The 288,358-nt window shown below is 40.0% G+C and overlaps 2 protein-coding genes across 15 annotated transcripts; both read left to right on the forward strand.

Annotated features, from left to right (window-relative positions):
• Positions 1-33,956: 33,956 nt before the first annotated feature.
• On the forward strand, positions 33,957-230,165 carry LOC119653447 (trehalase). 13 transcript variants are annotated; one of them, XM_038058042.1, is made up of 9 exons: positions 33,957-34,215; positions 102,378-102,471; positions 193,551-193,577; positions 212,874-213,057; positions 213,149-214,027; positions 214,129-214,527; positions 218,813-218,939; positions 219,476-219,574; positions 229,198-230,165. In XM_038058042.1, coding segments are annotated over exons 1-8 (1,809 nt in total). In that variant the 5' UTR covers positions 33,957-34,214; the 3' UTR covers position 219,574; positions 229,198-230,165. The 13 variants fall into 13 exon arrangements, 12 of the variants coding, with proteins under 12 accessions (XP_037913970.1, XP_037913980.1, XP_037913979.1 ...); XM_038058052.1 differs by lacking the exon at positions 33,957-34,215 and adding an exon at positions 101,427-102,191; XM_038058051.1 differs by lacking the exon at positions 33,957-34,215 and adding an exon at positions 101,427-102,154.
• A 22,609-nt stretch (positions 230,166-252,774) lies between these two features.
• LOC119653636 lies at positions 252,775-285,294 on the forward strand. Of its 2 annotated transcripts, XM_038058418.1 has the most exons (7): positions 252,775-252,823; positions 252,891-253,034; positions 266,649-267,249; positions 267,333-267,523; positions 280,894-281,500; positions 282,104-282,507; positions 283,806-285,294. In XM_038058418.1, exons 2-7 carry the CDS (start codon positions 252,999-253,001, stop codon positions 285,144-285,146), a joined length of 3,180 nt encoding a protein of 1,059 aa, XP_037914346.1. In that variant the 5' UTR covers positions 252,775-252,823; positions 252,891-252,998; the 3' UTR covers positions 285,147-285,294. The 2 variants fall into 2 exon arrangements, with proteins under 2 accessions (XP_037914346.1, XP_037914345.1); XM_038058417.1 differs by having other exon boundaries at positions 252,794-253,034.
• The last annotated feature ends 3,064 nt before the right edge of the window (positions 285,295-288,358 follow it).

Here is a 288,358-nt window from a genome sequence, read left to right on the forward strand (position 1 = left end):
TTCAAGTTATACTCAGTTATATTTTGTTGTAAGTATTGTGCTGTTTGTGTGTTCAGTGATTTTTTTAAATGGATCGTACGAAGGGAGATCGTTTTAACGTTCAACGTCATGCTCGCACTAAGAAACGAGTATTTCATGGGGATCGATACTTATCAGAGAAGAAAAAGGACTTCGCATCAACATCAGCAAAGAAACTTTTAGCAAGCATGAACATGGATGTTCCAATTGCGACAAGTTTTGTATATTGTATATTGGATTTTGCTGGAGTTTTCTCCGGTGCTTCTGCCAATTTCTGCAAATAATAAAATATACGTAGTAGTGACAAAGGAATACGTAGGACATGTCGAGAAAAGAATCGGAACGCGGCTTAGAAATGCAAAGAAGAATCACAAAGGCATTGGTGGAAAAGGGGCTGGAAAACTTACTGATAAGGACCTCACTACATTTCCTGGCCTGGCTATTCGTCGACACGCAAATTCGATAAAAGGAATGAAGGAAGAAATTTGGGAAACTTTCTTCCATAAATGTTCTACAGACGAAAATCCTCAGCATCAAAATTGTCCAGCAGACGAGGACAGTTGGTGCAAATGGCGCAAAGCGAAAGCTAAAGGAGAACTGGATAGTTTTCACCACAAGAAGGCACCTTTGACTGAAGAAGTTCAAACAGTCATCAAACCTATCTACGAAGATTTGTCACGAGATGATCTCTTGAACAGATGTTTAGGAGCAGAGACCCAGAATAACAATGAGTCGTTAAATTCATTGATCTGAATCTTCGCTCCTAAACACCTTGATTCTGGGGCCAAGGTCGTAGAAATCGCCACTTTTCTGGCTGTAATTATTTTCAATGAAGGATTCAATGGCATTCTTAAAATCCTAGTGACAATAGGATGTCAAGTTGGTCACATATGTCAGGTTTATGCCGACCGCCGTAATGAAGCGCGAATTTGGCGGTCCGAACGGCGATCGACTGACCTCGCTAAAAGAGCCACAATTGACACCAGAGAACAACAATCGGCCTTACAAGACTTTTTTGAAGAAACGGAGGGTACTCTCTATGGACCAGGTATAGCAGATTAATGGTGAGCTAAAATTTTACTGTTGATAATCACAGTTAAATTTTCAAATGCGTTTTTCTCGAAACTGCATCTTGAAAATCGGCTAAATCTATCCAACCAAATTCTTTGAAATTTTCACGGTTTCTTTAGTACATATTTCTACGGTCCGCAAACTAGGATAATTTCAATCGGACTGGTAGTTTTTTTTTATTCATAAAAAAAGCCGTAAAAAAACACCAAAATCCAAAAAATTAAGTTTAAAAGCCCACCAAAAATTTACCTTTTAATATTTTCTAATTATCCTAGTTTGCGGACCGTGGAATATTGTCCACATTAAAATGCCATTTAGTTTTTTTTCCTCAGATGAACACAGCGCCCTCCAGCGTGGCAGCAGGAAAACACCTTTTTTTGGAGATGGGTGCATAAATTAACACTTATTCCGAAAGGTAGCTACGAAATTAAGCTGAAAAATTTATCACATATACTAGAGATATCAATAAACATATGGTGAAAAAATCACGTTTCTATCTTTATCCAGTCCTTCAAAATAATTTTTCAAAAAAAGGCAAAAAAAACGGCCTTCACACGGGATGACCCCCTTAATATATTATCCCTGACCCTTTGGAAGGTAGCGGGGGCGTTTTTCAGACCAAAAGGCATGCGGATGAATTCATAGTGTCCACCTTGCTGCACTTGCCAGATCGATCGTTGAGAAATATAGACCCCTCCCGAGTTTGTCCAGGATTTCGTTAATGTTGGGAATTGGGTATTTATCACTGATGGTCTTTTCATTTAGCTTACGATAGTCTATTACTAGACGCCATTTTTGCTTGCCACTAGCGTCTTTCTTTTTTGGAACAATCCAAATTAGAGAGCTCCAAGGTGAGAAGCTGGACCGTATTATTCTTTGTTCCAACATGTCTTGAATTTGGGATTGGGCCTTAGTTTTATGTGCGTACGGATATCTGTACGACTTAGTATGCATCGGTACGTCGTCCGTTGTACTAATACGATGTTTGATGGAATTTTTAAAGCTAAGGTGTTCTCCAGGTTTAAAGAAGATGTCTTGGTAATCTCTGCAGATTTTGATAATTTGGTATTTTTCTTCTTCATTCAGGTGAGACGCTCCGATACAATCACTTATGATACAAGGGTTGATTTGGTTCGAAGGCTTCACATAAATGTTGAAGTTGTTAAGTTCACAAAAATTTTCTTTGACATATTCCTTGACCTTAAGAGGTTGGTCCAAGTACGAAATTTCGTCGAGATCCGATGTGTTGGTTACTTCGACAATGCTAAACCAATTTTGTGTAAGATAAATCCCTTCGGAAATAGTTAGATTTTGGGAGATTTCTGTTTTAGGCAAGTACACTTCTCCTTCCTTTACGTCTACGGGCAATTTGACTAGAATTTTTGAATTTCCTGGTACTGTATATTTAGCGGATGCAAAGTTGGGTTTATAAAGAATAGGTATGATTGCGTTTTTTGTTATGAGTGTCTTGTTCTCAAGGTCAACTTTGGCTCCGAGTTTAGAAAGTATGTCCAATCCTAACAGTCCATCTAAATATTTGTGGAATTTAAAAATGAGGAAACTACACTCACCATATTGGTTAAATTCCAAGAACTTGGGTAGTGTAATTCGTTTGCTTAGTTTATGTTGATTGAAAATTGTCGTTATTGTTACTGGATTGACATCCTCCAAATCTTCTGACCGAACAAATTCTGGATTTAGGAAAGAAGCTGATGCTCCTGTATCGATTAAAAATCTTAAGGGACGACCGAATGGAGATGCTATACTTATATATGGAAGGACTGATCCATGTTTATTGACGTCGTTGAGGGTATTTGCCAAAAATTGATCGTCAATTTCGTAACAAGGATTTTGCTCAGGTGATTGGTTAAAATCTTGTAAAGGGTCCCAGTCTTGGTTTTCGTTTACGAAAGGTTGATCGGCTTCTTCGTCGTGATAGTTTGTTGGTTCCTGAACGTTAGAGCTCATATTTGGATTTGAGTTTTCTAAGGAAGAAACATTGAATAGTTCCTTAGAAATGAAATTTAATGGTCCTGTTGGGTGGAAAAAATTGTTCCGTGGGTATTCATTTTGCCTGGAGTTTTGGGATCGAGTTTGACGTGTATTAGCAGATCCAATTTCCATTGGTTCTGCTTTGGGTAGTTGTGAAATGTTTGTCCTATTAAATTGATAGTTGGGTTTTGGGGCAGCGATTGGTTAACTTGTATATTATTATGTTGCGGAAATTTCGTTGCCTGGGGTAACTTGCTGGGGTTCGAAATCATTGGTGTCCTGTAGTTTGGATTGCCAGCTATCTGTCTAAAGGTTGGATTCAATGCGTGTGGTCTGACGTATTGCGGTATGCGGAGGACAGAGTTATCGTACCTTGCGTAAGATATGTTCTACTCTTTAATGCAATAGGCAAAAGCTGTTGCCAGGTTATCAGGCTTCATTACTCGTACCGTTGCACCAAGAGGTTCTTTTAGACCTGATAGAAATGCGTTTAGGCACATTTCGGTGTATAAGCTCTGTTTTGCTTTCACTACATTATTGTCTTGTTCGTGAATTTGAACATAGTTTATCATGGTTGCAGATATTTCTATAATTTCGTTGTAGAATTTTTCAACAGGTTTGTTACCTTGTTTGATACCGTGAATGTCTCTAATTAACGAAGTTTCATTACGTTTGTCGGCGTAATGATGAATGAGATTTTGTTTAATGGTTGCCCAGTCGAGTGGGGTTCCATATATATTTAAAATTTTGTTAGCCGATCCCTCAAATTTATTTCTGATAGATATTACGATCTATCAGGTAGGTTCCCATATGGAGTGCCTTCTGTACACGAAATGAGTGAGCGAATTTCGTCAACATTATTGAGGAATTCAAAAAGTAACTTCGGATCACCACTGAACTTTGGTAGATCTTTGATCGCATCCGGGACGCGTAAAGCCTCACAAATGTCCTTTGCAGTGATAACATGGTTGCTACCGTTATCGTTTGTTGCCATTCTGACTAAACGATCACTCAGTCGCGATTGTACTTGCTGAATTGAATTTCACTTAATTATTATTTCCGATTTCACAATTTATATATGTTTTCACACTAAAACTATAATGGCATTAAATCTAGGAGTGAGAAGGATGGGTAAGACAAGGAGATATCCACTTACATCAACGTCAGCGAGAGAGCTATCATATTTCTTGATAACCGATGACTGCAACTAGTCCTTAATCTTTCCATACACAACACACTGATTTTAAAATTAGTTGAGATATTGTAGGTTGACCGGTTCTCTGGGGACGATATTCTCTCGTTCCACTACGCGAATTTCCGAATAAATTACCGATAATTCTTCGATACTTGAATTGGAAGGATTCGCAAAAAGAAAACCGAACCGACCAAATTTGGTGTCAATCGCTATAACCGTCTCCGAGAAAAATGCGTGTGACGGACAGACAGACAGACGGACAGACAGACAGACAGATAGACGGTAAACCGATTTTAATAAGGATTTTAATAAGGTTTTGTGTTTACACAAAACCTTAAAAAGTAGAGTGCATGGCATGTGTGACAATCTGATGAGTTAGCACGGCATGTGTTGGTATCGAAGTTCGCATTGGGGTCGTTGGCGTGGATCATGTATTGGCATCGGGTGGTTATGATAGGGTCGTTGACGTAACTCGCGCGAGCTCACAATCGACAAAAAACAACAACGAGTTAACGATTCTCAGCAGAGTTTGAAGCTCCTCCTCAATAAAAAACCCGAATTTATGCGCCAATATGTAACAATGGACGAAACATGGCATCATTTCATACCAGAATCAGAACGCCCGTCATCTCAGTGAACTGCACATCGTAAAGTGACTCCAAAGCATGCTGTCGCAGAGCGAGCAACTTGCGTGCCGAACGCAAGCAAGTGCGAATCGCGGTAGCCATGACATCGGAAAACAATTAATGATAGCGAAAATTGTTTTTCATTGTCAGTTAGAAATGAGTCAGGACAGAGAGGGAAGTTTATGAAAAGCTGCAAAAAATTTAAATTTATTTGTTGGCTCATTTTACAGTTCTTATGTCTTATTGTATTGTCGTTTCTGTAACATTGATCGTTTTGATTAACATTTAATTTACTTTGGACGGATTGAATAATTATTTATTGTAAAAAACGTAAACCAACAAGTGACCCCGAAGTAGAAATGACTGCTAATGTTGTGCTTAGCTGGCTCAGGGGAGGATCATTTTAATGAATTGAACAGTGACACCGAGTTTTTTAAGAAGCAGATCGGCATGGAATTACTGCACTAGAGCCGAGAGGAGCCCATTTTCCGCAACTGAGCGAAGACGTTATTTCATTTTTGAAGAGAAAGAGAACGCCGCAACAAAATCATTTTCTTCTCCGCTCTTTCGTGCTGCTCTCTTCTGCACTCGTTCCGCTTGCGTGTTTTTGAGCTTGTTTCCGACGTTCTCGAGGACTGCTCTTACAATATATTCATTCATAAAGGGTCTGTCAGCAAGCAAGATGGCTAAACTTAACCACTTACTGATAGAGCTAATGCTAGGTGAACGTGCGGCAAGTCATCTGCTGCGTGAAATGAAACAATTGAGTGGTGACAAAGTCAGCACCGTCATTGTGGCTGAAGAGGCTCCTGGAGATCAAACAAGTGATTCTGGACAAAATTCATGAGATCGACGTGCGACCCATGGTTGCGGGGTATCTCGTGACAATCAAATCAGGTGCTCAGCTGCAGCAGACGGTGGAAGCATTAACAGCTACTGTCTCTGAGTTGACCGAGACCGTCGGTGCTTTATGTTCGCGAAGCAGGACTAGATCAAGGTCTTGATCCGTAGTAAAAAGTAGATTGTCAGAATCTTCGGCAAATACCGGAGTATGCTGGTACCATCATAGGTTCGCCGAAAACACTAGGAAATGTGCTAGCCCCTGTAATTTCTCACCGGAAAAAATTGACTTACCGGCAGTCCTGGCGACTACTACCTGAAATGCAGCACCACGTCGTCTCACAATCTACAACCCCTTGAGCCGGCGCAATTAAGTTTTCGATACAGGTGCTGAAATCTTGGTTCTTCCCGTATTCCGGCATGAAAACTAAATACCGCAATCGTTGAAACTTACGGCAGCAAATGTATTGTCAATCCGCATATATGGTTGCAGGGCGGTAGACGTGAATCTATGACTTCAACGAACATTTTTTTGGTGTTTCATTATTGCAGACATCTGCATGCCCATCTTAAGCGCGGATTTTCTGCGCCTCTACTGGATCTACTACTCATCCCCTCGGTCATCAGGAAATATCTAATTCTGCTCCCCCAGCACCCCTCCCATCGTTTTTGAGACGTTGCCGACCCACACGTATTCGCACAATTTTTGAAAAATACCGCAAAATCACTACCGAACGTAGTCTTTCTAAGCCGGTTAAGCTTAATGTTCAGCACCATATCAACACTACTGGCTGTCTGATATTTTCTAAGGTACGTCGATTACCACCGCAAAAGCTCACAGTTGTGCGGAAAGAACTCGAAGAATTACTTAAGCAGGATATTTCCAGATCTTCGGACAGTTGTTGGTCTTCGCCATTTCACATGGTTCCTAAACCTATTGTTGAATTGAAACCTTATGCCGACTGCAGAAACGTAAATGCGCAGCCGATTCCAGACCGATACCCCTCAAACTGCCGTATTTTCTAGTCCTTGGACTTAGTCCAAGCATACCATCAACGCCCTGTAGCTCCCGGAGGCATTCTGAAAACGGCAATATGCACGCCTTTCGGACTCGAATTAACTAGGATGGTTTTTGGACTGTGCAATATGGCGCAAACCTTTCGGAGATTCATCAGAACTGTCCTGCGAAAGATTAAATTCTGTTTTGTATATTTGGATGATGTTCTGGTCGCATCTTCCTCTGAGTCTGGGTTTTTAGAGCACCTCGAGTGTATTTTTCAAAGTCTCCTTGAGGCGGTCTAGTACTAGTCAACGTTGAGAAATGCAAATACTTGCAACCGCAAGTGAGATTTCTCGGCGACTTGATTTACCCTGAAGTCATCCAACCAGACCTAATCAAGGTGCAAGCAATTTCGAACTTTCCGCTTCCGAAAATTGTTAAAGATCTGAGAAGACACAACACTCGGCTGGTAAGCATATGGCATCAGTATTTTGGGATGCGCATGGTATAATTTTCCTCAAGTAACTTGAGAAAGGAGACACCATCAACATTGACTATTGCATGCATACATGGAAGATTTGAAGGATGAAATCGGGAAAAATGGCTCCATTTTAAGAAAAAGACAGTGTTATTTAATCAAGAAATGCGGCGTGTCACAAATCAATTAAAATAATGGCAAAATTGCAGGAATTGGGCTTCAAATTGCTTCTGAATCCACCATATTCTCCAGATCTGGCCCCCAGCAAGGTTTCCGTGTCCTCAGACCTCAAGAGAATGCTTATTGGAAAGAAATTTAGCGCCGATGAAGAGGTAATCGCCAAAACTGGGCTTCTTTTGTGGCTAAAGACAAATTGCACTACAAAAATTGTATCGAAAAACTGAATAATAATAATAATCATTGGCGCAACAATCCATATTGGATCTGTAATCACTCGGCTATCCGGACACAAATTGAATGATCGCTATAATGGTTATATCGCCGTCGACTACATTGAATAATAAAATCAAATTCTATCAATAAAATTTTTTTTCTATGTTAGCCTACGAACTTTCTAGCCCACCTGATGGGAATTATCATTGACCAGATAACAAACTTCAGAAAATACCTTGAGAGTTTGACAATAAAAGCATCTGGAGTGAATGAATTGCTGGGGAGAATTCTACCTAATATAGGTTACCTAATACTGGCCTTTAAAGGAAAAAAAATCGGAGCCCCATATTTTGGAAATGCATTAGGAACACGGTATGCCTACTGTACAATATCTTGCAAAGCAGCATGTGAGAAAGCATCCATTCAACATATGTGGTCGACAAGTCCCATGGAACCTATTCTAATAATTCTTTTGGTTATCTAGTATAGAAGTCACATATTTAAGCAAAGTAATGAAAGGTGGATGATATGGAACATCTATACACACATCTATACATACTGAAAAATTAACAAAATTAGTTCCATAGTGTTGACCAAGAAAAACCACAGAAAGCCAATACTCTCTAATTGTTCGACAATCATTTTACGACCCTGTCGCTACTTTCACGCAAATAAGAGCCGCAATGTCAAAAGTTATGGTGTAAATATTTCTGGCAGAACCATCACACAGCGACTTTCGAAGAATAACGTGAGAGGACGCCAAAGACTGAAAAAAAGTTACAAATAGTAACCAGAAAAAATGGCTTCGTCAGGAGCCATATTGACTCTCCTCTTTCCGTTTGGAATTCATTGATTTGCAGTGACGAACCAAAGTTCAATTTATGCGGTCCTGATAACAGAACTTGTGTGCAAAGTCCTAATTAGGCGGCGAGTTATAACAATGAAATCAACGGCTGACTAAGGGTGAAAGCAGATTCCGAAGAATGTATGCGAAAAACTTGTGGTCTACATATAACGACTATGTATTGTGGTAATTTCACAAAAAAGATGTACAACCAAGTATCAAAACAACTTCCATTTTCAGTAAACAGCTTCCATTTTCAGTTATTTCTGCAATTTTTTAAAATTCATTAAATATTTTTCTCCTTTTCTTTCAGGTGCGTTGATAACTTCATCATCAACCGCAACAACCGGTATCCGGTCCACACCTGCCATAGTAAGGAACTCCGGACACCCTGGTTTTGCGCCGAGGTGTACCAATTCGGTATCCCTAAAAAGTGTAGACATTGCCCTTATAGACTTTCCGGGCTGGGTCATCCTCATCCATACGGATTAGGTGACCCGCCCACCGTAACTTGTTGAGCCGGATGTTATCCACAACCAGACGGTCGTGGTATCGCTCATAGATTTCGTCGTTATGTAGGTTACAGAATCATCCATACTCATGTATTCTACTCTTCGGAGGATTCTTCTTTCGAACGCGACCAAGAGTTCGCAATTTTTTTTGCTAAGAACCCAGGTCTCCATAGAACACATAAGGAATGGCAAGATCATTGTACGGTAAGAGCTTTGACCTTATGGTGAGATATTTCGAGCGAAACAGTTTTTGTAAGCTGAAATAGGCTCCTTTGGCTGCTTTGATCTGGCCTTGCACATTAGTCAGGGTTAGCCTAGTCAGTCTTATCAATTTTGTTGGGATACCGAATTCTCACATGGCCGTGTACAGTCTTACCCTGGCTATGCTATCATAGGCAGTCTTAAAGTCCATGAAAAGATGGTGCAACTGATGTCCATGTACCAGCAGTTTTTGGATTGCTTGCCGCAGAGAGAGAATCTGATCTGGTGCTGATTTGCCCTGGAGTGAAGCCTCTTTGGCATGCGCCAATGATGCTCTGAGCAAGATAGCGGAGAATATCTTGCACTGCCTGATATCCCCATATTTATGCATGGAAGAAATAATGCCTCGTTGCCAGTCGTTGATAGCTTGATGCAGCTTTTTCTGCCTTTATTTTTATAAAGAATATTTCCAAGCGTATATTTCTTGAATTAAAAGCACTTTTGATTTCCAAGATGAAATTAGAATATCAATGCAAAAATGTGCGAATTTTCAACAAACTCAATAAATATTTACTATATGTATTTATTCTGTTTTGTACGTCTTTAGACGCACAAACCAGGGTGTGCTAATTAGCGTGCTACCCCTGTACTCTTGCTTGATAGTGTTTATTAGTTTCTTATAAGTTTATTCTCACGATCCAAAGATCTTAAGGGGGTCATCTCGTGTGAAGGCAGTTTTTTCGCTGTTTTTATAATTTTTTTGTAAAGAACTGGATAAAGATACAAATACGAATTTTTCACCATATATTTATTAATATCTTGAGCATGCGCATTTTTTCAGTCCGATAGCATAGTTCATTATTGAAATACAGAAAACTTATGCACCCATCTCCAAAAAAGGTTTTTTTCTGTTGCCACGCTAGACGACGCTGCGATCATCGTAAAGAAAAAAAGTAAACGGCATTTTAACGTGCGGACTTAACTACAGTCCGCAAACTAGCATTATTAAAAAATACTGAAAACTAAATTTTTGGTGCCATGTTAAATTTTTTTTTTGTGAATTTTGGTGTTTTTTCGAGGCTTCTTCAATGAATAAAAAAAAACTACTGAATGAATCGCAATTATCCTAGTGTGCGAACCATAGAAATATGTTTTGAATAAGTCATGAAAATTTCAAAGAATTTCATTGGATAGATTTTGGGCTATGGTGGCAGCAGAATTTCAATATGCCGTTTCTAGAAAAACTAAGTACAATGCGATGTCTAACCATAAAATCTTAACTGACCATTAATTTGCTATACCCAGTCCATAAACCTTAAGCATCTTCAAGAAACACATATACAGTCTTCGCTTGAATTTTTGTCGTTTTAACAAAGTCATTCGAACGTCATTTGGAACGATAAATACGCGCTTTATTACGGCAATCGACATAAATCTGGCATACGACTTATTACGTGTTTAGCACTATAATTTCCCAACGACTCTGAATATCAAAAAAATCACTTTGTCCATTTATTCTACACTATATCTAGATACAACTGATGCCAGAAAAAAAATTTGATTCCGCGGATCCGACACAAGGGATGACCCCCTTAGCTGCATTTGAGCGGATGCGATTAAGATAAACACTCCAGATGCGAAATGCGCTTTGGTTGCAAATCGGGATATTAATATCTGCAGAGGCCGGATGTTTATATAATAAGGTTTTTAATTAAAAATATGAAGTTGATACAATGATGCAAGTTATTAGGGAAGAGCTTATTCTTGGAATAAAGGGGTGATGTTATCATCTATGGATAGGTGAGGAGTGGGTGAAATATGAGAAGTGGGTGGCTCATGTGTAACTCACGCTGGGCGGATTTAGAAGCTATCATCGGGGCATTGCCTTCATCCGAGAATGTCCTGGAGCACATGTTAGCTTCAGAAATACCTTGGAGTGCGTAGTGTGAGTTAGTGACTGATCTTGCTCCGCGAGGTAATACCCAAATAGAAGAGTCGCGGGGTAAGTAAACGAGAAGAAAGTAGTTTTAGTGAGTAGAAGCCTCATGTATGGCGTATGGTACCTGCCGAAGACGAAAAAAGGGTAGACTGCTTATGTGAAAGAACAAGAACTAATCCACTTGATTTCCGAAAAGTCACTTGCAATAATGATGCGACAGTTCTGACACAGGTTGGTGTATCCGCACACTGATTCTCTGCATTGAGAACAAAGTCCAGTAGAATTTAATTATCACTCGACACAATAACCGACCCACAGGCTGATTGATGGGCTTCTGAAATCTGATCAGAGCTGGACCGTTTTAGACACAATGATGGTGACTGTACAAAACAAGCTGTGAAAAGGAACGTGGTCGCGAAATGAGGTGGTTGGCGAAGATGCGCGTGGTGGTTTAAGGCGTAGGAGTCCACTTTAACCGATATTTTGCGGTTACCTCCTGGGGTCAGTAATGTCTTTATAACATTTCCACCTAATTACTAGTAAGGAAATGAAATAACTAAAAACATTTAAATTTATACTTTTAAACTGAAGTCATAACATTTTAAATGAACTTTATCTAGAGTGTGTTATAAACACCTCTTAATGTCTAAAAGAAATGGTCGTTAATTTTACACACGTCAACTCACATCATACAAATTAGCTCGATAAGTTAATATAAGGGTAAGGGTTTTAGAGAAAAAGGACTACAGTTTAAAAGAAAAAGGAAATAGATATTGAAACGAAGCTGGTGGCAATCTTTTTAGCTACTCCGCACTCCCAGATCATGTATCGTCAACTGTTTCTGAAATATGACTGCCCGAATTCCCACAGTTACGAAGCAAGGATATCTTAAACAGATTCCCATCTAACTTCAAATAAATTTATCTTCAAAGGAAACGTGGTATATCGCAAATACTCGACATGAGTTGGTACCCCTGAGAATATAAAATTTGCTTTATAACGCAGAAGTCTCATAAAATCTTTCCATCAACTTTAGCAATGCTTCCGTCCGTTCGGATATTTCAAGATGCCAAGGGAAACTCATCAGTAGATGTCAGAAAGGAAGCAGCTGAAAAGATTAGAAAATGTCTCATTCCCCTTCCTAGTCTTCAGCGTGGCTGTAAACGAGACAATTTGTTCGATATCCTCGTACAAGTATGTGAGCCGGGCATGTAGCTGCGCTGATTTATTACCATAAGGAATTATCTGTGTAATTTATAGCGCCATCTATTTCGTGCGAATCGTGACATTGGTGATTAAGGGAACGACGCATTTTGATTGCAACGGTCGCGGGCTTATAAGTGACCAAAGCCCAATGAATTCTTCACTATATTATGGTGTCAATTGGATTAGCCAGAACTGACGCCCTTGAATTTATTGAGCTTCCTGTTGGGATGAATGTTTGTTAGGCTACATCCGGTATCGAAATAAAATTTTGAAATCCCGCGAGCCATTAACATTGGCAATAAAGGCTATAGTAAAATATGTATATATGTAAATGTGGAAGCACTTTATTTGAAAGAAAGTTTTCATGTATTTTGCTGACAACTTGGTGAAAAGAGCAAGTTTTAACTCAGGGGTATATGTAGATGATTTTTATTCCCTCCCCCGACACACCCACAATTTACATCTTTTCTACACCAACGTGCTGTTAATCACATGAACATCCTCCAAACCAAAGAATTTAAATGATTCCAAAACCCACCGAATCGTCGTAAAATTCAAGTGAAGGATCTTTTGCATAACTTCTTCGAAAATTTCCGGACCAGAATGTACTCGTGGCTGTAACAATCGATCAGACTAACCGGACATACGGCTTAGCTTCACGACTGCGTTCATCCTTGTTACAATTTCAATTTGCAATTCCGCCCAAATTGCATACACAGACGACTAGAGGCTAATGAAGTTGGCACATATGTAAATCGAGAGGATACTGTGACGGTTCCTTGCTGCACGCGTGGTGATAACGTCCTACATGGCATTAGAACCACACTATCCTGGATCAAGCCAACTATATTTCCTACTTTAACAGGCCATTTCACCCAAATGCTACAGTCCTTAACGACTTTATTTGCAACATTTTCCTGTCTCGTGCTGCCACGCCACCCAGCAGCGAGAAGCTTTGACTGAATATTGAAAGAGGAAACTGAGCGATTAAGGAGTACAGTTTTCGCTTCGCTCAAGGACGAATCCATGTTGCTGTTGATGTGTTTTTGGATGCTAGCTGGAAATTGGGCGTAATATTCTGCCGTTGAGATGATATTAAAAACATTAACTTGGAACGGCACGACAAATTGAAAAATGTTCATTGTCGCATAGAAGTGAAATGGGTGCGAGATGTTTCACGGATTAACACAGAGTTTATTACGTGCACCATTTACTTTGCTGACTTTAACACTAAAGTTATAAGGCAGGTCATATAGCGTGCGTTCAAACACCACTAACCCAGAGTCCTCTAACAAAGGTGCTTCCTAAAAAATTCTTTGTTCATTACTTGCTATATGACTCGTTATGACCTGAATCATAGTTTCTTTTACAGACGTTTATAAAGAATTGCCAAAATACATTTCGCGAAATATGGACATTTTATTTGAGTCTCCTCGATTCAAAGTGGCGTCCCTTAGTTTCTAGTGCCTAATAGTAAAGCGCTGTCGACGTCGAATATATCCTGCCTCCTTTTATGGAACCCATGGTAAAACTGCCCAGAAACATTATCCCTGCTGTGTATGGTTTAGAAAAAAAAATGAAAAGGCACCTTCATCCTTATTATAAGAGCAACAAGAGCAATTACTAACTGAAAACATGGACAGCGCAAATGTATTTCGGCGCATACTAAAATATCCGTGAATAACCTTATAGAAAACGAAAAAACCTGTTGGACTGACAGCTTATCAAGACTTATTCTTTCTCTCCTTTTTGTCTTTTATGCTTACCTAGAATGTTATTGCATTATCTTACTACCATGGAGCGGCATGTTTATGTAATGCTTTTTTTAGGAGAAACTTTAAATTACAATCTGACAAAGTCGCCCCGTTGAGCAAAGCCACTCCTGTTTAGGGTAGCAGGGAAGCAGGGAAAAACCTATTAGAACTTCGCATTTGGATGTAGTTCTTGCCAACAAGCGTAATATAAAGAAATTTTGGGGAGACGAGTCTGGCTCGGTTGTATGTCTTCGCGCGTAACCGAAAGCCACATCCAAAGCGGCTATCAGGATATCCCCTTTAAACTACTGGGGAGTCACAGGGCAGGAAACCTACATATACAAAACCGAGAAAGACATCTGTTGATGTGCAAACATTTTAGATGTGCACACCCAGAGAGGGGCATTGACACCTTCAAGCAACCTTTCAATGTGACAGCAATTCCGGCAGTCACTAGAAACAATCTATTTAAAACGACAAAAGCTCTGCGTTGGTAGTACTTTATCTCGGCAGGTGTCCTAAAGCGCTTTGTAACAAGGCCACTTTTGTGGGCAGTCCACTTCAAAGATCTTCACCATAAACTAGATACTTGCGATGGCGAGTGAGATCTGTATCGATATGTCAAAAGCTAACAGAAACGCATACAAGAGCGCTGCTTTGCTTACCGGCAGATGAGCTGCAACAGATAGATGTCGAAAATATTTCGAGCAGATTTCAGTGGAAGAACTTGTTCATCCTCCACTTTCGCAAGCACTGCCGGCATTTGAAGCAATTCCACCTGTCAGTGCGACTGAAGTCTAGGAAGCAATAAAACGAATGAAATCAGGCAAAGCAACTGGACCTGATGACATCGCATCTGTACTCTGGCGAGCAATGCGCTGGGACTCAACACTATGGCTCAGTGAATTCTTCAATCGAATTATTCAGGAAGATAGAACACCGTCTGGCTGGCAAGTATTCTTGACAACCGTATTCGACAAATCGTTCAAATAACCATGAATCAAGCCGCGTTTATCAGAAACTACGGACCCCCTAACGCAATATACGCTGCGCGGTTACTCATGGAAAAACACAGTGAGAAGTATCGCCCTCTTTGTATTGCATTTCTGGATCTGGGGAAAGCGTTTAACAGTGTTCCGCACGAACTGATCGTTATCCTCTACAACAACACCTATTGCTAGAAGAACTCGTGCGCTGGGTTAAATTGTTCTACCACAATTCGAAAAGTAAAGCTCCAAGTGTGGTGGGTGCATCAAAACCGCTTCGGGCCTCTGTAGGTATTCATCAATGGTGAACTGTTTTATGAAATTTCTTCACGCATTAACGCAACCTCAATGAAGTGGCGTTCCACAAGTGGTGCTCTTTATGATTGAGGTATCAACGAACGTCTCATATCTAACATTTACGGCAGTGTCGTCTGCCATATCGCCCTCTATTGGTCTGAGTGTTGGTCGACTATAAAAAACAATGAATGGCGGCTTGCGGTTATGAAGACGAAGATGTAACGTTGGACTAGTAGCGTGACAAGCCTTGATCACATCCGATTCCAGGGGAAGCCATGGTGGTGAACGAGGCTAACGATATGGCACTGGTTGCGATCCCAAAGCATCTCAAAGATGCTTAGTTATTCTCATTCTTCTCTTCAATCAATGCTGTTATGGCTTGGCTAAAGTTTGCGAACGAAAAAACTGAAACAATCCCCGTCACTAAGCGTCATAAAAGAAACTATGCTCACATTAACGGCGATCAAATACTTGAAAGTGATAATAGACGCGAAGCTGGGTTATAGCAGCACGTATATTATACTTTCGGCAAAGCATGCACTGCAGGTATGGCTCTGGCAAGAATGATGCCTAATCTTAGAGGGCACGGTATACTTTCAAGTTGCTTCCATCAAGGGCGCTGATATCGATCTTCCGCTAGGCATTTAGAGAAGGGCACTACAGGTCTTCTCAACGCTTGTAAACTCCAGCCCTAAGGGTAGGTTCTGCATTTAGAATGCAGCGTTTGTCACCGCGGAAATGGTTCCGATTGACATATTGGGAGATGAGATGACAAACACATACAACATGATGTCCCTCTCTTCTTTATTGCAGACGAAGAACGCTGAAAGAGAGAAATCTTAAGTACACATATATCAAGAGGGTTAGAAATGCTGGGGAAAGTCTTGGTTAACACACAACACACAAGGTAATTTGTTCCATTAAAAAGTGGTTTAAGAAATGGCATAGTGGATTTGAATGCAGACAACTTTATGGTTGGATCTATCCAAAGCAAACCGCGAAGGAGAGAGGAGATCGAGATAGAAGAAAGGAAATCAAGCTAAGGTGAGGTTTCTCCACCCCATAACGCAATACCTTATGCTGGTTCAACCGGGTAACGAGGAGTCGGGGGTGGTTTAAGTGGGTAAAAATCCCACGCCTTGACGTGTCCAGACCAGTGTCCTTTGAAGATTTTCACTTCCGGAAGGAAAGAGCAGGCACAATGAACCAATCCACTAAAATACAAAATGACCAGTACGGCTGAAATATTACTCTTAAATGTAAAATAAATAAAAAATGTTGTCTTAAATATCAAGGGTATGTATATAAAGTGATCTTCCAGTCGATGGAGCCATATGGCATCCAGCTTTGGAACCTTACGTATTAATGAAAGAGGCTTTACGAAAATGTTAAAAATTATTAGCGAAACACGAGGTAAATCGAAAACCGGGATATTCAAAAGGACCCTCTTTGAGAAAATTGCATTTGCACAATAGGAAAATGGAAACAAGCAGGAGACCAAAAGCTCGATTTGGGTACCCTTTGGTTCCATTTCTATTAATTTCGAAATCGATATGTGGCAAGTGTGTATGTCGGACTATTCATCTGAATGTGATATTGCAATTCTATGTACATATGGTGCCTTAAAGTGCACAGAATTTATGAGGAAAAGACTGTTTGTACCTGCTGTGCGTTGTGTTAATAATTACAGAATTTCCATCACACTTGCCAATAAGATCCCCTGACTGCCTTCATTACTGCAAAGTTTCATAATTCTAGAAGAAGAGTCGGTTTCCGAAAACAAAGCAGTAATACACTTTGATTAATTTTATATCAGCAAATATCAGAATAAGTATTATTTTGAGGCATACATCACAGAGTCTAATGAGTTGCCTCTACCCTGGACGAAACCGTCAAATTCTTTCAGTCAAGACCGGTTTACATGAAATTTGAAGTTAGGGAGAATGAGACATAAAGAACAAAAATTATATCAAAAATCACTTTTCGGATGTAAAGATATTAATTACGAACAAAGTACAGTTACAACAAATGTAAATGCACTCGTAGAAGGGACTAATGTCAAATATTTGCAAATACACTATTTACAAGATATGATTACCTACTGGGCAGTGAACCCTGACCCTATACCCGATAATCGCCCACTTCTATCACCACACTAAAGGACTACGGATTTCGCTTTGAATCGCGAATCGATCTTAACAACAAAAAAAGTCACCCTGATAACCTCCTAATGTAGTTTCCTCCCTTTATAAAGAAGTCGTAGAGTACGGGGTATAAGTTGCAAATAGTATTAAATGCGGGTCGATCAATTTTTAAATGGCGAACAAGTTCCCCAATATAATGTGGACAGTTTATGCAGAATTTCTTAAGAATTAAGGAAAGTGACACTGAAAAATAAAGCGTGAAGATTGTGGTTTATTTGTTTAGAAGTAAATGGTGCCTGCAAATGAAAAGAATCCACCTTCTCACCAACAAAAGGGAACCAGGAATGAGTTCTGCAGAAGCTGACGATGCGCCATAGTTTTACTGTCTTCGACTGACGACGTCTAAAAGAAAACCTGAGGTTTTACCACTGGAGGAATTAAGTTTTCTACAACAAGTTGTAGCTCAAAGATTCCTAGATTAGAATGTTCTTATATTTATACCCAGTCAAACAAGGGTGCAAATTGCTGATATTCCAGATTTACATCTTTTGTTATCAATATCAGAGGAAGTTTTCTTGGGGATATTCACACAGTTTAGTTTTCAATTCAGAATATAATACTTATATGTGAGATAATTCCATTAAAGGCTAATACTATGGGTATGTAATGCTGGGAAATGGTGAAGAGGTTCCAGCTCCGTCTTATATCGCATCTCCTAGTGCTGTTTAACTAATCATCAGTTGTTTGGTGTAGCTATGTTATCATCATTTCGCTCCACCCGGTATCTTCTCATAATTTACAACATTTACAACTGTTTTGCGTACCTCTTCGTCAGTAATTTTGCGTAAGTGGTACTCAATGTTACTAAGGATCTAATTGGCTGGTTCTTGGTAAAAGAAATCAGAAGTGTATGTCGGATGGGTTAGGCCATCGAAATACATCGCTATATTTTGATATAGTTTATCATTATAATAGATCTCTGTAAACCAGTCCTGGACCTCTAGGTGAGAGATGTTGAATCTTTTTAGAACAGTTTTATCATTTATTTTTTCTTTTCTTATATGAATATTATATTTTTATTCATGTTTTTATTACTTTGATTTATTTTTATTATTTTTTTTCGAATTGTCACAATCTAGGTAGATGATGGATTTTATCTAATACTAGCACTAAATCCCAGGATTTTTAGACTTGGACTACCCTACCTACTTAACGTGGTGGTGGCCAGTGGTAGATTAGTGAGAGAATTCGTCGAGAATGATGTGGAATGGTCTACATCTGCATGGTTTGAACCACACTGCGTGAGAGTTCCAGGATTTCAAGGGCAGCCAGAAATGAAATGATCCAACGTCTCTAACGCCCAACCACGCATTCTGCATTGGTCGTTCTCCACCCGTTCTTTCGTTATGAGCTTTTCATAAGCTTGGGTGGCGACCACATCGTCCTGAATGGCATGTGGATGAACATCAATCTCCATCTGTTCGATAAATGCAAATCGACAAATGTCTGCCAAAGACAATTCACGTGTTTACCGTGCATTGCCTTCGACTTCCATTCATCGATCCGCTCTTGGTCCGACTTCAGCCCTCTCAGAGGATTGAATGATCGATCCGTCAAATTAACTGGAGTCTGTCCACAGTCTCCCTTACAGACAGCCACATGCAAGAGACTCGCCTGCTCTTTGCTGTAAAAATAAGCACGCAGCGAGTCGACTAGGCGGTGATGTTGTGCGTCATGTACGTGGTTGACATGACACACAACATGTCTGCCTTCGATGTAACGAGGAAAGTTCATCCGCTCTACCACAGAATTGGGATGGGGCACTCAGAATTTGGACGCCGGATGTTTTCCAAATCAGTTTTCGTCGACGGCAAAATTCCGGATGCATAATGCGCTTATTTTATTTTTACAAGAGAGATGCGATTTCAGTACCAGCTGTAACGTCGCAACAATTTGAGCAGCAGAACATCTTTCCAGATTATTAACTCGAGCATGGGTTCCTTGCAGAATTCCTAGGAATTTGTCTGCCTCGATCATAGCTTAGATGTGGAGGTTACCAATGCTATATCTGGTAAGCGGGTCGTGATGACCTTTGCGGATGGCTTGGATTCGACACTTGTCTAATCCAAATTGCATCCGAATATCACGGCTGAACATGCCTACTATTCGCAACAGACTTCTAAGTCATCAGTACCAGCATACAAGTTGATGTAAGTATATCAAGTGTGTCAGCTCGCACTTAGGACGTAGGCCACATTTTATTGCAAAACCATGCCCTTTAGCATCATTCAGTGGCAATGAAAGGGGGTTCAGTGCCATGCAAAACCAAAGGTGACTGGAACGAGTCCCCCTGCAAGATGTCCCTCCGTACACGGATAGGCTCTCAGGTATTGGCACCCTCAGATACGCACCAAAAAGGTGGTATTCCACCCTTCCATGGCTGTTGCCAAAAACTTTATTGGTCCGGGATCAATGCGATACAGATGTGGGACATCGATTCGCCAGATATACAAGATACTATCGAGAGCCTTGACATAATCGATATAGCAACTAAAGAGATTTTTGGCCTGTAGTTGCTTGTTCTACAACTACCGAGTCGATAATGAGTTGCTCTTTGCGACCTCTTGACCCAACTCGCAGCCATTCTGCTCTTCGGATAGAATGTTGTTGGTCTCGAATGCGTATTGACCCTTCCGCTAATAATGGAGGTTATGAATTTGTAGAGTGCTGATAAGCAAATAATCGGTCTACACCGTGTCCTTCTTAGGGAGCAGGTAGGTAATTCCTGTATTGAGGAAGGGTGGAAATTTCTTAGGCCGGCTAATGATCTGACTTATGCTATGAGCCAGCCGACTGTGTATATTGGTAAATTTTTTATACCAGAAATTCTGCACCCGATCCACACCAGAACCGCTCCAGTTCTTCGACCGGTTTATGGGCGGTCGAACTTCCTCTTCGGTATCATCCGCAAAATGCATTTCAAATGCCGATTTGAATCAGCCTAGCAATGTCCTGCCTTAGTAAGTCCCGCCGACGTTCCAGACGAATTTACCATGGTAAATCTCTTTGGTCACTCAAACCAATAACGCGAAAGTGAATCTTCTGACCGTCCAGTCCGATAGCCGTAACTGAACCATAATACATAAGGGATTGGGATTGCAGCAATAACATATCAGCACATAGCCGAGATGTAATCTCATCATTGATTTGAGATAGAATTCTCTCAGTTGCTGGAGATGCATAAAGCCTGGGAATACCTTGTCTATGTAAAGGATCCAATTTCGAAAATTATATACACAGCCGAGACTTCAGCTGGACGGTGAAGGATCGACTCTTGGTTGTCTGCTTCGGCGATGATCTCAAGTAGAACACGTTTTCTGATGCCAGGTTGGTGTCGCTACGAGTAATGAAGCTGCGACCCGCTTTACAGTCACGTGCGTGTATTGCGGGAAGCCCTCGAAGAATCTCGGGTGCAACAAGAGCCGGTAAGGTGTCGTACCCCCGGCGTTATTTCTTAATAGGAGCGGATGATAAAGAGGTTCATCTTCTCAGTCCACTTCATCTGCTGCCTACGCGAACCTGCTGAAGTATTTGCCACAGATTGTGACGAAACAGCTGCAGTAGGCGGAACATGCACTTGCCACATGATTAGCGGTTTCGGCGCCGCGCTATCCATTACAGGAGTCCGACCTAGTCATCAAGTCAAACAACTTCCGCCCGTTATCCATACCTGGCCTTAAATTCCTCCCTCTCCTCCTTTTTGGGTTTGCATTTTATACCTAATTGCCAGGTGTGATGATAGCTTCCTCAGTAAAAAATCCTCAAGAATGCAAAGTACCTGCACTTTCCTCGCCTAACCCCTGGGACGGTTCGGTGGCATATAGTCATTCAGACTGAAGTTATCAATTTCTCCTCCTTTCACAACCTTAGGACCGGGTACAGCGGAGTTCAATTCTTTTCCTATTTTATTTTCTTATAATTTAATTTTCATTTAACCTTTATTATTTTTCAATTTTGTTTGTTTTGAATATACTTTAACATGAATTTTAGCTAAATTTCTTTAATTTGCGACTTTCTGGTTCCTTATTCCTTTCTAAACCCGCAACTCTCACACTAACAACGAGCATCTTCCAATCTAATGATCTAAGGATGCCAAGGACGGGTATTTCGAAGGCCGCGCCTCCCAATACACCTGAGCGCCACCTTTCTAGGTTTTTGAGACCGTTGTCTCCGGTCCCTCAGAATGGTCGTTCACCATTTCCCTTCCCATTTCCGCATTACTATACTTCTATGCGGAATATAATCATAAATATATTATACAGTTAAAATTTCAATTGAATTGGTGGAGATTTATTCGAATTGTGACTGCAGTCTCGAGTAAAATTTACTTTAAATTTTCGATATGCTCGCATCGGACCAAGAGGATATATTTTCTCGACCTCAATCCATTGAGTATATCATTCTCAAGGTATTAGACTTTTTTCGGCAAAAAAATGGACAATCCATGTTTTGGAATTTGTACATTGGCCTAACCTTACTCCCTCGTTCCTTAGAACTTGGCGTCAAAGCTAACGTCTGATTCGGAAGGTACGTACTAATCGACACCTTTCATTGCCCCTGGTTACAGGTGCTCAAAGCTGGCGGTGAGGAAGACGGGGCGGCAACCTTGTCGGCCAAACCAAAACCAAGTGTCCGGGGAGAACCTCCATAGTGGTGGCACCGGGAGACACTGTACTCACTTTGGATTGCCGGCCGTGATGCAGTAGGCGAATGCTCCAAAGGCCTAATTAGGGCGATCAGACCCGAGTCTGCACGTCTGAAGTGGCAAATTGGTCACGAAACCTCACCAGGGATATACTGGAACCACGGAAACCGAGATAGCCGCTGGACTCTCATATTTCGGGTGAACTCCCGTTGTATGTGAGTACAACTCGGTTATTTGCGGTTGACCCCCTAGTGGGAGCTTCATGGGGGTTGTTGGTTTTGCTCAAGCGAGAAGAGACCTTCGGGCCTCGGGGTACCGTACTCCTTAGTTCGGTAGAGATTTAGGTAGGTATTTCATCCACCAGTATGAATGCTAAGCCATGCACTTGGTATAGACTGGTAGCGTTGTTGCTTGTCTCAGCGGGGCTCTAATGGTGGTCATAAAATCAATCCGTGTCTTAAGAAGACCGTGGGATTAAGCCGTCCAGACAGGTGCTCACGTTAAACCCTCAAGGACTCACTGCCCATGGCTACATTTGGTAAACACCATTTGGCACCCTCCTTTTGCATATATGGAGGCGCCCCATCCCACTTAAGGGGGTCATTCCGGGTGTCGGATTCGCGGAATCGAATTTTTTTTTGCATCAATTGTATCTAGATATAGTGTAGAATATATGGGCAAAGTGATTTTTTGATATTTGGAGTCGTTCGGAAATTACAGTTTTAAACACATGATAAGTCGCATGCCAGATTTATGTGGATCGCCGTAATAAAGCTCGTATTTATCGGACCGAATCACGTTCGAATGATTTCGTTAAAGGACAATAATTGAAGCCGAGGCTGTACATGTTTTTCTTCCAGAAACCTAAGGTTTATGGATTAGGTATAGCAGATTAATGGTCAATTAAGGTTTTATGGCTAAAAATCGCATTCTACTTTTTAAATGCGTTTTTTCTCGAAACCGCCTGTTAAAAATCGGCTGCCACTATAGCCCGAAATCTATCAAACGAAATTCTTTGAAATTTTCACAATTTGTTCAGAACATAAACTACAATAATTGCGATTCGTTCAGTAGTTTTTTTTATTCATTGAAGAAGCCTTAAAAAAACACCAAAATTCGCAAAAAAAAAGTTTAACACGGCACCAAAACATTAGCTTTCAATATTTTTTAATAATCCTAGTTTGCGGACTGTAGTTAAGTGGGTACGTTAAAATACCGTTTACTTTTTTCTTTAAAATGATTACAGCGCCCTCTAGCGTGGCAGTAGAAAAACACCTTTTTTGAAGATGCGTGTATAAATTGCTCTGTATTTCAATAACCAACTATGCAATCGGGGTGAAAAATTCGTATTTGTACCTTTATCCAGTTCTTCACAAAAAAATTCTAAAAATAGGCAAAAAAAAACGGCCTTCACACGGGATGACTTCCTTAAGGGGGTCATCCCGTGTGTCGGGTTGGAGAAATCGATTTTTTTTTTTTTGAATGAATTGTATCTATATATAGTGGAGAATATGTGGGCAAAAGGATTTTCCGATATTCCGAGTCCTTCAGAAATTACAGGGTTAAACAGGTAAGGAGTTTGCAGCCGCGGCTAGAGTACTCGATGAGAAAGAGCATCGAATCTTTTTTTACCTGGTAGTTTTTTACCTGAGCCTTATAAATTTGAACACAGGTATAAATGTAAAAAGATGAAAAACCAATCAATCGTCTAAACTTGTTTGCTGTTTAGAATAAAAAGGATAATCCAGTCTAGAGTGAGCACTGAAAGGCGTTCAAGTTATACTCAGTTATATTTTACAATAGTTACAGCGCTGTTTTTGTGTTCAGTGATTTTTTTAAATGAATCGTACGAAGGGAGATCCCTTTAACGTTCAACGTCATGCTCGCACTAAAAAACGAGTATTTCATGGGAATCGATAGTTATCAGAGAAGAAAAAGGACTTCGCATCAATATCAGCAAAGAAACTTTTAGCAAGCATGAACATGGATGTTCCAATTGCGACAAGTTTTGTATATTGTATATTGGATTTTGCTGGAGTTTTCTCCGGTATTTCTGCAAATTTCTGTAAATAATAAAATATACGTAGTAGTAAAAAAGGAATGCGTAAGACATGTCGAGAAAAGAATGGGAACGCGGCTTAGAAATGCAAAGAAGAATCACAAAGGCATTGGTGGAAAAGGGGCTGGAAAACTTACTGATAAGGACCTCACTACATTTTCTGGGCTAGCTATTCGTCGACACGTAAATTCGATAGAAGGAATGAAGCAAGAAATTTGGGAAACTTTCTTCCATAAACATTCTACAGACGAAAATCCTCAGCATCAAAATTGTCCAGCAAGCGAGGACAGTTGGTGCAAATGGCGCAAAGCGGATGCTGAAGGAAAACTGGATAGTTTTCACCACGAGAAGGCACCTTTGACTAAAGGAGTTCAAACAGTCATCAAACCAATCTATGAAGATTTGTCACGAGATGGTCTCTTGAACAGATGTTTAGGAGCAGAGACCCAGAATAACAATGAGTCGTTAAATGCATTGACCTGGATTTTCGCTCCTAAACACCTTCATTCTGGGACCAAGGTCGTAGAAATAGCCACTTTTCTGGCTGTAATTATTTTCAATGAAGGATTCAATGGCATTCTCAAAATCCTAGTGACAATGGGATGTCAAGTTGGTCACATATGTCAGGTTTATGCCGACCGCCGTAATGAAGCCCGAATTTGGCGGTCCAAAAGACGATCGACTGACCTCGCTAAAAGAGCCACAATTGACACCAGAGAGCAACAATCGACCTTACAAGACTTTTTTGAAGAAACGGAGGGTGCTCTCTATGGACCAGGTATAGCAGATTAATGGTGGGCTAAAATTTTACTGTTGATAATCACATTTAAATTTTCAAATGCGTTTTTCTCGAAACTGCATCTTGAAAATCGGCTGCCACCATAGCTCAAAATCTATCCAACCAAATTCTTTGAAATTTTCACGGCTTCTTTAGTACATATTTCTACGGTCCGCAAACTAGGATAATTGCAATCGGACAGGTAGTTTTTTTTTTATTCATAAAAAAAGCCGTAAAAAAACACCAAAATCCAAAAAATTAAGTTTAAAAGCCCACCAAAAATTTACCTTTTAATATTTTCCAATTATCCTAGTTTGCGGACCGTGGAATATTGTCCACATTAGAATGCCGTTTAGTTTTTTTTCCTCAGATGAACACAGCGCCCTCCAGCGTGGCAGCAGAAAAACACCTTTTTTTGGAGATGGGTGCATAAATTAAGACCTACTCCGAAAATTAGCTACGAAATCAAGCTGAAAAATTTATCACATATACTAGAGATATCAATAAACATATGGTGAAAAAATCACGTTTCTATCTTTATCCAGTCCTTCAAAATAATTTTTCAAAAAAGGGCAAAAAAAACGGCCTTCACACGGGATGACCCCCTTAAGATCAACCTAGAACAATGTCATTCCTTGCATGCATGCGAGTTCACAGTTCAAAACTATCCACCAATTCGCGTCAACAGATATAGAGGTTAAAGAAGTGTGACAGACAGACAGAGAGGCGGTGAACCGATTTGAATAAGGTTTTGTTTTCCCTGAGCCCTTAAAAATAATAGTAGTATGTTGTTAGATTGAAAAAAAAAAATTCTTACCATAACGAAGAAATTGTTGGGCATCCATCCATCCATGATCAGATAGAAAAAGACGATCTTAATAATAGTGTATATGTGTGTGTATGAAGAAATAGTACAGAAGTTATATTCGTTCAATCAATAAAATAATTTTAGGAATACAAGTGTACATTGGTAAATGAGAGTGTAAAGTCTCAGACACTATCCTGTAATTCCAAATGGAGGAAAGGTTTCAGCTGGATTTGGTCTACGGTCGTCATAAATATTCCTATTAAAATTTATCCAAACGTTTATTCAAATAATAATTGAATAACTTTTGTCAAGCATTCTTAACAAGTCAAGATTATTTGCTGGTTTTGTGTTTAAATTTCCTTCTCTATCTTTTATATACGAGTATATCCACATCTGCAGATATATGCAGATATTTGCTCAAGAAACTCTAGTGTGGGTTCTAGTAAATAATGTAATTTGTCCAATCATTTGGTTACCCATCTTACGGGGTTAATTACATCATTAAAAATTCCACTCAGGCATGACCTAAACTTACTAATCAGATCAAAATTCCTTAGACGATTCCTCCATAACTATGTAGACTAAGAAATCAATAGGTAGTGCCCCACTTTCTATGTCCGCTTTATGAAACATGTGCTCCGCACGTGTTTGCCAATCTGCCAGCTACTACAATGTCTTCCTGAAATATGCATAATTAACGCCCATTTGTTCGTTTAGGAGCCCAAGGAGCAATTTCCTCGTTATCTGAGAAGTACCATGAAGTATTTGATTGATTGCAGCATCTAAGTGTCGAAGCGTGGACTGACAGATTGGAATCATTGCGTGCTGTTTCGCCACCACCCATGTTTTCATAAACACTACTCAGCAAGATTGGCATCTGAACCAAACAAAACCGTATGAAAAATTTCACTTCCCTAGTTTCGCGCACACCGCGGAGCAATTATTCAAATTTCCAACATTTGGGGCGCTTCGTACTAAACGCCGAACTAGTGTTTGCACAATGTGCAAATTGCCAACACCCATTTCAGCTCTCGCGCCAGACGGCGGAAAATAGACTCGATTGCTCCTATCTTCAATGCAATGTTCAGATAGAACCAGGATGTCATCGGCAGTCATAGGATGGGCCAGCCTCAGACCTATCGCGATCCTCGACGCGCTGAGGAGCGACCTTCTTTTATTCTTTATTCTTTTAGTGATTTGCATCTCAAATGCATTAGCCACTCACATTATTCTGCAGAGTAAACTGTGCATCTGTAGGATGAGAAATGCGCCTTGTACTGAAAACTGAGCCATCAAAATTGCACTTTGTGTGAGAACAGAAAGTGAAAAATAGAAAATTGACAAATTGCCACTTGCCAGATGCAGAGTAGACAAGTCGCATGACTTCGTCCGGCAATTTTTCCTTTGAATAAAATTAGAATAGAAACCAAAAAAGCCGACGAGAAACAAAATGCAAAAAATGCTGAAGTCCTAACCAACCAATCCATTTCTTCGCCTGTCTTTGGCGTGTGACGAAATAAAGTTCTGAAAGGAATTCAATTTGCATTATTTTTGGCCTTTCTTTGCCATCGAGAAGAAGATTGATGGTCCGCATTTCTTACATCATATAATTGCCGGAGCTTTTCAAATTTCACGTGTTTTTATTGGCGTAACGACTCACTTTAAGGTCAGAAATTATATTGAAGCCGAAGTTCATTTGGAAGATAATGGATGGCTCTTGTGGTATGGTCCAAAAGTATGTTGGAAATGTTTATGGGGACGTGGTAACGAATTAATTACCATGGAAAGTAATTCGTAAAGAACTCATGGGGGCTGTGCCTTCCCATTCTCTGGTCACAGCTCATTCTGTTGTCCTTGCAAATTGAAATTTTAAGTAGCCAGTGATGTTGAAGGTAAGAAGATATTAGCTTATTAAAATGTGGTGCTGCTGCCAACTTTTGTATTATACATCGCGTAATGGAGTTGGTAACGATTATGCTATCTGATGGCTTAAAGCTGGCCGCTAAATTATAGAAGATTTTGCTAAGCACAATTTCCGATTCTCATAGTGAAATAATGAGTTTTTTCATGTAATAGTCCCTAGGAGAGCAGCATTTTGTTATAATTATTATCATCATCCATAAATCCAATGGAATAAAATCAAAAGTTTCAATATTTCTGGTAGAATTTTCTCATCGTATCTAGACAATTATTTAAAAGAAATGACTGGTCACTTTCTTTGCAAAGTAAATACAAAGGTTAAACTTCCAGATTCAATTCCTTAGCAAAAAGCCATAGCAAAGGCCATTGAACGGTGCATTGCAATTTGAAGGTTGAAGGGGTCCGTGTTCTGAGCTGATGCGAACTAAAAGTTCAAATAATCATATAGCAAAAACATCCTGAGAATTGGGACTTAATAATAGACTCAATACACTCAAAGTTTGCCTTGCTACCGCAATGTCAAAATGTCTCGGGTAGTGACTGATATCACGGCTTTGACCTTCGGCAATCCAAAAGGATTGATTTCTAGAATGTGCACAAGCTCCTAAACAATAGAATTGAAAGCTCCCAGAATGCTCGCTTTTTCCAAATCGTCTAGGCTGGACATTCTTCACCTAGGAACCCGTTTCTGCAAGATTCCGGCTCAGGATAAGGATATTTCAATTATAGTGGAGAAGGATGCTGTTTATGAGCACTTACACGCAGCTGTCCGGATGGCTCAAGTGGTTAGAGCGCTGGGCTGTCGTAGCGGAAGGTCGCGGTTCAAATCTCGCTGGGGGCAGAGGAATTTGTTATCGTGATTGGATGTCGGACACCAGTCGACTCAGCTGTGAATGAGTACCTGAGTCAAATCAGGGTAATAATCTCGGGCGAGCGCAATACTGACCACATTGCCTCCCACAGTATACTGTGGTGTACCGTTACGGTCTTGAATGAAGTGCTCTAACACACTTCAAGGCCTTGATCCAATATGGATTGTTGCGCCAACGATTATTATTATTATTATTATTATTACACGCAGCTCAGGAGAGGCTTCCTAAAGTGACCTAGTGATCATGATGGGTTATTAGAATGCCCAGGTTGGCTCTGACAACACTTTGCTCGGACATGTGACGGGAAAACACGGTTTTGTTAACCATAACGATAATGGTGGGAGATTTGTAAGTTTCCACAGACTCCACAGACTCGTCATTGGTAGCACATTGTTCGAGCACAGAACCTGCCATAAGCTCAGTTGGGTTTTAGGTATATTTCGGAATTGTCTTATAGATGTGTGTAAGACGGGAGACGCTGACGTTGGCCTCGACAGGGATTACCATCTTATGACTGCTTACGTCCGTTTCTGTATTGCGTCCACCAGTTCCCGCAGGGCTGGAGAACTGTGACCCCCAAAGTTCAACACCGAATGCTTATATGATCCAGCTGTTGCTTGGTAGAGAAAGAAATTTTGCTGAAGAACGATACACTAAGTAAGTCACCTAAGAATATCGATGAGAATTGGACAGCCATCGAAAATGCTCATTTCTCGAGAGCGTCACAAAATCTGGCTTACTAGAACCCTAGAAGCGATAAATGTCGTCAGTTTGATAGACTCGGTAGAGATTGGTGGGAGATTTGCGCAGATAGTTGGTTTCTTTTTATATTTCCCATTATAACAAAGTTGATAAGATCATGTATTTTACGCCGACCAGCTGGCCAGTGGGTTGGATGGCCGTTCGATAATACATCGAGTTCGCAGTTCGTCGATATAGCAGCCCGGAGAGCTTTGCGTCTAGGCGAGATTAGTTTCGAACCCCAATGCATTTGTTTGGCATTGAAGTCCCCAGCTACAATAAATCTTCTACCAAGCGAGTTGAAGAAGCTTACAAACTATTCTGCGGAGACGGTAAATCTCGAAGGGCAATACACATTAGAAATTGTAACCGGATCCCCCGATTTTTAATGAGCATTCCTGAATCTCGATGACCTTTTCCATAAGGGTGCTTAGTATCTGTAAATTTGTAGCCGGATATCATAAAATTATATTTGTCATTTGTTTGCGAGAAGGCTTTGGAGAATCAGCGTCTAGTTTTGCATTATTTCTTGCATCATGTTTTCCGTTCATTCCGTAAATTGGTTCAAGCTTTGAATGAGTTGTACCATTGTAGATTCGAGATTAGTTGCTGATTCGGTACGCTATGTTGATCCGGGACGATTGAATTTCACAAGGTCAGCAGGTGTTCCTAGACAGAATTCTGTTCATAGGGTATGAAACAGTCTTTGAATTTAGATCGCATTTTAAGGGTCTTTTGGTTGGGAATCAGGATCTTTGCCTTACTTCAACGTATACCGGACATCTCTTGTGATTCGCAGTGTGTTTTTTCCCGTAATTACCATATTTTTTGGCAGAATGATCTTCCTTGTCTAATGGGCCGCATATGACGCATACACATGGAAGTATACAGTATGATTTGATGTGTCCGAACTTTTGACAATTAAGGAAACAAATAAATAAATAAAGTTCCATTTTTTCGACGGCGAATGGGGTATCAAATAAAAGGTGTTAATTAGTACTTTTCGAAGCCGGTCTTAGTTTTGAGATTTGGTAGAAACGGGGGGAGTGGGGAGTGGGAGGGGTGGAAAGTGGTGATTTCTTTAACGGACCCATTCTTAGAAACTACTCAACCGAAAAATCTGAAAAAATCATGAAGCTGCCTCTATATGGTGCCCAGGCCTCAAAATACTCTCCATATCAATATCTGTTCAAATTAAGTTAATAATAGTGTATTACCATATTTTTGGGCAAATTGAGTAAAACCCCCCTTAAGTTTACCCCAGAGTTATAAAGTAGCTCAAAGTTGCCTTTACCGTGTAAATTTACAACCCAAAGTACTAAATCTGACATGCTAAATGCATATTCTTAACGGGCTACGTACAAATGGGTTAGTTCTGCACTCAAATATGCTCCCAGGAGAAGCAAACAAAACCTTTCATGCCTGAAACGCCCAGCTTCCGGTTTCCCGACTTGTTATTTCATTCAGGTTGTTCAATATTACCGAAAAGAACTTCCAATCACTACTAAAGGAGGTTTATTTTAATTAAAAAATTATCTGGATGTATCTGATTAAATTAAAATTTAAGGAATTTAAGTATAAGCTAAGCCTTCACTTTATTTGATATTAATCAAGTATTACTACGTTTCAAAAATATCTCACGCTCAGCGGTGAACTATGTTGTAGAAAATACTTTCTGTTTACAGCGCGTGTACACTGGCGCGATGCAAAACCTGTTAGTATTAACTGATTAAATTAAAATTTGTTACATTTGCTTATTTCATATAAAGGAACATTTTGGCAAATAATTACGCAGAAAAACGATGAATTTTTTTTTCTATATATAGGACAACCACTCTAATGCACGTATATAAATTGATCGTACACATATTTCCTATTTACTTCGTGGACAAAAGCGTACATATGACATATACAGTACGCATATTGAATACCGATAGTTTAATGTATAAATATAACTATCTGAATTAGGCAGTACTCCACAGCTTCAATAGTATATGTGTACATATAAATACATACGTATATATGCCTCGAGTAATTAATATTGAAATATAAATGAGTAAAAGCTTAAAACGAAATGTTTCCCTGCGACACCCCCGGGTGTGACAGAAAGGCAGACGGACAGAAAGACACCGACCAGATTCTATTAAGGTTTTGTTTCACTCAGGTTTTTCCTCTGTTCGCACGACTCCTTGCTCCACTCACGAAAAACGATGTGAAGACGTTCCATGTCTTCAACGCAAATCATACTCGCGAAAACAACCAGAGAAAAGGAGCAGGGAAAAACGTGCCATTTTGAGTCATTTAACCGTTGTCGCCCAAAATACAAAAAAAAACGGGTCTGCGGGCCTGAGATCGCAGGTCATCCTCAAAGGCGCAACAACCGGTATCCGGTCTAGGCCTGCGTTAATAAGGAACTCCAGATATCCCCTTTTTGCGCCGAGGTCCACAAATTCGATATCTTAAAAAGCTGTCTGGCGTCCTCACCTACGCCATCGCTCCATCTTAGGCAGCGTCTGCCTGGTCTTCTTTTTCTACCATAGAAGGCAAGTCCCCTCTTGTGCAGTAAGAGCTTTGACCCGATGGTGAGACATTTCGATTGGAACAGTTTTTGTAAGCTGAAATATATCATCGTCGGAGCTGGCATCGGTTGTGATTTTCGACCCTAGAGAGGAGAAATTATCAACGGTCTCAAAGTTGTATTATCCTATCCTTATTCTTCCTATTTGACCAGTGCGGTTTGATGTTGTTGATTGGCTGGTTTTTGGTGCTGGCCTTGCCACCATATACAGTGTATTGCCTTCATTGATGTGCAGCCCAAGATCTCGCACCAATCGCCGCCTGCTCGATCTGGATGAAGGCAGTTTGTTCGTTTCGGGTGGTTCTTCCTATGATGTCGATATCGTCAGCATAGGCCAGTGGTTGGGTGGACTTAAAGAGGATCGAACCCCTTTGCTTTCACCCCAGCATCACGGAGGGCCTCTTGCATTTACCTCACGGACTGTTTCTCCTATACTTTGTGGTGGCAGTATTTGCCCGTCGTCTTCAGTTGGCGGGACCTCCAACTCGCCGATTTTCTGATTGTTATTGGTGCAACCCACTAATATTCACGGGGGCTGCAATCCGAATAAAACGTAGTTTTTATTGTATATGAAATCACTAAAAATCACAACACACAAATTTTTCCCAATTTTTGTCCACTAGCACACATTACTCCCAGAACAAATCTATTGAATTCCCCGCTCATCCATTGGGAACACTTCTCCCTCCTGCAAACTTTCCGCCATCCTCTTCTCTCTCAAAAAACTTCCCCGCCGTGTTGCACGGCAAAGCAAAGCAGTCCAGCCACAACGACAAATTTCCTTTCCGTGGCCGAAACTTGATGACTCAAATTTAAAATTTGCATCTTAAAACCTCGAAAACGGACAGGAAATTATATCGATGCTTATATACTATATACGAGTATATTATACTATTATACTATGCTTCCATTGTCGAACTTTGAAGTTTCAGTAAGCAATGCCTAGTATGCGTTGTTTCATGACCAAAGTTAATTTGTCATCACCGACTGAGCCGCCAGAGCCGCTTTAAGAATCAAAATACTTTCTCCAGCGGTTTCTAATATTATGAAATATCTGTAGTAATTTCACCCCCATATTCAAAGCGAAAAGGTAAGTGTATCATTAAATTGGTTTATCTCTCCCATTACCTGCAGAAAATCCGTACTTTTCGCAAATATATAAAGTCAGAACAAGGTCTGCCAGATTCAGCAAGTCCCTATAAACAGAAAATGAATTTCTACGCCCCGAAAGTTAGAACCACTTATTCTAATTTCAGCGAATTTGCTCTAATTTCTGAACTTTTCTAATCTCTGCGAGTTCTAATTTTCGAGCGGCTACTCAATAACCTCACATTTGATGAAATTATGCATTCGAATATAATTATTTTTCTTGAGGAAACACAACTAACTAAATTAAGCTGTAGTTTCCGTAAATGTAATATAAGAATGTCAGCAATTGTATTATGAGAATAATTTGAACTCTATTTTCCATCTTGAAGCTTGCATGACGTCACAGTCCTGCAATGCCATCTATTTTCTCAACTAAATCTGAATTTCGTCGGTGCTTGACTAGAAACCGCAGCAACCATTACTGACTGAGCTTAAAGATATGTAAGTTTGAAAAATGTTGGAAAGCTTACTAGGCCAGAGTAGATATTCTGTAAAGGAGGTGCGTAAATATTACGTTCAGGGAGGAGAGTATATGGTATATTCGCAGGCGTTACGGATGTAGTGGTAAGACAATTTCACGGAATACCTGTTAGGCCATCATGCAAAGTGGCTGCACCGAATTCTTGTTTGGAATTTATGCTATGAAAATGCACTGGCTCTCACCAGTTTAGGAAAGTAAAAGTGCATGCTTGCATGCATCGTTCTCTCGCCGGCGCTTTGCTCGTTAAGCATGCAGTCGCCTCCATGGGATTCGGTTATTTTTGATGCCAGGTCTATAGTTTCTATGCCCGTTAATTCCAAAATATTTTTATTGTGCTTTATCCTCTCAACGTTCACCTTAAAGCCGAAAGTGTAGTTTTGTCGATCCTCACAAGTGTCCAGCACGGGAGCGCGTCAGTACAGTAATTGCAAATTATACATAGTTTCGAATGCTGGCGCCCTCCGGATAAAATAAATGCAATTGCAAAACGCATTGGTGGCGCTTAGTAACTAGATATATCTACAAGTGTAATTTTTGGCGCCATAGGCACGTGTGCGCAGAACAGTTTTGAGTGTGAATTTTATTTTCTTCATTCTATTGGGCAGTCTTAGAAGTTCTGGAACCAAAAGTAAGTTCGAACATATAAGTATTTGCGCACAAGCGTTTATTACATTGAAATGCAAGTTTATTCCCTTAATCTGTGCAAATTAAAACATTCTTTATTTATCTGGTTTGTTGACACGCGGGAAGGCGCGTGAATCACAATGTCGGAGAGCTTTTGCAATTGTCACGCTGCTGCTGCCTTCCATATGCCAAGTCATAAGCATGCACACTGGCAAATAACCGAAAGCGACGCGTGGGCGTTAGCGATTTAAACGAATGAAATACACAAATAAGCAAAATAATTGTGTAGGCGAACAGGAACGTGAACTATGTTATATATCAGGAAATGAAAGAATTTGACCTCTTGCATCAATGTACGCTATCAGTTCTGTTATTTCTCGGTACTCCATAATTTTATTGGCAAGTGACAAAAATCATTTCATTATTGTGTACAGTTTCTATGGTTCCTGAATTTGCAGCAATCCGTTGACTCCATCTTGCTAGAAACCTCCGGCCTCAAATGAGCCCAGTTCGTTGTAATTTTATGTAACTCCACTGGTTGTGAGCGGAATAAGTGACAGTCACACTCCCCAAATGAGTTCGAAAAGGTCTTGTTGTTTTGAAGTATCTATGTACATACTAAGTGGGTAATACAGCGAGAAAACGCAGATGATTGTATATTTCCGAGCGAAATCCTACTTCACTCGCAGCTTTGGCGAAACGCCTGGGGTAACCCATTCTTTTTTAATTTTGGATTCTTAAAAGGTCATACCCATCATCCCTTATAATAGATACGTCGAAAGGGAATTGAGAAGGGAGCCATGATTCTGCCCAAGCCCGAAACCAAGGAATTCTAACAGAACTGGTGGGAAAACACGAAATTTTCGCTGAAAACACGAATCCAAAATACTTGCCATACTCATTTATGGGCATGTGGCTTTCACTGACCGTGATATTCCATGAGCTCAGTCATCAAAAACGTTGTTTTATCCAGATCCAAAGGGAAACCGTATTGTGTGAAACATTTATTCTGCTTTTGAGCAATCTGCTCGAGATCAGCTTTTTTGCGACGTTGGGAAAACATCATGTGCCTTAGGCAGTGTTTAGGATATTGGACATTGTATGTCCTACGTGACAGTGTTCAATGACAAGAAATAATTAGTGGTGAGAGGCTAATTCCTTAATGAACACCATCAGAAACCCGGAGTGGATTTGATTTACCTACTACACTTTGAACTTTGCTCCTCGGATCGTAGTCGAACGGCTTCTTCTCTTTGCCAAGAAATCGAAATCGAATGGCGTAGGGTGTATTGTGCCAATGGTTGCAGAATTCACAATGAGTACCGTTTTCTTCACGGCAATTCGAACAAAGAATATAATTGTTAAAAATATTTTGAAAATTTCACTTCCTTGTATGAGATAACAACCGAATCGAAGGGCAATATAAGTATTCCGCTCAGCTGTTTCCTCTCATTGTGCTCAATGCTCATTGGGTTTCAAATTCTAGCGTGATCAGCTGCAAAGTTGTCATATCCTGTTCCTTCCCTCCTTTTCTTTAATTTAATTGTCACTTCAACTTCAAAGGTCAAACGGTAGTATAGGTTCCAGGGCGAAACGTAGATTGGTATCCACGATGTAGCATAAAACGCGGGAAACGCGTGCTGGACCAACACCAACAGTTATACTACCAAACCCTATCTCCACTTCCACGTGTTGACCGCTGGGAGCTCTTTCTTAACGAAAAGCTACAGACGGAGAAGGATAAAGGCGAGTCTCGCGCGCTTAAAAACGGGACAAATTGTACCTACTGGTCCTCTACCTTGGGGGTTGGGTAGGGCTGACAACCCTACACGGAAAACAACTCGTTACGAAGTCACTAAAGGAGCCTTGGACTGGGCTGACAACACAACCACGAACCCGGCAACGAAAACGGAGCAACGATTTGCGCATTTTCGCATGGAACGTGCACTCCCTGTACAGACCCAGAGCTGCTCAGCAGCTAGCAGATACCCGAATAGCATTGCAAGAGGTGCATTGGACAGGGACCGGTTTCCTGGAGAAGAGTCACTACGCCATATATTATAGTGGTCATCCAGTAAACCATGTGCTGGGAGTAAGTTTCCTAGTCAGCCAAAAAATGAAACCTGCTGTTATCGGCTTTGAAAACATTAGCGAAAGACTATGCACTCTGCGCTTGTGAGGCAAATTTAGAAATATAAGCTTGATTAACGTTCAGGTCCCCACCGAGGAGACTGCAGAGTCAGAGAAGGATACCTTCTACGAGGTAGTAGAACGAACCCTAGAAGTCTGTCCCAGATATGATATCAAAATCATACTTCCGGATTTTACCAGCCAAGTAGTGGCGGAGCGCGTATTCAGGCGATACGTTGGCTCCCATAGCTTACATCAAAATACAAATGATAACGGACTGCGGATTATTCAATTAGCAATGTCACACGAAATGGTTGTTGGAAGTACCTGGTTTGCGCGGAAAGCAGTCCACAAACATACATGGGCCTCTCCAGACGGGACCACTTTCAACCAAATTGACCACGTGTTGATCCAACGCCGTCACTTCTCAGCCTTGATGAATGTCAGAACATATAAGCGGGCCAATATAGACGTTGGCATGGTCCTCCTAGCTCGAATAACAACCCGGAATAACCTCTGACAATCAGGTGAGAGTGAATACTGAAACCATCCACAACACAGTCCTCCGCAACACCTATAAGAGGGAAATGGGTGCTGCAATAACCGCTGTCAACTGAGATCCTGGAGAGGACGCATCAACAAATGATCTTCACAATCACCTGAAGAACGTAATCATAAATACGGCCACAATCATACTAGGTCCCAGCCGCAAAAAGAGTCGCAACAGCTGATTTGACGATCAATGTAAGCTAGCAACGGAACGGAAGAATGCTGCATACCGAGTAATGTTGCATTTTCGCGTGTACGCGCAGAGGCTTATCACGAAACAGTCCGTGCAATTCATCGGCTTAAAAATCATAAGTCGCCAGAGGCCGATGGAATTACAGTCGAATTGGTTAAATATGGAGGCGATCACAAATGGTTCATTAATTTGTGCTCAAGGTGTGGGACAGCGAATCAATGCCTGACGACTGACAAAGAGGCATTATCTGTCCCATATATAACAAGTCGGAATACCGGAAGCTCGTGCTTCGGGTATAAAGGTTTTGTGTTCATCTTATCAACGCACATTTTTCTACCCGTATACAGCTACAAAACTACGAGGCATACGTACATATTACAGCCGTAGATGTTACGCTCACCCTAAACAAACAAACTGCCTATTTTCGAATACTGTACACATATAGGCACGTATATAAATTGATGGTACCCATATTTCCGATTTACTTCTTATATCTATCTGAATTAGGCTCTACCCGCAAAGTTCATTAGCACGCATATACTATATACCTACATACAAACATGTCTGGTTGGAGTAATTGATATATGCAAATGACTAAGAAACTAAAACAAAATAATTCTTTGCGACCTCATTCTTAAGAACTCATTTCGTTGTGGTATTGACGAAATGATATGTCATGATGACGTCATGCAGGTTAGGTGTAGAGTGCATGAAATTCACGAAACATGGTAAAGTTTTACCCCCTATAACTTTGTTAATAATGGTTGGATTCAAACTTGACCAAATTGTGCATTATATTCTTCATTATACCCATGCCAAATTTTGTACTTCTGGGATGAACATAAGGGGGGTGCCGGGTAAATTTCTAAAATGTGGAAATATACTATTATTAACTTTATTTGTGTTGGATAGGTTCTGATAACGAAACCTGTTACACTTTTTGGGGGTCATATTTTGAGCCCTCACTCCCCTATGTTTCATCCAATATCAAATATTGAACCAGTTTCGAAAAGTACTAATTGAGACCTTTCATTTGATACCCCACATGGCCATATTTTATGAAAAAAAATGTTGCACCCTCCTTTCACATGTATGGGGAGCCCCCCTTAAACTTAACACAAAATGGCGTCAGTTGCTGCATGTAAAGGGAACGGCAGATCACATACTCCTACCAATTTTCGTGACAATCGGTTCAGCCGTTTCCGAATAAATCGGCTGTGACAGACAGGCAGGCAGACAGACAGACAGACGGACAGATAGACATCGAATCGATTCTAATAAGGTTTTGTTTCACACAAAACCTTAAAAACACTATCAGCGACGGAGACGGTGTTACGTTTTAATTTCCTTGGCAATATATGAAGGATTATTTCGCATTTTTAGCTATAGAGGAATCCTCACATAAAATGAACAAAATCTTTGTACCCGAAGCGCCGAGCTTCCGAAACAAATTTCACACACAACAAATTTGGGAAGCAGCAGCATTGATTGATCCGATCGATGCAGAAGGTGTGGGAAGAAAGGCCATATTGCCAGAGAGTGCAATAGGGACCCCAAATGCCTATTGTGCGAAGTAAAACAGGGACAGGATCACCGGCATATTGCCGGAAGTGGTAAATGGCCGGAATTTAGGAAGGCGCTCACTGCAATGAGAAAATGAGGTTTATTGAAATAAACCTGAATCATTGCAGGGTCGCTCAGGATTTACTTGAGCAGGCCACGTTCGAATCTGAGATGGAAATCGCCATCATAAGCGAACCGTATAGACACCGTCAAGTTTGACACTGTCTGAATTCGAGCAAATGCTTGATAATCTTGTTCTCGACGCGAGGGGACGTAGTCCAAAGGTGATTGCTGGTGATTTCAATGCTTGGGCCCTGGAGTGGGGTAGTAGGGAATAAAATGCTAGGGGGCGCAGTTTATTAGAAGCTTTCGCGCAGATGGACATAATTTTGGCTAACAAAGGTGCTGTAAACACCTTCCAGAAAGTGGGTCAGGCTCGGTTGTAGACCTGACCATTTTCAGTCCTTCGCTGGCACGTGGTATGTCCAGGTGCGTCAGTGAACGCTACACCCACAGCGATCACCAGGCAATCTTCTTTCAGACATGTGTCGGGCTACAGACCAAACAGCTATCATGCTCGAAACCGAGAAAGATTCCAGGCTGGTCTGCAAAATCTTTGGATGAGGAGATCTTCATAGAGGTGTGGTTAGATCAGCCTGATAAAGCAGGCACCTCTACGGAAAGAGCTGTCCGTCTGGCTCAATGCATTGCCAAAGCGTGTAACGCGTCCATGCTTAGGTGTTCATTCCCCAGTAGAAGACCAAACTACTGGTGGAACGATGAACTGACCGGTCTTCGATCAACATGCCACCGAGCCAGAAGAGTGGCTCAGAGGGCGGTAGGTAAAGTCGAACAGGGGCAAAAAGAGCGCGCAAAAACCTCAAGCTCGCCAACCAGCGAAGCAAGAGGGAGTGCTTTAAGGAGCTCTTCTCAGAAGCGAACATAAACCTGTGGGGGAATGCCTACAGAATCGTGATGGGATGATTAAGAGGCCATTCATTTCCCGGGATCAGGGGATCACGTGTCCCACCCTCTTGCTAAAAATCATCCAGGGGTTATTCCCCCAGCAAGAGGAGAGCACCGCCACATTCCAACCACCTCTGAATGTGGCGGCAATTCCTCCAGTCACCAGAGACGAGCTGTTGGATATCTGCGGTAGAATAGGAGATAATAAAGCGCCGGGCCTCGACGGAGTAGTGAATAAGGCCCTTAAGCTTGCGTGAAATCCAGACCGGACATATTCGCTGAGTTGTTCCAGGCGTGCATGTCCGAGGGGATATTTCCAGTGGCATGGAAGCGACAGAAGTTGGTACTTCTGCCTAAGCCAAGTAAACCATCCTCATATCGACCCATATATCTTTTGGCACGATGGGGAAAATGTTAGAGCGGGTAATCTATAATAGATTACTCCCGGTTGTTGAGAGCCAAGGCGGCCTTTCAGATCGGCAGTATGGGTTCCGTTAAGCCAGATCAACCATTGATGCCATCAAATTGGTTACTGGCTTGGTCGATGATTCAATGCACGGAAAGGGGAGTACCAGCAAATATTGCGTGGTAGTAACCCTGGATGTGAAAAATGCATTCAATTCGGCCAATCGGAATCTAATACGGAAATCTCTGGCGAAGGTTGGTATTCCCGCCTATCCCGCTGCTATCGTCGATAGTTATTTAACTTAAAGGAGGCTCTGGTATGACAACGATGATGGACCCCAGGTGTACGTTCTTTCCGCGGGTGTCCCGCAGGGCTTCGTATTGGGCCCACTACTGTGGAACATCATGTACAACGATGTACTTAATCTTCCCCTTCCGGGGGAAGCCACAGTGGTGGGTTACGCTGACGACATAGCACTGATTGTTGACGCACAGCATCTCGAAGATGCTGAGTTATACTCAAGTGAGGCAATCGGTGCTGCTAAAAGTTGGCTAAAGAGCTCTCGTCTGATACTTGCGGAGGAAAAAACGGAAGCGGTCCTCATCACTAAGCGCCGGAAGAGAAATTACGCCTGTATTAGAATCGGGAATCATATCATCACTTCCAAGCCGACCATCAAATACTTGGGGGTGGTGTTAGACAGGAAGCTTAGCTATAAGCAACATGTGCGGTATGTTTGCGGCAAATAATCCACTGCAAGTATGGCCCTGGCAAGGATGATGTCGAAAGTTGGAGGGCCACGGCATCCCTCTAGGTTGCTTATAGCCAGGGTGGTGACCTCGATCATGCTCTATGCAACCCCAGTTTGGAGGGAGGCGTTGTGAATATCAGGGAACGCTACCAAAGTGAGTTCAGTCTACAGGAGAACAGCCCTGAGGGTATGCTCTGCCTTCAGGACTGTCTCAGATGATACAGCATTCGTCGTTAACATTGACATTTTGGCAGATGAGATGACGAATGTACATAATGCGAAGTCTATCTCTCTTTTATTGTAGACGAAGAACGTCGAAAGGGAGAGATCGCTGAATAGATGGCAAGAGCGTTGGGAACGCTCGGGAAAGGGTCGGTGGACACAGAGGCTCATCCCTGCCATTAGGGAGTGGTTGGAGAGATGGCACGGTGAGGTTAATTATAATTTTACTCAGTTTCTCACGGGGCACGGAGGATATCGCCAGTACCTGTTCAGGTTTAAACTGGATACCTCACCCGACTGTCCAAACTGTGATGGAGTCCCAGAGGACCCAGAGCATGTATTCTTCCACTGTCCAAGGTTTGTGGAGGAAAGGAGGAACCTAGATGAGACTCTAGGAGAGGTGCTCGTACCAGATAATCTGGTGCGAAGAATGCTAACATGTCAGGAAGACTCGGATGCGATCAACTCCATGGTCGTATCTATCCAGAGCAAACTGCGAAAGGCAGAGGAGACCAGAAAAGCGCGGTTACGTACGCCGCGTAGAGACGAAAGGGGACTAAGTTAAAATGAGCTGACTCCGCCCCGTAATGTAATACCGTACGGTGGTTCCACGGGGCTTGGAGGGAGTCGGGGGTGGTTTTAGTGGGTAAGAATCCCACACGCTGACGTGTCCAGGCCAGTGTCTTTTGAAGATTTCCACCTCCTCAAAAAAGAAAAACAAGTCGGAATACCGAAAGCTCGCGCTTCGGGTATAAAGGTTTTGTGATCATCTTATGTAAGAAATTTCAACGCACATTTCTCTATCCTTATATAGCTACAAATCCAACATAATCAATCCTTCAAACTACGAGACATACGTACATATTACGCTCACCCTAAACAAACAAACTGCCTATTTCCGAATACTGTACACATATATGCACATATATCAATTGATCGTACCCATATTTCCAATTTACTTCTTATATCTATCTGAATTAGGTACTACCCGCAATGTTCATTAGCACGCATATACTATATACCTACATACACACATGTCTGGTTGGAGTAATTGATATTCACATACAAATGATTGAAAAACTAAAACAAAATAATTCTTTGCGACCCTATCCATAACAACTCATTTCGTTGTGGTATTGACGAAATGATATGTGATGATGACGTCATGCGGGTTGTAGAGTGCACGAAATTCACAAAAAATGGTAAAGTTTTACCCCTTATAACTTTGTTAGTAATAATTGGATTTTCTTCAAACTTGACCAAACTGTGCACTATGTTCTTCATTATATGCATGCCAAATTTTGTACTTCTGGAATGAACATAAGGGGGGTGCCGGGTAAATTTCTAAAATGTGGAAATATACTATTATTAACTTTATTTGTGCAGATATCGGAACCGGATATATTTTGAGGCCTAGATTTCGTAGAGATGCACCACTGTGATTTTTTTCAGATTTTTCGGTTAGATAGGTTCTGAGCACGAGACCTGTTACACTTTTTGGGGGTCATATTTTGAGCCGTCACTCCCTTATGTTTAACCCAATATCAAATATTGAACCAGTTTCGAAAAGTACTAATCGAGATCTTTCATTTGATACCCCACATGGCTTCATTCTGTAAAAAAAAAAATTTGCACCCTCCATTCACATGTATGGGAAGCCCCCCTTAAACTCAACACAAGATGGCGCCACTCACTGCATGTAAAGGGAACACCAGATTACATACTCTCACCAATTTTCGTGACAATCAGTCTAGCCGTTTCCGAATAAATCGGGTGTGACAGACAGACAGACAGACAGACAGACAGACAGACAGACAGACGGACAGACGGACAACCTGAATTCGTTGAGCTGCACATGCAATACAAGAACGCGAGGAAAAAATTGCAAGTAGCTATCACGAAGAGCAAATCCGAACATTTCAAGCGGATGTGTACCGAAGCTGATTCTGATCCATGGGGTGGCGCCTACAGGTCTGTAATGTCATCACTGAAAGGCAAGCGCTCCCCACCGATTACCTGTCCAAAATTACTACAAAACATAGTGGACACTCTCTTCCCAGAGGATGTGAACTACACAAATCTGCCTAAAGTGCATGTAAACCCCGACGAAATCCCTGAAGTGGTAGAAGAGGAAATTTTTGATGCAGCAAGCAAATTGGCTGAAAATAAGACCCCAGGGCCAGATGGAATCCCGAATATCGCCCTGAAAGTGGCAGCCAGGTCAGCACCAGGTATGTTTGCTAAAGTTTTTACGGCATGCCTCAGAGAAGGAGAATTCCCCGAGCAATGGAAGCTGCAAAAGTTGATACTTATTCCGAAGCCAGGTAAACCATTGGGAGACCCCTCCTCATATCGACCGATATGTTTGGTCAATACCATTGGTAAACTATTTGAACGAGTATTATACAACAGGCTGCTCGCTGTTGCGGAAAAGGAAGGAGGCCTATCCGACAAGCAATTCGGGTTTCGTAAGGGGAGATCAACCATCGATGCAATCAGCATGGTGACTGGCCTGGCTCGCGCTGCAATACAAGATGACAAATGCTGCGCAGTGGTGACCCTCGATGTAAAAAATGCTTTCAACACTGCAAAGTGGACGAAAATCGTAGAGGCTCTAACCAAACTAAAGGTTCCAAAGTACATTGTACGCATCGTTGTTGCATTTCTTCTTGGAAGAAGATTATATTGCGACTCGGACGATGGAGAGAAATTATTCCCAATGACGTGCGGCGTACCACAGGGGTCTGTCTTAGGTCCCTTACTGTGGTTAATTATGTACAACGGAGTGCTGAAGCTACGCCTTCCTAACGGCGTGACAACTATTGGTTTTGCGGACGATATCGGGGTAACAATAGTGGCAAAACGCTTAGACGATATCGAAATCTATGCAAATGAAGCGATATGGGAAATCAATTCCTGGTTGAAAAAGTCCGGTCTATCACTTGCTGAACATAAAACGGAACTAGTGCTAATCAGCAAAAGAAGGAAAGACACGACCGTGAAAATTAAAGTTGGTGGAAAAACAATTTACTCCCAAGAGTCGCTTAAATATTTGGGAGTAATGATTGACAAAAGACTCAACTTTAAAAAACACATTGAGTGCGCTGCAACTAAAGCATCTTCCATCGCTGTAACGATCTCGAGGATACTACCGAACATTGGTGGACCAAGACAAAGTCGACGTCGTCTCATTTCAAGGGTAGTTAGTTCCGTGCTACTCTACGCAGCTCAAGTTTGGGCAACCGTTCTGGAAAACAAATCAAACTGCGGAAAACTAGGAATGGCGTATCGGTTAAGTGCACTCCGGGTATGCAGTGCATATCGGACAACATCAGGAGAAGCGGCATATGTACTAGCAGGGATGCTCCCCGTAGACATCTTGGCGAAGGAAAGTCGGCGACTCTACGACAAAACGTATGCAGCTGGAGAGTCTAGCGCATTTCGACGGCAGCTGGCACGGTGGGAATCTATCGAACGGTGGCAACAGCGATGGGACGAGTCCCAAAATGCTCGTTGGACATATCGCATCATTCCGGATATTCGGAGATGGTTTGAACGAAACCATGGGGAATTAAGCCACGAGCTAACACAATTCTTGAGTGGACATGGAGGTTATCGTGCTTATTTACATCGATTTGGTCACGACGAATCACCATGCTGCCCAAGATGTGGTAACGTGGCTGAGAATGCGGAGCATGTCATATTTGATTGCCCCAGGTTCACCGCGCACCGAACAAGAATGGAAGCGGTCGCAGACAGGCGTTTAACACCCGAAAACATTGTGGAGTTTATGCTGGAGTCAACGGATGCCTGGAACCAGGTTGTAAGGGAACTACAAGCTATTCACCAACAGCTTAGGCAGGAAGAACTACGACGAAAACAAGGAAGGGAGAGAACCATAATGAGCCGCAGCTAAAAGCTGATCCAGCCCCGCGATGCAATACTTGATAGGAGTTCCGTGGGGAGAGTGGAATGAGAAGGAGGTGGTTTTAGTGAGTAGAAGTCTCACATAACTGCGTGGCAGGAGCCAGCAGTAGGTTTTGAACCTTTCCACCTTCCAACGCCGAAAAAAAAAAAAAAAAAAGACGGACAGACGGACAGACAGACACCGTCTCGATTCTAATAAGGTTTTGTTTCACACAAAACCTTAAAAAGGGAGATATCACGTAGTGCAGCAATGATAGAGGTATCAAGTTGCTGAATACCATCTATAAGATATTCGCCGCTCCCTTCCTAGGTCAGATAGCCCCATACGCCCCACAACATCAGTGGCCTATACCAAACAGGCTTCACTTCAGGTAAATCAGCAACAGATCAGATTTTCTCTCAGCGGCAAGCGATGGAAAAACTGTTGGAATATGGATATCAGTTGCACCATCTTTTCATCGCCGTTAAGGCCGGCTATGATAGCGTAGCCAGGGTAGAATTGTACACGGCCATGAGAGAATTGGGTATCCGGACGAAGGTGATAAAACTAACTAGGTTTACTCTGTCCAATGTGCATGCAACCTACAACATCAAACCGCACTGGTCAAACAGGAAGAATAAAGATACGAGACTACAACTTTGAGACCGTTTATGATTTCTCCTCTCTAAGGTCGCAACCGATTACAACTACGACGATGAAATCCGCCTACGGTTGTTGGCAGCCAACAGAGTCTATTTCAGCTTACAAAAACTGTTCCACTCGAAACGTCTTACCATAGGGTCAAAGCTCTTACTGTACAAGACAATGATCTTGCCAGTCCCCTCGGAGACTTGGGTTCTTAGCAAGAAAAATTGCGAACACTTGGCTACGTTCGAGAGAAGAATTCTCCGAAGAATTTTTGGCCAAATACGTGAGGATGAACGATTCCGTAGCCTACATAACGACGAAATCTATGAGCGATGCCATGACTGTCAGGTTGTGGATGAAATCCGGTTCAATAGGTTACGCTGGGCGGGTCACTTAATCCGTATGGATAAGGATCATCCCATCTATGATAGAAAAAGAAGACGATTCAGAGCCTGCCTGAGATGGAGCGATCACGTAGGCAGGACGCTAGGCAGCTTTTAGGGATATCGAACTGGTTGACCTCGGCGCAAAACCGATGTCTTAAGGCAGGTGTAGACGTTGTTGCGCCGTTGATGATGATGATAGATGAAGCTAGTGCAACTGTCACCAAAATCCCTCGTATTGGGGGATGAACGAAGTCTTCCGTTGAAATCTGCTCAGAGATTCTCAACACCTGCCGGTTGCGGCTCGTTAGTCGAGGAAAAAATAGCATTCATCCTAACTAGCGCAATAAAACTGTTTAGTCTCTTGTATGTGTTGGTGTCGGTCTTTTGAAGTGGATAGAGATTTTCTTCTTTCCAATTTATCAGAATTATCTTTATAGTGAGCTATTTGATCTTTATAGTAGACAATGTTTCATTTACCGTCTTTGCATTGTTCCAATAATAGTATTGTGGGACATGACTTTATCAGCAGTAACAGTGAGAAGCGGCCATCCAGTAAACCATGTGCTCGGAGTAGGTTTCTTAGTCAGCCAAAAAATGAAACCTGCTGTTATCGGCTTTGAAAGTATAAGCGAACGGCTATGCACTCTGCGCTTGCGAGGCAAGTTTAGAAATATAAGCCTCATAAACGTTCACGCCCCTACAGAGGAGACTGCAGAGTCGGAGAAGGATACCTTTTACGAGGCAGTAGAAAGAACCCTCGAAGCCTGTCCCAGATATGATATCAAAATCATACTTGGGGATTTTAACAGCCAAGTAGGGAAGGAGCCCGTATTCAGGCGATACGTTGGCTCCCATAGCTTACACGAAAAAACAAATGATAACGGACTGCGGACTATTCAATTAGCAGGGTCACACGAAATGGTTGTTGGAAGTACCTGGTTTGCGCGGAAAGCGGTCCACAAACATACGTGGGCCTCTCCAGACGGGATCACTTTCAAACAAATTGACCACGTGTTGATCGAACGCCGCCACCTCTCAGCCTTGATGAATGTCAGAACATATAGGGGGGCCAATATAGACTCGGATCACTATCTCGTTGGCATGGTGCTCCGAGCTCGAATAACAATACCACCTAGAATCCCCTCTGACAATCAGGTGAGAGTGAACACTGAAGCCATCCACAACACAACCCTCCGCGACACCTATAAGAGGGAAATGGATGCCGCAATAACCGCAGTCAATAGAGGACCTGGAGATGAAGCATCAACTAACGATCTTCACAATCACCTGAAGAACGTTATCATGGATACGGCCACAAATATACTTGGCCCCAGCCGCAAAAGGAGTCGGAACGGCTGGTTTGACGACGAATGTAAGCTAGCAACGGAACGTAAGAATGCCGCATACCGAGTAATGTTGCATTCTCAAAGAACGCGGTCACGCGCAGAGACTTATCACGAACTCCGTCGAGCGGAGAAGCGACTTCACAGACGGAAAAAGGAAGCCTGGGAGAACCAAAAAGTCTGTGAACTAGAAAAGTACAGGGAGCAACCGCACCAGGCGCGGAAGTTTTACCAACAAGTCAGCAGGATGAAGCCTTATACACCTCGATGCTCATCCTGCCGAGACAAAGAGGGAAATCTGATTTCCGACAGAATGGGCATATTAGAGCGATGGGTTGAGTACTTTGATGAGCTACTGAACAACCAGAACATCGGCGAGTTGGAGGTCCCGCCAACTGAAGACGACGGACAAATACTGCCACCACCAAGTTTAGGAGAAACAGTCCGTGCAATTCATCGGCTAAAAAAATCATAAGTCGCCAGGAGCCGATGGAATTACAGCCGAATTGGTTAAATATGGAGGCGACCAGTTACACCAAGTGGTTCATCAACTTGTGCTCAAGGTATGGGACAGCGAATCAATGCCTGACGATTGGCAGCGAGGCATAATCTGTCTCATACATAAAAAGGGAGATATCACACAGTGCAGCAATTATAGAGGTATCACGTTGCTGAGTACCATCTATAAGATATTCTCCACTATCTTGCTAGGCCGGATAGCCCCATACGCCCAGAACATCATTGGCCCATACCAAAGAGGCTTCACTCCAGGCAAATCAGCAACAGATCAGATTTTCTCTCTGCGGCAAGCGATGGAAAAACTGTTGGAATATGGACAACAGTTGCACCATCTGTTCATCGACTTTAAAGCCGCCTATGATAGCATAGCCAGGGTAAAACTGTACACGGCCATGAGGGAATTCGGTATCCCGACGAAATTAATAAGACTGACTAGGCTGACCCTGACCAATGTGCGAGGCCAGATAAAAGCAGCAGGATCACTCTCAAGACCATTTGACATCAACAACGGTCTACGACAAGGGGATGCGCTATCATGCGTCCTCTTTAACCTGGCCCTCGAGAAGGTGATCCGTGATGCTGAGGTGAATGCAAGAGGTACGATCCTCTTCAAGTCCACCCAACTACTGGCCTATGCTGACGATATCGACATAATGGGAAGAACCACCCGAGACGTTCAAACTGCCTTCATCCAGATCGAGCAGGCGGCGCGAGATCTTGGGCTGCACATCAATGAAGGCAAGACAAAATACATGGTGGCAACGTCAGCACCGAAGACGAATCAACCAACAACATCAAACCGCACTGGTCAAACACAAACACGAACAAGAATAAGGATAGGGGAATACAACTTTGAGACCGTTGACAATTTCTCCTATCTAGGGTCGAAAATCACAACCGATAACAACTACGATGATGAAATCCGCGCACGGTTGTTGTCAGCCAACAGAGCCTACTTCAGCTTACAAAGACTGTTCCGCTCGAAACGTCTCACCATAGGGTCAAAGCTCTTACTGTACAAGACTATGATCTTGCCAGTCCTCATGTATTCCTCGGAAACTTGGGTTCTTAGCAAGAAAAATTGCGAACTCTTGGCCGCGTTCGAGAGAAGAATCCTCCGAAGAATTTTTGGCCCCCTACATGAGGATGGACGATTCCGTAGCCTACACAATGACGAAATCTATGAGCGATACCATGACCGTCCGGTTGTGGATAAAATCCGGCTCAATAGGTTACGGTGGGCGGGTCACTTAATCCGTATGGATGAGGATGATCCCACCCGGAAAGTCTATAAGGGCAATATCTATGGTAGGAAAAGAAGACGAGGCAGACCCTGCCTAAGATGGTGCGATGGCGTGGGCCAGGACGCCAGACAGCTTTTAGGGATATCGAATTGGTGGACCTCGGCGCAAAACCGGGATGTCTGGAGTTCCTTATTAAGGCAGGCCTAGACCGGATACCGGTTGTTGCGCCGTTGATGATGATGATGAACAGTGAGAAAATGGCACGTGTTCTGAGAATTTTGTTTTTCATCTTACTGTTCGTCTTACCATTCCTTGCGTCGTTCCTGCAAACGGTGGCACTGAACTTGATGACGCTTGCTACATTAACACTACTTCATAGATGCAACTTTGCTGCTTTGACTGCTACTGAAAGCTGAAAGGCTTAAATTCTTTTTCAAAATTTGTCCGCGGCATGCCATCGAAGTACGCTGCCCTAATACAGTTGCAAATTAAGACCTCCAGGGAAGCATCTGTCAGTTACCCGGGGACGCGTTGATCAGAAGGCAAAAGCGGGAAAGGATAGGCAACGACTCGATTGCGGGCTACGTCATGCATTAAAATTCCCTATCTCCAGTTGGCTGATGAGGGGATCGCCCAAGAAAATACATCACGTTTAGGAGTGCGAACCATCAGCGATGACGCGTGGGCGAGGCTCCATTCAAGGGTGGATGACCACCGTGTGTACTATTTTATAATAACAGAGGAGGGTTTGGAGCAACGTACTTTGTATTATCTTCAATAAAAGAAAAATAAAATACTAAGGTGAAAGAAATAAATAAATATAGTTGTTAGTATGTTAAATTCTACCTGATCCCTCTTGGTGACAGGTTCCGCGTCACGCCGACCAGGAAAATGCATCCAATATCGTTTATTTTTAACAAAACGATCGGGTTGAGTCCTAATCCTCGGAGAAATGCTAGGGCGCCCACCTCAGTCGACGTGGCACGACGGGCCCCGATTCTATCGAGAAATGTGCAAAGGTTCTTGACGGATGAACGGCTACAGGACGTAAGCAAATTTATCCGGACAAAACAAATACGTGTCTACACACAAAAGCCTTTCGGAAAAGACGCATTGATATTTGGGTACTACAAAAAACCCGATGGTCTGGTGCCTAAAGTTGTGGTACCGAACGCGAACCACGGTAGAAATGTCTATAAACTTCTCTGCTTTGATTACGCACACAATATGGTGCTGGCATTGACACCTCTTTGAGAGTTTCCGTGATGCTATTAAACCAGCCAAGCGATTTGATGACTGGCTGATCAACCTCGCTATCATATCAGCTGATCTCATTACTTCACCATAGACAGGTCGACCTGCTGCCGAGAAAGATGCCTTCTGGCAACTTCTAAATATCATCATTGCAGGCGGGGTGGCGAACGTATAGTCGATTTTGCAGATACTCACTTATACTTGTGAATACATAGTTCACCAAACGATTTCGTGAGAAGAATAAAGAAATAATGTTACTTACGCGATTACCAACCATTACGATTGTGGAAGAATCCTGGAAATAAATTAAAGACACGATCCACAAAGCGGCCTATGTAGTCGCCGGGGTCGCTAAGCCAGGTAAGGGGTTCATCAATCGAGATACTTGGCTTTGGAATGACGACATTCAAATTAAGGTCCGTGAAAAGAAACGTCTATACCATAAGTTTCACGACGATAAAACACTAGACAATTAGCAAGAAGAATCCCAACCGCGAAGCAAAGAAGGTGATCGCTATCACTCAAACGGTCGATTACAGAGATCTTTACGATGAACTGGACACTCAGGATGGCAAAAAAGATAAGTATCGACTTGCCAAAAACCTACACCAACACACACAGAATTTCGAGCACTTCTGTTGCGTAAATGAAAAGAACGGTACTTTGCTTACCGACCGAAGAGCCTCTTCGGATAGATGGCGAGAATGTTTCGAACAGATTTCAGCTAAAGAATTTGTTCTCCACTTCCACAACCATTGCAGCAATTCCACTTGTCAGCACCACTGAAGTCGAGGAAGTAATAACACGGATGAAATCAGGGCAAGCAACAATGTGGCTCCGTTAATTCTTCAATCGGGTTATTCAGGAAAGTAGAATTCTATATGACTGGCAAGAAAGTACCACTGTTCCCATATGGGAAAAGAAAGGTAGTCCAGCAGCATGTTCAAATTACCGAACGATCCCGTTGCTGTCCCATACCGTGAAGATTTTTGTGCACATTCTATACAACCATATTCGCGAAATCATTGAAATAATCGTGAATCAAGCTGCGTTTGTCAAGAACTGCTAAAAACTACTGACGCAATACATCCTGCCCAATCGCTCATGGAGAAACACTATGAGAAGCATCGTCCTCTTTACATTGTATTTGTGTATCTCGAGATGGTTTTTAGCCCTGTGGCACAAGAACTCTTCTCATGTGCTCTCCGACAGCACCAAAACAACTCGTGCGCTGGTTTAAATTGCCTACCGCAATCCGGAGTAAATGGCAAAGTGTGGCGGGTATATCAAAATTGCTTCGTGTTTCTGTCGGTGTTCATCAAGAAAGCGCTCTCTCATCACTCCTCTTTGTTATTGTTATGGAAACCGTCGCACGGGACATCCTACGTCCAGCGCCCTATACACTGCTTTATGCAGATGATGTTTTCCTGGCGTCTACTAACAAAAATTATCTCGAGCAACTTGTCCAAAAAGGGAATGATCGCAACACGGTCTCAGATTGAATCTGAATAAAGCTGAATTTTTGAGGACCGATCCCCATGAAACAGGAGTTGTCACTGTCAGTGGCAGCGACCTGCCCAGAACTGAACGCCGCAGGTATTAGTGCAACCGTGATGAAGTGATGTTCCACAACTAGTGTTCTTTGTGATCGACTTACAAATGAACATCTCAAATCTAAAATTTGTCGCAATATCGTCCACTTTGTCGCCCTCTATGATAATGGCTGCCTATAAAAGACAATGAATGGTAATGAAAATGAAGATGTTGCGTTAGATTAGTGGCGTACCTCGTCTTGATCACATCGATCGATCGATATGGGGTTGCACCAATCATGGAAAAATTGCGAGAGAGACGTCTTCGATAGTATAGTCATGTAATTCACGCTAAGGAGAATGCACTCGCCAATATTGGTCTGCACATCGAAGTTGATGATAATCGATCAAAACGCCGGCCGAAACAATGGTGGTTTGATACCCTGGATGGGGATTTGAAAACCTCGCAACTGCGTCCAGATTAGACCTTTGATAGAACAAAATGACGCAATCGATCACGAGGAGCCGATCCCGCTTGTGAATGGGACGAAGACGAATTAAAAAGAAGAAGAAGGTGACACGACAATCCAAGTTGATTTGGGCCTTGAAGCGTGTTAAGGCGCCTAATTCAAGGCTATAACAGTGTGCTACTGGATTACAGTTTCGTGTAGGAGCACTGCGCTTGCTCGTGATTATTATCCTGTTTTGATTCCGGTGCTCGTTAACAGCTGAGTCCACTGGTATCCGACATCCATTCACGATACAAATCCCACTGCCACTAGTAATGACTATCGTAGTTGGTGACAGCGAAAATGGCCATGCGCAATCCAGAATCTGTACACAGTGCCGGTTTTCCCTAGTGAAGCTCCAGTCTAGTATCCAGTTGACACGTGCCTGCAGTTCAAAATCCAAATACTAAGATGAAAGGGTATAAAATTCTTTTTCGATATTAGTTCTTCCTCAGGTAAAAAGCTCGACTCGTAAAATTTCTTACCTCAGCATCGCTAGGCTCCATTTTGCAGTGATGCTCCGATTATTAATTTGGAAATTTCTATCAGTGGGGGAATCAGGAAAAGGGCCCTTAATTTGATGTGTAAATGGAATTACTTAATCGTAGTTTCGTATTACCTTTTATAATATTCTGCGAATAACACACACAAATCAACTCATACTCCATTAACAACTAAAGAATTCAATCGAAAACCCGTCACTGAAAATTTTTCAAAGTAAAAACAAAACATCCTTTTCCGCTTTTGTGAAGTATAGAGAATCCACACTCTAGACCACCGGGATCATACAGAACATTCGTTTGAGGCGGTCGTCCACTTTTCGGGTTTCAAGAAATCAATTTTTTTATTTTGCATATTTGGAATCTGATGTTAGAAATACGCCATATGGAGCATTTTGTGAAATACACTTTATTTCATAGGTATACATCTGTTATCTAAAGCAAGGCGGGACAAAGCGTCGCTAGCTAATCACTGGGATGTTAACACTGTAATCCATCTCATAAAAGACAAACGATGTTGTGATAGTTAAGTAACAACACTTAGTGTGTATTTGTTACACATTTGTTTCTTTTAGTACTTCCGTACTGCGATATAGAAACAAGACTATTGTAATATCGAAACAAGACTGAGGTTCCTTCTCGGTCACCTCGTATTTATAATTCCTTATAATATACATATGTTCCTTATCTTCTAACTATCTAATATCACATATGGTTCTTATCTACGTAAAATCCTTCTTATCTACGTTAAATCCTATCCTTTTATTAGGGTCATTCTGAGCAGCAAAGATGCGCAAATGCATCTTCGTTTATTATTCATCAACAGGACATGTTGTGCAAGAAAACATTTGACCTGAGTCGGGTATGACGAGATATGGAAAATGATAAAGACCGAAATATTTATAAGGGGCATACGGAAGAAAGAAGATGCGCAGATGCATCTTCGTTTATTATTATTTAGGACCAGGATTTATGCTGGTCGTTAAAAGATGCCGACGGTGCGGACGGTTCCATAACTCCTCCCTCCTTAAGATTGAAGTTGTCCTCAACCTTGTCTGTTACTGTCTTATTTTTTATGGTTATTTTTACAGATTTTTTCTTACAAACAAATTTTGTGAAAAGTATTATCATAATGAAGGCGAGTACGATTATGGGTAATGATATGGCTACTGATAAGTTAAAATTATTTTCCTTAAGTGTTTCCAATTTAGTTATGTTTAACAAATTTAAAGTCTTATTTGCTAAGTTTTGGATATAATGCAGGGAAATTGGTTCCATATAACTTATGTTCGTCATAGGATACAATTGAGGTTCCTAAGTAGGTATATAATTGCTAATTCTTGTGTAATTGCTGTTCTTGTTCTCAAGATGGAGTACTTACTAATCGAGAAATTACAGTCATTTGATTGTAATAAGAAATTTTTAGACTCTATGTATACAGATTTTGATTCGTTACAAAATGTTTGTAAATACTTATCTTTAATATTTATTAACAAAAATACTTATCTAATCTAATTTGGGTGATTGATTCTTGTGTGTTTTTAAACCAGAATTGGGAATGTTGTTAGCATCACCACCAGTATCCTTGTAAATATTGTGATGTTTTCTTAGCTTTTTCTGTCGTTGAGGGTGTGTCTTAGAATTATGTTTATTAACTACATATCTCAAATCTAACTTATTCTTTGGAATATTCTTTTTATATTTTTCGTCAAGAGGAACGTGTTTCCTGTTCTGATTGGACCTAGCAATCCATTTTTCTTTCTTGTTTTGGAGGTTTTTTAGTATCTCAGTTTTGCTTAGCTCAGTTTTTCCAAAGAATACTTTGAAAGGTGTTTCGTTAGTTACAGAGTGCTTATTGTTATTATAGTAATACAAGCATTGCTCTATTGGATCCAAAAGTGTTAAGTCAGAATCTTCGTGCTTTTGCCTTTGCAAGAATACACGCAGTTGTTCGTTAAGTGTTCTATGAGCTACTTCTATGTCGGAGTTTCCTGTTTTATGGTACGGGGAAGATAAATGATAAGAAATTCCTTGTTTTTCTAACCATTCTTTAGTCTTTATACTAGTGATAGCACCCTCGTTGTCAAAAACTAAGTATTTAGGAGAGCCTATTCTGTTAAATATTGACTGTAACGCGTTGATAATAGTGTCCCATTGTTTGTTTTCTAGTTCTTGTACTGTAAGAAACTTACTAAATTTATCTATACACGTGAGTTATGGGTGTTTATTGTCCCGAAACCAAATGTCTAGGTGATAGATTTCTCAAATATCTGATGGAGTTAAAGTCATCTTAAATGGTTCCTTTGGAGGATGTCTGTCGTATTTACCAGTCGCACAGATAGTGCACTTATTAATATAATTGGAAATTCTTTGTTTCATTTTGGGATAAAAATACATTTTGCGTAGTTTAGCGTATAGTTTGTTAATCCCTAAATGGTTTGTTTCTTGATGTTCTTTAGCAATGATCTCTAACATATCTGAGTGTGAACAATCTTTCAAAACATAACTACAATTCTCAATAGTGGGTTGAGGATGATTTAGTTTCCATTTCTTATATTCATTCTGAAAAGTTGATAATATAGTTTTACTGGGATCTTTAAGTCCTACTCTTCCTACATCTGGAATGTGGTTTTCTAGTATGTGCTGAGCTTCTTTCGCAGTGAAACGATTGTAGTAAAATACTATCTTTTGCCACTTAACAAGGTTTTGGTACTGCTATGGATACGTTTTCCATTTTTTATAATAATCTGTAATTTAAAACAGTTTAACGGTTTTTCTGAAATGCTTATGAAGTTTGTATTATCTTCCTGAGCTGTATGTTGTGTAGCCATGGAATCTGATCTTTTATTTTCAACGTCTATTGCATTTATTTGGATTCTTGACAGAGCATCAGCTACGAAATTTGATTTTCCTTTTATGTATCTGCTTTCATAATCATATTCAGCCAATTTGAATTTCCACCTGAAAAGTTTAGGAGTATCTTCCTTTATACTTTGTGAAAATGTAAGTGGTTTATGATCTGTTTCGAGTACGAATCTTCGTCCATATAAATAAGGTCGGAAATATTTGACGGCCCAAACTATCGCTAAAAGTTCTTTCTCGATAGTTGCAAGTCGCGCCTCAGTATCGTTAAGTGTTCGTGATGCATAGCAGATGGCTTTATCTCCTCGTGATAAAACGGCTCCTAATGCAAAATTTGAAGCATCTATTGTCACAGTGACCATTTTATTAAAATCAGGATGTGTGAAAATGGGTTCATTCAGAATGTAGTTCTTTAATTTCTCGAATGATTTGATATATTCCGAGTTTGTCGGATTCGTTGAGTTTGTTTTCTTCAAAGTGAGCGTCAAAGGTTTAGCTATTAATGCGTAGTCTTTTACAAATTTTCGATAAAAACCAGTTAGTCCTAGAAATGACTTTACTTCTTTCGTGGTCCTTGGTATCGGTAAATTGCGAACCGCTTCAACTTTCTTCGGGTTTGGTTTGATACAATCTTTAGTAATAATTTGCCCTAAAAATTCGGTAGATTTTTTTAAAAATTGAGTTTTGGACATTTGAATCTTTAAATTCGCAGAACGCAGAGTAGATAGTACTTTGCGCAGAGCGACTTCATATTCTCGCAGTGAAGTGCTAAACACTAAAATATCGTCCATATACACAATACATGTTGAATTAACGTATTCCTGTAAGATTGTGTTCATCAATCTTTGGAAAGTTGCTGGCGAATTTTTTAAACCAAATGGCATTCGGGTGAATTCGAAATGCCCTTCATCAGTCGAAAAGGGCGTCTTATGTCGATCCTTGGGGTCTATTTCGATCTGATGAAATCCCTTCGCGAGATCAATTGTTGTAAAATAGTTAGCTTTACCTAATTTTCCTAGAATATCATCAATTTGTGGAATTGGGTATCTGTCTTCGACAGTCACCAAATTGATTTTTCGAAAACTGATAACTAATCGATATGTATCTCCCTTTTTGGGTACCACTAATACGGGCGAATTATATGGACTTGAAGATGGCTGTATAATTCCTTGTGCCAAATCTTCTTTAATTTGTTTTTTAATAAAGTCTTTGGTATGAAAAGACAATCTATAGTTTCTCTGGTAAATTGGCTCACCAGTTTTTAATTTCAAAGTATGTTTTATTTCATGCGTGAATGTTAACTTCTTATTTGAATCGTATTCCAAATCATGAAATTCATTTTTAATTCTCTCTATTAATTCTACCTCTTCAATAGAGTGAGTATTAGGATCTGGTTGTTGATCTATTTGGGTCTCAATGTTATCAATAGCGTTTGAGAATTCCTGAATGATTTGAGTTGGAATATCAGTTTCAAATGGTATTACATTACCATTGATCTTAAGTTCGGAACGACATATACCAATACTGGTTCCTAATGCTACTAAAATATCCATTCCAATTATAGCATCAAAATTTTGAAAAGAAATATTGGCTATTTTCCAATTCATAATAGCTTTAACACCAAACTCTTCTGGTGCAAATGTCCTAATTAACTCAGTGCATTCGATTTTTCCATCAAGTGTAAGGAGGTAAGCTGGCTCTCTCAATTTTTCCCTACTAGAATATTGTACTTTTGCGGCTGACATAATACTTGCTGATGATCCAGTATCAATCAACGAAATAAATGACCATTGATAGTTAATTTAAGAATGGGCAAAATTGTTTTTGACAATCCGAGGCAGGTAAATGAAAATCCTGATTATCATCAAGTATATGTAGTGATGTGTTATTTGAATTAACCGTATTCATAGACCTATCAGTTGGTAATGAATGGTCTACAGGTTGGTTATGATAGTTTCTCGAACTTGAACCTCTATTTCTTGAAGGATTATTATTAATTTGCGAATTGTTACTAAAACGCGAATTATTGTTTCCCATTTGGTACTGTGGCTGTTGGTTTAACCACTGGGGATTCATAGTATAATTAACAGGCGTACCTGAATTGTGATTTAAATTTCTATTGAAATTTTGGGAATTTGGTTTCCCTCTAAATTTATTCTGTCCAAAATGGAGATAGCCTGTTTCATGAAGGATTACTCTAATATCCTCCAAAGTAGCAGCATTTCTTGCTAAGAGAACACTTTTGAGTGGTTCTGGGCACTTATTTATTTAGATATGTTTTTCGCCATGAGACATCTACTTTTAATTATTTCATCGTTTTGGCTTATAACGTATGAACTCTCATTTAAAATTTTTGGGCTTATTAAGCAAAGGCACTTACAAAAGTAATCATATAGTCGGCTTGCTGTTGTGAACGTCGCACTGCATAGTCGTTCCTGTAGCTGCAATTCCGTCTCTGCTGTGTCGAAATGAGTGATGAGCGTCCTTTTCACGTCGTCCCACGAGCTCGGATTATACGTCAATATCACCTCTCTTCCGGTGATTCGCAATAATATTTGCTGTGTCAGCTGCACTTTAAATTCACTATGATTCAAATCACTTTTGATGGCATCTATGGCCCTAATAAATGGATACAAATCCGACTGACTTCCATCGAACGGAGGGATGGATGAAATAAACGATGATAACTTGTTGTAGTCCATCCTTTCTTTAAGTTGGACTGAATCGAATTTTTTGATTAATTCCTCCAGTTTCTCGATCTTCCCGGTCTCTCGTCGTCGCACAAAGACCAAAAAAAAGGTTTGGAGAAGACTTACAAACGAGATTCTTTTTCACGGTTTTACCGATCTTGCGCAGTACTTCCGTACTGCGATATAGAAACAAGACTATTGTAATATCGAAACAAGACTGAGGTTCCTTCTCGGTCACCTCGTATTTATATTTCCTTATAATATACGTATGTTCCTTATCCTCTAACTATCTAATACATAACACATATGGTTCTTATCTACGTAAAATCCTTCTTATCTACGTAAAATCCTATCCTTTTATTAGGGTCATTCTGAGCAGCGAAGATGCGCAAATGCATCTTCGTTTATTATTCATCAACAGGACATGTTGTGCAAGAAAACATTTGACCTGAGTCGGGTATGATGAGATATGGAAAATTATAAAGACCGAAATATTTATAAGGGGCATACGGAAGAAAGACGATGCGCAGATGCATCTTCGTTTATTATTATTTAGGACCAGGATTTATGCTGGTCGTTAAAAGTTTTCGGTATGTCTTCTCCAACTACCGGGATCTGATTTAATGCTCTTACCTACCAGATATATTGTTTAAAAGACGTTTTATTTGTAGATAAACTCTTAGACGAGCCGAACTGGGTACTTTTCAAAGCAAGTCCGGTTGTTGAGTGAACGAAAATCTCCACACGATCTCTTGGACACTCGTTATTTTTTAGGCACGGTGGTTGGTCGGTACTGCACATACTGCCACCTGTCTCTTTGCTAGCTAAACTGAATTATTAAATCTCGGAGGCAACCGTGTTGAAAATCTGGAAGAAATCTGTAATGTGCTAAAAAATCTGCGCTGAATTTGGATCTAGAAACATCTTCTATTATAAATCTCCGAGGAAAATTCTGCTAAAGGCCGAAATTAAGTGCGAGGTTGCTGTATTCATAAGTGGTCTCTCGTTGGTTCTTGGGGTTTGAAGGATAAACGGCCTTCATATTTTTGTCAAAGGTGGAATGAAGAGGATAGAATAAAGGGTTCGCCTTCAATAACCCCGATAGTGCTCTCCAAAGTCAAAATACATGATTGCATGTATTTGGTGACTTCGGTCTTAAATTTCCAGCAATACCAACATATACAGGATGGACGTGTGCTAACTGCTAACTGTACTCACTGCAAATTTAAGTTGACTCACCCACATTTTTCCAAAATGATTTCCGTCACTGTATCTTGGTGGTACTCAACTATAATTGGGATTACCCCACTGTGTGCAATTCCATCTGTTCTATTTTAGTGACAGGTCGATGAAGAAAATGTATTGAATGTCGTTACAAATTATCAATGCAATTCAACAAACTTTCAGCTCAAAGGATGATTGAAGGAGATGGTTCTTTATGTGTGAAATGTAGGACAAAGAAAGTACGAATTAGTAGTTATTTAGCACCGTTATTTTAAAAAGGAAACGAAAAATAAAATTGTTCGAATATGTGTACATCAAATATCCATCCTGTTAGAAAAGCAAAAGAAAATATAGAAAGTATATATATCGCTATCTAGAAAGTCATCAGTATTATTAGGCTTTCCATTTCTGGCATCCATAATCCAGCTAGCGATTCTATAACTTCTACACACAATGTGTGCTGTCTGCGATATGTTGATTTTCTTGAAAGAGAAGACGCTGAAGGATGCGACGATAATGGCAGCATGAAACAAATCTTCAATCGTCGTTTCACGTGAAATTTTTCGAGTATGAACTGTCTAAGACTTGGAACAGTTCTCCAAAACTTTTCAAGCGATCCGAACGAAATTCGGTGGACATATGGGAACTATGAAATCCAACCCATATGATAAGTGACATAAATTTACGTGTAGTGCAAATTTTTTTTGCATATGGGATATCAAATGAAAGGTCTCGATTAGAACTCCGAATCTGATATTAGTTTCGATGTGAATTTGAAGTGATAAAATATATACCAGCATAGAGGACATTGCCTCGGATACGCATGCAAGTTTCGCGGTTTGTTCTGGATAGATGCGATCATGGAGTTGAGCGCATCCCAATCCTCTGGAGGTACTTCCATTTTCGGTACCAGCTTTTCTGGTATCAGCACCTCTCCTAGAGTCTCCTCCAGGTTCCTTCTTTCTTACGCAAATCTCGGACAGTGGAGGAATACATGCCCTGGGTCATCTAGGACGTCATCGCAATTTGGACAGTCGGGTGAGGTCTCTAGTTTAAACTTGTGTAGGTATTGGCGGTATCCTGTGAGAAACTGAGTGAAATGTAATTAATCTCACCATATCGTCTCTCCAACCACTCTTTGATGGCAGGAATTAGCCTGTGAGTCCATCGACCCTTTCACGAGCATTCCCACTCCTTCTTGTCATCTATTTATTTATCTCTCCCTCTCAGCGTTCTTCGTCTGCGATAAAGGAGAGATCGGCTTCGCATTCTATATATTCGCCAACTCATCTGACAAGATGTCAATCGACGTCATTCCCGAGATGACGAATGCTGTATTATCTAAGGTAGCCCTGAAGGCAGTGCATACCCTCAGGGCTGCCCTCTTGTAGACTACACTCAGTTTGTTAGCAATGACTGGCATCCGAAACGCTTCCCTCCAAACGGTGGTCGCATAGAGTATGAGTATAAGCGTCCTTCCCAGGTTCACACTTGCGGTGGATGATTTGTCGCAAACATACTGCACATGTTGCTCATAACTGGGCTTCCTCTGTCTGTCACCACTCCCAAGAATTTGCTGTTCGGCTTGGAAGTGATGATATTATTTCCGATTCTCATACAGGCGTAATTTCTCTTCCCGCGCTTAGTGATGAGGACCGCTTCCGTTTTTTCCTCTGCAAGTATCAGACCAGAGCTCTCCAGCCAACTTTTAACATCCCTGTCTGCCTCGCCTGAGTATAACTCAGCATCTTCAAGATGCTTTGCGACAACAACCAGTGCTAAGTTGTCAGCCTAACCCACCACCGTGGCTTCCTCCGGAAGGTGAAGATTAAGTACATCGTTGTTTATGATATTCCATAGCCGTGGAACCAATACGGAGCTTTGCGGGACATCCGCGGAAACATCGTACCCCTGGGGTCCGTCATCGATGTTATATCAGAGCCTCCTTTCAGCTAAATAACTATCAACGATAGCAGCGAGATAGACGGGAATACCAGCCTTCGATAGGGATTTTCGTATTAGATTCCAATTGGTCATTTCTCACGTCCAGTCTGCCTGTCTGTCCACATTTTTCTCGGAGACGGTTGGAACGATTGACAATAAATTTGGTGAAAAGGTACAAACTGTGAACATTCATGCCTGCACTGAGCCACATTCTTCTAGGTAAAATTTAAAGGGGGGAGAGGGGTGCCAATACATGCAAAAGAGGGGTGCAGTTTCTTTTTTCACCAAATATAGTCTGTAGGGTATCAAATGAAAAGTCTCGGTTAGTACTTTCCGAAGCCGGTCTTAGTTCTGATATTTGATGGTAAGGTGTGTAGTGCGGAAGTCAAAATTGATAATTTTTTTAACGAACCCATTCTCAGAAACTACCCGACTGCAAAATCTGAAAAAAATCGAGAGGCTGCCATTATATAAAACCTAGGCTTCGAAACACCCTTCATACCGATACCTGTTCAAATAAAGTTAATAATAGTATTTTACTGTAATTTTTAGTAATTGGCTGCAAAACCACGCAATATAGGATATAGCATAAAGCATGATCCTACCAAGTTTGGTGGAAATCGCAATATTACTAACAAAGTTATACAAGCTAAAAACTTGTCGCTTCTTTGCAAATTCAAGTCTTTTAACATTAATGTTACGCGAAAGTGGATATTCTCACAAAATATATGCGAGTACATATTTTACATATTAGGTATTAATGGGACAAATGCACACTCAAATGCCCCTATAAAAGAAATACACAAAACTTTTCCTACCTGAAGCATCTAACTTCCGATTTAATGACTTGTGTATTAATTAAAATTGATCACCACTCTAAAAATTTGCGCTATAAATTAATTCAAATTAAGGAAAAAAGCATAAAAATAACTATATTTGAGTGTGTGCTGAAACATAAAATTTCCAGCATACACATGGAATTATGTAATTAATTTCCTAGTTTTTAAGATTTGAAAAACCTTTGAAGTTTCTAATGTATGGGTGGAATCAAATAATATATATTTATTGAGAAAAAAAAACATGCTTAGAATGTGGATGGCCTTCTGATACTGGCTCTTCTACAGGATTCCAGTGACCTCCGTTTCTTCTTGCCTTTCAGCAGGTAGCATTCTTGCTAGTCACTCCAAGGTGAACCGTAACATCCACAACTTCTGGGCAAGAGTACTATGGAATTCATAGCTAGATTCAAAACGTTCTTGATTTCTTCAAGTAACTATGTAGAATGGTAGAATGGAAAATTGCCTTGTTAGTTACAGTTTTGCAAAATATGAATAACAAAATACATTGTTATTATTTTTAGCAGAAATTCAACAGCAGAGGACAGATAAAAATGCCCCCGTCCATCCAAAACGAAATAACTCCAACGAATGATGATAATGATAAGCTTCTACTTTCATACAGAAAAATAAAAGAAGTCTTGAAAATTATGTTTGAAGGTTTTACTTCAGATCGTCGTGAAAGCCTCCCTTATATTTGTACCTGGCGAGCTATTTGCGAACGCAGCAAATAGTATGTATGAGTGAAAAGTCTGAAAAAAATTTTCAACTCGTCTAAATTTTAACAAAGTCACAGTAGGTCGAGAAAATTCCTCATTTAAATTTTTTTTTGTTTTGGCATTTCTTGTCTATCTCCTGTATATACATATAATATATACATAACATATGTGTATCATTTCCGAAAGGTGTGCAGAAGAACTTGAGACAGTATAAAGTTACTACTCTGTTTACAATGAAATAACAATATACACATATCTGCTTTACTGTATCTATTTGTACAGAACTTAGTATGGTATGGATGGATGGAATATGAATGAATATTCCAATTGACACTAAATACGTGCCGCATAAATAGTAACTAAAATTCAACCAGACTAAGGATGTAAGTATGCAACATGTGTTGTATGTCAAGAAGGTTGCATAGCACTCTATTGAAACTGAGTGAAGACTATGCGCTCCCAGAATTCTAAATATTTTAAATTGATCAGCCACCACTTTTTATACCTGTAAATAACAATTCCTATTTGTTGGCTGCATATACTTTTTAATATTTATGAGAAAATTGTCTCCTTGGAGGACGTACATATCTATTTTCTGTGTCACTGCTATTGAGAACAATAGTTCAATCGAAGTGCACATATGCTTCAGCACAATTCATTTCATTAAATCTAAGATAAACTGATCATGGAAAAATAAATTGCATTCACCAAATTACAGACATAAAATAATTGTTGAAGACGCAAGCAATTCAAAATTGACGTTTACTGAGGCGCCCTGCCATTTTTACCTTTGATTGATTTGTTTTTCTCGACATCTCTGTGAAAACTGACATTGATCCGCAAAGTTTATTTGATAAAGTTGCTTACAGGCTGCAGGCGACTGCACCGTCTGTGTACTGCAAATTAGTGGCAAACAAATTACCACAATTTAGAACGGCTTGAAACAATTGGAGTTAGTATGCAAATGTTTTTGTCAGCCGCCGGCATCATACACTTGCAAGAGGGATAATAGTAGGTAATAAACGTCAATTGACAGAAGAATGAGTACTCATCACCGTGTGAAGGGGGACTGTTATGAGGATATATGTATGCATATACATATGTACGCTTGTTAAGAGCTTGAAAAACAAAGCATTAGGAAGTGGCATGTGACGTGTGTGAAAGAAATCACACAGAATATGACGACCATAAAGTCACGATGAGTGTCTATTTAGCGTATTGATGCTATCATTCACTTAAAAAGTAAGTGCGGAGGTAGGCTATTCCGGAACTGGAGCAATAATTTAATTTTCTGGGGATGGCAGATAATTGGTGAACCGAGCGCATTGAGCATTTTAGACTTGCGTCTCTAATTCACTAACGCTCATGTTCCCACTGATTAGACTATAAATAATACATTTACAGTAAAAAGTAAAAGTAAAAGTAAAAAAATAAAGTAAAAAGAAAGAGATGTCTGTTTAATATAACTCTAAATCCAGAATAGACTGTCACCAACGGAGCCTGTGTTTGAAAAAGATGGTATCTCTCCTTAAACTCGCTCAGTTGAAAGATGTCCATCAAAAAAAGAAGAAATAACACCGCCACCAAAATTCAATTCTGGAGACTGCAGAAGGAATACTATATAGTCCTGGAGTCGACTACTCGATGTAAATAAATACATTAATTTTTAAAATAGAATTAATGTGCAGTCCGTGATCCTGCGCCGTCTACTCGATTTGGATAAAGGTAGTCTGTGCATCTCGGATTGCTCTACTCATAATGTCAATATTGTCAGCGTAGGCCAGTAGTTGGGTGGACTTGAAGAGGATGATGCCTCTTGTATTGAAATCTGCATCGCAAAGCACTTTCTCCAGGGCCAGGTTAAAGAGGACGCATGATAAGGTATCACCTTGTCTTAGACCATTGTTGAATCACCCTAGTCAGTCTTCTTCACTTCATCGGGATACCGAATTCTCTCGTGGCCGTGTACAGTTTTACCCTGGCTATTGTGTCATAGGCGGCTCCATGAAAAAATGGTGCAACTGATGGTCATATTCTAATAGTTTTTCCATCACTTGCCGCTGCGAGACAATCTGATCTATTGCTGATTTACCTGGAGTGAAGCTTCTTTGGTATGGGCAAATGATGTTCTGGGCGTATGGGGCTATCCGACCTGGCAAGATAGCGGAGAATACCTTACAGAAGTTGCTCAGCAATGTTATACCTCTATAATTGCTGCCCGGCGTGATATCTCCCTTTTTATGTATGAGATATATAATACCTCGTTGCCAGTCGTCAGGACATCTGTTAGCTGCCGTTATTCCGGCATCCACTTCCGCCTTATAGGTGTTCCGGAGGACTGCGTTGTGGGTGGCTTCCCTAATTGCGCCAACCAGTCTTAAAAATGAAAAGTCCTTTTATTCGCAAAGTTCCTTTACATGCATCTGCTCTAATCTACTGTCGGGTTGAATGACTCATTTGAATTTTGCATGTGACCAACTAAGCATTTGTTGAAAGTTCATAGACTGGAAAGGTAGTATGTATATTGAAGGCCTCTGCCTCTCAACTTCTTCCTGGATAAATCGAGTACAAAGATTTCAATGCATTAGAGGATTCGGCTTGACGCCATTCGCGTCAGCTATCGGTTCTTGCTGGACAATTTTCATGTTGAGGAGATTCATTTGTGAACAATAATGATGCCATTTTTTCATCTCCTGGACAGAGTTTATATTCAGGTCTTAACTGACAAAACTGCCGATGATGCCAGAAAGTAGAGGCCTCTATGGATTGGTATCATATTCCGTATTATTTGAATGGACAGTTTTATGGTGAGATATGACCCTGGTATGAATTTCACCTACTGGAAATTCACCGTTACCATTCCAAGTAAAGAATTCTGGCAAGACACTTAAAAAGAGGCGAGCGTACTGTATTCTGTATTCTCTCTCGAACGGCCAGGCGGTAGTCGCTTTATGCCCTTACGTAATCTTGTAACATTATAAACATAGCGTATTTATCATAAGTTGGTCCCTTCTACGAGTGCATTCGTATTTGTTCCAGGTGTGTTTTGTTTGCAATTTAGAGTGGGAATTGTATTCATATCCCAAAGTAGACTTTTGAAAATTTTTTTTTTTACGCATTTTTCGCAAAATAAGGTTTTTCACATTGGCGGGAATTGTAACTCAACTGCACAGAGTATTATGAAATTTGGAGGAGCGATTCCTTACAAACTTCATATTTTTTTCATAATTGGAGCTTTTTTGGACAATTATTGAAAAAATGGTGAAAATTGAATTTTTTTCCAACAATTGCTATATTTCTTGTTTTGATTATTTTCGCCTGCATTGAGATTAATTTTCTCAAAAAATGAGTTAATAGTGTAAAATTAAAACCTTTTAGTCGCTGCACGCCCCAATGCTGGAGAACTATAGTTAAAACCTTCAACGGACTTATACCTAACTTTGTTATTTTTTGCTTAAATTATGTCTAATGAACTAAGGGGCGATAGTGATGGTCAAATAACCATACTGAGTGGCCGGAGACGACTTAGAGGGGAGGGCTACCCCAAAACCTAAAAGAAATTGGATAAGTCGACCGTGAAGGTCTGCCCGCAAATACTGAAGCTCAATCAAAACGCTTTGTCGGCACGTGCTTGCACGCCTCTGTGCCAGGCTCGGGAAGGGGGGGTTGGCCCTTTGAGCGCTTCAATCCCTCACTTGTGATTCTACAAAATTCGCGTGTCTATACCGATGCCTGGGTCAGCACCGAATCTTGCAAACATTGTATTCAAACATACAAAGGGGATTCGCGTCGAGATAAACCAAAACGCGAGCTAAAACCTGAAAAAAAGCGACGGCTTGACAGCGCGCGTGGAACCGTCTATCTCCGGCCCCGAATACCGCGATCGAGAAGGGGGAAACGATGGATCACAATCTCGATCCCTGTTCCTTCTGTGTTTATGGAGGCGCTATATTAGGTATGATATATTAATCCAAAAACAAATTAATACTCATGCAAATATGTCAGCAAATTAAGGATATTAAGAGCCAAAGTACATTTGATTAAAGATATTATAATGAAAAGACACGAAATGAAAGCGAAACAAAAGCAAAATAATTAAATGAATAACAAAATGATGAAAATAAAGAGAAAAAATAAAAGGGACCACAAAAAAAGAAAACAAAATAAGTGGCAAAACCAAAGAAAACATCAAAATAAAACCCTCACCCCGAGCTCTGGTGGTCATAATTTGCCTTCCAAGAAAAATTCCCCAAAATTATTACTCTTATCAAGTGGAACTAAAAAACGTAAAAGTGCTGTTTATTTGCCTTTTACAATTCAATATTATGGATAATAGACGAAAAATATCTAGGCTAAGAAAACTAACGTTATTTCATTCTCTCTTTACAACCGTGTACACCGCGTTTTATGAGTTACAAATCAGGAATTATAACACTTTACTTCTATAGCCAAATGATTCATGTGGTACTTCAATTATTGGTCTTTTCAAGTGTCTTTATTATTTACACTGAAACTTCTTTGAATGTTAGTCTTGTCCTCGATTTGAACTTATTCTCGGAATTCTTTTTATTTAAAACGCACGTGAGTCATGGGTTCGTCATACAACACAGACTTGGGAATTGGCAGACAATTTACCGACAGCCGATTCCGTGTGGAAAAAAGTATTCCTTTCCCCCAAGGACGGAAAATCACTCTTCACCGGTAGTTTCTCTTGCGCATATATGTTACTATGCCTTCGCCGAGCCACCATTACCGTTGAAACTTAATTATTGGGAAATGTCGCACGGCCCTAGCTTTTTCTTTTCGCTGTAGCTCTTATTAATTCGTAGTCTGGGCACACAAAAAACTACCGCGCTGATTGGACGTTTTAAATTTGCACAACTGAAGGTATTTGGCGGTTCCATTAGATATGTGCATACAGTAAGAAGATGTCGAGCGACTCCACAAGAAAACCCAAGGTAAAAAACTCACTAGTATTGCACTTCCGGTAGCGAGCCGCTATCCTCGCCAGCCAGTCTACCAGAGACGGCGCTCTTAACAGCTGAATGTCCGTTTCATGCTCCGTGTTCCTTGCTGACGAAAGGCCGGTTCCCTATTCGCAACTACAATACTCACGTCGCTATTGTGTATTGCCTAAATTCTTCTCTCAACAACGGACACTAACTTAACACCGGATCACAGGTAGATACTATACAGCTATCACACTCCCCTTACTCCCCAAAAAAGGGTTATCAGCGTTATCATCATCAACGGCGCAACAACCAGTATCCGGTCTAGGCCTGCCTTAATAAGGAACTCCAGACGTCCCGGTTTTGCGTCGAGGACAACCAATTCGATATCCCTAAAAGCTGTCTGGCGTCCTGACCTACGCCATCGCTCCATCTCAGGCATGGGCATGCATTTCATGAATGAAATTATCGCAATGGCAGCTTGCTTGAAGATACATGTCATTCAAAGTTTTTTTTTTATTCAGAAATTTCTCTTTTTTCGATTCAAAATACAGAAATAATTTGAAGGAGGCCATGACACATAATTTTTCGTTCAATCAAATATGGCTGACATGTTCTTTTCATCTCTCTCTTGCCAATATGATTTGATGAAGATTATGCTTTGTCCTTCTTTAGCGCGTATCACTTGTACGGATAGGCTTCCGCAATACATTTGCAAGTCACGGCATTTTAGTGTGGGTACTGCCTATTAAATATTCTGTGCACCAGAGTTCAGAAGTTCCTCAGCTATTCCAAGTCGTCAGCTTACTCACAGACAACACTTTCCACGAACGTGGGGCACTGTCACCATCCACTCTTTCCCAGTGAAGTCGACAGTTCACTGACCATTAATCAACTGTCCACCATGAACAGGTCATGATGCGGCTACGATAGGCCTTGAATTTCTAAAGTTCATGTTGCCAGTAGCGCAGTAGCGTTAATGGATGCGGCAGATAATTTCTCTCCATCATGATCAATTCGCCCGAATGGATTCATTAATGTGCAATAAGCAGCGAAATTTAAGGTAATTGCACATTATAGAATGCATTATTTGATCAAATTAACAACGGAAAAGACGAATGAAATCCCGCTCCCGTCACGAAACCGCTGCCTCTACATATTCAAAAAAATTCTTAAAACTTGTCCGAAATGTGACTAATAAAATTTGGTCCAAATTTGGTTGAAATTCCAATTAAGTCTTTTTACTAAAAAAATCTCAAAAGGTACGCGAAAAAATGCCCTCTAATTTGGTTTCCTTAAATACGATTGTTTCAAAATCGTGTTTTTTGTAAAAGCACCTTTGATGGGGACATGGTTGCTAAAAATTACTAATCAAATCAACGCCAAATTTATTATGATAATAGCTAGGTGTTTTTTAATTCCAACCCTTTGAAAAAGTAAACATTTCTTAAAAAAGCCGCCATTTATTTAAAAATTCGCATTTCCTTCATTCATCGACTAGATAATAGGATATACCAGCAATTTTTTTTTTTAAATTCTGATATTGGGTGAACTGTTATCAAATGATCGTGTTCACCGAAAACCATTCCCAAAATAAGCACTATTGGAAACCAGTTGAAGAAAGACGGAGAGCAAGTGTAAATTAGATGAATTAAACAAGCCGGAATGCCGAAAGTGGGCTCTTCAGGCATATAGGCTTTGTGTTCATTATGTGTGAAATATACCCCATTTACGTTCTCCCATTCGCGTATACCTCCACTTCAAAATATACGTTGATATGCATATGTATTTCCAAACTCCAACTCCGTCGTTCTTATGAGTTCACCTTATATAATGATGACATCATACACGTCTTAAAATGCAATAAATTCACCTGAAGTAATCAACTTTCAATAGTTTGATTTTTGTTAAACTGCATTATATTATTACTTATAACCGTACGTAATTTTGTACTTCTAGCGTGAATTTAAGGGGGGTTTTTGGGTATATTTCCAAAAGATTTATTTAAGCAGATATCGGAATGGGATGTATTTTGAGGCCCAGATTTCGTATGGATGCACCATTGTGATTTTTTTTGATTTTTCGATTGGATAGGTTCTGAGAACGAGACCTGTTACACTTTTTGGGGCACAGATTTTGAGCCCCCACTCCCCCATGTTTTAGTCGGTATCAAAAATCAATTTCGATAAGTTCTAATGGAAACTCAAAAGAAAAAAATGCTACTTGTTGTATATAAAGGGATCCACAGACCACATGTTCGCTCCAGATTTCGTGACAATTGGTTTAGCTATTTCGGAGTAAATCGGGTGTGACAGACAAATGGACGGACAGACAGGCATCGATTAGATTCTAATAAGATTTTAAAAAACCCACCCAGGAAGTCAAAAACAAAACACTTTCAAAAAGAAAAGCAACTACTCCTTATTATTGCCGACATCGTTTTATCTCTTATGACAAAACAGCTACTGACTACTGAACTTATTCTACTTGTTTTAGATAAGCGTGAAAACCATGTTAGGCTTGGTAGGTATCTGCTTTGTCCGGGGATAATATTGTCATCCCTTCCATTGCATATGTCACATCGTATGTAACTAAAACACCTAGCATATTTTGAACCACTCAATACTGTATATAACAGATTATATGACTTATACATGGCATCAAATCTAGGCCGAGCATTACACAGTATAAAGTTGTCAGCTGTTCAGATAGCACCGACACCGTCTGCAGAAAGAGCAGTGTCACGTAATGCAGAGCATCTATTCGACAAAGTAATTCCACTTCAAAGTATTGTTCCTCAACTGACCTAACTGACATAATGGAAAATTAGGTAAGGCTCCTGAGGTAGACATTCAGTTATTATAATCAGTATACCTGATACTTTAAAAGAAGAAAAAAAAAAAATCGAGAAACCGGAAACTTCACACTTCAGGTGCGAGGTTTTGTTTGTTTCTTATGTAAGTATATTTGAGTGCACAACTATCCAATTTGTACGTAACCTGTAATGTTGATGTATATTTAGCGTGTCAAACTATTCACTTTGATATAATATTAATTTTTAGTATTTTGGGATGCCGTAAATTTATACAGTAAAGATAACTTTGAGCTACTGTAACTTTATTAGTAATAGTACAATTTCATTCATTGTTGTTGTTTGTTGGGGACATCATGCTTCATATAGTCTATATTGTAGGAAATTTTGATGACTCGAGGATAAACTTGAGGGGTAAAAAAAATTGTATTTTTAAAATTATCAATTGGATTCATTTTCATAATTTCGTTTACACAGCCCTACTATCCTTCCCCAAAACTCTAAAAGCTATTTCATATTTCAAATTATAACACACCAACCAACCATATGTTCTTGTTCATGCTGCATATTATTATATGCACTCACAACGTTTGTTTCTGGTTGGGGCGAATGGCAATTTGTGTTTGAGATGATTCGAGCTACATAGCTTATGAAAATTTGCGGCAGTTTTGCTACTGCCATCGCCGCCATTGAATTTCAAATTCAAGGTCGAGGTCAATGTCAATGTTGTGCGCTACGTGTAGCAGTAGAAGCCTGCTTTTATCCCGTTTAGAACAATACTGCTCACATTTATTTTCGGTGCCCTTAAGGAGTTATGTACAACGATATTTTATGAGTATCTTGTTTGAATAGAGTGGGTTCCTATTTTTTAAAATTTGTGAATATTACTAGCGTTGTCGCTGCACTAACACTGCTGAAGCAACCTCAACTATACAGGAAGGATCCTGATTCTATGGACAGTACGGCCATTGGCTATAAAAGCGCAATAAGCAAACCCAGATTCGGTAAAATTCTATTTTCGACTACAAAAAGGGATACGAATTGATTTACTCAAACAAATCTATCCGTTTGGAAAGCTACTAATTACACCGATTTCAATCAATGTTCATTTCTGCATTTATTCCAATCTACTTTATTCCGGAATTGTAATCACAATGTTGAATGTATGTACACAAATACTTAATTGTTGCTACAAAACGCATTTAGAACTCAACACAGTGAATATCTCTATATGAATATTGGAATAAGAAACCTAAGCTTTTCATTGCTTTCATTTAATGCCACTATTCCGTTTGTCACATGGTCTGAGCGAATTCAATTGTTTATACTACGCAGCGGTGTTAATAGGTCCTGACTCGAATAGCCTGCACTATTTATATGCATTATACTACTCCATTTATCATGGACTACCTATTTAGGTATTTGCTCAAAATAATTTATTTTTATGCGCATATTTCGCAAATCTGCCATACACCAAGAACGGCGACGAAATAAGTACGGCAAATATAAACGAAACATTCTGATTATACAGGGTGCGGCAGCATAACTTCCTTTTTTCAAAACTCAATAAAAACTATTGTATGCATCGGAAAATATTTATTTATTTTTTATAATGTAGGTACATGTCTAAAGTTTTTATTTACATTGTTTTGAAGATCAAATCTGTTAGGTGACGTCCCCCCATTCTCCATACATTGCGTAAACCGATTTCTGGCGTTTGTCATGACTCTGGTTAGCATAGCAGGTGTTATGTTGGCAATTTCTTCTTGGATGTTGGTCTTCAAATCTTGTAGGCTTCTTGGACGGTTCACATAAACACGGGATTTCAAAAAACCCCATGGAAAAAATCACAAGGGGACAGATCGGGAGAACGTGCCGGCCATTCCAAATCGCCTCTAATTGAGATAAGGCGCTCTAGAAAGTGTTCCCTCAAAACAGCCATCGATGCTCTTGAAGTGTGTGCTGTTGCACCGTCTTGTTGGAACCAAGTGTCCCCCAAATCCAAATTTTCTAGCCGTGGGAAAAAAAAATTCTGTAGCATGTTTACATACCGGTCCGAATTCACTGCCACTGTAACCTCATCAAAAAACCAGGGACCAATAATTCCAGCTGAGGAAATTGCACACCACACTGTGACTTTGGGTGAATGCAAAGGCTTTTGATGCAATTCTCGAGGGTTGGTGTCAGCCCAGTAGCGCATGTTTTCTTTGTTAACCGACCCACACAAATGAAAATGGGCTTCATCGCTAAAAAAAACAATAGCACCCTCGGGAACAACATCAAGAAGAAGCGCACACGCGTTCATCCGAGAATTGAAGTCACGTTCTGAAAGTTCCTGCACTATCGCCATCTTATAGGGATGAAAATGAAGATCATCACGAAGAATTCTTCTCACAGAACGATCGGATAGTCCAAGGGCAGATGCGTGTTTGCACGCAGAACGCCGTGGCGATCGCAACATTGGCGCTCTCACTGCCTCAATGTTCTCAGGTGATCTAACGGGCGAGGGACTCCAGTTCTTCCTTTTGTCGCACTTGCAGTTTGTGTGAATGTAGTGACCCATGTAACAATTGATTTGCGGTCTGGTACGGGAGCCAAATTAAAGCGATTCCGAAATACACGCTGTGTTGTAATAACCGAACATCCGCTTGAAAAGTAAACCTCAACGGGAAAGGCACGCTCCTCACTATTCCAATGCATGATGGCGACTGAACCGTGTTGGGACAAAACTTTACAGTATCCCCTCTTGAACGAAACCACTAGCGCTCCGCTATGACATCAACTAACTGAGTGGCGCGCATTTTAAAATAGGTAGTTATGCTGCCGCACCCTGTACTTGAATAATAAATTAGAGTAGTACCGGCTTTATACCGCCGAAATCAAAAACATGGAACTATTTCACTTAAAAGCGAAATTTCAACTATTTATGTATTTCGTTTGGATTTCGTGTTGGATTTTAATTAATTTTGTATTTATTTGAGAAATATCCTGAATATATTTCATTACTTTAAATCTTCGTTATCAAGATCTCGTGCAGTGTGAGTGGTGTGTTATTTTGTAAGCCACCAAATATTGAAGAGATAAAAACGACCAACTTCCCCCATCCTAAATATGATACTATAAACGAATATCTTCGTTCGGCATATTCTACCTGAAAGCAATGCGGTAGTGGCTATCAGTACTAGTTTCTAGAAAATTGTCCTTGAGTATTAGCCCCATGGATACTGTTTCGGTTACCAAATGCTACAAAGGAAACGATTGAATAACAAATCAGACTCCAGTCAGTTCGTAGAGCGAATTCGAAGCACTCGGAGCGCAAGGGGCCCACTTCAACGTGCACCCTGGGAATGACAGGACACGATTTGGCTAATGCCCACTTAAAACACTATATATTGTATATTGGTCATTCACCCCTTGGTGGGACATAGCGCGTCAATCACGCCTACGCCTCATTGATTCCGGTTAACTGAATTCACGTCAACTCCTTCCAGGACTTCCCAGGACTCCGCCCCCCCCCGCTCCGGGGCGTAGACAGTAATGGAATTGTAGCCCCCCCCCCTTGATGTGGGATCTACCCAGTCCTACTTACGTCTTCTAATTACATCATCCGCGGGTAACTAGCCTGTCCATCGACCAAGCTCTTTTTTCAGCGTATCCCGTCGCAGGCCAGTATTCACGAAGGCTTACATTTTTTTAGCCTCGAGGTATTTTAAGAAAGATATCATGATTCATGAAACTTCGTCACCGATAAGAAGACGAAATAATATCGCTGGAAAATTGCAACCCAGACGTAAAGCACCTATACCCTCCTTGTTCACACTGTCGAACACTTTATTGAAATTGATTTAGAGCAGGTGAAGCGAAGATCTAAACTCCGCACACGGTTCCAAGATGATCCGTAGGGTGTTGATACAGTTAATGCAATAAGATCCACAACGGAAACCAGCCTGTTCTTTGTCGATCAAGCTTTGATACGTTCGATATGCACTTTTGAAACCATTACAATCTGTGGCACCTTGCGCTTTCCTAACAAATGTACTGATGAAGGAGGCTAAGTTGCTCCCGAAATATATATCAACACTGAAAAAAAATTGTAGTTTGGAGGAAGCTACTGGTCTATCAATTTTAATCTAAATAAATAAAAAGGAAACTTCCTTGATTAAAGAGGCAACTTCAAAGACATAAAAAGCAAATATTGGAAAATCAGCAGGTGAATGAACTCGGAAAGTCAGCAGAATGAAGAAAATACATCAAGGTGTTCATCCTGCCAAGGCAGAGAAATTTGATTTTAGCCCGTGTTGGACATATTGTAGCGATGCGTTTTGTATATTCACGAATTTCTAAACAACCAAATATTGGCGTGTTGGAGGTCCCGCGTTGGTGATCAAAGGGTAATATAGGTTCCAGGGCGAAACGTGAATTGGTACACACGGTGGAGAATAAAACCTGGGGGACGCCTACTGAATCAACACCAACAACTATACTACCAAACCCAGTTTCCACCTCCACTGGTAACCGCTGGGAACTGTTTCTTAACGAAAAGCTGCAGACGGAGAAGGATGAAAGCGAGTATCCCGTGCCTAAAATCAGGACAAATTATACCAACTTGTCCTCCGGATTGGGGGTTGGGTAGGGCTGACAACCCTACATGGAAAACAACTTGTTACGAAGCCACAACAGGAGCCTTGGAGTGGACTGACAACACAATGATGAACCCGGCAGCGTAAACGAATTAACGTTTTCTCATGGAACGTGCGCTCCCTGTACAGAGATAAAGCTGATGAGTAGCTTGCCCATACGCTGTCCCAATATAGGGTTGATGTAATAGTGTTGCAGGAAATGCTTTGGACAGGGACCGGTTTCCTGGAGAAGAGCTACTACACCGTATATTATAGTGGCGCCAACGGAGAGTTGCGATATAGTGGAGAAGGATGTCTTCTACGAGTAACTACACAATAATTTCAGGATAGGCTTTCTAAAGGTGACATTGTGATCAGGATGGATGATCTGAAGGCCAATGTGGGCTTTGGCAACACCTTCTTCAGACATAGGGGGTGTTTGAACTTCTGCAGTTTCCACTACCTCATCATTGGTAGCACATTGTTCGAGCAGAAAGTTTTCCATAAGGTTAGTTGAGTTTTAACAGACTTACATAGCAGTAGAATTAAGAGTTGTTTCCGAATGTTAGTCTCGAAAGGGAACACCGACTAGTCGTTTACTTTCGTTTGCGCAAACCAAAGGTAGCTTTGTACTGATGAAGGGGGTAAGTTGCTCCCGAAATACTGAAATAGACTGAAAAATAAAAATTGTAGTTTGGAGGAAGCTGCTGGTCTTTCAATTTTAGGCTATACTTCAAATAGCAGACAATATCCAACCTCTTATTTATTTAGCTAGTTGCGAGTGAAGATCATATGTTGATGCTTCATGTCCACTCTCACCTAAGGGACCACCATGCTGACGAAGTGGTGAGCCGAGTCTGCATTGGTTACCCTCTACGTTTGGGAAATCATCAAGGCTGAGATCCCCTTTCAAAATATATCATTTTGGTTAAGAGTCCCAGAGGGTGTGAAACGAGAGAAGGAAGAAATTCATGAATCGTATTGACTAGAGAAGAGAAAAAATTTAAATCCTTAAAGAGGACACATCCGATCGGACCCAAGGAGCAAGCACACTCCTCCATGTTATGCCCAATATCAAAATGGAATCGGTTTGGAAAAGTACTAATTGAGCCCTTTCATTTCATACTTTCACTTTTCACTTTTTGGGGCTCACATTTTGTACTCTCACTCCTCCATGTTATGCCCAATATCAAAATGGAATCGGTTTGGAAAAGTACTAATTGAGCCCTTTCATTTCATACCACACATGGCCATCTTCGGTGAAAAAATGTGCACCCCCCTTAAGCTAAGCAGAAAATGGCGCCATGCTATATGTAAAAGGGGTCGCAGACCACATCTTCTCACGACATTTCGTGACAATAGGTTCAGCCGTTTCTGAGTAAATCCGGTATGACATACAGACGAACCGACAGACATTGAATCGATTTTAATAAACCTTAAAAATAACATATGTTACCTGAACACTCCTCACGCTTTCCGCGGTTTTATAATGGAATCGGTTTCGACCCTTATCTTTTAATTTATCCACTGTATACGTTTGCATAGCACAAATTGATGTTTTGGGAATTTCTGCTAGCGGACGGAGGTATTGGCACTTCTTTGTATTAGAAAAGGCTAAATTTTTTTTTTAATTGGCAGGGTTGTAGAAAAAAAATCTGAACCCAGAGTGAAAATTACAAGGAAAAATGCGGCGCCGGCAGAAAATTGAAATTTATATTCCGGGCCACCGATCTCCGGGCTTGGAGGGGCATCACTCAGCCGGATTTTACCCACAATCAGACGGTCATAGATTTCGTCGTTATGTAGGCTACGGAATCCTCTTGTAGGGGGCCAACAATTCTTCGGAGGATTCTTCTCTCGAACGCGGCCAAGAGTTCGCAATTTTTCTTGTAGAGTAAGAGCTTTCATTCTATGGTGAGACGTTTCCAGCGGAACAGTTTTTGTAAGCTAAAGTAGACTCTGTTGGCCGCCAACAACCGTGCGTGTATTTCATCGTCGTAGCTGTTATCGATTGTGATTTTCGACCCTAGACAGAAGAAATCATCAACGGTCTCAAAGTTGTAGTCTCCTATCTTTATTCTTCCCGTTTGACCTTTGCGATTTTATGTTATTGGTTGGTTGGTTTTCGGTGCTGACGTTTTCACCATATATTTTGTTTTGTCTTCATTAATGTGCAGCCTAAGATCTCGCGCCCCCAGCTCGATCTGGATAAAGATAGTTTGTATGTCTCAGGTCGTTCTTCCCATGGTGTCGATATCGTCAGCGTTGGGTGCACTTAAAGAGGATTGCATCTGCCGCATTTATCTCAGCTACACGGATCACTTTTTCCAGCGCCAGGTTAAAAAGAACGCATAATATCCCCATGCCTTAGAGCGTTGGTGTCGAGAGTGATCCTGCTGCTTTTATCTGGCCTCGCAGTTTTTCCATCGCTTGCCGCGGAGGGAAAAGATGATTTGTTGCTAGATGGAACGCCTTCTTGAAGGACTGAAAGAAATTTAGTTGAATATCCATATCCATGTCACAAAGAGTGAAGACTCTATATAAGGCTAAAGATCTTCATACGAAGAATAAATTAGTCATTCTTAGAGTTTTTGATGTTATTAATATTATGATTTAATTATAATTTTGCCTATAAATGCATCTCCTTCTTTAATTCGCCCTCAGTAAAAATTTCATTTTATTCTTTTCCGTTAATTGTTTTCGAATTGCATCATTCAGGCAGGGCTGTATAGAGAAAATTCGAACCCAAACTGAAAATTACGAGGAAAAATGGGGCCCGGGAGGAAAATTATACAATTTTTTTCCTTATCGCTTTCTTATCGAAATTTATATTCGGGGTTAGCTATCTCCGGGCCCTTTCCACAATGTTCTTGTCAGGCCAGCCAACAGGCTGTACGTTATGTGCTTAAAAAACAAAATACATACAACTTCTTTTACCTCCTTACTGAGCACTTATGTATTACGTTCGACCGTGTCCGAATTTTAAATTGGTTCCCAGTATATTCAAGTTTTCGAACATGTCCATTTTTCCGCATATTTGGTTAATATTCTGCTCTAGTCAATCGCTTACGAAAACTTTCAGTAGTCTGCATTTTTCATGCAGTTTTTTCTTTGTTTACTAGAATAGAATATTTATAGATAATTTATAGAATATAGCCTTAAGAATCATTTTTCAAAATTTCTAGTCGTAATTCGCAGTAATTTATTTTGAATTTTTTTCTGTGGGAGTCAGAAAATTTCATACAAAACACAAATAACCAAGCAAGTCTGAATACCGGAAGCTGGGCCTTTCAGATATAAAGGCTTTATGTTCATCTTATGCGAAGAACCTTCTATGCAAGATTTTAAGGTTTTGTATAAATCATCTCGCTTTTGCGGATATTTTTTGAGATTATTCAGCTGTTTAGCATTCGCTTTGCTTCGTTGTATTTAAAATTTTCTGTAAAACAAAACCCTATTAAAATCGGTTGGCTGCCTATCTGTCCGTCTATCTGTCTCTCATGCATTTTTCCAAGAAACGGTTACACCAATTAGCACCAAATTTGGTAGAAAGGTGGGAACTGTAAATGCCCACGCATACAGTGAGCTACTTCGTTCTACGTGGAATTTAACGATACTTCTCGATCTCGATACGTGCAAAACGGAGGTGTAAAACTTGTTTTCACACAATATAGTTATGTAGGGTTTCAAATGAAAGATCTCGATTAGTACTCAAACAGGTTTCAGTTCTGACACTAAATACACAGTGCACTGAACCTACCCACCCGAGAAATCTGAAAAATCATGGAGCTTCCACTATATGGTGCTATCTGTTCAAATCAAGTTAGTAATAATAATAAATACAATAAGGTAATAAGGATTAGTGGAAATCCCACTAATATTAACAAAGTCATAAAATGTAGCCATGTGGGGGTATCAAATGAAAGGGCTCAATTTATACTTTTCGAAACTGGTTCCATATTAGATATCGGGCGAAGCATAGGAGAGTGATGGTTCAAAATATGACCTTCAAAAAGTGTAACATGTCTCGTTCTCAGAATTTATCAAACCGAAAAATCTGAAAAAAATCTCAGTAGTGCATCTCTACGGAATCTAGGCTTCAAAATAAATCCGATATCCGCATAAATAAAGTTGATAATAGTATTTTAGCATATTTTACAAATTTTGCCGGAAACACCCCTTAAGTTCATGCTAGAACACACAAAATTTGCATTTGTGTAAAAGGCGACATAAGGCATAATTTGAAGAAAGTCCAATTATTATTAGCAAAGTTAAGTGGAACTTTGCCATTTGCTTTGAATTTCGTGCATTCTCGACGTGTGTGACGTTATCCTTCCATCTCAATTCGCCAATACCACAACAAAGTCAGTTAATATGAATCACATGTTTATTTTGATTTCACTCTTTGCCTTCCAAATGAAAAAAAACCTTAAATTAACATGTTATTTCACTTTCGAGAAAAACACAATTTAAACAAGTTGGGAAACCGGAAGCTTAACGTTTCAGGTATAAAAGGTTGTGTGTTTCCCTATGTGAGGAGCATAACATAGTTCTCCATTGGCTGATAGTATTAACCCGAGATATTTAAACCACTCAGTTCTGGCCAGGTTACTGCCATTGCCAAAACTGAGCGATTTAAATATCTGGAGGGGCAGGTTACTGCCATTGCCAGAACGGCGCGATTTGGATATCTCGAGTCAATGCTAGCAACCAATGTTGAACTGCATAATGAAATTGCGTTAACGTGATCTGGATGAGGTGGCGTCCCACAATTGGTGTTTTTGGCGTCGACGTATCAGCGCACGTCCCAAATCTAAAATTTACTGCAATGTAGTCCGTCTGCCGCTCTCCATAGTTTTGAGTGTTGGCCGACTATAAAACACAATGAACGGCGTCTTGCGGTAATGGGGACGAAGATGCAACATTGCACTGGTGGCGTGACACGTTTTGATCGCGTCTGAAATGAGAATATCCGCGATCGATATCGGTTTGCACCGCTCGTGGAAAGACTGCGAGAGAGGCGTTTTCGATCGTGTGGTCACATAATTCACGCTAACGAGAATTCACTTACCAATATTGGTGTGAACATCGAAATCAATGGTAAGCAACCAAAAAGTCGGCCGAAACAACGGTGGCGCGATACGAGGATTTAAAGGCCTCGATTACATCCTGATCAGGCATTTGATAAAATAAAATGACGAAACCGATCACGACGAGCCGACCCCGCTTGTGAACGGGACGAAGGTTGAAGAAAAAGAAAAGGATGTGAGGAGCGACGAGTGCACGACAGCTTCGTGTCACATAGCTAAAAATTCCATTGCCCTCTATTTTTTAGAAAGCGATTTAAATAAATCATTTGATGGAAACCCCTGTATTGATAATAGTCAACCTCATACGCATCACACTCTGAGTTTAATATTATTAGCAAATGACAAGAATGTAACCTACATCAAATATAAAAAAAGTTGAGGAGAATTAGATTCTTCTTGAATAGAATTTTAATATTTCACTCGAATGTCAATTATTCTCGTTAATAATGAAGTCAGCATCTTATTTGTGTGGCTTAGAATGCTGTTAATTCGAAATTGATAAGTTTGAACTGCTATAACTTTGACACTAATAGTTGGATTTTCATGAAACTTGGCACGAGGCTGTCCTCTACGTCGGTGCAAAATTTAGTACACCTAGAATGAACTTAAGGGGAGTTTTTAAGTAAATTTCTAAAAGTTGGTAATATACTATTAGTAAGTTTATTTGAGCAGTTATCGGAAAGGGACATTTTTTGAGGCCTTGGTTTCATCTAAGCGCACCACCTTGATTTTTTTCGGGTTTTAAGGTCGGGTAATTTCCGAAAATGAGTCCTGTCTCACTTTAAGTGCGTACACTTTGACTCCTTACTCTCGCACTTTGCAATTCGCTCCTCCTAATATCAGTTTTGGAAAGTACAAATCGAGACCTTTCATTTGATATCCTACACGACTATATCCGGTGAAAAATTTTTTTGAACCCCCTCCTTTGAACTCCACTTAAATTTATGCCACTCGCTGTATGCGTGGGATTTCATAGTTCCCATCTGTCCACCAAATTTCGTTCGGATCGGTTTAGGCGTTTTAGAGAAAAATGCGTGTGATAGATAGACAGACAGACATTGAATCGACTTTAATAAGGTTTTGTTTTACACAAACCCTTAAAAACAACTTATTGCGCTTTGAATGTGAGAAGCGCCCCTAACTCCATGCCACCCAACTGCGGTATATGTCGATGCATTCAAATACCCATACCCACCCATTCATAAGTGCTAACGTCTCTATTCATCGTCATAAAACTGGAAGACTTAAAACTGTAATCAATTGTTCGGATAGACGTGAACCACCCCACGTATGCACATGTTCCTAGAAATAAATAAAAATTTCACTCACTTGAAGCCAGCGGTGACGAATTCGAAAATCTGGCAAAATTTGTCCACTAGTTTGCTCATATGCATACATACTGACTGGATGACTTGACCTAGAAGCATCCGAAGCAAACCTACGATTTTTTCAAGGCGCTAAATAGTTTCATTATGTGAGTAGATACATAGAGGTTTGGGAGGAATTACAGAAACCAAGCTTTCAGTTAACTGTTCCCACTAGCCACCTAGTGCATGGCAGTTAATATACTATACCTAAAGACCAGAAATTTGCATTCTTGAACAACCCAGAAAACATTAGCATCTATTACTGCAAAGTAACTGCTCGGCAATTAAGTTCATGAAGGTCACCTTCTGGGTATGACGAGTTATGCAGCCGCAAGTTTATCATCACATGTCTCGGCCGTCCCAGCGTACGTAGAACCGCGAGCGGAAAAAAGTATTGTAAACCGGATAATTTCGCAACGCCAACGTGTCAAGCGTAATTGGCTGACGATATTGGCGAGCCCCCTGAAACCACTACATTCAAATATTGGGGGAGACTAGAAATGCATTTCATTTGAAGAGAGCTTTTCTCACGCAAATTTAGTTGTAAAAGCTTTTTTAAGTAGATAAGCGTGTTGTAATCAGCTGATATTCACAGCTAGACACATGCGTTTAGTGAAGCTCTTATAAATTGATAACAGATAGATAACGTATTTAAACGAAGTCCCACGGTCGTAAACAAAGTGCGATTTAAATATTAAATATTTTAAAATAAACATTGACGCTGTTTGATACACGCATGAGCTTATGGATATGGACGCAATCATTTATAAATGCAAACACTGCATCGATTTTGCAATAATCTCGGTAACAAGGATCGTTGGACTAACTTAGTACTGACATTTATGGGAATTGTTTAACGTTCACATCGATGTTTTATCTCGTCCATTTTACCCTTATATTATATGCATTACTTTTCTGGCCTGGTGCAACCTTCATATTAATACAAGTCGGGACCCCGGAAGCTAGACGCTTCAGGTATGAAAGGTTTTGTGTATTTCTTTTATGAAGAGATTTGAGGGTGCATTTGTCCCATTAGCATGTAGCATATATTATGTGAAAATATCCACTTTAAAGTGATATTGACATTCATAGTCTTGAATTTGCAGAGGAGCGACAGTTTTGACCTAGTAGAACTTTGTTAGTAATGTTGCGTTTTTCACCAAATTTGACAGGATTATGCTCTATGCTGCAGCCTACATTACTGCAAAATTTTGTGATTCTGGGGTGAACTTAAGGGGGGTTTTCCTGTCAATTACTAAAAATTATAGTATTGTACTATTATTAACTTTATTTGAGTAGATATCGGTATGGAGAGTATTTTGGAGCCTGGGCACCATATAGTGGCAGTCCCCTGATTTTTTTCAGATTTTTCGGTTAAGTAGTTTCTGAGAATGGGTTCTTTAAAAAAATGGTCACTTTCAACCCCCCGCACTCCTCACCTTTTCAACAAATGTCAAAACTAAGACCGGCTTCAAAAAGTACTAATCGAGACCTTTAATTTGATACCCCACATGACTATATTTGATGAAAAAAAATTCACACCCCCCTTTTGTATGTATGTGGACCCCCCCTTAATTCGACGTAAAAGAATGTAACTCACTATATGCATGAGTGTTCACAGTTCCCACCTTTCTACCAAATTTGGTGCTAATCGCTACAACCGTCTCCGAGAAAAATGCGTGTGACGGACAGACAGACAGACAGTGAACCGATTTTAATAAGGTTTTGTGTTTACACAAAACCTTAATAATGCGTAGTAGATTTATGTACATACAGATTAATGGTCTACAAAGCACTCTATACTGACAAAATGTTTCATTTTAAACAACGGACTTACCGGTGGTCCCTCTTCCTTTTTATGAAAATTCCAATTAATACCTATAATTTAGTGAAACCTACATTCAATCAAGAAAATTTCTGCAACTCCTTTGCTCCCGTCGGACACCGCCTTGTTGTGGTGGGATAGCCTGTAGTAGTTCATTACTACATGTGTATTTAAAACACATGAAAATAGAAGATATATATATTTGAACTCTTCAGATGGTATGGGGACACAAACTTGGACCACGACTTTGAGCAATCCAGTTGCGGACGTAGCACGGATTTTAGAGGCCTCAATAGATTCGCTTTCCCCAACGGAGAAACCTGCAAATGATATGCTGTCCACTTCGGTGAAGGAAGTGGAAATCCAACTGTGGCCGATTTTTCGGTAGTTTCTCTAGAAAATGGGAGAAGGAAACTTCAGTTACAAAGGACAGCGGACTATGGGCTACATCTTTCTACTCAGTCTCTACTAGGAAACATGGAAGAAAGGAAAGCTGGTGACGTGAACGCAGTTCATACTGGATACTATCCAACTGGGAACACTCCCAGCCGACAGCAGGGGAAGGTACTGCTAAGGAAAAAGAAACTTCTTAGGAGCAAAGACCTGAACGTTGCTCCATCAGTGTGTGTAACGAGTTAATGAATTATTCGATGGTCAAATTACTATCCTGAGTGGCCGCAGGCGACCGATAGGGGAGAGCTATTCCAGAAACTTAAGTGTTCCATTGGCACGCGATTGCTTGCCTGAGTGCAATTAACCGGTATTACTAGTGATTAAATTATTTTCAATGATCAAAACTTTCGCTAGTGTTATTTATTGGTCTTCAAATACCGATATTTCGAGAACCATTTGATCCCTTCATTAATGCCAGCAGGTCTTCTCTTCAGTGGGTCTATTAACTATTTTTACACTAATCTAAATCTATAATACTATTCTAATTAATTATATAGCTAAATTGGTTTTTCAAGACTTATATCTAAATGCTGAAAAGGAAAAAAAAATTAATTACATTTTATCTGTATATCCTGAAAAAAGAAGAATTTTTGATTAGTTTTTTATAAGTTTTTTAAATAACGGGGGAAACCAATTACCTAGATCTGAATTCAATCTAATGTCTACCAGCTGTTCGCTAACGGATAAGTTTTTGTAGGCGTCCAACTGGTTCATTTTTCTTACATTTTTTGATACTTTCAAATCGTCGGTGCTTATTTTATGGCGGCGTTCCACCATATGCTTAGGCACCATAGATTTTGTGGGTTTTCGAGAGTAGTTGATAGCCAACTCTGCCTTCTTCGTATGCTACATAAATATAGTAGGTACCAGCCTTTTCGTTTGTCCGATATACACCTTCGGACAATCTGAGCAAGTGATTTTATAAATACCTCTCATCTCCTCTACCATTTTTCGTTGTTTTTCTGTAGCAAGGTGAAATTTTAGCTGGTAGATACGGCTTGATCCTACCAGTTGTACGTCGAACCTTTCTAATGTGCGTTTTATATGCTTGGACAAATTTGAAAAAGTGACGTTTGATCTTTTTAATGTGGTAGAAGTCAACTGTTGACTGTACAGTGTAGTAAGGATACTGCGTTTTATCCTTCGTGTGGGTCTCTTGATCATCGTATCTACGGTGGGGCTGATGTACCCGTTGTCCCTTGCAGTGTCCATAATGTAGTTTATCTGAGTGTAATTATGCAGTGTTTCCAGCGATTAATTATTTGAAATAATAAAAAACTTGTTATCTCTTTTTCGCTGGTGAAGATATTTATTCTTGCAAATAGCGATATTTCAGGAACCACTTGTTCCCTTCATCAGTGCTAACAAGACTTGTTTTATTATTTCAAATTTTCATTCATGCAGAGCGGAGCCAACTTCGCATATTGTTTTGCCTTTCTCCTCCAGTCTGATGTCGAAACAAACCATACTAGCCACCCTTCATATTTTATTATTGCCTCTTCTACAGGCGTGCTGAGTAATAAGGCTTTGACATCAAATGACACTAGGCGGTCATTATCCGCTAAATGCCCCGCTACACTTAATCTTTTAATCAATTCTTTTGAATTTTTGGCAGATTGTTTCCCATTGGCAGACCCCAATTTTTGGCATTCTTTAACCAACCACTTTGCAATATTGTAAGTAGGGGAATTAGAATCGGCAATAATCTCTCTCATCTCATTGCTTGCTTCCTGTATTTTTGGTTGGCATCAGATTCTAGGTAAAGAGGGGTGTGGTATCCGAGCTGGACTGGGTATTAACTACAGAGTGCGTTCTTTTACGGCCTTCTCTACTCGTTTTATGGATGCTGGTAACCGGTCGTTCCTTAATTCAAAGTAGTTTCCTCCAGTCAACTTTTCCTTTTACTAGATTGTCATAGTGTTATTTATTCATAATTACAGTCGCGTTACCTTCAGCAATGAGGAAGTAGATCTACTAAACAAGGGCTGAAACTACGCCGTAAAAACAGACCTACCAGTTGAACACGTTGTTGTAGATGTGGAAGGAGCCATAAAATTCATGGGCAACGAAGCGAAGGAGGAAATCCGGCACTAAGTATCCAAAGCTATTGCATACCAAAATAAGATTCCAAAGTCTGCTAACTGGCGGGAAACTAATATCGTAAGAGAGATGCAGAAGAAACCAGTATACTTCCTAAAAGCAGACAAAAGTAATGAAATTGTAATTATGGATAAACAACAGTATGATAACCTAGTAATGACTGGACTTTGAATTAAGGATCTACAAATAAGATTTAGATATAAGTCGTTAAAAATTAATGTAGCTATATAATTAATTAGAATGGATTAGTATAAAAATAGTTAATAGACCCACTGAAGAGCAGATTTGTTAGCATTGATGAAGGGAACAAGTGGTTCCCGAAACATCGGTATTTGCAAGACCAATAAATAACCCATGCGAATTGAAAAAAGTAAGTTTTAATTATCTCAAATCCCTAACACGCCATTTCACGAAACTTCACGTGTTTTAACCGATACGTGAGTCCACCTCGAAACCTGAAAAACAAACAGTGGGCATCAAGTGAACTTTACGAAAGCTGAACACACGGGAGAAAAAAATGACCTATCCTTTCAGAGCTTTTCCTAAAAATCCAAATGTATATATAAAATTCATATAATCAATAAAAAATGCAACAAACCATCCAAAATTTAGAGTACAGTATCGTATAGATGAAGAGCTGGCTAAATGATCTACGTGGCTGGTTGCATGAAAAATGTTAGTTTGAAATGGTTGGATTGTCCGGGAACATCCGGACAGTCAGAAGGAACACTGGAAGAAAAAGACCCGAACGGGCTGTCAAGCCTCTAAAATTTTCGCGACAAAAAATGGCTTCTTGCAAGACTCAATTTTTGCATAGATACCCAGTAAAGACCTGCCAATAGAGGACAAATATTGTCAGGAAGCTAGGTGGAAGAAAAGGAATTTCCAGAAGCATTAAACCTGCAAAAAACACATACTCGTAAATATACTCAAGGCGGTTACCTCGCTAAGGCAAAAGTAACTCGATTGAAAAGTCCAGATTTCACACGCCGGCTCACATAAACTTTTCATGGGCCCTGGACTGTCACAGAAACTGACCTATACTTGGAAAGAACAACGATGGTAGTCTAAACACGCGTGCGTCGGCGTGGCCACTTTTGGAGCCACCACAAACAAAATTACCCTGACCACAAAGATTTTCAATATTTCCAATAGGCCAACCTAAACGACTCCTCAACAATAACCCCCGTCTTTATTGAGGGGGGGTCTAGAATCGTCTGCAGATCCCTCAAGAGGCCAACGGCCAAAATCTAGGCTTTCGAAACTTGATCGCCGACAACATCGCTAAAATGGTGATGAGAAATATGCCCAATGGCCGTCCAATTTTGTTTAGTTAACCCCGACCTTGAACTTGAAATTCAGCACCCGCAGCGTCAATAGCAAAACCTCACCTATTTCATAAGCCGCACGCCTCGAATCGCTTCATTACAAAAACAAATTCCCAATCACCCCAACCAAAATCAAATGATGGAAGTGCACTTAATAATATCAGCCTAATTAAGTCTTCGTGGAACTGAAAGATCAACATTCGTTTAGCAATATTAGACAATTTCCTTGCAAAACAATGCAATAAAAACAAATATTTAAAAAGAAATGGGAAAGGTACACGGAGGTACGGTTTTATAAAAAAAAAAAATTGATCATTTTATAAGTTAGATTTTTAATGAAGGAACTAAGCGGAAAAAAGAACTGCTGCATATTAGCAAATGCATTTTTTCGTCAGCTTTTCACCGGATAAGGCGAATGTTGCGTAGCCACAAAGCCACGGACACTGCATGAGGTACTATCTAGAGAAATCGGACGGAAGGAAGCGAAACCTTCAGCCAAAGGTGGTAGGCTCAGTGAAACCCATGTTAGGCGCAGAAAACTCTTCAGTGAGCGTCGGCTTTTACATCAAACTACACAAATCAAATAAACTCTCAACATACCAAAACCTGTTCCTGTCTACTGATAGCAAAGTCTGGCAAATTGCAAGGCTACGTTTATAATATTTCTGATACAATAATTTAGTTTAATAAAATTTGTGGTATTGGATCAGTAAAGGAGCCTTCTTCGATAAGAGATCCTCAAGGCGGAGAGCCTGCGTCCTGATGACAAAATTGTTAGAGGCAATCTTGCTTAGGCAATTCTGTTCCCAGGACCTAGTTGCCATCATCTTACAATACCGACAAAAGGCGAACTGTCATAGTTGCCTCTATTTGCTTACCCTGTGATTCTTTGTGGTTTCCACCGAAGAATTAATTGAAGGAATTTGGTGGTGTAAGCAGAGTCAAGTGGTCTTGAACTCTTATCAGGTTGTGATGCGAACGCTTCACCTATTTGTTAGAGAAGTGCCAAATACCATCCCAGAGTTTCCTCTGACTTGATTTTAGCTATTTGATTTTATTACTACGTACGTGGAGCCAACGAAAAGGGAAGAAATTGACGTAAAAATCTGTAACTCAATGTCAGGAAATGGCAGAAAGGAGAAACTTTAAGGCTCTGCAAAGTCTTTGAGAGGGGAGAATCAGCCAAATTGAACTAAGTTATCCAGCGTCTCTTATGGAGTGTATAAAGCACCTGGAGTGATTTTAAGAAATACTCTTCGTGGCAGAAGGTTAAGGTAGTCTGCATACCAAAACTCTGAAACTCTCTGAATATGCTGTTCATTTTTTGGTTTCAAAGATAGAGAACGCAATGCTGAAAATTGAGTACGCGAATGGGGCTTCGTGGAAATTAAAGGAAATCAAAAGGCTCCGCCATGTCTACGAACACGCGCGTTCCCCAAAATTTCGTGAAGATTTAAATTACGTGGATCTATGCTATGTATTATGAAACGAATGTTAATCGCTACCTGACAACAGAGGCAAAGAAAGTTTGCTCTCAAGGAGATGGTGCTACCGCCATTTCTGTGGAGTATGCTGATCACTACTATGCGATTACAGGCGCAGTTAGAGCTTAGAAGAAATGTACAAAGCATCGTTGGTTTGTTTGCCAGTTGGTCCCTCCAGGATGGGCTTTTAGTAAATCCACAATGGTATTATTTACAAAAAGAAACAGAATTAAATATCTGGGAATAATTCTAGATAAAAAGCTTCTTTGGAACAATGATGTAAAGGGAAAGATGAAACGAGCTCCCACAGCTTATGGGCTGTGCAGGTAGTCGTTCGCCTTAACATGGGCACTTAAGCCTCCTTTCACTGTAAACTAGTCCCAGTGCAAAGAACTGTAAGCCTGGGTATTGGCGTAACATTACTCCTTTTGCAGCTTCTGGATATACATATATATTCTGAACACTGCAACGAGAATAACTCATAAGCCAATTTGTTCAGATCTATGAAAAAGAGCGAACGTTAGAGGCACAGACCATCAGATGAGTTATTGGGGGAACTAAATCCAGTTTTTAAAATGTCTTCTGATTCTTAATCTCCCTCATCTATTTGGTAGAAAATATGAAGCTATCCTCATGGATGGCATGGCATATATTATATTAAAATCTTCTACATCTTCAGCACGATTCTGGAGCAGGGGTCTGCCTTCCGAATAGAAGCGGGAAAATATGTAACGGTTTTCCAGGATGACGTGTGGTACAAAGTGGATTAACTATGGTGATTAACAAGGGTTAAGAAACAAGCGTATCGCAATTTGCAGCGATAGTCAAGCTGCCATCACGCTGCACGTTTATTACTTAAAAAATCGTTCAAGAGGATAGAAACAGAATGAACTTTGTTTCTGGATTGACAAGTTAGAACTACTCTGGATATCCAGTCACTGTGGTGTAGACGGAAATGAAATCTCGGAGGCCTTAGCAAAAGAAAGTTCCACTTCCACCATACCTAGATTGGAACGAACAGTTGGAGTGTCAGTAGCATTGGCTAATGCTGCTATCAAAAGTTGGGAATAAACTTCTCATAATGACCAGTGGTAGAACACTAATACTGCTAGACATACCAAACTTTTCCTGTCAGAACCAAACATTCTGCAAAGTTTATTCTGCCGAAATGTAGGAAAACTAGCAGATTGCATTGTGTGTATCCTAACTAGTCATAATTCACTAGCTAGACATATGGAAAATGATACGTGTTGATATTGTAACGAGGGACCGGAATGCATGCCACATTTTCTATGTGAGTGGACTAATTTTTGATGGTAATGTGCTCCAGTTGCAGGCACCATCACATCCACCAGCGGAAATCCTGGGATACATATAAATAAATGTGGGATATTCCATTAGACGAGGGAATCGGGACAGTATTGCTGGAAGCGAAAAAATTATTATAATTAAAAATCTCACAAAAAATATTACTTTTATATGTGCGTTCTTACATAGGGCCCAGCAAAAAAAAACGATTTTCGGCTTTGCTGTTGTTGTATTTTGTATCATGCCCATGAAAAATTGTTTTAGGGGAGACGAAGTTAAAAAGCGCACTTCTAAACACATTTGAGACGATATACTGAAAAGAATAGAACGTATATTCCCAGGTAATACAGATAACACCAGTAAGACAAAGAAAGTGACCTTAACCGATCGCAACAAAAGTATTAACGCAGCGAGAAAAATGAATTGATTCTAATTAAAATTAAAAAATTGAATTATTGCGGATATCATTTTTTGAGGAAATGTACCATTTATATACTTTTAGTTCGAGCAAATGGCATATATATATGTATGTAGAGTCGGCATTGACATTATACAGTGACCATTCTTGTGCGAGAAGGAAGTATACTAAGGGTCGTGTCCTATTCGAAAAGAAAGAATTATTCTATGCCTAAGGTGGAGTTTTGCAATAGATTAGAGTATATTTGTGCTTTATGTTCTAGTCAATAAATACCAATATATTCACTCTAGTCACTTTGGTGCCCCAATTCAAGTAATTCCCGTCACCAAGCTGGACGGTTGTATGTCTGTTGCGAGTGTTAAGCTCCATATTGGCTTACCGGAAAAATCCAGAAATGTATTTACTTTTACCATACCGCAGAACTAAATACTAAAAGTTTAAGATTTTTATAGCACGGTGTCTTCTTAGTTACTTTCGGAGATAAACGGTTTTCTTCCTAACAGGAAGCTCCCACTATATGGTGACTAGGCCCCAAAATACAACGTCTACTCTATTTTTTTAAAACTGAGTGAAAATCTCATTTAGTTCATCCCAAATTCATCGATCATCAATCAGCGTTGTGCAATAAGATTGGCAATGATGTAAGTCATAATACTACCAAGCTTGATTATTGAGCCCCCGCTTTCCGATTTAGAGAGCCTTCAAGTTAGGGAACTCCTTCCACTAACGGAAAGCGAAAAAAAGAATTCAATTATCTAGTTCAAAGAATCCCCCCCCCCCCCCATCAGATTCATCTGCTTATCGAGCTCAATTTTCTTAGTGAATATAATGTGTAACACGGCTCCGATTTTCAGCACTCCTCTGCGTCTCTCTGACAATATTTTCCGGATAGAACGCCTCAGTCTCTAAATAAAGTTGCTAACGAATCCTTTCCCACCTTTCACGAGAAAAAAGATTAGAAAACAATGCGGTTGGCCGATCTTGTACAGTTAAGACTGAAAACTCCATATCGGCTTAGAACCTAGGTGAGGAAGTAATTAATCTGATCATGTCTTCGGTTCCGCTACAAATCGAAAGTTTCCGACGAACTACGCAATTAACTTATCTCTTAGCTCGTTTCCTCAAGAAAGTTGCCAGTCATTCAGTGTATACCACTGTTCTTCCTGTGGTTGTAGCCTTGCTTGTTGCTGTCTTTATTTTCTCGTGAAATCTTATTTCCAAATCAACCGTCAATCCAAAGAACTTAACCGTTGTCTTTGACTCTAATAATAATCATCTCGACCATCGCCGCCGAACACGGGGTTGGGGTTTTTTTTTAAATCAAGATGGCTTCTTCGCACTATTCGTCCACTTGATAAATCGCTTCGACGAAGCCCATGACAATTCGAGAAAAGTCTTCCGCAGTATGTACCGGCTTAGCAAGTCTACTCCTGGTGGACCACCTCGAATGCCGGATGGTCATTTGCCGAGAAAACTCCTAGAATTCACTCATTCCGACGCGTAGATTACGCGTTTTAGCTTCGGCGACGAAATGTTAGCTTTGTTAAAAACTAAGTATGTAAGCATTTTCCAAATTGTATTCCCTATTAGCAATATTTTGCCTAGGTAGATTCCACTTTCTGGTTTGTTTCATAATCTTCATTTTGTCTACTTTTATCCTAAGTCAAATTCCCTTCTCTGTCCTATTAAGGTCTAAAAGCGTCTCTTTCATAGTTTGCGGATGTACCTTTATTTATAGCTATTCCCACTTTTCAAGGATTCCAGTGGTAAGATACGCCATCAATGTAATTCACTAACCTTGACAGACATTATTCCGAACTATTCCTTGCAACCCCTGGAGTTTGTAGGGTTGCTCTTTTCACTCATCCGCAAATCCTAGGAATCTAAGATATTTCCCAGTGATAAGAGAAAGGGATGATGGGGACATCTGTTTTGAGTGCGGCAACTGAGGCGATATTTGCGTGCTTCCTAGAACACATTGAAGGCCGCTTGGCAAGTTTCATCGACAGAGAACAAGCTGGATTCCACTCAGACTGCTACACTAATTAATTTGATGGTTTTAGGCTTACTTTGGAGTGTGCGGAGTGCAAATGTCCGTTTCACCTGCTTTTCATCGATTTCAAGGAAATTTTCAAAAGCGTGAATATCTGGAATGTTTTATGCAGGAAGGGCTTTCCGGGAATCTAATAGATATTATCAGAGCGACATATATAATAATATTCGTTGGCACAACAATCCGATTGGATCAGGGCCTTGAAGTGTGTTATAGCACTTCATTCAAGACCGTAGCGGTACACTACAGGATTATAGTACCCTATAGGAGGCAATGTGGTCAACATTGCGCTCGCACGAGATTATTACCCTGATATGACTCAGGTACTCGTTCAGTCGACCGATATCCGACGTCAAATCACGATATAAATCCCACTGCTTCCAGTGAGATTAGAACCGCGACCTTCCGTATTAGAGCGACATATGCCAGACTTCTTGCTTAAATTCCGCAGGAATTTGAGGTTCAAAGTAAAATTCAACAGGCTCGTAATTTTTCGTCGATACTATTTCATCTTCTTTTACTGTTTTGTGCAAAGCAAAACCTTATTAAAACCGGTTGACTGTCTGTTTGGCTGTCAGTCAGTCACAGCCACTCTTCTTCAAAAAGATTTCACCGATTCAAACTATGAATGGGAACTATGAAATCCACCGCATTCCGTGGGTGACAGAAATTTACGTGGATTTTATGGGGACTCTCCATACATGCACAGTGGCTCCTTTTCACTCATCGGTGGAGAGATAGTGTAGCGAAATTGGGACGCTCTACCCCTCAACCATCGCGCCATTGCATAGGGGGATGTAAAATATTAATACTTAATCTCCCGGTTTCTGGTATCAAATGGAAGTTTTCAATTAGTAGTGCTAAACAGGCGAATAAGGAGTGAAAATGTATAAACTTAAAATGAGGCAGGACCCATTTTCGGAAACTACCTAACCCCAAAATGTCAGGGCGATGCGCCTATGTGAAATCTCGGTCTCAAAGGATAACCCACTCCGGTATCTGCTCAAATAAACTTAACAATAATATATTAACACCGTTTTGAAATTGACCAGAAAACCTCGTTAATTCATCATAGGAGTAGTAAATTACAGAAACATAGAATATCGCGCATAATACCGAAAAGTTTCATCGGAATCCGAATTACAGCAGTTCAAATTTATCAAGTCCTATATATTAAGGAGCTATTTTTCCCCAATCCTTTTCGGAGGTTTTGTGAAAAACAGAACCTTATTAAAATCGCTTCACTCTTTCTCGGTCGATAGCATACACTTTCGCAGAAAAGGGTCACACCTATTTACACGAAATTTGGTGGAAAGCTTGTAACATATGTGCAGCGAACTAAGTTATTTCTCGTTGAACTTAACATGTAAAAGAGGGATGAAAATTTATTTCCGCGAATATAGTCATGTGGAGTATCATAGGAAAGTAGTAGTAATTTTCGGGGCAGGTTTTAATTTAGGATAAATTATTTCCCCCATTCTCAGAAAGTACATAAACTAAAAATCAGAAATAAATGAGGTGGTCAGTGTATGCCATCCAATCATCAAAATACGCTTTGTTACGATATCTGCTTAATGCAAGTTATTGATGAATATATTTTGTAAATTTATTGCGAACCCCCTTAAGTTCATAGTTACATCTTCCAGTAATATAGATTTCCATATGGATCACCATGAAATGTTTGGTGGGAATCATACTGTTATTAACAAAGTTAGAGTAAGACAAAAGTTTCCGGCGTCAAAATACTACGACCTAAGAAATAAAATGTTAGTATCAAATCGAATTCAATATTGAGAATATTAACGCATATACATTACGAAGTATGTATAGTATAACCATTTTATACGCAAATATCTTTACATAAAAAAATCCACATCCTTGCTTTAGGTGAACTTGTTCGCAGTTGCTAACAATGCTGAACTCCTAGTGTGAAGCGTATGGAGTTGACTGTTATCGCTTTCCAGAGCAAACTATGCGTGTTTACACGAAATGAAAGCGAAATGAAAGCGTCATGCATTCAAGCTTCCTCACATAGGGAAAAACAGAACCTTTTATACTTGAAGCGTCCAGGTTCCGATTTCCCGACTTATTTTGTTTTTAGGATTGAGGGAGTCGTGAGCCGTCCATTCAGTTGGATTAATAAGAGGGAAACTTTCTCCACTCTTCTTTTAGTCAATGGACCTTCTTTTTGGTATCAAATTCAAAAACGAATCGACGTCTTGCGGTTTTGAATAAGGCAGAGGCAGCTCATCAGACACTACCTCGTCTCTCTAGTGAGTTGCCCATACTCTGAAAGAAACTGCAAGTCATCTTTTATTCCTTCTCCATATCAGTTACGTTTTCCATCCGGCCTCATTCAGAGGACGCAAGAAACTTCAAGGAACCATTACATCTTTCCTCAGATTCCTATAATTAAGTGGGGAAAAATGGTGGGAGAGGAGTATAGGGTTTTGATGAAAACCGGGAAAAGAGAAAGCTAGAGCACCTTTTGTCGAAACGGCAATGATCACGCTGGTGTTGCGGACGCAGCATACCCCATTTGGGGGTGATTTACAACTATGGTATCATTTCGTTAGATCCTATTGCTTTCGGTGTCACCACTGCATGAAAAAATATGGCTGCAGGCATTTTTTTTTTGGGTAGGGTAGGTGAATGCATTTACGGACAGTGTTGGTCTCTTGCAACAGTACTTCGTCGGATTACCAACTAAACACCTCCCCATCGTCAGAGTGCTTCCCTGGAACCGTTTGTCACTTTACTTCGGGCTAGCCCCCGAACTGCCCCGCCTTGCGGCGCCTTCAAATCAGAAAATTCGTTTCACCAACGGGAGGGGAGGGGAGGAAAGGAACTGTCAGTTCAAGGAACCACCTGCCATCTGGCTTCTCCACCGGTCGAGCTCTATCCTCTTAGCAACAAGAAGGACCCGAACGTAATGGGCAACACCGCCCACCTGTCACATGTCCTCAACATGCCTTCAACAATGTTGTCTGGAGAGAGATCTCCTGTATTTAAATAGACTGCTGACGAATCCCATTCCACCTTTCGTTAAAAAAAATGTAGGATGGGTGTCGTCCACAACTCCATTGCAAAACACACAATCCGAAGATCGTGCCTTTCCAATCTTGTGCAGGTAAGACCGAAAACCTCCATACCCACTTAGAAATTGGCTTAGGAAATAGTCAGCCTCAGCTCATGCTTCCGATTCAGCCAAGCACCTAAACTGCCAATCGGCCACGCAGTCCATCTGCCTCCGGTTTCATTTTGCCAAGAGAGCTGCCACTCGTCTAGAGTGCATTGCCGTTCTTCATGAGCAACTACCTCCCTTGACTCATCTCCCTTGCGCTTGTATATGGCTTGACGTTCCTTAGCAAGAAGGGAAACGGGGACCACTCCCACGATCACCGTCACGGCTGGCTCAGAGACAGTGCAGTACGCAGACGCCACTCGCTCCCTGTCTCTGTACTTGCGCGAGGCGCTTACAATAAGCGCCAGCCTCTGCCTCTACGCCGTAAAGCAAGACAGACTGTATTGAACTCAACAGGGGACGTCGCTTCCTTAACGTAGGACCCCCAATATTTACCATTAGCCTACATAACGCCAAAACTCCAGCTGCAGTTTTGTTTGCTGCTGCTTTGATTTGCTCAAAAAAGCTCATTTTTGAGTAAAGAGTCAGTCCAAGGTACTTTACCGTTGGTTTTGACTCGATTATCGACTCGTCGAACGATATGCGACGCAGAGTCGGACTTATCTTTTCAGTCAGGATGAGTACTTCGGTTTTTCTCCAGCCCAAGGCTGGAACCATGAGCAGTCATTCATCCGTTTACCCGTCGCGTCAATATGCCATATCTGCTTTGCGCCTCTTCAACAGTGTGTCCAGCAATAAGCGCCGCGACACCATCTGCATAACCGACTAGTCGCGACTCGTCGAATTTAAGTAGATTATCGTCGGAAGCGTTCCAGAGGTTCGGTCCGAGAATGGATCCCGACGCTACCCCCTCTTCTGGCCCTATAGCGTTTCAAAGAGCAGGAAGCAGGATAGATAGTCCCTCAATATCCACAAGAGATAGTTCGTCACGTGGAAACTATTGTCTAGTGTACCTACGATGTCTTTCCATCTTATGGAATTAACGACATTTCTGACATCAAGCGTTACAAGGAGCACTCGGTGGATATGTACCTCGCCCTACGAACGGAATCTACGACCAGCAGCGCGTATCGGTTCGAGTCTACTTCTGATGCACTTTTCGAGCACTTTCCTGGCAGTGTCAAGCATACAAAGCGGGCGGTATGAAAACGGCAACTCAGCGTCGCCTTCCCCCTTGCTGATCAGTGCGAGTCGCGCCACCTTCCAACGAGAAGGGAAAATACTCCCTTTCAGGCAAGCATTGAATCCGCTGAACAGTAGATCTGGCCGATGTTCAGACACTAGTTTATATACCTCTGCTGGGATACCATCGTGTCCTGGTACCTTCTTGCTTTTCATAGAGAGAACGGCCTGTTCGAACTCTTTTATAGAGACAAGTGGGCAGTCCACGGCGCTCTCCGCGCCGAGGTCGTCATCCCATACAGGGTGCGCGGGCAATAGTGTCCGTACAATGCGGTCCATCTGCTCGACTTTAAGCGAACAGGGTTTCCGTAGAGCTCCGATTCTTCGGGTTATCAATTTGTAACCAAGTCCCCACAGGTCCCCATTCACCACGTTGGTCTGATCCTACCAGCAGCGAGCTTTGCACTTGTTTATTGCGCTCCTTTTGGGTGATACGTACTATGTGATTATCTCTTCCCTGCCGTTTGGACGTTATGTCGAGCGGTTGGGTCTGTGAGAATCGTTCCGGAGGTCTGCAATTTCCACCGTCCACCAATATATGGAAGATTTGCCATGTCTCGATGTCCTCCTGAACATGGAAGCTCCGCAGGCCGTCGTTATCAGGTTCATTACTAAATTTACGACAATGTCAATTTCAGCGCCACCACTCCCAAGAGTATCCTCCAGCGCAGTCCCATCTATTCCAACAGTTTCGACAAACCTCCCGATGTTCACCTTCGCCACCATTTCGAGAATTCGTTTCCTTCTGGATTCTGAATGAGGCATGCCCCGTTCTAGTACCCTGACGTTGAATTCACCCCCGACCAGGATCCCAAATCTGTAATATTTAGTTGGGGTGTAGTAGCTTTCAAGTTCGCCTACACTGGCTTAAAGCTGTGTTTTGTATGTTAACATCGTCTGTGCCTTCGGTTAGTTTGTCAGCCTCATGGATATGGAAACTCTGCTCGGCTGGAATGATTTTATCCTCTGCACGTGATATAAATGAAACTGAATAATCTACTATAATAATTTAATGTAATAATGAAAATAATCGTTGGCGCAACAATCCATATTGGATTAGGGCCTTGAAGTGTGTTGGACACTTCATTCAAGACCGTAACGGTACACTAGAAGGCAATGTGGTCAGCATTGCGCTCGCCCGAGATTATTACCCTGATTTGACTCAGGTACTCATTCACAGCTGAGTCGATTGGTATCCGACGTCAAGTCACGATACAAATCCCACTGCCACCAGCGAGACTTGAACCGCGGCCTTCCGTATGACAACCCAGTGCTCTAACCACTGAATTATCCGGACATATGTATGTAATGTAATAATTTAATATAATAATGCAAAATTTCTATTTAAAATTACTGCAACACAATTAACTGAGCTCCATGCTCGCTTGCGGCTATCAAAAAACTGGGACGAGTCCCGCTTTTTATCCACTCGACTCGGCCCATTGTCAGATAAGCAGTTCATTCTAAACCATTCGGTTTCCGGTCATGGCCTCGCGGTCTAGCGAGTTGAGTGGCCAACCGTTGTGGTAGCTGCACTTCCGCATAGGAAATGACAATTCAGGCTGTCGCGCCACAGCAGCGCCCTTAATTTGTATCCTAGCACTACCTAACCGTATTGCTCCGCAACTCCCACCACAGCGAGTTTTTGGCCTTGGGGGTTCGCAAAAGTGATACATTGGTTACCTCCGGACATTCGCCTCTTCTACCTCGTTCTTTCCTGTGAGGCAGTCAAGGTTTCGGATTTCCAGGGGGCTCCAGGCTAAAAACCAAAGCTTTCTCTCCAAGAAGTCCCTTGACTGCTACACAGAACGTATCTTTATTTGTTATCCTCGGGCCTAATTCGACTAGGACTACACCACCCTTCATTTTTCGAAAGGAAGATACTTCTGCTCCGCTATCTGCCGGCTTGATTTTGTAACGGATTTCACTGATGACTTCTGCAAAGGTCTTTCCTTCCGTCGGCTTAATAAGCGGAATTGATTGTCTAGTCCTTCTTCGTCTCCCACCTTTTCTTTTGGTGCTCCATTCTTCGTGTCTGCCTTAATTTTAACCAGAGAGTCCTCTGATGACGCAGTGTATTGTTGTTTATTGTGCCTCTTCGCCTTCTTCTTTTGAACTCTAGAGAGTACCTGAGTGAAGCCTCCTTTAGATGTCTCTTTGTCTTTTCGTTTTTCCCAAAAACAAAGGGCTGTCTGCGATGCGTTTAATGCTCGCGTTATTTTCATCGGGAGGCGCGTTTTTTCTGCTTCCCCGGATTTTCTCTTATTCTTCATGTCCTCCTGTAGTAGAAAATTCTCTCCAAAAGCTCCTCCAGCTCCATCAGCCAATTTTTCACCTCTTTGCTGGCGTTTTTCTGGAGGAACGTCGCAGATCGCATGCGCTTTACAACTGCCGTGCATTTCTTAATAAGCCTTTTCTCTTCAGGTTGCGCCACTCGGCTTATATTCGAAACCATCTGGTCAGTTTCTGCAGTTTCCACTGTGCCTCTTTCCGCAACTACAGCACTGCGTGGTACTGTCTGGGCTGCCGTATCCGCCGCATCATTTTGCGAGTATTCTTCTCTGTTTGCGCCTCCCGATATCTCGTCGGTTATTTCAGCCCTTGCTGCGCCCTTCGCGAGCGACGCATTTTCGTGCTGCGTATAACCGCCGCGAACTCATTCCCCATTCCCACTATCTCCTCGTTCGTATTGTTTGTATTCGCCATTTAAGTTTTTAGCCGCGAATTGTGTGCAAGGGAGTGGGTCGCAATAGTCAGGAACGAGTATATCTTCGAGGACAAAGCCCTACCCCTTTTCCTTGGGGCCTGACCAACAAATATCTGATCCAGGAACTCACGGGCGGATCACCGCTTACTCGGGGCAACGCGGTCTACTAATACCGGTTCAATGCACACTACCCGACCGGGGTCCCCAAGGGCCTGGCTCCGGATATAACTACCACCTTGGCAAAGCTAAGCTCACCACACCCCATAGACTCCGGTGTGTCCCTACGTATATCGTTCATTAACATCTCGCTGTTCACCGAGAAACTTTCTCGAAGCTATTACCTAGGACGCAGGTAATCTGCCAGCTAGGAGGTTAGAATTACTTGCTCGGGCGCCTCGGGGATGCTACTTCCCATATCGTAAGCAACCCGTTAAGGATCGTTGGCGATCCCTGGGAGCAGGCATGTTCACTGAACAGGAAGCTGTCCCTGCGAAAAACTCATCTACCGCCTCTTGCCAGCAGGCTAGTTCAGGTTTTCCGAAGGGCTACCGCGATTAAGATTCTCCACTTAACCATCTTGGCTACCCCACCTAAGGGTAAGGCTACTGCCTTGAACACGGTGAAATTGACGTTCATCTCCGTAACGAGTGAGTTTGGCTGAACCAAACCACGTGGATACGAATTTATTTCTTGAAACAGATAAGACGTTATACTTTTACCTTATGGAGTTGCGTATTAACCATGACATCTACGGATAATATCGAAGCGGTTCCTTGTTAAACCAAGTGAGTCTGTATGGGTTAAAGTTATTCACCCTGATTCAAGATTGTTTATAGGCAGTATAGCTGTTATTGAACTTAATGCTATAAAATCCAGTTGTTGAACATTCCAAATATGGCGAGTTTAGTGCACATCTATTGGATATATTGGATTGTTTATTACGAGGTAAAGTCACTAACATTATTGCGTGTCCCCGTCTAATTGCTTCGTCAAGAACGAAATGCAAACCATTTTTATCGAAAAAGGCGTAATGCATTACACAAATCGCTGAACATTGCACTCGATGTAATAAGATTGTGTGAATAGACGAGCCGCCATCTGAAAGCAAACCGATTGAAGCTCTTCCTAATGTAAACCGATAATTATGGCGTATCGTATGTGAACATCAAGCACCCCCCCTAATGAAAACTTCCGTTGCGAGTAAAATGAAAGGCTTCACATTTTGGCAGCCAACACTCAAAATGCGCTCAGTGCGTGAATGGTTAGAAACGTTTTCTTATCAAGCTCTAATAGTAACCATTTGTGGGCAGAGAATTCGAGTGTATATCATTCGCGATAAAAGTCGATGAGTAATCACAAAATTTATGGTAACTGAAACGACAACATTCAGATAAAGCTAGAAAGTGTTCAAATGTTGTTATTTGGAAGAAGCCGATTGAACAAAGTTTAAAGGACGCGGGCTGAGTAGTGTGCTTCCCAGTATTAGACATTCTTCATCTACTATATGAGTGAATCTTGGAAGGCTTCTCCCATGTGCTTGGCCCCAATAAGTTACAGACCGGTTGCCAGCATGGTATGCAGTCACTCTTGCGAGCAGTTTGAGCCGCTAGCATAGATTCAGATACGTTAGTGAGACACTCATATCGTAAGGTAGTGCCAACAGTGAATGGAAGTTCTGTGAGGAGAATCATCAAGAATTGGTTATCCACGTTTTACGCGTACCTGTTCAGTTTACCGCCACAAACGAATCGTGTGCAGCACGCTCCGCCGCTCGCCGCACTTCAGTTTCTGTTAGATATATTTGTTGCTAATAGCTTGTGCTTTCTGTACAATATTCCACATATACACCGGTTTCCAACATACATTCATATCCGATCGTGAGTAGCGCGAGAAACACACGTATGTTTCTCTGCGAAAGAAAACGTCGTCAAAAAGTATCTTTTATAAAAAGAATTTCACAAAAGTTCCGCGAATTCAGTTGATCCAAAGCAATCGGAATCAGCGGAGTTTCAGTGTTGGTTGTCTAGACTGTGACGTTTTTTTTTATCTTTCCACGATATCTGTTTTTATAAATAAAACTGTAATCCACTCGTGTAGTGATTCTCGTTTCCACTACTTCACTCATTTAAAAGTCAAGTAATTACAAAGAGTGCGTTTCAAGAACCAAAGGTCAAAGATATTATACAATCATATCAGTCTAAACAAGGTGCGAAAAAGTTCTCTCTGTACAAATTTCATTTAGGGTTAGTGTCTCCTTCACTGAATGCACGCGAGTTTGTTGAATACATGGATTTCCCTACGAGTTAACGTAACTTTATCATTGCTCGAGAAAGTCCTTGTTTTGTTCTTTTATTTTAGGAAAGCCAAATATAATTTAGATACAAATTAGACGATTGTTTTAATTCAGTGTATTTTTCTTCAAATTTAAGTGAAACAAATATTGACTCTCGCAACAACTTTAACAACCTCGTCACTCTCGTCGTCATCCAGGCAGATATCAACAACTGCAGTCATGAATTCTGGGTACGTATCAAAAGTTTTATATTTAAAGCTAGTATTTGCTGAAATTTGGCATTGAACTTTCTATGCGATGTCTACAGTGCGCAGCGTAAAGGTGAAAATGGACGCAAAGCCGTAAAGCATTCCAACAGATTCTGTATGTTTTCACTTTTGCGAGAATATCTCATCCTCTGAAAGCCGCCTGTGTGATTTATTCTTTCTCTCCAGAAATGTGTAGTTGATTTTGGGATTTGGAAGTATTCGAAAAAATATTTGGAAAATCCCATTACCGACTGCATTTCGGAAATATTCGCGTTTGACCTTGACCGTTGGCTAAAAGGTCTTAAACTTGAGATGATAGTTTCTGCGGTAGATACTACGTAACTTTGACTACCTTCATCCAAATTCATTACAATACTTTAATATCCTTCAATTTCCATTTTGAATCAAGTGAATTGAAACCGATAAAAGAATTAAATTAGAAGTTAATCATTTCTTCTTCCTCATTGACCTCCGGATATCTCAAACTAACGGTAATTTTGGTTTCCCTTTGTTATATTTATGAAAGTCATTTCTCCGTCGCCTTTGTGCTGAATACCTTCCCTCGGCATCCATTTAGTGACTGTTTTCCTCCCGTTGTGTTGCCACTTCTCAGTAAACCTGCAGCCAAATGCATCTGATTCGGTAGCACGCACTGATAAAATTGTTAGTATGAATATTTCTTATATGTTGTTATCTGTTTTCGATGTTGAATTCCATGTCTGGCAATCATGAGCAAACATAGACCTTACAACATTGTGAAAGTTGTGTTGTGAAGTAAAGCACTTTCTTTTATCATATTCTAATGAGCATGGGTCGAAGACGTGTTCAGAAGACTAACCCGGGTGAACTCTCGTCGACCACGACTACATGGGCAGCTTTGAGGACTTACAAAAATGAAGAATGAAGAGCTCATTTGAATTCTACATCTAGATTCAACGCAGAAGAACTATTCTGCGTATCTGGTCACCGCGGCATGAACAGAAATGAGATCTCAGATGCATTAGTAAGTGAATGATCAGTTTACACTATACCCGGACCAAAACCAGCAATTGTATTATCGATAGCTGTGGCAACTGTTATGACAACTGGAAATAGGACAATTGACAGAGACTAAACATCAAACCAAACTTTTTCTATCAGAACCAAACAAACATGCTATAGAGTTCGTGCCTAAAACCAGTCTGACAGTCTCGTGCCAACATTTTGGTGCGGATGTTTTCCAGTCGATAACCAAATGGTAACGAATATTCTGCGGTTCGTAAAGGAATTTGGTAACTGGAAGTGTTGAGCACAATGGGCCATTATGGTCCAGCAGTTGAGCCTCTGGCCCACCACATAAAGACACAAAACTTCGGAGCTACATCTTTCTTCCGACAATGGGCGAAAGTTGGTCGTGCAGTTCCGCCTAAACCTGTGTGTGCCTATACAACCCCACATGAGTGCCGACTGACACGCGCTTGAATGAATACCTTTAGGTTAGCCACGGAGACTGAATGGGGTCTTAACATTTCCGATATACAATTATTTAACAGAGGTTTACCTGTCTTAAGGGAGTCATCCCGTGTAAAGGCGTTTTTTTTCCTTTTTTTAGAACTGTGAACTGGATAAAGATACAAATACAAATTTTTCACCATATATTTATTAATATCTTAGGGATGCGTAAAAACTTTTCTAGGCCGATAGCATAGTTCATTAGTGAAATACAGAGCAATTTATACACCCATCTTCAAAAAAGGTGTTTTTTGATGCCACGCTAGAGGGCGCTGCGATCATCTTAAAGAAAGAAAGTATTTTAACGTGCACCCTTAACTACAGTCCGCAAACTATGATCATTAAAAAATATTGATAGCAAAATTGTTGGTGCCTTGTTAAACGTTTTTTTTTGTGAATTTTGGTGTTTTTTTAAGGGTTCTTTAATGAATAAAAAAAAACTACTGAAATATGTTCGGAATAAGTCGTGAAAATTTCAAAGAATTTCGTTGAATAGATTTTGGGCTATGGTGGCAGCCGATTTTCAATATGCAGTTTCGAGATAAACGGCGCAACGAAAAAACGATTTTTAACCCTAAAATCTTAACTGATCATTAATCTGCTATACCTAGTCCATGAACCTTAGGTTTCTTGAAAAAACACATCTACGGCCTTGGCTTCAATTCTTGTCCTTTTAGCGAAGTCATTCAAGCGTCATTCGGAGCGATAAATACGCGGTTTGTTATAGCGATCGACATAAATCTGCCATGTGACTTATTACGCATTTAACTCTATAATTTCCAAACGACTCCGAATATCAAAAAATCACTTTGCTTATAAGTTCTACACAATTGATACAATTGATGCCAGAAAAAAAAATTCGATTCCGCGGATCCGACACACGGGATGATCCCCTTAAACTCGTTGTTATGGAAATTCACAACGGATTGAGTCTTGCAACTCAATTCAAAGACGCCACTCAACTTAGGTGTGGCGACCATTTTGTAGATGCGCAGCTTCGTCTTCCTATGTACGCATTTTGACTTTCGGATAGGGCAGACCGAGTAGTAAGTTTTATTTTACAAATGGGTCCCCGTCCTTATTTCGTCAATTTCATTTGCCTCCTTTAATAACTTACCTCCTACAAACATAAAACTGTTAACATGTTCAAAGTTATATTCACCAATATTAATGTTCTGTCTAGGTGGCGTCCTTGTTTTGGTTTGCATTGAAAGTTTCGCTTCCATCTATTACTTTGCACCGAAAAGAATGGGCACAAAATGTTAATACCGTCATCAAATGTCACCAGCTGCGTCCTATTCTTTTGTGGATGAGAAATGATGATTACATGCTGTAGTGCTAAATTCAGAAGCCGTTTGCCTGTTTTACCCTGTTTGAATGACGAATAGGTAATTAGTATATTCTGAATCTCAAGTACTCTGAAGAATCATAGACCTAGTGAAAGTGGACGGCAGATGGTGAATAAGATACAACCGGAAGTTGTAGCTATTATACGACAAACTAGAAGTCGCGTTCCATATTTAGAGTCGAAAGCTCCAGTGGGCAGACCATGTAGAGTGTCTGGTAAATTCTCAGCGACTTATGCAACGGCAAGGGAAGATAGACGACCGCCTGGAAAATCCCAGAATAGAGGAGAAAAGTTAGTGGACAACAGAAGTTAAACGAAGTTAAAATTAGAGGACTAAGTCAGTCGATTGTGAAAAATTGAAAGGAAGACTTCGAGAGGCCAAGGACCGACATCGAAGCTTTGGCCTCTTGTTGATCGCCTAACCCTGGAGCTATATTGATAATCGCTATCAAATTTCCAGTGCAGACCTGTTTGTTTAGGTTGCGAGCTAGGATTTCATGTTTGTTTAGGCTATGAGCGAGAATGTTTTGAGTATCTTTATCGCTGGTGAGCATTTTTGATAAATGTTCACACACAAAAATATCTCAAATTCTCGTCTGAAAGCCTTCCACGTCCAGAGTTGAACTAATGATGTTGCGGCTTGCCGATACGTGAATGATGCTTTCAGTTCAAATGGCGGTACCTAATGTGCCCTACATTGCGGGTTCTCGCGGTGTAACTGGCAGGTCGAACTGAACGTAGATGGTGGGTTTTAGTTTATCGTATTTGTCTTTCTTCGCTCTAGTAGGTCGTTGCCGTATTCTTAAAACATATTTTCTATTCAGTGAAATTTTGAGTATATTTTTAATTTTCCTCCGTTAATAAATAGATTCTAAGAAAGAACTCATGTTTATTTCCTTTTCCAGAGAAGAGATATACATATGTTTCCACTATGGGTTCGTCCTGCAATTTTGTGCTATATATATGTATGTGTAAAGAATACCATATTAAAATCCATTTACCGTCTGTCCGTCCGTCTGTCATACCCACTTTTCTTCAGAGCGGCTGGTGGACATCTACGAATAACGAAATCCCACACGTACAATAGGTGACATAAATTAACATGGAGTTTAAAGGGGAGCTCCTCATACATGTATTTTTGGTCTGCTAATGCATCCGCGAGGGGCACCAAATGAAAGGTCTCAGTTAGCATTTTTCAGCTGGGCGCAGTATAAGGGCTTTGTGTTTATCTTCTAAGAGAAACTCTCTATGCAAAGTTTTCTATTCGTGAATAGCTAAAAATGCGATTATATTACATCAAACAAACTGTAGATATCCATATATTCATGCATCTCAAAGACATAAATATTGTGCTCATCCTAAATAAACAAACGTTACCCCTTTAAACTGTATGTAAATTTATGTCACTCACTGTATGCAAATTTCGTTTGGACCGGTGTAACCGTTTTGAAGAAAAGTGCGTGTGGCAGACCGACAGACCGTGAATCGATTTTAATAAGGTTTTGTTTTACTGTTTTACGCTTTCATTTTGCATATGTGATGTGATGGCCCCCCTTGTGGGCCGGAGGGCGGGGGTAGTAGGTGCATGCATTGCATGTCGTCGGACTACCAACTAACCACCTCCCCATCGTCAGAGAGCTAGCCTGAAACCATTTGTCACATTACTTCGGGCTAGTACCCGAAGCCTCCTGCCTTGCGGAGCCTTCAAATCAGGGAATTCTTTTCACCAACGGCAGGGGAGAGGAGGAAGGGAACTGTCAATTCAAGGAACCCTCCGTCATCCGGCTCCTCCACCGGTCGAGCTCTATCTCCTTAGCAACGAGAAGGACCGGAATGTAATGGGGAACACGGCTCCACCTGTTAGCACTCCTCACCATCTCCTCGAAATCTCGAGAGAGATCCATTTGTGAGTTTAAATAGAGCTGCGGACGAATCCCATCGCACCTTGCACAAGAAAAAAAAGTGAGATGGGCGTCTTCCACAGTGCCATTGCGAAACACCCAATCCAAAGATCGGGCCTTTCTAATCTCGTGCAGATAAGCCTGAAAACCCCCATGCCCCCTTAAAAATTGGGTAAGGAAATGTTAGCCTCACTATGCTCATGCTTCCGATTCAGCCACCCACCTAAGTTGCCAGTGAGCCATGCAGTCCATCTGTCTCCATTTTCATTTTGCCAAGAGAACTGTCACTTGTCTAGAATGCGTTACCGTGCTTGATGAGCATCCACCTCCCTTGGCTCATCTCTCTTGCGCTTGTATATGGCTTGACGCTCCTTTAGCAAGAAGGGAAACGGGAATCTCTTCCGCGATCACCATCACGGCCGATGCAGGGACAATGCAGTACGCAGACGCCACCCGCGAAACTCCCCGTCTCTATACCTCCTTGCAAAGAGCGTCAGCCCATGCCTCTGCACCGTAGAGCAAAACAGACTATATTGAACTCATCAGAAGACGTCGCCGTCGACGTTACTATTAGCCTACTTAACGCCGAACTCCACTGCAGCCTTGTTCGCAGCTGCTTTGGTTTGCTCAGAAAAGCTCATCTTTGAGTCAAGAGTCAGCCCGAGGTACTTTACCATTGGTTTTGACTCGATTATCGACTCGCCAAACGATATCGGACGCAGGGTCGGAATTATCTTTTTAATCAGGATGGCTACTTACGTGTTTTCCAGTGCAAGGTTGAAACCATGAGCCCACCCTTCGCATCGATATGCCGAGTCTGCTTTGCGCCTGTTCGACAGTGCGTCCAGCAACAAGCGCCGCGACATCATCTGCATAACCGACCAGGCGCGACCTGGCACGTCGAGTTTAAGTAGACTATCATAGGTAGCGTTCCAGAGGTCCGGCCTTAGGATGAATCCCTGTGCTATCCCCAACGTAGCCTCCATCCTCCTCTGACGCTCTAGCGTTTCATAGAGCAGGGAGCAGGAAAAATAGTCCCTCAATATCCGGAAGAGGTAGTTCGGCGCGTGGAAAGTATTGTCTAGTGTGCCTAGATTGTCAAAATCAACAGTTGATCTCCCTGCTCTAAAACCGAACTGCCGTGGGGATAAGTCTCCAGCATCGCGTATCGCTTCAGCGGGTCTACTTCTTATGAGCTTTTCGAGCACTTTTCTAGCAGTGTCAAGCATACATAGTGGGCGGTATGAAGACAGCAACCTTCTAATAAGGAGGGAAAGTGCCCTCTTTCAGGCAAGCGTTGAATACGCCGAGCAGTAGGTTTGGCCGGTGTTGGAATACCAGTTTGTATACCTCTGCTGGAATACCATGTTTGCTAGGTTTTGGTGCCCTACTGGGCATGGAGGCTCGGCAGGCTGTCGTTATCAGGTTCATAACAGAATCTACGACAGTGTCGGCTGCAGTGCCACCGCTTCCATAAGTACCCTTCAGCGCAGCCTCACCTGTTCGAAGAGTTTCAACAAACCTCCTGATGTTCACTTTCACAACGCTCCATACACAGAAAGAGCGCCGGGGTGGCGCACACCGAGAGTTTGTGTCTAAGATAGCGTCCTCCAAAGCATCAAGCCTGCGTCGAAAGTCCAGAATCGTCTCATTCGGCGTAAAGTAGACACTAAAAAACGTTATCCCTAAACAACGAATCCAGACAAAGCCGTCTCGACGGTCTTGGGTAAGAACCCTAAGGAGGGTACCGTCCCGATTGCAGATGGCAGCGGTACCTGATATGTCAGTGTGCCATGAAACTGAGCCCTTGTTTTGGTACTGCTCGTTGATAAGTACTAAATCGGCTTTGGTCTCCACAGCGAACTGCGCTAGCAACTCCGGTGCATATTGATTTATAGGATGCAAATTATGTTTCCAATTCTACTCTGAAGACTGGACACTGCCCCGAACCCGCAATATGCGCAGCTTTCCTTTTCATTTCAGGTGTTCGCTTTATGGCCTGACTGACCGCATTTACGGCATGTTGCCCTTCTGTAAGGTCCCCGATAGGTTGCAGATATGTGCCCATCATTCAAACATCTGTAACATTTGGTTGGGGCGGCCCAGATTCATATCCTACACACTACCCAACCAACTCCGGTTTCTTCGCTGTTTAGAAAGTTCCTCGGCAACTTCCACCACAGCGAATTTCTGGCCTCAGGAGTTTGCGGAGGTGATACAAATCCGGGCATTGGTTACCTCCGGACATTCGCGTTTAATGACCTCTTCCACGTGGTTCTTTTCTGTGAGCCAGTCAAGGTCTCGCATTTCCAGAAAACACGTAGGTTCCAGGCTGGAAATCAAAGCTTTTTCTCTCAGAAACCCCTTGACTGCACACCCTTCGTTTTACGAATGGTAGCCACTTCTGCTCGGTTATTATTGGGTTTGATCTTGATCCGGAAAAGTCTTGCCTTCCGTCGACTTAATAAGTAGAGCTGGCGGCCTAATCCTCCTTCGTCTCCCCACCTTTTTTTTGGTGCTCCGTTCTTCGTGTGCGCCTTAATTTTATTCAAAAGTTGTCCTGATGGCGCGACGTGTTGTTGTCTCTTGTTCCTCTTCGCCTTCTTCTTTTGAGCCCTGGAGAGTCCCTGAGTGCAGTCTCCTTTAGAAGTCCCTCCCTCCTTTCATTTTTCCCCCAGTTCGCTCTGCAATGGAATGCTAACGATCCATTTGGTACTCGTAGAGTTCTCGTCGGGAGGAGCGGTTGTTTCTGCTTCCAGCGGATTTTCTGTTACTCTCCATGTCCTCCAGTTCCATTAGCCCGTTTTTCACCCCTTTGTTGACGTTTTTCTGGAGGAACGTCGCAGGTCGCATGCGCTTCACAACTGCCGCGCATTTCTTAATAGGCCTTTCTTCTTCCGCTTTCACCAGAGTAGTCGAAAGTCCTACTCGGCTTATATTCGAAACCATTTAGTTAGTTTCGGCAGTTTCCACTGTGTCTGCTTTCGCAATTATAGCACTGCGTGGTAATGTCTGGATTCCTGTCTCCATTGCAGGTACCGCATCACTTCGCGAGTCTTTCTCTCTGTCTGCGCGTCCCGAGGTCTCGTCGGGTATTTCAGACCTTGTTGCGTTCTTCGCTGGGTGCTGGGGCAAGCGGCGCATTTTCGTGCAGCGTATAAACGTAGCCAGCTCGCTCTTCATTTCCCCTATTTCCTCGTTTGTTTTGTTTTTGTTCGCCATTGAAGCCCCCTTAAACTCAGCGATGAACAATGTTACTCAATGCTTGCGAGAGTCTTCGCAGTTCCCACCTTTTCACTAAATGTCGTATCAATAGGCATAACCGTTTCTAAAAAGTGGACAGATAGTGAATGCCAAAAATGCAGATTGGATAAAAAGCTCACTGGCTAATATATAGCGCTCGTTACTTGACTAAGCTCTTCGAAAGTTAGAAAGTTAGAAAAATGACACTTTGGTACCATGCAGATGGGGTACCTAGGAACGTGTTGTACAATGGCATCCTTGTCCTTCCTAGCCACGATTATTAGTTTCGCAGATAATTGAAGTTCATGCAAATGAAACCATTAACCCCATGAAACCGTGGCTGGAGATAGTTCAGATTGACCTTCCGAAAAAAGGAGTGTCTAAACCGATTCAGATTGGATAACTCTCCATTTAGCCCTAAAGGTGGTTACACACCTGAGGACCCGGAGCATGTCATGTTCCGCCACGACGAGAGGGGAGAAGCCTAGAAGATTGAAAAAGGTCATACACCCTCAGAACATAGTCGGAGAAATGATGAAGTCGGATGCAAGCTGATACGCGGTGAATTCCGTAATGAAAAAGTGGTCGCGAAAAGCGGAAGGTTTGACTGGGTAAAAGCGCAGTCCGCGGCGGCTCCGTAGGGAAGAAATAAGGACAAAATAGGGATAGTTCTAGTGGGTGAGTATGCCAAACACTGCTGCCAGCTGGCATGGTAATATTTTTCAAGGATTTCCACCTCCAGCCATAAGAAAACGGTAGACAGACAATAAACCGATCTGAATAAAGTTTTGTTTCACACAAAACCTTAAAAAGAATTTCCAATTCAATTCATTCCAAAGACTTTGAAAATCGTTTCCCACCTCTCTCAAACCGTGACCTTGTCCATAATCCTTTTTTAAACTGAATCAATGCCCACAGAGGTAATCATTAACTCGGTACAGCTGTTTGTCCATGCATATAAGTGGTACGTTGTTCTGTGCTTTTTGATATCTAATGTCTTCTCCGTAGCATGTTCAAGTTGCTTCCATCACTAGCTTTCCATTGACTGCATCCAATGCTCCTTCATAGATTGCGAATTTTATATTACCACAAAGCCTGATTTGGTTCACCGGTTGACTTTGTAGTACATATTTTGCTAGCTCCATTCTCTGATGGAATTTGGATTAAACTTGCAATCTTTAAGTTTTACCCAATGCACGTAATCTTTGCCAGAATAAAAGGGGATAATTTTCTCTAGGAGTTTATATCATGAGAAGTTACAGTTCATTGCAAAAATAGGAATCCAATCGCCGACTAGCCTACTTAGACACGTTAATCATACGGGAACTCCGAAAGTTAAATTGCTACCGGGAAAAAATATCATCAGGACCCTTTCATGCCTGGAAATAGAATAAATTCCGCTAGAAATCTAATACTTGGAACGCTTACAGTCAGTGATGTAGAATTTCATGGCGATAACAAAAGCAGGCTCTGTGGATTACTGAAGAAGAACACTTTTGCGATAAAGGATATTAAATATCTTTGAAGTAAGACCCGTGGCACCACAAGGTTTACAGTACACAGTGGTTGACCTCCAACTAAGTACTCGTCATGGATTTCAGAAAAATTGAAGACAATTCTACTACAGAACTTAAGAAAGATTCTTCTCGAAATTGAACTTTAAATAAAGCTTCATTAGGTAGGTAAGGCAATTGGTCTTACGTACCTACAATTCAATTGCCTTGTACTGGTACTAGACCCAAACGTATCCCTTCTTAGATTTTGCTGATAAAATGTTGAAAAATTTTGTTGGATGGGGAATCGTCGTTTATTAACAGAAATGTATATCTCGTTATTAAAAAAAAAAAAAATTAAAATTAACCCGGTTTTCGTAAACCATTACAACTACGAAACAAGTCGGGATACCGGAAGGTGGGCGCTTCAGGTATAAAGGTTTTGATGTTCGTCTCTATGCACGATTTTCCATTCGTACACAGCTGAGAATACAAAATATTCCGTCATATTTTGCCAAACCCCAAAATACACATATGTGTGTATCTAAATTGACCTAACGCATCTTCACACATTTCCACTTTACTCTTTGGACAAAAACTTACCTACATACTGATAACCAGGTATACACATATCTATTATGTTAGTTACTCCCCACAAGCTTTTTTAGCACGTACATATACATTCACATGTCTACCTCGAGTCATTGATACTGATATGCAAATAACTAAACAAAGCCAAAAAAATGAAGCTAAAATGTTCCCATGGACCCACCTTTCATACTCGTATAAGTTTACTTTATATGATGGTGACGTCATACACGTCTAAGAGTGCCATGTTTATTTGAAATGCGAAACTTTGACCATCTATAACTTTCTCAATCAAACTTTCCAGAATTATATCCAATATTATCGTCTATGTCTCACCAAATTTAGTGACAATCTGCCATTTCCAAGTAAATCGGGTGTGACAGACAGACAGACTGGAAGCGGTTGAACGAAGAGGGGACTATGACATCAAAGCTGGCACCAACGATCCCAATATATTTGAGATGTCCCTTATTCTGAAAAGTCTTGTTGAAAGCTAGTGACAACGGACCGAAAAATTATTAGTAATCGATAAGAATAATTTTCCTTGTCAATTAACATCCACGCTTTTAAGTAGATAAAGATATAAATTAAAACATGAGAAGTATGTTCCAAACTAAACATGAATACAAGGTTAAGACCAACGATTCCGCAAAACCATTCGTTTTATTCAAATTGTTCTTTATAAGACTTTAACAGGGATTTGCATGATCAAGAAACATGTCGAATGAATCTTTTAGAATATATATATAAATGTCTTTCATACTATCGCTTCAAACTTTTTGAATGGTCTCCAACTCGTCATAATGCTTTCCTGCAGAGAGATATATGTGTTACCACTAAGGTAAAAAAAAATATATCGATAATATGAGTAATTACTTTGAATAAAAATATAAAGTTTAAATATAAAAATAAATTGGTTGGATTTGCTACGTCAATAAAAATGGCTGCGCCGCGTATCCGCGTTCTGGGTCCCAATTAGGACGTGCGTGCAGGGATCGAGATTCCTGGGTACGTCTACCACATTTTTCGCGTGGTTGACTTGTGATGCTGGCGTCAGGTTCTGCATTGCGTCCTCATGAAGACGCAACAATCCGCTAATGTTGAACCCCGAGCTAATGTCGAGGACAGGGATCCTGGGGATCCAGGTCCGCGGAACTTGCATCAAATTATTCACGATTTGTTGTTGGGGCCAAGTGGAACGAGCGGCAGTATTCACCACCAAGAAGGGCCACCTTGGGCCATTATAGCGGCCTATAGTGTGTTGTGGCATCTTTGAAGCATCCCATTGGACTGCGGATGATACGTGTGGCGTTTAAAGCCAAGAAGTATGTCCAACTCTGAGAAACGGGAAGACTGGAACTGCATTCTCTTATCGGCGGTTATAACCGTCGACACACCAAAACGTGGAATCCGCTCTTCACAGAAGGCCTCGACACGAAATTGTGTAAAAATATCTTACAGAAGTACCACCGGGTGAATCAATCATTTATTGAAAGGGAATACTTGAAACCGTGGAATTCTTGCAAAGGGCCAATGAAGTCGAAATGGATTGTGTAGAATTGTTGGTGGACCGGTGGAACACGACTACCTCTTTCCTGACATGTTTTGTCTTAGACTTCTGGCATGCGGTGCACTGTCGGGTCCAAAGATGACTGGTCTTGCTCAAGGGTGGCGAAACATATTTTGCAGTGACTTACGGATTCATTATGTGGATATCTAGATGCGTTAGATGGCAAACGACGAAAAATCGCTGGCCATCCTACTCGATTCGTTTTCTCTCTCACAAAATATCCAGAAGTTGTACCAAACTCAGTCTTAATGCAGAAAACGCCGGAGAGCAGGAGTGGGCTCCACATTTGATGTTTTTCATTCCCTTTTTTTAGTTCTGAAAATTTGTGATTCATTACGTTTACTTTCAATGTTTCGTTGGAGTTGCGTTATCTTTTAATTCATCAGTAGCAGCAACTGTCTACTTAACCCCAAGACTTCTTTTGCATTTAACGGAAAAGTCATTAATTTCTACCGAAAAAGTTCAAAACCCTACATTTATTTCCACTATAAAATCGAATAAATTCCTACCATTTTTTTTTCATCAGTCAAATTGAATTATTGTAATTTTCCTTTGGTATGATATGAAGATGAGTTAATTTAAGTTACACTAATTGAAATTATACTTTTATTCCCGTCTACTAATATACTGCGTCAGAAACTAATTATCTAATGTTGCTAAATATCTCTATAAACCACATCTGTTAATCTATTTTGGGAAATTTTGCTTCTAAACTTTTGTTTGATTTGCTAACATTAGCGGGAACATCTGTATTTGCAAACCAAAAATAAAATGTCTTTGAATCTGCAAGGTGAACGCCCTTACAAGACTCATCTGCGCAGTAATTCGCCAACATTTCTTTTATATTCATTATTGTACTCTTATTGCTCATTGAAGATTTTCTACTCAGAATTTATTCAATGTCGCGGAACCATGGGTGGGTTTCTTCAAACATCAATAACTTATATAATTTTTTTAATGTTACACCTTGTCGAATTTCTTTCAGTGTTTTGCTTATTTTAGGGTTGTGTACGAACACCTTTTATCTTTATATATATCTTTTCTGTGGAATATTAAGTATTTTTGTAGTTATTTCGATGAGGTTGTGTGAAGCAGTAGTAGCTGTCAGGAGGCATATAGGTAGGTACAAATTGTTTAACCTGGTATGGACCTATCGGCGAAATAGCTCTTGAGGCATATGACCCATACAACAAATGTATACAACAAAATATCTGCTAACTCATCCATAATAATAATCGTTGGCGCAACAATCCATGTTGGATCAGGGCCTTGAAGTGTGTTAGAGCACTTCATTCAAGACCGTAACGGTACACTAGGAGGCAATGTGGTCAGCATTGCGCTCGACCGAGATTATTACCCTGATTTGACTCAGGTACTCATTCACAGCTGAGTCGACTGGTGTCCGACGTCAAATCACCATACAAATCCCACTGCCACCAGCGTGATTTGAACCGCGACCTTCCGTACGACAGCCTTGCGCTCTAACCACTCAGCTATCCGGACAACTCACTCATCCATAGCCGCAGGCAATTAGTGGCTTTGATGCAAATCTTTCTAACGGGATTAACATTTTCGCCCTAAATAATAATAGCCGATGGCCTCCAATCGGACCCCGATCTTTTGAGCCCGTTAGGTTGCAATCTGAGCTTAGGCCTTGAAGGAGGCAATGTGGCCAGCATTCCTCTCGCAAAACCTATTTTCCAAACTTCGTTCAGGTATTCACTGTTGAGTCAACTGACAACCGATGTCCAGAACACGGAAATCACTACGCCATTAACGAGATTGAATCGTGATCTCTTGTAGCGACAGCTAAGTGCTTTCTCGGTAGTCTCGAATCATCTATTCTTTATGCGTATACATACATTAGGCAACTCCTTGTTGTATTTACTTTTCCATTCAGTTCGAAATCTTGGTGGATATTTGTTAGCCGGTGGTTCACCAAAAAAAGCGATTTGAAGATCAGAATTTCACCACTTCAGGTATGAAAGGATATCCTTCAATTTTATTGTCTGAGGATGCCTAGAAAGAGTAGGAACCTCAGGTCACGCTTGACGCAAAGAAGCATCAATTGAGAATGTGATCCTTCGTAGATTTTCCCTCTGGATCACGGCACTGGGGACCCAAGTTTTATTTCACGTACGGTCCAGCGTTATTTTTTCATTTTTTTATCTTCCAGTTTTAGCTCACATGTTTTCTTCCACTAAGTTTGCGCAATATTCTTACGTTTACTCTCTCGCATCCGTTTAAAAAACATGTAAAGTTGTGTATGATATTATGACATGTAAGGGGCTGAAGTGGTCAATAGTACCCCGCCAAGTTGCCGAGCGTAGCTGACATTGATGTGTAGAAGTGCATGTCACGCTTCGGCAGAGCTTCAGTAATTGCGAACAAAGCATCACGGTTAATTTCGTCAAGCTTTTAGGTTTTTGAGAGAGCTCTTCCCTCTTGCTCGACTCCAGCCAACTAAGATGATTTTTAGACTATCGTTCTATTCATCGAGCTTGATGACCATCCCCAATCCAATCAGTTATTAAAAATTAATAAAAATGGACGAATATAGTATTTTTAATTTATTTTATACAGATATCGGCTTGAAGGATATTTTGAGACCTAGACACCAGATAGGGATAGGAATTCTCAGAATGGGCCTATGAAAGAAGTGATCACTTACCAACCCCCGTACTCCCCCCTCTTGCATCAAATGTCGGAATCAGCTTTGCAAGGTGACCTGTTTTGATATTCCACATGACTGTATGTTATTCCGTTAAAAAAAAATGTACACCCCATTTGTCATGTCCCCCCTTAAGCTCAATATTTAATAGAACAATGTTAGCCACTGGATGTGGGGAATTCACAGTTCGCACGTTCCTATCGTCAGCTTTTTGTACCTTTAAAATCTTCCGCCACTCGTGGTGTTATCAATATGTTTCAGAGACTTGATCGATGAGACGCAACCCATCTGACTTTATGGTAAGCTTGGTGTTTGAAAATGTGCGCCAAGGATGCGAAACTAAAATTTGGAAGAGTCTAAAAATATTCAAAATTTGTGCCAGAATCTGACTTGACAATCAAACCATTTGTGACGACCACACTGCATCGAGAAATTATTCTCATCTTTTCTGTAGGACACTTTGTCAACCTGAACTGGATTAGGGTTCGTTGTTTCCATCATTTCGTCGTAAATTTTGTCCGGGACGTTTAAAGAGGCTCTCAAGTTATTGTCTATTAAGGGCAGCCATTATCATTTCAGCTGAGCACTGGCCTGTTTTCCATCGCTTGAATGTGCAGACAAATTCTCACTATCATTAAAAGTTATCGCTAAAAGTATCGATTTCAGATACTTAAACTATCTATTTCTAATATTAAAGTTTCTAGCAATAATCCTCGTTTTCTTTGTATTGAGCAGTAAAATGTGTTGCAAGACACGATCATTCCGTCATTGGACAAGATTAGCGTTGAGACGCTAGGAAAATGCCGTGAAAAGAAGAAGACGGTTGGTGAAATGGGAAGGAGAGGATGGGAACTGACGGGAAGGCGGGGGCGACTTTACTGTATCTACCACCATGTGAACTTTGCTCGTTGAATTTCAGATAAGATATTGCCGTAGTGCATATCAGAGGAACTTGAATGGTTCGCGTCAAACGCCTCTCCAAGATCGTGGAATGAACTGCAGAGAGGTCAAAGCTTCTCATGGCTTTTCCCCCATTACGTGCCGTGGTCATCTACCTTTCGCCTAGGCGACCTAAAAGTCACCCGTTATGAGGTCTTTATTTCGAGAAATTCTCAAAACCCATCTTCCACGGCATTGGATTAATTACCGTGAGGCTAGCCACAACAATAGGGAGATCAGAGATCAGCAGAAATAACTGGCTGGTTATATTGAATATATTATACATTGGATAGGCGGGCTATCAAAGTAATGTAACTTATAGCCGCAGTTGCGCCGTGTGGGTTGCTGGTCCAAACGAATATTGGCGCCTTTTTTCTGCGTGTTACCAGGAGCATTCGGGCATTGCTAACTTTCATAGGCTGAGCTCAGGCCTGGCGAGATGGGAGGTGGAAAGGGGAGGATTCCCCCAAGGCTCGGAATTTTCTCGAGGACGGAGTAAGAATTTCCAGGGACAAAATGGATCATACAGGAGCCCGCATAATTTTCACCCCAGTTTCCTATAATTTTCACCCTGGGCCCCATTTTTAGCATAATTTTCACCTCGGGCCCGGATTTTCTTTCTACTGCCCCCTGGACTATTTTGTTTGCACTTTAATAGTAACTATACGGATTCCTGGTGAGCATATCATGGGCTTACACTTTGAATCCCGCTTTGAATTTACTGTTTCAGACTTGCCAATTTTGAGGTTAATGATGAGGTACTTTTCGAGGTGTCAACCTTTGTGCCCTCTATAAAATAGCTAAATGATTTTGTACTCTCAAATATAGATTAATTGGTAAGAAAAATTATGTTCATTCTATTGTATACCAGTAGCAAGAGAGCGTCTCTTTCCTTGAAATTGATGCAATACTAGATGCAGGCACTAGGCTCTTTTTAGTATCCTTCGGGTTGTCAGAAATTTCTGAAACTTTCTAATTGGCTTAAAACGAGATGTCTTCCGACCCTGCAATCAGAGACAAATATTTCCGTTAACATGTCGGAGCAGCAGATCCGGTTGATAAATCCAGTTTTAGCTCCACGCTGGAACATGTTATGGGGGTTCCTTGTACTTCAAAGGTAAACACTTTTCAGCCGATTGTGGCAATCGGTGGGCCCAAAAGGAGGCATTCATCTTTTTTATCGATAGCATCTCGGAGAAGGTAAGCGGGAGGAATGTTCAAGTTATCCCTTCTGTTGAAAGATTGAAGCGCGTCTCGATAAAGAGTTTTTTTTAATCTCCTTGAGGCTTTGTTTAGGAAATAAAACTTAGCACATGGTTGAATGAAGCTTCAGAAGCGGGGTCGGATTGTCTTGATTGGTTGTGCCATTTTTCTCTATCATTGACCTGATCAGGATGAAGTTGTGAGGCTCTCAAATCATCATCCAGCGTATCAAGTCACTATTGTTTCAGCCGAGCCCATCGACTTCGATGTTCTGACCAATTTTAGCAAATTAACTCTCGTTAGCCCAAATTACGTGACCATACCATCGAGCACGCCTCTCTTGCAACTTTTCCACGATATCCTCATTTCAGATGTGATCATGGCGTGTTACGTCACTAGTCCAAAACAATTTTCTTTTCCTTTGAGATGTCATGCATACCGAAGTTTTCCGAGTCTAAGGCAATTTTGATGTTTACCGGTCATAGGAAAACCTCCGAGGCCGTCATGAAAATTATGAGGGCGCCCTTCAATTTCAAAGTCTAATTTTGCTCCCAGACCGCTGAAAAATCTCCAGGCTTAGAGTGAATCACCCCCCTCTTTCCACTTCTTTCGAGGAGCCCGCAGATGTGTAGTTGTAGTGAACATTGTCGAAAGCCTTCTCGAAATTAATGAAAAGTAGCCTGCTCGCTGTCAATCAAGATTTCGCGAATTCTTCTAGGGTTATTTAAGGTATTATCTTTGCGGCACCACCGAGCACGAAAATATCCCCCCTCCACACTAGATGGTTGCTCTTCTTCGGAATTCATTCAGCTTCGTGTTTCTGAAGACAGCTTTCATATTAGAAGGGACCAGGTTCCGGTTACCAACTTGGCTAATCAGAGTATAGTCCACATCTTCTTGCACAAATTGAGAAGTTTCAAATATAATTAAATGCCAAAATCTCAAAATGGTGATTTAAATTCAAGGTTCATGAGGTATTGCATCACATCCCCAATTGATATCATTTCAATGGTAACATTAGATAATATATGTACATATGAACTATTTTGCGGCTGAGAGATTTTGTGTGACTTCTTTCTATAATAGCAAATTAATAAAGTCTGAATGGGAACAGTCCCCATAAAAGAGTTTTTTGTGAAATAAATTGGATTCGAAATATCGTTCCAATCAATTTATTGTTGAGTCCATTGATGTTAGATGTCGACTCTAATGGATCATCGAAGTATGTAAATTTATCATGCAAATCTATCTCTTGACCTCCAGAATTCACTCGGATATAATATTAAAAAATCGGCCAAGCATCTCCATCAGAAAAAAAGCATTTTTCTTTCATACACTTATTGTATGGCTGCAAAAAATTTATTTCAACATAGGAAGTCTTCCAGACATCATTCAATAATTGAATTTATTTTTATCGTTATTGACCTCAGAGTGTGTAGTTTTGGTATTTAGTCAATGAAAATTTATGATTTAAGTGTAGTCACGGAAACGTTCCTACATTTTTCCCATTAAATTTTAATAAAACCATTTTTATAACCTTTCAGGGGAATTTTCTTTTGAATTCATAACCGCATTTAGGCCGGAGATAATAATTCGCGTGTTTATTGCTTTATATTGCAACTACGAGTATAATACGGGAAAGAATGGTAATATTACATATGTGGTATAAATAGGTTATTTAGTAGGGGGGATTATCTTAAAAAAATAAGGTATTTTCTCTATTTTCTTGAAGAATAGATGCTCACTACCTTCAGTTTAGGTCGTCAGTATGTTTTCCGTCGGATAAAATAAATTATTATACTACTATATTCACTATCAGGAATAGGTCTCTGGGATACCATGACTTCCTGCCGACAAAGCGTCCCCTTGCCAACTTCGGCATTTAACTTCATTAGCCATCGGACATTCAACATGTGTCCAGCAAGGACAACTTAGTCGCTGGCACTTTGCCCCGGATCTTTGAGATTAACATCTCAGCCAGTCAATTTTACATCAATCGCGGCGCCCCAAAAGTTACTCAGAGCTTGTAGTTCCCTATATTTGGTTCCCCTTTCTCTATCTGCTGCCATATGTTCCAAATGTTTTGCTCGGTTTTAACACTCCGGCCTTCGGCCTAATCTGGTGTAGGAGGAGAAGGGAAGACAGGAAGGGAGACTATGGGAGGCTGTTGCCAAATTGAAACAACCCCAATCATCTCATTACACACAGAAAGTGGTCAACACCCCTAAAGAGCTCGAAGCCTGCACCCAGGTTTTTGTGAGGACTGATGCTATTAACACGCCACAGACCGAAGCTACGTCCATTTTGACGTCCGTCGGTTTAGCAGTCTCGTCACGGGTTGTCTCGCCGAAACCTCTTCGTTTCAGCTAGGGCGAGGTGTTATGACGGATACGCCGACAGCCACAAAAAGGGCGCACCATCGATGAAAAGACGGGACCTTGCGCAGTTGAACGGAATCTCTCAGGAAAGAGAGCCAAATGTAGTTTGTGACAATTAGTCGTAACAATTGGTGTAAAAATCTCACACTGTCAAGCCCTTTTTCAACAGTTGGTTTACTGTATTGCTGAAAAGCCACACATTAAGGCTTTACTATTGCTTAACTTCTTCCCTTGAGCAAATAACTGTTACTTTTCTTATCATTTTGGCCTACTTCGCTAGATTTAAAGCTAAAATTGAGGTTTTCGATTGCTTATTACCTTTAATTAAGTTCTTGTCGAAAATTGCCTTATTTTTTGTTGATCAATTTATTTTCTCTCCTATCATCTTCAAGTTTTGACCCAAATACTAGACCCGGATCATGGGAATCAATTAATTTTTTCTTCGATATTATTACCCAGTGGTAACTGATTTTGTATCACATCCACAAAACACAAGGATTGCAGTTCAATTTTCCATCATAAAATCTAGGTTGAGGATAGCGTCCTTAATCATTTCCGCAACTACTAACTCATGGAATGATTGTGCTAAAGATAAGCATAGACTGGTCTTTTCTTCTATGAGTTTTTGACAGCGTTTTTCTCAATTACTGAGACTGTAAAGCAATATACAGGATATCTCTGTCGATGTTAGAAATGGGAGGTCACTAGTAACTCTCTCTGGGCTGCTCATGGAGCTTAATAATACGCCAACTGAATATCAGATAATTCACTGCTCCACCTGAAGTTAGGTCTTCTACTGGGGAAAGGATAACGCCTCCTCATCAGTGACTGCGCAGTATGGAAGGCTCTTTCCGAGAGTGTGTACAACACAACGACAGCACCATAAATGTTTTCTCTTCAGTTTTGAAGTTTTTATTAACATTCCAGGTTTATCGCAAGCTAGTGAAGGACAAATGAAGATCAGGTCCACAATCGAACCGCAGCTCCTCTGCATTAACTTAACCACCTTAATATGATATCTACTTGAGCGAAAACCTCCAAAAGACAACACCATGCTAGAATAATCCCTATACAGTAGAGCATGCACTAAAGTCACGGCAATGATTCTTTATCTCCATCCTTTCCCGTTCAAGACTAGTCTGTAGCAAGTCCTCCAATCCAGCCATTTTAAAAATTGGAGGAGTGTAGCAATTATAGACGCATAGTCGCAGCATATTCCAGCATTATTTGGTCGCCGCAAACCCACAAAACCCACAGAACCTAGCAGATGAGCTACCCATAGGTTATCACCCAAATCCTGTGGCGTTTGCTTGTTTCTACAATTCATATATGATCTACGTGAACGACCATTCAGAAATCTTCAACAGTAATTTGAGTCGATTTTTCCATCTCAGTTAGTGACGTCTTCTACTTGATGTCCCTGTCATCCTCGTAAAATATCACCCTTTTCCCAGATCCTTGGAAAATATCACCCTTTTCGTTCCATCATCTGTATCGATCAAATCAATTAACCGCGCTTATACGTACCATTGCGATCTACCCCCTAAGTGAGCAGTGAGAGAGTCTTATGAACCTTCGCAACGGCCAGGAGTTTATACACTGTCTCTGTTTGCAATCAGATGGTCGTCGTTTATGTGTCATTATACGCCTTTCTGAAGCTGACAATAAATGCATCATACAGCTTAAACTGCTCTGCTAAGGCAGTGCAGATCTCCACCTTAGAAATCCCCTCATCTGAGTGTTTGCACAGGAGATAAATCTCATGCTTTTGAGCAACAACCACATTACCCTCGCCAAGTAGAGTTTCGTGTTGTCTACTCTCGACAGACTCTTTCAACACCAGTATGAGCGCCCTTTTTTATTGTTCCGGACCTTATTGACATTTCCCTCTAAGTTTCGGGTTCAGATTTTTCCCTTCTTATCACGTCTACATAAAACATCTACCAGTGCTAGAAACAATAATCGCCTTGGTCAAATCCTCATTTTCTCCTTTGATCCTTTTTTGACCCAGCCTTAGCCCAGCTGCTACGTTCTTTTCGATTGTATGTACGTTGGGTCGCTTCCTGGCGCTAGTGCTTTAGCACTACTTTCCCTTTTGCTGAAGCTTTGGTACTGTTGTGTCCGGATAGCTGAGTGGTTAGAGCACGAGTCTGTCATTCAGAAGGTCGCGGTTCAAATCTCACTTGTGGCAGCGGAATTTGCATCGTCATTTGACACCGGCTACTAGTCGGCTCAGTTGCGAATGAGTACCTGAATCAAATTAGGGCAATAATATCGGGCGAGCGCAATGCACATTGTCTCCTATAGGGTACTATAATCCTGTAGTGTCCCGTTACGGTCTTGAATGAAGTGCTCTAAAACGCTTCAAGGCCCTGATCCAATTGGATTGTTGCGCCAACGATTATAATTATTATTTGGTGCGGTTCCGCAAAATGAGCGACACGCCTTTTCATTTTCATCTATTGGTGGCCGAGGGATACCTACATCTGGGGGTGTACGGTTGGATATCACCTCTGTTGGCCACATTGCAGTCGAAGGAATAAATTGTGAATTTTCCTTAGATTCCTTCCCCTTTTCTCACGACTTATTACAAAGCGCCCTAATGAATTTCACCATATTCGTAATTGCTTGGTGCACGTTGCGGTTGTTTTTAATAAATCCGGGCAGCTCAACAATTTTAGCTCCAGGCAAACTAAAGGATAACTCTTTTACATCAAACTTATGGTCAATAGCACTTTCCGTAGCAAAATGAAATGTAAATTAAGCTATAGATAGCAGTCCCCCCTAGTTTTTCAATAAAGTTAGTAGATCACTTTTTAGATTCGGCTCTAGCTAATTTTATATCAGGAGGAAAAAAACAATGATTCCACGGGAAAATAAAATTCGTACATAAACGCTATAATTGCTGAATTGATGAAACGAAACGCAGAAATAAATCTCAATTTCCGCTCTAATTTTTGCCAAAAATTTTTATTAAGATGAGATCGTTAACGATTCGAAGGTCGACGGAGTCTTGTATCTCAACTTTTGAAAAAAATCTAAATCTCTTTGCGTAATCGTTTAATTTCACAAAAAGTTTTATGGTTACTTAAACCACTTTTCGCCAGAGAAAGTATTTGGGCTTTCCTCTGAAGTAAAAATGTTGTGCGTTAAGTGAGTAATAACTACATATTGCAGACCTTATTGATGAGTAAACCAACGGCACGAAACCACTAACTGCTGAAAATTCTTTCGCGAAGGCAGTTGGATCAATATCAATAATCAAACGGGGTACTAGCCGTTTGATTATTGATATCGAGTGCTATTTGGTGCCTAAATTATAACAAAACATTTTCATATTCATTCAAATGGCATCGTTACACAGCGAAATCCGCTTAATATGGGCCGAAATACATACGATATATTTGTACATGATTAATTTCAGAAAGGTATTCATTAGTGTTATCAAAAACTAGAAAGAAACAACCTATAAACGAATCCAACGGGGTGAGTCAAAATATTCTGAATCAAGGATAAATATCTAGGTATGTGTGGAATGTCTAGTTTATTGCGAAAGCGCATTAAACCATTCCACAAAATCATGAATCCCAAATGAATTTAATTAAGAGTGCTAGGTATTTGCCGGGAATATTGTCCAAAAATTAATAAAAATTTATGGCGCTTTCTTTGCAAAAAAGTTATTTATTTCTCAAGCAAAGGTACTAATTATAATGTAAGGTCAACACGAAGAAAGTTAAATTTGTTTTCATCGTCCTAGTATACCTTCCTAACGCCATCATTCCGGAAGTAACGAAGTTGTCAACAGTATCAGATTTCAGGCTTTATCCTAACCATGAAATTTTTATTAAGGCGGAGAATTATTGCAGCGTCAAGGATCATTATAAACTTTCATTGGACTAAGGACTACCAACTAAACACCTCCCCGTCATCATGGAACCGTTTGACACATTAAACATTACCCATCCGCCTCTCAAGACAAAGAATTTATTATACCAACGGGAGGGGAAGGAGAGATGAATTTGTTAGTTCAAGGAATCCCTTACCACCGTCTCTCGAGCTCAATCTTCTTCGCAACAGGAAGAACCTGGACATAATGCGTAATACGACTCCATCTGCCAAAGCTCCTTAGTATCTCTCTGAAAGTGTTGTCTGCAGATAGCTCTCACGTGGCTACATAAAGTTGCTGACGAATCCCATCCCACTTTCAATAAGAGAAGAAGTGTGGTCGATGTCGTCCACCACTACATTTCAGAACACAGTCATGAGACTGGGCTTTTCTAATCTTGTGCAGGCAATACTGAAACTCTCTTCAGACGCGCCACGATCCATGTAGAGAGTGCAAGTCCTCGTTTTGTGACCAAACTATCCGCATTTACGGCATACTGTCCTCCTGCCAGATCCCCGGCAAGTTGTAAAGGTGTACTAATAGTCTAAGCACCTATAGCACTTTGTGAGGACTATCAGCATTCGTTCCCTACATACTACACATTCAATTTGGATTTTCCCTGCTGTTAAGGAATTTTCTCGGGTATTGCTAGGCAACTTCCGCCTCAGCGAGTTTTTGGCATCGAGAATTCCCAGAGGTGACACCTATAAGGGGATTGGTTCTCTGGATATTCATAATTCGACCTTTTCTCTGCGGCGGCCAGGATCTCGGAGCACATAAGCTCTAGATTAAAAACTGGAATTTTCTCACCTAATACTTCCTTGACCGCCTCACAGAACGTACTCTTGTTAGCTATTTTCAGGCCTTTTCAACGAAGACTCCTTTGTTTTCTGTATGGAAGGCACTCCTGTTCCACAGGCTTCGGGCTTGCTCTTACTGAAGATCTCGCTGAGAACTTCTACAAATGTTTTGAATTCCATTCCGATTTAATGCGCAGCTGATGGTCTAGTCCTTTTTCTTTTCCTCGTCTCTTCGTTTTGATGACGTGGCGTGATGTTTCCTATTGCCCTTCTGTACTTTCTGTTTTTGGTTCCTGAATGGATGAAGTCACCTTCAGAGGTGTCCCCCACTTCCCGCTTTATCCACAGTTCGCTGGCGCTTACAAGAAAAAACGAAAAAGGCCAACTCCTGGAAGCAAAGAAGTTGTCAATAAGCACACCCTCATCATTCGGTATCAGTTTTCAGGCAACATCCTAACTAAGAATTTTTAAGAATTAAGGCGGAGAATTATCAGAATATACCATCAAGGACTGATGTAAACTGTTACTGCATTAGGCAGTAACAGACTAACGAGATTTTGTATGTGTCTAATTATAAAGTAGATCGACTTCGAGAAATTCGAAAATTGCACACTCTTGCTTGACTATTGCGACTCATGAACTTCCCGAATTTCAATGCCAGACATTTAAGCGTCCCACCTGTCCTTCAAGAGAAGATGTGCAATCTTAGTGGACAACAAGTCTCTTGTATAATATACTGAGCAGCAGTGAACCGTCACCGAAAGTGTGTCCGTCTCTGCAAATTGAAATGTTGGCCACATTCCAAATGTTTGTTTAGGAAGCTTGGTAAAGGCGGGATGATGACAAGCAACAGAACTCTCGGATAGTTGTGACAAGTGACTGCGAGCAAGGTTCGTTTGAATTTTTCACAACTTGCTTTAGCTTTTGGCCTGCTAAAATAGATTCTCCTAAAAGGATTTTTTTGCTGTACGTAGATGGTGAAAATTGTTCTAGGATATTTAGGGAGATTGCGCTGCGCTTCCTCACTGAGTCACATACTGCCTCTCAACATCCGCTTCTACATCATTCTTTGCTAGTACATCTGCGGCTTCATTGCCTTCTACCTCAATATAGACTGAAACTCAGACTTTATTGTATAGACCAAATGTATTCAGGTTGTCAAAGTTCGCCATCAGTAGGGTAAGCATACCAGTGTATTCGGAGCCAAAATATACGCGATAGGTAGGTATGTCTACCTTAACCTTGAAAGGAATTATTTGATGAATAAGATATTCCGATCCTAACCGATAGTCAGGCGGCTATCAACTCACTTAAATCCAACTAAGTAAACCCTGAACTGATATAAAAATGATTTAATGTACGTAAATTGAATAGGGTTGGCTTGCACAATAGAGTGTGGGTATTGTGGCATCCGAGCCACATTGCGTTAGAAAGTTATGAGTTAGAGTTTATCCTGTGCATGGAACGAGGAAAAATGCTGGTTTATCGACCAGTACCCTTCTGTGGAATCGGGAAAGGAGAAAGAAGGAACACAAAATGCTTATGGGAAGATATGATCCAAGGCGCTCGCAAGAATGTTTAAATCCCAATGAAAGGAGCCTTAGGATCATAGCGAGTATTAGATCACTGAATGCTGCATCTGCGCAAATTAGTAATATCTGTGGCCACTGTGTGCAGATTCTATGAGGACGGTGCAAACACCTGGAAGTAGAAAACATCCTAAAATTCCTGTTGGTTATAGGATTCGTCGACATACTATACCCAATAGCCATCACAAGTGCAGAATAGTTATTTTAAAAACGTAGTGCAACTTCCGTTGATACCGTCATTATTAAGCATTAAGCTTGGCTTATATTTAAACAGCACCACCTTCTAATTTTTTTTATCGGATGCAAAGATGTAATATAATTTTGTTTACTCTGGGTTTCCTTAAAAGAATTGTTATACTGGTTGTTATCTGTTTTTCTATCACCCAATTAGTCGCTATGGCAGATCCTGCTAGTCGGTCATATCATTTGGAAGCGCTTCTCTTATTTGGAATATGTCCTTTACGTCCTCTTTACACTTACTGAAAAGCACATTCTCTATTTAATGTATGAGACATAAATTTAATTTTCTGCGGCAGATTAGGTCCCCTTGTCTTCTGATTAAGGACTTCATCCATTTTCTGCAGTTTCTTTCAACCTTCTTATGTGACACCTTTATTTGTCTATAGAATATTCTAATTTGCTTTCATTCTCTTCTGTTGTCTAGTAAGTCAGTTGTCGCCTTATCAGAAGGCATATCTTGACGAAGCAAGATGTTGTAGTTAAATAAATATATACAGTCAGGAATAGCTGAGTCAACAAACTTTGACCTTTCTAAGGTTTTATGTAGACAATTATATGAAATCTAGGCCTCAAAATATGTCCCACTCCAATATCTGCTCGAATAAACTAATAGTATATTACCAAAGTTTACAAATTGACTGAAAAGCCCCCTTAAACTTATCCTAGGAGTACTAAATTCTGCACCGGCGTAGAGGACAGTATCGCACATATGCATGCCAAGTTTCTTTCGGATATGACTGTCAAAGTTATAGCAGTTCAAACTTATCAATTTCATACGAATTTACTGTACTCTAGGCCATGCTTGTCCGAACAGCTGAGTGGATAGACCACAAAGCTGACGTACGGAGAGGTCGCGGTTCTAATCTCACTAGTGGCAGTGGAATTTGTATCGTGACTTGACGTCGGATACCAGTCGACTCAGCTGTGAATGAGTATCTGAGTCAAATCAGGGTAATAATCTCGGGCGAGCTGACCACATTGCCTCCTACAAGCTACTATAATCTTGAAGTATACCATTGAATGAAGTGCTCTAGCACACTTCAAGGCCCTGATCCAATATGGATTGTTGCGCCAACGAGTGAAATATTCAAATTCGATTCATGAAGTATCTACTTCTTCCCAGCCCTTTTCAAGGTTTTGTGTAAAACAAAAACATATTAAAATCGGCTTACTGTGTGTCTGTCTGTCCGTGTGAACTATGTGCACAGAGAACTGTCACTCATCATTCCTAACATAGGGAAACACAAAACCTTTTATACCTGAAGGGTCTAGCTTCCGCTTTCCCGACTTGTTTATTATAAAAGCTATTTCTGTAATAAAATATGTACAATAGCAATAGCAAAATGATATTAATTTCCGTTTGCAGGAGGATGGAGCGAGGGGCTGCTATTCAAAAGAAGTAGAGTCATTCTTGGTTGCTCAACCGTTGGTGAAGTTTTTTTTCTTGGAAGGTGCTATAGCGCCACAGACAGCACCTATCGTTTTTATCTCGGATTTCTAAATGTGCGCAAGCACGATTTTGAAAAATGATATTTCCATTAAACAAAGGCACGATTATCCCTTTGTCTATGATAATTAATACTGTAAATTATCTTCCATTTTTTGAACAATGTGGTTGAAATAATGTAACAAAATGAGACTTTTCTCTACAAAGATAGAAAAGGACGAAAAGCATACGTTTCGAAAATGATAATAGTCGTTGGCGCAATAATCCAATTAGATCTCGGCCTTGAAGAAAGTTAGAACACTTCATTCAATGCCATAACGGTACACTGCAGAACCACGATACACTATAGGAGATTTGACTCAGGTACTCATTCACAGCTGGGTCCACTGGTATTCGACATCCAGTCACGATACAAATCCTTCTGGCACCAATGAGAACCAGGACCTTCCGGTGCAACAGTCTAACGCTCTAACCACATACCTGCATAAACAAATCTCAAGTTTTTAAGTTTTTCTATTTGCAATAGTGTCTTACTTTAATATTTTATTAATTACATTCTAGCTTAAATATTTAGCTTAACTAACTTAACTTTATTTCAATGGGTGGCTATTACAATTGTTTGGCCTACCCGACCTTATGCTTAATTATTACTTTAATTGTATTAATTTTAATATAATACATGGATCTTGACAATTATTTTGTTTAACTGAATTATTTCCAAACTGCGCATGCACCAAGCAACAACAATAGCTACTTATCCTAACAATAAATACTTATCCTACTATTTACAATAGCACATTAAAATTCCTGGGCTTAGCCTCGGTGTACCTCTACCAGGCAGAGGGAATCATAGAGGGAAAGGATGGTGGGTTTAACGGATTTACTCACTATTTGGCAGGGCTTTAGGAAGTTGGCCAATGGGAAGGTGCTACCCTGTTGGTAGAGTTGGCGGATTAGTGGATTGGGGTGATCATCCGTTCTTTCGTAGAACCGTTCCACCAAGTTGAGAACGAATTCTCGAAGAAGTTGTACCTTGGCGCGCCAACCTTCTTGGTCTTCCTATTATAGGAAAAACCAGTGCAGTGCCTTAAAATCCGGCGTTCGACTACCTTACATTTGGACATGGTTTGGGTGAAGCAAGTGGTCCACGTGGGCGCTCCACAGCAAATAATGGGTCTTATCAGGGTCTTGTACAGAGTCAGTTTGGCCTTGGTGGCGAGTCCTACCTTCTTTCGAAGAAGAAAATAGATCCTACTGAGTGCACCGCGTGCCTGACCGATAGCGAGCTGAAGGTGTGGCTTGAACTTAAGGAGTTCGTGAAGTTTAACTCCTAAGTACTTTATGCTCAGGGAATTGGGAACTCAAGATCTATTGGCTTATAGGTTAGTCCGTTTACCCATACGGAGTCAAAGGCCTTTTCTAAGTCTAATGCACATGCACGGTCTGTTTATTTATTTATTTAATTTACGGACAAAAAACAGAGAAAATTCCAATTAATTATTGTCGTCAGGAGGAAGCAAAAAACTTATCCTACGTTTGAAACTATTTAAAGTAGAGAAGTTGAAAGGACCAAGCTGTTTTGCGTTATAATTTCGGCAAAGCCTGGAAATCGGGGAATGAAAGTAGACTTCGAGCTCTACGAAGAGCACGTTGAAAATGTCTGCGCTACGTGTGTTATAAGACGCGGGACGGCAGGTGATCTCGTTAGCGGCGGAGCAGTCCATCAGACTAGAGGAAAGTTTAAAAAGTTTAAAGTGCATAGATCCAGATAGGATTTACGCTATTGTAGGGAGGGAAGGTTCAGAAAGCGGAGGCGGGAGGGGTAATCCACACGAGGGAAGCTTTTCTTAAAGAAGAGGGAACGGGTGAATTTACGATGCACATTTCCAAGGGCAAGACAATCACAGTTACGGGAGGGTAACCAGATCACGGAGCAATACTCGAAGGTATTCCTCACGAGGGAATTGAAGAGAGCTAAGGAGGGTTGGATGGGGTCAAAATCAGAGGAGTAGCGAAGTATAAAGCCTGACAATTTTGCTGCTCGATTGATGACATCGAGGCAATGGGTGCCAACACGGAGCTTATTGTCGAAAGTGACTCTGAGATCTTGAGTGGATTTTAAGCAGGATAAGGAATGTCCGTTAAGAGAGTAGGAGAAAGAAGTGGGTGAGGATTTTAGGGAGTAGCACATAGAGTGTAACTTTCTGACGTTTAACGCTAAACCAGTGGCCAGGTTAGACTGAAGGGAAACACAGTCCATAGGTGACGATATAGCGGAAAACAGCTTAAGGTCGTCTGCATAGAGCAAACAGGGACAAGTAAGGAGGGGAGGAAGGTCGTTAATAAAAAATAAAAATAACAAAGGACCCAGAATAGACCCCTGTGGGACGCCAGAAGAGGGGGAGAAGGAGCGGGAAGTACAGCCGTCAAAAGAGACGCGGCAGGATCGGTTGGAAAGGTAAGAGGCAAGCCATAAAACAAGTGGTATGGGAATGTTTAGGGACGAGAGTTTGGATAGAAGTATGTTGTGATTTACAGTGTCGAAGGCTTTCGCAAAGTCAGTGTAAATGGCATGCACTTCTTGCCGTGAATTTAGACATTTGGCGGCAAAGTTGGTAAAGTCAAGCAGGTTGGAGGCAGTGGACCTACGTTTAACGAAGTCGTGTTGCTCTTTCACTACGTGTTGGCCAAAGTGGGCGGACAACCAGTCGCTGACATATCTCTCCAGGATTTTGGAACAGGAGGAGAGGAGGGAAATGGGACGGTAATTCTCGGCAAGCGAACGATCACCACTTTTGTGAATGGGGATAAAGAGAGCCTCTTTCCACAAGCTGGGAAAATTATTCTCTTCGAGGCTTTTGTTGAAAATAAGAGATAGGGGAAGGGAGATGGACTTACCAGTTTTGAGCAAAAAGTGGTTTGGAAGACCATCACAGCCAGATCCGACATTGGCATCAAGTTTGCCAATGAGTCTTCCACGCTAGACAAATATTCGTTTCTGGACTTACGTATTAAGGATTTGACCGAGGAACGAAGAGATTTGAGAAAACTAAGTCAGCAATGTTTCTAGAAGACAGGAACTTCTTTCTCGCAGTCTGTTTTTGACGTAGTTTTTTGTGAATTTCAGTGGTGAACCAGACGGGGTAAGAGCGTAAGCACTTAGGAGAGGAGGGAACGTTACAAGGAAGAAGATCAGATAAAATGGTCACACGTAAATGGGGAGAGGAGGGGGACCCAGTTGATTGACGCCAGGGCTGAGTTCAGACCTTTGAAGTTCGCTTTACGAAAGTTGAACTTGGTAGGCTTGCGAGCGACAGGAGAGTGGAGTCGGGATATCTGAACATCGAACTTGAGAGCAGGATGATGGGCGTCAGGGGCATGTAAGACGGAGCATGAAGGGATTGGGAAAGATAACGTACAGGAAGGTTAGAGAGGACAAGGTCAAGAGTGTGATCTAAGTGGTTTCTAGACAAATTAAACTGGAGGGCGCCAAAGGTGTACATGAAAGTGGATAGAAGAAGGGAAGGGTGGGTCGAGTTATTAGGGAGGGAATGAAGGCCAAGAGTAATGGACCAGGAGAGCATAGGAAGATTAAAGTCGCCACAGAGGATGAAAGGAAGTGAGGGAAACAAAACGATTAGGGCCTCTGATAATCTGTCGAAGAAATCCTCGTACAGAGAAGGCGGGCTTAGGCAGGGAAAATATACACACGATATGATAAAGGGACATACGTTTGGCAGAAGGACACGGATGGTAACAGAATCGTAGGAGGAGGAGGAGGAGGAAAAGATGATTTCGTCACGGAGAGGGAACTTAACAGTTATTAGGGCACCTCCGCCGGTTGTCTTGCCAAGCGCAATGCAGTCTCAGTCACAACGAAAGACAGAGTAACCTTCGAAGAGCTCAGAATCTAAAATCCTGTCATTCAGCCAGGTTTCAGAAATACGGATGACATGATGTTGGAATGCTAAAGCATACATTTTGGTAAAATAGCTTATAGTTATTGGAATCATTCAAGTTCGGCGAGGCAGGCGGGCGAGCCGGAAATTTTCAGGAAGCTTAGACCTCTGATAAGGCTTAACGAAGACCCCCTGTGGCCAAATGGAAGATTGGACGATAGCATCGAAGTCATGGGGATATGTCACTTTGAAGGAAGCTATCACTCAGTCAGGAGAGCCATCCTTCGTCAGCTACACACAGGAAAGAGGTGACAAAGTTGATACCATCTTTCATGGACGCACTGGAATAGTGCGTGGCAGATAGAGGCAGAGAATTAAAATTAGTCGACCGGGGCGACTTAGGTATGGCACCAGTTTTGTTGGCTGCAGTCGCCGGCGAGGTATAACCAGAACCAGTCAGTGGCATCTCAGGAGCTGAGACTGCGCTGGTGCTCGATGAAGCAGCAGCTTGCGGGGGCAGAATTGTCGGCGATTTTGAAACTGCATGTTGAATCGATGACAAAGTCGCCGTATGTTGATGAAGGAGCTGAATTGCATACGATAGCGTGGTACCGCAGCAGGCGTTACAACGATAGGTAACGTTAGGTGAAAATTTAGCCCGAATATCTATAAACGCGGATGGAACTAAAAACATTTGGCGTGGAAGGTCGCACCACAGTACCCACCGCAGTTTAAAAAATGGTTATTATTGATGTTAAGTCCTGCTACGACAGTGTCGTGAAGGTAGTTAAGTGCATGTTGTGTTCCGTGTTTGTAACCCGTACCCAAACTGGTGTCAACAAATCTAAATTATATTGAAAGTGCTGAAAATGATGTTCGTTTTTAGCGCCAGCTATTGTTTGTTATTTAGAATACCTAATGTGGAAAAACTGTTATTCTCTAGTCAGGGATTCGTTTCTTCGCGAGTCTACTATATATCATTAATAATTTTATTTGAACAGTTTGTATGGGATGCATTTTGAGACTCAAATTCTATATAGGTGCATCTTTATGTTTTTTTCAAATTTTTTGATTGGATAGGTTCTGAGTACGAGCTCTGCTTTACTTTTATTTGCCTATACTTCCCCTGATATCAACACTTTCATTAAATGGTGCTACTTACTATATGTTATGTGCATTATTGATTTCACCACGTTGCAAAAAAGAATAATCAATAAATTCACCTAGATCAACTGTAAAGCACATATTCTGACGCAGCCAAAACCACCTGGCGAAGTTTAAGGCATCACTTCCTTGTGAATCCGACATTTCATGTGCATGGCGGAAGTACGGAAGCTTGCGGTTCAAATCTTGCTGGTGGCAGTGAGATTAGTATCGTGATTTGACGTCGGATACCAGTAGACTCAGCTGTGAATGAGTACCTGAGCCAAATCAGGGTAATAATCTCGGGCGAGCGCGACCACATTGCCTCCTACAGGGTACTGTAATCCAGTAGTGTACCGTTAAGATCTTGAATGAAGTGCTCTTACACACTTCAAGGCCCTGATCCAGTATCGATTGTTGCGCCAACGATTATTATTATTATTTCTGAGTTATCAAAATCTCGGCTGATGCCGGATTTTACCTAATACTAGCACTAAGTGCGAAGCATTTAGGCTGGGACGATCCTACCTACTTAAAAACTAAAGGAGCACTGGTGGTGGTGGCCGGTGGTAGGTCAGTGGGAGAATCCGTCAAGTACTCCCCGCAACATCGAGCACGTATGCAGAATGGTGTACTTCTGCATGGTTTGAACCAGACTGAGCGAAAGTCCCAGGACATCAAGGGAAGCCGTGAGGGATTTAGGTACAATACCTGTAGCTGACAATATTATGAGAACTGCAACCACCCGCTCGAGACGCCAAATTTCTTTGATTTCCCGAGCCAATGGCTCATAGTTCACCTTCTTCTCCACGTATTTCCGTTCAATGTTGCTATTATGGGGGATAGCAACATCAATAATATACGCGGAGCGACCCGTCTTGTCAACTAACAGTATGTCAGGCTTGTGGTGTGCGGTATGGCGATCAGTCAGAATCATTATTATTATTATTATCTGTCTATATCTGTACTGCTGCACTGCACTAATGATTTGTCAACCTGGAACTTATGTCATTAATTAATCAATCAATCATCATCCAAAATTTTAGGCTTGCCCAACATTTGGCTAAACAAGCACATTCTATATTGTTTTCGGTCAAACTAAACTATAGCCGGCCTTTTTCAAGCTCAGAGCAAAGAAAATAAAACAAACCGTGCCGGTGACCGGCGCACGTGAGTACGCGTATATATACCAGTGGTACAAAAGCATGCCATTACTCACCAAAGCTACACCAAGTATGCATTTTAAGCTTTCATTAGGGAGAATGAAGAGCCGCTGATAAAACATCTACAAACACAAACGTTCGGAATATCTACTAATAGCCATCTTGACATCCGACTTTACCGGCTAGTCGGATATCTAGCTGGCACAAATCTGCATACCTTTGGCTTTTCTTTTTTTGCAAGTATGCTGAAGCTTTTAGTTGTGCTTCAAACCAATGCTTAGCAACATTTAGGGGAATTATGGACGGGGACAAGCTGCAGCTGCAGAGCTTATTATGTCCAGTATGTGAAATGTTTCCGGTCATATATAATTACGAATTGAGGAATAATTTGTGTTTTTCGTTGGCCATTATTTCTCAAGGTTTCTATTCCATAAAATTGAAGTTATTAACACTGGTGCACTGTCTGTGAACGTATATGTATGCGTAAAAGAGTTATAATTATTTTACATTTCTGACAGAGAGAGGAATCAGTCGGCAGTCTGCCGAAATCAACGAAGAAAGCATCGTTTCTGCCGATGGCGCTACTGAATTTAATGTCGCCCGTGGCATTAATAACGCATCTTCTGCCTTCGCTACTTAGTATAAAATACGAAAATACAGTTACCTCAATACCAGCATCAAGTTGAGACTGTTCCATGCTAATGTTCTTTCTGTGTTGCTAAATGGAAATATAATAGTTGATGATGAGTTACCACTGTTACTCATAAGCTGCAAGCCTTCACCAACACTTGTCCGCGACATGTCATTGGGGTCCTCTGGTCCGATAAATTTTCGAATGAAGAACTTCATCGGCGCACAGGTCAGTGAACTATGGACATGTTGACGAAAAGCAGAAGTGGCAGTGAATAGATCACACATTGAGGAAGGGCGACAACTATATTGTTGACTAGCCATATAATAGAACCACTATCCCGAGATGGATGACACGTGGGTAGTCCCAGAAATACATGCAACTGCAGGGTGTCAGAGTGCCAGCTTCTCATTAAGTAAAGTTAATTAAGTTACAGGCACCTAGGGTAAGTTGATAGTGGAATGTTAGTTGAAATTCATTGGCAATGGGGTTGGGCTTGAAACTAATGGTTACATCATCCTTTCGTCCTTTCCCTGTGGCTAAGTCCTTCGTGTGGGATTTTCACCCACTAAAACCACCCCCGACTCCCTCCCTACCCCGGAAACCACCTTTAGGTATTTTATCACGGGGCGGAATTAGCTTACTTTAAGTAGGTCTCCTTCTGTCTACCTGCGATGTTCGTAACCGCGCCGTGCTGCGTCTGCTTTTCGGAGTTTATCCTGGATTACTGCGATCATGGAATTGATCACATCCCAGTCTTCCTGGCAAGCTACCATTCTCCGGATAAAATTTTCTGGTGATAGCACTTCATGAACCTAGGATATTGGAAGAATACGTGCGCTGGATCGTCTAGGACCCCGTCGCAGTTTGGACAATTAGGTGAGGTATCCAATTTAAACCTGTGCAAGTGTTGATCTCAGCATGCTTTCTCTGCAGCCACTCCCCGATGGAAGGGAACAGCCTGTAAGACCAACGACCCTTTTCTGACTGGTCCCATCGCCGTTGCCATCTGCTTATGGATCTCTCCCCTTCAGCTTTTTGATGGCCGGCTTGGAAGTGATGAAAGTCCGGGGGGTTAAACGTGAGTGCCTGCCGTGTAGGCATAATCCCACGGTCCTCTTCGGACACGGATTGATTTTGGGACCACAATCAGAGCCCCGCCTTGCAAGCACAGCGGTCTTGGTTTATACTGAGTGGAGGCTCAGCATTCATACCAGTGGATGCGAGGCCTATCAAACACCTCTGCCGCAAATAAGGGTACGGCACCCGAGTTGTACAGCGCAACTCTACGCTTGAACTCCGAGGAGCTCTGCCCGCGATGTAGGCATAACCACAACCACCATGAAACTCCCACTAGGGGCCAACCGCAAATAACCGGGCCGAGAACACATCCTCCAGGAATCCTCCTGGAGGATATGCTCTCAGAGGGCCATCCCGGTTCCCATGGTACCAGATAACCTCCGGTGAGGCTTCGTGGCAGAGCCACTTCAGATGAGTCCCTTGCAGGCTGAGGTCTGATCGCCCTCTTCGAGTACGTGGGAACGGAACTGGCTTGGAAGTGATGATAACATCCCCGATTCTAATGCAGGTGTAATTTCTTTTGCGGCGCTTAGTGGTGAGGACCGCTTCCGTCTTTTCCTCTGCTAGTGCCAGTCCCGCACTCTCTAACCAAGCCTTAACAGCACTTCGCTTCGCTTGAGAACAATTCAGCATCCTCGAGATGCTTTGCGACCACAACCAGTGCTATATCATCGGCGTAACCCACCACCATGGCCTCCTCGGAAACCGGAAAGTTAAGTACTATACATCATTATACATGATGTTCTACAGTAGTGGGCCCAGTATATAGCCCTATGGGACACACGCGAAGACAACATACTCCTTGGGTCCATCATCGATATTATTCCAGAGTGCCCGCTCTTGCAATAAGTAGGTGCGTCGCCAGAGACTTTCGTATTAGGTTCCAATTGGCCGAGTTGAATGCATTCCTCACATCTAGGGTCACCACCACACAATATTAGCTGGTACAACCCCTTCCGTGAATTGCATTTTCGACCAAGCCAGCTACCATTTTGATGGCATCAATGGTTGATCTGGCTTTACGGAACCCCTACTACCTATCTGAAAGGCCCCCTTGGACCTCGACCAATGAGAGTAATCTATTATAAATAACCCGCTCCAACATTTTCCCCATAGTGTCTAGAAGACATATGGGTTTATAGGAGGGCGGTTCCCCTGGAGGTTTGCCAGCCTTAAGCACCAGCACCAGATTTTGCCGCTTCCATGGCGCAGAAAGATACCCTCTGGCATGCACGTTTCGAACAGCCAACATATCCGGTCTACATTTAACGACAAGTTTGAGGGCCTTATTCGGTATGTTGTCCAGACCCGAGGCTTTGCTCTCGCCTATTCGACTGCATATCTCCAGCATCTCGTCCCTGGTGGCTGGTGAAATCGGCATCACATTCAAATGACCCCTGGATTATTTTCAGCAAGAGTATAGGGCACGTAATTTGCGGAAATGATCGGCCTCTGAATCGTCCTATCACAATTTTATAGGCGCTACCCAGGGATTTTTGTTCGCTTCGAATCAGAGCTCATTAAAACATTCCCTCTTACTCCACTGGATGTCAAGCTTGAGATTCTTGTTAGCTTCCCTATAGGCATGCTCCTCCTGCCCTTAATCGATCCTGCCTTTTGCTCTCTGAGCCGTTCATCTGGCTCTGTGGCAAGTTAATCGAAGGCTGGCAAGTTCACTATTCTACCAATAATTGAGTCTTTTAGTGGGGAATGAGCATCTTCTAGGCATCGACGCGTCACATGCTTTAGAGATGCTTTGTGTAACATGGAGAGCTTTATCCGTGGAGGTATCTGCTTTGCTAGGGAGGTCTAGCCACACCTGCATTATTGTGTGCTCATCCATTGCTTTTGCAGACCATCCTGGTGTTCTTTTGGATTTGGGCTTCGAGGTGCGGGTCTCTTGCCCTGTGGCTTTTTCTTTGAACTAAGTTCAAAGGTAATTGCCTGGTGGCCGCTGTACGTGAAGTCCTCGCTAACTTGCCAGGGCATGTCACGTGCTAGCGCATCGCTAACAAAAGTCAGATCTACAATTGAACCAGTTCCCCCTTTTGGATATATATATATATTGAAGTGGATATATATATATATTGAATAAAGTCACCGGCTGTCACCTTTGGACCTCGTGCCCTTGCGTCATAAACAAGATCGTCTAAAAGGTCTTCAAACTCAAAAAGTGTAAGGGTCGGTGGGTCGTAGCAGCTGTATATGAATACACCGCTTATTTTTGCCCGAAAAAAGCCGCTAGCCGCCTGACCTATGCTATATTGTATGGCTTGACGACCGCACGCCCATATCGCCACTCCACCAGTCGAAGCTGTGACCCATACACCACCATAAAGATTTCTGTACGGTTCACATGATGGCAATCTCCATCGCGGATTCGTAAGTGGTCTGCGCAGACAAATCTTGTGCGACCCTACAATGATTGAGGTTTATTTGTATTAACCTCATTTTTTCACTGCAGTTAGCGCTTTCTTAAATTTCGGGCATTTGACACTTCCGGCAATATGGCGGTTATCCCGTCCCCCCTTTCCTTCACACAAAATGCATTTGGGGTCTCTATTGCACTCCTTGGCAATATGTCCTTTTTCCCCACACCTTCGACATCCGCCGCTAGTGCATGCCATTGCGAAGTGTGTAAACATTAGACATTTGAAGCACCTCTTTAAAGAAGTCTGTTCCCTTAGCCAATACACAACCCATCCAATCCGAACCTTCCCCACGGCCAACAACTTCTGCGCTGCCTTCACTGGCTTGGTCGCTTGAGTACCGCCATAAGCTTTTCTTAGGCTCACGATAGATTCTTCCCTGAATTACTCCAACTTGAATTGTTGCTTCAAGACAGTGCAGATCTCTCCTCTGAATGTTACCTCATCGAGAGCCTTGCACTGTATATAGATCTCATGTTTTTGGGAACGATCCGCGACATTTTCCCCAAGTGAATTTATAAGGTCCGTCCGTCCTAACTCGCTGCAACACGTGACATTTTGAGCCATCATTTGTCACTTTGATAACAGCTATTAGTTTCTCCGGAATGTCCCCCGGCAGAACAGTCCAAATACCATCCTTTTTGGCGCCTTCCTTAAATCGACGAAGAAGCGAAGAATCTAAATTCCGTACACTGCTCTAAAATGGTCCGCAGAGTCTTGATATAGTTATTGCAAAACTCGTATAAGTGGAACTACCAACTCCACAGAGACTGTCAGAGTAGCGATGAATAGTTCTGTGGGGAAAATCTTTTTAAAATCAATTAAATATGTTTGAACGGCTGTCTGTCTGTCCGTCACACTCAATCTGCTCGGAGACGGTTAAACCTAAATTTATGAAGTTTTGTAAGAATGTGAATTTATGTTGAGAGAGGGAAGCTCCTCACATATGTGCAGGTGTAGTGTAAACCTTTTTTCACAGGATGTGATTATGTGGAATATCAAATAAAAGGACTTGATTATCTGACAATGTACCGAAGGATAAGTGCAATGCGAGGACGATCTCTATTCCGGTCGAATTGCTTTGTAGAGCTGGTATTAATGGTTTGATCTGCGCCTCAGTTTTAATCCACTCAATGCTATATTCGTAGATGTCCATTGAGGCATTGACAAACCAAAAGGATATGCTACATGGGAAGTATAAAGGTGCTTTGGTGGTTGCTAAACAAGACTAGGTAGTGGGTGGAGAAAGGATATTCTTTAGGTGGGATTTATGGATTCCTTTTCCGCGACTGCTCTTTTCCACCGTGTCTTCCTCGAATAATGGTTTATCCTCTTTTTTGTTCGTATATCTTCCTTGTATAGGACCTCTCTGACCTCAATGCGCTTGGAGTTGTGCTCTTTTAATTGATTCTCCTATTTCCTTAGTATTTCCTGCTTCAGGCTCTCGCTTAACTTGGTTTCAAAATTAATCACGTTCTGGTTATTAATCTTTTATGATCTTTGAAAGAATACGTCAACTGGCTTCACTCCTATCACATAATGGTAACTGCTCTTGTACCTGTCCAAATTCACGGCTTTATAGGTTTTATCTTTCAATGTAAGGTAGAAATGTTCTTCATGCAAGCTACTGAATATCTCTAATATGGCCAAATGTCAAATTTATCTGACGTTTTTATCTAACCTTTTTGTGATAGTGCAAAGTACAATTTTTATACCCGGGTATACAAGGTAATTCATAACTGCTCCTTCTTTGTCTGTGACTAACGTTTTTGGATTGAAATAGTAATATATTTTTTTCTCATAGATGGAAAATAGATTTATTATTTATATGAAAATATTTCTAAAGTTTTTTACACAAGTTTTTCGCCATTTAGCCTAGCTATATCTACGTACAGAAACGGGCAACAAGTTATAATACAGTTTGAAATGTACTTGATCTACGTCTTGAAGGGATTGTATGGAGCCTTCTGAGATCCTTTTTCCATTTATTATATCCAGATTAAAGTACTTTTGATGGTTAATTTATTTGAGGCTATTGTGAGACCTGTTATAGTTTTAAGGGGGTTTATCGGGGTCTCACAAGGAGTGATAAGATCGCTGATATCTTCGTCAGCACTATGTTTAGAAGTGGTAGTAAGTATGTTTGCATCAAGTGCAAGGACATGCTACAAGTTGGTCCCCTTTGACTTAAAGGCTCTTGATGTAAATTTTTTTTTTTTTTATTGACTTTGGTTAAAAATACGTTTAAAAATGTATGATAAGAATATGAAAGTCATATTCGCTTTTAAAAATGAGTAGTCAGTGTATATAGGCAGGTCAAAGTCGTATTTCGACCCTCTTACTTCTTCTATCCTACCTTTCCCTTCAAAACATCTTCTTTATATGGGTATGTTACACATTCTCGTTTTGTTGTATAAATAGAAGGGAACACTTTGGAAACTGGTTTTGTGATTCGAATTGTGTACTGAAAAGTCACTACTGTCAATACTGTAATAAATGTTTAAACGCGTGTTTCTCAAAATAACGTTTTTTTGGTTGGTGTGGAGGATTTAAAAAAACATTTCGCTGTGAAATTTTAATATGCAATTGTACACATTCAAGGCAATAGAATGAACCTCAGAGAAATATTATTGATTTACATCAGGTTTTTTGGCGCCTAAAACCGATATCTATAGAGAATTTCATGCTGATTAAAATCCCATTTTCTGTTCTTGTTTTTTTTTTGACGTTTCAGTGACCCGAAATCAGCCACGCCGTCAATTTTGGACATTTTATTAAAAAATTTGTAGCAAACAAAAACCAATCTGAAAAATTTCATAAAACGTAATCCACTTGACGCGCTTGGGCCGACCTGTCCACCTCCCTTATAGTGGGTGGTTTGGAATAGTTAGGCTTCGATAGACAATTAAAACTTCCGACCTGATACCTTGACGCATCGTGCTGCATATTATGGACTTTACTTTTTTGGGACACTTATTAGCCGGTTATGCATTTGCTGAGACAGATTTACCAAAGTCGGAGAAAATATTTGATTCGAAAACATACCGTTTGTGGGTTTTTCATAATCAGCGTTTTAGAAAGATCCCATTCAGCCCTCTAGTGAAAATATCGCGGGTTCTACTGCATTTACCTATTAAATAGTCCTCAAACTTTATTATTTTATTGATACATAGCACAGAAATGGTCTATGTTCATGGTCTTCTGGACCATAGGATGAAGCTCCAAGGTTCTTGAATGGCGATTGTCAGCGTTGTGGAATAACAAGCATTTCTTTATTAAGGATCAGTTGTCATCTAAAATGATGTACACCACAAGAGTCTTATTTCCTACCGATTATGCCTCATAATCGTTTAGAATAATCTTTACACTGTATATGTAAGACAGATGTTGCACGGTGATGTCGTATGGAAACGGAAAGTTACTTGATAGTCTCGAGATCCTTTTTAGTTATAGGAGGAACGGGGGTTGTTCCTGTTGGGAATGATCGCGGCTGGTAATTGATTCGAATTTTCCTATATTCTTAGTTTGCTCGATATAAACACTAATTGCCCCGACCAGGTGTATGACAGCTGCCTGTATTTTCGCTGTTAAAGATGGGAACAGAAACAGCTCAGCCCGAAATAATTTGTTAATGCTTGATTCAAATCGCAAATTAAGTAGATACTAAAGAACGCTTGGGCAAGGAGTAATCGCTCACAAATTTAATATTATCCACGTGGTTCCTTTTAAAGTTATGTAAGTAGCAAGTAGGTAAATTTTCCAACAGTAAAGTGAACATAGATTAAGTAAATAATGTCCTGGATTTTTGACACCGGTCATTGGTTGGTGGTGTTAATTGTTCAATGCCTACAGGGGCTCCTCTAATTGATGGTGTCGAAGTTTTCGATTGTCAGCAGTTTTTCCACTGGTATCCGGCCAAGGCCTGCCTTAATAAGGAACACCAAAATTTACAGTTTCTGCGAAAGCCTTCTATTGTAGAGGGCCAAAAATTTATCAGAGGATGCTTCTCTCGAAAAATTTGCAAAGCCTCTTACTAAGAGTCGAAATCTCCAAAGAATACATGAGGATTGAGAAGATGATTGTCTTCTTCAGTAAGAACTTTGAACCTATGATGCCTCGTTTCTAACGCAACAATTTTTGTAAGCTGAATTAGGTTCTACTGAATCCCGAAAAACGTGCACGAATTCCTTCATCATAGCTGCTATCGGTTGTGATTTGTGATGTTATCAATTGCGATTTTCGACAATTTTTAATGGTTTCTAAATTGTAGTTTCCTAACTCTATTGTTTTCAGTTAACTATAGATGTTGCTGTTATTTTCTTGATTTCATTATCTCACGCTAGCTAATTCACACCTCCTCGCTCTATATAAAAGCAATTTATTATTATCAGGTTTTTTTCTTGCACCATATCAATATCATCAACATAGGCAGTGTTGGGTGGACTTGTAGATGATAGTCTCTTTAGCATCTACATCAGCGTCTCGAATCCTTTTTCTTAGGGCCAGGTTAAAAAGGATGTATGCTATGGCATCCTTCCTACCTTTCCCGGTTTGGTGATGGCAGTATTTCTCCGTGGTTTTCAGTTGGCAGAACCTAATACTCAATATTCTGGTTATAGAGCTCAGCAGAAAACTCAGCCTCAACCCTCTAATACTACGAGTATATGTTCATAAGGCCAGAAACCAGATTTTTTTTTTGCCTCAAAAGAACGAACATGCATGTGGTTCGATAGCTCCCTGTTCATATCGAGTTAATAGACCTGTCACTTTTCCGAAGCGCTTTCTTTTTTTATTCGTGACGGTACTTCTCCACTCTACGCAATTGGTGCTAAGTCTCTGTGAATGTCTGCATTCTTTGACATTATTGCATTGCTTTTCCCATTCCGTTGCTGACTTACCATTATCGACCCATTCGTTCCGATTTTTTTGCAACTGGGCCAAAGTATCTTTGTAGCCAAAACACGAAAGTGATCTGAGTCTATATTGATCTCCTATATTTCGACACGTCAATTTGGTGGAAAGTAGTTCCATCTGGAGAGACCCGTATTTGTTTGTAGAACTCCTACCGTGCAAACTTCAATCATTTCGTGTGCTAGTTGGATAGTCAGTACATTGTCATTGGTATTTTTATGCAAACTATTGAAGCCGACATTAGGCAGTCATCAGTCCCAGGCTCCTTTAATAGCTTCATAACAAAAGCTTTCCATATAGGGTTGTGAGCCCTAGCGGTCCCCACATGAACGTGGAAATATAATTTTTTAGTAGAGCTGTTGGTGTTGGTTCAGCTGGCATTTTCTAAGTTTTGTGTTCCACCTGTCTGTATTCACGCTTTCACCTTGGGACCTATACTACCCTTTGATCGTTTTTACTTTAAAACTGTTGCTACACAATCCTTTGATGTACAATAAATTCACATGTATATGACAATTTAGATCTACGTTAACTTTATTCGTATTAAAAGGATTTTAGTGAAACTTTTCAAAACTAAGTCCTACATTATTGCTTACACGTATATTACTTTGTACCTATACGATTCAACTAAGGGGGATTTCCTTTAAATTCCCAAAATGCAGAAAAATAAATTTTCAACAACTTTAATTATTTTGCCTACATATCAATGAAACGTAAAGATTGTTTTTTGATTAGGTACAACCCTATTATTTGATTGTAAACAAGTTTCATTGAAACATAGAACAACTATACATATTTAAAGTTTGGTACTTCAGATTTTGTTCTTTTTGGCCGGTTTTCCAAAATAATTGATTTTAGGATTTGCTCTTTCCGCTTCTCCCTAACTTTCGCAGAGCTCATACTAACCATATGTGGGAACCCTAAGTGTGGCCCCTCCTGAAGGTTTGAAGCAGGGAAAACATCGATTGAGCACGCAATTCAATGTGAATCGTCCCTCTCGATCGTGGCACTCGGGTCGGTTTTTCCGACTGCACACATGCGGTCGACCGGCATTATTATTTTCCATTTCAAGCTTCGCATAATTGTCCTCCTATATCTCATTTTGTATTAAAGACACCGGTGTGGTCCCATACATCGGCTAAATGGCACATGGAATTTCGTTGATAAAGTGAGAGGGAATGTGGTGTCTCCTCCATATTGCCAACCTAGCGCAGAGACTTAAAGTGCATACCGATGAAACACTTCCGTGGAGCTGCAATGATTGTGGGCGGACCTTCATAGTCAATTTCGTCACCTTTTTAGGTTTCTGCGGTAACATCGATTTTGAATAAGCAACATTATTAGGCCTACAAATAAGTTCTGTCGGTTTTCACAATAGATGGCGTAGCTTGTTTTTTATTCCATTGATCCACATTTCCAAACATTCATCGGAAAGCTACTGTCAATAGGCACAAACGTCAGTATAAATTATTTAATTGAAGTGTAAACAACAATACTTTTTTCATCAACGAAAATGGCCAATTTTGTACCAAATAATGTGTTTTTGCGGGGAGTTCTACTTCATTATTTCAATATGAAGAAACAAGCAACCGAAAGTCATCGCATTTTGGTGGAAGTTTATGGTGACCATGCTCTATCTGAGCGAACGTGTCAGAGGTGGTTTGGACGGTTTAAAAGTGGAAATTTTGACTTGGAAGACGAAGAGCGCGCCGGACGGCCAACAATTTTTGAAGATGAAGAATTAGAGGCATTGCTCGCCCAAGATCCATCGCAAACGGAATAAGAACTTGGAAAAACACTTGGAGTCACTCAGCAAGCCATTTCCAACCGTTTAAAAGCAACGGCAATGATCCGAAAGGTCGGAAGTTGGGTTGCGTATGAACTGAAGCCAAGAGACGTCGAACGTCGTTTTTTCACGTGCGAACATCTGCTCCAACGACAAGAAAGGAAGGGTTTTTTGCATCGAATAGTTACTGGCGATGAAAAGTGGATCCATTACGATAATCCCAAGCGTCGGGCAACGTGGGGATACCCCGGCCATGCCTCATCATCGACGGCCAAAGCGAATATTCATGGCGAGAAGATCATGCCGTGTATATGGTGGGACCAGCTGGGTGTGGTATACTATGAGCTGCTAAAACCGAACAAAACGGTCAAGGGCAAACTCTACCGACGTCAAATGATGCGTTTGAGCCGCGAACTCAAGAAAAAACGGCCGCAATACCAGCAAAGGCATGATAAAGTTATTTTGCAACATGACAATGCTCGTCCACATGTTGCACAGCCCGTTTAAACCTATCTAGAAACGTTGAAATGGGAAGTCCTACCCCACCCGCCGTACTCTCCAGACATTGCTCCTTCTGATTACCATTTGTTCCGGTCGATGCAGCATGGCTTGGCTGACGACGAACGACGAACTCAAAAAATGGCTCGATGAGTGGATAGCGGCCAAGCAGGCCAATTTCTGGCGCGATGGTATCTATGAATTGTCTGAAAGATGGAAGAAAGTTGTGGCTAGCGATGGGCAATACTTTAAACAATGAATGTATAACCAATTTTTCACAATAAAGCTTCAAATTTAAAGAAAAAACCGACAGAACTTATTTGTAGGCCCTATAATTTTTAATAATAACCTCAAAAAAACCGTGTAACTTATAACCTGGAAAAGGAAATGAAAACAGAAGCTGGCAATCTATCTTCACATTCAAGCTGGAAACATCTGTCACTTTAATGGGCATTCCTATCCAGGTTACTAGCTTTGCTCTGTCATATTGGCATAGCCAGTAATGGAATCGCCCACTAAGTTCTTCGTTTGAAATAGTATTCGACCAACGTATTCCAATGATACGGTGCACATGTGTTGACGAACAATTTGCGCCCTCAAATGTTGCTCTGAGAACGTTAGTTCTCTGGAATGTCCCTCCTGCATAGAGCACGCCAGATACACTCCCTGTTCACGCTATCTCGAAATCGATGAAGGGTAGGTGAAGCATAGGTGTAAATTCCGCGCACTGCTCAAAAATGTTCCGTAGGGTGATGATGTGCGGAGCGTTAACCAACCTACTCCCTTTCGATCAAGCTCTCGAGGAGTTCTTTGATGCGTTCCAGGATTATTTTAGCTATTATCTTTGCGACAGACGGGAGAACGCAGATGCCCCTCTAATAGTTACACTCAAAACGGTATCTTAACCATCATCCCTTTTTTCACTCTCTGGGAAAGGTCTCCGACCCACAAAATATCCGTAGGAGTGATAGTAGTTGAAGCGCGGAAACTGGAGCTGCAGCGATAACTCTGTGGGGAGACCGTAGGGCCCGGCGGTTTTATCCTGTATGAGCATATTACGGTGACCAGCCATTTTATCCACATCTAAACAGCCCTTAAGGGTTGAAAAATTATTCTGAATTTTTTAAGCAAAGGTGATACAACAAAACAAATACTAGTTAGAAAAACATAACTGATGTATCAGGAACCCTTCAACCCTATTTAAAATATCGGGAAATAATTTAACACCCAATTTGAACCCTTCACATTTAATAATTTTTCTCAACTGAATCGGTACTTTTATTATTTTTATTGGATTAAATTGCCCATAGCATGCAAAATGCTGCGTAGCAATTTTCAGCCACTTTTATATATTACATGCGGAATACAAATTGTTTGTAAATTTGTTCATACTATGTATCTTCTGCTAACAATGCCATCAAAGTATACATCAGATTATCATAAAACACCTCAATTACCTATCATTCATGGCATTTTTATTATAACATGTCCACAAAATTTCATTAATTTTCTCGGAAATGTAAAAAGAATAATTTAAAATCTGAGAGAACAAAGCTAACTTTTATTGAAGAAAAAGCTATCTTATTGATAACGAATTAGCTTTAATTAATCCCGGCTACGTCTCTCTCTGAGCTGAGATCAGCAGATTAATGCATCAGCTCTGAGTTTATGCATAATGTGGATAGCTGCACGGTTTTTATTACTTTTTTTATAAATTTAAAATGAATTCCATATTACAAACACTTTGAAATAAAATGTATCCCTCAAGCCACAGATACAATAATGAAATAGATAGACAGGGATAGCAATACCAAAACTTCAGTGTATTATTTTTAGTATTTAAGAAAAGGCATTAGGTTGATTTGAAACTTAGTACTCGCGACTGCGACTCGAAGTCGGACGTGTCGTGCGCAGCTTTAATTTTGAAAAATAATCGTATTATTAAATTAACTAAACTCCAAGCTTTAGATAGTAAGAAATAGTCTGGAGACTGAGTTTGTGGTTCATTAGTTATTTCCAATCAGTTGTTCGTTGCGATACTGTAAGCAATCACACGACCACTTCCTATCTATCATCTGTGATTTTGCATAATCAAGTACTAAATTACGGAAAAGTTATTCGGAATCTGAATGATTTTATTCAGACCAAGATAATATTGATAAATAAAAACACTGCAGTACCAGTAGAAGTGATCGCTAAAACTGTAATTTTGTAATTCGTACTATATTTACAATATACTTAGTATATGTCTCTGGAGATTGTTCATTTCCGACATTTATAGTGCGCGATTCAAGTGAATGCGGTGCCGACTATCTACAATAATTTCCTTGTAATATTTGTTTTTCAGGAAATATCGTGAACAAGTTGAAATTTTGAAGGCATCTTATAAAGGTTTTTATTTTATGTATCTGTAGCTCGTGATATATTTCCACTTTTACAATCGTCTTCTATCAGAAAATAACAAAAAAATAAAGAGTAGAATGATAATCATGATGCGAAGACTCCACTGACAATTGGTCTTATCACCACTAAATTAGTGGCTTCTGCTCTCTCTCATTTAGTATAATTGTTATATTGTTCAAGATAGCGTTCCAAAACGCGCGAATTTAGATTATTTTTTTATTTTTGCCTGTTTCCAAGATATAACTATTGTTCTGTTATCAGAAATAAAATATCAAGCATCTATAACTCTGACTCTGCTATTCAGTTTTACTCTTTACGTTCTCTAAAACGAATCCACCAAGATGAAAAGATTCAAAAATCCTGAGAAAATCATAACCAACTATCTACATATAATCGAACGGAAACGTTCACAACAAGCGAATAATGGGGCGTCCTAAGTGGTTGGAGTATGATTTTCTGACTCTTATTCCTCAAGATCCGCAACGGCAAATTAGTTGTTTTCGTTTTTTATATTTTCTTCCAAAAAAAAAAAAAACAGTTTCCACATCGATTATAACTGGAAATTATAATATAAAATATCTCGGACACACTTCTTGCAATTGTAATAGCATCGTGTTTGCTCATTTTACGAATGCTTTTCAAAGATTTTAATATTTATAATGTTATTTTTATTCTATTTATTGCAAATGTTTCCTTTGCAGTGAAGATGAGAAACTCTGGGAGCAGGTGCAGTAGATTAACTAGATATTCTTCACGTCAAAATTCAGTAAGCTTTCTCAAGCGAGTATATCACTGACTCACTCGCAGAAGATTATTCTTCTATTGGTGGCATGATCAGTTTTGGCTCTTCCAGTAGAAAGTAGATATTTCACATTACAAAGGTTATGTCACGGTACTTTATGAGCTTTTTCTTGCCCTTCTCGTTAATGCTCTACAGCCAGTTTCGGGCCTTGGTTCTTGAATTCGAGTGTGCATCACTATCTTCGTTTATTGAATCTGCCCAACGTTTCCTTCTGGTCTTCGTCCTTTGGGTTCTCCCTCGCATATCTTGTTAAATATTCAATTTTTATACATGCATTGGACGTGGTTGACCCACCGTAACTTCTACAGCTTGATAATGGTGAGAAATTCTGACCATCACGCTAGGTCCCGATTCTCTTCAGAGTTCTATTTTCAATTGGATTCAATATTTTTTAGTTGCGTCCATAAGGATCAAGAATCAAGCATAACACAGGTCTTGCAGGTAATCTTTAGACACGAAGCTTTCAAAATTATCAAGATGAATGTCAAAGGAAGTTGACAATGAACCCCTTTCCGATTCCACAAAATGGTTCTGGGGCCAAATTGCCTTCTAACCCAGTACTGAAATATAGAGTATGGAGACCTCATTGTGGGGGCCGAGCGTACCAGTTTAGAATTTACCTGGTTCAAACCAAGTGCTTTTATAACACTTTCGGTCAGAACAGCAATGTTGTGCTCCTTTGGAAGTTGGAAAAGACACATGTATCTATGGCATCTATTTCCTGAGATATGCTAGTGTTTTCCTTGCACCAATGATCCCTACACTCGCTCCTTCTGTTATGAGGAATACGTCAGTGTTATAGCCAAGCAGTTGCTGGTTTAAGCCGAAGGTCACTGTCACGCTCTCCCAGTTTGTTCTGCTACTCCGTTGTGTTTCAAATGTCTTGTCAAAGTGAAACTTCGTTATCATGCTATTCCTTGGTATCAATCATTTGGGAATGTTAAAGATAATGTTAATCTTTTCCGATTTAGATAGCCCTCCACTCATTAGTATCACTGCTATTCTAAGGTTTACCTTCCTTCCTGGGGTTGTCAAGTATCAAATCTGTTGGCTAGAACGATATGGTCGATATCAGTCGGTGTAAAACAACTAACCTTGCGTCAAATCTTTTTCTCGAATAATGTGCCACCAATAACCCGTGCATCTTGCAGAAATCCGTAAACTATTGTCAAAAGTCGTTATCGAAAAGACCAATTTCTGCCAGTTTCTGTTAGTTCTATCACTTTGGGTGAATTCATCATCGGTTTCATCCTGGCTATCTCCTTTCAATTACCGCAGTTCGTAGTTATCTCTAGTACTGCTGTGGACCTCTCTTTTGACTATTTGTGAAGGTCAGTTTTGCCACTCTCAGATATTCTTGTATGTATATATTAGTAACTGTTTGGTTTGGAAATTTCAATTCGAAATTCTATTTTGCAGCTGTTGAAGGAAGTTCTTGCTTAACACACGATTGTATTACGGACTATTCTTGGCTCCGAAAAATTACACACAACAATCGATGCAAAAGCTAATCCCGTCCCGTTACACCAAGGCAAAAGAACTAAAGCCGCCTACAGAAACAAGAAAAATAAAGGAATTTTCATCAGAGAGAGTGTAAAATTATCCCCTTATCAAATCTTCATTTATGCCAAGCCTATGTGCGCCATTAGTTCCTTTCTACTTCATCTCCAAGTGAATAACTTCGAAGGCCACTGCGAAAATAAATAATTGAATTTAACAAGCATTCACTGTCAGTAAAAAATAACAGCCGTGTATGGCAGAATCAGGAATATCTGAATTTCTAAACAAAGTTTTGTTTAACTTCGGCCGGCTTTAGACCTGCATTTTATTGGACGATTTTGTCCTGAATATAATTCATACACATGTCGTATTTTTTGAATTTATATAAGGAAATAAATAGTGCCTTGTTGCCATTTCGATCACGCTGGTCCCAGGGCAGAGGTGAGCCAGCGTTTGATGAGTCGCCTCTGCCGTGCACGAAACCGCAAGTCTAGCCCCCCGCAAGTCTTCTTCTTTTTCTTTAACCTTTGTCCCGTTCACAAGTATGGTAATAGGTAGTACCACGCTAAATGCACCGAACTTGCGAATGTAATGGGGAAGCTTATCCCTTCGGCAATATAGTCGGAAGTCCATTGAGTGTGGGAACTTACTATTAGATATACTGTGACCATTCCTTCGAAAACGCCTCTCTCGCATTTTTTGCCATCATCGGTGCAATCCCATATCGATCGTGAGTATCCTCATTTCAGATGTGATCAAGATGTGTTACGCCACTAGTTCAGTGTAATATCCTCATCTCTATTACACAGCCAACACGCAGAACCATAGAGGACGACAGGACGAACGATACTGCAGTAAATTTTAGATTCGAAATGTGAGTTATTTGCAGAATACAGTACATACATGGAAAAACTCATCGCATAGAAGCTATAGGCCTTGGTCAATAAGCAGGGAAAATATACGATATAAATATACGATTCCACGACACTTTGCCCCAATTAATTTCCTTCCGTTTAGGTCTCCTATTCTAGCAATGTATCGCCTTTTCATATCACAAATGGCTGCGGACGATTAATAGTTGGCCATGAATGTGTCTAAATTTGTCTAAACGAATTTCTTCTCAGATAATGCCTTCTTAATGTTTAGTTGCCCTGTGAATTTCAGATAGGCGTGACTCCTTCGGTGGAAGAGTTAATTAGGAATTCATGTACATACATATCCTTGAAGCGATCTGCCAATCGTTCCACTCCTTTTGGAAGAATGGAAATTAGGCGATTTGGACAACAATAAACCACCGCGATCCTGCAGTTGCCAAAATGACAAATATAGAACTTCTTCCGCTTGAAGTTTTGCACTTTATTTCAAAGTTTTCTTCAAACCTGGTGCATTATCAATCGTTAAAATTTAAAATAATAAAAACTTGATTATGCTATCCGCTAGTGTTGATTTTTATTTGCAAAAACCGATATTTCGGGAACCATTTGTTCCCTTCATTACTGCTAACAAGTTCACTCAGATAATTATTAAAAGAAATTTTCTTATTCTATTACGGTTTCCTACGTCGTAGTAATCTACCGAAAACGCCAAATGTTGTATTCACTTGTCAAATCACCAGGCCTCTCATCTCTCCATTTGACGCAAAGATTCTGTCATATAAAAGGAAACTACAAGTCAAGAACAAAACATACATTGCCGGAGAAAAACGTGCTCATAGTTTTTGAAGATGTTTTTCGTTAAAGAATGAATAGATTTTCAATCTTTATGTTATATGTTATGTATGATTTTTGGAAAAACAGTCATAAAGTAAGCACGTTTTCTTCAATTTTTTGGGCAAAAAAAACATGCTCACTCATCTGAAATATGAATTTTTAACAAAAGTGAAAAAATCGACAAGTATGCAAATTGAAACTTCAGTATTCTGTCGCATATCATTTCGCAATAATGCACAACAACGAAACATGAAGTCATAAGCCAAACAAACAGATCCATTGTAGGTCTCGCGCACTGTTTCTGAATGGCATTGTATAGACCAGTTGTTTTTGCGAAATTATGTTCCCTGATCTTTTTGTCAACCATTCTCCAAAGATTTTCGATGGGGTTTGTGTGGGATTTTGAGGGCTTTCATGTTGCTGTCAGTTACACAGTCAAGTCTTCGTCCCTCGAGAGGAAAGCTTTTGTATTATTGTAGTGCTCATCCTCCACTTCCTTAATCATTGCCGACATTTGGAGCAGTTCCACCAGTCAGCGCAACTGAAGTCGAGGAGGCAATCAAACAAATGAAATCGGGGAAAGCAACAGGACCTGACGACATCGCATCTGAGCTCTGGAAAGCGAAGAGCTGGGACCCAACACTGTGGCTCAGTGAATTCTTTAACCGGGTTATTCAGGAAGGAAGAACACCATCTGACTGGCAAGAAAGTACCACTGCTCCAATATGGAAAAAGAAAGGTAGCCCAGCAGAATGTTCAAATTACCGTCCGATCCGGTTACTTTCCCACACCATGAAGATTTTTGAACGCATTCTTGACAACCGTATTCGCGAAATCGTTGAAATAACCGTGAATCAAGCCGGATTTGTCAAGAACTGCGGAACTACTGACGCAATACACGCTGCGCGGTTACTCATGGAGAAACACCGTGAGAAGCATCGCCCTCTTTACATTGCCTTTCTAGATCTAGAGAAAGCGTTTGACCGTGTACCACACGAACTCATCTGGTATGCTTTACGACAACACTTCGTGCCAGAAGAACTCGTGCGCTGGGTTCAATTGCTCTACCACGATCCGAAAAGTAAAGTTCGAAGTATGGCGGGTGTATCAAAACCGCTTCGTGTATCTGTTGGAGTTCATCAAGGAAGTGCCCTCTCACCACTCCTCTTTGTCCTTGTTATGGACACCGTCACACGGGATACCCAACGTCCAGCGCCCTACAGACTGCTTTATGCAGATGATGTAGGAAAACATCTGATAGCAAAAATGATCTGGAGCAACTTGTTCAAAAATGGAATAATCGCCTCATGCAACACGGTCTCAGATTGAATTTAAACAAAACTGAATTTTTGACGACCGATCCCCATGAAACAGGCACAATCACTGTCAGCGGCAGTGATCTGCCCAGAACTGAGCGATTTAAATACCTCGGGTCAACGCTATCAGCCAATGGAGAGCTGCGTTATTAAATTGCTTCACGCATTAACGCAACCTGGATGAAGTGGCGTTCCACAACTGGTGTCCTTTGTGATCGACGTATCAACGAACGTCTCAAATCTAAAATTTACCGCAATGTCGTCCGTCCAGTCGCTCTCTATGGTTCTGAGTGTTGGCCGACCATAAAAGACAATGAACGGCGTCTTGCGGTAGTGGAGCTACGTTGGACTAGTGGCGTCACACGTTTAGATCACATCCGAAATGAGGATATCCGCGATCGTTATGGGGTTGCACCGATAGTGGAAAAGTTGCGAGAGAGGCGTCTTCGATGGTATGGTCACGCAATTCGTGCAAACGAGAATTCACTTGCAAAGATTGGTCTGAACATCGAAGTCGATGATAAACGACCAAAAGGCAGACCTAAGCAACGGTGGCTTGATACGCTGGATGGGGATTTGAAAGCCTCGAGATTGCACCCAGATCAGGCATTCGATAGAGCCAAATGGCGAAGCCGATCACGACGAGCCGACCCTGCTTGTGAACGGGACAAAGGCTGAAGAGAAAGAAAGAAGTGCATAAAAATCCAATCCAATTACAACCTTAAATATTGGGTCAACTGTATCACAAGAAAAGGAAAACCGTACCTTTATGGATTTGCCTCCATGTTTGACCGCCGGCACCTGGCATTTGACTTAGTAGCGTTTTCCAAAGAATAGTCGAACATAACAAATTCAATTTGTTAAAAACAACATAAATTTTGAATACCGGAACTGCCATTTCATTAAATGTGCTTTTTCAAGAATCATAATCTTATGCGACAATTTTTTTCAATATTAATGGCTTTCGGATGACAGAGACGGACAAAAAAAAAGTTTCATTGTTCACCACTCAGTATTTCTAGTCGTATCTGTCGTGATTCTCAACTTGTCGGCGTAATCTGTACACAATTTTAAGCGGATATTTTCGGACCGAAGTTCGTATTACGGAATCGGACTGTGGAATACTGAATGCCTTAGTAACTACTTTCTGACTAGAGCCTTTTGAACCGCCTTAACGATAAGGGCCCTCAGCTCTTCAGACAATCGTTTTCTGGCAACACAATAAATCAACCATGAACTAAGAAAATTACTTTGAGCACGTTTTTTTTTCGACCAAAAAAAGTAACGAAAAGGATAAAAAATTGAAGATGTTACTTTATGACTGTTTCTTTTTTTGCCCGATATATCGGTACGTCATAAATACTTTCTTATTTGGTTGACGAAAAGCCATTACATTTCAGTTCTGGAAACGCTGACAAAAAAAATGAATATCGAAGTATAAGGTAAGGGTAAGGAAAAGCAAAATGGCGCCATTTCAAACTTTTTGACACTTTTTGAATTTAAGATGAATAAAAATTGTGATTCTACTACGAGCTATAACTATACATGTGTAGAACAATCCCTCAAAATTTGAGCCAAATCGCTCGAATAGATTTTTGGCAATCATATCGACCAGTCTAAAAAACGTATCATATTTTCAAGAAAAGAAGTTCATAATATGCGCGTGCTCTAAAAATAAGCGACACATACATCTACAGAGCTTACAAATCTTAATAATATATTCCACGTTATTTCTACAGGTGAGAAAATAATGTTTTCAGAAAATCGTTTTTTTAAAGGTACCGACGCTGTCCAGCCTACCTATCAGATTACTCAATCGTCGTATTATCAATCGAACACTGTGCTTTTAGTGTTCAGATCAATGTTTGATCTGAAGTTTATGAGGACGCAATCTAAAAGTATACCGTCGAACGTACATCATCTATGTGATTGAAAACTAATTTTTCAGGGGAAGGTCTACCAAATTGAAATTTTCAGTCCAACGCTCTTCTATCATATATATTTAATCCTCAGGATTAGAAGGAGATAACGATGTAATTCTTATCTGAAGGGCAGGTAATTATTTTTTATCCCATTCCCAATTTGTGTGCCTAACACAAACAAAACTAGCTACCTTATCTCATAGATTTGCCGTTTTCACCGCAAAGTATAATTATTTTTTTCATTTAACTTTTTTTTAAATGCTCTCATCTGTTTGCTTGCAACAAATAGGAACTATTAAGCTTTAGGTGCAGACGTGCTCTGCAGCAGAGACCTTGCGGTTCAGGTACGAATTTGGGGGTTACCACTAAACACAATGGACCCAGGTGCATAAAGGGGAATTTGAAATATCTCCACCGGGTCACACATATAAATGTTCTTTTTGGAAAATTATGATGCAAAACAAATTAATTTACATAGCTGCGGGTGTCCTCATATTTCAGCAAGTTTAGAACGTTTTTTCTAAGTTCTTAATTATAGTGAATGATGATGGGGGATTTACCGGGCAATGGGTGACATATGAGAAACCTTGATGCTCCATTTCTCCACAGGCACACATTTTTCTTTTATCATAATTTTATTCAAAAACCGTGAGCACTCTGCAGAATGACATACTCAAATGCACAATTTTAGACATAAGTAAATTAAAATAGATGTATCTTCAAATTTATATGATAGCAAAGGTCACCACTATGCAGGCATGCAAATCCATTGCAATAAATTTACTTTATGGACTCTGCGAAATGGTATTCTGCTTATAAATATTTAAATCTTTCACTTCCAAATTCCAATGCTACAATGTTCGTCATCCACTGAATATGTATCACAATAAGCAGAAACACCCACATAAGTTTAGATGAATTCCCTAACATAGTAATTGATAGAAGCGAAGCTGCCGAATTCAAACTGAATAATTTGCCTGAAAGGTACCTGCATATAGTGGCACTGCTATCTTCTATTATAGTTAACCATTATCCGTGCCATATTATCGCCTTTTCTTATTATCACAGACAATCGAAACCGATGACTTTAGGTCTTCAACTAGAAAATATTAAATATACGTATTCAAAGTCATATCTTCTTGGAAAAAGATGAATGTCTTACGCAAATTTTAGTAAATATTACGCAGAGTGCACAATTCGTTGACATGCCAAATGGCGTCATAGATTCTCAATATGAAGCCAATGGAAACCTGGATATAATCTTCTTTTGAAGTTCAAGCTGATATATTAAACTCAATCAACAAAGATAAATGCCCACATTCGCGTACATAAGGTATGTATCCATAATTAAAAATTAATCCAAGACAGAGCATGGCTCAGAATAGCTTTTTCGTCTAAGACTCCCATCAAAAGGTAACAACTCAGAATGCAATTAATTACCGGTTTGGCTTCTATGCTAGACGTTTGCCTATTATTATTTGTAAAACCGCAAAAAAATAAGACACACAAACGATAGAAACGTGAAACGTGATTTTCAAGTCGAAATGGCCATTTATTATTTTTCACACACCCACCTCACACCTGCTACGTACCAGGTAGGGAAACGGTGCGTTGATACTCTTGAGGCAGCACTTTTAGAGGTCAATATAAATAATTCTCGTTCAGATAAACTTTTCGCTATTACTCGACAATAAAGTTGTTACTAAATATGTAAATGGTTTTGGTGAATTTTCACTCGAGGGAATCCCGGTGAGGAAATATGGGCACGTGAGTTATATCACTGAACTTGGGCATACTACATCATTGATAATAGAACCTGTATATAATTGGGTTTATCATAGATGACTGTGTTTTGCATCGAGATGCATTTTATTGGAAAATGTCGGTGAAAGCGTTCGGAATGAAGTCTTCTTAACGTGATGACATGTCTTTGATTTAAAAATAACTCCGAGCGACAAGTCAACAAGTTATTTATATTATTGTATCTTGTAGGGCTTAGGAGTTTTTCTTTTCCGGTTAAATTGAAGGTAACTTATTATGTAAACGCATGATACATAATATCTATTTGATATTGTATTTGCATAGTCAGTGTACAAAAAGATTTGAAGCTTTGATAACTTGTTTTTTACTCATATTTTCATGTGCATTCATTCGATGTTATTCTGATTGGTTTTTAGAGTTCAGTTCAGTATTTCAGGGTCCAGTTTCACTAGCAAGAATTATAAACAAAAACTCAATCATCTGAATCATCACAAAAATTCATCTTACACCCTGAATTCACTTTTCACTGAATGAATTCAAAATCATCCCTGAAATATGTTGGCATTATTTTATGTGACCATTGTCACATTTTTGTAATATACACAAACGACAGGTTTGTGATGAGAATAAATTATTAGTTTCCCAGCAGAATTGCCAACATACTTCCGGCTTATTATTCCATGCATACATATTCCATGGAAAAAATGAAACAGAGAAAACGGCAATTAGTCAGATGCACCTACATGTATATGTAATCTATTTTTAAATTAAACAATCGTAATTTGCGACCTTTCAGCTACACTTAAGGTGACATGCTTTGCATAACGATTTCTAGTTATTTATTTGACACAAGGAGTATTTATTATTATTATATAGTTTCGTTTAGTGGGGAAGAACAATTCCGAGCACCCATGCCTTTTGTAAGACCCACTGTAATATCCCCGGGCATCACCTATTCATTAGCCTCCCGTGTTCGCACGCTTATGCGAATATTCTCCAGAGGCAGAGAGTTTGCAGATTCTTCCTTGGAGTAAAGTAGAAGTATTTTCGTCTGAGATCTGAAGACGCCAGGCTCCTCTTCACTCCAGCTTGTGAAGATGATCGACTCCATGCTATCTTGCTACGTCCTAAATCGCTGCAAACAAGGTACACTTGAACGTACCTTCGATGTCCTTGAAAGCGCATAAGACGTATTTTTTTCAGGCATGCCTCCTCAATTTTTGTCTTGAGCTCATCGACTCCTGTTTCCATGGACTTGCCTTTCTGGTAGGCATATTGCCTACAGTGTAGTGGTTACCCGGGGATATATATATCCCTTATCAACTGATCTACTAGCCTTTCCAGTCGTTTCAGTAGAAGGTAATTATACTGACCGGTCAGAAATAATATACATTCTCTTTTACTATAGCAGAATAATGCCATTCGGACCCGGCGATTTGTATCTATGGAACAAGTTAAATGCTTATTTTAGTCACCGTAGTGGTACTACTTTGCATGGCAAAGTCCTGTCTCTCGATTGAGGGATGCATGCAAATGTCGACCCTGAGATAAGATTTTAGATGCTGCCTGTGAAATGCACCTCAAGATATGGTTTGCCGTTTCTTCATCGCTTTCTGTATATCTCCCGTTATATAAACGTACATAATATAGCTGTTGAGGTTGCCTCGAGTGAGTTAGTCTTTTCACAAAAGTGTCTACATGGCGATTGTTTAGCCGACCCTATGCTCTTCTTTAGAGCTTTTCGAGTCTCTTTGTACCGATTCCAGCCAGCGGCTGAATTAGACTTTAGAGCTGGGTTAAGAAACACCCTTGTCGTTCTCCTCTGCTTTGCCAAATCTATGGTGTTTTACCCTTCTTTGGCGTCTTGAGTGACTAGCTCTCTTCGAAAACTTCTCTTACGCTAGCTGTGATCACCTGGGTTGTTTCGACAATGGATTTGGTGCGCCTCCCAGAGATCGTAACTTGGGCGCTTTTTGAACGTCGTCCAATCTGTCTTTCTCAAATTTCGAAATGGAGTTGTTGGAGGTAGATCCATGTCCGTTATAAAATCAGTGCATCTATAATTCGAAAGCGTGATATCGTTTGATACTCTCCAGTCTTCGACAGGAGCCGCAATGTAAGACTATGCTACCGTGAAGTCGATGACCTTGTCTAATTAATTCATCACCCAAATCGAGGATCTACAATTCGGTTCCTACCAAATACTCAAATAGTCTCGATCCTCTCCCGTTGATGTTGGAGCCCTGCTGATATATATGATAAGCTTAACATCACATCTTCCAATTACATCAATGCTTTAACTTTCGGCGTATTGGACGGCTCCCTCTTCCGCACGCTCCCAAACATCGTTGAAGGTGGAGCAGTACCGGCTGAGCCACTCGTTCGTACTTTCGTCAGCAAAGTTTAGCCATAACATTTGACCATATACACCTTTTGACTCAAAGCGAAACGTAATGCCTTGCGAGGTTGCTGTGCTAACAGCTAGGCAGAGTTTCCTCCTAGCTGTGCGCAATGCGCGGTATCATAATCGGATGCCATCATACAACTACGACTTCGATAGCTTTGGTTGCAAATGAAGATTTAGCCGTGCTGGCCGAGCCCTCTTTGGTGCCCTTTATATTGAAGAGCTGGGATCATCAGAGGACCGCAACCCTGAACCCCAAATGTACCGGACACTCTTTTCCCCTCAACCTTGGCACGAACAGGGGTTGTGGTTTTCCCGGTGGCAGTTTCCTGAAGGCCATTTTCCCGGAGGCTGTTTTCTGCTGGCAGACAAGTGTCTACATGCGGGTAAAACTTTATTCTCACCAGGCGGCGTCGACCAAGACCTCGGCGCCAAGAGTAATGATAGAAGGGACCTGCTTCAATTCATCCTTTAAAGGCGAGATCGCAGTTGCATTGGTTTGCACTTGAAACAGTCTGAATCTGAGTCTAGTCTCCGGTTCCCCCTTCACTCAAAGCAGGACTGAAACGATCGAAATTTAATTTTGGTTTTTTTGGCCGGTTTAGAATATTGTCCCCAGCAATTGCCGCCATGCAATCTTTTTGTAGGGCCGTTGCTGATTTTTTTAGTGGTTTCGAACCTATGATTTCTCTACGGAACCTAAATTATTGTGTTAATACACTGTTCCATTTATTTTCAACGTCAGGTGTTTTTCGTTCTCACAGACGCCTGGCCATTTCACAACACTTCGGAACACCTCTCAAGTTCATCCCAGAAGTATAGGCGATAATATAGGATATAATTGTGAAAAGTTTGAAAGCAATCCAAATATTATCAACAAAATTATAGAAGGTCAAAGTCTCGCGTTTCAGGTAAATTTTTAGCACTTATATGAATGGCCTGGTCCATCGGGACGTTTTAGTTTTCCCTTTTTACTCGAGGTAGACATGTGTATGCATATGTATGTGCTAATAAAGCTTGCGGGTAATAATAAATATAATAGACATGTGGTTATCAACGGTTTTTCATTTACGTACATAAGATATATGTATGCTCTTATGCACGGAGTAAGGTGGGGATGCGTTAGATCAATTTGAATACGCATAATGCATCGTCATGCAGTAATAGATAATATTTGTTTATTTAGGATGAACACAGTATTTATGTCGTTGATATGTATCTCCATCTAGTATCTTAGAGTTTAGCAAAATATGAGGGAATATTTTGTATTTTTAGCTATTTACGAATGGAAAAAATCGGGCATAGAGATTTTCTCACATAAGATGAACACAAAACCTTTATACCCGAACCGCCCACTCACTACATGCACATGCACTCTAGTGCGGCATTTTTAACATTTTCGAGATGGTCTGTGGCACAACCTTTCTTGTAAAACTAAATTACAGATTTTACTTTTGCTTTTGAGATCATTCTGCTTGCTCAAAAGATAGGGACTTAGGACAAAATAGAAAGAATTGTAGAGAAATTCACGGTAAAAAATAGACATACATTATTCACTTTTATATTGCACCCGATATAAGCCTAACGATGCGAGAGTGATGTCTAGGGTGGTTCTTACACATCGCCGTGCTCTGAAGGTGTACTTGTGTAGGTTTCAATTAGCCCCAGTCTTCCTTCTAAGTTCGTCGTTTGTATGCCCCATATCTTGGGACTCTTGGTACTAATAAAGGTCCTCTCAATTCTGCTGCGTTGCTTCCAATTGGATCAAATCTTCATTGAAATTTTTCAATGCTATCAATAGGTGCCAGACTGTAGTTCACCAACGTGAAAGCTTTAATTTTGACATGCTCAGAGCCATTTTCGGTCTTGTTTTGAGCTTGTAATAATTGGCTCTTGCCGAATCGTCTAATCACCACCTCATCAACTTCAAGTAGTCTTTATAAAGCAAGTTCGCTGATTATGCTCGTATCCAGAACACTTGTAGCGGACAATGCATCCAGCATTCTCACATAAACATATAGTGATAGTTTGTTGCACTGATTACCCTAGTGGCTTTCTTCGTCACAGCGATAGCGAGCTTTTGTCCGGGACTCCGTAGTCCATCTCTAAATGGCTTAGATCGAAACATCGATAGCATTCCTCCACTTACATGTAGAGTCCTATTTTGGCTCTAGTCCAGCCGATTTTTACGGTCCTTTGCTAGAATAGCACACGAACGCTCCCATATCTTGGCTGCCATTTGGCGTTGCATTTTTATTGTTAATTTATTTCATTTTAGAGCCTTTATTACATCTTTTCGCATTTACTCCTTAATAATTCCTCGAATCTCAATTGTGGTCATTAACTTTAGCTCTTTAACAACAACGGCTCCCTGCAGTTTCGTCAGACGTGGAAATTCGGGTTTAATCGTTTTTATTACTTCAAAATAGGGAAGTAGATCACCAATCCTTGCTTTCCTGGTAACGTTCAATTTTGCAGCCTCATCTGGCTAAATTTTATTCTTCCGAGTTTTTAGGAATTTCCCTAAATTGTGTTTAATCTCCATATTGAAAATTGAGGTTGGGATTATCATCGGGGTGCTTGTATCACCTCCTCCTTTTCTACATGAATTCAGATATTTGCAGTTCCTATTTTATGTAGGACTTATCTGCAATCAGCACACTTTTGGTACATTCTGCATTTGTTGTATTCGATCACGACTGTTTCCAACATTTTTCGAATTTTTTTTTTTTTGTTGGTTTCTAGGCTCCGAATGTCACTGGGAATCGACTCGCTTCGTCATAGCTTTGGTAGAATTATTACCTTCTTTGTGAATATCACCTCGATTTGTTCAGATACTCATTCAAAGCTTAGTCGGCCGGCATTCGACATCCTATCACGATACAAATCCTACTGCCACCAGTAATATTTGAACCGCGACTTTCGAAATAACCTTTAACTACACCTAAATTAATAATCTTACTATAATAAATAAAGCTAATACCCACCAAAGTTCCACTTTCACATCGAACGTATTTTTGGATTTCGGCTATCAATCAACCATGATTAATTCTAGAACCCTACCCTAGAACTTTATCGCACTTCTTTTATGTTAATCCCAGTGAATCAGGCGTGGCAGCATTTTCTTATATTTTGCATGAAAATAGTGGTTTTGAAAATTTGCTAAATTGATCTTCGTTCAGCCGTTTTTGTCCTGAAGTTCCCCAGAAGATCCTAATGTCGTCAGAAGACAGTGGGTAGACTTTTCACTCGTTGCAAATTACATAGAGTGGGGAAGAATTAGACCCTAACTTAGGTGACTCCCTACCTCCAATACAGTATCTGGAGGAGAAATTATATCAATCCGTGATCATGGAGAAACCAATCGAAAACCGGAAACTCATCGCTTTAGGCATACAAAATTGTGTATTTTCATGTACGCATATTTGAGTGCACAACTGTTTTATTTATAAGAAGCTCTTAATGCATTATATGCATTTAGTCTGTCGGAAAGTTTACTTTAATATGATGTTGATATTCAATATCTTCAATTACAGTAAATTTACACAAATGAGCTCATTTTGGCATTTTATAGCTTTGTGTGTGATAATAGGATTTGCACAAAAGTTGACAGTGTCATCTTTTATATTAAGACGTAGATTTCGATGAAATTTTATGCAAGTTGAAGTTAATGGGGTTTCCACTTACTTTCTACTTATCTAGACGAAGCTTTATGATTTTAATCAAATCTTCGATTAGGTAGTCTCTACGAATGGAGGAGACTATCTATTCTACGAATGGGTCTTGGAAATAAGTGATCCCTTACGAGGTTCCCCCGCTCCTTTGCAATTGAAAAAAAAATTAGGCCGACTGGGAAAGTACGAAATGTATTTGATGACACAAATAGCTATGCATATTTGGTGAAATAAACCTGCCATGTACATGTACGAATAACGTTGAAACTCACTGATAGACAGGAAATCGATTTCGTTTTACACAAAACCTCAAAAACATTTTAATTTAAGAGGGTTTTTCTCTCTCAACACTAAAAAATTATTTCTTGTCTTTTTCTTAATTGCGTCGTTTTTATATTTTTTTTAAACTATTATTGCTTTTTTATTATGCTTATTATCTTTTCTGATTTATGAAACGATGAAATGTACAAATGTCAAATGGTTTATTAATTCGGAATTATCCCACTTTTCTTTGCTGTGAACCCCATCCAGACATAAAAGCACTTCCAAAAATTCTTCAATGTATTTATATTGCCCCAATAAGGAAGAGGAAAGAACGAGTTACAATTTGAGAGTTACATAAAAGTATCATATTAAATAGTATACATAATTTTACATAGCTGACAGTATACAGTAACTTTGGGACGTGGTTGCGTTATGGCAACATTTATGTACCCTGCAAATTATTTAAACATCAAATCACCCAGTTTATTGCCATTTATTCAAACCTACTCACAAACATTTCCGCAATTATATATTATTTGTTTGTACTTCCGTCCTTTTGATCCTATCTATTTATCTAATTTTTATTATATCCAAATAAAACACGGAGATAAACTACGCTTAAATGATTCACACCACAATTTAAGTGTGTAATTGAAAGAGATTCGTCGAACCATAACTATTTTTCTAATAAATGCACTGACATTGAAGTATCAACTATTCAGAATAGATACTAATATGTACGGATTACTTCCGCTTAGACTTTTATAACGCGACAATCAAAATAACTATTATCGAATCGTGGGAAACATGGTCTGTTTCTTTTGTATGCAGCAGCTAGTTAGCAAATTAAAACATATTTTCAACAATCCTCATTACTTTTGTCATATTTTCACTACCACTAACTTTCCCTATAACAGCCGCAAAAAGCCAATCATTCTTTCGGCATGACTTGCTATGAACAAGAATGACAAACAACGCTTTTTACTCAAAACGTAAATACTGCAAACAAACATCACAATTCGCCTGATAAAATTCTCCATACAAGCCAACATTTAAGCTTCAATTAGGTAAGATATTAACTATAAACAAGAAAATGAAATATGTACATGTGTGTTCTTTCTCAGTAGAACGTTACATTCCTATTGTAAGAAATATTCTCATCAAACTGAAAAAGCTCGATTCAGAACCTTCTATGCACATGCATATATCAACACAAATGTGCAGAAGCCATGGTAACCTGATAATATCAGAATATATTTATGAAAATATATATCTATATTCCGGTTCTAGCCTTTCTCTATTTTAGATTGATTTCTTTAGTAGATTTGCACATTAATACGCTTTTTACTTCACAAGTACGTTTTTACGGTATTTTTTGCATAATACATTTTAATTTCGTCGAGTTAAGTCATGCGCAGTACGCATAGATATGTGGAATAACCGGATTCCAAAGTTCTTCCTAATGATTTGCAATATTCCATATGCAAATATGTAAATTAAACTATTGAAGATAAATTATTTGAAAGTTTTGAGTTGGTAAGAGCAAGGATTTTCAAATCACCACGTTAAAATACTCAACCCTACATAATAATCCGGTTCCTACAAAACTCCTGAACCATTATGGTCATGGAGAGAATATGAGCAGTTAAATTCTCAAGGTCAGTCAGATTTGAACTGACCGGCGACAAACATCTAATCAGATCGACCATATCACGATTAGCAGCAGATTTAAAAGTTGTCTTCTGAATGTGAGTAACAAAAGGGACACTAACACCGACCTCGAAAGAGGTCATTATGTGTTGGTCGGTTTTCTTCGCTTGCGTATCATTACTGGATCTGGTATCAGAGGAGCATGTCATCGGACCACCTTCACGATCTGCCTATCGCAATAGAAAAACGTTCTTCTTGCGCAAACAATACAAACTCTAAACATCCAGCCCCAGAATATTGATGCACACCGAATCACGTGTCTTCATCTCCGATGAGGATGAATTTGTCGGCCGAGTCCTAACAGGACGCTGCAAGGCCTAGCTGAGTACGAAAACGTAAAAGCGGATGGAACTAAGGAACTGAGAACTCTGTTAATTGCTGCCCACGAGTCATGGCAAATGACTTTGTATCTGGAAAAGAATCTCGTTTAGGGATCCTTCTCCCCTACATTGGAGAAATTTCTTAGTGCGAGAGCCTATACTATTGGCATTTTCCTTAAACGGAAGTTCTTTTCCAGGCCATTAGGATGGATCCTGCGAAAGCTATCAAATTCAACTGTACTATTATAAGGCTTACCAGAATACAAAAGTGCAGTATTACGCGAGGAATAAGAGAACTAGTCAGTGCTTCCTCTCAAACTCAGAATGCCCAAGTAGCATCAATAAAATCCTCTTCCAGAAGCGACCAATATAGAGACCCTCGACTATATTATTAAGGAACATACCACCACTTTCGAAAAACAATCATTTACGGTAGACAAAGGTTCTTATTCGAGACGTTGTAATGTTTCACTAGGAGAATAAGCAAAAGGGTAAGCATTCAAGGTCCCTTCTCTTTTAGGAATTTTAGCGATCGTTCATTTTTCCAGCTACGGGAAGGATCTCAGATTCTTTCAGAAGTAGTGATTCCTCGATAAGTTCAGCCGCCTGGTTTGGCGTGAATACACTGACGACAGAGATTATATCGATTTTTTTGCACGAGCAGTCCATATCCGAATATCACAGTTCTTTGCATATCACCCCTGAAAGTTACAATTGCACCAGATGTTATGCGGTTAACACCTGTGGTGAAATGTTCCTCCTATTTGTCACGGCGCACGCTACCTAAGGCTTTCTGGAATTTTCCGCTGTTTCGGAGCTCAAGCGAATCACGTTCATCCCCACTTCCGGCGACAGAAAGACCCTTTAGTTTGCTATACTAATTAATTCGCTTGCGAATCTCATAAATTAACCAGTTTCTTTAATGCCCATTCAAACCGTGCGCGCGTCAATATTCCCCGGTGAACTGTTCAGGATGTCTGCCCTCTGGTCAGCAAGTTAATTTTCCTCTGCAAAAAGAAAGCCGGTTCCGGAGAGTGGACCGTGATGAGTTTCGAAGGTTGAGGCTCTACAATATGCAAACCAAGAGAAATCACCGCGAAGTGTCAAGTGATGATCTACCTCAAGACCACTATCAGCGTCTCATTCGTTTTGCACATCCAGAAGATAACTCCTACATCTACTGCGATCCGCTTTGGTCAATCTGATCAGATGTACGATGATATGATTGAACAGTGTTCCACCAATGCCGAGACGGTGGAAGTTGCGGAAAGCCCCAAACCTCTCACCATTGTTATTATGACCCCATTATATGTCCAAGCAAACAGTTATTAGAACCCACATTGGCATTCAGATCACCCATCACGATCGCAATGTCATCTTTAGCAGGTCTTTCTTGGATTGCGTTTAGTTTCTCATAGAAAGCTCCCTTCTCCTCTGCATCGTAAATTGGTAACAATGTACAATTGAGATGTTCTTCTTTCGGAACCGAAATCTCTCAGTTGATATTCTGTCTAATATGATTTCTCAAGAGATGAGGACGTGTCTAGCGGGTGCAATAATCGAACAGGGGATTCGCTTACTACTTTCGGCAGAGTACAATCGAAAAGTGCCTCAATGTTGAGAGAAGTGCTCCGCAGAGCCACACTATTTAGAACGCCATAAAAGGAAAGTATTCCGCAGGGCCTCACTACTGAAATTAATGCAAACGAGCACTCTAAAAAGTCTCCACGCCGTCATTAAGGAGCATTCGTAGCCGTTTTCGATGGTCAAACGTCGTAGCAGAAAGATCAGTCTACAACCCCAATCGCTCCAATTGACAAGAGAAAGGGGACGAATTTCGAAACTAAGATATCCACGTTAAAGTGTTGATGACGTAATGAGAAGTTTTGATGTATGAATATCAGTATAAATATATAAATAATATTTAATATTTAAAAAAAACAATATTGCACCTCCTTTTTGCTACTCCACACAAATTCGTGTATGCACGTGATTCCATAGTTCATATATTTCCATTAGATTTGGCGCCAATTGATGTAGCCGTTTTCGAGAAAAGGGCGTGTGCTTTAGACAAAACCTTAAAAATGCGAGCAATGAAACAGTTACGGATTAAAAGGGAGAAATTTGTAGGAGCTAAAATTCCACTAAGCAAAAAAACTCAAGAACGGCCCGAAATATCGAGTCTATCGAGTCTAAGTATCTAAGAGTTCTGCTTTTAATAATGATTCACAATGACTGAGTTCCCCTAGTGTTGTTTTGGCTGTCAGGCTTAGTACATATACCATCTTCATCAACGCCACAACAACCGGTATTCAATCTAGACCTTCATTAATAAGGAACTCCAAACATCCCGGTTTTGCGCCGGAGTCCCTCAATTCAATATCCCTAACAGCTGTCTGACACCCATCGCTCCAGCTCAGGCGAGGTCTGCCACGCCTTCTTTTCTACCATAAATATTGTGACTTTACGGACACCCGGAACCACCCGTAGACAAATAGTTATGACTACACTCATAAATTAAGTCATATAGGCTACGGAATAGTTCAACCCCAAACATTTTTCGAATCCGGATCCTATTTTCGAAAGCGGCTGCATTCATTGGATGTTGTTATTGTATTCGTTTTTGATGCTGACGTTATTACCAAGTATTTCGTTTTATCTTCATTAATGCAAAACGAAAGATCTCACGCCAGTTGCCATCTGATCGATCTGGATGAAGCTTGCATATTTCGAGTTGTTCTTCCTGTTATATCAATACGGTCAGAATAGGCCAATAGTGAGGCGTACTTTTAGAGAATAGTGGCTACTATAGCATTGCGGATCAATATCCAAGGCTAGGGTGAGAAGGAAGCAGGGGAAGGAACCCCCTTGTCTTAGGCCGCGAAAGCTGTCGAGAGTAATCCTACTGCTTTTATCTGAACTTGCACATGGGTCATGTTCAACCTAGTCCAGCAGTTTTTCCACTGACTTCATGTGTTGCTGATTTTCCGAAAGTGAAACTTGATGGGTATGGCCAATGATACTATATTCTGGACGTATAGGGTTACCCGGCCTATCAAGATAGCGGTGAATATCTTGTAAATGGTATACAACGACGTTACATTACCCCTCTATAATTGCGGTATTGAGTGATATCTTCTTTTGGGTTTACACAAAACCTTATTAGAATTGAGTCGGTGTCTGTCTGTCTGTCAGACCTGATTTATTCGGAAACGGCTGAACCGATTGTCACGAAAATTGGTAAGAGCGTGTGATCTATTGTTGCCTTTACATGCAGCAAGTGGCGTCATTTTGTGTTAGGCTTATACATGAGAATGGAGGGTGTAAAATTGTTTTTCATAAAATGTGGCCATGTGGGGTATCAAATGAAAGAGCTCAATTAGTACTTTTCGGAATTGGCTCCATATTTGATATCGGTTTCATCCGATACACATAAGGGAGTCGGGGCTCAAAATATGATCATCAAAAAAGTCTCGTCTCACGTTCTCGTTACCTATCCAACCGAAAAGCCTGAAAAAATCACAGTAGTGTATCTCTACAAAATCTAGGCCTCAAAATACATTCGGTTCTGATATCTGCACAAATAAAGTCAATAACAGTGTATTTCCCTATTTTAGAAATTTACTCGGCAGCCCTTATGTCCATCCCAGAAGTTCAAAATTTGGCATATAAGAGATAACATAATGCAGAATTTGGTCAAGTTTCAAGAAAATCCAACCATTATTAACAAAGTTATAGGGAGCGAAACTTTGCTAGTTTGTTTGAATTTCGTGCATTCTACAACGTGTGTGACGTCATCATCTCATATCAATTCGCCAATACCACAACGAAGTTCATATGGGGTCGCCAAAAATTATTTTGTTTTAGTTTTTTAGTCATTTGTATATAAATTACTCCAAACAGACGTGTGTGTATGTGTGCATGTAGGCATATAGTATATGCGCTTGCGGGTAGTGTCTAATTCAGATAGTTTTTACTTTAAACCTGCCGTATTTAATATACATACTATATATGTGTCCGGATAGGTGAGTGGTTAGAGTGACGTCGGATGCCAGTCGACTCAGCTGTGAATGAGTACCTGAGTCAAATCAGGGTAATAATCTCAGGCAAGCGCAATGCTGATCAAGTTGACTTCTACAGGGTACTGTAATCCTGTAGTGCACCGTTGCGATCTTGATCGAAGTGCTCTAACACACTTCAAGGCCCTGATCCAATATGGATTGTTGCACCAACGATTATTATTATCATTATTACTATATATGTACATATGTATGCTTTTTGGCCCGAACTAAATCGGAAATATGGGTACGATCAAATTATACACATGCATATCTATGTACAGTATTCGTAAATAGGCAATTTGTTCAGGGTGAGGATTATATCTATAGCTGTAATTTGTACGTATGTCTTGTAGTTTGGAAAAATTTGAAGGAATATGTTGTATTTGTAGCTATATACGGATAGAAAACACAAAACCTTTACACCCGAAGCCCGAGCTTCCGGTATTCCGACTTGTTTATGTATGGAAGAGATGAAACTTCGTTGCCAGTCGTCAGTCATTAATTCGCTGTCCCAAAACGTGAGTATAAGTTGATGAAACAGTTGCTTTAGTTGGACGCTTCCTTCGTTAAACATTTAGCTATAATTCCTCCAACTAGCCCACATTCTGGTCGTTAAACATCAAAATACTGAACTCCTTGCCCCAATATATAAGTACGGTCGGAAATCAGATTTCCTTCTATGGCTTGATGGGATGTGCATCGAAATGTATATGGCAACTTCTGTACTTGATGCGATGGCTGCCTTTATGACCGGAGTTCAGAGACCTGTTACATCTTCGAAGTTTCCTTTTTCTGTTTGAGAAATAGGTTCTCCTCTCAGAAAAATCACTTTCATCCTTATCCTTCTGAAGTTTTTCGTTAAGCAAGAACCCACAGCGATCACGATGTGAAGATGGAGACAGCTTTTGGTAATAGAGCTGATTGGGGTCATGAGCTTAAAAACTCGGTAGAAAGGTAATTAATTCTTGTTAAAACTTTAAGAAGTATAATATTATGCCATCTCGTGCCGTCCAGTGCATTGCACACTAAAATCTGGCACTTCGAACGCCTACCGACCTTAGGATCTATTAAAAGATAATTGCCGAGGAAAATTGAAACAGAGATTTCTTTTTCAAATTCTCAACTTCTATCGCTATTTCCTGTACTCAGAGTAATCACCCATGTCAGCCACGTCATCGTGACCTTTGCGTCAGGGCACTTAATTACTCAATTTGTTAATACGTTAAGATATTTCCTATTGTATCACTCATTTGTCTCATGCAGAGAACTAATGAATTCAATGAAGTTATTTTATCTCTTAAGCTTCTACTTAAATTGCCGCCTTGAAGAAAATCTGTAATTTGATCCAATTACCGAAAATGCGTAGCAATAAAGTTCAGCAAACCTCTAACTTCTGTCTAACCCGAGCTGCAAATTTATACCATGGGTTATATAAATAAATAGGGAGCATGGTGACCATTAGGTTGATTTTTCATGGATATTCACCGACGCGGCAGTTTTGCAGGAGCAGATATAAATAAATCTTAATAAGAAAATTTCATGTACAGTTCGGGGGTATGAATATCACAACGGATTGTGTGCACTATTAGTAAGAAAATTCAAGTAATTGAAGCTGTTGTCTGTGATTTAAAGTTTATGTCTGAGAATTAGATGGTACGTAACAACAAAATTGCGTGTTAAATTGATTGGTTGGCGCAGTTATGCAGTTTATTTAAGGTGAAGCACTATCATCCATATGAACACTTCGAAAGCAGGCACTAACGATTTGCTCATGAAATTGTTAAAATTAAAATATGTTATTTATAGAATATCAGTTGATGCTTTGCTAAGTTGCCTTTGATTTGCCTTTAAATTGATAACCACCACAAGCTACCTGTGGGGTGTATAGTATCCAATTATGCAAACGTGTCGATTATATAACAGTAGATTTCATTGTTCTTTTCCATGTGGCAAATGACGAATAATCACTTAATCAGGGCTTTTATTTATCGCTTCATATGTAGAAGATCACCTGATTTAATAAGGATCGTAAACTGATAACTGATTAGTTAAATGCGCTACACAATACCGCAGTGTTAAGTCCATGGGAACAGGTACAGTTTCATGCATATTGATCGAAAAAGATACCCAGAATTCTGTGCAATCAAATAGGCTGTTGACGCACGCCACTTACCGACTAGAATTAGCAACCAAGACCCAGCCTGGTTGATTATGCTTCCCTCGTATATGGCTTGGGTCTGCCTAACTAGGCCCCGGTTAATTTGTTAACGCCTCCTCAACTTTGATTTTTCTAGGTAGATAGTACTCTAATAAGCCAGGTCTTAGATAATCCTACGTCCATCGACGGGATTGGAACCTAGGATGAAAAGATCGGGACGCTACCGCTTAACTAACTCAGCAGCTTCGACTATGATTCATTGTTGTTACCAGTGAGCAACTAATAGCATTTCAATTTTCAGCTAGGGCGAAGATAATTTGGCTATCTACACCCCATCTAGTAAAAACTGTTTGAATTTCATCTAAGCAATCCTGAGTGCCATCATTAATGAAGTAATTCTAACTACCGACCATACTGGAACCGCATTTCTGAGTTTTCCATCTTAATATCGTAGTTTTCTTTTACAAGTGTAATTAAAATATTCAAGTTTTTAAGGGTTTTTTTTTTAATTTCCCATTAATTAATTTACAAAAACGAAATTCGTAACCAATATATAGGAATACAATACATTAGATATTATTTGTTACAGCTAACAAAGGTTTCCTCTCTACTTATAACTGTCAGCTATCAAAATGTTCAGCGTATCCATTGGAACGCAAAGGGGAATGACTTGATTCTTAAGGCGGGTGAACTATTGCTCTTCTATTTTAATTACCTATTTCAAAAAAGCAAAATTTTGAAAACAAGAGCTACTCTAAGACTTCAAACGGAATCGATATTGAATTTTTACGATTTTAAAAGGCTAATCCACTCGATGAAAGAATTACCTTCACATTTACAGATTTTTGAAAGCTATCTGTGTCCCTTTCCTCCTGGGTGAATACTCCCTGATGAGGAACAAAGTAGGTGACGTGATTTAGGGAGATGATCGGCGTATGAATCGTCCCACCAATTGATAGACGCTCTATCACCAACCACCGTTTCCCTCTTGCTCCGCTCGATGGTGAGCTTCAGATCGCTTTCTTATATGCATACTGTTCGAAGGCTGGCCAGTCTACCATTCCACCAACAGTTGGGTCGGTCTTCTCCTGGGCAATGTACAGTTCCTGGATATGGGCGTGCCACATGCAGAGCTCTTTCCGTGGAAATACTTACCTTAGTACCGGTTGATCTAGTCACACTCCTATAAAGGTTTGCTCATCCGAAGATCAGCCTAATCTTCGGTCAGCTTTGTGTACGCTGCTTTTCCGCCACGTGCCCTTCCCCATAATTTGAAAATAATTTCCTTGTATTATAGTTGCCACGTACCAATGCAGACCTAACAAAAGTCAGGTACTATATCCAACTATGCAAAAGGCTTTAATAGATTTCGGCTCTTTGTGTTAATCTCACTGCTTCTCCATTCTAGGGACCACGTGTTAAAGTCATCGGTAGTCAACTTTGGACTCTTCGCTGGCATCGAGCGCAAGGCTCTCTAACATGTCTTTTAACTCAGCAATGTGAGAAGGTTCATAGGGAATAGAAACTAAGCACACACCAACCGCTTATTTTGGTTAACAAAAGGCCGCTGAAAGGCTGACCCATAGCGCATTGTGCACCTTGGCGACAGCATGCCTACTACGCCGCTCCACCGGTCGAATGTGTGACCTCCCTGGGTTCCGTCATCAATGTATTAACTTCTATAGTTGCTTTGGAGACTGAACTAACAACACCTGCTTAAGGCATATATTTCCGCTTCATATGTGTCTACCTAATGGCTCAAAATATGTTTTCTTAACCGGAAAACTCCTGCGCGGTCTCCTTTCACTATATGGGCCCACCTATTAACCAGGTGACTATTTGTTCTTTCTTTGCCAGGTTAGGTTGATAGAAGAAGTTGAATGGAAATTATGTTTATATATTTGATATGTTTATTTAAACCCAATATCGATCCTGCTTCTCATAGCAGTGCTCATAAAGTGAGAGTTTTGAGTAGAGTATCCCTTCGAGTGACTACCCTGTAGCGATTAGCTAACTTTTAGGGAGTAGACCACTTCCGTAGAACAGATAGGTAATTAAATGTTCTAATTCCAGACAAGTGTCTGAAAGTAATTAGCAACGTCACAGTTCGTTTAGGTTATAAGCTTCAATTATGGCTTTCTTTCTTACTCATTCCAATCTCAAACCATTTGTTAGAATGAAACTGATCTGTCAGTATTAATGTTTCAGGACATTACCTGCCCTAGCCTTTACCCAATAAGCGCTCGGTTCTGGACTCATAAAATCATTCAATCATTTGGATTTTATAAAATCATTCCTTTCGATTTTATGATTTTCGACTAGCGTTTTCTGGCATAGGAAGCAATAAAAAAATTGATTTTTTGAATCTCCTAATCTGATTTCTCCCTTAATGGTACCTCTGGCCTCCTTAATGAGAAAAAGATTGTTTGTAAGATTGTATGCACAAGGAGGTGGAAATCTTCAAAAGACACTGCCCTAAACACGCCACTGTGAGGAATTTTTACTTACAGAAATCACCCCCCATTTCTCTTCTTGCCCGGTGAAACCACCATTAGGTATTAATCATAGGGTTCATTTTAGGTAAGTCTACCTTCTTCTATGCGCGACGCTTTTTGCACTTTACAGTATTAGGTCGCTGCAGTCAAAGAATCGGGCACATCTCAGTCTCCCTGTCATGCTAGCATTTTCCGGCAAAATTACCAGTGATAGGATTTCACCTACAGTTTCCGCTGGGTCCCTTTCTTCGAAATGACTACATATTCATTGGTTTTAGTTGCAAATACCTACCAAGGTTACACCCCCACATCCAAAATGGTGCTCTTCTAAGTTTTCATACATAATCATCGTTTGCTAGTCTAGACAACTACCAAATGTATCTTCCGGAAAAACAACCCTAGCTAGTTCATGACTTAATGAAACCATACGAAGCTTTCTTTTTGCAAATGCACTTCTGACAGAACGAAAGTAAATATGAGCAAAATGTGGAGGGGTTGTAGGGAATCGACATACATCTCAAACATTGGTAAAAATCACAAACATCTAGATCACTTTAGAATCTAATGAATTTTCATCTGATCTATTATCCAATTACAAACGAGGGTAGATCGTCAACCTCTCAATTCCGCTACTATGGGTTCGAAGCTCGGTCGTCATGGGTGTCTGTGTTTGTCTTATGTTTGTTTTGCTGCAGTGAGCTTATGGTTTGCACAACGTTAAGTATAATGATAGTGAAACTAAAAAACCGCCTGACTGCAGAGCATCCACGCAGTCCGGCTAAGGAGTGAACAGGAAACATTAAATGTTTTGCGATTTCCTCTCTAATTTATTGCAAGTCTGGAAAGCATCCAAATTCAAAATTTCAGAGTGTTTGCCTTGGGTAAAGGATAATTTCCACATTTTATTGCCATGAATAATCTACGTATCTTAGAGCTTTTCGGTCGGCTAGCGAATCCTTTCAAGCCAATGCTAATGACAGCATAAACGGGAGGTATTAGCTACTCCCTTAACACGCCAACCCAATCATGGTGAGCAAATTTGCATCCGAAGCTTTTCTATGCCCTCGAGGAAAAAAAATTATTTGACACGAAACATGAAATTCCAAAAAAGGTATGTACTTTCATACTAAAGAGTACCTGATTCAGACGGTCAACTGAATTGCAAGTTTTCAGTAATAAACGCAAATAGTAAGTACTCCTGTGGGAAAATCAACTCTAGTATATATAACCATTCTCCTAAATACCAGTCCATATATGATAGTATCGCACTTGCTATGAATTAATTTTCGAGCCCCCAATGCTGCCTAAGTGCATCTGCTGCGCTTTCAACTAGAATTATCTCGAGAATAGTCTTGTGCAATTCACAAATTGAATCTTCGAGTGCTGGTCACCAAAATGTAGATGTTTGCTTAAGGGGGGCTTTAGCCCGTGGGTATTTTTCTCCGATGTCATTGAATTAACCTCTGGTTATTTTTGTCCGATATCGTTGACATTATTTTGGCCTTTTAAAACTTCTTTTGTGTTTAGACACTTCGTTCCATCAGTCTTAAATTTTCTTACCCATTTTGTTTTGCAATTTCCACTTTATGTACTCATCATAAATGTGCGATCAATGTATGGATTGACGAATATCTGAGTAAGAGCCGCTTTCTTCTGCAATAAGTTTATATTGTGCTTGGTGGCTACTTAGGCCAGTATATTGTAAGAACTCATAGTAGTGATAGACGGTGATGTCATTTGTGTTGAATTTAGCGGAACTGCAGTCATCGCTTTGGGTTATTAAAGTCATTGTACAACATGCCGTTTCGGGTTTGTTGTCTGTGTTACAAATTGGTATATGTACAGTCAGCAAAATTAAAATCCGGATACCGTCGTACGAAATACATAAGGGTTCCGAAAGGGGTTATTGTATACAACGCAAAGAAAATTAACGAAGAAAGACCCTTAATCAGCGTGAATAACAAAAGAAACCCTATTTTCATAGGTAAAATTGAAATCTGGACAGAGTTTAAAAATCGTAATAACAGCATTAAAAACTGAAAAAAATGACTAGCAAATGCTACGTAAAGAGACCTTTAGCATCATATACTATAAATTCTTCACTGGACAATGGCATGGATTCGACCAAACATTGGACATATTCGACTGGAATTTTTCTCTGCTTGGAAACGTTTATCTATTGATTTTTCATTTTCGAAGTATGCTTTTATATACTTCGAAGCGTGCCTTGACTGATCCCCATAGATTTCTCAAAAAATTCAAGATTGTCAATATCACGCGGGAGTGGATATTCTCACATAATATATACGAGTACATATAGTACGTACTTGGTACTAATGGGACAAATGCACACTCAAATATCTTTATAAAAGGAGTACACAAAACCTTTCATACCTGAAAGGTCCAGCTTCCGGTTTCTCGACTTGTTGTAAGTTATTTTCATTGGAATTTGACTTCATGTCGTTGTTCTTTTTGTGTTTACATTCAAAAGGAGCTAACGAATGAAATGACAATTGTTGCAAAAATATTGGTCATTTATTACTTACAAATTATTGGGGCCACTGAAATTCCTCCCTTTTCTCATGTTATCGAAAACAGGACATGACAATGGCCAAGCAAGAGGATCCGGAATATTAGAAACCGCCGAAATGTGGCAGTGGTGGTCCACTAAGATTTAGGTGGGGCGGGGTACTTTTTTATCAACTCAGTCCCTCTTATGTCATATACAAAATTTTCCACGTGTTAAGGACTTCTCATCTTCCGGGAAATGTAATTGAAGAGGGTTCTTACTAGAATATGGGGGGGGGGATGGCTAATTGGAAGAAAGGAAGAGGAAAAATCCTCAAAATTAAAGAAGAATTCAGATTTTATCTCACTATTATTCAAGTTTTGCAGACAGCTACGTGATTAGAGCACAAGGCTGTCGAGGCGCGGTTCGAATCTCGCTAGTGGCAGTGAGATTTGTATCGTGATTTGACGTCGAATACCAGTCGACCCAGCTGTAAAAGAGTACCTGAGTCAAATTAGGGTAACAATCTCGGGCGAGCGCAATGCTGACCACATTGCCTCCTACAATGTACTGTAGTATACCGTAACGGTCTTGGATGAAGTGCTCGAACACACTTCAAGGCCCTGATCCAATATGGATTGTAACGCCAACGATTGTTATTATTATTATATTATTCAGGCGAAGGTGGCACATAACTCGTAAACAAAACAAAATTATTAAATTTGTTTATTTTTTTTTTTCATTCCATTAGATTTAATTGTGGACTTTTCTACTACATAGAAGACAAAAAGCTGTCAAATGTTAAGTGTAAAAACCCCTTTATATTTCTGAAGACGGTTCGAGAATATAGAGTAATTAAATTCATGAAAGCAGATATTTTTTACTCCTCTTTCGTTCTCAGTGCACCGTAAGTCGGGATTGACTTTATGGCTGCTTCATATTTACCAGCCCCTCAAATTCCAAGTTCAGCTTGAAAAATTTACTGAGTAACCAGTGCAAATTTTCAAATTACCTGAGATTCAGATACACCTGAGTTTTTTGGGCTCGATGTTTCGCCACAGTAATCTTAGGTATTTGATCTTCTTGGACTGAGGGATGGATACGCCGTTAAGCTTAACAAGGGGACATTTTCGCCTCTTTAGTGCGAAGATGATGTAACTACACTTTGTTTCGATAAATTTGATTCTTCAGCGTTCAACTTTTTTTATATGATTTGCGAGATTCCGAAATGTAAAACCAGGATTGGAATGTTTATAGAGTATCGCCGTATCATTCGCGAAAGTAGAAGTAAGTAGGCGCTCATTTGTGGGCAGGTTTGCAGTAGATATCAAGTAAAACAAAGAACCGAAGACACTGTCTTGGGATACCCCCCTCTTTGATGTTAGATTCTCGTGAGATGAGCCTTTTTTGTTTATTAACAAATCTCCTATCAACCTCCTACGACTCGACAGTTTCATGGGTGTCCGCAGGTAGTTTTTTTTTATTTTGTAGATAAACCATTAATACCAGAATGGCATGTGTAATGCTTGGGCAACGTCAAAGAATACGGCCGAGCAAAACTTTCTACCTTCCAAAGCACAGCATATCTTGTAGCCTAACCAATGAAATTATTCGACTGTTCTATGTTTTCTCCTGAATCCAAATTGGTCAGGAGGAATAATTCCGTTTTCATCTAAGTATTGTTCTAGCTTGAATAGTAGGAATTTCTTTGATAGAATTGATAGTAAGGGAAGCAAACTTATCGCGTAAGATATCATTAATTATGTGTATCAGTTGAATGATTAGAGATCTTCCCAGTTCTTAGATCATTTTGCTCAAAGTAAGGTTAAAATCAGGAGCCCTTTAATAAATAATACTTCGGGAGCTTTGAATTGAATCGGTTGGGGTGCATTTTGGGGAATCGAAAGTGATAATTCTTCCTCCGTTAGCTGTGGGTTCGGTTGAAACACGCGTCTCAGGTTTTGAGCAAAGATTGAATCCTTATTATTGTTTTTTTCTTAAGCTGGTCGATTATTTTTAAATACTTTAGACTTCAGTCTTGCATGTAGGACAGCTGATGTTAACACTTCGGTGAAGAAACGCAGCCCTGGAGTTCGAGGTTTGATTTCAAGGACAGGTTTACCTTTAAGTGCGAAAAGATTGATTTGCGATAGTAAAAAACATCAGCCAGTGTTGTCGTCAGCATGGTAGACTCGTTAGAAATTGGTGGGAGATTTAAGGGCTACAATGAATCTTCTATCAAACATGTTGAAAAAGTTTTTAAACTGCATAGTTGGTAAATCTCGGAGAGCGGTAAACAGCAGATATTGTGATAAAATTACCCCCATTCTACTGAACATATAGGTATGGTTTCCATATAGTACTTAGCAAAATGTTCCATAATTTAGTGCTTTACACAATTTTTAATGAGAATTTCTGAACCTCCATCATCAGAGTGCTTATTATTGTAGAATTTGTAGCTCGTTATTATAAAATTAGATAGATAAAGAGGACACCGATTCGAATGTTGACGAGGAATATTTGTAATTCAATTTTATGTTAGCTAATACCATTCCCATTATAGTGCCAGAGCTTATTTTTGCGGAGCAGTTTGAAAAATCAGCATCTGATTTCGCTTGAGCTCTTACATTAATGCCGTAAATTGGTTCATGCTTTAAGTTAATGCCAAATGTTTTCGTGTGTCCATACTCTTCACAATTAAGACATTGTATAGGCCCTTTTCCTTTTATAAGTTTTTCAATTTTTATCCTCTAATGTGAAACTTATAAATAGTATGCGTTTCATCGTGGTTGAATTTTTTGGTTCCGGCTCTAGCTCGAGTGTAAATAAAGGCTGTGGTATTCTGAAACGGTTCTTAATATTATATATCGATTCTAGAAGCCCTCTTCTGAAAACGCTTCAAAAATTTCGGTCGGATCAGCTCGTTCAGATTCAATGCGTTTAGTCGCTACCCCTTTGCGGCGTTTAAGCTGTAATGAACTTTTGTCTAGTCAACATTGCCTTTTTTCATTGAAACAACATAGAAGTTGATGCGTCCAATCTTCTAGGTTAATGAATTAACCAATATTTAACTGTTACGCTCGCGTAAGTAGATTGGTGAAGGTTTGGGTAATTTAGCCTTCTCAGCAGAATATCCATTAATTTGAAGCTCAACAGAATGTCCACTATCTTTATTGAGAATAGTGCACTCGCACTATCCGCGATGACAAAGGTAACGTATAAATCCCCCCCCCCACCTAGAGTCGCCTTAAGCTGCCGGTGAATAGTGTCGCCTTGCTGATGCTCGGGTACCTGAAAGTCCTCCCTATGAAACCTTAAACTGAGACATCATAACTTAACGGCATCAAATCACGAAAACGTGCCAAGAACTAATGTGGGACGAAACACTAATTGAGGCTCTTTTTACCACTTTTCGATCGATTGTGTCGAGTAGGAACCGAAGAAGGAAAACAATAAATTTTACCACTTGAATTGCATGCCAGTCAACTACCAGTGAAATTCACTAAAATTTTGGTGCAATCAGGGAAACTGGAATTTTCTTCTATCTAACGTTGAATCTTCATTATTCTCTTCTGAATATCGAACTTGAAGGTCAGATTCGATTAGCTCCAGGGCCGGAATCGATGAATGACACATTTCCTCAAACTCCCATCCTAAGCTTTTCTCCGTTCCGCCAAAAGGAACGAAATTGGTTGAGAATATGTGGTTCGTGAATTCCTTTGCTTGCAATGAGTGGCATGATATGGATTAAGTTAGAGGTTAGCGTCCATACATGTGAGGAGGATATGGGTGGCATGAAATGAAAGGAGTAAATTAGCCTTTTCTAAAACTAGCCAAACATTTCATTTCAGCTAAAAGATATGAGAATTAGGATCCAAAAAGTTAGCACCATAAAGTGTAGCAGGTGTCGCTCTTAGAACCTATTCAAACGAAAAGGTTCACCTATATAAAATCTAGAATTTATCCCATTGCTATATCTTTATTTTAAAAATTTAACAAAAACCCCCCTTAAATGTATGGTAATATGTGAAAACATCAGTGTCAGAATAAGATGAATTGTCTGAGTTTATAGAGCCAATACATAGGGCGGATCGCTTGGGAACTTGGTTAATTTTCTTAGCTTTTTTGGTTATTTGTTTGTCATTCTCAATCGGAAATATTCTGTTTGTTTAGGATCAACAAGTATGTGTACTTTGGAGTTTCGAAACACATGAAGAAATGTTTTAAATTTGTAATATGTGTATGAATAAAAAATGTCTGTGTACGTTCCCTATATAAGAAAAAAACAAAACCTTCATCCTAGAAATAGCTATTATAGCTTCTGTAACGGGTTACTGATCTATTATTTTGAAACATTTAATCTGGAAGTCTTCACTTAATGGGTGGTGATTTGAGACGCGAAAAGTACGCTTCAGTAGTCACTGATCATTTTTATTATCATGTCTGAAAGCTAATTAAGCCATCTGTCACTGAGGTTTTTTCCAGCTAACCCAGACCTGTCTGAAATGTTCAATATTATATTCAACTCCTCATGCACCAATTACAAAAACGAATTAACAACTATTTGCTATCATGTTCTCATTACGAATCCCGGCTATCACATTCTTAACAATTGTTCAATTATCTAATGAATGCCTAATTTTCTGACTTAATTGAGAATGTGTTGTGTAGTAATAAAAGGTAATTGCTCTTTTTCTAGTGTCGAATATTACGCTTAATAGGCTCTTTTATCAACTTTGTTTCAAAGTACTTAATTTTCAGAATTCCAAGTAGATGTAACCATTCGTCTATCTAACAGCGCTTACACATCATGCATACTATGGAAATTTCAATTATCGACACCTGTGCTAATTTGGTTTCGATTAGGGCTTATCACTTTGTTAACAAAATGTGTATTCTAATTTTTGGAATGCTTGATTGCGAAATAATTAAAAGTTCAACTCAAATGGTTGGGGCGAAATAAAGTTTTGCGCTTTTAAATAGCCGAGCACAACCAATATACATATGAATTCAGAAATTTAAGAGCTCTCATTTACTGGATACCTAAACATATGTATATGTTTACACTATCGTGCAGTAATCGCCAGAAGGCTGATTTATGTTCAAGCACCCTGTCAATTGTACAATCGATATTTTCTGAATATCAATATTTATTCATGATATGTTATTTTGAATTATCCTCAGTGATAAACAAAAAAGTCTAATTTTTTGGGACGCCGGAGAAGCTTCTTTGTTCACTTTATCACATTTCACAGAATTTATTATGGTTCTCTTATTTAATTCACAATCCTGTTAAAAATTTACAATACAATTCGAATGAAAAGCAAATAAGTTATGGCATATTATTAGGGATTACTTCTTGGATTCCAGAGAAAAATAGGCCAATTGAATATAGGTATTTAATACGTCAATATTATAAAGACGATATCAACTTCATTTCTTCGCTAACCTCGATACCTTCAAGTTGAATGATAAGATGTTCTCTTAAGTCTATAGTTGCATCACCGGTCGTAATTACATATAATTTATACCATAGTTTCCTGCAGAGAATAACAAATCGTTCAGCTCGTTTAATTTGCTTAATACCACAAATCTATCCCGATATATAAAAAGTTTTTAATGGGCAAGGATAACTGGTATGGTTGACTGAATGCAGATCTTAAAGAGGTATGTGGGATAAAAAAAGGGGAAGGCCAATGGCGCTCCAGTTTGATGCAGTCGCCTAAACTACTCCTTACATATATATGTTAAGACCTAAGGACTATCAAAGAAAGAAGTGTTTAGTTCAGTTTTAGTAAGACTCTGACTCTTTATAAATTTCTCCCTGCACCCAAGTTCCTACAACCAACATAAACTTCATAAAGTGCTTGATTTTCTGCCTGAAATGCGAAAGAATTCTCCAAAATGAGATACATTCAAGAAATGATGAACGAAAATATAAAAACACGAGAAAATTGGAACTGCATTGGGAAGTACGAATGCTATACCAATATTTGGTCTAAATTATTGCTCGCTGAGAAAACGGCGAAAACAAAGTAATTTGTGGCAATATAAGTTTTCATTAAAATGAATTATTGGAGAGAAAAAGCATTAAAAAATGTGCTTCCTAGAAAAATTCATTTACACGATGCTGTAATATGGCTCAATAAAACACACATATTTAATATTAAAAAAAAACTATACCCATAGATGATATAAAACTAACAATCTATGAGTAAATAAATGCTAAAACCTTTAAAAATAACATTATTTAAATGATTTCCCGTGACAGTGTCGGCACTCCTCCAACTGAGAGCAGAGATTTACAGAAACTTCCTTTAATATATGAATGCTGATTCCCGCGTTCCATTCACGTCCTCAATAGTTAATATACACTTTTGAGTAAGAAATTTCAAGAAATCGAGAAATATCAAGTTCGCGCTAGATGGAGACTACAGAATATCTTATGTCCTTGGAATCAGTCTGCCTGGGAACAATTGTCTTTCTGCTTCAGTCTGCTGAAATCATGTTCCCAGATTCACTACTCTTGGATTTTCAATCTCAGACGTTTCATTTGATATTCAATATGGATTAACTTGGTGGAAAAAAAATTATCTTTTATTTCTTTTATTTATCTTTTATCCTCTCCGTGTAAACACAAAACCTTATTGAAATCGATTTAATGTCTGTCTGTTTGTCCGTCACACGCATTTTTCTCGGAGACTGTTATAGCGATTGGCACCAAATTTGCTAGAAAGGTGGGAAGGTGAACGCTCACGCATATAGTGTATTGCATCCTTTTACGTTGAATTTAAGAGGGTCCCCATACATGCAAAAAAGGGGTGTACATTTTTTTTCATAAAATATAGTCATGTGGGGTATTAAATTAAAGGACTCGGTTAGTACTTTTCGTCTTAGTTTTAACATTGGTTGGAAAGGTGGGGAGTATGGGGGGGTTGAAAGTGATCATTCCTTTAACGGACTCATTCTCATAAACTACCCAACCGAAAAATCTGAAGAAAAAGAAGCCACCACTGTATGGTGCCTAGGCTCCGAAATACCCTCCGTACCGATACCTGTTCAAATAAAGTTAATAATAGTACATTATTAGAGTTTTTAGTAATTGGCAGGGAATCCTCCCTTAAGTTCACCCTAGAAAGACGAAATGTAGCTACGGTATAGAGCGTGAGCAATGTAGGCTACGGTGTAGAGCATGAGCAATCTAGGCTACGGTATACAGCATGATCCTATCAAATTTGGTGGAAATCTCACTATTACTAACAAAGTTATAATAAATCAAAGCTGTCACTTCTGTACAAATTCAAGACTTTGAATGTCAATATCACTTGAAAGTGGATATTTTCTCATAATATATGCATATATTACCTGCTACATACTAATGGGACATGCACGCTCAAATCTCTTTATAAAAGAAATACACAAAACCTTTCATACCTGAAGCGTGTTGCTTCCGGTTTCCCGACTTGTTTATAATATGGTTTCATTTTCAACAAACTTTATGAAAAACGCAAAGAACAATGGTCGCAATTGACAGCAACAAGTAAATCTTCAAAGAAGAAAGGCCCAATAATTCCTCTATTTGAGATTGCAGCGTTACCAGCACTTTAAAACTATGCCCCAGTTTTCGATACTTCATATACATGGTTGCCATTTACCCCTTGGTGGGGTAGACCGCGTCAACAACACCTACACACTATCGTTCGCGGTTATCTGAAAAACCCTTCAGTAGTCCCCAGGACTTCCCGAGACGCTAGCACTCCTCCTCTACTGTTGTGCGCCAAGTGCCCTTGGGACAACTCACTCGACGGCCACCTTGGAAGAGTGGATTCCACGGCACTGTGTAACAGTGTGTACAAGTCCCAGGCCAGTGTGCCGACCATGTTCTTCGTTTGAGATGGGCGATATGATAGGCTGAGATAGGATGTTACTGCGATGATATGGCCAAGACAGATGTTGGGAAAGGTTTGTAGCTTTTGAGTAACTGTGGAGTTCATGTGCTACTGCCATATAGCAGCACGAAAAAAATAGTCTCAACTTGATCTTGGTTTTGAGATAACTGCCTTTCCAGATTTGAGACAAAGCAGCAAAGGTGGATTAAGTGCTGTTAATGCGTCATAGTTCCGTGCCCGTTAATGCAGGTAGGGAGAGTGCGATGAACCATCAGACTGAGAACTTTGGTTTCGTCGGTATTTATCTTAAGCCTAACTCTACTTGCCTCTCTTTCCAAATCTAGAACAAATGTTATCAGCGTCGTCGAGTTGTTTGAGGAATAATGATGAGTGAATGATGCCATCGTCCATTGAAATCCTCCACGTTCTCCAGACAAGGTAGAATAACGAACATGACCCATAACGAGAAGAAATAATATTGGTGACAGGGTGCAACCCTGGCGAACTCCGCTTTGGACTTCAAATTTTCTAATATTCTACCTTGGTGCAGCACGCTACATATTGCGTCATCATATAACGTTCTGATAATAGCTATAAGTTTCTCCGGAATGCTCCTCCTAGGTAGAGTACTCCAGATACACTCCCTGTTCACGTTATCGAAAGCCTTTTCGAAGTTGATGAAAACCAGGTGAAGCGAAGATCTAAACTCCGCGCATTGTCCGAAAAACTTCTGTGGGGTGTTGATTTAGTCAATGCAGGCGGATCCGAAACGAAAATTAGCCCGTTCTATGTCAATCAAGCTTCCAGGATGTTTTGATGCGTTTCAAGATTATTTTAGCCATTATCTTTACGACGGCAGGGAGCAGATACTCCTCCAATTGTGACACTCAGAAGAAGTGTACCCGTTCTTTGGAATCTTAACGATTATACCTTTTTTCCACTGTCAGGGTAAGGCCTCGGATTGAAATGATTTGCGTACGAGTGGAAATACCAGTAGAAGCGAGAAAACCATGACCTCACTCAGTTTGGATTCGTTGATAACTGAAATGATTTGTTTTCTGCTTGGAGGAATAGTCTGTACGTTACGGTCACTGGTCAATTTATCTACAAGAGGCGGAACCTCATCGGATGTGATATGGTTAGCAACCGTGGTGAAGTGTTCTTTCCACCTCTTTAGTCACTGGTCATTGTGGATGAGAAGTTGACTGTTAACATCCTTCGCAGGACCATCGAAAGACCACATGCAAGCTTTTTCGTAATGCTTTATACACCCCTGAGATCATTTCGTTTCTTCTTTGGCTTCCCTCACTAGTGAAATTGCAAATTCCCATTTGCCATGGCGTAGACTACGCTGAATATCCCGGGATTTCGCTCAGTATTGCAGTTTAATTTTTGATTTTTTTTTGCTCCGATAATAATAGTTCCTGAGGTTTAAAAGGCCATTTATGTGAAATGACCTTCAGGGGCTAGAAACATATTTTTGAAATAGGGAAATCGATCAACCATTTCTTACGCAAATGCTGATTCTTTTGAAGAGTCTTACCTTTTTAATTACAGTATTAATTGCATGTAAAGGTCGCGACGATAAGTCTAAACATTGTCATCAGTTCTTGATGACCTTGGACGGCCTTTGACACAGTGGTTTGCTCTTTTGCTGCTTTTTTTGTACTAAAATGCCACACGTAGTGCTACCAAATCGTGTGACATCCTTTTCCTCCTCACTGTACTTACTAAAGAAAAATATGATGCAATAGACACCTTCCATTTCGTAAATCTCTGTCAAATTTATTCACATAAAGTTGTAACATTATTTATTTATTTGGATACCGCACGGTTGCCCTTCACCCTCGGTATGGTATATGGCGTCAAGCACACCTACGCGCCATCGCTCGCGGTTACCCGAAATGCACTTCATCTCCTACCACTATTTGGACTGGCTGGATATCATGCCATCGTGTTACGTTCATTTTTTGAGAACTGCCTATTCATCAACAAACAATCTTTTCTCAAATAAAACTTAAGATTAATCACTTTAGTTATATCGAGTTACAAGTTATAATTTTCCGCGAATTGATTTATTCTAATAACCATTTCTATCTCTCTATATCTTGAAAATGTTCTCCCTGCCATGAAAAAATACATATATCGTCTCCAATTTGATGGGGCGATTTATTATTATCAACATTGACTGCATTTATTTTAATGTAATTGTTTAGCTAAATTAACTACTGTTTCTGATCTTATGACATTACAATAATAACAACATGGAATACCGTCGTGCTCAGTTTGAGCATTTGAGACGTCATTCATCTTTCCTAAACAACTTCAATGGTTCTTAAAACACTTTCTTTCCAGAATGGTGAATCGCTTGCCCTGGTCATAATTTTGGCTTTATTGCCACTGACAGGTGGCCAAATTTGCTTTGCTATATCTCTGAGATTTATGACAGCTTCTTTCATGTTAAAATATTTTTCTCATCATTTGAAAAATATCTTCTCTTACTAGGTTCGAAACTTCGTGCGATATAAGTAAATAAAAATAAGTTATCTTTTTAACGAAACTAGCAAAGTTGGCATCAATATTTCAAGCTTGCCTAAAGTGAAGATATAATATTTAACTCGTAGGTCGAAAGCCGGCAATTTTGTTAACATTAGTAGAATTTGCAGCAAAATTGCGGTTACCGTCCCTTATATTAGATATAGTCTGTAGAATGGAGTCAAAGAGATTTCATATAGTAATATATGTACATATACGTATAGTAACATACAAGCGATGTACCAGAACGGTTCTGAGTAGTTCAAAGTTGTGATTGAGAGTGATCTTCTGGTGAAGGATATATTCTCGTTGAGTTCGTGAGTGAGCCCGAAAATGGTAATGCAATTGGAACTGCATTGAGCGCGAAAGATTCTCCTTGTAGAGGGCTTTGTCGTTTGTCATAAAATTACGTCCCAGCATAACTTCCATCGAAGGTCTTCCCTAGTAATTTCCGATAAGATATCTTTAGAGCCCGTTTCCCTTGGAGGCCTGGAGCAATGAGAGATCGGGTCCTAAAAGTTGTCCATTCCCTCAATTCTTCCTCTTTGACACTTAATTCGCTAACTGATCTGATCAGCGCCACTATTCGCATCCGATTGGATTCTTGTTTCGCTCAGACATTCGAAGTCTCTGCCACTAACAGCCATGAAAAGCAGGGTCAATTCCTCTACGTTACCAGAAAGTGAAATTTAGTATTTTTCGGTTAATTTATGGCATTTCGAGCCGGGCAACGAATTGCTCATTCCCTAAATTTATAACAATTGCATATAAAACGAAGAAATGAGGAACAACATGGCCGAAAGCGGTCACAGATGGTATTCTCTCTCCTTGGCTATAGTAGCAATTTTAAAAAATCTCTTTTGTGTTTTCTTGCTGAAAGAATGCAATAGCAACTTAAGAATGACATACTCAAAGATTATGGGGATCATCTCGTGTGAAGGCCGTTTTTCCGTTTTTCGGAATTTTTTTTTACGAAGAACAGGATAAACATACAAGAGTTTTTCATCATATATTTATTAATATCTTGAGCATACGTAAAAATTTTTCCAGCACGATATCATAGTTCATTATTGTACAGAACAACTTATACACCCATTTGCAAAAAAAAAGTGTTTTTCCGCTGCCACGCTAGAAGGCGCTGTGTTCGTCTTAAATAAAAACTAGTCGGGAAACCGGAAGCTGGACGCTTCAGATACGAAAGGTTTTGTGTATTTCTTAGTACGTAGCACGTAATATATCCATATATTATGCGAGAGTATCCATTTTCGGGTGATATTGACATTCATAGTCTTCAATTTTCAAAGAAGCAACAACTTTGACGTGTTATAACTTTGTTAGTAATAGTGCGATTTTCACCTAACTTGGTAAGATCATGCTCTACATTATAGCCTACATCACTGCAAATTTCGTGGTGCTAGGATGAACTTACGGGGGTTTCCAGCCAATTACAAAAAATTATAGTAATATACTATTATTAACTTCATTTGAATAGATATGGGTGTGGAAGGTACTTCGGAGCACAGGCACCATATAGTGGCAACCTTCTGATTTTTTTCAGATTGTATGGTTTAGTAGTTTTTGAGAATGGCCCCCTTAAAGAAATGGTCACTTTCAACCCCCGTACTCCCCACCCTTCCAACGATTGTCAGAACTAAGACCGGCTTCGAAAAGTACTAATCGAGACCTTTAATTTGATACGCCGCACACAAATTTTACACCCCCCTTTTGCATGTATGGGGACCCCTCCCCCTTAAATTCAGCGTTAAAGGATGTAACTATATGTGTGAGCGTTCACAGTTCCCACCTTTGTACCAAATTTGGTATCAATCGCTATAACCGTCTCCGAGAAAAATGCGTATGAAGGACAGACAGACAGACAGTAAACCGATTTTAATAAGGTTTTGTGTTTACACATTTTTTCGGGACTTCTTTAATAGATAATAAAACAAGTCAGGAAACCGGAAGCTGCATGCTTCAGGTACAAAAGGTTTTGTGTATTTATTATCAAGAGATATGAGTGTGCATTTGTCCCATTAGGACGTAGCACGCAATATATACATATATTATGTGAGACTATTCACTTTCGAGTGATATTACCATTCATAGCCTTGAATTTATGAAGAAGCGACAAATTTGACGTACCAAACTTGGTAAGATCATGCTAGTCTGCATTTCATGGTGCTAAGATGAACTTAAGGGGGGTTTTACAGACAACTACTAAAAATTATACTATACTATTATGAACTTTATTTGAACAGATATCGGTCTGGAAGGTATTTCGAAGGATGTAACTCACTGTATGCGTGATCTCTATAACAGTCTACGAGAAAAATGTGTGTAACCGACAGACAGACAGTAAACCAATTTTAAAAGGTTTTAAACGGCCCAATGAATCACAATTCTCCTAGTTTGCGAACCGTAGAAATGTGTTCTGAATAAGCCGTGAAACTTTTAAAGAATTTCCTTGGATAAACTTTGGGCTATATGGGCACACGATTTTCATCGGATAGTTTCAAGAAAAACGCGTTTAAAAATTAGAATCTGATTATTAACCATAAAATCTTAACTTACCGGTAATCTGCTATTCCTAGTCAATAAACCTTCTTTCTTTAAGAAACATATGTAAGAGCTTCAATCTTCGCTCTTTTAGCAAAGTCATTCGAACGTCGTTCGAACCGGTAAATTTGCCCTCAATTACAGCGGTCGTCATAAACCTGACATTCGACACTTTATCTGTTTAACGCTGTAATTTACGAACAACACTGAATATCAAAAAATCACTGTGCCTGAATATTTTACTTCTAGGTACAATTGATGCCAAAATCGATTCCTCGGATCCGACGCACGGGATCAAAACATTTTTATTTTTAATTTTGACGCAATCCCTTTTTGTCCGATGTGAATATACCGAAAACTTCAGACGCACTTTTCTCGAAACTACATTTTTCAAGTTGGCCTAACTTTTAACTCAAACAAATTTTGACCGATTAACTTCAAACTTTAACTATATATTTGTATATTTCGGAGGATTTTGATTTTTATTTTTTGTGAAAGTGGGCCGTTTTTGAAAAATTGACATATCGGACAAGTGTAGCTATGCATGAGTATAATCGATTATTGTTAATTAAAAATTGTATACGAAATTGATCCAGCCGCCGGAATTTCAAAAAAGGAAGCTGCGTCGAAGAAAGCGGTCTACCCGCATTGCTTCCAAAAAAATGATTTATACCGATTATCATATGTGCAACTAAGGCCCTTTATCAGATTTCTAATTTACTTCATTTTCCTGCTGAAAAAATACCAAAATACGCTCATTTATTAAGCCGCTACAGACACCTCACTCCTTAATTCAAAACCCAACAAGAGCATGAATTATACAGTTCGAAACCTGGACTGGTTTCAGCTAAGACAACTACTTTTTGTTTAAGGATGAGTAGCCCTGGGCCCGCCTTCTATTTAATGGCGCGCCGCACAACTTTAAAGAGCCACTCATTCCTTCGATTTAGTGCCCGGATGGAGTGAAACCCACATTACTATGAAATTTTATGAATCTAGGGTGAAATTAAGGAGGTATCTCCAGTCTATTTCTAAGAAAATTGAATAATATACCATTATTAATCTTATTTGAGCAGATATCGGTATGGACCGTATTTCAGACTCTAAACTATATTCGGTCCACAGTTGCTACGTTCCCAATAAATTTCGTATGAATAGGAGTAACTGTTTCTGAGAAAAGTGCGTGTGATAGACAGACTGATTTTAATAAACTTTCATTTTCCACAAAACCTTAATTATCCATTTATGGGGGTAATACCACCTCTAATGAACTCCAAAAGGTATTTAGAGAAATGAAGGGTCAAAAAGTACAAATTTGAAATGAAACAAACTACCCCGCCAAAATGACGTTATACAGAATTTAGGACCCAAAGTAAATCTAATATCAATCTCTGTTCAAATAAAGTTCGAATTTTCGAATTTTCTGAACAGTCCTCTTAAATTCATCCTACGATTGCAGAATTTTGCAAAAGCTTAAGGTACATTATAGGGCATGATATTGGGAAGTTTGAGTGGACTTGTTCTATTATCAACAAAGATACACTACATATGGCAAAGTTATTTATTTCATGTGAATTGACTATACCCTGTTACAATCAAGTGTCCTAATCACCAGTATTAGTTCTGTCTATATTTCGATTTGCCACGCCGAAAGTGCGGTACTTAACGTCACCCTTAGAAAATTTCCTCATTTGCGTTTCAATATATAACTACATATATTTATTGATTTACGGAAAAATACTTTATCTAACAACTCGAAGCTATTATTGTGTTTAAATAAATTATTTCCAGAGCATGAATATTATTTAAAATAAACGTTTGCTTAGATAAGCATATAAACAATAAATTTAGTTTAGTGACGAACCGAAAGTCTCGAAATGCGCAACTCTAAATCATATATCCAATAAATGTTCTGGTTCAAACATTTTTATATGGTTCGGTGCCACTTTGGTTACTTTTGCATGATTCCTTTAGATACTTAAGTTCACTTGCTTTTCTCTGTGAATTGACTGAATTTAATTTGGAACAAATTATCAATTTTCTTCGTTCAATAATCTATAACTTTATCTTTGCGATACGCAGCAATATGGGCATTTACTGCGATTATATTTTGACACCGTAAATGTCATACAACCAATTACATTTTCATTCATGGAAATTTAGTAATGTTTATTTCATTTATATGATTATATGCACATCTTATTGACTTTTACCTAAGAAACGTGACTTTATTACCATTCAAGGTTATCGATAAGTTTTTCATGCGTTCTATTAAACTGCCTGCAAAATTTTGTTGCATTTTACAATATCGACATGGGCACGTGCTTCTGCTTTCATTGTCCTTTTTGACGTTTGCTATGTAAATATGGTAATATCTATTCAATCTCCTCATTTAACATGATGATAATAAACTTTCATTAATTCATCCCCGGTTTCATTTATGAATATTTTTATTCCCCATGCACTTTCTTATCTGCCGCAGTTTGTATTGAAAGGTTCCGTCTTTACTAGCAGATGGAATAGAAATAGTAACTTAGATAAAAACATCATTTACAAAGCGGCTGTATAATTCACTGTAAAACAACTTAATTTATGCCCTGCATCTAAATGGAAATACTGCAAAGTTGGATACAATTGTTTTCTGTGTTTTGCCCTCCAAAACATTGCATAGAAAGTGGCCAAGTTAATCCATTCGTTCAAAAGGAAGTAAATATTTATTGACTTTTAATTTTTATTTTTTCTACAGTCAAACGAAAAGTGAATGTACAATTTCGTAAGTATCAGCATAAAAGGTGTTTATTACTTAAGTTTGTTCAACATGCCCGCCATTATTTTGGTGGTCACAAGGCAAATCTAGGCAAATGGGCTTTGACTCAAAATATATTATGTTTATTTAGCATTATGGCTGGCACTTCCTACCTTGAGTACAGAAAATATGCAACTAGAATTTCTGATAGCTAAACTTAATATATATATATATATATATGGGTGCCATTTACCCCTTGCTGGGGTATAATTCGTCAACCACACTTACGCGCCATTGCCGGTTACCTGACATATGCTTCAGCCCCCCCCCCCCCCCCCCCCATTACCGAGACGCCCACACTCGTCTACTGTTCTGAGTCAACTGCTCTTGCAACGACCCACTCGTCGGCCATCTTAAGAGAGTGGATTTCACTGCATTGTCCTGTGTAACCCATCACCGTCACTTTCGCCTTTCGATCACATGCATATGCTAGGCCTGTGCACCGATCAAGTTCTTCGTTTGTAATAGTATCAGGCCATCGTACTCCGAGGAGACAGGTGTCGACGAAGGCTTGGAGCCTGATCGTGGTGTAGCAACACATTGTCCATTGAACTTCTCCACGTCACGATAACATGAAGAAATTGAAACCCAATTGACTATGGCAGGCCCTGTGCTCGAACAATGTGCCACCAATGACGAGGCGAAAAAACCTACAGAAATCCGCAAACCTCCCACCATTGTGATTATAGTCGCCAAGACCGTGTTTCCCCATCACATGTCCGAGCAAGGTGTTGTCAGAGCCCACTATGGTATTCAGATCATCCAACACGACCACAGTGCCACCTTTAGGAAGACTCTACTGAACTAAGTTTAATTGTTCGTAGATAGTATCCTTCTCCATTATATCGGGAACCTCCGTTGGTGCATACCACTCTCAAATTGTGATGTTCCTTAACCTGGACCGGAATCATACAGTCAGAAATCTGTCAGAGACCGACTTTCAGGTCAAGAGAACGCGTTTTGCGTTAGCCGTCAGAAACAACCCGATACCGGATTCGCGTCTGATACCTCTTGGCTCTTCAGAGTACAAAAGCACATTGCTATTAGCGGAATTCAATTATAGTCCATTTTCGGTATAAGGTCAGTCCCTGTCCGAGGCATTGTTGATATTTCGACAGCAATAAAGTTTCAATATTTTCAGGTTGCTAGTCCACATATTTCTATTCTTTTTAATCGCCTTTTATAACAGAGAAGCCTTTGAGTGAATTCTTAAGCTCCAACTAACAGGGCTAACTTAATGGATTTATTAAATTCAAACTACAGAGTTTTAGCAGACTAGGAAAACGCTACAGCAAATCATAAATTAACTTCAAGTTAAAGTTTACCTACCTAGTTATTCCCTTTAACCATGTTCTTTGTGCTTCACACCTCAGAAGGAGAAACCCACGACTGTCGACTTTGCAGATGACATAACCGTGGTTTTTGCAGCGAAGTCTATGGTAGCTTTCTTTATTACAAAACGTAGAAAGAAAAACGCTGTGAAAGTAGAAATCGGAGAATATTTGGTCGTTTCTTAGCCGATTATAAAATATCTGGACGGAAAGGTAATTGATGACAAACTAAGCCTTATAGGGTGCCTGGCATATGCTTACCAACAGGCAGCCCGCGCCAATGTGCGGACGGACACTATAAGAGCCTATTCCTAGGGAGTTTGCAAAAAATAGGGAATGTCTTTATTGTACCTTGCTTGGGCTGGGTTCCAAAAAGGCGATTGATTTTACGTGCGTGTCACTCACAAGCTTTGCACTAACCTTATTGTGTCTAAATTGTTCGGCGTCTGATGAAATTAAGGGGACCGCCTTCTTCCTCACTCATTATGGCTTCCTCAGACTCTTCGGTGAAATTTTCGATCCACGATGACATAGAGACCTAGTTGGTGCCTCTAATCTGATTCTAGCCTAGGTTAGTTCGCAGATACCCGGTTATATAATGATGGCATCGATGCCCTTAACTTAACTCCAAATGCTTAACTGTTTCCATCAATATCGCAATTTCCTCCTACTGGGTTTCAATTTCGGCAAGACTCTATTTATTTTACTTTCTTTATTGTTCCCATTTACCCGTTAATAGGGTCTGTCTACCATGCCATCCTTTGGGGTGCATCTGATGCGGCACTTAATCATGCCAGACATTGTATTGATTCTATCCGATCCTTTTGAAAATAAAAATAATGTTTCACCTATTATATAATGCTTATTTTACTTAATATCTAAAAAATTCAGCAAGAGTAACAATAGTTCAAAAGTTATGGTTAGATTAGATTGAGAGATCCCCTGGCCTTGCCTATTTCGCAGCTTATTTTCTACGTCCATTAAAAGCTCTACTGAGTGCCCTGGAAAGTTGGATTCATGATATTATTCCTAGATGAGATACTTCAACGATAGTTTGGAGTCGAAATATACAACTAAATACTTGAGTGTTTGGACCAGCTGGGTTTCCACCCCTAACAAGATGGGAGGCGTATACCGGCCCCATTCAACGCTCCTAGTGAACATTACTAGTCCAGTCTTACTATCACACACTATAGCAGGGAGGCAACAACTGTGGATTATCTGCAGATTTGCATTCAACCCGTCGCATACTGTGTCCGCAAACTTGCCACAGCAAGGATGAGAGAGCCCCCTCTGTGAACAGCCCCAAAGGCATCTTGCGCCACTGCAATATGTGAAAAATTCAATTCATTAATAACGGCTCGATTCCGTTCGTTTTTCGTTAAAACAAAAAATACACACGCGGATTCATGAAGCAAAACACCGGTTAGAAATAAATTTAACTCTATTCGCTAACTCCATATTTAAGGATGCAACACAGTTAACACTGCTTCACTGACCTGGCGACAGTTACATGATAGTCCGGAACCTGTAGTAAAGCCGGCAGCCCATTTCTTCCTAATAAAAAGGATAATAAGAAAAGTTTCCCCCTTCTGGACCCCATATTATTTCAAAGCCTCAGCGCCATTACGATCCCCCGAGATTGCAGGAATACTGCCTGAATCAAACGTTCGGAATTTCGCCCATAAAGTTTAGCTGGAACATTCTACGCTATTCACCAAACGAATCAACACAAAAAGTGCTTCCTTGTTATGATGTAGTCCTTACAGCTAGAAGAGTATCTTTCTGAGCTGTGTGTCGTCATATAAGGTTCTTCCATCGACTTTGACAGCCTATGAATGAAGACTAAACTGACCGAGCCTTTTTTCCGTCATTTCGGTTGACGAATTCTGACCGTCGAACAATACCGGTCATTTCGATTTGGCTTTAGTCGTTTTTAAGGTGTCGTTCTCAGAAACTACTCATGCACCTGGAATCTGGGCCTCAAAATACCCCCAATACCGATAATATTTTATATCAAGTTAATAATAGTATATTACCATATTTATTTTAAGTATATTTCCTAGGAATTGAGTGGAAACTCCTTTAAGTTTATGCTAGAATCAGCATGATACTATCAAATTTAGTGGAAAACGCACTACCGCTAACAGGGTTATGATAGGCCAAAGCTGTCATTTTTGTGCAAATTTCTTGCATTCAAAGAGTTTGAAAGTCAGTAACGTACTAAAGTAAATATGTAGTCTGACAAACTATATGCATTAACATTACAAGCTAAATATGTGCAAATAGGACAAATGCACATTCAAATATGCTTATGTAAGTAATACACAAAACCTTTCATACCAGAAGCTTTCAGCTTGCGGTTTCTCGACTTGTTTTCCTATAAGCCAAGGATTATAATTTGTCCGAAAGCGGAGGCCGCCTGGAGACGTTATTTAGCCTGGAGACAATTTTGTGTCTGGTAGCAAATTTTTGCCCATGAGTGTGAATTTGGCCTAACCAGGTTTCGTCGATGGGAATCTGGTGCCTAGGCTCCGAAATACCCTCCATACCGATATCTGTTCAAGTAAAGTTAATAATAGTACCTTACTATAATTTTTAGTAATTAACAGGAAAACCCCCCTTAAGTTCACTCTAGAATGACAAAAGTTTGCAACAATATAGGCTGCAGTATAGAGCATAATCTTACCAAATTTGCTGAAAATCGCACTATTACTAACAGAGTTATACTAGGTCAAAACTGTCGCTTATCTGCAAATTCAAGACTATGAATGTCAATATCACTTGAAAGTGGATATTTTCACATAATATATGCATATTTTACGTGCTACATGCTAATGGGACAAATGCACACTCAAATCTCTTTATAAAAGAAATACACAAAACCTTTCATACCTGAAGCGTCTAGCTTCCGGTTTCCCGACTTGTTTATCTTTCATTAATGGCTGGTGCGGCCATTGTTTTACCTAGGAAAGTAGGATAGTCTCGGCAGAGACGCTTTTTGCCGAGACAAGGCTATTTGACACTTACCTCAGTTCACCGTTGATTAGTTCTGGTCACTGACTTCTCGGAACAGTAGTCACACCTTGGCTTGAAGCTTGATTATTGCTTAACTTGAGGTTTATGTACTTCCTCAGAAGATCTTCCTTACTAAGCTCTCGCACCACGGCAAGGTAGATAATCATCCCGGTTTTGCGCCGAGGTCCACCAATGCAATATTTCTGAGAGTTGTTTGGTGTCCTCGCCTACGCCTTTGCTGCAACTCCATCCATGTCATGCCATGTCCCTCATAGATAGCTAAACAATCCTGGGCGGCCTTGAAGTCAATGCAAAAATGGTTTAATGGCCAGATTCCAACAGTTTTTCAATTGCTTCCCGCATCCCGTGAAAAAATGGTCTCTTGCTTGTTTGGCTAAAGTAACGCCTTTGATGCATATTGTCCGATGATATTCTGGACGTATGGCGTTATCCAGTCTAGTAAGATAGAGGAGAATATCTTATACATTGCGTGATATCTCCCCTTTCACGCAGTTCTCCATTGGCTGATAGCGTCGACTCGAGATATTTAAATTGCTCAGCCCAAGGGTTTTTCAGTCAATTTCTAAAAGTTAGTAGTATACTATTAGTAAGTTTATTTGTGCAGATATCCGAATGGGACATCTTTCCAGACTTAGATTTCATATAAATGTTTTAGACAGAAACTTTAAAAACGGCTGGGGGGAAGTAGATTCCTCATAAATGCGACTTTAATATTTCACGCGAATGTCAATTATTCTCGTCAATTATAACGCAGCATCTTATTTGCATGGCTTTAGAAGCAGTTAATTCGCTCGAAATTGCTAAGTTCGAACTACTATAACTTTGGCGTTAATGGCTTAATTTCCATGGAATCTGGCATGCGTATGCAAAATATTATCGTCTATGCTGTTGCTATTGTTGGTATTCCTAGGATGAACTGAAGAGGAGTTTTCCAGTCAATCTCTAATACTATTAGTAAGTTCATTTGGGCAGATATGGGAATGGAACATATTTTGGGGCTTAGATTTCATCTAAGCGCACCACCCTCATTTTGTCGAATTTTTGGGTTGGATAGTTTCCGAAAATGGGTCCTGTCTCATTTTAAGGGTGTACATTTGGCTGTTGCTTCATAGTTGATGTAGTTGCTAATTATCTCTTTAATCTCCCACGAGAGCTTCACTTTTTTTCTCACAACGTCGAAGCATATCCTAATCCTCTTAACTAAATTGCTATTAACAATAAAAATCGTTTCGAGTTACAACTCAACATGTTTTGTGTTTGAAGCAGCAACGGCGTCGCAACCAATAGATTATGGATTATCGATCGTTATATGATTCATTTTCGCTCACCTTTGCACAGTATCCTTGAAAGTACTAACATATATAGTTCAAGGTATTCCCGGAAATACTGTTTCCGCTGTACTCTACCGGGTTAGTCATAGCAGAATCGCCTGTCCTAGACATCGAAAAATGTACATCTCGTAATCCTGCTCTTAGGTGAATGTTTTAGGTCTTCCTCCTATAGTCGGGACTAGAATTCAAAAAATTTAAGTATCCCCACTTTCCTCTAAATCCACAGTTAAGGGAAGGAAACCCTATGGTATTACGTCAAATTCGACCTTCAAGAGTGCACTCAATTCAAATCGTACTTTTCCAAAAAGATAAGTGCCTTTTGAATCACCAGTTACACCAAAGTGACTGCATTTCCTGCCACCAGCCTTAACATTGATATTGAATGAAGCAAATACGAACAATGCATATTTCTTTCCATTTATGCAGTAGATAATGGCTATTACGAATACGAGTAATCAAAAGCGAAATTGTTCCTTTCTATTGCATAAATACAGCACTTCGGTCCGCGAAAACTGCATAGTGCGCCACCAAAGAGTAGCAATTGTGTCGAGTGGTGCATTACATAATGCAATCCAATTTGGCGGCAATAACACTTAATGCAATTTTATCAATCTGAATTTTTTGAATTATTTGAAATTGTTTGCTACAATGTTTACTCAATTACTACGATTATCAATGAAAAGAAATGATGGTATTTGCTTTTAGAGCAACGTCAATCAATATTTTCCAGTTATGTCGCGCGATCAAATAAGTCAGAAGTGGGAGGGGGGGAATCCACCCATTTTCCACAATAAAAACGAAGATATCATATTGAAGTATACAATTTATACTCAGATGAATGTTCACTCCAAGTTTAGTGTAAGCCGATACTGCCATTGATGCAGTGCAACATATTCCACATATTTTCCTGCAAACTTGCTCTGTAAATGCGAGTACAGCTTAGATAATCAACTTTGTTCAAATTTCTACTATCGTCAACACTTATTAGTACTAAGTCAGCCGCGTTTCTCCAGTTCAGAACGTAATTAGTTTCGCTCAGGGCTTCAACCCAATAAATTGCCTTCAAACTTTCAATTCTGAATTTCTCTCGTTATCCTAAAATTCTGTTTTTGGAACAGCCAAAGTAGTTTAGTGCGTAAGTGAAATAACACAAAAGTAAAAATGTTGAAAGCGAACTTTCTATTCGGCCTCGTACTTAATTTCAATGTGATACGCTGCGGACTGGTGACATCTTCGAAGGGAGTAGCAACGTACAATTATGAATCAGAACCTGAAACATGGTAAGTGTTGTTTTAAATACTATACAAGTATAATTTAGACACTTCTTCAGATGGCAACGAGAACGCCATTACTGGACAGAAAATATTCAATGAGATTAAAAGAAAAATTTGATTACACACTAAGAGTGAACAAGGATATAATTCACTTCCATATAATCCTTGTTTCTTTCTAAATGTAAGCTGATGTAAGGCCATAACTTTGCACTCATCCCCTGGTTGGCGACTTGGTCCTATACAAACCAATTCTGCATCCAAAATCATTACAACCACCGTCTTCTATCAATCTCTTCCTTCCTTCCTTCCATTCTTCTGGATAAAATGAGGAAACAATTATTTATTGATTAATAAACTTTTAATTTAAACCTTTGAACATGGTGATGTTAAATATGCATAAAGTGTTGGTGCTGAAAATTTGCAGGAGCATTGCCACGATTCTTGAATGTAACAAGAATTAACTAGTAGAGTGGAGTTCTATAGTAAATTTTTGCAACATTTTAGCCACTTTTAGTAAGTGATTCGACCACTTTTGCTTCATAGTTGTATCATAGATGTTTATCCTTGTCCTGGCGCCACCGCTGTGCCTTTCGATTTAAATTAAAAATAAAATAAAATGGAGGCTGTTTGAGCATTCTATGCTCTACAAAGAAAGGAACACAGACACCCCTATTTTCGCTCCTTCTTTTCAGGTCAATTTATAAATACGAGCAAACTATTTTTTATTACCTACAATTGTTAAAGTCTTTGAACCTCTTGTTTCTTTTCCTTACTAGGAAACACAAAGGTGGTACAAAAAAAGTAGCGCATAATTTTAGCGGTATTCATTGTGTGTACATTTTGCTTGTAATATTGCAGTGTTTAAAAGAATAAATAGTGAGCAGAGGAGGACTTATGAGAACTATCTTACAAAATGGACAGCATTGATTATTCCTGTTTGCAGGAATATTTATCTGTTAAAACATACATAAAGTGGAAAATAAATAAAAGGGGATTTTGAGATTTTCAAGTTTTCACAGGTGTTAGGCCTATTGGTGTTCCTAAAACCCTTCCGCACAGTCAAGCCGTTTCTGGAGATATAGTCTACTTCGTCCCGGAGACGCTTTGCTACTGCCGATTTTATCAGGCTTTCGCCCTCTCCTCTTCAAGCGGCTAATTTTACCTTGCTTAAAGTTTTTCCCACCTCGTACCATCAAGCGTTTTCGTTTGCACTAAATATATGTCTATTAGATCCCATTTTTGTCCTAAAGCTCTTTCATGATCTTAACCGGAATTACCCTGTTCATTAACTGACTTGCACGACGTGTAATGAGTTTCGTCCCTACTTCCCTGTCAAAATCTCCAAGTAATATCATCATGATCAGTGCGTTCACTAAGGGAACTAACACCTCAGAGCTCATCCATATACAGGGAGGCATCTTCCAGTGGGATTCAGTGAATCCTTCCTCAATGGTTCTGTATGGCACTGAAATCCCTTTCATAGTGCAATAAAATGTGCCCTGCGTGGTAAGCGCGAGCTGACATACATGATATACCCTAGAAATCTGTTACGAATAGTATGCATGTTTAGCCGTGATATTTGGATGGAATTTGGATTTGCCAAGGGTCGAATTCAAACCATCGGCAAAGCGCAATGCCAGACATACTATTGGCGACCTCCATATCCAAGTTATGACCGAGACAGACTTATGTATGTACCTAGGAATTATGCAAGGAACGTAAGCTTGACTTGGTGATTTGAAGGATGCTCTTCTGTCCGGATTCTTGCCACATATAAAGCTGGTGTTAAAATCGCATTTCCCGGGGAATTAAAAAATGCTCCGTGAATGTGCCCGCTATAACTTCATTAGCTTATGCGTTCAGAATATTGTCGTAAACGAAGACTGATCTCGAAAGTGTCCAGCGGTTGACACGGTCTCCTACCATCAAATTCCAAATGCACATTAGGGGGAAAAGCTACCCGAATTCTGATGTGGAGCGGACGAACTTGCCTCGTAACATCGGAGGCAGAGGCGGGATTGACATGACGGCACAACACCCCCGGCATTCGTTGCTCACTTATTTTTACAGAAAAGAGCAGACTGTCTGAATGGGGTAAAATCAGTCTAAAAGCGGATCCATAAATGGACATCGAAGGCAATCCACCGCAAACACGTGAATTATCTCTGGCAGCCATTTTTCGAATAGATGGCTGTGTGCTAGGTAACTCTTTGCCGAGACGAAAGGATTTATGCGTAAAAAACTAAGCTAAAACTAATAATAGAACAGGTGGAAAACGACCAGTTCAGAATTTGTAGTTCCGCGTTAGGGACGTTTGACCATTACATTTCTGGCGGCACTGTTATAGTGCCGGTGCAATATACGGACAGATAATCCTATATATAGGAAGATTCATCAAAACCGTGGCTGCTAGCAGGGGTTGATCATGGGAACATGTTCGGTTTACCGATATGAGCCACAGACAGTACTCGATAATTCTACTTACAGCACGTATTGGGACCAGCAAGTTCTGATTGCCACATACCACACAACAAGCCTAACGAGCTGTTAGTTGATAAGGCAGTCTTCCCGCGTATATTATTGTTTTCCCGCGTATATTATTGATTTTGCTATCTCCTATAATAGCACCATTGAACGGAAATACGTGGAGATGAAGGTGAACTATGAGCCACGGACTCGATAAATCAAAGAACTTTGGTGTTTCGAAAAGGTGGTTGTAGTCGTATAATATTATCAACTGCTTGTATTGTATATAAATCCCTCACGCCTTCACTTGGCTCCCTGATACTCACGCACTGTGTGGTTCAAATCATGCAGAAGTACAACATTCTGTATTAAATGGTGCGGATTCTCTCATTAGCCTACCACCGACCACCAGCGCCCTTTTTTAGGTTTTGTGTGAAACAAAACCTGATTAGAATCGAGCCGGTGTCTGTCTGTCCGTCTGTCTGTCTGTCACACCCGTTTTATTCGGAAACGGCTAGACCGATTGTCACGAAAATTGGTGAGAGTATGTAATCTGGTGTTGGCGCCATTTTGTGCTAAGTTTAAGGGGACTCCCCATACATGTGAATGAAGGGTGCACATTTTTTTTTTCACAGAATGTAACCATGTGTGGTATCAAATGAAATGTCTCAATTAGTATTTTTTGAAACTGGTTCCGTATTTGATATTGGGTGAAACATAGGGGAGTGAGGGCTCAAAATATGACCACCAAAAAGTGTAACTGGTCTCGTTTTCAGAACCTATCCAACCGAAAAATCTGAAAAAAATCACGGTGGTGTATCTCTACGAAATCTAGGCCTCAAAATATGTCCGATTCCGATATCTGCACAAATAAGGTTAATAATAGTACATTTACACATTTTAGAAATTTGCTCGGCACCCCCCAGAAGTACAAATGTGGCATGCGTGTAATGAAGAATATAATGAACAATTTGGTCAAGTTTGAAGAAAATCCTACTATTATTAACAAATGGCTGTAATATGTACGTATGTCCCGTAGTTTGGAAAAATAAGAAGGAATATGTTTGATTTGTAGCTATATACCGATAGAAAAATGTGCTTTGAAGTTACTTACATAAGATGAACACAAAACCTTTATACCCGAAGCGCGAGCTTCCGGTATTCCGACTTGTTTAGTAGGTAGGACTGTCCGAGCTTGGTACTTAGAGGTAGTATCCGTAAAATCCGCCATCTGCCGTGGTTATGACACCAAGGAATACAAATCCGGAAAGCGTATTTTATAAGTCATGTCGAAATTGAAATCTGTTTGTCCGTTTACAATGAAATGCGAAAGCAAGGGTGTAAAAAAATGTACGCAAAATATACGCAAATGAAAGGTCTCCATAAGTATTTTCCCAAATCATTGCCAGTTTTAATATTAGCTGGAAAAGGTAGGAGTGGTGGCGCTGAAAACTGATAGTTTATTTCACGAAGCCATTCTCAGAAACTACCCAACCGAAAGGTTTGAAAAAAATCACAAAGCTTCTCCTACAGGCAATCTAGGTGTCTGAATGGCCTTCATGCTAATAATTATTAAAATAAAGTTAATAATAGCATGTTATATTTTCCAGTAGTATATGTTGTAATATAGAGCATTTTACTACGAACTTTGATTAAAATCTTACCATTAATGAAAAAGGGAACAATCAGCCGTATTAAATGCATATACATTATGAGTTACGTATGAATGGAACAGCTATAATGATACAAACGGTTTCGTGAGTAGAAATATTGGCAGCTTCTAAGTTTATAATATATTTTTCTAAAATTTCTTATAACGCCTTAAGAGAAAAGGCACAGAATTTAATAACAACATATATTGTTAATATTTCACCTGATTATTTCTTTGGAATACGGCTGCGAATAAACTGTACATGGAGGCAACACCAGAGACTACGCTGGTTTAATCCTGCAGTTGGTATAAGTGCTAACAGGAAAAAAATCTTCCGTCTTGAGATATTTGATGGGCAAATCGTTAGATTGCTTAACAAATCGAAATACTCCATTTCTACAAACAAAATATGAAAAAAAAAAAAATAAAGTTCAAAATTTCAAAACAATACATCCGGTCTTCCCGTTAGTTCCTACCATCTGGATCGTAGGTAGGCAGGTGCTGCCATGCGCCGATTTGATCCCACAAACTCCTAAGACCATGGCTACTGCAGGAACAGCAAATGAGCGGGATTAAGTCGATTCAGACTTTCAGCGTCAGCCCGTAGCATTCGCGAAAGATAGCAATTCCTCTACTCGGCAACTAGAGGCTTCTTTAAGGCTCCCAAAGAAGTGTTTACCTAGTTTCCGTAACCTGCCTCTAGCTGGAACTGGGCAATCGCTTGATGGTTTCTCGGCAATGTAAGTTGCAGGATATATCGAGACTGGCGGTATGGTCTCCTATAGGCCAGTCTCCCGTACAAACCGCCGCAATCCTGTACCCACTTGCGCGCGCGTGGTACAAAAGCCCTTACGATCAGGTGTTATTAGGCGGGCCAAATCTTCCTTTGCTTGGCACAGGTAGTAAGCCTTTGGCATTTGAAGTCACTCTGGATCATAGAGCTAAAGTTTGAGCGAAAGCTCGAGCACTGCGTGAAAGTTGGCCATTCAACATAATTCTGGACAATATATTTAAGGATATAACAATAACCAGACCGACACCCAAAAAGACTACACACCGGAGGAGCAAATCGAATGTCTAGACGGCGCGGAATGTCATGGCAAATACGCGGGTTAATTACAAGGTTCATGAATTTATTTGCACTGGGAAACTAATCTCACGTATGCCGTCTTCTTGCCTAAATTTAGACTCCATAGAGCACACGACGCTCATACAGTTCACACAGCAACAATATTCATTCTAGGAGATCTGAATTTCGCACATAAACACCATCGAAAGGTAGTGACTAAAGCCTTGATTTCTGAGGAAGAAATGATCGAACATTAATAAAACGGATATTTAGATGCGGTGTGGATCTACAGCTAAAGTTGAAAAAGCAACCGTTAGAAAATTGACTTTTTGTAGTTCTCTAGTACATATTGAATATCTACCCTAGGTTGTACCCAGTAATAAGGGGAAAAATAAAGATAGGAGAATACAACTTTGAGACCGTTGACAATTTCTCCTATCTAGGGTCGAAAATCACAACCGATAACAGCTACGATGATGAAATCCGCGCATGGTTGTTGTCAGCCAACACAGCCTATTTCAGTTTACAAAAATTGTTTCGCTCGAAACGTCTCACCATAGGGTCAAAGCTCTTACTGTACAAAGCCAGTCCTCATGAATTCCTCGGAAACTTGGGTTCTTAGCAAGAAGAATTGCGAACTTTTAGCCGCGTTCGAGAGAAGAATCCTCCGAAGAATTTTTGGCCCCCTACATGAGAATGGACGATTCCGTAGCCTACATAATGACGAAATCTATGAGCGGTACCATGACTGTCCGGTTGTGGATAAAATCCGGCTCAATAGGTTACGGTGGGCGGGTCACTTAATTCGTATGGATGATGATGATCCAGCCCGGCAAGTCTATAAGGGCAATATCTATGGCAGAAAAAGACGATGAGGCAGACCCTGGCTGAGATGAAGCAACGGCGTAGGTCAGGACGCCAGACAGCTTTTAGGGATATCGAATTGGCGGAGCTCGGCGTAAAACCGGGATGTCTGGAGTTCCTTATTAAAGCAGGCTTAGACCGGATACCGGTTGTTGCGCCGTTGATGATGATGATGAGATGTCGAGAATGCGTATACTTTTGAGAAAAAGATTTGATAATTATCATAGTAGGTCCGGGCTTGCTACCTTTTGGTAAGCATCTATTGCTTAGTCCGGAAGCTCCCTGAACCGTTGGTATGGCACACCGTATAAGTCGGATTACAGCGATATAGAATCCTTCTACCACTAGAATCGTCCTCTACTCCAGCAGATCACGCACTGAGGAGTTTTAATTTTTTTGCGTAAGAATATTAGGTATACGATGGTTTCATTTATACATATATTTTGCAATGCATATGCATTGAACGCGCAATGCTGACCACATTGCCTCCTACAGTGTTACTGTAGTGTACCGTTAAGGTCTTGAATGAAGTGCTCTAACACACTTCAAGGCCCTGTTCTAATATGGATTGTTGCGCCAACGATTATTATTATTATTATGTACATTGCGTATACTCCATATTCAATTCGATGCGGTAGATTTTATCTCTTAGAGAGTAGTAATTTGACGCGAAAGAATTAATTTTGACCTACTATAACTTCGTTAACAATAGTGCGATTTCCACCAAATTTTCTAACACCATATTAAAGCTTATATGATTGGAATTGCTAATTCATGGTTTTCAAGAGATAATAATATTCTCAAAGAATAGTAATATCGAGCAGATAGTAAATAGTACTTTGAGGCCTAAATGAATCCTTGAAAGAATTTTTCTTTTTCGAACTCCCAAACTATTATAATATCTGCTTTGTCACATTTCCAACCTTCCTACCAAATTTCGTGACGTTTTCGAGAAAAGTAAGTTTAGCACAGACAGATAGAAAGGCGGACAGGTAGATTAGATTAGTTAAAACTTTCTCCCGTTCGCCTGCCCCTATCTTTTCGGCTAAAAATGATCTTCATGATGTTGTGCTAAAGATTTCAAAACAACTCCAAATTTTGCTCTCCACTCCTCGTCTTTGTGTCTCAGCTTCTATGAACAAGATGTCTACTGTTCCGTTTTCATTAAATTCACGACTTTTTACACATACTGCTGAAAGATTTATTTCGGATTTACGTTAATTGAAATAGTTTGAAACCCTATTTTCCTCCTGAATTTCATTGTTACAGATAATACTTTGTTTGGTATCCCACCCACCAAAATCTTCCACTCGTCAAGTGATCACGCTCCTAATATGATACTAAGATTCTTAGAGTGAATTGCACCTAACATAATTTCACTTAAAATGCCCCATTATATTTTGTACTTCATTTAAAAGGGGTCTCCCAATAAGTTCCCAAACTATAAGAATATACCGTTATGAAATTTATATATATTTAGATCGAATATATTTCTAGACCTAGATTTCATAAAAAATATATCGTTTTTCTCTCTTCAGATTTTTTGATTGAATAGATTCGGAGTTAGGTTATTAGGCCACCTGGTCCTTAAACTAAACACAAAATCGCGTCACATGCTGGATCTAAAAGGTTTCAGAGATCATATATTTTCCATTCAAGTTCCATGACAATAGGTTAAGTCATTTTCCAGCAAATTGGGTGATTAACGCGAGTTTGTTTTGCACAAACCTTAAAAATATTTCATTTCCGTTGCAGATAATATATGTCGTGAATATTATTTTCCGCCATATTTGATCTTGTCTAAAAAAAGGTTAAATACCTTATCAAATACATTACAATATCAGTCGCTACAATTGGGGTATTTTCCAGTCCTCACCCCCATCGAGTACATATTAAACCAACATATCGAAAACAGATTGAATTGTAATCAATTCAAACGGTGGAAATATTGATTCCCCATAATAACGAACTCCGTCATAATTACTACCTATTAGATAAGTTTCACTCTAAAAGTCCCTTGTACGGAAAATCTTATCATTATTTTGCAAAGTATCGATAAGAGTCGAAAGTAATGAATTATGATTACTTTAAATTTAGACATAAATATTAGTTAATATTTCACCACATGATTTATTACTTATTTGGATTTCTGCAATTTCGAGAGCTCCTTTTGCAATCGTTTTATAATACCTCGGTAAAATAGGTATAAATGGCCGATCCAAGGAATCGTTTTGATGCCACAAACTAGTAAAACCGTTACTGCTGTGGCAAGGACAAGAGAGGGCAGAATCTAAATGACCCAGGTTTTCGAAGCCAATCCTAGCATTCAAGAAGAATGGTAACTTCCCCATCCTTCCCCTAGCATTCTCTTTGAGATCACTGGGAAATTGCGGTATAAGGTCCAGATCTTCCTTTATTTAGCGTGTGTTGTTCCATCTATGACGTTCGTAGTTCGATTTGATTTTTTTACAGATTTGTACACCACGTCATCTGTTCAAGCTATGCTGCAACATCACGATAGTACTGAAGCCTGAATGTGTGTGAAATTCGAATCTGGTGACATCCTCCCCGAATATACTACAAGCGCCTGCTACTTGTAACCAAGATGGGTCATGGAGTTCACTGTATTTCATTTTTATTATGATTTTGTTAGATCTTCGCTAAGCTGATGGCATATATTGCATAGATCTAGTTCAGTCTGGGCCTCTGCGAAATGGAAAGTTGCAGCTTTTGCTGGTATAGCCTACATATTCCAAATATGACCTGGTTACCTTTATATAAAACGTTAAGGTTTCCTGGTGTGTTGAATATATACATGGTTTCCATTCACAACCAAATTGTTCACGCAGTGGCAATACAAAAACAACATTAGCACCGAACAGTCTACCCTTGACGTTTCAAATTTTGGACAAAACAGCGAAAACGAATGTAGCGTTGTTATTGCGTCGAGCGACATCACTTTCCATTGAAGCGCTTCACGTCCCCCTTACAAGGGTTCGTAGGAGACCTCACCGATGAGGAGAAGGACCGTTGGGTTTCAAATTATTCCAAAACACATCGAATACCTACCTTTATATTCACATCACCCGTCGCGATCGCAATGACAACTTTCGGAAACCTCTCCTGGACTGCATTCAGTTGTTGCTCATAGAAATTTTACTTCTCTTCTGAAGTTCATTGGTTCATTTTAGACCGGAACAGTTATTATTACTTTTCCTAGATCTGTCCTAATCGATACCGGTTCCACCCAGATGAAAACAGTAACGCACTACCGCAAGAAGAAAATTAGTTCTCATTAGAGTCCTTCCACATTTCCTTGCTTATCTCCAAAGTGGCCATCCCGTATTTCTGAAGTTTGAGGAAGCGTGCATTCTGGAGTACCTCGATACCGTCGCTTCCGAGACATGATAACGTTTTCTGAAGCATAATGAAATTCGAGATTTGTAAGTTGTTATCTCACAAGTCTCCTTCCCATTTAGACGCTTTTCACTTTTCAGTTGTCAGTTTCGTCAGTCCCGCCTCCATGCGAATGTGTCTAAGATAAATAGTCAACGACTCATCAAATGCATGCTACCATAATACATTGAAGGGAATTCGAATGATAGGAAGAGTAATATCGATTAACCCTCTCCGCCTTTTTTACGTATTACCATATTATACTTATTAATAAATTCGTAAGGACACACCTTTTGCAGCTGTTGATTGTTCTCCACACATATTCGTGCGCCGCCAGCAATTGTTTGGAGATTATGTGCCTCACAACAGATTGTCAGATTCCTCGTTGCAGGAATGTAGGTGGATACGATTTCGTAGTCCTTGTAGTCCTTACCGATAATATTATTAAGTTATAGTGATTCTACATTTTAAGAATCCAAAAGACCAGTTCTAAGTTCATTCGGGCTAACACAGACAGTCAAAAGGAGAGAGCTATCTCAGACTCGAAATTGACATATATTTACCGCACAGACCCATCAACATCTAGATGAAGGTCAACTGAAATGTCCTATGTGGTAGTCAGAGAATTTTGATTCCTTTGCTTAGTTGTCGATTCTCTTTGTTAATAAAAAATCAACGTATCCTTTTTTGTAGGTCGCAAGCAGCATATTCAAACGTATATTGTTCTGGTGTAATTCAAAATTCAAAGAAAAAGCTTCGGAATTTCTGTAAGTCACTTCCACAAGAAAGAAGACCAGTAATTGCTTCCAAGAGGACACCCCTATTCAGATTTACAACAATTTAATGCGTGAATCTTCGCAGCAACTCCCAGAAGAACACTAAGCCGTCTTTCGCGCATAACCAAATCTGCCACACCCTCGGTCAGGTGTTCTGTGCGGAAACTCTACCAAATATGCCTTTGAAAGCAGCATTTATTTCTTTCAGGATAGCTGAGTGACTAGAGCACAAGGCTATCGTACGGAAGGTGGCAGTTCAAATCTCACTGATGGCAGATGAATTTGTATCGAGATTTGGTGTCGGATACCAATCGACTCATCTGTGAATGAGTATTTGAGTCAAATCAGGGTAATAATCTCGGGCGAGGGCAGTGCTGACCACACTGCCTCCTATAGGTTACTGTAATCCTGTAATGTACCGTTACATTCTCGAATGAAGTGCTCTAACACACTTCAAGATCCTGATCCAATTGGATTGTTGCGTCAACGATTATTATTGTTATTATCCACTCCTGTCAACTGATTGCCGACTCATTTGTCTTTCCCGCCGAATTTTCTCGTCCTCAAATCTCCTTCACCTTCAAAACGCCAAAAAACGAAAAAAAGAACCAAACAAAAATTGTCTCCGAAAGCGCTTTTTTAACAATTAAATCACCCCCTTAACCGAAATCCGCAACCAAGCACGCCAAAAAAGTGGTACTTCTGAGGAGGAGTTTGAAAACAGAAAAAATAACAAAATGATTGGACTAAAAGCCCATGAATAAAGAACGTCTATCATGATACTCTTCTGGCGACGTCGCAAACATCTAACCAACCCTTAGATGCAAATTCCTGTTGTTGCGGCTTTACTATACTGAAGGCTTATGTGGAAAAATCAATCAATCACTTTCCAATCACTAACTTCAAGCGCCTTCGTACTGTCATCATTGACTCTTAAGAGGAATCTAATTCTATCCCTGTTTTGTTTGGATCCCAATTTTGTAGTCCAAAATTGGCAAGTAGCGCCTCTAAAAACTATTATGAGGGCAACATATGATAGTACAAAATGTCATGTGCTGCAGGTAAAAGTCTCAGAGAAATTCGAAGTTAAAGTACAAGCGGAAACCGCTTTAGTCCGCCAAGCTTGGATCGGTGAAGTAGAGGAGTTCAATGGATTACCTCATCTTTCTTCAGATACCTCGACTACGTTGATGGCATTTGCTAGCTCTCTCACCGAGTCATGGATCTTGGCCAAACAGATGGCTGGAATGATGATCTGGAAAAGTAAGCAAGCAGAGTTGGACTAAAAATAAAAACCAAGACAACCAATATTCTGAGTCGAACGGGTCATCGCATCCTTCTTATCTGCTTCAACGGGCAGAAAGTGGCGATCAGAGCGCCTTAGAATCACGTGGCACAGAACAGTAGAGGCGAAATCTAGGCTTCTCGGGAAGACCTCGAGAGAAATAAAACGCGTTTTGTAGACCGCCCCATATTCATTCCATTATGTTGTCTATGATGATCCTTTGTTTTGTTTGTTGTTATTATTGTATTTATTAGTACTTCCATGAGTATGGCGTCATTTTATGGTCCACGTGCCCAGCGACTGTGTAAGCACGCAAAGCTGTTTACACTTGAGCTACTAAGAATATATACATCACACTTTGGATTTGAGTTTTACCAACGATTAGCTTCGAGTTTTCTCCCTAGGTGCATCCTAGAAAAGATCCCTTACTAAACCCTCCTGCCATGGCAAACTATTTAATTAAAGAGAGGATAATAAAAATATTTAGGAAAGGGAAGTAAAGAGCTAATAAAAATCGTCATGGTAATGGTATCTGACCTCCAGTCCCGATACAAACCCCACTGTCACCAGTGAAATTTTAACCACGACCATCCACAAGATAGCCTAGCGCTCTAACCACTGAGCCTTTCGAAAGTAAGGGACTAGCTCAATTTTTATTCGCAAGAAAAGCAAATGCTACTTTTGTTACTACAGTTGACTTTTTGCTATTATGTAAACTTTTCCCAAAGTAAAGTTCATTGAATTACAAAAAAGATGTTAATTCCGTTGTTTTTCATTTCAGTGAAATCTTCTGTCATGGACGACTACTACATACAATACAAATGGCTCAATTATACCCCGACTCGAAAACTTTCGTTGACATGAAACTAAAAGATACGCCTGCACAAACACTAAAGGCTTTTGACGATATGATGGCTGCGAAAAATAATACGCCCTCCAAAGATGACTTGAAACAATTCGTAGAGGTAACCCCACAGCTTATACAGGCATTGAATGCTGCCACATTTCTTTATTGTCATATCGAATTGTGCTTTAACATAATCATTTATTTAACAGGACAATTTCGAAAAATCAGGCACAGAATTTGAAGACTGGGACCCATCAGACTGGAAAGAGAATCCAAAATTCCTCCAACTTGTCTACAATTCCGAACTACGGTCTTGGGGTAGTAATCTAAATCACCTTTGGAAGATGTTAGGTCGTAAAATGATCAAAGATGTAGCGTTGCATCCCGAGTTATATTCTATTATCTACGTGGAGAATCCTGTAATCGTACCAGGCGGAAGATTCAAGGAATTTTACTACTGGGACTCATACTGGATCGTTCGCGGTCTCCTCTACTCGGAAATGTACACTACCACTCGTGGCATGCTCAGCAATTTCTTATCAATCGTTGAACGATTCGGATTCATCCCTAATGGAGGACGCGTCTACTATTCCAAACGGTCACAACCACCGCTATTAGCTGCGATGATCCAATCATACATTGAATTCACTGGCGATGATGAGTTCGCTATCAAAAGTGTTGATATACTTGAACACGAGTTCGAGTTTTGGATGAACAATCACACGCATGAAATCAACGGACATATTTTAGCAGCATATGGAGATGCTTCTACTGGCCCCCGGCCGGAGTCCTACAGCGAGGATGTTAAAACAGCGGAAATTTTCGAGACTGACGCAGAAAAGGAAGAATGCTACTCCGAATTGAAAGCAGCCGCAGAATCTGGTATGGACTTTTCCAGTCGATGGTTTATTGTTGCGGATGGATCGAATAACGGTACACTAAAAGACCTCAAGACTCGATCGATAATTCCAGTCGAGCTGAACGCCATTCTCTTTTGGAATGCCAAAATTATCGCTGGAATTCATTCGAAAAGTGGGAATATCGAAAAAGCCAACCAATATGAGACTAAAGCTCAAGAAATTTATAGAGTAAGTACCCTTCGCAAGCTAAGTATAGTATTAAAAGCTTATTTGGAAATGCCTAGCGGTTTTGAAAACAAAAATCTTAACTGTAATATATTGAATTTTAGGCTATTCAAGCTGTTCTTTGGGATGAAGACGTTGGTGCTTGGCTAGATTATGATATGATCAACAACAAGAGAAGAAACTATTTTGTTCCCACCAATCTAGCACCGCTTTGGATGAAATGTTACAACATTTCTGATACAGAACACATTGCTTCGCGTGTCCTTAAATATATCAATGACACAGGGATTGATCAATATCCTGGTGGAGTACCAAATACTCTATCGAAGACTGGCGAACAATGGGACTTCCCCAACGTATGGCCACCAATGCAATATCTCCTCATTGAAGGCCTGGAAAAATTGGGAACAAAAGAAACTAAAGAATTGGCTTACAAATGGGCTGAAAGATGGACATTGTCAAATTACAAGGCATTCAAAGACACCACACACATGTTTGAAAAGGTATGTTAACCATTAAACTAAAGTGCATTTTATAAGTATAACCTTACCATCAAATTAATCATTTTATGATGAAATTTGCATCATACTTCCAAATATATCTTCGAATTCCAACTCTAATTGCAGGCTGCTCCGAATCTCTGACCATTCCTCTCCTTACGTCTTCCTAGGTTGAGTTCCTCATTGGTAATCTTGACCCCAATGTCCGACCTGGCCCCCAAGCGCTTCCTAACATCTTCCTTAACTGTAGAAAACACATTTCCGTCCCTGAGAATAATCTACAACAAAAGTTGAGATAAATCCTACTTTCCCTGTCTCTGGTCCTTATCATTCCTATCCTCAAGAGCGGAGACCCTTCTCTTGCTGTCAGCTACCGCCCCATTTCTCTTCTCCCCTCTTGCTCCAAAATTCTGGAAAGATACGCAAACGACTGGTTGACCCCGCACTTCAGTCACCTCATTGCCAAAGAGCAGTATGGTTTCGTGAAACATAAATCTACGACTTCAAACCTTCTGGTCTTTACCAACTTTGTTGCTAAATGCTTTAATCCACGACAGGAGGTACATGCTATTTCTAACGATTTCTCCAAAGCCTTTGATACCGTTGACCATAACATTCTCCTCTCTAAACTTTCATTACTAGATTTCCCTCCCTCAGTCATCTTCTAGTTTTCCTCCTATCTCTCATAGAGTTCCCGCAAAATTTTTTTTCATGGTTACTCATCTCGTTCCTTCGCTCCTTCCGCTGGTGTTTCCCAAGGCTCTATACTTGGTCCGCTACTCCTTCTGCTTTTTATCACTGACCTCGCCTCCATCCTCACCTGCTCGTATTTGCTTTACGTAGACGACCTTAAACAACAAACAATTGCCTCTGTTTCGTCTCCGTTGGACTGTGCTCTCTTACAGTCCAACCTTGATAATTTAGTCCGTTGGCGTTCGGTCAACAAGCTAATACTGAATGTCAACAAGTTCCACTGGATGCACTATTCCTTCAAACCCTCCCCAACATCCTTTTCCTATTCTCTCGGTGGACAACCTCTTTCACTACTGACCGCTTTCAAAGACCTGTGTGTAATATTCGACGGCAAAGTTCGTTTCCATTCCCACTTCGTTGACATTATCAATAAAGCTTCCAAAATGTCTGGTTTTATCCTACGTTCCTCCTCCGAATTTACCCTAATTAAGCCCTCCTTAGCACTCTTCCATTCCCTTGTCAGAAACATTCTTGAATATTGTTGTGTAGCCTGGTCCCCATTCCGCATTCGTGACTGCCGCGCTCTTGAAGTTGTACAACGCTAATTCAACTGGACCCTCTTTTTCAAAAAGAACCTTCCACGGGTTGATTATCTGTCACGACTCCGCACCCTCAATTTCCCCTCCCTACAGCAATGCCGTATCTTCCTTGATATGTGTACTCTTTTCAAATTCTCCAATTGTCTGATGGACTGCTCCGCCAATGCGGATATTATTTTAAGTATCTCCTCGTCTCATAACACACGTAGTGCGTACATTTTTTATGTACCCTTCGCGGAGCTCGAGATTTACTTCCACTCTGCGATGCCGAGGCTATGCCAGTCCTACAACACCCTACAACTTGGGTCCTTGGATTCTATTTCCTTCTCTTCTTTCTTTCACTTGTTCCTCCCTCTGGGGACAATGTGTAATAAGGAATTTGGTTTCTGTGTATTGTCCTCATTAAATAAATAAATTTCCGCCTGCGAAAAGAGCTCTTTAAAACATTCCCGTTTGCTCCGCTGGATGGGGAGCTTGAAGGGCTTGTGGGCTTCCTTATAGAATGTTCCTTTTGTTCCTGATTGATCCTTCCTACTGCCCTCGAAACCATTCTTCTGATTTGATACAAGTCGATCGTAAGCTGGCCAGTTCACTATTCTACTGGGGAATAAGCATCGATGCGTAACATGCTCTAGTGTTGCATTATGTGGAAAAAAGCAAGTCACAGTGAAGGTGACTGTCTTTCTAGACTGCTCTAACCACACCTCCATAAATGTTTGTTCATCCACTGCTTTTGCAAACCATCTTGGCGTACTTTTCGATTCTGGCTTTCGGCGTGCGAATCTCTTCCCATTAAAGTCATCCTCTATCATCGAGAACATGATTATCTAATAGGTTTTCAAATTCAGACAATATGAGGCTTGGTGTGGCGTAGCAGCTGTATACGAATATACCACTTATTTTTGCCAACACAAAACCGCTAGCCGCCAGACCCATGGGATACTGTATGGTTTCGCAACCGCACGCCAATATCGCCTTTACACCGCTCGAGTCTGTGACCCATACACCACTATCAGGGTTTCTGTAGGGTTCACTTATGATGACAATCTCCATCGCGGATTCGTAAGTGGTCTGCGCATGCAAATCCTGTGCGACCCTGCAATGATTGAGGTTTATTTGCATCCAGATCGAACCAATGGATGCCGCTAGTGCATGCCTTCGCATTTGTATTTGAATCACCTCTTTACAGAGATCTATTACTTAAATAATAAACAACCCATCCAACTCGAAGTTTCCCTATGGTCAACTACTTTTGCGTTGCCTCCACTGACAGTCGCATTGTAGCCGTTTGAGTGCCGCAATAAGCTTCTCTTAGACTCATAATGGATTCTTCTCCGAATCCCTACAACTTGAATTGTTGTTTCAAAGCACTGCAGATTTCTTCTATAGATGTCACTTTATCGATATCCTTGCAATGTAAATAGATGTCATGTTTTTGGGAACGTACCGCGACATTCTCCCAAAGCGAGTTTATAACTTGATTAAGTAAACCGTGAGATTCCTTTTCTAACTGACATTTCCACCTAGGTCTCTTAGGTCCGGGTGAGCTTTGATCTTTTTTAGTACCACCTTAAGTCCTTAAAACTTCTTTCTTCTTCCTACAACCTATTGTAAAGCATTTTGATTGCTCTTATCAGGTTCTTAAAGGCTTGGTGTACGTTGTGCTTATCCTTATGAATTCGGACAGCTCAATTATTTTAGCTACAAGCTGTTCTCTGTGAATGTTGGTCCTTCTTCACTTTTGTCATTTGTTGATTGAAAATTTGAGAACTTCCCCGAATGGGTTCCTGGCCCTGCAGTACCTCTTGAGCAGATACGGCGGGTGTCGAAATCGCACTCCGCGAATGTATGGCCTTCACTTCCACATTTTCTGCACCTTTTTGACATATCGCAATCAACGGTGCATATCGACACTATGTGGTCAAATTTAAGTAATATACAAAGCGTTTCATACATGAAGCGTCCAATTCCTGGTTTCCGACTTATTATTGATGCATAGAACTCTTCTATGGATCTCCCAGATTACGCACGCACTAAAAAGTGTACAATATGATCTGTTCAGTTCAGTTCAGTTCAGTTCATGTACTAGACAGGACAATTGCGTTTTCATGGTTATTTCACTGTGCTTTTCCTCCACAAAACGTAAATTGCACATTAAGTGATTTTCTCGTTTCCTAAATTTGCGAGCCCCTGGATTAACTCAACTTTAATAAGGGATTGCTGTATTCTGTTTCAGTTCATCATTACTCTGACTGGTTTCACTGTATATCCTATTTCGATAAGTACCTCTTTTACTTTATGGAGATCGAGTTCACTGGTCTTAAGCTGGTATGTGTAGTAGTGCCATTTTTCCGTAGCGAAATCCTTAATTACCTTTCTAGAGCCGCCCACAAAATAGATTTATATTTTCGTCTCGTTGATCCCTCCCTTTTGATGAGAACAATGTGGAAATTGTTTTTCGCAAGAATTGCTTGCAATTTGTTCACCAAACTTTTATTTCTTTTATCGAGAAAGTGAATGGGAAGGGGTTTAGCTTTACCAATTGCTTTTGATTCTTTATCAGCTTCTGGTGCTAAAAGTTAGAGATTTTCATTGAATGTGCTATCACCGTGGATTTCGAATCTTTCTTAGCATTGCTGCTTATTTTCGACGATTGTGGACTGCGATGCCTTTTAATAATGGTGACATAGCGATCGATCCCAGTTTGTTTCGCAGTAGCCTTAACTGGCGATAAAGCAGATGCTCCAGACGTTCATTATTGTCATCAAACTCATTCAGTTTGCTTCTACATAGTTTGCCATGGTGTCATTATTAGCCTTTACTGAAATGACTAATTACTTGTTGGTAAGTTATTTTATTTTATTTCACTTTGAAGTATGATGTACATTTTATCATAAGATGATAATGATGATTTATGATGATTGACTTATGAAACACGCTTCCTTCAACGAAATGTTATATTCCGAAAACTAATATCCTCTCCACATCAATTATAGTACGACGCTGAAGAGTTCGGAGGACATGGCAAAGGTGGAGAATATGAAGTTCAATTAGGATTCGGATGGTCGAACGGAGTAGTCATCGAATTTTTGGCGAAATACGGAGATAAATTACGTGTTGCAGGTCAGGATACTGATGATCAGAACGAAATCATTATAATCCAATCGGATCCGTCCTTGCCCGAATACCGTGTATTGTGATAATGTGCAGTGTTCAGTATTTGTATTGTCAATGTCTCAATTCATTTGCACTTCACTTTTACGTATATTTAAATTATACATAAGCTTTATTCCAAAATCAATTTTGTGTTTTGTGGTGTCTGTCATTTGTCTACCGTTTGTCATTGTGTTTGTCATAAGTTTGCAGCTTGTTTGTCCACGTCTACATTATAGCGCTAGGTAAGTTTGAATATGCTTTTCCCAAACTTTGATTAAACATATGTATCTTAGATAGTTTGTAGCATTTAATATTAAATCATTCGAAAATCAAAAACAAATCTTCAAAGACGTGCCCTCCCATTTTCTTACGATTAGTATTGAGTAAACCAAGATATTGCCAACCTAGCAATACATATTATCTTAGTTTGACGATTTGTATTTGATATTCATAACTGCCTTTGAACATTTATAGGATAACAATACCTGAATGTATATTTTTAGGAGGTTCGGGGGTAGGGTTAAAAACATTCTTTTTCGGTGGAGCAGCAACTGCAGTGTTAGCGGTGTTAGCTACTATATTGGGAAGATCGTTGTGGTGAGGTATGTATATAGTATTTATAGTCTTAACTTTAAGCCAATTCACAAATTTGAATCTCCAGTTGCATTTTATTTATTTGGGATTGATTCCGTGGGAGTGTTAACGGAATCCTCTTCTTCCGCCTCGGCTTGCCCAAGGTATTGTCTCCAGTCTCCTCGGTTCAATGGCCACGCCCAGTTCTTTATACCTAATAATGAATCCTTCAGTGTCCGGATAGCTCAGTGGTTAGAGCACTAGGCTGTCATACGGAAGGTCGCGGTTCAAATCTCACTGGTGGCAGTGGAATTTGTATCGTGATTTGACGTCGGATACCAGTCGACTCAGCTGTGAATGAGTACCTGAGTCAAATCAGGGTAATAATCTCGGGCGAGCGCAATGCTGACCACATTGCCTCCTAGTGTACCGTTACGGTCTTGAATGAAGTGCTCTAACACACTTCAAGGCCCTGATCCAATATGGATTGTTGCGCCAACGATTATTATTATTAATGAATCCTTACAACGTTTCCTCAGTTTCCTAACTGAGCTGAAGCCATCGATTTTCCTCTATATATCCTCTTGACTATTCTCAAATCATCCATTCGTCGATCGTGGAACTTTCGCGATTTTATTACCTTAGAGGCTCTAGAGACGTCATATATACCGTTCAGCTCTCTACTATACCTCATTTATCGTCCGCTATCACCTCGAACTGTTCCAAGCATTTTTTAACATCTTTCCTTCAAAGTCCAAAACAACACAAATCATCTAATTGATTCATAGGCACGGAGTTTGTATGAATTTTGACTTTGTGATGAGGAGAACCGAATAATATGATTAATTTGCAAAGTGTATTCTCCTTTTTATTTCATGTATTACTCATCAAATATGTAACACTGTCAATGGTCCCCAAGTTGTATTGTCCGATTGTAATATTTTGTCGCTGCATCTTTGATCAGTTACTCCATCGTTTGAGGGGTATTACACAACGCCGTCGACGACACAACGCCACGAAAAGATGAAATCGCTACCCGAGAACTGAAAAGCTGTTTTATGATTATTTATTTCATCAAAAGATTTTCGCTAGAATGCATCCATCAAGTGCAAGTGGCCACTACTTTCCATGGAGAGGATATCTTGCCTATTCGTGCAAATTGGAGGATTTTTTTTATATTTGTCTCCACTCCTACTTTTCTCGCCTCCTTCTCAAAACCCAAAGTCATTTAGCCAAGATAGCGAGAGGGCAAGCAGAAGTCATCAACATAGTCCAAGTGTTTAAGGAAAGATAACATCATCATCATCATCATCAAGAAAAGGTGTCGATAATAGACTGATAGGCACCAGTTTCGACTTCAAATTCCTCCGAGATAATTTTGCACTCTGATAACACTCCAGATATATATTGACTCTATAAATTCAACGCACTGCCCAACAATGAACGAAAGGATATAAATTTGATCGGTACAATGCAATGGTGAAATTTTTTGTATTACGGTGTTCACTTCAGTACACTTCTCAACCTTTATAATGATTCCGGAACTCAGTCTTCTTAACTTTCTCTATAAAACACAACTTTATGAAAATCAGGTCAGTGTCTCGCTATCCATCTGACTGTCTTTCCGCCTGTCACACTTAAGTCACCCAAAAACAGTTAGACCTATTATTACAAAACTTGATGTTGTCTGTGAAACATATCACACTCAGGGATTGTATTGAGTTTAAAATGGTTATCATACCACTTGCTTTATTTTTTTGGTTTCATTCTACCTAACTATCTTTTTCCACTATTTAAATATAAGGATTTTTTAGGTGAATTCCTTTATTGTTATGATACGTTGTCTCTCAGTCGCATCCAGAGAAACTGTGTAATACAAACCATGTGTTGTGTTCGCACTCCTCGACTTTTAGGTATTAAACATTAATTTAGGATGTCTATTATTGAGAAGAGGAATTTAGGATGTCTCTCTTGAGGAAGACTGATATACCAATTTACAACAATCCCCCTTAAGTTCATCCAGAAAGCACAAAATGCTCTAACACACTCCAAGGCTCTGATCCAAACACGTTATCCTCGTCCTCCAATAGATACAAACAAAGACAATGCTTTCATTCTTTGGAGGTTAGACATGGAAATATTGACAATTTGGAACTGATGAGAAATGTGTATTCATTCATCCAAGTCAATTTCATCCCCTTCAATAAGGGGGGGGTTAGGGTATTACCTATGATACAATGCACTTATGAAACGTTTTTCCCATTCCTCAAAAGCATGCCAAAAACTCGTATTCTAATATACACTTCAAAGCCCGTAGCGATTCAAGTTTAATTTCTGCAACAGATTCGAAACAGTATCTCCGAAGCGGTCTATTGAGTTTGAGAAATAGCTTTTTCGTAGAAATTGAGTGTTTTAGCACCAAACAAGTTTGATTCTTCTAAGGCCTCAATGATCTTATAAAATTCTGTCAACTGATCCAATTAGAGCGCCAAGATACAAGGTATCTAATTATCACTCGACGATTTTGGAGCACCAATTACTTCAATTTCTTGACGCATTACTTATCATCTGGCATTCCATGCATGCGTTCCAAGTCAATAACACCTTCTTTGCCATCTTACAAGTCTTTGACCACCTATAATCATTTTTTGCGACATAGACGATTCACCACCTTCTGTTACATTCTGCTTTCGCAGTCAAAAAAAGCTCTATAAAGTGAGGCATTGCAAAAATTGACAAAATCACTTTTCAGCTCTATTCATACGACCCGGCAGCTAGCGTGCGTTTCAGACACAAAATAATTGTTGCACACATTTACTATGAGAGTATTTATACGATCCAGCAGCTGGCGTTCCAGATCGGCACAGCACTGGTCAGAATTCTTCTTCCCCGGTAGTGTAAGGTACATATTCCAGTAGCGAAATTGAAAAGCCATTCCATTGGAAGTGAAGAAGCATAGATATGCGCATGATTTTTTAAGGTTTTGTGTGAAACAAAACCTTATTAGAATCGAGACGGTGTCTGTCTGTCCATCTGTCCGTCTGTCTGTCTGTCTGTCTGTCTGTCTGTCTGTCTGTCTGTCACACCCGATTTATTCGGAAACGGCTAGACCGATTGTCACGAAAATTGGTGAGAGTATGTAATCTGGTGATTCCTTTACATGCAGTAAGTGGCGCCATCTTGTGTTAAGTTTAAGGGGGGGCTCCCCGTACATGTGAATGGAGGGTGCAAATTTTTTTTTCACAGAATGTGGCCAAGTAGGGTATCAAATGAAAGGTCTCAATTAGTACTTTTCGAATCTGGTTCAATATTTGATATTAGATGAAACGTTGGGGAGTGAGGGTTGAAAATATGACCCACAAAAAGTGTAACAGGTCTCGTTCTCAGAACCTATCCAACCGAAAAATCTGAAAAAAATCACAGTGGTGCACATCTACGAAATCTAGGCCTCAAAATATATCCGGTTCCGATATCTGCACAAATAAAGTTAATAATAGTATATTTCCACATTTTAGAAATTTACTCGGCACCCCCCTTATATTCATCCCAGAAGTACAAAATTTGGCACGCGTGTAATGAAGACTATAATGCACAGTTTGGTCAAGTTTGAATAAAATCCAACTATTATTAACAAAGTTATAGGGGGTGAAACTTTACAATTTTTTGTGAATTTCGTGCACTCTACAACCCGCATGACGTCATCATCACATATCAATTCGTCAATACCACAACGAAATGAATTCTTATGAATTGGGTCGCAGACAATTATTTTGTTTTAGTTTTTTAGTTATTTGTCAACCAGACATGTGTATATGTAGGTATATATAATAATATATGCGTGCTAATGAACTTTGCGGGTAGTGCCTAATTCAGTTAGATATAAGACGTAAATCGGAAATATGGGTACGATAAATTTAGATACGTGCATTCATGTGTACAGTAGGTAATAGGCAGTTTGTTTGTTTAGGGTGAGCGTGATATCTATGGCTCTAATATGTACGTATGTCTCGTAGTTTGGAAAAATATGAAGGATTATGTTGGATTCGTAGCTATATACGGACAGAAAAATGTGCGTCTCTTACATAAGATGAACACAAAACCTTCATACCCGAAGCGCGAGCTTCCGGTATTCCGACTTGTTTAGAAATTGTTATGTTGTACAGAAGAAAGTGCAAACTTCTATTTGTGCCAAATTCATTCCTTTTTCAATTGTAAATTTATCATCAGCTTGGATAAATGAATGAATGATTAAAATGTCATGCAGAAAAAATGGTAGTTGAAATTTGTTGTTTTTTTTTATCTGTTGATCGTATCACTATTCGTCGTTTCTTCAACCATTGATAGAGCCTCTTATATTTATTTTTTAAATGAAGAAAGCAGTGATAAAAAACCATCTTAATATTGAATTGGCTTCGTGTTGACATTGTTATATTATCCCAGATATGGAAATGCTGGCAGTCGTCGTAAATGTTCGGAACCATAATATCCAATAGCTTTTCTACTAGGTTTAAGTCAGTAAAACGCGAAGGCCAATTTAGAACAGGTACTTTATTAGCTGCAGGTCAATCTTTTGTAGACCGCAACATTTAAACTGCCGCGTTATCATGTTGGGAATAAGCTTCCCCGACCGCAAACGTCATCGTTATCGACTTGCCGAATGCTAAAAATGCTGCCCAAAGCATAACAGATCCGTCTCTGGAAATGAACATCGAAAAATAACGCAGCTCTTTCCTCTGACCATGCCAATAACTAGTAAATCCGTCTGGACCGTGAAGGCAAACCTTCCCTCATCGGGCCAGTCAATCTAAGCATAACAAGTCGAGCAACCGGAAGCTGGACGGTTCAGGTATAAAAGGTTTTGTGTATTTCTTATATAAACACATTTGAGTGACATTTATTTGACATTTATCCTATTTGTACCTTACACGTAATGTATATGAAACGCCAATGTATAGCGTGTTACTAACTTTCAAAGTCTGAGAATTTGCACTAAAGCAACAACTTTGATCTATTATAACTTTGTTAGTAATATGGCAATTTCCACCAAACTTGGTAGGATCATGGTTTATATTATAGCCCATAGTTCATGATTCGAAGATGAACTTAAAGTGGGGTTTACAGCCCATTAGTAAAAATTATAGTTATATACTATTATTAAATTTATTTGAATAGATACTGGTATGAAGGATATTTCGAAGCCTAGATACCCTATGGTGGCAGCTTCCTGACTTTTAAAAGAATTTTCGGTTGAGTGGGTTCTGAGAATGGGTCCACGAAATAAATGGCCACTATTCCGCCCCCACCATACCCAATTTTTTGAGTGAACTGCAGCCACCATTCAATCGACTATCTTTGGTAGAAAAAAAATACACCTTCCTTTTGTTTCACACAAAACCTTAAATATTGGAACCCGTTTAACTTATCCCATTCATTCGTCGACGTCTGATAATAATACGCTAAATTTGTACTAATTTTGATTTTAATGTCGGTGCTTTAGGTTTTCATATGTGTTAGAAGTTCATGAATCTTTTAGAGTTTTCGAAATTTTCACGGGTTCAGCATGGCCCACTTTGTTGCATTTGTTGTGGAGTTAAAAATTTAGAGTCAGCCAAAAATATTGCGATAATACCATGGCATCAACTCAAATGACCAGCAATTTCAAAGTTGGACATGAAGCGCAGAGATTTTATCTATTATATCTCATATCTATTTAACGCACTTTTTCTTCCCATTGTATAACAAAAGTCTACTAATGTGTATCATAAACATAATTCCAAAATCTTCCCACTAAAATCAAAAACAACTAAAATTTTCTCGTGGTTCTATCATTTATGGAAAAAAATTTTTAAAAATTGGATAATTTGAAACAAATGAATGCTGTAGGTAATGCAATTAACGGATTCAGAAAAATGTTCGGGATAAATGCGTTGTCTATATAAGCACTTCTAGAAAAAAAATTCAAGGGAATTGAACGTTTCCTACACTATAAGAAATATTCGAAAAATGACACAATGGTTCTACCATTTATGAACGCACTGTAATGATTACATTGACATAGAATTTGCTGCGCCGGCATAAAAATAAAAAAGTGTACTTGAATCCGTTATCCTTCGTAGTTCAAATTGAGAATTCACTTTACTTTCTGAACTCCTACATACATTCACTGCATCCTAATCATCATCATCATCAACGGCGTAACAACCGGTATCCGGTCTAGGCCTGCCTTAATAAGGAACTCCAGACATCCCGGTTTTGCGCCGAGGTCCACCAATTCGATATCCCTAAACGCTGCCTGGCGTCCTAACCTACGCCATCGCTCCATCTTAGGCAGGGTCTGCCTCGTCTTATTTTTCTACCATAGATATTGCCCTTATAAACTTTCCGGGCTGAATCATCCTCATCCATACGGATTAAGTGACCCGCCCATCGTAACCTATTGAGCCGGATTTTATCCATAACCGGACGATCATGGTATCGCTCATAGATTTCGTCGTTATGCAGACTACGGAAACGTCCATCCTCATGTAGGGGGCCAGCAATTCTTCGGAGCATTCTTCTCTCGAACGCGGCCAAGAGTTCGCAATTTTTCTTGCTAAAAAGCCAAGTCTTCGAGAAATACATAAGGACTGACAAGATCATTGTCTTGTACAGTAAGAGTTTTGACGTTTCGAGCAGAACAGTTTTTGTAAACTGAAATAGGCTCTGTTGGCTGACAACAACGGTGCGCGGATTTCATCATCGTAGCTGTTATCGGTTGTGATTTTCGACCCTAGAAAGGGGAAATTATCAACAGTCTCAAAGTTGCATTCTCCTATCTTTATTCTTCCCGTTTGACCAGTACAGTTTGATGTTGTTGGTTGGTTAGTTTTTGGTGCTGACGTTGCCATCATATACTTTGTCTTGCCTTTATTGATGTGCAGCCCAAGATCTCGCGCCGCCTAATCGATCTGGATGAAAGCAGTTTGTACATCTCGGGTGGTTCTTCCTATGATGTCGATATCGTCAACATAGGCCAGTAGTTGGGTGGACTTAAAGAGGATCGTACCTCTTACATTTATTTCAGCATCACGGATCACTTTCTCCAGGGCCAAGTTAAAGAGGACGCATGATAAGGCATCCCCTTGTCGTAGACCGTTGTTGATGTCGAATGGTCTTGAGAGTGATCCTGCTGCTTTTATCTGGCCTCGCACATTGGCCAGGATCAGCCTAGTCAGGCTTATCAATTTCGGGATATCGAATTCTCTCATGGCCGTGTACAATTTTGCTCTAGCTATGCTATCATAGGTTGCTTTAAAGTCAATGAATAGATGGTGCAACTGTTGTCCATATTCCAACAGTTTTTCCATCGATTGCTGTAGGAAGAAAGTCTGATCTGTTGCTGATTTGCCTGGAGTGATACCTCTTTGGTATGGACCAATGATGTTCTGGGCGTATGGGGCTATCCAGCTTAGCAAGATAGCGGAGAATATCTTATAGATGGTACTCAGCAACGTGATACCTCTGTAATTGCAGCACTGTGTGATATCTCCCTTTTTATGTATGAGACAGATAATGCCTCGTTGCCAATCGTCAGGCATTGATTCGCTGTCCCATACCTTGAGCACAAGTTGATGAACCACTTGGTGTAATTGGTCGCCTCCATATTTAACCAATTCAGCTGTAATTCCATCGGCTCCTGGCGATTTATGATTTTTTAGCCGATGAATTGTACGGACTGTTTCTCCTATACTTCGTGGTGGCAGTATTTGTCCGTCGTCTTCAGTTGGCGGGACTTCCAACTTGCCGATGTTCTGGTTGCCCATAGCTCATAAAAGTACTCAACCCAACGCTCCAATATGCCCATTCTGTCGGAAATCAGGTTTCTCTCTTTGTCTCGGCAGGATAAGCATCGAGGTGTATAAGGCTTCATCCTGCTGACTTGTTGGTAAAACTTCCGCGCCTGGTGCGGTTGCTCCCTGTACTTTTCGAGTTTACAGACTCGTTGGTTCTCCCAGGCATCCTTTTTCCGTCTCTGAAGTCACTTCTCCGCTCGACGGAGTTCGTGATAAGTCTCTGCGCGTGCCCACGTTCTTTGAGAATGCAACATTACTCGGTATGCGGCATTCTTCCGTTCCGTTGCTAGCTTACATTCATCGTCAAACCAGCCGTTCCGACTCCTTTTGCGGCTGGAGCCAAGTATGTTTATGGCCGTATCAATGATAACGTTCTTCAGGTGGTTGTGAAGATCATTTGTTGATGCTTCATCTCCAGGTCCTCTGTTGATTGCGGATATTACGGCATCCATTTCCCTCTTATAGGTGTCGTGGAGGACTGTGTTGTGGATGGCTTCAGTGTTAACTCGCACCTGATTGTCAGAAGGGATTCTGGGTGATGTTGTTATTCGAGCTCGGAGCACCATGCCAACGAGATAGCGATCCGAGTCTATATTGCCCCCCCCCCCCTATATGTTCTGACATTCATCAAGGCTGAGAGGTGGCGGCATTCAATCAACACGTGGTCAATTTGGTTGAAAGTGGTCCCGTCTGGATAGACCCATGTATGTTTATGGACCGCTTTCCGCGCAAACCAGGTATTTCGAACAGCCGTTTCGTGTGACACTGCTAACTGGATAATCCGCAGTCCGTTATCATTTGTATTTTCGTGTAAGCTATGGGAGCCAACGTATCGCATGAATATGGGCTCCTTCCCTACTTGGCTGTTAAAATCCCCAAGTATGATTTTGATATCATATCTGGGACAGGCTTCGACGGTTCGTTCCACTGCCTCGTAGAAGGTATCCTTTTCCGACTCTGCAGCCTCCTCTGTAGGGGCGTAAACGTTAATGAGGCTTATATTTCTAAATTTGCCTCGCAAGCGCAGAGTGCACAGCCGTTAGCTTATGTTTTCAAAGCCGATAACAGCAGGTTAGACTTTTTGGCTGGCTAAGAAACCTACTCCGAGCACATGGTTTACTGGATGGCCACTATATTATATGGTGTAGCGGCTCTTCTCCAGGAAACCGGTCCCTTTCCAACGCATCTCCTGTAACGCAGTTACATCAGCCCTATATTGGGACAGGGTATCGGCTAGCTGCTCAACTGCTTCATCTCTGTACAGGGAGTGCACGTTCCATGAGAAAATGCGCAAATCGTTAATCCGTTGTCGTTACCGGGTTCGTCGTTGTAAGATCCATCCTGTCCGAGGCTCCTTTCGTGGCTTCGTAACATCGGTTTTCCGTGTAGGGTTGTCAGATACAATTTATCCCGTTTTTAGGCGCGGGAGACTCTCCATCTGCAGCTTTTCGCTATGAAAGAGCTCCCAGCGGTCACCACGAGGAGGTGGAGATAGAGTTTGGTAGTAGAGTTGTTGGTGGGCCCTCCCCCCTTGAAGTGAGAATAAACGAACTTTTTCCCAGTTAGTTTTCTTTAGAGTAACTCCGTGTAAATGGATATTACAAAATGTTATCGAATTGAATTTTTATGATACCTATTTATAAATGGAACAGTGGTGCATCCATAGCTGGTCACAAACCACTAAACCTTTTCTACCTGAAGTGACTGTGCAGTTCAATTTACTCCTTTTCAAATAGAACGTAAGGATAAGCAAATTTATAGAAGTCCCTTTTCTGATGTTCAATAAAAGTATAATATTTTTTCTCATTTTCTCGTTTCAGAGTGTTGATATTCGAAGCATGTTAAGGTTTTTTTGTGATCTGCTGAGCAGTAAGAGTGCATATTTATAATAATAAAACCCAAGCCAAAAGATATTTTCAACTAGAAGTGTTTCTAATCAATTAACATGCCGAATTCAGCGGAAGCTCATCTTGACAATAAACACCAACACAAAAACATGTGTACAAACAGACTATACATTGACCAGATTAAGTATATTCATAGATGACTAGCTTTCCAACCGGAAACTGATGATTTGTTACCTAAACTTGATTAACGTGAATTCAGTTTTTCTCGCAACCTTTACTATTACAAAATTAAGGATAAGTTAGACTGTCCAAACGCCCAGAACAGTCTTACATATATACAATTCTATGTATCAGAACGCGTGATAAAACTTTGTTTACTAATATTTATCATAAGAAATCGACGTATTGTTTTTACACCCTCAACTGCGTGTGCTCTAGGATGCATAAAATATGTGATGGGCAGTATCAGTATTTTTAACACTTTTACCTAATAATGTATTTGAACGACAATGAATTTATTCGAGCATTAGTCCTGATAGTCATTACAGTAGTGATATTTTTCGGTACTGCTTTTGTTTTTCCTATAATCCTGTGGACAGTTTTTCGTTTAATCGTACACTTAAACTAGTTCAATTGTTTTCCTTATTTTTTGTATTTATATCAAAGTTTTGCTTTGGTTTGATTTGTTTGCACGAAAGTGTGTTTTTAGTAACCATTTAGGAATGATATTTGAACAGTAAAGTTTATAAAACCTCTTTGGTGCTGTTACTAAAGTAAATCTAATATTTTGCATACAGGAAATGGTGGAGGAAGTAATTATAATGATGACAAGACAGGAATGTCTGCACGCGAATGTATGTACAAAGTTATTTTTACTTTATGCTATATGTACCGTATTGATAAGTATTTAAAATGATAAATAAAAAGTATTTGCTGGCAAATCAAATGTTTTATTACGTAATATAAACTGGGCAAACTTCATGCATTCGTTTGACATGGCTTTGAGAACAAGGCAAAGATATATTTTCCTCTCTGACTAGGAAGAATTTTCGTATATGGCATCCAGCTTCTTCTTCCCGAATCGGTAGTGCGATGGCCGAGTTGCATGAATTTCAGCCTCTCGATTCGAATCCCAATTCTTGTATGGTTGTATGATGTCCTATGCTCGAAAAGGGATCAACATGCATAGTTTCCCAAATGCGGATAAAATTGAGTAAAATTTTCAACGGTTTAGATGCATAGACCACGAAGCAGTTAACCAGTTCCGCGTTTAGTTCCATGTTTCATTCAGACTTATAAATAATAATCCTAGTAATACGAACTGAACTACATCGCAACAAAATCAACAAAAATACTCGAAAAAGGTTAATTTGCCTTTTGTAACCACTAAAAACACTAAATCCCTGAAAAAATATTACTTATATATATTACATTTGACAGGCCTCTTTTTCGAATAAATATATCACCTAATGCATACATACACTTGCTTTATTAAAAATTCAAAATATTCTTTGAGTGCATTATCTCAAGAATATTCTCACCAAAGTTCATAACGATCAGAGCATTAACGCCGAAGTTATTGCTATTTATAACGTGTTACCTCGTTGCACCAGCGTAGTTTTGTGTAGACTTTCGAATCTTGACCGTCAAAAATGCTGCTTGTAGTCGCAAGCACAAAATAAGGTAGAATGTCTCATAGAAAGCATCCCAATCTGTGTTTGGAAGTCTATAGACGGAGTACTATGTCGCCTTCGAATCGGCGACTGCATTTTTGTTCAAATAAGTTCATTTTAAACCGAAAGAAACAAATTTGAAACTTTAAAAGCAGTCTCAGAATTGTAATTTTTTTAAAGTACCTTCGCAGTGGGCACACACACCTCCAAGAAGTAAATATTTTATTTTCGCCATTTCTGTAAAAGTTTGCATTTTCACAAATCAATTGGTGCAACGGCTAGACATCGTATTGTCCATATACTAACGAACATTTTATAAAATTCTGATTTCAGATTAACTTTTTGCGAAATTATTGTGTCTACGGCAAGTTATTAAACAAGTCGGAATACCAGAAGCTAGGCGCTTCAGGTATAAAGGTTTTCTGTTCATCTTATAGACGGAGAACTGCCTAAATGAAAATTTACATGACTTGTTGTACGAAAAATTTTAACTGAAAATAGTTGGAAGGTTTTCAGTAAAGAAATAGCCAGGCAGTCAGAAGACCTACTGGAAGACTAAGACGTGGGCGGGTTGTCAAACCTGTCAGAAGCAGACTGACTCTTGTACAGCTGTTTTAGAGTGAAGACCCACAAATACAGGACGCATATTTTCAGATGGCTAGATGGAAGATAAGGGCTGTGAAAAGGCTTTAAGTTGCAAAAATTAAAAAGTATTTTAACAATTCGCATTTATCTTCCACGTAAGCAGGGTGTTACAAAATTACCGAATGCCTCATGCAATTCTAAGCAAAAAATAGTAAGTATTTTTTTCGATTTCTTTACCTGCCATTTTAATTTCTAAAATATCATCGCCTTTACACCACTGAAATCATAACTTAAGAAAACTACGGTAGCTGGGGCATTGAAATAGACGTCAAATCGCAGCAGGATATTACTCTAGAGCATGAAAGTTTGCTTGTGAAAATAGGATAACTTGTGTAGAAATGCAATGCAATTGCAAATATAAAAAATTGTGTTTTCTCCCCCTGCTGTTTAACGCTGTTTTTCTCGAATTTTAAGATACACAATGTACCGATTTTCTTAGAAAAAATTAATCTCCGCTTCACCGTGGTAGCATTTTACTAACGTCATTTTATCGTAAGTGCTCAATTTGTGGTAGTTATAAAAGGTGAAATGATAACCCACTCATTGAAAATAAACACCAAGCACCTGTATCCAAAGGCAGAAAATAGATAATAACCTTTCATAACTACTGGTTTATGGGCGGTTTTTGTAAACCTTGATCTATTAGGAGATACCATTAGTATTTCAGTATAATTTATTTTCAATTACTAGTTCATAGAAGCATTTGAAAAAGTAGATTAACAGAAAAAAATAGCAATAAATGCGGCTACTATTCTAAGTGTGACTGTAACTTACTAAAATCATCGTAACCTTAACGAAACATAGCCCGGAAGCAATCTCAACAATAAAATATGAGAAAGTAAATTCAAACTATTTCAAACCAAAATGGATTGAGTGTAAGATCGCATTTGAGAAAATTTTTATTTCGCTATTAAATATTTTATTTTCCGTCTAAGGCCAAGAAGAGAGTTTTAATTACCACAGTACATTATCGCCGGTGAATTGAATTGTGAAGCATATTAGCAAAGCAGATGGAATTTAAAAGCTTGGGCAGGAATCATTGGAGACGAACTTACAGGGTCTTATATTCTCTCAAATCGGTTGACTAGTCAAAGGTATAAATCTTTTTTGCGGGATATTCCGCTCGATTTATTACAAATGTGCCAGAACTTAAAAACAAATTAAATTAAATGAACATTAAGAAAACAACATCTTGTAATGTTCATTCATCAAAGTTATGTCGTTTTGTCCGTTGAAAATAAAATTTCCAACTACCACTAATCGTGTAATTAGGATGAAATGATTTTAACAAAATTCTATCACATTGAAACGAAGATTAATCTTTTGTAACAAAACTGGTATATTGTGTATGTTAACATCATCATAATCAACAACGGCGCAATAACCGGTATCCGGTCTAGGTCTGCCTTAATAAAGAACTCCAGACATACCGGTTTTGCGCCGAGGCCCACCAATTCGGTATCCCTAAAAGCTGTCTGGCGTCCTGACCTACGCCATCGCTCCATCTCAGGCAGGGTCTGCCTCGTCTTCTTTTTCTACCATAGATATCACCCTTATAGACTTTCCGGGCTGGATCATCCTCATCCATACGGATTAAGTGACCCGCCCACAGTAACCTATTGGGCCGGATTTTATCCACAACCTGACGGTCATGGTATCGCTCATAGACTTCGTTGTTATGTAGGCTACGGAATCGTCCATCCTCATGTAGGGGACCAAAAAAGCTTCGGAGGATTCTTCTCTCTGTATGTTAACATTCGAGAAAAATAGGGTTAAACAGCAAAATTTGGGTGGAGAAAAATACAATTTTTGCATTTGCAAAGCTATCCTTTCTACACAACTTACTCTATTTCACAAGCCAACTTTCATGTTTTAGAGCAATATCCTGCTGTGATTCGACGTCTATTTCAATGCTCTAGCTATCGTAGTTTTTAAGTTATTATAATTTTAGTGGTGTAAAAACGGTGATTTTTGTAGAAATTAAAATGCCTATGGCAGCTAAAGGTTTAGAAAATCGAAAAAATGACTTACTATTTTTGAGAAATATGCTGGCATGCAGTTTGTCCGGTAATTTTATAACATCCTGTATACGTGGAAGATAAATGCGAATTGTCAAAATACTTCTTAATATGCAAATTTCATATATGTATGCAAAAAATCAGCTGTGCAAGAGTCAGTTTGCTTCTGACCAAAGTTTGACAGGTTTGACAACCTGCCCACGTCTTAGTCTTCCAGTAGGTCTTCTGACTGGCTCTTGCTTTAACGATAACCTTTCAACAATTTCCAGTGAACATTTTTCGTGCAACAAGTCCTGTAAATTTTCATGTAGTCAGCTCTTAGAATATTATCTGGGGAACTTTCTATGCACGTTTTTCAATTCGTTAATAGCTAATAATTCAAAACACTTCTTCATATATTTCCAGACTCGAAATATTGTGCTCATCCTGAACAAAACAAACATCGCCTATACCGCACAGTAACGAATATATGTATGTACATATATGTACGCAACTGATCAAAAGCATCTCAATATTTCCTCTTTCCTCCGTGCAGAAAAGCATACGTGCATATACTTATACATATATACGTAACTTGAATACGACTGGTACTAACTTTGTCAATAATAGTTAAATTTACTTCAATTTTTTTCAGAATGATGTCCTCTCTTATCCCTTCTGCTGTTTGTACTTCTACGATGAATTTAAAAGGGGTTTCCTAGCTAATTTCTAAAATATAGCAAGATGCTATTGTTAACTTTATTTGAGCAGATCTCGGAATGGGATGTATTTTGAGGCCTAGATTTCATATAGATGGGTCATTGTAATTTTTTTCAGATTTTTCGATTGGATAGGTTCGGAGAACTTTTTGATGTTCATACTTTGAGTCTGCACTCCCTTATATTTCAAAAATAGAATCAAACTGTATACCCTTCTTTGGGGATGGAGCAGTCCAGGGTGCTTATTGGGGGATACGAACCCATGCGTACAAAGGATTGCTTAAACCTCACCAAAAAGAACCTCCGAATCATAGTGGGAATTCTCACTGGTCATTGTCGGCTGAACTATCACCTAGGATAGCTAGGGATATCTACGGACACTGCCTGCAGGTTTTGTGAGGAGGAGGACGAAACCTCTATACACGTCCTGGGACAGTGTCCGGCACTTGTGCAAAGTAGGTCGAGACATCTGGGAGAACACTTAATACCAGATGCAAAGTTGAAACATCTGGAAGTGGGGAACATACTAAAGTTCCTAACAGTTACAGGTCTGCTTGAGATACTATGATCAATAGGTACACTATAACCAGTAAAAGGGGCACAATAGTTCTTCAAGGATGCGGTGCGACTTTCCCTTAACAGAATAATAATAATACGCTTCTTTCGCATGTATAGGGGCCCCCTTAACTCAACAGAAAATATCGCCACTTGCTCTAAAGAACTACGTCTGCCACAGCTACCTATAACCCCTTAAGAGGAAATATTTTCGTGGTTGAGTTTTCGGTCCCGCTAAATATTATAAAGATGTCAGAGAAACTGAGAAGCTGATACTGAAAGCGTATTTATCTCTCATGAAATTTTTGCTTACGCGCTTATAAATTTCATCGTTCTATAAGATACGAAACGGTGGATTCTCCTGTACGCGGGCAAGGATTCTTCTCTGTAAAGCGGCTAATAGCTAGCAATTCAATTCAATTGATGTTGTTGTTGTCTTCTATTTCGATCCTACCGTTGCCATTATATATTTCGTCCCGCAATCGCTTCGTGCACAATCTGGATGAAGGCGTTTTGTACGTTTGGTTGTTCTTCCCATTATGCTAATATCATTAACATGGATAATAACATGGAGTAATTGGATTAACTGCAAGATGATAGTGTCTGTGACATTTTCATCAGCATCATGGATTCTTTGTTCCAAGACAAGGTTAAAAAAAATTTCACTTCCATTTTAAGTGCATGGGGACCGTGTATAGCATTTGTGAGGGTTCACATTTCTAACCTTCCTTCCAAATTTCGTGTGAATAGGTATAACCCTTTCTGATAAGAATGAATATGGTCGACAGACAGACCGTAAACCGATTTTGGTAAGGTTTTGTTTTCAACAAATCCCCAAAAGTAATCTTGCTATTTTCATCTGGCGTCGCACATTGATCGGAGTCGGCATAGTCAGCCTTATTATTATAGTTAGGGTGATGCTGTACCATGTACAGTTTTACCCTGGCTATGCTAAGAAGTAGGTCGTAACATTTTAATCATTTCTCGCGACATGAGTAATTCAGAGAAGAAATTAGAAGCAAAAGAAAAAAGGTAAAACGCAGAGTGTGGATGCATAGTATCAACCTGCCTCACGGGGAAATGCAACAGACTATATTTGTTAATAAAATCATTTTTAATCGACAACGGAAACATCTTCTCAACTTTTTTGTGTTTTCGCAAGTTTGTTGACAATGAAAACTAAAATAATAGCCGGAACCCTTGAAATTCTCTCCTCGGTCCTGATTGTATATATTTAAAAAAAATACAATCTACCTATTTCTCTACTTATGGAATACTCCGACTTTTTGTCAATTATTTCCAAGAATTTTCCTGAATGATTTGATTTTTATTATCATCGATACATACATGAAGCAGCGGTTCGTATTTACGTACTAATCTTACTAACTTCGCCTCATCAATTTTTAAAAACCGCACAATTCAGCCGTGTGTATTGCTGCCTATAAAATCATATAAAGATATTTTGATATTTAGTGCAGTTTGTGGCCGTGTCGCGTCGATGCTGTGGTACATTTACTCTTCTAATAGTTCCGTACCCTGGATAACGATGAAATTTATGAGCGATATTCTGACCGTCTGGTTGTGGATAAGTCTCTAAGGACAATATCTATAATAGAAAGAGAAGACGTGGCAGACCCTGCCAGAGATGGAGCGATGGCATAGGCCAGGATTCCAGACAGTTTTTAAGGAATATCGCGAGTTTTTGTGCTCCTTTTTAACTGTGAAGATCTACAAAGACAAAATTCAATCTGCCAAACACATCTTGTCCATGCTCCTTTTTTCAAGCTGAACAATAATGCTGCTCAAGTAATTCACATTTTCTAATCTAATATTGCTTACCAGCCTAGTATTTCTTGTTTTAATGGTACTTTTTTGTCCATGATGTTACAATCCGGTGTCGGTCCTTGGTCTTCTCACGTCTAGTTTCCACTTTTCTCGGCCGAGCAATCGCGCCCTCGAATTTCGGAAATCGAAAAGCGTGTAACTTGCATTATCCACTAGTGGACTGTTTGATGACATTTATATGATCTACGTAACCTGTCCACTGGAGACTTCGAATTTAAAAACGGATTCCAGCTTTTGGTTCGTCTCATAATAGATGGAATTTACCGCTGTATCTGATTCTCCTCGACCTTAAAAAATATTGATTTTTTGCTCCCCGACCGTGGACGATGAACCAGTCCACGTCTCGCTCCTGTAGTACAGGACAGGTCAAGTTTCTAGAATTAACAGTGCAAAGTAAAATGTTTTGTTTCCAAGCATAATTCGCCTGTGGATTCCGTCTACTTCGTTGTTGTCCTTTATGAAGATTGTAGCTAAGTGCACAAAACTTTCAACTTGTTCGAAGTTGTAATCGGTTAGAGTCGTGTTTTGTCTTATTGGCGTCTGGACCGTGCCATGATTTTCTCATGCTATTTCATCAAGCCAGGGTCCTTTTCATGTTGCTTTTCGATTGTGCCAGAAAATTTATATCATCCGTTTAGGCGACTATCTAGGATGTTTTATACGGTTGTGTACTATCATATTTAAATCCACTGACATCTTTTGAATTACACATATACGTATACTACAGACCGACGTTAAATCATATTGGGGTCAACCAATCTTGCCTTTTTAATACCAAAGGTACCAAATTTTTAGTATCTTTTGAAATTCATCAGTACCTTCTTGGTTAAACAGTTACTTTTCAATATTTTTCAACAGACAACGAGTCGAAATTAATATTTAACAATATCACGTTTTGTGAATGACAAAATGACGGCAAGTTGAAGTACACTTTAATCTGTCGTGCCTTAGTTTCTGACAGAAGAGGATCTTACGCAACCAACCCAAGTAGCCTTTCGACATGAGAATAGTTACTATATTTTTTCTCACGGTGACCCTATATGCCTCGAGAATTGATAAACCTTAACCTGGCTGGACATTTTTATAATTTGCTGGAACTTTACGGCCATAATCGGAACATCTCAAAAAATGATTCCTGAAAACCATTGTAGCAGCCAGGGAACGAACTTTCCCCGATGTGACTCAACACATTTCCCATCCTAAGCACCGTTGTTTTACAGATGTAATTACATAAGAGCATACATAAAAATTGAGATGAAGTTGGAATTTATCTGGTTTTTAATTAGAGTCCGTTCATTTGTTGTTGTGCCAATACTTTTCGTGCCCTCAATGAAGTTCATTTTCTTTCCCTTTCTTGTGTAAACTGTATTACGTGGGAATATTTTTTTTGGTATTTTCATTATATCCTGTCACACATGTCCAGAGATGCGTTCTTTAACCCTCTTTCTCCCAGAACAATTTTTCGGACTGCACCAACAATATAAGTAGTCTCATGCCAAGTCAAGTAGAATTTGGCCCGCTTATAACATAGCCAGATCACGAGAGCTCCTGTGCCAAACGCGTGCAAATGCATTCAAGATCACGACGGTCTGTACGAGGCACTGTCCCGTAGGGGACCATGCCGCTAGACTCAGCATACCCTACAATTCGCATTGCCGAAGCAACGGAGAAGGAAGGGAAACCCTCATGCACTTTCTGTGCGATTGCCCAGCTCTGGCTAGAGTCAGGCTGCGGACACTGGATAAACCATTCTTTGGGGACTTCAGAGAGATTTATAGCTGCAGGGTGGGAGAGGTGCTTTCTTTCTTGAATGCTACGGGCTGGCTCTGAAGATCCGAGCCTGCTCGACTCTGCCTCCCTGCTCCCATAACAACAGTCACGGTCTTAAGAGTTTGTGGCATCAAAACGGCGCACCAAAGCGCTAATTGGACTTGTCGGAGCGGCCACTGATACCTACCTACCTACCTACCTCATTACACGATATGCATGAACAAATCTTTTCCTTTTACTTGAACGTCAAACAAAACAAACAAACAAGTCGGAATATTGGAAGCTCGCGCTTCGGGTATAAAGGTTTGTGTTTATCTTATGTAAGAAATTTCAACGCACATTTTTCTATCCGTATATAGCTACAAATCCAACATATTCCTTCATATTTTCCCAAACTACGAGACATACGTACATATTACAGCCATATATATTACGCTCACCTTAAACAAAGAAACTGCCTATTTCCGAATACTGTACATTTATATGCACGTATATAAGTTAATCGTACCCATATTTCCGATTTACTTCTTATATCTATCTGAATTAGGAACTACCCGCAAAGTTCATTAGCACGCATATATTATATACCTACATACACACATATCTGGTTGGAGTAATTGATATTCATATAGAAATGACTAAAAAACTATGATAAAACAAAATAATTCTTTCCGACCCCATTCATAAGAACTCATTTCGTTGTGGTATTGACGAATTGATATATGATGATAACGTCATGCAGGTTGTAGAGTGCACGAAATTCACAAACAAGTCGGGAAACCGGAAGCTAGACGCTTCAGGTATGAAAGGTTTTGTGTATTTCTTTTATAAAGAAATTTGGGTGTGCATTTGTTCCATTAGCATGTAGCACATAAAATATGCATATATTATGTGAAAATATCCACTTTCAAGTGATATTGGCATTAATAGTCTTAAATTTGCAGAGTAGCCACATTTTTGACCTAGTATAACTTTGTTAGTAATAGTGCGATTTTCACCAAATTTGGCAGGATTATACTCTATGCTATAGTCTATATGCTTTGTGAGTCTAGGGTGAACTTAAAGGCGGTTTTCCTGCCAATTACTAAAAATTATAGTAATGTAATACTATTATTAACTTTATTTGAACAGGTATCGGTATGGCGGGTATTTTGGAGCCTAGACACTACATAGTGGCAGCTCCCTGATTTTTTTTAGATTTTTCGGTTGGGTAACGAGAATGGGTTCGTTAAAAAAATGGTCACTTTCAGCCCCCCGCACTCTCCACCTTTTCAACAAATGCCAAAACTAAGAACGGCTTCGAAAAGTACTAACCGAGACCTTTAATTTGATAACCCACATGACTATATTTGATGAAAAAAAAATTTACACCCCCCTTTTGCATGTATGGGCCCCCCCCCTTAAATTCGACGTAAAAGGATGTAACTCACTATATGCGTGAGCGTTTACAGTTCCCACCTTTCTACCAAATTTGGTGCCAATCGCTATAACTCTCTCCGAGAAAAATGCGTGTGACGGACAGACAGTAAACCGATTTTAATAAGCTTTTGTGTTTTACCCCCTATAACTTTGTTAATAATAGTTGGATTTTCTTCAAACTTCAGCAAATTGTGCATTCTGTTACATGCCTGCCAAATTTTATACTTCTGGGATGAACATAAGGGGGGTGTCGGGTAAATTTCTAAAATGTGGAAATATACTATTATTAAATTTATTTGTGCAGATATCGGAACCGGATATATTTTGAGGCCTAGATTTCGTGGAGATGCACCACTGTGATTTTTTTTTCAGATTTTTCGGTTGGATGAGTTCTGAGAACGAGACCTGTTACACTTTTCAGGGATCATATTTTGAGTGCTCACTCCCCTATGTTTCACCCAATATCAAATATTGAACCTGTTTCGAAAAGTGCTAATTGAGACCTTTCATTTGATAACCCACATGGCTACATTCTGTGAAAAAAAAATTTGGACCCTCCATTCAAATGTATGGGGAGCCACCCTTAAACTTAACACAAAATGGCGCCACTTACCACTTAACACCAGATTACATACTCTCACCACTTTTCGTGACAATCGGTCTAGCCGTTTCCGAATAAATCGGGTGCGACAGACAGACAGACACCGACTCGATTCTAATAAGGTTTTGTTTCACACAGAACCTTAAAAAGCTTTTACTACACTACCCACTACAAGCATCTTAACGATAAACTTGGCACTCTGGACAGAGAGGGAGAGGTCTGTATCCCTGGAGGTATAGTCGACTCCAGGGCACACTGGAGTAAAGTTCCTTTTTTCGCTTTTTTTTTCATTTTGGAGTAATTGAATCAACCTATAATGTTGAATTTTTCACCACATTTATTAATATTGTGAGCAAATCTCCCATTTTTTTTGGCCCGAAACCGTCGCTCTTTTCTGAACTATCATATATTGAGCAATTTCATCTGTTAATACTATAAAATTTGAAGGGGCAATTGTCTTGCCGGATCTGGAGAAGAGGCACTCAAACTCATCTGATGTGTTTTTTCTTCGATTGAGTGTATCGTTTTTTCGGCTTATTTTATAATGAAAAAAAAGATAAATTTTATTATTTAAATGCGTGTCTACAACAACTCACTGAGGAAGAGGGCAACTGGTCTTCGAAATACCGGTATATGAGAAATAAAAAACTCACTGTTCGACATTTAAAAAATAAAATTTGTTTTTTTTTCGTCATCTGATGTGGACTAAAATCTAAATTCGACTGCGGGGTTGTTTGCCCTGCTGGCATCTATGGTTTCGAGTGCTGTCTGTCTATCGAGGTAATACACACGATAATGTTACAATAGTCTAACACGCTATAATCACATCCGAAATAACTACATCCGCGATCGATATGAGATTGCACCCATGATATTGCGCCTATCATGGTGTAGTCATGTAATACACTTTTTTAATATGAAGCAGGATACTGCAAGGTTTGGTTGAAATCCTACTATAGTATTGTTAGCGAAGCTATGGTAGGCAAAGTTGTCTCTTAAGTGTAGATTTTCTGCAACTATTTTCTCCATTGCCTATACCGATCCTCGCTGTGATAGCCTTAGCTGTATCGGACCCTCTCATTTTGTCAATCGCCAGTATTACAATTTTATTTTGTCTTTTCGTTTCTCTTTCTAGCTGAGCCGACTTCAATGCTTCCTTGAGAATTTATACCTTCCATTGTTCCATTCGTCTCCATTTCTGCACGCCTACGATCGCTGCCGTTCCAGTTTCTGCAATAATCCCGTGTCTAAACGTACAAGTGATTTGTCTAGTTCGTTACTGGGTTTTTGAAATTATTGGTGGCTTGAAAAGATAATTTAATTTGGGGTAGGTTTAGCGTATAAATCATTAACAAAAAAAAGCGGCCAACAAAGGAGCAGTGCGGCACCGAATAGCGGGAGTGTTTGAACCACGAACCCCTGGGATGGGACGCTGAGGCGCTTACTGCTAGACCGCGCGGTATTTTACGTAAGCAAACTTCAAACAAATTTTATTGAGCTGGTAATGGACTTATTTGATTTTCCTAATTTTATTTCATTCTAAAACACCGATATCCTTGTATTAACTTTTCTAAAGTTATGATAAACAAATTATTAGGTATTGTGTCTGAAAAATCAAATCGGAATTCGAAATAGATAACATATTAACAAGTTTATGAAAAAAAATGTTTTTAATGACTTTAGTTTAAATTTGTGTCTATGATATCTAGAGTTCAACACTTTCAGGCGACATTCTCATCATAAAAAGATGACTTTCCAGCGTACTTGACGCTTTTTTGCCTAAGCAGCCCTATTGATGGTACTTAGTGAGACCTAACGGCGCAGGATATGAATCTCAAAAACAAAGGAGTACCTGGGATGGATCTTGAATGCAGGAAACTGGAAATAAAACACAAGCACGCAAGCAAGCAAACTATGAAAATCTCTAGCAGGCAACAACTAAAACTCAAGAAACGTAAACATTTTGACGTAGAATTAGAGAAAATTGTCGATAACCTTGCGAGTAATAATACAATGCAAGCCTCAAAAATAAGTGAAATTCTGAGACGTGACCACGTATTGAAAACTGCCATCAGTAAGTAAAACAACTCGAGAACCCGAAGCCTTTGTTAGTAATAATACGATTACCTGTGAACTTTCAAATGCTATGCCCTCTATTGTATTGTGCTTTCTACTTTTATAAATCGGAGACTTGTTTCACAATGTATTAATGGAAACCTTTCGTTTAACATATTCGGAGAAAGGAAGTTCGCACCCCTTTTTACTTTTAGGCCCCCGCCCCCTTAAATTTAACACAAAATAATTCCTTAGCCGTATTAGTAAGGGGCGATGAAGCACGACAGAACGACATTACTCCTGCATTCATAATTCATGCGCTCACAAGAGGTCCTGATTAGAACCGATTAATTAATGCAATTCCATTTAAGTTGTTGGTGGAGTCATCCCATAGTTGGATAAGCGGGAGAAACGGGACTGGCATAGCACAATCACAAACGTAACAACATACGAGAGTTTGGAGAGATAACGAGGGAGAACGAAAATCGCAGGCATTATAACCATCTGAGAAACCACATATTATTGTGAACAAATGGATCTAAGATAAAAGATGAGACTGAAGGATTGAAAATAAGGCGCGAATGTCACGACTCCTAGGTCAATATACCACTGCTTTTCAGACGGAGGTATATGCAATAAATCTGGGTAAAAACGCGCTAAAATCCATACTCTCTCGAACAATCTGACGGCATTAAAAGATCGGCAGCAAATCTGACTAAAACTTTGAGCTGAATAGCATAACGAAAAGCTAATAATGGCAATAAGAGAGCAGATGAACTTCCAAAAAAAGTATTCCAAACATAATACGTGGAACTGAAGTCTGCACTTAGAATCACTCAAGTCGCAGCTTAATGAATCATGCAAGAATACGCACTCCAAAACCCAGCCCATCGAGACAGTAAATTTCTTAATAAATTACTATGGAATTGACGTTGGGTTGACACAGAGCAAATCCTAAAATTAAGCAAACTTGCCCTCCACGACAAAATCTACACACGATCGGAATTTATTATAAAAATTCAATATGCTAACTTTTCATTGAAGAGGACGAAACAGTATCCCACATTATATTGCACTGCCCCGAAATTTCGCAGAACAGGCCAAAAAAGGCTCGATCAGGTGCAGCTAGTTAATTATCTCCTTAGGCTCACTATTAACTGAAGATATGCACCAGACTTATCATTCTGCTGATAGTTGTTCTAAAATTAGGAGATATGACCACTGTTAACTCGTGTAGGAAATCAAAAAAGTTCGAAGTCAAGTTATGCATATTTACGTCGTAAAAGAAGAGTGAACCTTACAGTTATCCTGAACATATCTAGGTCCATTTCATGACCCCGAGACTTCCTCAGATTCTTTATTTGGATATTTAATGGCAAATCTTAACCACTATCAGAATCTTTGCACGTAAACAGAACTTGAAAGTCTCACTAGCATCCGCAACTTGACGCTACCGGCACCATAATCTACGGTTGGTTGACAACCAAGTTGTGTATGGCATTTTTACGGTTTGTCTCTCTTACTGCAATATCGGTAAGGCGTGAAGATATTATCAGCCGCATCGCATCACTCTTATTATCTATATTCTTTGATGTGTGGGTAATATGGATCTCAAAACTCGAGCAAGAAACCTTTTTGCTTCCAGCAAACTGCCATTCATTGTTGTGGGCAGGATACCCAGAAAACAAACCAAATATGGAGGAGGAGAAAACAAAGTTTTTCGTGCTGCTGAGTATCGGAAACCTAATACTAGTAGTTTTTGGGAGTGGACTGCCGACGATATCTAGCGACCGTAGGTAGGTATCAGTGACTGCTCCGAGAAGAAGAACTCATAAGACCATGACTGCTGTGGTAAAAGAAAGAGGGCAGAGTCCAGGCGGCTCAGATCTTTGGAGCTAGCCAGTAGTATTCACAATGAAAAGCAAAGGGGATTTTGAGCGTGCCGTTGGCTGGAAGATGTTGCCACTGCTGTGGGAGGGAGCGTATCACATCTGCGAGCCGCTTCGGTCACGCTGCTCCCAGGGCAGAGGTGAACGAAAATGCGTGGAAACGAAGGTGAACTATGAGCCATTGGCTAGGGGAATCAAAGAAATTTGGCGCCTTGAGCAGGTGGTTGTAGTTCCCATAATACACCAATTTGCATACGTGCTCGATGTTGCGGGGAGTTCTCGACGAATACTCCCATTGACCTACCACTGGCCACTACCACCAGCGTCTCTTCAGTTTTTGAGTAGGTAGGATCCTCCGAGCCTAAATGCTTGGCACTTAGGCCGAGATTATGGTAACTCGGAAATAATAATAATCGTTAACGCAACAATTCATATTGGATCAGGATCTTGAAGTGTGTGTTGTTTGACATACCGCCTGGGCTTGCCAATGTATTGGTGAGATCGGCAAGTTTTTGCATATTGTTAAGTGAATACGTTAAACAACTTTTTGCTATATGGGTGAGCACGGCAATAGTACCAGAATAGCAAAAGCTCACCGATCTCTCTCTTACCAATACGATTTGAAGAAAAATTATGCCTTTTCCTTGTTTAGCGTCTCTGATGTGTAGAGATAAGCTTCTGCAGCACATTCGCAAGTGGGGTCATTTTAGTGTGGGTACTGCGATCTACTGTGACTGGTAGGTATGTACAAGTTTTGCATGGTTTAAATTTAAAAGGGTTATTCAAGTTTCCGTCGGAAGGAAAAGAATATGGGAGCAATGGTTGTCGGTGCCATAACAAACAACTCTTGAAATACGTCACCTAATAATAACGCTACATGGAAGGGGTAAAACTGAATGACGCATCGGACAAATAGTTTGAGGAAGCCGTTTCATTGTTTAGACGTTATGAAACATTTAAACAAAAATTTTCAATTTCAAAAGTTCAAAATAAGAACAAAGCTGCTCAGGAGAAAAAATCGACGACCATGATGAGGCGCCTATTTTAAGAAGAACTTTTTACAGAGTTTCGAGCGCAATACTGACCACATTGCCTCCTAGTGTACCGTTACGGTCTTGAATGAAGTGCTCTAATACACTTCCAATATGGATTGTTGCGCCAACGATTATTATTATTATTTTTACAGAGTTTAATCCACATAATCTTCGGGCCACTATCAACCATGGTGAAGGATCAGTGATGGGCGTTTTTCCAGCGCAGGAATATGGAATATTTATTTTATACAATATTTACACATTCTAAAACAAAACATGATGCAAAGTACTGCAGAGCTGAATATATTGGATAAATACGTCTTCTGTCAGGACAATGATCCCAACCACATTTCCTATGTTCTTGAAAGTCCCAATGACCTGCATGCTTCCTCCTTGCAGACCCCGAATCTGCCCCCGGTACACCCAGGGCTCCTGAGCCAGCACTATTCCAATGTTCTCCTTGGAATTTGCCCTTGCAATCACTGCAGATGCAGCTCTCGCATGGTGGAGGTTTATCTAGGCTATCTTAGTGCTGGCCATTGGCTCCGTTATTGTTTAGAGCTCTTCTCCACTGTCGGAGTGTCACCCTCCTCCTCCGACATGGCGCTTTCCTGTGCACATGCACGGGTATATTGCCAAATCGGTAGTTGATATGACAACTCCGACGTTTAATTGCCTCCAGGGATCGGTCATCTACCCCGATCGTGAGGAGTTTACCCTTGCCCTCCACTTTACTTCTGAAGACTCTCCATAGTCGAGTATGGAGATCTTCATTCTGAGCAATTAGGAGTCTCATAACGTCTTCCGTTTCTATTGTCGCGGCCTTTGGCAGACAAACTGTCGCCATCTGGGCTCCTGGTATATCATCCCCAGCACATGTTGACAGTTCCACCCCTTCCCAGCCTGGCAATCTAAGAACTATTGTTCTAACCCATTCTGCGGTGTCTTCCGTCACGCAGTCCATCAGTATAAAGCCTGGTCGAAAGCGTATCCCGGTGAACACCAGTTTCGACGTCCATCCCTTGATCATCTGCTTGACGACAAGGTCCTCAATGATTTCCTGCTCCTCCCGAGTGAGTATTTTTGGCAGTATGGCCAGTCGAATGCCCTTGACCGCACTAGCATAGCTAATGACGGGTTTCCTGGGTCCTGCCTTCACTCCATAAGGTATTACATCACGGGGCGGAGTCAGCTCACTCTAGCTTAATCCCATTTCTTCTATGCGCGGCGCACATGACCGCGCTTTTCTCCTTTCCTCTTTCGCAATTTATCTTGAATAGATGCGATCATGGAGTTGACCGCATCCCAATTCTCTTGATGTGCTAGGATTTTTCGGCACCAGATTTGCCAGCCAGCACCTCTCGTAGAGTCTCCTCTAGATTCCTCCTTTCTTCCACAAATCTTGGACAGTAGAAGAATACATGTTCTGGGTCCTCTGGGACTCCATCACAATTTGGACAGTCGGGTGAGGTCTCCAATTTAAACCTGTGAAGGTATTGGAGATATCGTCCATGTCCCGTGAGAAACTGGGTAATTAACTAATGCTAGAAGGCGCTGCGATCACCTTAAAGGAAAAAAAAAGTAAACGGCATTTTAACGTATAGACTTAACTACAGTCCACAAACTAGGATTAATAAAAAATATTAAAATCTAAATTGTTTGCAAAACAAAACCTTATTAAAATCGGTTCAATGTCTGTCTGTCCGTCTGTCTGGCTGTCCGTCACACGCATTTTTCTCGGAGACGGTTATAGCTATTGACACCAAATTTGGTAGAAAGGTGGGAACTGTGAACGCTCACGCATGTAGTGAGTTACATCCTTTTACGACGAATTTGAGGGGGGGGTCCCCATACATGCAAAAGGGGGACGTAAATTTTTTTTCATCAAATATAGTCATGTGGGGTATCAAATTAAAGGTCTCGGAGCCGGTCTTAGTTTTGACTTTTGTTGAAAAGGTGGGGAGTGCGGGGGGTTGAAAGTGGCCATTTTTTAACGAACCCATTCTCAGGAACTACCCAACCGAAAAATCTGAAAAAATCAGGGGACAGCCTGCCTATGATGCCGAAATACCCTCCATACCGATACCTGTTCAAATAAAGTTAATGTTAGTATATTACTACATTACTACTATTACCTACATAAAGTTGTTACAATTTCGCAATATCATTCGCAATTTTTTTTACGCATTTCCATGATATATAGTTATTAGCAGTTGTTAACCACAAGGCGCTCAAATAGGCACTACCAAATTCCACAATAATACAATTTTCTGAAATTTAGGTATCGTTATCGCAACCAGAAAGTTTTGGTGCAAATCTGGCCCAATGTCCGTGTATATATTTCGTGTCGATCTATTCTATATATATATTATATGAAATATAAGGACGCAATAAATATCACAATCTTTGTGTATAAATACACATTTAAAGAGGTATCAAGTACTTTTTTGTTTTGTCTTGCACCATACTGTAGATCAGAGTAGAGATTGTTAAGGAGTAATTCTGGTTTAGAATGGATAAAAGATTTAAAATGCTACCCGTTTACAAAAGGTCCCTGTAACCAATCTACCAATCATTACCAATTACCATAAAAATGATTTCTGATGAGCCACTGTACAATAAATCGTCGCAGGGATTTTTCTTCCAGACCGATGCTAGCAGTATATGGTAACTATTGACACTCAAGCAAGGGATGGCAAAGGGGGTGTAATCGCAAAACCTTATTAAAACCGGTTTACTGTATGTCTGTCTGTCTGTCTTTTTTTTTTTGGAGAAGGTGGACATTTTCAAAAGACACTGGCCTGGACACGCCAGCGTGTGGAATTCTTACCCACTAAAACCCCCCCCCGAATCCCCCCAAGCCCCGTGGAACCACCGTACGGTATTACATCACGGGGCGGAGTCAGCTCATTTTAGCTTGGTCCCCTTGCATCTCTACGCGGCGTACGTAACCGCGCTTTTCTGGTCTCTTCTGCCTTTCGCAGTTTGCTCTGGATATATACGACCATGGAGTTGATCGCATCCCAGTCTTCCTGACATGCTAGCATTCTTCGCACCAGATTCTCTGGTACGAGCACCTCTCTTAGAGTCTCCTCTAGATCTCTTCCTTTCCTCCACAAACCTTGGACAGTGGAAGAATACATACTCTGGGTTCTCTGGGACTCCATCGCAGTTTGGGCAATCGAGTGAGGTATCTAGTTTAAACTTGAACAGATACTGGCGATATCCTCCATGCCCCGTGAGAAGCTGAGTAAGATTATAATTGATCTCGCCGTGCCGTCTCTCCAACCACTCCTTGATGGCAGGGATGAGCCTGTGTGTCCACCGATCCTTTCCCGAGCATTCTCAACGCTCTTGCCATCTATTTAGCGATCTCTCCCTTTCGACGTTCTACGTCTGCGATAAAGGAGAGATAGACTTCGCATTATATATATTCGTCATCTCATCTGCCAAGATGCCAATAGGCATCATTCCAGAAATGACGAATGCTGCATCATCTGAGACAGTCCTGAATGCCGAGCACACCCTTAGGGCTGTTCTTCTATAGACTGAACTCAGTGTGTTACCGTTAAATGTAACCTGCAATGCCTTTCCCCAAACTGGAGCTGCATAGAGCAGGATCGAACTCACTACCCTAGCTATAAGCAACCTCGAACATGCTGTGACCCTCCCACGTTCGGCATCATCTTTGCCAGGGCCACACTCGCAGTGGATGCTTTGTCATAAACATACTGCACATCTTGCTTATAGCTAAGCTTCCCGTCTATCATCACTCCTAAGTATTTGATAGCAGGCTTAGAAGTGATGATATGATTCCCAATTTAAATAGGGGCAAAAGTTCTTTTACGACGCTTGGTGATGAGGACCGCTTCCGTTTTTTCTTCCGCAAGTGTCAGACCAGAACTCTCAAGCCAACCCTTAAGAGCACTGATCGCTTCGCATGAGTATAATTCAGCATCTTCGAGATATTTTTGCGACCACAACCAGCGCTATATCCACCGTGGCTTCCCCTTGAAGGGGAATATTAAGAACATTGTTGTACAAGATGTTCCACAGCAGTGGGCCCAGTACGGAGCCCTGTGGGACACCCGCGGAGACAACCTACTCCTGGGGTCCGTCATCGGTGTCATACCAAAGCCTCCGTTCTTGTAAATAGCTGTTAACAGTAGCTGCAAGATAAGCGAGAATACCAATCTTCGCCAGGGATTCCCGTATTAAGTCTGTTCGTCTGCCTGTCTGTCTGTCTGTCTATCCGTCTGTCTGTCCGTTATTCGCATTTTTCTCGGGGACGGTTGTAGCGATTGGTACAAAATTTGGTAGAAAACTGTGAACGCATATAGTGAGCTACATCTTTTTACAACCAATTTAAGAAGGGGGGTCATCATACTTGCAAAAGGGGGGTGTACATTTTTTTTTCATCAAATATAGTCATGTGGGGTATAAAATTAAAGGTCTCGAAGGTTTCGAAGCTGGTTTTAATTTTGACATTTGTTGAAAAGGTGGGGAGTGCGGGGATTGAAAGTGATCATTTTTTTAACGAGCCCATTCTCAGAAACTACTTAACTGAAAAATCTGAAAAAAATCAGGGGGCTGCCACTATATGGTGCCTAGGCTCCGAAATACTCTCCATACCGATACCTGTTCAAGTAAAGTTAATAATAGTACATTACTATAATTTTTAGTAATTGACAGGAAACCCCCCCCCCCTTAAGTTCACCTTAGAATCACAATGATGTAGGCTACAGTATAGAGCACGATCCTGCCAAATTTGGTGAAAATCGCACTATTACTAACAAAGTTATACTAGGTCAAAACTGTCACTCCTCTGCAAATTGAAGACTATGAATCTCAATATCACTTGAAAGTGGAAATTTTCACATAATATATGCATATATTACGTGCTAAATACTAATGGGACAAAAGCACACTCAAATCTCTTTATAAAAGAAATACACAAAACCTTCCATACCTGAAGTGTCTAGCTTCCGGTTCCCCGACTTGTTTGACTTTGTAATTCCTTTCCCTTCAGATAAATGAGGCTATCATTTGGAAATTTGGCCCGCAGGCAAAGACTGCATAGCTGTTCGTTTATATTTCCAAAGCTGACAATTGAAATTAGTGATATACAAATTTGCAGTAGTATTATGCGCCCCAAATGCTTGCCTGCTAGCTAGGTACAACCACAGGCACGGATTCAATGAAGGCCCCCCAATCGTCTACCGGCCATCTAAGAGTAATAGTATCATTCCAACAAATCGCAATTGGAAAAACATTCGAAATTTGAAAAAAGTGCTTTGCGCTGTTTATGGTTTTTCTGTTATTTTTAAGGTTATGTTTGTAAAACAATTTCTGTTTGTAAAACAAAACCTTATTAAAATCGGTTCAATGTCTGTCTGTCTGTCTGTCACAGGCACTTTTCTCAGAAACGGCTATACAGATTGACACGAAATTTGGTAAGAAGGTGGGACCTGTCAACCGCCAGACATGCAATGAGTGATATCCTTCTACGTTGAGATTTAGGGGGGTCCCTATACATGTAAAAGGGGGGTGTAACATTTTTTTTTCACTAAATATAGTCATGTGGGGTATCAAATGAAAAGTCTTAATTAGTACTTTTCGAAGCCGGTCTTAGTTTTGAGATTTGTTAAAAAGGCAGGGAGTGGGCGGGGTGGAAAGCGATGATTTCTTTAACGGACCCATTCTCAGAAACTACCAAGCCGTAAAATCTGAAAAAAAATCATGAAGCTGCCTCTATATGGTGTGCAGGTCTCAAAATACTCTCCATATCGATATCTGTTCAAATTAAGTTAATAATAGTATATTACCATATTTTTGGGAAAATTGAGTAAACCCCCCTTAAGCTGATCCCAGAGTTATAAAATATAATATAATATGAATCATACTATTAGTAACAAAGTTACAGTAGTTCAAAGTTTTCTTTACCGTGTAAATTTACAACCCGAACCGCTAAATCGGATATGCTACATGCATATTCTTAACGGGCTACGTACAAATGGGATACTCACACAAGAAGCAAACAAAACCTTTCATACCTGAAGCGCCCAGCTTCCGGTTTCCCGACTTGTTTCTGGGTTGCTGCCACGAGTTCATCTCATTCATCTCAAAATAGCTCGTTAGATATTTGGGTTAGATGATCAATGCCAAGTTGTGCGTCAAAGGCACTCCGAGTAGCAAAGGCAGTAAATGCTAGTTCAACTCTAGCAAGGATACTGTAAAATATCAGCTAGTATAGTTGTAGTCTGATTAACATCTACGTAGGGTCAGCTTCAGAGAATTCTGTGAAAGAATTGAACAAATCACTGAAATCATCCTGAAATGTAGCTCATCTATAATTGTCCGAAATTTCTGAAAACTTTTTTCAGTCCCGAGATGTGAACGTTATTGGATACGTTTGGGAAGAATTAGCTCGGAAATTAGAGTAATTAAGATTTAAAAATATGTTTGAAGAGTTTGTCCGCAATGTCGTCCGTCCAGTCGCTCTCTATGGTTCTGAGTGTTGGCCGACCATAAAAGACAATGAACGGCGTCTTGGGGTAATGGAGACGAAGATGCTACGTTGGACTAGTGGCGTCACACGTTTAGATCACATCCGAAATGAGGATATCCGCGATCGTTATGGGGTTGCACCGATCGTGGAAAAGTTGCGAGAGAGGCGTCTTCGATGGTATGGTCACGCAATTCGTGCAAACGAGAATTCACTTGCAAAGATTGGTCTGAACATCGAAATCGATGGTAAACGACCAAAAGGCAGACCTAAGCAACGGTGGCTTGATACGCTGGATGGGGTTTGAAAGCCTCGAGATTGCACCCAGATCAGGCATTCGATAGAGCCAAATGGCGAAGCCGATCACGACGAGCCGACCCCGCTTGTAAACGGGACAAAGGCTGAAGAAAAAAAAAAAGTTTGTCCGATTATTGATTTAATCTAAATGTTTGCTTATGTTTTGTTGTTACGTGTTTTATGGGTATATTATCATATATCATGTTGTATACTTCTCTTGAAAGGCCTGTTCATTTTCTAACAGATGCATGAAAAAAATTAATGGAATAGTACAAAAAACATGTTTAAAACATGAAACACCTTTTGATCGATTGTGCGTTCGAATATGGCAGAACGATGCATGGTGACAGAGAATTTCAACCATTTTGGTAACTTTTGTTATTAAGGAAATCGGTATAAACTCACTTGGAGTCATTTTAACCGCACAAAGCACACAATAGGTTAATATATTATGTGGCACCACCTATGTGTCAGATTTTAGCATATTTTGTTTAGTCTTCTGTTGCCCGCCCTGCCGCTTTGACATCACGTCGGCTTTTGCCAGTTCGCATTTATCGATTATTTTCGGGCACTACGCGTATGTCGCGAGATTCAGGTGAGAGCGCACCGTGAGCGTGACGATTTTTATATTAATTAATCAGAGTCGTCGTTTCTGATTGCAGTGGAAGTGTTTCTCTATTGCGTTTGATGTTTTATGGTTTACAAGTGCGATTCGAAGACAGTGGTGAATTGTGTTCCAGGATTTTGAAGTGCAGAGGACCCGAGTCAAAATGTCGCGTGAAATAGACGCCAGCATGGAGGATTCGGTGAGTAAGAGTTTCTTTCTTTTCGGGGTTTCTAGATCGGAGGCTGCCTCCATATAGTGTTGACGAAGTCGTAACGACTCAACTTTATGTAAGATCCCAACGTTGGCGCTATTCACATGCAACGATGCAATTACGGGCGCTAACGACGAAATTGGTCGTTAATGGCTTGTGCTGAGTGTGGCGATAAGAATTTAATTTTGCGCCGGGTCGCCGCTAGCAAAAACAGCAACTGCGATCAACAAGTGAAACAAGCCGAAAATATTAGCCAGACGTAACCTGGCTACAAAAGCCGGGGCCCGGTCGGCAGTGGTAACATGGCCGCTGACTTTTCCCCTCCCGCAGGAAGTTTCACGAATCAGACTTGGAAGTACTTCAATTTTTATCAATGTGTAATCTGTAAATTTACCACAATTCCAAATGAATTCGAGATTGGAAAGATAATCTTGGTTTCTGGCAAAGTTTAATTTCTCTCATTGAGTATGACGAGCGTCAAGAGTCAGGCGAATATCGACTTGACTTTACTCTGATGACGAGTTTTCCATTGTTAAAGGGGGAGGGGAGTTGGGGAGCCAGGTTACTTTGTTATGTTGCACCAACCTATTTTCTTTTCAGCAGGGAAAAATTGCGATGTCATTTCACTTGATCAAGATGCATTGACTATGTGATAATAGAACGGGGTGGAGAAAGGTCCCCGGAGTAGGGAAACTAAAAAAATAAGATCAATTATCCAGTTTTGGAGATGGTCACTTGGTTTTCACTTCATTTTCAATTTTTCCTCCATTCTTGCAAATAAGCTAGGAGATTTATCATGTTTCATATTACAAGAAACACGATGGAACCTTGCAAGCGCTGCCACACACAAGTTCTAATAACGACAATCATCATCACCGACCGGTATCCGGTCTAGACTTGCCTTAGTAAGGGACTCCATATATCCCGGTTTTGGAGGGAGTTTCACCAATTCAATATCCCTCAAAGTTATCTAGCGTCTTAGCCTACGCTAACGCTTCATATAAGGCAAGCTCTTCCACATTTTCTTGTTCTATCAAGGATATTCCCCTTAAGCCCGCCGTCCACATTCAGTTCGGTCTGTCGGTTACATCGGAACAGCCCGCAATGCACCCGGCCGCCAGTTGAACTAAATGCACTATCCACGTACCGGCAAGCCACATCATTAATTCAACTCTAAACATGAAAAACCTTCAGACGAAAATTGATGATATTTTTGTTTAAATCAAAAATGTTCATTAGGGATAAAGATACCCATAAAATTCTCGCTCACATCCTACAAACAAACATGTCTTGCCGGTTGGCCGAATCATTTTTCATTTGATCACCGACCGCCTGGACAGTCATAACTGGCAGAGCAACTGCATACCAACCACGTTCTGGCTGCCGATCAAATGCGAACGTGAACATGGAAGGCGCGCTTTATAGACTTTCCCGGCTTGCGCAATAATACAAAAACAAGTCGGCATACCGGAAGTTGGCCCTTCGGGCATAAAGGTTTTGTACTTATCTTATGTGAGAAACTTTCTACGCACATTTTTCGATTCGTATACGGGTAAAAACCCAAAATATTCCTTCATATTTTTTTCAAACTATAGGAAATATTGACTGACCGTTTTGTCCAGGGCAGAGGCAACTCATCAGACGCTGCCTCACCTCTGCCCTGGGAGCAGCGTGACCGAAAGTAACGGCGGCCAATATAGACTCGGATCACTATCTCGTTGGCATGGTGCTCCGAGCTTGAATAACAATACCACCTAGAATCCCCAGCCATCCATAACACAGTCCTCCGCGACACCTATAAGAGGGAAATGGATGCCGCAATAGCCGCAGTCAACAGAGGACCTGGAGATGAAGCATCAACAAATGATCTTCACAATCATCTGAAGAACGTTATCATGGATGCGGCCACAAACATATTTGGCCCCAGCCGCAAAAGGAGTCGGAACGGCTGGTTTGACGATGAATGTAACTAGAAAAGTACTGGTAGCAACCGCACCAGGCGCGGAAGTTTTACCAACAAGTCAGCAGGATGACGCCTTATACACCTCGATACTCATCCTGCCGAGACAAAGAGGGAAATCTGATTTCCGACAGAATGGGCATATTGGAGCGATGGATTGAGTACTTTGATGAGCTACTGAACAACCAGAACATCGGCGAGTTGGAGGTCCCGCCAACTGAAGACGACGGACAAATACTGCCACCACCAAGTTTAGGAGAAACAGTCCGTGCAATTCATCGGCTTAAAAATCATAAGTCGCCAGAAGCCGATGGAATTACAGCCGAATTGGTTAAATATGGAGGCGACCAGTTACACCAAGTAGTTCATCAACTTTTGCTCAAGGTATGGGACAGCGAATCAATGCCTGACGATTGGCAACGAGACATTATCTGTCTCATACATAAAAAGGGAGATATCACACAGTGCAGCAATTATAGAGGTATCACGTTGCTGAGTACCATCTATAAGATATTCTCCGCTATCTTGCTAGGCTGAATAGCCCCATACGCCCAGAACATCATTGACCCCCTACCAAAGAGGCTTCACTCCAGGCAAATCAGCAACAGATCAGATTTTCTCTCTGCGGCAAGCGATAGAAAAACTGTTGGAATATGGACAACAGCTGCACCATCTGTTCATCGGCTTTAAAGCCGGCTATGCTATCAGCCAGTGTAAAACTGTACACGGCCATGAGAGAATTCGGTATCCCGACGCAATTAATAAGACTGACTAGGCTGACCCTGACCAATGTGTGAGGCCAGATAAAAGCAGCAGGATCACTCTCAAGACCATTCGACATCAACAACGGTCTACGACAAGGGGATGCGCTATTATGCGTCCTCTTTAACCTGACCCTCGAGAAAGTGATCCGTGATGCCGAGGTAAATGCAAGAGGTACGATCCTCTTTAAGTCTACCCAACTACTGGCCTATGCTGACGATATCGACATCATGGGAAGAACCACCCGAGACGTACAAACTGCCTTCATCCAGATCGAGCAGGCAGCGCGAGATCTTGGGCTGCATATCAATGAAGGCAAGACAAAATATATGGTGGCAACGTCAGCACCGAAGACGAATCAACCAACAACATCAAACCGCACTGGTCAAACAGGAAGAATAAGGATAGCTCTTACCGTACAAGACTATGATCTTGCCAGTCCTCATGTATTACTCGGAAATTTGGGTTCTTACCAAGAAAAATTGCGAACTCTTGGCCGCGTTCGAGAGAAGAATCCTCCGCAGAATTTTTGGCCCCCTACATGAGGATGGACGATTCCGTAGCCTACACAATGACGAAATCTATGAGCGATACCATGACCGTCCGGTTGTGGATAAAATCCGGCTCAATAGGTTACGATGGGCGGGTCACTTAATCAGTATGGATGAGGATGATCCCACCCGCAAAGTCTATAAGGGCAATATCTATGGTAGAAAAAGAAGATGAGGCAGACCCTACCTAAGATGGAGCGATGGCGTAGGTCAGGATGCCAGACAGCTTTTAGGGATATCGAATTGGTGGACCTCGGCGCAAAACCGGGATGTCTGGAGTTCCTTATTAAGGCAGGCCTAGACCGGATACCGGTTGTTGCGCCGTTGATGATGAAGAACTCATGTCTCCGAGGAATACATGGGGAGTGGCAAAATCATTGTCTTGTACAGTATGAGCTTTGACCCTATGGTGAGACGTTTCGAGCGATCAGTTTTTGTACGCTGAAATAGGCTCTGTTCGCCAACTACCGTGCGCAGATTTCATCGTCGTCAGCATAGGCCAGTAGTTGGGTGGACTTGAAGAGAATCGTATCTCTTGCATTTACCTCGGCATCACGGATCACTTTCTCGAGGGCCAGGTTAAAGAGGACTCATGATAGCGCATCCCCTTGTCGTAGACCGTTGTTGATGTCGAATTGTCTTGAGAGTGATCCTGCTGCTTTTATCTGGCCTCACACATTGGTCAGGGTCAGCCTAGTCAGTCTTATTAATTTCGTCGGGATACCGAAATATACATGAGTTCTTAGCAAGAAAAATTGTGAACTTTTGGCCGCATTGGAGAGAAGAATCCTCCGAAGAATTTTTGGCCCCCCACATGAGGATGGACGATTCCGTAACCTACATAACGACAAAATCTATGAGCGATACCATGACCGTCCGGTTGTGAATAAAATCCAGCTCAATAGGTTGCGGTGGGCGGGTCCCTTAATCCGTATGGATGAGCCCCAAAAGTCTATAAGGTATGGTAGGAAAAGAAGACGAGACAGATCCTCCTTGAGATGGAACGATGGCGTAGGCCAGGACGCCAGGCAGCTTTTAGGGACATCGAATTGGTGGACCTCGGGACAAAACCGGGATTTCTGGAGTTCCTTATTAAGGCAGGCCTAGACTGGATATCGGTTGTGGCGCCGTTAATGCTGATGGTATTGAATACTGCTTGTTCAATGTACAAATATCTATCTGAATTAGGTACTACCCGAAAGCTTCATTAACATATACATATAAATACATGCATATGTTTGACTGGAGTAGTTGATATTGATATATAAATGATTAAAAACTAAAACGAAATGTTTCACTGCGACATCCCATTAACGTGAGCTAACTTTGTTGTGGTATTGATGAATTGATATGGTGATGTCATACACATTTCATAATGCACAAAATTCACACAGTGTGAAAGTTTTACCTTTTGTTATTTTGTTAATAATAGTTGCATTTCCTTCAAACTTCCCGAAGTTATGCCTTATGTTATCCCCCCTGCAAGTGTAATGCAGTTCTAGCATGAACTTAACTTAAATTTTTAAAATATGCTAATATACTATTGTTAATTTTATTTGTGCAAATATGGGAACGGGATGTATTTTGAGGCCTAGACACTGATTTTTTTCCAGATTTTTCGGTTGGATAGATTCTAAGAACGAGGCCTGTTACACTTTTCGAGGGGCATATTTTGAGTCCTCACTCCTCTACCTTTCACCCGATATCGAATATGGGACCAGTTTCGAAAAGTAGTTGAACCTTTTCATTTAAAACTACACATGGTTACTTTCTCCGAAAAAAAATTGCATCCCCCATTCACATATATGGGGAGCCCCACTTAAACTTAACACGAAATGGCATCACTTGTATGTAAAGGGAACAACAGACCATATGCTCTCATCAATTTTCGTGATAATCGGTCGTTTCTGAATAAATGGGGTGTGACGGACAGACAGACATCGACTCAATTCTAATAAAGTTTCGTTTCACACAAAACCTTCAAAATAATGAGATTATTGCATTGTAGCAAGTATGAATTTATTGATTGCATTCTAAATATTTAGTTATTCTTGCCGGTTGTTCATTACAAACGGGCTTTTTACCGTTATTGCAACATTTCTTAGTCTTTCTTCTTTTGCGAATAGGCTGCTTACTGCAAATGATGCATGATCCTTCTGCACCCTTTCTACCAATGTTATCTCACAGTTGATTGGCAGGAGTAACCTCTACTATAATTGGTTTGTCTTCTTAACTTTTGATCATCAATATCGCATGATCTGTTGATTTGAAACTAAATCTTCTATCGTCTTCATTATTAATTCGAGTTGTCGTTTCCGTTGGTTGTTCTTTATAACTTTATTTCGTTTCGTAATAAACGATGTAAGAACCAAGAAAGGCAATATCAAGGGTATTGTGGAAAAACGCTAGCGACCATCTGTACTTTCGCTGTTGAGCATACCCCATGTACATTTACGTTCTTTTTAGTTTTACTATAAAACATAATAAATAAAATCATCATCTAAAAAATACATAGATGTTTGTCTTATAAAAACTATACCCATGTTAGTACATCAAATAATTTGTTCTGTATATGTTATCTCAAAAATTCAACTCTTTTATTGTACTTCATTCAAGACCGTAACGGTATAATACAGTACACTGTAGGAGGCAATGTGGTCAGCATTGCGCTTGCCCGAGATTATTATCGTAATTTGACACAGGTATTCATTGACAGCTGGGTCGATTGGTATCCGACGTGAAATCACGATATAAATCCAACTGCCACCAGTGAGACGACAGCCTTGTGCTCTAACCACTCAGCTATCCGGACAACTTTTATACATTCACAAATTTTTGCTCAGATCAGCTTTTTTGTGACCCATAGAAATGTTAGACACAATCGCACAATTTTCTACAATCATCCGGCTGATTGTTAGCGACAAGGGCAGAGCTGTCAAAGAAGAAAATTATCCAACATCGGCCACGCGGGATTTTATGTTCAGGTATATGGGGTGGTTCTTTATACACTTTAGCTTCTCATGTTAACTACAGAAAGATGCACGTACCAAGTTGCAGGTCTAGTGACGAGGCCTGATCGAACGCGTGCTCGATCTAGCTTTGAGTGAAAGATGCAAGCTATACGACGCATCACATTTCATCGAAATCACCCAATTAGCCTTAGATGACGTTGAAATACGGACTTTTTAGGTTCCCCACTTTAACATAACATTCCAAGGCTTAAATTTGACCGAAAGTTGTCGTCGTCGAGGCTATACAGCCTATTTCGGGCTTTATCCTTCAGGATGTCCTTCCTGTAATCACCACAATCCATTGATCGTGTCATTCAATTTTGAAATTCAGCAGTGATGGGCTGTCTTCGTTAACAGAATCTGCCCAACGCTTTCGAGGTTTTCCTAACGGTCTTCGTCCTTTTGAATTCCCTTCGGATACTCTTTTACGGAATCCGGGTATCGTCCATACGATGACTGTGACCAACTCATTGCAACTTCCGAAGTTTTATTAATTTCTAAACTTCATGGTCGTCAAATATTTGGTACAACTCATGTTGTATGTGATTCTCCATTGATCGTCCTTTTTAAGGTTTTGTTTGTAAAAATCGGTTTACTGTCTGTCTGTCCGTCTGTCTGTCTGTCTGTCTGTCTGTTCGTCTGTCTGTCTGTCCGTCACACGCATTTTTCTCGGAGACGGTTATGGCGATTGTCACTAAATTTGATAGAAAGGTGGGAACTGTGAACGCTCACGCATATAGTGAGTTACATCCTCTTACGACGAATTTAAGGGGGGTCCCCATACATGCGAAAGGGGGGTGAAAATTTTTTTTTCATCAAATATAGTCATGTGGGGTGTCAAATTAAAGGTCTCGGTTAGTACTTTTCGAAGCCGGTATTAGTTTTGACTTTTGCGGAAAAGGTTGAGAGTGCGGGGGGTTGAAAGTGGTCATTTTTTTAACGAACCCATTCTCAGGAACTACCAAACCGAAAAATCTGGAAAAAATCAGGGGGCTGCCACTATATGGTGCCTAGGCTCCGAAATACCCTCCATATCGATACCTGTTCAAATAAAGTTAATAATAGTATATTACTATAATTTTTAGTAATTGACAGGAAAACCCCCCTTAAGTTCACCCTAGAATCATAAAATTGTGCAGCAATGTAGGCTACATTATAGATCATGATCCTGCCAAATTTGATGAAAATCGCACTATTACTAACAAAGTTATACTAGGTCAAATCTGCGCTCCTCTGCAAATTCAAGACTATGAATGCCAATATCACTTGAAAGTGGCTATTTTCACATAATATATGCATATTTTACGTGCTACATGCTAATGGGACAAATGCGCACCCAAATCTCTTTATAAAAGAAATACACAAAACCTTTTATACCTGAAGCGTCTAGCTTCCGGTTTCCCGACTTGTTTTTAGTTTCTTTTATTCGCCTCAGGACCTTCTTCTCCAATGTCATTTTTCTCGTTTACGACATCATATTCGTCTTGTTTTCGTTTGATGTTTTATCGAGGTATACAAAAAGCTGCTTTACTGACGTGAGATTTGCAAGCACTTCTAGAGTACCGTGTCTTTGGCGTCCTGTTGCAGCTTTTTTCTAACTTGCTTCAGGGCCAGATTGAACAGTGGAGGTGTCAGTTCATTTCTTTGTTTTAATCCAACGTTTGTCTTAAACGCATCTGTAAGGCTATTATTTACTTTTTCACGGCTTCTTCAATGAATAAAAAAAAACTACTGAATGAATGGCAATTATCCTAGTTTCCGGACCATAGAAATATGTTCTGAATAAGTCGTGAAAATTTCAAAGAATTTGGTTGGATAGATAGGGCTATGGTGGCAGCAGATTTCCAATATGCAGTTTCGAGAAAAACGCATTTAAAAAGTAGAATGTGATTTTTAGCGATAGCAATATTACGTGTTTAACACAATAATTTCCGAACGACTCTGAATATAAAAAAAAACACTTTGCCTATATATTCTACACTACTATCTAGATACAATTGATGCCCAAAAAAAAAAATTCGATTCCGCGGATCCGACACACAGGATGACCCTCTTAAGTTCATCCTAGCACCAGTAAATTGCAGCAATGTAGGCTACAATATAAGAGCTTCATCTTATCAAGTTTGGTGGAAATAGCACTATTACTGACAAAGTTGTATTAGGTCAATGTTGTCTCTTCTTTGGAAATTTTGAATTTCAATATCACGCGAAAGTGGATATTCTCACATAATATATGCGCATATTACGTGTTACGTACTAATGGGGCAAATTCACACTCAAATATCTTTATAAAAGAAATACACAAAACCTTTCATAACTGAAGCGTCCAGCTTAGGTGTGCAAAATTTGAATGGAATCGAGCCGATTTTTCGTTTAAATTTTTCAAAATAGATCGTGAAATTTCCAAAATGTTGAACTTACCCTTAATTTGTCAATTCCGGCTGATATTATATGCCTTCCTCTGCTCCCAATACCTGTACAGTGGTAAATATTCGTTTTTAAGGTTTTGTGTAAAATTCGGTTCCATGTCTATCTGTTACACCCGATTTATTCGGAAACTGCTAAATCAATTGCCGCGAAATTTGGTGAGAAGGTGTGGTCTGTGAATCTCTTTACATACTGGCATGGGTGGCATCATTTTGACTTGCGTTTAAGGGAGATTCCCCATCTTGTGAAAGGGAGGTGTAAGGGCTTAAAGAGTACTTTTCCAAAGTGGTTCTATTTTTGACATTGGGTGAAACTTAGGTGAGTGAGGGCTCAAAATGTTTGCTCCAAAAAGTGCAACAGCTCTCGTTGTTAGAACTTATCTAACCGAAAAATCTAAAAAATAGTCGTAGTGTATACATAAGAGATTTAGGCCTCAAAATACATTCTATTTCGATATTTACTTAAATAAAATTAATAACACAATTGCATATTACCATATCTTGCAAATTTACTCGAAAGCCCCCTTAAATTCATTCTAGAAGTACAAAATTTGGTATGGTTATAATAGCATTGTGCATAATTTTGGAAAAATGGCAAAAATCCAACTATTATTAACAAAGTTATAGAAGGTCAAAATTGTGTACTTTACGTGAATTTATTTAGCCCATTTATGACGAAATGGGCTTCGATATCTCAAAAGTCTCCTAATTCAATACTGGTGGGTGTACATATGGAGTTTTCTTTGCTTGGGCTTGTTGGAGTTAGTCGAAAAGCTGAACCATTGTTTCTTTCTTCATATTTTCTATCGATAGTAAATCGATAAATCATTTATTACTTTGAGTGAGCTTTTTTCCGCATCGCTACAGATGGAGATTTTGGGGCAGCTTTCCTCGATCTACTAGCTTTTCTTTCCTTTCCCAAAGTTCATTAGCGATAAACATGCCCATAAAATCCGCGCTCACAGTCCAAACAATCATTAAATCCTCGCTAACATTCTAAACAAATATGTCTGACCGGTTGGCCGAATCATTTTTCATTCGATCATCGGCCGCCTGAACAGTCAAAACTGGCAGGCTAACTGCATCCCATCCACGTTACGCCCGCTGTTCAGATGCACAGTCTTCAGGCCGAACCGAGCGTGGATGGCGCATATCATTATCTAATTATGCAGATGTGCTGCATTCTCAGATTTTTCTCTCAGATAAAGAATGAATGCATCGCTATGAATAATAAAACATTTCCCTCTGATCTTCATTATGTGCATACGACCCATGCACACTTGTGTAAGCAAAGAATTTATAATCATTACCTCTTTTCGGTGAAATGGAATATTAGGGTAGGGTAAAGTTGTAAAACTAATTGGTTTTATTACACCCAAATGAGAGAGTTTTTGCAGATAAGAAATATGGAGTACTTCAATAGTATTGGTAGAAAAGTACTTCAAGATTGTCTGCTTGAAATTTCATATCGATATTTACTTTTATTTTCATTTTACAACGCTGAGAAGCTCTCTATGTGTTATTACAGACTTTTAGCATGTTTTTCCCGAAACATACTTTCTTGGTGCGCGTAGTAAGAATTCGGAAAAACTACTCGCTCAATTTATTTCAAATTTCTTCTACATATATTTCATGAGCTTTAATTTTTAACAGAAAATTTCTGACAATTGGGCATAGTTTTTCGAAGCAAAACAAGTCGGGAAACCAGAAGCCGGACGTTTCAGGTATGAAAGATACAGTGTTTTCGTTTACCCATTCGTATTTCCCAACCCCAAGTTATACAAATGAATGTACATTTCGAGGGCCCAATTATTCTGATCATTCTAAGCAAACGTTGCTCATTTACACTTAAAGTCTATTTATACGATCCAGCAGCAAGCGTGTTCAGCACGGGGCGTGTCCAGCACTACACATGTCAGACAAAAACAACTTGTTAAATACATTCACTATATGAGTATTCATACGATCAAGCAGCATGCGTTTCGGATTCGCACAGACAGCACCGCGCAAGTCAGAGTTTTTGCAAGAAATACTTTTCCTCGAACTGGGGTGTGTTCCACAAGGGAAATTGAAAAGCTATTATATTGGAAGCGGCGAGATGCGAATGAATTGAACCTCTTCCCTTCAATATTGTCCCCGGTGTTGGGCATTGTATTTCCGGACGTGCGATGAAGTAACTCGCTTGCCACATAGCCTGTGTGATTAACTGTTCCAATAGATGATGTTCCTCCAAATCTATGGTCTCGGCCTTTAGTTTCGTACAAAATGCTACTAACATTGACATTGATATTTTCTATATTTAATAAGTTACAGTTAATACATAATCTGACGCTGACTATAATTTATAAGACGAGAAGATTACATAATTTTATATCACAAAAAAAATTACTAAGAGACCCTTAGAAGATCATCGATGATTTGTTTTGAATTTTTCTTAATTCTGAGATCTGATAAATAGTGTCCAATCGAATTTTCAAAGATATTGTAGTCTTGTATACAAAGCTCCTCCTGAAGCTACACTGTACGGGTTCTGTTTTCGCCGCAGTTGTCTCGTCCAGGTTTGTAAGTTTAAAGTATTCTTACGATAATGCATATTAAAATGTGTCTGTCACACGCACTTTTCTCGGAAACGGCTATACCGACACGAAATTTGGTGAGGAGGTGGGAACTGTGAACGACCAGATATGCAGTGAGTTATAACCTTCTATGTTGAGTTGAAAAAAGAGAACTAGGTTTTTTTTCCTTATGCTGTAAATATTTTTATTTTTTCCCGCACTGAGGAAGGAGGCACGTGGTCTCCGAAACGATCGTATGCGGGAAAAAATAAAAATATTTACAGGATAAGGAAAAAAACCTAGTTCTCTTTTTTTAACTTATATACCAACTGTAAAAAAAAACATGGACACTAATTTCAACTTCTATGTTGAGATTAAGGGGGAGTCCCCATACAAGCAAAAGGGGGGGTGTAACATTTTTTTTCTCCGAATATAGTCATGTTGGATATTAAATGAAAGGTCTGGATTAGTACTTTTCTAAGCCGGTCTTAGTATTGCGATTTGTTAGAAAGGTGGAGAATGAGAGGGGTGGAAATTGATGATTTCTTTAACGGACCCATTTTCAGAAACTACCCAACCGGAAAATCTGGAAAAAATCATGAAGCTGGCTCTGTATGGTGTCCAAGCCTCAAAATACTCTCCATATTGATATCGCCTCAAATTAAGTTAATGATAGTATATTTCCATTTTTTGGGGGAAATTGAGTCGAAATCCCCCTTAAAATTATCCTAGCAGCATGTTATCCCCAAATTTAATCAAAATCATACAATTACTAACAAAGTCACAGTAGCTCAAAGTTGACTTTGCTGTGTAAATTTACTGCAACTAAATATCAATATCACACTAAAGTGAGTTGTCTTACATGCTAAATGCATGTACATTGCAGGCTACGTACAAATGGGATAGTTCTGCACTGAAATATACTCACAGAAGAAACAAACAAAACCTTTCATACCTGAAGCGCCAAGTTTCCGGTTTCTCGATTTGTTGACACTATTCATGAAAAACGCTATAACCCCCTATAACGGTAAACGATAGAGTGCCCATTTCATGGACCAATTTTCTTCAAACAATTTGTACTATCCACCATTCAATTTTGTACCATCATAAACAGAAACCCTGTATATGCTCCCACCTAGCAATGCAGAAAGACCCTCAACTGTTGGTGCATTGTGTTTAGTAGTTTCTAGATTTCGGGAAAACGATGGAGGATTAGCGCTGTTACTGCATCGACTTCAATGCCACCGTTGGCAGAAACAACGTTACTTACATATACAAATTTATCACAAAGACTTGTCCCCGTTCAAAATACTGTTTAGCGTGTCATCTATTCCAGTATTTTTTGGATTTTAAAAGTGAATATAAATGTGTCCCACCACAAGGTTTCTGACGTTCGAAGTTTCATTTGTAAAGATCCGTTCGTCTCCGCATAATGAAGGCTTTTCTCAGACTTGAATAGCTTCTTTTGTTGCGTTTATTCTATTCTGAGTGTGCTCCAAATTTTCGTCAGGGAACATACCATGAATAAAGCTTGTTTGGAGACGTGAGGTTTAATCCTCTTATTGTGAATAGCACATAAATTTCACTAAACTATGCGCATTAAAATTTTCACTTTTAATGCACAAGTTCTCGTTTTGATGTAGGGGGTGGTGGTGTGTGAGAGAGAAATTGGTTAATTTATTCAGCAAGTGAACAACAAATCTCAGATAAATACGATCAACCAAACCAAATATTCCAATTTGAGATGGAACTATTCTTACGTAAAAAAATCATTGCTTATGGCGAAATTGGTTAATATTTTAATCCCTACGTGTTTTATTGGCTGAAAAATATGCGCACCTCTATCTGAAAATATTTTTACTATTTCCTGACCTTATGACGTGGAAATGGGGGCTTAGTCACAATAGAATGTCCTCGAATATTTTTATTTTGAGTAATATTCTAAGCCGCTACATTCCACATTAAAAACGTCAAAGATTGATATTATTCACCGGATTATTTGATTTTAATCCTAATCGTAAATTATCGACAACCATCTTCATTCGCAGTGCGCACTCAATATCATTCCTTTTTTTATGTTTACCACAAATAAAAATCATGTAAATAAGTTTTTCATCGCGTTTGCCAATTTTACGGTTGTTGTATAAATCATAATGAACAAATAGCATTTTGTGTTTTGTAAGTTGTGTGGAAAACAGTGCTTGTTACGATCAAATTCTGTGAATCGGCGAGTTCTACTTTTAAGGGGTGACCTCATATTTTGAGGATCAAAATTTATTAAACAAAAAATCGAATACTTGGAATTTCTTTTACAGTTTAATTTTTATTGTTTGACAGGAACAAGTGGAGGTTAAGGAAGAGCATGGTGACGGCGAGGAGGAAAATGAAGAGAATTATCAAGAAGGTGATGAAGGCAATGATGAGGAAGGAGATGAAGAAGGTGATGAAGAACAAGCGGAAGGAGAGGATGAAGGTGGTGAAGAAGATGCCGATGATCATGAAATTGAAGATGACGAAGGCGAAGGTGACGGTAACGAAGAAGAAGATGGTGGAGATGCGGAAGATGCAGATAAAAAATTTCCAGATCCACTTGAAAACATTGGAAATTTTGATGCTATCGACGACCCAGAAATAAAAACTCTCATGGAAAAAACTTCCTTAAAATTGTATGATGGAAGCAAGGGGTTGATTTTATCTCGTGGTCCGAAGTATAGCAACGAAAAATGGCCTATAAATTGCCATATCTGCTATGAATCAGGAATTTATACTTTGAAAGATTTAAAGGATCATTTAAAGAGTACAAGGCATGTAAGGATGATGAGATGGCGCCCTACCGATCCGAAATACAAGCATATGAAAGCATTCCGCCAACCATTTGATGATGAAGACACGACACTCACTCCTATTTTTATCTATCCTGGAGAAGTCATAACAGAAAGTACGTTAGCATATGTTTTCATAATATTTCAGAAAATTTTTGAGTGCTGCTCATCTGTTTATTAATAATTCTACTTTGTGCAGTAACCCCAAATTTGATTGACCGCATTATTAGCAAAGACAGCGTACCAGAACAAGACATGGCTGAAATGGTTGGCTTGTGCTACGCCTACAAAATGAAGCGATTTGGAAAGGAGATCTTTGATTGCGTACTGTGCCGGAAAGTAGTTTCTATACTCCATTTTGCTGGACAGAAGCATATAGATCAGTACATCGTGAGTATTTTTATGAACTTTAAATTTCGTTACGTATTAGAGTAAAAATAAAGTCAGCCATAAGCTTCGGAATTGAAGGGGTATATCCCTCGTTGCATTTAATGTTGGTTTGTGGATTTGTCTGGTCTTAAAACACTATTGTGGCACCGGTACACTGGAGAAATTTTCTTGAGTTTGAATCTTAGAATTGCAAATTGAATTGAAACGATCTCGTATTTTCTCGGATGAAGATATTTCATTGTATTGTTATTAATTCCATATTTTTGGCATGGGGCTTTTATTAAAATCGATAGAGAAATATATATAATACGATATCCAAATTAACACTAGTCAAACACTTTCAACAAAGAGATATATTCGACATCTGTAAGCCGAAAATAATATTTCTGACAGTTTAATTGAAAAATGTCACTATTTATTTCGATTACGCACATCGGTATTTATATTGGCCGCGCACTAACCGCCAAGATATGTCAGCCAAGTAAGCTAGTCATTGCAATCAACCGCTTAATTATTTTCTCCCGCTTTGCCAAACCATCCCATATGTAAAACTAAGTCTGTATCTGAAACGCAAGAAAGTTTCGATCGTTGTCCAGCTAAAAATAGCCGCGAACTTTAATCATTGATGCATAAAACATGGAATAGTTGTACGGTGGGATACACATGAATCTAGCCACCATTCACTGTATAATCTGACTATAAATCTGTCCAATGTTCAAAATTATTTTTTTTCTATCCTTTCTTGATTCATAAGAACGCATCACACACTCTGTGACGTATCATTGCAACAGGTGACATGAGTAACGAATCGTATATTTCTGTTCTCTTGGCAATAAATCACATTCTATTTACAAAAAAAAAGACTTATGTTCACTGGGGCGTTTGGATGTCGTTCAATTTATGGAAGCAAAACCAGGAGAAAGTCAATGAATGGCTTGTGTGATTTCGAGAAAAATATGAAAATTTAAATTTTTTGGGGGTTTTCAAATGCCAAAGATTTTTAAGCGGAGAATCAGAAAAGGCGCGTTTACAATTTATTAAGAAAGATCGGTACATTTTTCAAAAGAAATGTTACGAGTTCGCAGTGTGATTCACTTTCATAAATTATTTCCAATGTAGTTATTTTGATAATTAACGTTTATGAAAATCATCTTTTTCACTGGGTATTGACCTAATACAAATTCGATATGTCATGCTCATGTCGTTATCATTAATTCCGGTTGGTATTCTCCTTACCACAGGCGTTTCCTCTCACGCACCGAGCCCGTGATCTCTGTTCTTGTAGAAGGCAGATTAAGCGGCTATTCTGTTCATATAGGAAATAGATTGAGCAGCTATTCTGTCGTTGCATGCGCGGTATATAATTTAAGGAGTGAGGAGGGTTCTGGAAGCTCAAAAAAAAGCTTTTTTTTCCAAAAAGGTTTTGATAATATATCAAATGAAATATTTACCTTTGGAAGGTACTTTGTGAAATTGTAATTTGAAAATTCAGATTTTAAAACATCAATTTACCTTGATGCTTAGAAAAAAGTTGTATCGGTGATTCCACAATAACTCATGACAAATGCATCTGAAATTTAAAAAAATTTATTATATTTTATTAGTAGTAGATGTGTATGGCTTGTGCTTGAATGAAGAGAAACAAAATCTGTTGCAGTTGTAAAATTACTTATTAAAAAAATGTTCTTCCTTCAAAAACCCAATGTTATCTTGAAGAAATGTGCAAAATTTGAATTAGATCAGTTCTTAACTTTTCGAGAAATCATGACAAGCGAATTTAAAAATAGTTAAAAAAGAACAATTGAAATAAAACTTTTTGAAAAAAAAATCAAATTACATAGAATTGTCGTTCGACCTTCAATGGCTATATTCAAGACCTTTTGATCTGTGGTGAATTCTCGAGTCCCAGCGTCAGTCATGTTCATGTCGACTGAGTCGTGTTCATGTCGTACATAAAAATTAATAAAATTGAGATTACTTCGTTGGTGATCGATGACCTCATTGGTCGATGTGAATCTCTTTCACTGTAGGAACTATTTTATGTTGATGTTATGTTATGTTATGTTATAGACGCTTGGGGTCAAGTCCGGAGAATACGGCGGGTGAGCAACCAGTTCGAATTGCAATTGGCCATCGTGAAGGTACAGATTTTTTACTTCGCCAAATGGGGCCGTTTTAAAGTTTTGTAGAAAACAAAAATTTATTAAAATCAATTTACTGTCTGTCACGCACATTTCTCTCAGAATAGAACAGTTACACTTACTGATATGAAATTTGGTGGAAATGGGCAACTGTGAATCCACACGAATACAATGAATGCCATGGTTTTATGTTGACCGCAAGAGAGGGGGGATGCACTTTTTTGTCATCAAATACAGTCGCATGGGGTATTAAATCGAGAATTTCAATTAGTAGCCGAAGTCAGATATTAGTTTCAAAACCAATTGCAGGAGAGGTAACTTATTTTATGGGGCCATTCTGAGAAACTACCAGCGGTGTACCCATGCGATTTTAGACACTCTATATGATCTGCTGAAATAAGGCTAATAATTGTAAATTAATATTTTTTCGGAAACCGGCTGGAAACCCCTCTTAAGTTCATGCTACAATTATAAGACTGCATTAATGTAGGCTATAATATGGAACATCATATCGGCAAGTTTGGTGGAAACCTTACTATTAATAACGTCACAGTTGTCTTTTTCGCCTTTTTCCGTAAATTGATTGCACCATAAGGCATATGTGCATGGAATGACAGTATCGCATTAAATTAAATAGATTAACAAAGTGAATCTACATTAACAACTTATTACAAAAGGAATCATCGGCCACCCAAATATTCGTGCATAAAGGCTTAAAAGTATGGTAATGGACCCACCGTCAAAAAAAACGTCGAAGAAATTGCTCCCCATCACGCTGCAATAACGCCAAATTGACCGTTGAATCATCAACTGCTTCTTTTTTTATTCGACAGTCAGCAAACTCGACACCCACCGTGCGGACTACTTTTTCATGTCATCGTGGAAAATTTGTCCACCCATTCTTTTGGGATGCCAACGAGCTCGGCTAACTCGCTTAATTCCACTTTACAATCATTCAAAACATTTGAAGAAGAGAAAAGTGCCCGCGTTTTGTGCCGAATAAAAGGAACAGCGTCAGACCCAAGATCTGCTCGAAATGATCCAAATTTCTTGGAGTCGATAATAACGTGACGAGAGCTGGTGGTTCGCTGATGATCCCGAAACAAAGCGCCAGAGCGCAGAATGATGTGGTCCAAACACGCCGCCTTAAAAAATGTTTCGGTTTCAAAAGTCGAAAGTGAAGACAATGCTCATTCATTTTTTCGATAGCAAAGGGATCATTCACCACGAATTTGTTCTGAAGGATCAGACTGTCAATGCCGAGTTTTACAAACAAGTTTTGGACCGTTTGTCCACGATAATGACCGACGTCCACTGTTATTCAGCAATTTCTGCCTAATACTCTCCGGAGTCCTTCCAACTACTTTATCACTCCAAGATTGAAACTGGAGATGAAGGAAACTCAAAAAGTCTCTAATGTAAAGTGTAACATTGTAGTGTACCGTCTTCTGGAATGTGTTTTTCGTCTTGATATTTCAGTTTTCTCGACGGCGTGCTAGCGAAAGATCATTTATCATTTATTTCTGCAGTTTTAGGATGCTTCCTCTTTTAGTCTATCTTTTCTCTGAGCACCCATTTGTTGATCAACTCTAGTTTCCTATAATCTCAAAGAAACCTCATGGCTCAAAAAGCAACAAGCTAAAATATTTCAAATTAGTTGCTCTTGGAGAGTGAAAGCAAGCTAGAAAGACGAAAACAACAGCGACGCAGCTACCTAAATATGCCTACCTAACAACTTATGCTTTAAAATATGAACAACTCATTACCTGCAATATATTCACCAGTTAAATCCTCGTAAAAAAGCAGAAAGCTTATGTGGTAATTTCATCTTTGTCCAGGAAACTACAGTAAGTCCTCATTTTCTGCTATAAGGTACCCGGTGTGTCAAAATTTTATAATTCTATTATATATATATAAAAAACAGCTTCCAATCATTTAAATTCTCCCACCCCCTTTTTCCACCACCAAGGAAATTGTCATAAATTATACATTTCTTTTAATTTTTTCACGGATCTGAAGAATCATTCCATACCTTTGACAAATTGTTATTTTGTTTATCCAATTTGTCTAAAAGTATACCTTGCACGAAGTGCTTTCTTAAGCGCACTCACAACTGTTATTGGCTATTTCAGCAATCATTATATAGATCGATTGTAAAAATAGAAACATCATAAAACTTAAAGAATCAATGAACTGTCCTTGAGAGGTCAGGAACAAAAAATAAACCAGTTGTCAAAATCTGATTCAGTTGTCTTTTTCTCAGTTCTATCGACTTTTCCAAATTCACTGCTATTAATTATCGCGACTTAATGACTCAATTTTGTCTATGTCTAGTATTATAATTCGGATATTTTCGTATTTTTCTAGGCACTTTTATATCGCTCTTATGACAAATGCATATCATAGACATCTCATAAATGTTCTCTAATTGTGTGTTGGTCGCAAATTTCATTATATCTTTAAAATGCCCGTCTGGAAGGCAAGCACGTGAATGTCACGAAAATTTATAAACATTTCGTTGAACCGTAAACAGTTTGTAAAATTTCATCGTCATCTCCGTTCTCTCGCCAGAATTTCTGTTTAGTTTTATGCGAGTGCATCCGAAATAAATTTTGATCGCGCTAAATTGGAACGAAGCAGTAATCTGCATACTAAATTAGTTTTATGGGCTATTAATAAAACGAATTTGGTACAACATTTTAAGAAATTTTATAAATTATTTTGAAATGTTTGTAAATATTTTTATTGAATAAGGGTGCTTTTTTTTAAACTTTGTTTGAAACAAACCCTTATCAAAATCATTTGTCACATGCAGACATTATGCACTTTTCTTGGAAATAGACCTTAGGCACGAAATGAGGTAGACATTAAGAATGTAAAACGCACACAGTGATATGACGAATGATTGACATAAGTTTATTCCATGTAAAGAAGGGTGGAAATCAGAAAAAAATAGTACCGATGTTTGGGCTCCGGGACAAATCCCATAGCGATATCTTACCAAATAAAGTTAATGATAGTATTTAATTATATTTGGGAAGTTTACTAGAAATTGATTTAAATTCACCTCATGAATACTAAAGTTTGCAAAGATTTACAAATCATAAATAGTCTACTAATCTTAGTACAATTATTATATAGTAGGTTAAAGTAGAGTTTTTGTCTGAATTTACTGCCCCCTAAGTCATTGTGGGTTGTATAATACTATAGAAAAACAGATTTGCACTCGAAGTTCCTCACATAAGAAAATCACAAATGTTTCATATTTGAAGCGTCGAAATTACTGCCTCTGACTTGTAATTATATTTTTGAAAATCCTTTGAATGGTCCATTTACCCTTATATTAAGTGTTGATATTTTCTCAAATATTTATTCTTTTATTGCAGCTTGGCATTGTGAGCTAGTAATTCTAAACGTGGCTTAAATCAAACAAGATTGGAAACTATCGACATTTAATATCCATTCTTTTGTTTGAAATAAATTTGGCAATTCATTTTGTGCATCGATGTCTGTTTCACAGTATAAATAATTGATACGGCAGTTTTTTTTTTCAACTTACATTCCGCAATGCTTTTATTCAGAATTCAATTAAAGGCTATCAAATATCTTATTCTAAAACATTCAAGGAGGTTTCATTACTCGTGTATTTATGAATTGATATCCACAGCTGATCATCTCTGATGATTCGGTTTTTCATTGCATTTCTTCTAATTATCGGTTGGTAAAGTACTGATGCCCAAGGGGTCCGCTTTCTTGAAAACACTGAAACCTTTTTTCATCATCAACTTATTTCTTTATTGGAAATATACTTCATCGTTGAAAATTCTGTAGATGTTTTTTTGGTAAATATTGTAATAAATCGTGAGTCCTAAAACACAGAAAGACCATCAAAATATATCGGATTTTCAGAAAACAAAAAGATATGACGTGAGTCAAGCTAATATAAACCGCGAAATTATAAAATTCTCGTTATTTTTGTGCACATCTCTTATTTCGGACGACTTTAAGAATCATTTAATGACTCAGTGGGGTATATCGCATAGAAATTCGTCTCATAAATAAAGCAAGGTTATTGTGTCACTCAGGTTACCAGGCTGTACTAAGTTGTTGGATGCAAGAGAGGATCATCAAATGAATTCGGGAAGTTAACGTACTTCCACGTCAAAGGCGAATCTTTACTTCCACAAATTTTGGACAATAATGTATTCAGTCCTATTCCATAATGAAAACAATTCACCCGATCAATGTAATATATTGTTTTGATCTAACGAAGCGGGTTATTATATGAATGAGGGTGTCTCCTATAACCAATGTTTATGTAGAATCAGCTGCGCACAGTATTTCGGTTATAATAACGGGTAGTTATTATCGAATGCAAATCGTTTGTACTTTCCTCCTTCTCGATGCCCCGATATACGTGCACAATTCGTTTGTTGTTTTTTTTGCTATTCAAGTATTTCACAAGACGCCGTAGCCATGAATAAGTGGAGAAGGAAAAACTATCGCACGCGACTGCCTGCGGTGAAGGCTGGAGCAGAAGAGACCGGTTGTTCTCCATGCTATCCCTCTGCCTCCAACCAATGGCGCTTTTTCACTGCTGGCTCTCCACTCCTGTGGCGAGTTTTAAAACGCGCGGAGAGCGCCGGCGGCTTCATCTATCCGCTAGTATTCGCAACATTCGAAATAAATTTTGAATGTTGCCAATCCTGCTGCGCCACATCACTCCGCCCCCAGATGAAACCAAGGGGTTTTAGCGACCGAACCCGGGACTGCGAAGCGAACGCGACGTTGTTTTGGGGCGGACACGGGCTTCAGCCTGGACAGGGAAACCGCCTTTTTGTGTTTGTGGAGCTGGAAGAAATGTTCTCCCCGCTCGAGAACGCGGTACGGGTCTTCATATGGAGGTTGCATCGGCTTCCGGACGGCATCCGCCCTGACCAGGACGTGCGTGCATGTGTCCAATTCCTTGGACGCACAGACAGGTGCGGACGAGTGTCAGGTGGGAGGTACGACTTTGATGCGTCGAAGATTGTCCCTCAGCAGACGCACCAATCCCGACTCTGTGAGACTCAATCTCTTGTCGAAGACCGGATCACTTGGGAGCCTTGGGTTCTCCCCGTATACCAGCTTCGCGGGGCTGGCAGCAAATTCCTCTCGGCGGGTTTTTCGAAAGCCGAGTAGGATGAGAGGCAAGACTTGAGCCCAGGACGGATCGTCGCGTGCCATAATTCCTTTGGATTGCGGGTGGTATACCGTAATCCGCTGGCGTTTAAAACCAGGAGTTTGCCTAACTCCGAGAAAAGGGTGGACTCAAATTGCATTCCCTGGTCAGTAATGACCACTGCACTCTCGACAGCGGGGTTCGGCACAAGAATGCGCCGTAATGTCCTTCAGAGGTATTGTCTCAGGCCACCGGTTAAACTTGTCGATGATTGTAAGACAATGCTTGTAACAGTGCGAGTCTCGCAAAGGTCCTACTATGTCGAGGTGTATGGTGTGGAACCGCTTCGTGGTGCGGGGGAATGAGTCCACTTCTTTCCTTACATGCCTGGTGACTTTACACTTCTGGCTTCCGATGCGCTCTCTGGGCCAGGAGTTGACACCTCTGTTCATGGAGGACCAGAAGTATTTCTCGGTGACTAACTGATTTGGTGTCCTGATGTCTGGATGCGCTAAGTCGTGAACCGCGTGGAACACTTCCTTGCGAAAGGTGGCCGGAGTGTATGGCTGAGGTTCCTTTTCCGAGTCTTCGCAGCATAGAGAGAGGCTCAAGCCGAAGATGGGCAACTCCCGAAATTTGTATTTGAGGCGTACTGAAGTACTGCGTCATCCTCCTGCGCCTTGGCAACAGTTGAGAGTCGAGTGAGGCGGGGATGTTAACCTTGGACACACGAGACAAAGCGTCAGCAACTATGTTGTCCTTGTCGGACACGTGTTGGATGTCTGACGTAAACTGGCTTATAAAGCTCAGGTATCGAAGCAAACGAGGGGAGGCTTTGTCGGGCTTTTGTTTCAAAGCATACATGAGAGTCTTATGGTCTGTGAACGGCCGGCCTGCCTTCTAGGGAGAAGCGGAAGTATTTGATGCTCAAGTACGCAGCGAGCAGTTCGCGATCGTAGGTACTGTAGTTCCGTTGAGCAGGGTTCAACTGCTTAGAGAAGAAGCTAAACGGCTGCCAGATCTGATTCACTTTTTGGTGAAGGGCAGCACCTATTGCGATGTCAGATGCATCAACAAAAACGGTTAAGGGTTCATCTTGCAGAGGAAATACCAAGAGTGTAGCGTCGGCCAGTTGTTGACGGGATTTCTCAAACGCGCGGACAGCCTCTTCAGACCACCGATCTCTCGTGTGTCCTTTGTTTTGGGGTCAGGCAAGTACGCGTTCAAAACGGACTGGTGTTGGGCGGCCTCGGGCAGGAAACGACAGTAGAAGTTTAGCATGCGCAAGAACCTCCGCAACTCCTTCGCTTCGGGCGCGCGAAGCTTGTAATTGCTTGGATCTTGTCTGGGTCGGGCTGTATTCCTTCAGGGGAAATGGAGTGGCAGAGGAATCTCTTATGAAGGAATATGTTGGATTTGTTGCTATATACGGATAGAAAAATGTGCGTAGAAGTTTCTCACACAAGATAAACACAAAACCTTTATATCTGAAGCTCCCGGTTTTTCGGCTTGTTTTTTTTATGGTAGAAAATGAAACTCTTGTAGTGGTCTAAAATATTAGTATATAATTAAAACAAGTTGGGGAACCGGAAGCTGAACACTACGGGCATGAAAGGTTTTATGTATTCCTTTTATAAAAACATTTCATGGGACATTTATCCCATTAGTAGCACGCAATATATGTATATATTATGTGAGAATATCCATTTTCGCGTGAAACTGACTTTTGAAGTCTTGAATTTGCCCAGAAGCGACAATTTTAACTTTTATCACTTTATTAATAATAATGCGATTTCCATGAAGCTTGATAGGATGCTCAATATTATAGCCTACTTAGCTGCAAAATTGCGTGATTCTAGGATGAATTTAAGGGGGTTCCACGGCCAATTACTGAAAATTATAGTAATATACTATTATTAGCATTATTTGAACAGATATCGATATGTATGGCATTTCGGAGTCGGAGAGAATAGAAATGGAATGTTTTACACAAAACCTTAAAACATATTATTTTTCTACCCTTGGCTTTTAATGCGGCAGTTAACCTTTTCGGCCCACGCAGTTTTGTCGCTTCATTCGCGAATAACAACCTTTGCAAGCACGGTTTTTCAAGCAATTGTATGTTCCCTTACCTTTTACTTCCATCAACCTCCCAACTCAAAGGTATTCGATGGTTTTCAGATCTGTGGAGTGTGTGGTCCAATCTAACAAAATGATGTTATTACCTCTTAATCAACGCATTGTGTTCAGTGATTTGTGACGAGGCGCACTATCTTCTTCTGGCAGAGCCGCAATAACTTCAGACGATGTTCTTCACGATCCGTAATAGATGCAAGGAAAAATGTTTTCTTTCCCCTTTTGCTTTTCGTATGAACAAGTCTCCCTAAACTGTTTAATGTCACATTGTGCCACACACCGCGAACATTTCAATAACTTTGGTATTTCATCTTTAGATTTAGTTGTATTTTTGCCGGCTTTTCTTTTGAAAGTTCACTCAATTTCTTCACTTTCAAGACCACAGCCGTGGTTAATTAAAAAAACCGCAGATGACCACTTTTTACACTAGGATAGTAGATGAAGATAAAACTTTTCAAGGAAAATGAAGAAACACGGGTCTGGGGTTTTTCATGCCAGATGTACTGACAACCTTAAGGGGTTAACCTGTAACTGTGGAAAACTTCGTTTTTTTACTACACTTTTTTTAAGTATAACTATCTGAGTATGAGTCCTTGAAATTTCAAGTCGGTTCTTTACGCTGAAAGTTATGGATGAGGATGTTGATTTATCGCTTATTGGTTCGCATTGCTTGTGCAAACAGAACGCGAAAGAAACTTTGATAGGATACCCGTGTTGAGTGCATCTAATATTTCTTTGATAGATATTGCCACGATTGGACATTGTCGCATCTTTTCGAGTATTGTATTTCAGTTAATCGTACAAATGCACAGCATCGCGCAATGATTCGGTTTCCCGGACGCCATTGTGGCATGTATCATTCATGTTTGCCAATTGGATATATATTCTTTTTAGAGGTCGGCTCGTCTAGATTGAATTCGCCACTTTTCTCGAAAGATTCTAGAGGCCATCATATTACCACCTATCGAACCAAGCCATCGTCGTTTCCGATCGATGGGTCGGTTTGACCTGTGGTTTGTTCGTGGAACAGTCAAGTGTCCTGGGTGATGAAATCCACTTACCAGGGAGAGTGAGTACACCGTTTGGAATTGCCATGCGGTCATCATGCAAAACAATGTCGATCAGTCCTACAGTGTAAACTTTTGCTTTAAACATGGGAAACCGCGAAGGAAATCTTCAATATGGCCGGCCTAGAGATACTGCCATGAGCTGTTCAAGTGTATTTTGAGGGTTTGAAGATGACGAAAATGTGTTGTCGAAAATGTGACGGGAATGAAATAAATTCTGGACCCTGTTCGTCGGTTAAGTCTTTCGTTCGGGCCATTAAAGAAAAACCAAATATTCTTTCTAATATGGTTACCGGGAACGCAACCTGGTGTTCGCCCGGATGAGCAAGTTTAGGATGAAAACCGAACTTTTGGTATTTTGTTACCTCCTGGGCAGACCGTGAATGCACCGTTTTCCGCGGGAGTTCTCGACCAAATATCAGTTCGTGCAGGAGGGACTGACTCGGCATTCCGTTACCACGTTACTTGATAACTTTGCCGGTATTATAACCAATTCCATAAAAGCATAAAACATTGTAGACATTTTCAGCTTCCTTGCGGAAGTGCTAACATTTAAATCGTCCGGAGTTCGCTCATTCATGGCCTTAACATTTTCGGTTTATTTACCACTTTAAAGTACTTTTTCACTCAATTTGAAAATAAACAAAATAAATATAAAAATACTATAAGGCCTACAAATAAGTTCTGTCGGTTTTTTTTTAAATTTGAAGCTTTATTGTGAAAAATTGGTTATACATTCATTGTTCAAAGTATTGCCTATCGCTAGCCACAACTTTCTTCAATCTTTCATGCAATTCATAGATACCATCGCCCCAAAAATTGGCCGGCTTGGCCACTATTCACTCATCGAGCCATTTTTTGAGTTCGTCGTAATTGGAGAAGTGCTGGTCAGCCAGGCCATGCTGCATCGACCGGAACAAATAGTAATCAGAAGGAGCAATGTCTGGAGAGTACGGCGGGTGGGGTAGGACTTCCCATTTCAACGTTTCTAGATATGTTTTAACGGGCTGTGCAACATGTGGACGAGCATTGTCATGTTGCAAAATAACTTTATCATGCCTTTCCTGGTATTGCGGCCGTTTTTTCTTGAGTTCGCGGCTCAAACGCATCATTTGATGTCGTTAGAGTTTGCCCGTGACCGTTTCGTTCGGTTTTAGCAACTCATAGTATACCATACCCAGCTGGTCCCACCATATACACAGCATGATCTTCTCACCATGAATTCGCTTTGGTCGTCGATGAGGCATGGCCGGGGTATCCCTACGTTGCCCGACGCTTGGGATTATCGTAATGGATCCACTTTTCATCGTCAGTAACTATTCGATGCAGAAAACAATTCCTTTCTTGTCGTTGGAGCAGTTGTTCGCACGTGAAAAAACGGCGTTCGACGTCTCTTGGCTTCAGTTCATACTAAACCCAATTTCCGACCTTTCGGATCATTCCCATTGCTTTTAAACGGTGCGAAATGGCTTGCTGGGTGACCAAGTGTTTTTCCAAGTTCTTCTGGCGTTTGCGATGGATCTTGGGCGAGCAATGCCTCTAATTCTTCATCTTCAAAAATTGTTGGCCGTCCGGCGCGCTCTTCGTCTTCCAAGTCAAAATTGCCACTTTTAAACCGTTCAAACCACCTCTAACACGTTCGCCCAGATAGAGCATGGTCACCATAAACTTCCACCAAAATGCGATGACTTTCGGTTGCTTTTTTCTTCATATTGAAATAATGAAGTAGAACTCCCCGCAAAAACACATTATTTGGTACAAAATTGGCCATTTTCGATGATGAAAAAAGTATTGTTGTTTACACTTCAATTAAATAATTTATACCGACGTTTGTGCCTGTTGACAGTAGCTTTCCGATGAATGTTTGGAAACGTGGATCAATGGAATAACAAACAAGCTACACCATCTATTGTGAAAACCGACAGAACTTATTTGTAGACCTTATATTATAAAATAAATTGGAGGAACATGTGTGCGACTAGCATTTTTCAATGCCAAACGGTCCGTAACTGGCACTACACGAACATTTTCGTATGTGTGTTTGAAAATTAACATCTATAGATCACTCAGGAGAACCTTTAATGTGAAAATCTCTCCAGGGATAAAATGTGTTCATAATATTGCCCGACTACTATTGACGTTAAGGTTAGACGAGTATTTGGTAGTGGACCAGCCAATGTAACATTAGTGTGCTCTTTTATCAAGTTTTTTAGATTGTGCGGTACATTATTACTTATCATTGATCCCCTTCCCTTACTCTCAGCCATTTAATTTTGTAATCGATCGAGATTAAAATTTTTGCCGAAAGTTCAACTCTTTACACAAGAAAGCCAGGAAATTATCCATAGTCCAATCTTCTTATATCATGTCAAAGCTGCATAAATATGATTTTCGAATCTCTCAACCTAGGAAGCCAGTTTAATATCGAATTTTAGTATCACTTTTTAAGTTTTGTTTGAATGACGTCCATCAACTGTTTCCTTCCGTGGAATGTCTGATTTTGGTACTCAAAAAGTCAACTAATTAATGTTTGCGTTTGCTTTAACCCGTAGAAACTTTGGTTTGGTAAGGCTACATTACCCATGGTGGTAAATATAATGGGTTTTGATGAAGTTGCAGTTCACTTTATGCACTTTGGAATGCATACTTAGCATAGCCGACTCGGGTAAGTTCGTTTGCAAGATTGGCACCGCGAAAAAAGTGAAATATTAAGTACTTTACCATGAAAGAAAAATTACGAAAATTTATTAATATTAAACTCGGGGAGATCGTTGCTCGCCGGTTCCTATAAGGACGGCACGAATAGAGTCCCTTTTATTAGTCATATTAGACAAAACACCCTTAAATTTTTCTCATTTCTTATAGGACATTCATTTTCCAAAAACCTGGAAAAAATTACGAAATATGATTAGAGACGGAACATTAGGCTGGAGTACGCCCTTGATGTCACAACAGCAAAAGCACATCCGAGAGGTCATTCGCGAAATTTACAAGAAAATTGAAGCAGAGAAGGGTCAAAGACAACCCAAGTTTGTAAATTATCGTGATTTTAAAATCAATCGTTTCACTTACCAAAAGCAAGCCCGTAGCAAAAAACATTATGATGAGAGATCGATAACAATTACGGATGAAATGCTTACAGAATATTTGAAAAAAGCACATGAAAAATTGGGTGATATGAAAGTGAAACCTGAAGAGGACGAAGCTAAAAAAGCTGAGAGACCAAAAAGATCGCTTCGAACAAGAGACAAAGGCAGATTACCGGTAGATACCAGGAAATCGAAACGATCATCGAGAGTAATTGAAGATGATCCGAAAGTTTGGGATCGATATCGACGTATGATTGGTGCGATATTGGACGATTTGGAAGATTTATACAGCAAGGAATATCGCAGGGATTTGGAAAGTCATCCGAAATATAAGAGTGAATGGAAGAAATTCTGGCATAATCGAGCCGATGAATTGGAGAGAGGTAAAATGAAAGGATAATAATAGAAGTTGTTACGTTATGTTTCTTTTCTGTGATCAATACAACATGCTGGCAGCTTGGATTCTGTTTTAATTACACTTCTGTAGGTTATCAGAAATCTAGTAACATTTAAAAGATTTCAATAATACAGAAAACTAGATAAGTTGAATTACCTGAAAAAGATCAAAGCAACAAACAAAGGCGAGAAAGGAACGATGTTGTTTATCTTCCGAAGTGGGATAAAATTGTTCAAAACTTCTGGGTCTTCGTTTCCTGATCATCATAACAACTAATTGTTTTTTACAGAACCTCTCCAGTATTCAGAACTGAAAGAATGTATTCACAGAATTAAGATATTTTAAGGAGGACAGAACTTTGTATTTTAATTTCATATGGAAAAATTAAAAGACATTTGAGTTCGGGTTGCTCTTTATGAAAATTTGTATTTAAAATATTTCACATCTTTGTAAATTGCACCTTTCCTTTCGAGAAGAGGTAGTAACGTAGAATAAACTCATGATAAACATTTTGCAACCGGGGCTCAATCGTATAACAATCTACATTCAAGAAAATCTTTGCCAACTTTTATATTTTTTGATATTTCAGATGGAATTGACCCCCATACTTATGACTTTAATAAAGAGTGGATTCCATACTGGGAGAAGCGTCTGCAAGAGTTCCATGCTAAAGAAATCGTTCGCCAAAAATTTGAAACAAAGAGGAAACTGAAGTTGTCATATGACGCCCGGTCACCAAGTCCAGTTCGGCGCCGAAGACGTTCACGATCGCCGCCTCGTAGAAGGTCGCCTTCCCCTCGATCACGCCAACCAAGGGCCAGGTCTCGTAGTTATGATGGACCACCGATACCAAAGAGGTCCCGTCACATTGATTCCGATGAGTCGATAACAGTTTGCAGTGTTATGCGCCTTCTTACTGCCCTTGAAGATCACTTAGGCAGTTTAGGACCGCAAGCAGTACAACTATTGAGTCGAGCTGTTCTCACGGAAAAGGTATATAATGTTAATTTTAAATTCTATATTTTTTATAGCTGCAATGAAATCATATTATGTCTATATTCTAAAATTTGCGTTAACAAATTATGTTTGGAAATGGGCAAAGTGTGGACAAGAAGCCGCTACTCCATCGTGACCACTATAAGTTCAGAATAAAAACTTTAAAAAGCCAGTGAAGGAAGAATAGATAGAATTCCGAACGATTACTTGTTCCATTTAAAAATGATAAAATAACCATATAAATCTGCACTTGTAATTTTGAAGTGCCTGATTGAAAGTTTTTGTAAGTGTGCCTAGTTGTTGTTCTAGAGCAAACTGACAAACTACCAACATTCCAAATCAGGGAGGGTGATAGGTGAAGATATCACTTCAATGTTGACAACAACAGTATCGAAATATGATTGAAAATGTCATATGGTTTGATTGCTTGGGTACCATGGTACGAACCTGAAGTAAACCAGCTAAGAGTAATATTCCAAGAAAGATTGTGCCGATACGGTTAAGGGGAGTTGTTGCGTTTTGAATTATAACGGTGTAAATAAACGAATTCGATGAAAGCCAAAACATAAATGTTTCAGAAATCGGAATGAAAGAACAAAACGAAATCATTCCGAACAACAGACTAAGAGAGGGGAATCCGAAGTTTGAAACACGAGTCACAAATTCTGTGTTTCTCACTAACAACGGAAAAATTAAGGCTTATAGCGCAATTCAACCATGTAAAGATAGTAACAGTTGGCATAACACAGGGCAGTACTCTTTTAAAAGGGAAGAGAGGAGTTTATGAATAAGCAAAATAAAATGGATTTCTGGATCCATAATATTATTCGGCAGTTCCTTGTTTGCAGTATTTGGTCGAATCTAATGAGATTACAAAAGTGAAGCTGGTGCTTAATCTGCACTGATCTTACTGCTTAAATTTCGTGGGTCTCCGTTCAATATAAACCTTTTTGAGTAGTGCAGTACAGAGAAAAGCTCTAACGTCTAAGTGAACAATCAGAAGACTATACATCTGCACAGATAATAAGTAATAGACGCAAATAAAGATGCCATAGAGGCGGGAAAATTGACTTTCGAAGTAACGCCCAAGGGTTAGGAAGGTTGAGCAGAAAGTTGAGCAGAGTTAACTCCAACCGTTTTTGCTCAATCAAATATTATGGGTAAGGTAATTTGCAATGCAAATTCTTCGCGCATATTTTAATAGAAAAAATCATTTATTATAAATAACAAAACTCTATTTCAATAATTACGATACAATCGCTTATTTTACACAATTACCATATGACCAATTCCAGAGTAATCCAAATTCGTATACTTTGCTGATGGAAAATGAATATTATGTATTCCTCATGACTGCGAAGGAAAAACTCAAAGGTCGATTAATTGCTAATCTCGTAGAGAAGCGCAAAATTCCTGCGGTCCTTGAAGCGGTTGACCAAATTGGATCAATTGTACGCCGTTTCGAAAAATTCAGAGCACAGAACAGCGGCCGTAGCCACTTTGTTGCATCAGGCACAGGTGGTGGGAATAATCAGTATAATGACAACAATCAGATTCAGAACACTAATCGATATCCAAATCAGTTCAGCGGTGGAAATCGAGGTGGCGTTTGGCACAGTGGAAACTATCGAAATGAGAACATTGGAGCAAATCAAACAATGGCATCAAATCAAAGTTTCAATCGGCCAGCGGTCTCTGGCAACTATGGTGGAGGAGGTGACGGTGGCGACGGATTTTCTAATCAGAATAGTGGAAATGACTATTCTAACCGTGGAGGAGGTACTATGAATGCTCCGCCAGTTGGTGGTGTTAATAATCGCCAAATGAGTGGAGGAGGTCCTTCTCATTACGGAAGGGTGGATATCGACAGTGGAAGTGGTATGTCATATGGATCAAACACTGGTGGCAATTACAGTGGCATGAGTGGGAGCGGCTCAGCATCGAATCAAGATAACAACACCTACCGTCGCAACTTCAGCGGAAATGAAGGGTTCACTAACGCTGGCTTCAATAACGCTTCCTTCAGAGCAGAGAATCAGAGAGATACAACCGGAAGCGTTGGCCAAAATCCCCCAAGTTTTGGAGCTAATCGAGGCCGTGGTAACATTGGTGGTATTTCAAATAAAGGGGATATGCAAATGGGAAATACCATGGGCCCGAGTAGAAATGCCATGCAGATGGGGGGCGGCCAAAACAGACAAGGTGGCGGGAATGGAATGGATTACAACGATGTTCTGAACAACAGGGGAAGCGGTAGTCAGTTAGCTTTCAATAGAGGAGCTCAAAACAGATCCGACAACCAGATGGATAATGCGGCACAGTCGTCATTTGGAAGTGGATCTGGGGGCGTACGACCTTGGTCATCTGGATATAATCAATCAGCTAATTATAAAAATGCAAGTGGAGGGGTTTCGGGTCGGAGCCAATTCAATAGCGGATCTGATTATTCCAAAAATTCATCAGACATGTCAGGTAGCGGCAATTTTGGCAGTGGAATGCCAATGGTAAGTGGTGGCAATAATTGGAGCTCAAATGATTTCGGAAATAGCGGTTCCAATCAAGGATTCAACAATCGATCCAATCAAATGAATCCAGCACAGTTTAACCGAAATATGCATACTGGCAACAGATATTAGAATATTACTTGAAATTCAAGAATTCCATTCTTACATAGTTTTACTACAGACATATATATATAAGGTTTACTTTGTGCTGGAAAATAATAATTTTAATTTTAACAGAAATCTAAATAAAGAAGATACCGCAGACATAGAAATATCTAAACTTTTGTTTTATTTCGTTTTATTTTCCCTTTTTTTCTAATCTTTCCTGTAACCAATGATGGCTGCAATAATAATTCTCAGCACAACAGAACTGAATATGATAAAACTGAATTTAACTAGGTAAGTATGGTAAATGCGGATGGATTTGGATTATTGTACAAGACTGAATAATGATATGAACAGTCATTTAGCGAATTAGGAACACTGGCAATTGTTCGAAAATTCACTTCATATGGTTTTTTTAAAAAGAAATTTGAGGCTTTATACATTTATGATTTAAAGTATTGTTGCGTCGAAAAAGACCATATTTCGAGTGATCCCCGCATCGATCCAAATTTCTACTTCTTGGTTAGAAGGGAAGCGCTAGTCAGACACGTCGTGGGTTTGTAGGCGCTGACAATAAGTTAAGATATATTCGCAAAATGCTGTAAAGTGCTTACAGTGAAAAGATAATGGCGTCCCTACTTGACCTTTTGTTTCGGTTGGCAAGCATCTTATCTAGATTCCAGAAAGTGAAATTTTTAAATCGGCTGATACTGCGCTATTTAGACAAGTTCGAAGATGTGAAGCTAGCCTTCTTCCTTTGTATATTTATCTGGAATGAGATCTTTCTTATTGTCTGTTTTTGTGGATATTTACAGTTTTTATATGTCAGGATGCAGAATCGTTAAAGGTTTGCGCCACGTTCAAAAGATCGTCGAGCAATACTTTCTATCCTCTAGAACATTTCTTATCTCAGAAACGATCCTGTGAACTTCCTTCATTGGTGCTGTGTTTCTCTTAAAAACCAAACTGGTGCTGAGGAATCATTCTATTCAGCAGTTTTTTAGACACCTTCGAAAGAATGACTGGAAGACTCAATGGGCCTGTAGAATACTCCCTGGGTCTAGGAATCATTGTAATTTTGAAGTTTTCCAAGCCTTAGGATAATAGATGAGATGATGAGTTTCTTCAAGATTTTCCACATGATGAGGCTATGCCTTCTTCTTTAGATCCAGTTTGGAAAGTCCATCTGTTGTAAATGGAGGAGGAATAACTTTTCTTGGTGCTTTGTAGATGTCTTCTCTTTCCTCATCACTCCTTATCCAGTTGTAGTAGGTTTCCACAGGAGAAATAACAGTTGATGTTGTAAGCGATAAGCTTTGTACGTAGCTTTATAATTCATGTTCCCGTTGGTTCACGAGGGTTTCATGGAGTTAACGACTTGCTCTGGCCGATTGGTTTTCTAAGTCTGGAAATCTATGCACATGCCATTCTCTGCCATGTACTATTTTGAGAAGATTGGCAACGCACGGACGGGGAGTAGTGGTAGTATTTCGTTGAATTTCAACAGCATTTCTCTATTTCACCTTTCGTTTTCAAGTGAGTTGTTTCGTATATGACGGCCTTATATGTACTTTCGGAAATTCCAGCAGCTGGTTGATTAATTTCTTACCTTTAATCCTTGTTATAGGTACGCTGGCAAGTTTCATATTGACGGGCGAGTGGTCTAGAAATAGCTTATTTGGGCTCACTATCAATTTGCGCTCACTTTTTTTTCACGTCCAGAATTTTGGTCAATCTGCTTGTCAAGCAATCAGTAGCATTAAAAGTATTAATATAATACATAAATTTGAAAAGTTTGAGGGAAGTCCTACTATTATTAACGAATTATAAAAGGCCAAAGTTTTGCATTTCACATAAATTTATTGCATTCCAAGGCGTGCATGATGTCATCATCATATAAAGTGAATTCATATGAACGGCGAAGTTGGATATATCAAGGAATATTTTGAATTTGAACACAAGATGAATACAAAACCTTTATACCTGAAACGTCCAGCTTCCGGTATTCCGATTTTGTCCACATAAGTCTTCCTTTTCATGGTCGAGTATTTTGATTCCAAATTATTCGCAGTGAGCCTCTGGTGTTCCATCCGAAACAGTTGATAGTGAGGGGAAACAACGTTTGAGGATTACGGCAGATGAAGTAGGACATCCCATCTCAACGTTTCTAGCTGCCGACTGTTCTTGCAAAATTGGATCAAGCATCGTTAAACTGTATAATCCCTTTACTCGTTGCTCAATTCAAGTGCATTAATTGCGTATGGTATCGATCGCTTGTGATTGTTTCACTAAGTTTTTATGTTGCTCCGAGGTAATCTCACCGAATACAAAGTATAATCTTGCAGCGGTGAATATACAGTTTGGCTGACGCAATATATGATAGCCTTTTACAAATGAGCTAGCACTTCCCTGTTATTGCCTCAACCATGCACTCGTGCACTGAATAAGCCTTCAAAGCTATATGAAAATTTCGTAAAATACCTTTGGCGGATGTAGTCTCAATTTATTTTGGCTTGAGATAGCTGCTCTTTCAGAGTTTATACAAAGCAGAGAATGTGGGGGAGGCGCTATTAATGCGTGGATCATTCATTGGAACCTTTCACTGCCTTCAACAAAAGCAGTATGAAGCACGTCACGGATAACGAGGAAAAGGCATTATAGGACAGATGCAGCCCTGGCGGATTCCAAGTTTCTCTGAGATTTTATCTCAATGCAGTACGTGACATTTTACGCTATCGTATATCGTTCTGACAATATTATTAGGTTGTTGCAAATGAAATGTCGGATATTTGAGTAAAATTTCAAAAAACTATAACTTTTATGAAAATTAATTTTATTAGTCAAAATAAGAACCAGCAGCTTCAATGCACTTCTCCCAACGAAATACAAGGGCATTTATTCCAGTTTCGTAAAAGTCTGGGTTTCTAGAGCTAAGAAATTCTTCAAAGGCACTTTTGACAGCTACTTCATTGCTGAATTGTTTCCCCGCCAAAAAGTGATCCAAATGCTTAAAAAAGTGGTAGTCGGTTGGGGAGAGGTCGGGTGAATATGGTGGATGAGGAAGAGTCTCATATCGTAATTCATTTAATTTTTGGACCGTCATTCTGGAAACATGAGGTCGGGCGTTATCATGGAGCAGTATCACTCCATCTCTGTTGACCAATCTAGGCCGCTGAACACGTAATTTCTCGTGCATTTCATCAAGTTGGGCACAATATTTCTCTGCATTAATTGTTTCA

This window comes from Hermetia illucens, chromosome 4 (assembly GCF_905115235.1).
Source record: "Hermetia illucens chromosome 4, iHerIll2.2.curated.20191125, whole genome shotgun sequence".
Lineage (NCBI taxonomy): Eukaryota > Metazoa > Arthropoda > Insecta > Diptera > Stratiomyidae > Hermetia > Hermetia illucens.

Excerpts from the sequence above, each read along its gene's own strand:
- LOC119653447 (XM_038058042.1), top strand. Across the intron at positions 193,578-212,873 it reads AAAAGTGAATGTACAATTTC|TGAAATCTTCTGTCATGGAC; the intron begins GTAAGTATCAGC and ends TTTTCATTTCAG. Across the intron at positions 214,528-218,812 it reads CCACACACATGTTTGAAAAG|TACGACGCTGAAGAGTTCGG; the intron begins GTATGTTAACCA and ends CATCAATTATAG.
- LOC119653636 (XM_038058418.1), top strand. The coding sequence starts at position 252,999 with ATGTCGCGTGAAATAGACGCCAGCATGGAGGATTCG. Across the intron at positions 253,035-266,648 it reads ACGCCAGCATGGAGGATTCG|GAACAAGTGGAGGTTAAGGA; the intron begins GTGAGTAAGAGT and ends ATTGTTTGACAG. Across the intron at positions 267,524-280,893 it reads AGCATATAGATCAGTACATC|GACATTCATTTTCCAAAAAC; the intron begins GTGAGTATTTTT and ends CATTTCTTATAG.